This window comes from Anastrepha ludens, chromosome 4 (assembly GCF_028408465.1).
Source record: "Anastrepha ludens isolate Willacy chromosome 4, idAnaLude1.1, whole genome shotgun sequence".
NCBI classification, from domain to species: Eukaryota; Metazoa; Arthropoda; class Insecta; order Diptera; family Tephritidae; genus Anastrepha; species Anastrepha ludens.
In genome coordinates this window covers 3,111,059-3,341,123 of record NC_071500.1, presented here as the reverse complement: position 1 = coordinate 3,341,123, position 230,065 = coordinate 3,111,059, and the positions used below count along the sequence as shown (strand labels likewise).

General features: G+C 36.0%; 16 protein-coding genes across 40 annotated transcripts; 7 read left to right on the top strand and 9 right to left on the bottom strand.

Annotated features, from left to right (window-relative positions):
* Positions 1 to 2,085: 2,085 nt before the first annotated feature.
* Positions 2,086 to 11,296, bottom strand: LOC128861483 (G-protein coupled receptor Mth2-like). Of its 2 annotated transcripts, none has more exons than XM_054099647.1 (8): positions 11,122 to 11,296; positions 9,020 to 9,575; positions 8,769 to 8,922; positions 6,027 to 6,212; positions 5,712 to 5,951; positions 5,460 to 5,631; positions 3,607 to 3,795; positions 2,086 to 2,475 (listed from the first exon to the last, which is right to left on the bottom strand). In XM_054099647.1, exons 2-8 carry the CDS (start codon positions 9,539 to 9,541, stop codon positions 2,400 to 2,402), a joined length of 1,539 nt encoding a protein of 512 aa, XP_053955622.1. In that variant the 5' UTR covers positions 9,542 to 9,575; positions 11,122 to 11,296; the 3' UTR covers positions 2,086 to 2,399. The 2 variants fall into 2 exon arrangements, with proteins under 2 accessions (XP_053955622.1, XP_053955623.1); XM_054099648.1 differs by having other exon boundaries at positions 11,177 to 11,296.
* A 5,350-nt stretch (positions 11,297 to 16,646) lies between these two features.
* On the bottom strand, positions 16,647 to 36,055 carry LOC128861482 (G-protein coupled receptor Mth2-like). 6 transcript variants are annotated; one of them, XR_008454378.1, is made up of 10 exons: positions 35,879 to 36,055; positions 24,259 to 24,807; positions 24,045 to 24,198; positions 23,797 to 23,982; positions 22,226 to 22,477; positions 21,979 to 22,150; positions 21,678 to 21,896; positions 21,489 to 21,608; positions 21,101 to 21,177; positions 19,272 to 19,283 (listed from the first exon to the last, which is right to left on the bottom strand). XR_008454378.1 is itself a non-coding variant. In XM_054099644.1 (9 exons), the coding sequence occupies exons 2-8, from the start codon at positions 24,769 to 24,771 to the stop codon at positions 21,497 to 21,499; spliced, it is 1,608 nt and encodes a 535-aa protein (XP_053955619.1). In that variant the 5' UTR covers positions 24,772 to 24,807; positions 35,879 to 36,055; the 3' UTR covers positions 16,647 to 19,283; positions 21,489 to 21,496. The 6 variants fall into 6 exon arrangements, 4 of the variants coding, with proteins under 4 accessions (XP_053955619.1, XP_053955617.1, XP_053955620.1 ...); XR_008454379.1 differs by having other exon boundaries at positions 21,678 to 21,872; XM_054099644.1 differs by lacking the exon at positions 21,101 to 21,177 and having other exon boundaries at positions 16,647 to 19,283.
* A 5,359-nt stretch (positions 36,056 to 41,414) lies between these two features.
* LOC128861053 (odorant receptor 94b-like) lies at positions 41,415 to 43,253 on the bottom strand. Its single transcript, XM_054098943.1, has 6 exons — positions 42,908 to 43,253; positions 42,752 to 42,844; positions 42,589 to 42,694; positions 42,212 to 42,515; positions 41,924 to 42,128; positions 41,415 to 41,856 (listed from the first exon to the last, which is right to left on the bottom strand). Exons 1-6 carry the CDS (start codon positions 43,208 to 43,210, stop codon positions 41,644 to 41,646), a joined length of 1,224 nt encoding a protein of 407 aa, XP_053954918.1. The 5' UTR covers positions 43,211 to 43,253; the 3' UTR covers positions 41,415 to 41,643.
* Positions 43,254 to 47,625: 4,372 nt separating this feature from the next.
* On the top strand, positions 47,626 to 49,088 carry LOC128861054 (general transcription factor IIE subunit 2). Its single transcript, XM_054098944.1, has 6 exons — positions 47,626 to 47,808; positions 47,870 to 47,971; positions 48,044 to 48,206; positions 48,265 to 48,555; positions 48,617 to 48,704; positions 48,762 to 49,088. Exons 1-6 carry the CDS (start codon positions 47,747 to 47,749, stop codon positions 48,929 to 48,931), a joined length of 876 nt encoding a protein of 291 aa, XP_053954919.1. The 5' UTR covers positions 47,626 to 47,746; the 3' UTR covers positions 48,932 to 49,088.
* Positions 49,089 to 51,572: 2,484 nt separating this feature from the next.
* Positions 51,573 to 53,786, bottom strand: LOC128861052 (chitooligosaccharidolytic beta-N-acetylglucosaminidase-like). Its single transcript, XM_054098942.1, has 3 exons — positions 53,657 to 53,786; positions 52,874 to 53,514; positions 51,573 to 52,809 (listed from the first exon to the last, which is right to left on the bottom strand). Exons 1-3 carry the CDS (start codon positions 53,725 to 53,727, stop codon positions 51,701 to 51,703), a joined length of 1,821 nt encoding a protein of 606 aa, XP_053954917.1. The 5' UTR covers positions 53,728 to 53,786; the 3' UTR covers positions 51,573 to 51,700.
* Positions 53,787 to 77,876: 24,090 nt separating this feature from the next.
* LOC128860450 (chitooligosaccharidolytic beta-N-acetylglucosaminidase) lies at positions 77,877 to 80,380 on the top strand. The gene is made up of 3 exons (XM_054097987.1): positions 77,877 to 78,267; positions 78,400 to 79,040; positions 79,096 to 80,380. The coding sequence occupies exons 1-3, from the start codon at positions 78,197 to 78,199 to the stop codon at positions 80,202 to 80,204; spliced, it is 1,821 nt and encodes a 606-aa protein (XP_053953962.1). The 5' UTR covers positions 77,877 to 78,196; the 3' UTR covers positions 80,205 to 80,380.
* Positions 80,365 to 81,546, bottom strand: LOC128860451 (transmembrane protein 50B). Its single transcript, XM_054097988.1, has 4 exons — positions 81,344 to 81,546; positions 81,128 to 81,262; positions 80,931 to 81,060; positions 80,365 to 80,702 (listed from the first exon to the last, which is right to left on the bottom strand). The coding sequence occupies exons 1-4, from the start codon at positions 81,425 to 81,427 to the stop codon at positions 80,593 to 80,595; spliced, it is 459 nt and encodes a 152-aa protein (XP_053953963.1). The 5' UTR covers positions 81,428 to 81,546; the 3' UTR covers positions 80,365 to 80,592.
* A 1,564-nt stretch (positions 81,547 to 83,110) lies between these two features.
* On the top strand, positions 83,111 to 84,271 carry LOC128859964 (uncharacterized). The gene has a single exon (XM_054097144.1). It carries the CDS (start codon positions 83,251 to 83,253, stop codon positions 84,112 to 84,114), a length of 864 nt encoding a protein of 287 aa, XP_053953119.1. The 5' UTR covers positions 83,111 to 83,250; the 3' UTR covers positions 84,115 to 84,271.
* Positions 84,272 to 84,958: 687 nt separating this feature from the next.
* On the bottom strand, positions 84,959 to 89,190 carry LOC128859965 (integumentary mucin C.1). The gene is made up of 3 exons (XM_054097145.1): positions 89,057 to 89,190; positions 88,633 to 88,878; positions 84,959 to 87,156 (listed from the first exon to the last, which is right to left on the bottom strand). The coding sequence occupies exons 2-3, from the start codon at positions 88,703 to 88,705 to the stop codon at positions 86,591 to 86,593; spliced, it is 639 nt and encodes a 212-aa protein (XP_053953120.1). The 5' UTR covers positions 88,706 to 88,878; positions 89,057 to 89,190; the 3' UTR covers positions 84,959 to 86,590.
* Positions 89,191 to 94,444: 5,254 nt separating this feature from the next.
* On the bottom strand, positions 94,445 to 98,379 carry LOC128860506 (coiled-coil domain-containing protein 6). Of its 2 annotated transcripts, none has more exons than XM_054098082.1 (6): positions 98,122 to 98,379; positions 96,946 to 97,063; positions 96,788 to 96,878; positions 96,564 to 96,713; positions 95,753 to 96,475; positions 94,445 to 95,678 (listed from the first exon to the last, which is right to left on the bottom strand). In XM_054098082.1, exons 2-6 carry the CDS (start codon positions 97,059 to 97,061, stop codon positions 95,181 to 95,183), a joined length of 1,578 nt encoding a protein of 525 aa, XP_053954057.1. In that variant the 5' UTR covers positions 97,062 to 97,063; positions 98,122 to 98,379; the 3' UTR covers positions 94,445 to 95,180. The 2 variants fall into 2 exon arrangements, with proteins under 2 accessions (XP_053954057.1, XP_053954058.1); XM_054098083.1 differs by having other exon boundaries at positions 95,756 to 96,475.
* Positions 98,380 to 100,798: 2,419 nt separating this feature from the next.
* LOC128860311 (ribosome biogenesis protein BMS1 homolog) lies at positions 100,799 to 104,856 on the top strand. The gene is made up of 4 exons (XM_054097759.1): positions 100,799 to 102,183; positions 102,237 to 102,605; positions 102,669 to 103,362; positions 103,427 to 104,856. Exons 1-4 carry the CDS (start codon positions 100,894 to 100,896, stop codon positions 104,590 to 104,592), a joined length of 3,519 nt encoding a protein of 1,172 aa, XP_053953734.1. The 5' UTR covers positions 100,799 to 100,893; the 3' UTR covers positions 104,593 to 104,856.
* Positions 104,741 to 108,978, bottom strand: LOC128860312 (lebercilin). The gene is made up of 6 exons (XM_054097760.1): positions 108,769 to 108,978; positions 108,474 to 108,711; positions 108,154 to 108,410; positions 107,328 to 107,553; positions 106,549 to 107,247; positions 104,741 to 105,009 (listed from the first exon to the last, which is right to left on the bottom strand). The coding sequence occupies exons 1-6, from the start codon at positions 108,834 to 108,836 to the stop codon at positions 104,758 to 104,760; spliced, it is 1,740 nt and encodes a 579-aa protein (XP_053953735.1). The 5' UTR covers positions 108,837 to 108,978; the 3' UTR covers positions 104,741 to 104,757.
* Positions 108,979 to 111,103: 2,125 nt separating this feature from the next.
* Positions 111,104 to 143,254, top strand: LOC128860227 (putative uncharacterized protein DDB_G0291608). Of its 15 annotated transcripts, none has more exons than XM_054097593.1 (11): positions 111,104 to 111,209; positions 113,167 to 113,340; positions 121,472 to 121,537; positions 130,147 to 130,320; positions 130,378 to 130,732; positions 132,761 to 132,853; positions 133,166 to 133,243; positions 134,666 to 134,755; positions 134,964 to 135,196; positions 135,261 to 135,354; positions 141,928 to 143,254. In XM_054097593.1, the coding sequence occupies exons 2-11, from the start codon at positions 113,261 to 113,263 to the stop codon at positions 142,039 to 142,041; spliced, it is 1,377 nt and encodes a 458-aa protein (XP_053953568.1). In that variant the 5' UTR covers positions 111,104 to 111,209; positions 113,167 to 113,260; the 3' UTR covers positions 142,042 to 143,254. The 15 variants fall into 15 exon arrangements, with proteins under 15 accessions (XP_053953568.1, XP_053953561.1, XP_053953571.1 ...); XM_054097586.1 differs by having other exon boundaries at positions 134,663 to 134,755; XM_054097588.1 differs by having other exon boundaries at positions 111,133 to 111,225; positions 134,663 to 134,755.
* A 7,262-nt stretch (positions 143,255 to 150,516) lies between these two features.
* Positions 150,517 to 224,094, bottom strand: LOC128862580 (glutamate decarboxylase). Of its 4 annotated transcripts, none has more exons than XM_054101302.1 (8): positions 224,003 to 224,094; positions 181,346 to 181,414; positions 173,610 to 173,846; positions 165,724 to 166,292; positions 165,563 to 165,630; positions 157,473 to 157,551; positions 153,601 to 153,945; positions 150,517 to 151,689 (listed from the first exon to the last, which is right to left on the bottom strand). In XM_054101302.1, the coding sequence occupies exons 2-8, from the start codon at positions 181,404 to 181,406 to the stop codon at positions 151,516 to 151,518; spliced, it is 1,533 nt and encodes a 510-aa protein (XP_053957277.1). In that variant the 5' UTR covers positions 181,407 to 181,414; positions 224,003 to 224,094; the 3' UTR covers positions 150,517 to 151,515. The 4 variants fall into 4 exon arrangements, with proteins under 4 accessions (XP_053957277.1, XP_053957274.1, XP_053957273.1 ...); XM_054101299.1 differs by lacking the exon at positions 224,003 to 224,094 and adding an exon at positions 203,848 to 204,271; XM_054101298.1 differs by lacking the exon at positions 224,003 to 224,094 and adding an exon at positions 185,316 to 185,560.
* On the top strand, positions 194,763 to 217,858 carry LOC128862581 (uncharacterized). The gene is made up of 4 exons (XM_054101303.1): positions 194,763 to 194,809; positions 209,787 to 210,134; positions 210,593 to 210,714; positions 215,325 to 217,858. Exons 2-4 carry the CDS (start codon positions 209,794 to 209,796, stop codon positions 215,597 to 215,599), a joined length of 738 nt encoding a protein of 245 aa, XP_053957278.1. The 5' UTR covers positions 194,763 to 194,809; positions 209,787 to 209,793; the 3' UTR covers positions 215,600 to 217,858.
* Positions 224,095 to 226,306: 2,212 nt separating the features above from the next.
* LOC128859809 (fumarylacetoacetase) lies at positions 226,307 to 228,382 on the top strand. The gene is made up of 5 exons (XM_054096900.1): positions 226,307 to 226,544; positions 226,921 to 227,004; positions 227,088 to 227,221; positions 227,290 to 227,891; positions 227,968 to 228,382. Exons 1-5 carry the CDS (start codon positions 226,461 to 226,463, stop codon positions 228,306 to 228,308), a joined length of 1,245 nt encoding a protein of 414 aa, XP_053952875.1. The 5' UTR covers positions 226,307 to 226,460; the 3' UTR covers positions 228,309 to 228,382.
* The last annotated feature ends 1,683 nt before the right edge of the window (positions 228,383 to 230,065 follow it).

Below are 230,065 nucleotides of genomic sequence, written 5' to 3'. Positions count from 1 at the left end.
GAACACACACACAAACAGCTTTTTTGGAAAAAGAGCTGCTTTTGTTTAAACAATTTTGGTTAAATAACAAATAAATCTTTTTTTTTTTTTTATGCAGAACGAAAGTAAATATTTCAAAGTTAAACTTCAAGAAAGTTTCATTTTAATTGGTTGATTCGTTTATGATTTATGGCCGTGAAAACAAAAAAATTATGTTTTTTTGCCACATTTTGACCGATTGTTTTAAAGATTTAAGCGTATAAGGGGACATAGGGACAGAAAAAGCGACTTTGTTTTATAATATGTAGTGATTGAGGGTTTTGATCTTCATATACAATGGTAAAAATGGGATCGACTATTTCGACGAAGGCCTTTGAAGATGAACCTCATCCGGATCACCCAGCGAGGGCAGTCCCCAATGAAAACGTCAAAAAAGTGAAAAAAACTCGTACTGCTTGATGGCAGAATTAAGTTGTGGTCTATCAACGAAGAAGATGCAGAAGAACTACAGATTAGTAAATAATGAATTTTAGAGATTTTACACGAACAAGTAAATGAGGCTGAATTCTATCTAGATCGAACTTTATAAAACCGGGCAGATTTTAGAAAAAATTAATTAACAAAAATTTAAATTAACAAACCCATAGACAATGAGAATTATTGCTTGTAACATCGGACAGATGCACGGACGGAAATTTAGTCTTACCTTATAAAAGGTGTGTAAAAGTATATCGAAATGAGGTAGAGAGAAATACGAGTACCTCGTTTTCGACATACGAGGTGTGTTCAAAAAGTATCGCAAGTTTTGAATTTTCGCAGGTTACATATACATATTCGAATTTCGATTTTTCTGTGGCGATATGTTGGTACTCGTATCTCTCACTCATGCCGACAAGTTCGGCCATTTTGAATGTTCAGTTAATTGTTGACAGCTGCTGTTGTTGCACGTGTTTCGGCTCGTCTTCGATTTTTACCTATTCAAAAAGATGGATCAAAGAACGTGTATCAAAGTTTTTGTTTTTGCATGAGACAGGTCGCCGCAAAATTCGTACCAAAACTGCTCAATTTCGACCAAAAGCAGCATCGCATAAACATTGCTGATGAGATGTTGTCATGTGAGGCAGTCGTAAGGAAGAGATGTGGCAACTTGGCCCACGGAAACTGGCTTCATTTCACGTGGGGTAGGCTCCCACAAACTTGACGACTCAAAGTTTCTTTCCCGAAAAGTTGTCTACTTTCAAATCTATGCACCCGATTATGCAGCATGAAGAATCAGAACCTCGATTGCAATCAAAAGTAGACTCAGTATATTTAGGAAAAAATGTATGAACAACGTCTTAGAGGCGACGATTAATAAAGGTAAGTAAAAAGAGAGAAATATTTTCTTTCAGTGCATACCGATGATTCTAACGGACTTATCATTGGAGAGTAAACGACTTCAACTCTCCGCTGAACAAATTACAAGATCAATGCTTGGAGGTTTTCGGGACTAACTTGGTGGTTCAGCGAACCATCATCTTTTTTGTTTTTATTTGCGAGCTCGAGAACAAAACGAAAATCGAAATTTATCATAGAGCGTTCTTTTGAATTTTGACCGTGTTCCCTTCCCATATAAAAATTGAGTTGATATTAATTTTGAATTGTAAGTTTTTTTGGCATTCATACTCGCTTATGAAGACTTACAATCAAATAAAACTCAATAGGCTGCTAGTGGTCACATGAAATAAAAAGTTAACGACACATAGTGAGGAGCATGAAAAAGCAAGTTGGCTCTAATTGGTTGTCCACGACTCTACTATATAAACATATTGATTTTCTTCATGATTTACATAAATAATAAAAGGTTATGTAAATTTTGACAACTGGTTCCGGATGCCATTTGGAAGTAAGGGCAAAGGGGTAATAAGTTTATCCAACATCTGAAGCGGTAGTAAAAAATTGCAAAAGACCGAAGAGAACTACAGAATAATTTTATGCTACTTTATGAATGGTACTGAATTGTTTATATTTTTAGCTTACCCATTTCCTTTGATTTGACACATAAATATTGCTTCATGGTATTCCTTAAAATTTTCACTTTGAATGAAACAACTGTTTGAACCTGTATCTTTTTTATTTTTTGTTACTTGAGCTAACTTAATAGTAATTCACTCTAAAACGCTATTCTTGCGCATATACATAGATGAAGGAGTACTGTCCAAAGTTAAAGTAGTTGTTTTGGAATGTTTTTCACAAAGTGGTAGTTGAAATATTCAATTCGATCTTTAAGAATTTAATAGTAAATAAACGAAAGTTACGAGAAGAAATATTCAAAGCGGGAAAATAGCTTGCGATCGAATGACACTTTAAGTAACTGGCTACATTTTTATTCTATAAAAAATTACTTACTTAAATTTAAATGTAAATATCTAACTATTTTATTATTCCATTGAGTTATCCGGTTTATCGAACTTCATCTTCAGCCATTGGATTTTTTTATGCAAGTAGCAAAGTATTCTGTAATATAAGAAAGTATTTTAAATGATATATCTTTAAAAAAATTTAATTAATTAAAGAAAAAGTCTAAGTTTGAGTGGAAATTAATACACGACAACAACAATTTAACTGGCGGTTTAAGATTCTAAGTTTAAGGGGACAGATACCTGTAAAATTTGGGAAAAAAAATTCTTTTTCATAAAATGTTAATATAATCCTTTAAGAATATGCCAAAAAAAATTTAGAACGTAAATTTAAGTATTTCTTATATTATAGATCGTCAACCGTGGCGACTCTATTCTTTGCGTTCGAGCGCTGGGAGAGTTATAGTTACATTGTATTCAAACTTTAGACGCGTTTTTCTCAAAACTATATTTTTCGAATTGGCGTACACGATAACTCGAAAAGTTGTTGACCGATCTCCCTAAATTTTTTTACACATCTTTTTTATGATATTACTTTCTATGTGAATTTACAATTCGAAAATTTTTCGAAAAAATAGTAGGAAAATTCGCCCCAAAATGCATTTGTTTTTTTTTTTTTGAAACATTTTATTCCGCGATTTTTTTTCAATTTTTGGTTTTTTGTATTCAGGTCACTGACGCCGATGCTACAATGCCCGCCGATTGAGAAACCCCGCTATGACCTTCCGGAAGAATTGAGTGTACACCCGCCATTTTAAAAGATTAAAATAAATAAAAAATTATATTATTTTAATGTATAAATAAACTGTATGCCAATTTTGAAAAAAAACATATAGACTTTTTCATTTTAAAAAATTTTAATGAAAATCAGTGAAAATATGGCCGTTTACAGGTATGTGTCCCCTTAAATGTATAGTTTAAGTATATTAAAGTTGAAATATTTATATTCCAGGTGGGTTGGCATATTCTATCAAATAAGCCCCAGGAAATGATCATTTTAAATGAATATTTGTCAAAAATTAATAAAAAACCAATGACGAAAACAAATATAAAATTCGGCGTTTGAGAGCCCAATTCGCATTAATAATTTGATTATTTGTTGACGTAATTATTTCGGAGGCTTTAACCAACAATAAATTTGAATACAGCATAAATATATTTGGTTTTATTCATCGATTCCCGGTACTTTTTTGACAGAATCTGAGTTTTTTAGTTTATTTGCATTTACCTAGTTTTTATTAGAACGATTACATTCTTCTTCACAACAAACAGTAAAAATATAATTAGTCCTTGCGATGCGTTGAAAATATCTGCCATTGCCAAAATAATATTGGTTCTGTTTCCCACAAGATAGCCGATGATTTCCAATATCCAGCTGACACCCATAATGATGGACAAACGAAAGAATAGCCACGCACTAAAATTCTCATCAGATTTATTTTTCTATTTCAATTCGCGCAACTTCGCACAACTTCACTCAACTTTAAATCTTTAACTTACGGCTTTTAAGCCCTTGTCAATCTTTTGAAAACCTAATAGGGTGATTCACGGTTCGCGACGGGTTTCTAACACAAAAACAGCTGATCTTTGCTTTCGTTGGGTATGAAACAGATTTGTTAGCAGAAAACTAGATTTTAATATCTTTTAATATTTTAAAAATTAAATAAAATAAATGTATCACTGAAACTAATTTTTGACTATATTAATATAATTGGCGTTGTTGGTAAAAAAATTAAACAAATATGTGAAGCACATTTTGTACCGCGCATGAGGCTGTGTAGTGGAAAGAAAAGGGCGTGACAACTTCTGCTCATCGAAGTTTAAAGTTTGCAAATTAATCTTCTACATTACTTGTAAACGAAGTATGATTTTTTGTGCTTCTCGAAACAAATTTATTTATTCACCAATTTCAATTTTGTCTTCTATAAAATAATCTGCTTCAGATGTAATGCATTTGTGCTAGCGCTTTTTCCATCCCTAAAAATACGTTTGTTCTAAAACAATCAAGAAACTACGGACGAGGTTTGCTTAAGAAATAAAGCGGCTTCTTATGCCTCACAAAAATATATATTTATTAGCCAACCTCTATTTTTACTCCCCTTTATCTCATGGGACGAAGTTTGGGAATCGATATTCTTTGATCCATTTTTTTCTATAGCAGAAACTCGACGTGTCTACACAGCGAAAAAATCAAAAATCGAAAGTACGTAGCCCGCGCTATTTGCCCCGAATCTTGCTACAAAATTGTAAACCCTGCTGATTTAGATTTGCATTTTATTTTTGCATGTATTACATCTATTTTTCTTTCTCAGTTTTCCTAGGATACAATACATATTTACAATATTAGAATTGATCAGATTGCACAGAGAAAATCGTAAATCACTCTAAAATGCATTCCATGAAAATCTGTACAAATATTACCATTGGTGCCACTGCAATTGATATGTGATTTGAAACGTGAAGCAAAATCAAAACTTAATACGCCACTAATTTTTATAAGTTGCGCTAATTTCTGGGTAATCAGATGCATGTAGGTAGGTGAAATGGTTGAAGTACCACTAGTGCCAGGGTGCCTCAAGTGGTTCCACTTTCAGCATCGGTGTAAATAATGCAAAATGACATTCAGGGCAGCGTTTTGAAAAGTTCTACATGCATCGGTGATGCCAATACACGCAGTCCTTTGCACCAGGCATCCATACGTTAAAATTCGCAGAACCACTACGTTGCACATCCAAAGAACGGCCTGCGGCTTGATTTCCCCTTTTTTTCCTTTGTCAGAGTTAACTCTGGCGACTGAATACAGTCTTTTGACTTTTTCACAATCTCAGCCATGACCGAGAACCAAGTCATCGACGTATACCACTACCTTGTGCCCGCCCTCATTTAACATTGTCTGAATTTCGTCAATAGAGAGTAGTCAAAGGAGAGGCGAAGGGACACCACCCTTAGGGGTCCTCCAGTGCATGAATCTAGTGACTTTAGTCCATCCTGCCACCGTTTACAAAAGTATTAAGCAAATGTTTATCTCACAGTTTAAAATGTATGCGAAGCTGTGCGATGTAATCAAACCTTAAGGCTCACCTATTTTTTTGCGAACGTAGATTTTGGGCGCTCTCTCCGCCAGATGTAAGCTCCTGCAGATCCTTCCGTACGCTGTAGATCTTCCTAACAGTCAGGTAGAATATGACAATATTGAAAATAATTAGCAATAAACCAGGTCCATAGAAGTAAATCATGGCAGACCAGTCATCATCTGTAAGTGAATGTGTATCGTTATATATTGTATACATTTAGTAATAAAATAATTTAGTCTCGTATGCTCGATTTACTCGCCTTTCAACCAGCAATGTGATTCTCCTATGCCCGACTTCAGTTCATCTGGTAAATTGGAGCGCTGCAACGCAATGGTCGCGGTAGTCATAAGGGATGGCACTCCCCACCCGTAGAGTAAGTACAAGTAAGACATTTTTTGTGACATCAAATTCTGAACGTTAGAAGTCTTGCGCCAAATATCGTAGCAAATGACGTTGAGCCAGAAGAAAGCGGCAATGAAGAAGAAATAGGCGACATAACCTATTTGTAGTACCAGACACATAAAATAATAATACTTACATAATATTTAGGAATAGAGTAGTATAAAAAACTCACCTATGATCTCGCAGGTAACATTTTCATAATCTGACGTTCGCAGATTCACCGCAACTATCATTGTCGTGCCGATGGCCAAAGAGAATAGGTAGCACATGAAGCACTTGCTGTGGGTGTTGCGCAGCTCCGGCAAACACCAGTAAACCAAAATTGTTGCAAACAAGAAGGGGGCAGAAATCAGCATTACTAATAAAATCAAAGGGAAGGGAAGTCGTTCTTTGAATAGCTGAATATAGATGTACACATAAATAAATATTGGATATGGGATCCCGGAACTGGGATCCCGTTCTTTCAGGACCCGGAAATCCCTGCAAATTCCTCAATATCCGCTTGAGCAAAGTAAAAACTTCTTAATTATCAAATGTGAAATAAATTTGTAAATTGTTTTAAATTGAAAATTGCATCATTTTTATAAATATTTTTTTCTTAATATTTACAAATAAATCAACTCATTCAGTCGAACGGGCAAAGCTTTTGTTATTTGAAAATTTGTACAAATCAGGCTCAAACAAAACATTTAATAGTGCATAAGCCGTGAATTTAACCAATTTGATTATTTATAACCATAAATTACTTTGACTGTAACTGTTCTTTTCCGCTAGAAATTTTGGCACAAAGTAGGAATCACATCTCCGCGGAAAGAAATGAATCTCTTTATTGTGGGACAACGTTGGGAAATATTGGGAGCTTATTCCCGAAGTCGATGCTGTGTAATTGCGTTGCGTAAACGTTCAAAAACGCACTGATTATTGAAAAGATGTCAAAATCATCTTGGAGGGGTACTTGAGTCCAAACTCTATTGAAAATCGGGTAAAGTAAGCCAGTTTAGCGTTCTACTCCTGCAATTGTGTGCTCGGCAAAAAATAGGGCTCTAGCGACAGGTCGTTCTTTGGGCGCACAACGTAGTGGTTCTGCCAATTTTAACGTATGGATGCCGAGTTTGGTGAGAAAATCTTCGGAAGGGCTACAGTATCAGTAAACTGGCGAGGGTACAATCTGCGAAGCATGTAGAACTTGTCTCAGTGCTGAATGTCTTGTGGCACTTACTTGCCATCGAGTTTTATGTTATTTCCATCGCAATTCGAAGTGCAATCAGGTTAAATGCGCTTGGACTCAGGAGGCAATCTCTGAAGACTCTATTACAAGGTAGCATTTTTAGGCAATTAACGCCGTATTTCTCTGAACTTGGATAGATCTCTCTTTAAGCAAATTGGAGTTTGAGAGTCGTACCAGAGCAATCTTTCCAAGTAGGCAGGACTGGAACGAGAAGAAAATTTGTACCGAAGTATCTCTGTCTCCACTGACGGCTCCAAGATGGAATCGAGAGTCGGAGGAGGGGTTTTCTCTATCAGCCAATTTATCTAGATCCTGCAGGCATGCAAAATGCTTAGGAAACGTGGGAGCGAAGGAGATATTATCATTTTCTCCAATAGTCGAGCCGCGATCAAGGCTGATCTGGGTTCCAGGGCATAAAAATATATAGGGAAGAGGTCGACTGAATTGGTCCCAGAGATATCCCACCCGGGCATTGCCATCCCTCTGACTATTTTTGAAGGTGAGCTTTGAAGAGATGGAGCTATATTTCTTAAGGTGCTATTTCGAAAACCTTTTGGTTGCAGTACAATAGATGGAGGACTCATAAAGTCCAGGGGAGTCCACGCCATTCAATTTCCAAACTCCTAGAAGTGTTTATCGGTCATTGGACGATAGGCACGCAGGTGGAAAAGCTAGGTTTACCATTTAGTCCTAATTGCACAAGCTGGGGAGACTTTTCAGAGAAGGAAACTGTTCAATGATTTCTCCGTAAATGTCTAAGCTTGAAAGATATACGATCAAGGACACTGGATGCTCCTTCCACAGCTCTGAGGCAGTACTCCAACGTAAATCCCACAAATCGCCTACATTGCATCAACAGCCCTGGCTGACTATACTTTAGATATTTGATCGTAGGAGGTCTCATAACAGTATCAAAACGACACCTTAGTGCTACTTGGGGAGTGCCAGACGAACGAATTCAACGAATTCACCTACTTACCTACCATCTTTTCTGACGAAGTGCATCATTAGCACACTTTTTTCGAAAATACTTCGGTATATTTTAGTCCCCTTTTTAACCCAATGCTATCCCTGCTTTACTGCTTCATTAGCCAAGATGCTAGGGAGTCTGTTTGTCGGTAGACTAAGATAAAACTGCGGTAATAGTCCTGTTTCTAGATGGAGCATATAGTTTAGCGTATTTAGAGGTAGAAAGATTAACTTTTTTTGAAAGAGTCGGATAAGTTTCTCTACGGGCTCATATCTTTTCATATATGAATGATACATACATAATTTTATAGTTAGCTCACAAGCGTTAATAAATCGGCTTGCTTTGTTCCAAGGCTAATTCTTACTCGAATATAAAATTCCCCTTTTTGCCCTGCTAAAAACTATGAGTGGGCAGCATTGTCAGTTTAAGAACCTGGATTGGCTCCTCACGAACCCAATTCATAGGAAATTTTTTTAATATGACTTTATGTCATTAGAGTAAATATGTTTCGGTATCTTTTTTTTTGTATATTTTATTATAACTCTTGTATTTGCATTTTTATTTGTAATATATGGGTTCCTAAATTATATGATTTTTTAAATATTGACAATTTAAAAAAATTTATCACTTTAAGATTTACCATGATATCATGATCAAAATTTCCCGTTATATTTGGCAACCCTAATACATGTACATATATGATTAATATATCTTACCGATAGTGTTTGTCATGAGTGTTGGGGGCTCCTTGCGATCAGTGAAACAGTTCAGTGGATGCAGTTCATATCGACCATTTACCTCATAGGCAAAAAGGCAATAATCCCGTCTCGAAAGGAACGTCTGATACAACGTACGCAACAGCGTACCATTCTGTAATATAAAATGCATATGTACGAGTATATTGTTGTATTTGTAAATATATATATGTATATATATATATTAGATATAAATCCACACCGCTCCCTACCTTAAACAATTTCCATTTATGCTTTTCGTTTACGTGAGGCACAAGCATATACCCTTGATTGCATGGAAGCCCTTGCTGCAGCAAAAATTCATCCAGCACATTCGTCAAGACTTGGCTGCTGTCCGGCATAGTAATATTTACATATGGCAAGTAATTGAAGTCTTTACTTGGCGCGCTATCGCAATCTATTGAAGTGGTATTTTCAATGCGATACAATTCCGCCATTGGATGGCAGCAAAATTTGACGCATTGCTTGAGGTGACACACACAACCCCGAATATGTTTCGTCACCTGCTGGCGTTCTCCTTCGTACAGCTCAACATAATCGTAGTGGCCGGTCAATGCAGGAGGCACCAATACGCCCTCATAGAGGTAGGAGCCGTTACTAAATTTTTTGCTGGAGGTCAGGTTAACGGTATCTTCAAAGGCACAATTCGGTATTTCCGACAAAATGCAGCGGCAGGGAACAATTGCGTTCCAAAACCAAATCACGATGCACAAAACCAAAATGATGACGTTCATGGCGCTCAATTAAGTCCTTTACAGACACACAAACCTTAAAAAAGAATTGAATTGATCATATCCATATGAGTGAATGTACATGAATGCGAGTATTGGATATTCGAAAATCTATAACTTCACTTTCATATAAAGGGTGACCAGAAAGCGATGATAATTTTACAAATTGTTATGCTTCAGTAGCAAATCCCGTGCTTGCCGTACATTAGGAAATATTCTAAAGAAATAATGTTGAAATTCTTGTTCCGTTGTAAATCCGGAGATCCAAAAACTCGAATATTTTATGGTGATGACTTCGAAGAAGATTTTCAGAAAGTCGACGTGGCCATTCAACTGTACCAAAAGAATTTATAAGTGACGCCTCGATGTCAGTAGGGAATAATTCCTAGGTGGTACCCATTTTTATATCATCTGATGTATAATTTTGCACGATAAAATAACGCATTAAAATAACTGAAACTTATTATGGAAGTGGTCGATCTTTAAGAAAACAAAATATCGCAAAATTCGTGATTTTTTATGGAAATAATCATCCGAAAGAGTCGACAATTCAAAGGTTGGTGAAAAAATTTCAAGAAATGGATTCTGACGTGGATGGAAAAATGACTGGCAGACCAAAACGTTGCGCAAAGTGTTGCTGAAGAACCTTGAACATCGATATGTATGTAGCTGTGGGGCTGTGCTAAGCAAACAGGTAATGGAAAAATTAAGGGATTTCAAAAAACGTTTATAAAAAACACAATAAACTCGCCATGGCATGAAAGAAACAGTGACTGGCGTCGTGACCTCATGACTACGTCGGTACCTGAAGTTGTCAAACACAATGCTGCAGCTCATACCAAAAGGTTTGAAAAACATACCAACCCTGAGGTTCGGCGACTTGGAGACGACAAAGGAGACTCAAACGGATGAAGCCTAATTATCAGTAAGAATTAATAGGAATATTTAACGTTAAAAATGCTTTTTTTCGCATAAGCTTAAAAAATATTCCCGCTTATTTTACTGAAATATAAACACCGAAAATTAACTATTAATAATAAAAGAAATTGAAGCACTTCAAGCTTTTTTACTAAATAATACTTCGCATTTTATTAAAATAGTATTATTGTAAATGCTATTTGATTTTAAAAACAAAGCGTTATGAAGTCGGCAGGGAACATCAGTCCATAATACTGCGGTGAAAGAAAGGAGAATTTTATTGATAAGATCTTGGCGTGGTCGTGGCCTGAAGGCCATGCCAACTTCTTCAACCCAACAGGGTGCCAAGTCCCCTCACCTTCCGTCCGTTTCTCCAGGCATTAAAGCTACATCTATACAAGTGATGAACCCGAAAAGTAAATACGATTACAAAGAAATTGTGTAAAAAGTCTAAATTTCCGTCCGTTCATCTACTGTTACGATCCATAACTCTCATTGCCTACGAGTTTGCTTTGAGTCCACAAACAACAGCCAGCCCAAATTGAGCCGAACTCAGCACATCCTTAATTGTTTTAGTTTGATTTGTTATCCCTAAGATTTCCAGCCAAGATCTTGAATGAACTTTCGTTCAAATTACATATTTTTTACTTTCGCACAGAACATACTTTTATGTGAGTATTTGACACTCATTCAATTGTGAACTTATTCTTAATGGCGCACTTTGTTAAAACATCCTCAGTTTCAGTAATTTGTAAGGAATAATAGTAGAAATAAATTTAATAAATAAAATATTTCTGCTCCACATAGAAAATAGTAAGGACGAATCAAAACGGCGATGCTAACAACCACGAATATCAAAAATGACTGCGGCAAAACTTTTATCGCCAAAGTCTGAATCGCCAATCGGCTTCGGTTAGCACCGCAAAAGCTGAAGAATTTGTACATTCATATTTACAATCGCAACTTAAATTCCATTTTCATTTTATTAGTCATTTTAGCGATAAATTTTAGAATGCTGTTTTGTGGGAAGAAACATCTCATTGAAATCACAAAACAATCTTCTAAAGAAAATTTTCATCCACTCCTCCGAATCGTCATACAAGGATTGCCATCTGACATTTCCATTTTCTTGCGTAAAAAAACAAAAGTTTTATTTAATGTTGAATAAATGCAAGTTTTAAAAATTTTTCCATCTGCGGTATGAAATTTAACAAAATAAAAATTTTAAGGCTGAACGAATAAAAAAAGCATTGTCCTTGTATTAAATGCGCCTCATTCAAACACAGACATCGAGCGAGTTTTTTTTTTTCATTATAACAGGAGTTAAATGTAAAAAAAAAGAAATCGGTTGGGGCCACATACAGTCTGTGTCAGAAAAAAGAACCGTGATTATTCCTGAAATATAAAAGATATATATTTACAATTTTTTTACATCAAAGTATGTACCTAACTACGAGTCGCAATTACTCAATAAGCCGTGTAGTCTTCATCGTTGCCGAGTATAGCCTGATACCTTCTTCATGCTTTCAACCAGCTTTTCTGCGTAGCTGGTCGACAAACAGGACTAGATTTCGCGAACTTGACGCACGAGTTGCTTTAATTCATCGACTGGCCTTCCGGCAAGATGCGTTTTCATAGTTTCCCACACATTTTCAATGGGTTTGGCATCTAGGAACTGGGAAGGCCTGTCCAATACTGTGACGCACTTGTCCTTTGGCAAAATACAATAGAAATAAAGAATTTGTCCAATTGTATTGCTGGTATTTGGGGGAAGACGTCGTATTACTTGTGGTTCGAAATACAACTCTAGTATCTACCTGTATCAAAATGAAAAGCCCCAGGCCTAACAAAGAAAATATGTTTTTTTTTGTTCAAAATTATCTCCTTAATCAACGTTATTTCCATCAAGAACAACGCAATCCATCCAGCCCCACTCTAAGATTCCAATACCACTTTTGCAGAAAGACATTTGCCTTGTTTTGGTGTGCGAACAACCAATAGTCGCTGGGAGCCAAATCTGCCAAAAACGGGGAGAGCAATTCGAAGTTCAATTCCTGTAGTTTTGCCATTGTTTTGATTTGTGATTTACTTGTTATTGATTAACAGTGAACAAAATTGGGTACCGCGCCTCTTTAAACAGAGCTTTCTCATAGTCAAATGCTCATGCAAAATAAAGTAATCTCATTATTTTGATATCTTACGATGCACATACCGGTATTTTGATAATCTAGGCGGCCAAAACTATTTTAACGTTTTTTATAGTCTTAAATACTTTTATTCATCATCATATAGACAATGGACTTTTTTTATTGAACTATTATATTATTAACCCTTAAATGACCGTGGTATCTTTAAAGATACAACCATTTTATACTAGAATAAATAGAAAATGAATTTTTTTTTGGGTATTTAAAGGTTAAATTATATAAAATAGACATCATTATTAAAGTTTTAATTATTTATTATCAAATGCCAAGTTTCACAGAAGGTATCAAATAAAATACAATATTTGAACCAAAAAAAAAAATATTTAATTCAATCAATAATCTTACGTCAATAAGAACTAAAGCAAAATGAAATAAATTAAAGGAAAAAATTACAAATTTTCATTATCTGATGAATCAGATTCGTTAGGTTGGACCGGAATGAGTAAACTTAACGTTTCCGGTAAATATGATTTTAATTTTCCTTTTTTCACATTTCTAGTGCTGCTAAATAAAGGGTCTGAACTTAAAAAAAGTCGATTAAAAATGTCTCTATTGCAGTTGTTAGATCAGCCGAGCGAGATATGTGTAGTGTGATAAGCAATAAACTTTGTACTGCCAATACGGCGGTAGCGCACGCGATGAAAAAGCGCGAGAGGGGGTGGAGTGAATACTCTATTGTGTTATCTTTCTATTTTATTCATTATTAAAATCAATTAATGCATTTTACAAAATTGACTTTTGGCCGCCTAGATTATCAAAATACCGGTATGTGCGATGTCAGCTAACTTACGCAACTTCACTTTTCTAACATTCAAAAGGAACTTGCAGATTTTTTTTGATGTTTTCTGGTGTTACCGCCTTGGACGTCCACTGCTTTGTACATCATCGGTTGAACTCAACAAACCATCGTTTTATTGTTGCTTCGGATGGAGCGGAGTCAACATAACGATTTTCCAGCCATTGCTTCACTTGAACGGTATTTTTCCCCATCAAGAAGAAGCGTAAAATTAAAACACGAAATTCTTTTTTATCCACTGTTTTGAAAATAAGAAAAGTAGCGTCACTCTTACCAGAATAACTCACGAACTGATGAATAGAAGTTCATGAAATTTTAACAGCTGTCTTTTTAAGGTTGGCATTAACTGAAAAAGAGGTGAATGCAATAAAACTAGTGCCATCTATGTGTTAGGCCTGGGACTTTTCAGCCCATGTGTTAATATGCTCTGTTTAACAATTCTATCAATTTTCGTCCCTTTATTCATTTTTATTTTATTTTATTTTCCATTGTTTTGGCACATAAAACACATTTGGCCCGTTTGAAGTTACCCAAAATAATATTTAATTTTTTTTTTTCGTTTTAATTGGATTTAATAAAAATGGCCGAATACTATTATTTTCACTTCAAATAAGAATTTTCACTTCACATTACTAATGTAAACAACGAAATATGTAAACAAAATACACATTTTTTACGTAAGTGCCCAAGGCGAATTAATCAGCTGCTTACACCTGGTCCTCGTGACGATACAGAACAGAAGCTAATTTCACTTAAGGCCGGCGGGCCAATTAGATGTCCTAAATTCAGTAGTTTTCGCGAAGCGTTGTAGGATGAGAAAAAAACAATTAGCCAAACGAAGTTTTGGGGATAGTTTAATATATATTTGAACTAAAAAAAAAATTTTTACAATCTCCAACAATATATTGTAAGCCGAGTTATCAATAGATTCCCAGAGCGCCTTGCCACTGAAGTATCCAACTTCTATACAAGATACAACTTGCAATTTTCATCTGAAAACAAAAAAAAAAAGATTATTAATTTTGATGTAATTATCTTCGATGTGAACTAAGAAAATTGGGAGAAACACGTAAAATTCGAATTTTTGGGGAAGGTAGAAAAAAAAAGTGGTTTTTCAAGGAAAAAAAACTCTTCAACTGGGTAAAAAAGTCGCTTAAAAAAAGTTTTTGGATGTTTTTTTTTAGTTCACATAGAAGAGAAAACAATACTGAAGATAACGCATTTTGAATGAAATGGATAGCTCGTTTAGTTTTTTTGCAATCGTGTACATAAATTAGGTAAAATCGTGAAAATGAAAAGCCGAGAAAACGCGCTTCAAACTACAACAATAAGCGCACGGTTGCTCGACGCCGCACTACGCTCGGCTCTGTAGCTCTGCAAATACTTCGAATTTAACTCTGAAAATTTGTGTCTCATGTTCTTGAATATCTAAGCTATTGATTTCAGGAAAAAAAAATCGATTTTTTTGACCTTTTAATTGGCCCGCCGGCCTTAACATTTTTTAATAGATACAGCGGTTTTAAAGTTTCATAATTTGTTCGTATTGCTAGTAGCGTTACCACATTACCCATATTGCCACATATTAATAGTTAAAAATAAATTATGGTATTTCGAAATTTACGAAATTTTTTTCGAAACTGTATACTGACTTCCTTACATTGATATCTTCTATTTCGGCAGCTTTTACCGCACCTTATTTTTTTTCTTTTTATTATTTTATAAATTTGAATTGAAGACAGTAAAAAAAATGTATTACCGTTCTCAGTCTGGCAACTATATTTCAATGAAGATGTCGTAGCACCAGCAAAAGGAAAATTTCTAACATGGCATTTTTATATGCTAAGGGGGCGTCCATAAATTACGTGAGGTGTTTTTTTCAATTTTCTGACCCTCCCTCCCCCCCTGGTGAGATGTCGTGAGATTTTATTCAACCCCCTCCCCCATCCCCCAATCTCACGTGAGATTTTTCAAAATGTGGGTTTCTTATGTAAACGCGTTGGATTGTTATTGTAAAAAGAAAAAAAATTTGCTTCGTGCTTTTATTTACGACTAGTTAAGACTAGTAATCAATATTGCTGAGAGTTATAAGTGTAATAAAAATTTAACAATAGAAGACTTAAATCGTAACTACTGCGATTAAAAAAAGAATATCTACTCTAATTCAGTTCATGGAGAATCATGCGCGGTTTCAAGAGAGACTATTGTGACCAACATGTCCATATGATTTTCAGTAAAATCATGTGCTCCTTCAACTTCGTTCTAATCTAGCCACTCTAAGCCGTTGACGCTTGCGCACAGTAACTCATTAGCTCGTCTTGTGACAATCCGTGAGGGTCGCACTTTGCGGAACATACGCGCTTGCTTAGCTGGTGCAATGTGAGCTGCTCTCCTGTGCTCTGCAGCTCTTGTGATAGATGCGAAGTAAATACCGCATGTACTGCAGCATATTTTCTCTAAATCATCACGTATACTTGGGCAATAGAGATCAATAGGCGTGCTGATGAAGGCATTCAGCGGTTGAATCGGTACGCGTATTAGAAATGGAGCAAATGATTTTCCGTCATGTTCTTTAAAGTCCGGAATTGTCAAACGTCAACCTGAGTGATAGGGCGTTCGGCTCATAGTGGCGCGAAAACAACCGACGGGCTACACTGTACCGCAAATTCAGATTAAATTGAGCTATTTGGTATAAAACAAATATGGTGGTTTGACAGTAGTAATGTATAACGTCGAAGTATGAATGAAATTATTTTCTTTCGAACGAATTAGTGAATGATCTTAATCATACTACGATTACGTTTGAGATTAACTCTTAAGCATGTACAATTTTTTTGTTTCAATCAGAAAAAAAATTGCGTGATATTTGCCGAGACCCCCCCTCTCTCCAACGTAAGATTAGATGAGATTTGACTCGACCCCCTCCCCCCCTAAAACATCTCACGTAATTTATGGACGCCCCCTAATTCACGCTACTTAAAGCTGCTAAAAACGCAGAACTCAACTGTTTCGACGTTCAAAACTCCTACTCGCAATATTTTGGTAAAAATTTTGTCGAAAAAAAATAAGTCCACGATAATACAACTCTCCGAAAACTTTTATGAATATACTGATTATATATATAGTAGGCAATGGGCGTCGGACCTAGAACTATTGCTTTCAAAGATTAACCAACATTAAAAAAGCTGTATGATATATTTTATTAAAACGGGAAATTTTAGAATACATATATTCTTTCCATACACAGTTATATGTAGGCATGTACATTTGTGTATGTGTATGTTATATTTATACTTATTTATTTGGTGTCGACATGCAAAGTGGTTTTAAAAACTTAATCTCATAGTAAGACATAAAATTATATTTTATGAAAGTACAAATATTTTTGTTAGAATTTCAAATTTATCACAAAATAGAAGAAACGTATACAAATTTTCTTAACTTATGAGTATACAAGTGTTTCGAGGTTTGTGTCAAAGGTTGTCGTTATTCGGTTGGGTCACTAGTTGAATTTTTATCTGTTTCATTATTAAAAATTAAGCCAGACATTTTCGAAGTATGCAAGGCAATTAAAATCAAATTTTTCAACTGCTTTACTTATTGCAATTTACGCTTAATTTGTCGCGCTGTAACGTCATACGCAGCGAGAGAGGTAGTTTTTGTAATCCGCATTGCGTTTTTATATGGATTATGGATCTTACAGATGTAGAGAATGCAGCAGGTGACGCCTTCTGAAAACCGCTACTTTATTTTTGGCAAATTCGACAACTGAGTAACGTCAGTGCATAAAATAAACAAACCTTTGTATGCAAATGTAAGCATGTGAAGATTTCTATATGTGTATGATTTCTATACTCCGGTATTTCCACTCACTTTCGTTTATTGTTCCTTTTCTTTTTCTTTGTTTATTTTCTGTACTTACGTCATGGCACATGGGAAGTTACAATATTGCATTCTATGTGTCTTGTGCTTCTACTGTATGTGCTACTGTATGTGCATGTGTGTATACAAAAAAACTTGTGTCCAATCTTATTTAGTCCTGAGTACATAAAAGCTTAGGTAATTCACATTTGGGGATAATGCTGAATATTTTTACTGTAAATACCCTGCAGAAAAATCCTGTTCTAGTATTAATACTATTTCGGCAATTCCGAACCACTTTACTTACAACACAAGTCCCAATTGTTTTCTGCGAAAAGCAGAAAATGCCCTTCTTGCATATTACGATCTTGGGTAGTCCGAGTAGATGTGAAGAAAAGATGAGCTTTTTAGAATGTAATAAATCTGCGCGAACACTTTTATTAAATGAAAAATGTTATCCTTTAAGTCATGAAACTATTCGAGACAAATTTTGTAAAAATAAAAATAACCCAAGTAATATCTTCTCATTGAGCAAATGCATCCATAGTGTTACCAGCAACATACCTATAAGGTCATTCTTAACGGGAAGTAAAGATATTGCTGTCCCTTGGTGAACTGAAGTAGTATTTTCAGTCCTTTGCCGGTGACCGATGCCAAGGAAGCGAGTCGCCTATTTACATTCTTTGATAGATGATTGGCCAAGCTTCTCCCAAGGCGAATTGAGTACTGGTGGCGTCTTCCCAAAGCAGCTACTTTATTTTTCGCGATGTTGGCAGGTCTAACGTCAATTCAAAAATTTGGAACAAAACAAACAAAAGGAGGAAAAATTATATGAATGGCTTGGTAATATTGTAATTTTTGATATTTAAACTAAACAAACTAATGGAAACGAAGAGCCGTGTGTTAAGTCGTGAAAACACAAATGAATATAAAGACTCGAATAATTTCTTGTGTCGTCCATTGCTTTCGCCTACTCTTCCTCTTCACAAACTCTTCATGGACTCTGGACTCGCAAGCTTGTATTCTATCCTCCTTGAGCTTCTTCTTCAAAAAGAGGGAGTGACAGTTGAATGCCGTATTTGAATATTAGATGTAGCGCCGAGAACCATATAATATAAGTTTATAAGGACGTACTCAAGATTTTTCTAACAGATACAAAGCCCAAGCTTTACTTTATCGACCGTTGAGCCAACGACACCAGTGTTAGCTAGATCACTGTTTTATTTATTTTGTTTTGTGATGCTAAATATAACTTGCAGAATTTACCACTCATTTGTTAAATTTAGTACTACTTCCGCACTACTCCAGTTGGAAAAATACATGAAACGAGGGTATATTTGATTAGGATACGCCAGCTTATTATGTGCGAAAGAGAAGAACCGTGAACTAGCCGTGGTACTAAATTCACTAGAACTATACAAATTTCGAATTAGTAGATTTTTCTGCAGGGTTATTTATATGCATTCGATTTCTTTTAAAAAAATATTTATGGGAATTATTCATTGAATTTACTTCTCTTAATAGTGGCACGATTTTATATCTGTCCGGACTGACATTTTTTTAAGTGCCCATTTTATCTTTGTTAAGCTAACAGCGCTCATTTGCTGGAAGGGTATTATAATTAAAAAAAGATGGGGAGAAATTACTACCAGCTCTTATTCGATTATTATTATTACTACATCCTATGGTTCCAGGGAGGAACAAAGTGTCACAGCTCTTATTTTATGGTATATGAAAAAAGTATGGATTTTGGCTTATGACGTTCTTCCAGCAAATGCGCCTTATTTCTCGTCATGGACAGCATATATAAAGTAAAATAACGGCCATGTTCTTATTACATAAAACGCTTTTCAGGTTCAGATATAATAGAGGTTTCTTGAAACTTAAGCATTTGTATAATTTTGTTTGACGCGTTTAAAACTTTTTATTCCTCAGTTCTGCAGTTTCCATCGAGATTCAACATTCGCTAAAAATAAATTAAATAAAGAATAGAAACAAAAGAAAAATTAGTATGTATACATACACACACAAGTAAATGTATGTAATTAAAAAACAAGAGAGTAAATGCTAAGTTCGGTCCTGTTTGAACTTTACATATATACCCGCGCACATTTTAGTAAAAGTTAATTTTGCTGACTGTTAATTTTTGGAATCAAACAAACTCAAAGGCAACGAGAGTTATAGCTAGCAGCATTAGACGGACGAAAATGTAGTCTGAACATACCACCTTGATCAAAAAATTCCCGAAACAACCGCCAGGTGTCCGCAGAGCTCCAAATGAACCAAGACCAAAAAACCACGACGTTTTCAGTCAAAAGAAAGCGATGCTCACGATTTTTATGGATTACCATGGTATTGTACACCACGAGTTTTTGTCAGAAGATCGGACAGTTTGTAAGGACTATTATTTGGACGTTATGAGTCGTTTTCGTGAAACAATTCGCCAAAAAAGAAAGGAATTGTAGGAAAACTACTCGAGGTCTTTGCGCCATGATAACGCACCGTTGCACAGTGCCATCTTTATCCGTGAATGTTTGACCAAAGAATACCATTAACAGCCATCAAATTCACCTGATATGGTTCCGTGCGACTCTCTTCTGTTTGATCGAGTCAAAAAACCACTACGGGGTACGACGAATGCGCGTTTATAGCCGAAATGAAGTAATGGAAAAATCGAAGACAGCTCCGATGGTTATACCGAAAATAGAGTTCCAGAAATGTGACGAAGACACGATCAAAGGCCTAAGTGCATTACAATACTTTGAGGGTGGGAAAGTACTTTGAAGGTGATAATATCACTTTTGAGAAATAAACTTGTAGCACATGGGCTGAAAAGTTCCGGGCGTAACACATAGATGGCACTAGTTTTACTGCATTCACCTCTCTTTCAGTTAATATGATACTAACCTTAAAAAGATCATCTCCTATTTATCAGTTCGTGAGTTATTCTGGTAAGAGTGACGCTACTTTTGTTATTTTCAAAACAATGGATAAAAAAGAATTTCGTGTTTTAATTTTACTCTGCTTCTTGATATGGAAAAATACCGTTCAAATGAAGCAATGGCTTGTCAATTGTTATGGGGACGCCGCTCCATCCGAAACAACAATAAAATGATGGTTTGTTGACATCAACCGATGATGCACAAAGCAATGGAAGTCCAAATAAGGCGGTAACATCAGAAAACATCAAAAAAGTCTGCAAAATCCTTTTGAATGTTGGAAAAGTGAAGTTGCGTGAGTTAGCTGACATCGTAAGATATCATGAAGAATGAATGGCTTTATATTGCATGAGCATTTGACTATGAGAAAGCTCTGTTCGAAGCAGCGCGACACCCAATTTTGTTCGCTGTTGATCAAAAACAAGTAAATCACAAGTCAATCAAAACAATGGCAAAACTACATGAATTGAACTTCGAATTGCTCTCCCCGTTTTTGCCAGATTTGGCTCCCAGTGACTACCGGCTGTTCGCAGACCTAAAAAAATGCTCGCCCGTAAAAAATTTCACTCGATTAAAGAGGCTATCGCTGAAACTAAGGCCTATTTTAAGGCAAAAAATAAATCGTTCTACAAAATTGCGTTGTTCTTGATGAAAATTATGTTGATGAATAAAGTTTTTGGACTTTTCAGCCCATGTGTTATATTGAATTTTCAGAATATATACCGGAAACTTTTTGATCAAGGTGCTATAGTGTCTCTTACATCGACATCGAGAGACGTTTTAACACATTCATATATTCTTAAAGATATTAATATTTTTCCCACTAAAATTTCTCTTCACTTACTCAATTCCATAGTTGAAGCGCTAGACTTGGGTGTTCGCCTAAATGACGATTGCAATGCATTATCCGATTTCGATATTCTAAAAAAAGTATCTGAGTTAGTTTACTGATATTGAAAAGCAAAATAAATAAAAAAAGGTTAGGTAAATGAAGCATATGCCCACGTATGTATGTACTTATAGAATGAAACATGCTGTAAAAATTGAATGTAAATATTGTGTTAGTTTTCGTTTTTTTTTTCCAAACAAATGAAACCCATTGCAAATAAACAAGACAAAGTTAGTGTTATTGCTTAAGAGGATTGTTATTACAAGCAAAACCAAGACCCACACGACAGGGAGCACCATTAGTAACACCATAACCAAAATACGGAACTCGAATTCCTTTTTACCTATTCAATCACTTCAAAATCGGCGGAATTCCATTTGTAATATTTTGTAACGCGATCTCTTCTTCAGAGCACTGCGATTCGGTTGAGTCTGTGGGTTCAGGCCCCTCAATGCACAAAATTCTTTACGAATCATTTATTATGTTAATTTGAAATATTTGCAAGTAAAATTAATATTTTGTTAAATTGTACCTTCTCTTTATGAGCAGCAACACCTTCTTCTTCATAACCAATAGCACAAATATAATCAATCCCTGCGAGGCATTGTATATGTCTGCGAGTGCGAATATAATGGCGTAATGACTCCTATCGCCAACTATGTAGCCGATTACCTCTAACAACCAGCCGATGCCCATTACAATGAACATCCGGAAGAACAGCCAGACACTGAAATAATTCATCAAATTGATTCTTAATTTTTATAAACATTTGCACATACCACATATATGTATGTATGTACTCATATGAAGCACAGTTTTAAACAGAAACTCACTCGTTTTGTTGCGAGCGCAGATGGCGTCTGCTCTCTTCGCCCTGAGCGAATTTGTGCAGTTCTTTTCGTATACTGTAGATCTTCTTGGCGGTTACGAAGAAAATCGTAATATTGAAAATAATTAACAATAGGCAGGGTCCGTGAAAATAAATCATGGCGGACCAATCGTCCACTTCATGTTAAATTGTTTTTAGAGTATGCGTTAGTTATGTATGGAGAGTGTGTGTATGTATGTACATCAACTTACCTTTCAACCAACAGTGTGAATGCCCTATGCCGGACTTCAGTTTATTTGGCAGGTCCGAGTACTGCAGAGCGATTGTTAGAATAGTCATAAGCGCTGGCACGCCCCAAGCATAGAGTGCGTAGTAGAGAAAACGTTTTCGCTGAGTCAGATTCTGAATGTTGCCCTTAGTGCCGCGGAAGTTGTGCCAAAGATCGAAACAGATAACGTTCAGCCAGAAAAAGGCGGCCGATAGGAAATAGTACGTCACAAACCCTATCGAAATCGAGAAAATATAAGATCGAATATGAAAATACAAGCGAAATCGGGTGTAATTTGTTATAGTTACTATATTAGGAGAAAAATTTTAAAAATTTTAGTTAAAATATTTTTTTGCATATTATCTAAGGTATAGAAACGCATTTATGTCGGGTGCTTTTTAAGACCTTGAGAACTTAAAATGCTAATACAAAACAGAAATATTGTTGCAATGATTTTTTTTTTATTAATCTGGTAGATAACTTCATGGGCTAAGTAGGCATTTGAGGAGTAAAGTTCTCTCTCGACGAACAAAACTAACACCTTGTAAAGTTTTCATCATGTCCTTTCTATTGTATGGCGCAGAAGCATGGACGATGACAACATCCTATAAGGCCACCCTTGGAGTGTTTGAGGGAAAGATTTTGCGACAGATTTTTTAGACCTTTGCACGTCTACGATGCCGAGTATCGTAGGCGATGGTACAATGAACTATTTGTGCTTTACGCTTCTCCATTGCCTGGGTCATGTCGTTCGACTGGATACAAACTTTCTGGCTCTGAAAGTATTCGATGCGGTACCAGCTGGTGGTAGCAGAGTAAGAGGAAGGCCGCCTTTGCGTTGGATGTATCAGATGGAGAAGGACTTGGCTTCACTTAGTGTGTCCAACTGGTGCCGGTTAGAACGAGAAAGAAACTCGGTCAAAACGGCTTAAGGGGTTATTGTGCCCTTTAAGAAGAAGAAAATTCCATCGCATATATTTTAGGAAAATGATATCCGGCATATATCCGCCGTGGCGACGAGTTGCATGGATCATTTGATCAGTGCAATTTTTGACTACTTTTTCTAGTAAATCTGAATAATAAATCTAAATGAGCCCAATCAGCAAAAAAGTGACGCAAACGATGATCATTTGACTTCAATTCTTGCAAGAGATACATTTTATAGGCACTTAAGCCAAGATCCTTACGTAAAATGTTCCACGTAAACGAAGGATAAAGGCCAACAAGTTGAGAACGACAACGAACAGATATTTGGGCGTCTGCTGCAACACTTCACTCTATGAATTTCGAGAACAGAATTTTTTTTTTTTTTTCATCTCAAAGCAAATTTACACAATTTTCAAGCGTTGTCCTGGCGTTAAACGATTCATGATGACTTTCCAAGCATTACAGATCAGAAAAGTCAACACAATTTGTATTCTCAACTGTCAACCCATAGTTATCGATATCGATAGTTCTCAACAGTTAAAAAAAACACCCGATATATGTGCATGTGGGCACTTGTCAGATCTCCCTACACTTGGCATATCTCCCTCCACCTGTGAGTCAACCCACCTATAGTAGCGCAAATAACATTCACGTAGTCGGAATCCAATATGTTGATCATTACTATCATCGTAGTACCAATAGCCAGCGACGAGAGATAGCAAATTAAGCATTTGGTGTGTAAGTTCCATAGTTCTGGGATAAGCGAGTAGATCAGGATGGTGGCATACAAAAAAGGCGCCGATATCATCATCACTGAAAAGTCACAAAAACACCATTACTTAGTTTCCAACGATCAGAAATAGTTTCTCTCTTACCGATTGTGTTCAGCATGAGGGTTGAAGGCTCATCATAGGTAACTGGACAGTTCATTGGATTCAGGACATATTTTCCGTCCGCTTCATATGCTTGCAGGCAATAATCGCGTCTCGTGAAGGCCATCTCATCGGCTAAACGCAGTAGTGTGCCATTCTGTGAAATGAGTATATTTATTCATATTTATCTACATCTACATATATATTTATTGCTTACCTCAAACAATTCCCATTGGTCTTCTTCGAATTGATGCGGCATCAGCATGTACCCTCCGCCGCATGGAATCCCTTGCTGCACAACAAATTCGTCTAAGACATGCATCAAGACCTGACTGCTGTTACCCAAAGTCACATTTACATACGGCGAGTAGGTCAGCTCCTCACTTAGTTTCTCATCACATTGGGCGTCGGAGTTCGCGCTGGTTCGATACAATTCCGCCATTGGATGACAGCAAAATTTGACGCATTGCTTGAGATGACACACACAACCCCGAATATGTTTCGTCACCTGTTGGCGTTCTCCTCCATACAGCTCAATATAATCGTAGTGGCCGGTCAATGCAGGAGGCACCAATACGCCCTCATAGAGGTAAGAGCCATTGCTGAATTTTTTGCTGGAGGTTAAGTTAACGGTATCTTCAAAGGCACAATTCGGTATCTCCGCCAAGGCACCAATGCAACAGAAAAGATAACTCACTCCGAAAAATAGTACGAAAGTTTTAGCTTCCATTTCATTCACTTATGAGCTCGATAACGGTGGATAGTTCTAAAAATAAAAATAAATATTAGAAAATGTAAATGAGAAACAAAACTGGGTATTTTTATTGTATGGACGTTGTTTGAATATTAAAAAAGATTTCATCACCAACTACTCAACAAAATAAAAAAAATGAATCAATAGAAAGTTATAGAAGTCATAAGGGTTTAGGTTCCTATTGTCTTATTTTTTGTTTAATTATACGCCGTCTTCAGCCATAAAAAGAGCGGAAACCTGATCTGTATGCGTTTACATAGGCAAAAAGAGGCGGGAGTGAATTTTTTATATATTGGAAATCTAAAAATAATTTTTTTCTAAATATCTCGGGTCGCAGTGTCACCCAAAGGTGGTGCAAAAGTAATCATCGAATTTCTTACTAAATAAAAAAAAGTATTTTGAGTGATGCAAATCTTTATTGTGACCTTTACACGGGCTAGAGGGAAATGAAAAAGCTGATGAGCTTTCCAGGAAGAGGTCGACTGAGTTGGTCTCAGAGACTTCCTACTTGGGCATCAGCATCCCCTGATTGTTGTTAAAGGGGAATTGCACAACTCTATTTCTCAGAAAAGCACAGGAGAGATGGAGATGTATTTTTTCATGTACTATTTCGAAAACCCTTGGGCCCCAGTACAATAGACTCAGGACTCAGAAAGTCCTGGGGATTTCATCCCATTCAATTTCCAAACTCCTTGCAGTGTTTACTGGTCATTGGACGATCGGCACGCACGCGGAAAAGCTGTGGCGACCTTTCAGAGAAGGGGACTGAACAGTTTCTTAGTAAATGTCTGGGTTTGACAGCTAGGCGATTGGAGTCACTGCACTTTTCTTCGACAGCCTGAGGCAGTGCGCCAATCTAATTTCCATTAATCTTCTCCATTACATCAGCAGCTCTGACTCGCTGTAGATATCCGCCTGTCTTATAATGGTATCGAACGGTTGTTTACAATGGGCTTAAAAATTAACTTCAACAGAAAAATGGAATTAAACCGTAAACTATTTTTCACGTAGATCAACAAGACAAGAACGTATCAGTATACGGCGAGCAATTACCGTCCTTTGGCACTGCAAAAAACTGGTACAATAGATTTACTCATCGAAAAATTCCGGGAAGCCGTCCAAAATCAGTTCTTGGGCCAGAAAACATCGATGCTGTGCGAGAATTTATTGAGCAAGATCGTCATGTCACATACCGTGAGATTGCGCATTAGTCCTACTTATATAATGGATTCAACTTGTAACAGAAAAATATGGCAGGACTAAGTATTGTATATAAACAGCAATAGGTTTCAAATCTAAGCAGAGATGGGTTGATGCTACAAATGTAATGATACAAAAAGAATATGGCCCAAATGGGACGCCTGGCGCTTAAAGGCGTTTCTTAAACGATCAAGGAAAAACGTCTCTATCTTGGTTGATTTGATCACAGGCCACTGGCTCCTAGGTCGACTTGCTCACAGATTGGACGTAAGAATGAGGAGGAGGAAGAGACTATCAGACATCTTCTCCATCACTGTCCTGCATGGCATGCCACTAGCTTTAGATACTTTGCCTCATCGTTCTGCTCATCCTTAGGGATTTAAGTGTCAGCCAGATCAATGGGTTTGTACTTAAAACAAAATGGTTTAACGAGGAGTATCAGGCAAACCGGTACTGTAGTATCACGATGGATTGGAAACGGTCGAAGTGAATACAAGTATATGCCTACGAAATAGGTTCAATGGTTCTTGAAGCACGAAAATGTGAAATGAGAGCACAAACGTTGTACTTGAAATGTGGTCATGCAGTTCATTTGCGTTCATTTGTGGTGATGCATTATTTTTGTATAAAATTTTTGCGACTACTGACATTCCGATCAACTTCGATTATTTCTGTAGTTTTATCGACATTTAGATCTTCTTTCTTTCGAAAGGACTTCACTCTAGAGACGATGCAATAAATTTGAATGAACAATAAATATTTCGTGTTCTAATGATTCTGTTACATTTTTCACAGAATGTGAATACTGAAAAGCATTTTTTGAATTATTGTGTCATCTGTATATGGAAATTCGCATGAATGTTTTTTACCATAACGCAATGAGTCACCATATCGGCTTCATAAAAGCTGGATTTGATCATCATAAAAGTATGTATGTATGTGGGCAAATTTCCAATGTATACTCCTACGATATAAAAGCAAACATTGCTGGAATTCTTATCTAAAATTTCGACTTCCAGCCGTCAACGCTCGAAGCCTGCTAATCAGTGTTTACTCACGTTTACTTGAGGGTTGTGGATGTGGATGTTTGCGTCGGATTTTTTATACTTACCCCTCACACCATAAAATTAATTTATAAATGGAAGTGGAAAAGATTATGCTATGTTGCGTGTATGTGTGTACATGCATACGTACGTACAGACTGAATCACGACAGGCTGCAGATTTTGCAAAAAGAATAATTGTTTAAAAAATGTCTTTTATTAAGCGAGTGTTAATTGTTATTGAGGTTGATAGCCTTTGTTGATAGTTGACTTTCTTTGGAATATAATTATATGCAATGTATTTTATAAACATATATTTCATATGTATACATCTTTTAATTTAATAAATTAGTTGAGTTTATAATCATATTTCATGCAAATAAATAAATAAAAATAATTTTATTCGGTGAAATTTCTTATTTCAAAAACGGCAAAAAAGCAAATACAATATAACCGTTCTGGTACGAAAAGTCAAATATTGAAAGGTCGAACCCAAAAGAACCAAAGACCGGCTACGTCAAGTGAAAATTCCATTTGTAGAACAACATCAAGACACACGCCACAAATATGAGGAGGAGCAAAAAGACCTTATTTCAATTTAAATTTTTCGTTTTTTCATTCATCTACTTATGTGTATTCTGCTTTGTTTGCTCATGTATATTCGACATTTTTTATCCGCCAAACTGTTTTTGCCATTAAAAATTTCGACTTACCGACCATGACGCTATGCTATAGTAAAATGTATTTGCTTTGTTGCCTAACCATTTTCGATGTCAATGAAAGTTATCAAGGTAAAAAATCTCTCTCCCTTTCCCCCCCTGGGACGTTTGGGAATAAGCCTATTAAAATATTAGAGACAAATGCCTCCTTTAAGAAATAGATCATTTATACATATATGTATGTATGCCCAGTTTTATTACTGAGCTTTTCCTTGCATTTTCGTTTTCATTATATGGTTACAGTTGTTTCGTCACATAGTAAAAATAGCAGTTTTATAGTAACAATGCCACATATTCGTGTAAGTGCACTCTTCATTTTAGTTTTACTACCGTCTCTGTTTTTTCTTCTAACTCGTCATATTGTTTGTCAAGCTAACGGAAGTTCAGAATTCCTGTAAAATCCAAAATCCGAGTTGTTGTTGTTATACTTAAATTACTTATCTTTTATTTGGTTTTTTTTTTGGTTTCTTTGACTGTTAGTCAGTTTCTATTGCCTTTCGAGGTTTTCTCAGGCCAAATTTTTGCCTTCTTTTAAAAAAAGAGCTGACCGCTTCCTCTGATCTTCTGACTATTCGCCCAACTTCTCGATTTGAATAGCACTCTATATGGTACAGGTTGATTTGGACCTTTTCAGAATCATTAATATATTATCCTCTATCTTAAAAAGCACATTATTAAAATAATTTTGCACTTGGATTGTTAAGAAATATGATCAATTATCAATTTAACGCAAAAAAAGCTATTTTTATTACTCAATTTAATGTTTTCGGCTTCCTTATTCAGGTGGGCTTAAACGAATATGTTCTTATTTTTAGTATGATATAATATTTAAAAAGCAACGATTGAGTATAACAAAAACAAAGAAACTTGAATTTTGCCTGCAATCTAAATTTCGAATAGTTTGATAAACAATATGAGTTAAAAGTTGTTGTGAGCAATGCATTGAGAAAAGAGAGAGAAGGTAGTAAAACCAAAAGTAGGTTTATAGGAATATATGAGACGGCATTTACATATATTAATTTTCCGTATATAGCGTTCCACAATAAGTGTGGGTTGCCTTTGCAAAGTGGTGCGAATCCGAGAGGTCAAATTTTTAACGAGTAAAATTGAGCAAAAGCCTGGGTTAACTTGACTTTCAAGGTATCGGCAGCTTGTGGCCGATTTGCATGGATATGCAGCTTTAGAACCCATCACAAGAAAAAGGCTGGGGGTCAAATCTCATGACCTTTATGGTATAGCAACACGGCATAAACCCCAATCAGGTGTTCCAATAACAGGTGTTATTTTTAATAGCCCGCTATTTCGGTAGATGTCACTTTTAAAGCTGTCATTTTTTGATATTTGACAAGTAGAAACTACACCATTAATAAAAGTGGGACGATGCACGTTTAAACAACGCATTGAAATTATTAAAATTCACTATAAAAATGGTGAAAATTTAGCAGAGACGGTTCCTAAAACTCGAACATTGTTAGGTCATCGTGCAGCACCTTTTCGGACCCCAATACAGAAATTGGTGACAAAATGCGAACTATTGGGACAAGTTAGTGATGTGAAGAATAAAACCCGTGCACGTCGCTCAAGAACAGCCGAAAATATTGCTGTTGTAGCCGAAAGGGTTCAAGAAAACCCAGGGTTGTCCATTCCTCATCGTTCTTTGGAATTAGGCATTCCACAAACGTCATTGCACCGTATTTTGTAAAAAGATTTGGGTCTTAATGCTTATAAAGTCCAGTTAACACAAGAACTCAAGCCGGCCGATCATCATCAACGTTGTGTCTTTGCTGATTGGGTTGTTGAAATACATGAAAATAATCCGGAATTCCATAAAAAAATCATCTTGAGTGATGAGGCCCATTTCCTCCTCGGTGGCTTCGTCAACAAGCAAAATTGTTGGATCTGTGGCTCAGAAACTCCAAAAGTTATTGTTGAACAGCCTCTCTATCCTCAATGTCTGACTGTTTGGTGCGGTTTATGGTCCGGCGGAGTCATTGGATCTTACTTTTTCGAAAATGAAGCTGGAGCAACAGTTACGGTGAATGGATTGCGCTATCGAGAGATGATTAACGATTTTTTATGGCCGGAATTCGATGGTATTGATCTGCACAACGTTTATTTTCAACAAGACGGCGCTACGTGCCACACAAGCAACGAAACCATTCTTTGAATATCAAAATAACACCTCTTATTGGAAAACCATTTACAATGTCCTGAATGGATCAATCTCCAAGCCCTTTGCGAGCTCTCTGATAGTTTGATCGTTAATTTGCGGTTGTTGATGAACTTTTATTGATGATTTCATCAGTTTTCAATGTCGATGGCCTGCCACTACGTTCGTCATCCTCGATGAATTCACGATCTCTTCTGAAGCATTACTGCCACTTTTGTAAGGCTTCTCCACTATTGAATCCATTTTTAACCCAAAATTTAGTATGATACAAACTCATTGTTGCAAGTTCAACACTTGCACAGATAGATTTATTCAAGGCGGCACAACTTTTACAAATGTCAAGCAATGGCGATACAATTTTGGTTGGAATTTTAAACACAAATGTAGCAACCTAACAAAACACCAGAGTCAGATCTGTTGACTTAGAGCGTCAACTGGCGGTTGTTCCGGGAACTTATTGATAAAAGCGATATGTGAACTACTCCTCATCATTGACTTTGGAAATTTTAGAGAAATTTAACTAAATACAATGGCGCACAATCATAGTCCTGAGTTAGAGCGCATTTTAGTTAGAGTAGTACTAAATTTTTGTATAAAGTCGATTTTATTTTTCAGTATATCACAGTCAGTTTAGTGCCATACTGTATGCAGAACCAACTTTGCGGAAACTGCCATAACTCTCCAAAAAATCGATTACTCAAAACTGTCAAACACGCGTTTTTGCGCTTATGTTTACTCGAACTTATGTACTTGTGGTTTGTTTGGTGGATAGCGAATAAGCGGCATTTGCTGATGGCAGAGCAGTTAAAGGCGCAAATTGCTCATGAGGCGCGAATGCAAAAGTGTGCTGAAGAGGAATCCGAGTAGTTGCATGCCCTTCAAAACTTTTTTTGTTGCAAATTCAAAAAGGAGAATTCAACTAAAATCACATAACTGTAGATATATATTGTACATATGTAAACATATAAGTGCATATAAAACTTTTAATATTTTTGTTCAGTGGCTTTGTCTAGCAACAGCGGCTACAGCAATCTTCTTCCTCTAAATCGAATGGATCAAATCGTTGCGTATTCTTTTCCTATTTTTGGCATACATTATGAATCATTTATAATATCGAAATAATTTTCAAAGTAGTACAAATGCTTTGTTTATCCAAATCACAGTTTAAACGCTCCGAACACACACAGACATTACAATTTCGTTGCAATTGCCGCGTTTGGCAAAAACTTTTCGTCACTGATTGCGAGAACTTACAAAGAGTTAATGGCATTACTGGATGTGGATCCATGTAGGCGAAACAACAATTTACAGATTGACAGGTCGTGACTCAACTACTCATTTCCCATCGTTTGAAATTAGATGCCTTGCGAATTGAAGCCAAGAGTTGTCTAACGATGTTGATAATTCAAAGCAAAAAAAAAATAAAAACAAATAACTCATGGAGCCCGAAGGCATACACGAATATCGAAGGAAAATTAAAAAATGCATAGCATTCGTTGACTCATGAGCTGGCTGAGCAGCATTTCCATTTCGGGGAAAAGATAAAATATTGCGTCGTTCAAAGGGGAAGGAGTTTTTTAGACGCGGTAGCCGTATTTCACCAGAAACTTGGGCAAAAGTAGATTAACGATGGACGGTAATATTTTCGAGAATGTTCAATAAAAAAAAATAATGAGTATCTGTACATACAATAATTAAATAAATATTTGTTTGTATAGGTGCGCAACTAAGTTCTCGCTGTTTTCTTGATGAAAATACAACTTTATTCTGAAAAAATGGTTACAAGTGAATCATTGAAAGTATTGTCCATCGCTGGCTACTACTTTCCCCCATATTTCTGGTAGATCTCGTATATAGTCGCGGTAAAACTGTTCATCTTTTGAGGCTATCCACGGATCAAGCCATTTTTTGATGTCTTCATATGAATGGAACTGCTGGTCAGCTAGACCATGTGCCATCGATCGGAACAGGTGATAATCGGAGGGCGCAATATCTGTAGAATATGGCGCGTGGGGTAGGATTTCCCATTTCAGTGCTTCCAAGTAGGTTTTAACGGGTTTGGCAACGAGAGGGCGAGCGTTATCATGCTGTAGAATCACTTTTTCATGCCTCTCCGCATATTGCGGTTGCTTCTCGTGCAGTGCTCGCCTCAATCGCATCAATTGAAGTTGATACCGATCCCCAGTGATGGTTTCGCTTGGTGTTAACAGTTCATAATAAATAACACTAACTTGGTCCCACCAAATACATAGCATAATCTTCGCAGCGTGAATATTCGGTCGAGGCGACGACGTAGAAGCATGACCGGGCAGTCCCCATGACTTTCTTTTCTCGGGATTGCTGTAATTAATCCATTTTTCGTCACCCGTCACGATGCGATGAAGAAAACCCTTCCTTTTTTGCCGCTGGAGCAGTTGTTCACAGGCGAAAAAACGACGTTCAACATCCCATGGTTTTAGCTCATAAGGAACCCAAGTCCCCTGTTTCTGAATCATTCCCAAAGCATGAAATCCCTTGGCAATGGATTGGCGGGTAACTCCTAATACTGAAGCAAGCTCTTCTTACGTTTGTCACGGATCCTCATTGAGCAAAGCCTCCAATTCAGCGTCTTCGAGGGTTTTTGGCCTTCCTTCATGCAGACGGTCGTCAACATTAAAATCACTGTCTTTGAAGCGACGGAATCAATCTCGGCACGTTGTTTCACTTAAAGCAGCATCTTCATAAATTTTTTGTAGCTCTCGATGCGTTTCAGCCACCGTTTTTTCGAATGAAAGAGGAAAATCAACACTTCCCGCAAATGACGATTATTCGGCACAAAATCAGACAATTTCACAAAACTAAAAGTATACGATACCTAAACAAAATCACTAATGTGTCGAAGCAGTTTGTTTACCATATGTCTAGACATGGTTTATGTCGTTTAGGTTATGTTAGAATCGACTAACACACAGCGCTGGCGGCATCTATTGACAAACAGCGAGAACTTAGTTGCGCACCTAAAATTTTTTTAAACGATAGCTTACAATCTAGTTCTTAACCCTTTCATGTTCAAATCAAAATCACTTCCTAGTTTGTTCTAAACTCGTATATACATCTTTGATTTGGAAACCAATTTATACCTCTCATTGAAATAGAATTAAAAGGGCCGTAGCCGTGAGTTGATGTGTGAATACCTACGCACAGTTCGAATCTCCCTGCATGAAATAGCAAAATGATAGAAGCTTTTTCTAATAGCGGTCACCCCAGGCAATGGCAAGCCTCCGAGTATATTTCTGCTATGAAAAAGCTCCTCAGTAGTATATCTGTAGTTCGGAGTCGATTTAAAACTGTAGGACCTTCCATTTGCGGAAGACTTAATTATATTCACGATCGACCGCGATCCATGTAGATGGATTTTAAATATTCATGGATCGCGAGTGTGTGCTACGAGTACACGCTCAATATTTATTGACGGTATTTACAAGATTGTGATACTACCAAAAGTGAGCCATTAAAAGTTTGGTCGCAAAATACACAAATATAAATTAAATCCTTTTAATTTGTGATATTTTGTTTTTATTTCACCAAGTACTGATCTCTCGGATATTGATGGATCGTGAGTGTATAATTATTCACGTTCACACGTTCAGTAATTATTAACAGTTTGCGATCCGTATTGATGGATTTCTTTTGCGATATGGATCACGATCCGTCAATATTCCACGCTACACGCTCCATAAATATGTATTGTGATCCAAAAATACTGTCAGCAGATGTTGAACCTCTGGCACGTGCCTCTTACTTCCGGTTTACCGTTATAATTTTCGACGTTGTAAGTGTTCACTTGTATGTATGCACCTGCGTAACATCCTCTTAACCGGTTAAAAGCGTTTTACACAAATTTTATGACTACAGTTTTTTATTTTATTTTTAATAATATCAATACACTGCCGGTTATGTGACAGTTACTCTGCATCTTTGACCGCAAGGAAAAATCTCATTACCGCAACACATGTGGAGCTTCGTTGGTTAAAAATAAATAGACATTTTTACATACATACGTACATAAACAGAAAACAGTTTTCTGAAGAAAATATCACTGCGACACTTTTACCAGCATAAAAATGTGAATATCGTAAGCGATAATAGAAGCGATGTTGACGGGATTAATGATCAAATTAGAAATATTGTGATTATTTTATGTATATGTACTTATATACTTATATACAGTATTAGCCAAAAATAAATCAGCCCCCGAAAAATTAATTTAGAGTAGAATGGGGTAAGATAGGTATGGGGGCACAATAGGTAGGTGGGGTTTTCGTCGCACTGTTTTTGCAGAGGTCACTCGTCTTATGTGAATTGAATACGTGGTGGGGAACAACGTTTGCGACTGTCATTTAGGCCGTCACCATTCATTAGTTATCCTAGTTCTGGCGTCGTTTAGTTTTTTGTGAGCTTTTCTCCGACATAGCATTTTTTTTATTCTACGGTGCAGTGCATTTAATGTATGTAAATATTTGTCAGGTGAGTTTTATTTTACGTAGAAAATAATGCTGAACACGAATAATGTGTTAGTTTTTTGATATTATTGTTTTAAAAAAAAATATCGACACTAATATAAAACATGTGCTTGGGGGCACTATAGGTCAGCCGTCTGGGGGCATTATAGGTCACTACTTTTAATTGAATAAAATAAATTTTAATTGTTTTTGCAGCAAAATGGTGCGTAATTATGTGCGAAAAACGCCGAAACGAAATGAAGAGGATGTAAAAAACACAATCGCGGCAGTCCGAGATGGCGCTAGTGTTCGATCAGCCTCTAAACAATTTAAAATTCCGTTCGAAACATTACGTGCTCGCGTGATGAATTAAAGAAAAATTCCTAACTTTTATAACATGTGCAGTGTTCATACTCTATAAATAAAAGTTAAAACGTTAATTTCCAAGCCATGTACATTGTTCTTTTCCTCTCACACATAGTGACCTATCGTGCCCCCCGATTTTGAAAATATCGAAGAAGTACCTTTGTCTTATTGAATGCAGCTTCCAAAAAATATTTAGCCAAACATAAGTCAGTATAACCAAAATGTTAGCAGATAAATAACCTTTCAAAATCTTGCTTATTTTTCAAAATCAATGCAAAAACACCGTAGCAAGAGCTCTCCAAAAAAAAATGTTTGTGTTTTGTGTTTCTTACAGCTATTTGTTATTGTGTAAGTCTTTAAATCCCATAGATTTTTTCCAATTCAAATATATACAGTATTGGTCAAAACTAAAGCACCACCCTTACAGGATTTCTAATAATGCCAAATAATTCAACAAAAACCACGTGAAATATTTCATTTTCACTTACACACTTACACACACTTAAACACAAAGGGAAATTGAAACGAAAAAAAAATTTCGTTAACTCAATGTCTAAATTTATTTAAAAATTCAGTTTGATGCTATTTTTATCAGTTCGACGACTCCGGTTAAAAACTGGGACAAAATTTCAGGATTCATCCGCTATATGCACTTTACACGTTGAACGCTACATTTGTACATTTGTATGTATGTATGCACCATCACATATTTTTAATGCTTTTTATGCAGAGAACACTGTCGATTTCAATAAAAGCCAATTCGCAGTAAAAACAACTAATAACCGACACTTTTTTATAGGTTTACACTTTTAATGATCCTGCGACGTTGTTTTACTATAAATTCAACACATTTTGCAATCATTCGCCATCCGGTGTACACTTATGCACATGTAAATTTGTGAGCGCCTACAAATACAACGCATACTTTTTGTTTTAAAAGAGATACAAATTTACATACTCGTCCATGTCTACTTTTAAGAGACACCAACTCTCTTGAACGCCATGCTCGCACTGCTTGCTTATTCAAACTTACATACATATGTACGTGTTCATGTATATACATACATCTGTACTTATCTAAAATATCACAATAAAAGTTGTTTACCTTTTAAACAGAATCAAAATAATTAAACAAAATTCGATGTGTACGTGTTTGCTATAAATTTGGTAATCCAGTCGGCATTTTTATGTATACTTTCCATTTATATGTATTTACTAAATTAAAAAAACGAAAATGAATTAAACAATAAATCTGAATCGCGCCATTCGCGCTGTTAACTGGCCAAATGATCACTCGCAACTGTTCGAACGTTCCTTCGCAGTGGAAGAACAAAGGCCAAATAAAGATTCGCACATGCACACAAACGTATTACGCCATATGCGCATCTATGTATGTGAGTGCGTACGTAATGGAATGTGTCGGGATCATGCTTTTTAGAGTCTGAATCGAAACTTTTTAAATTTATAACTGTATGTATCATGATCGCTTATATGTACATACCTACATACATATGTGTGGTTTCTTATACGCAAGCCTTCTACAAGAAAATTCAACTTGGCAGGAAGGCACATACCTACATATGCATGCATGTATGTATGCATGTTTGAATGGGAAAGTAGCACAAGTTCATGCCAAACGCGTCTGCTCAATTTGTGCAATGCCCTAATATTAGTATCTTCATTCAAAAGAAAGGTTTACCTACATACATACATATTTACGTGTGAGTCCATTCATACATATTATATATACATACATACATACATGTGTAAATATATAGCATGATTTATAGGTATGTGTGTATATGTGCACTAAGAGATTACATTCAGCCGGGTACGAGACACTTTTAGGCCAAAACAATGTTTAACGTCGAAGTCCAGCCATGTCCATGGATATCCATATTTATATTAAATAATATTTGTATTTGGAGGTACTTTTTCCAATAAGGTTTTTTTGACAGATCACGCGTGCCTACTGTCAAACTAAATACATAATTTTTTCACATATTCATTGAGATTTCATCATGCGAAGACTTACGCCTCAACAACGTTTACTAATCGTACAATTCTTTTGCGAAAATCGGCACTATATGAAAAGAACTCATCGCGCGCCAGGCCCACTTAAGGTGTTCAGCGATGAGGCCCATTTTTGCCTTAATGGCTACGTCAAGACAGCGCTACTTCCCATACAGTCCATGAAACAATGGATTTACGGCGTTGCCGTTTCGGTGAGCAATTTATCTCTCGACTGGAACCAGTGGATTAGCCACCAAAATCGTGTGATGTCACGCATTTCGAATTTTATTTGTGGGCGAATGTAAAGTCTAAATGCTTTGTGGATAAACCAGCATCGATTGAGGCATTGGAAATCAACATTACTCAAGTTTTCACGAGATACCGACCGAAGTCCTCCAGTGAGTCATTGAAAATTGAAATCGGATGGCCGAAATACAGCACAGTTGTGGCCAACATTTGAAAGGGATTATCTATAAAAAATAAATGGCATGAATGGTTCTACACAAAAATAATAAAAATTGTCCAATCAATTTGAATTTTCGTTGTTTTATTTCAATTTAAAACCCGACACCTCTAAATTGATCACCCTTCATGTATGTAGTATATTAAATAATATGTTGTACGAGCTCGATTTGTATCGAAAAGTACTTTTGTGAAGATGGCACCAGACCACTTGCCCTTTTTTAAAGAGCTCTATTAAATGCATCATCCTTCCGCAGGTGTTTTCGAAAGCTTCTAAATAACTTCCTGGTAAAATAAGGTGTTGAGGTGAATAAACTCACTTGCATATTTAAATATGTACAATACGCTACTATGTGCAGTTAGTTAAATACTGTATGGTATCTGACATTTTCATAACTGCTGTCTTTGGAAACTGTAAAACAAAAGCCCATTGTCAATTAAAAGTGTATATCGTACATACACATACATCGAATGTTTTGGTCTTACAAACAAAACGAGTGAAATCATAGGCTTATCAAAAAACTTGTGAAAGAGAAACAAAAGCTACAAAGAAATGCAGAAAATAATTGGCTGCTGAGTGAAGAATGCGTCCAATGTTTTAAAATTCAAAAATCATCCTGAAACCAGCTGTTCAAAATGATTGACAGATGAAAAAACCCACTACAAAATAATTAATTTAGTCAGATGGTAGCTAAGATTAGGAAAATGCTAAGGCTTAGTGTGAATGCAGTGACAGGGCGTAGACGTTTGTTAGACACACAGCACACAGTCACCAAAAGGTACCATTTGGACAAAATGGCACCTAAAGAATAGACTAAACCTCACTTCCATTGGCCGCTTTAAAAATTTTGAAATATTTCTGGTCGGACGACAGTAAAGTGGTTCTTTCTAACTCAAAAGGTCGGCGTCAGCACGCAAGAAGGCCACAACACACCGTCAAGAGCGTTAAACATGGAGGAGGTTAAATAATGTTATGGAGCTGCTTATTCTATCTCAGTACAGGCCCGATATAAAACATTGATGGTATGGTCGTCCAATGCCATGATGCAATACATACATTAAAGTAACGGAGTGACCAGAGCGATTCATTACATCATTCATCAATACACTTATGCCGACGAATAGTCCAGTCATCATCTTCCGAATGGACTTCAGTGTTCGTAGGAAATTCACTTTCATGACTTCTATCAGCTGAAAACGGATGCCTCGAAGTGCTTTTATTGAATTCGTTCACTACAATAGCCTTGTGAGACGGTGCCTTGTCGTGATGCAAAATCCATGCGTGTTGTTCGACGAATTTGCTTCTCAAGCATCGCACAAAATCCAGATAATATTTCGTATTTGTATTCAAAGGTGCCAGAACGAGTCCATTCAAGCTTTGGGGAAAAAGCACCGCGCGTGCTGAAGAAACTGACTGCAAAATACTTACTCGACTGCTTCACTGAAAGGAAAATTGGCATGGGCGCTATGGGAATTGAGCGGCAGTGTAATGTAAAAATCTAAAAATTCTATAAAAATCTGAATTTTTTATTGTTTGCGATTGTGAATTATATACAATTTTTATTCCTAATAACAATACTACTTATATTATCTTGGGTGCTCGTGTTTGCCGATTTAGAAAGACCAGACCAGGAAATATGCAAAATTGTACATGAATATCAACAAATGGCCAGTCTACACATTTTCACAAACGATCGTTCGGAAATTACTGAACGCGCATACGTGTGGAGTATTTAGGTAGACACATGCAAGACAGCCGAGTATCGACTAAGTGTTTATATTATATTATCATTATAATTCATTAAAAATACAATTACCAAACTACTCATCTTTGTTCAAGCCTCGAGAAAAAATTGAGTACTTTCTCCTTAAGATATTTATCTATGAGGGTCGCATTATCACACTACAATTCACAGCCCAACATTTAATGCGCTATTGCAAACTTTGTAATGTTGCAAATATATTTTCGCTTGCATTTTGTTGTTGTCTCTTCGCATGGGATACACGACTTTGCAATTCGTACCACGGTTTTGCAAGAAGAAACTCAGGGTGTAAAGTGCTCAGGAGTACCTTGCAGGGTATGCTTCTGGATATTCAATGTGCATATGTATGTGTGCATGTGCAGATAATATGTGCAAGTATCCATCAGTCACCAGCAAGGCAAATTTCTTAAAAGCTATTTTCTGTCTGCGATGAGAGCAGAAGAAATTTTACTGACGGAGGTGTCTACTTCCTGCATTAATGTTTACAAAATAAAGCTAAAACTTTGAAAGTGCCCCAATTTATTTTAAGTAAATAATATATGTACATGTTTGTATCGGGTGTTTTTAAGAGCTCAAGAACTTAGAAAAATTGCTGGAATGAATTTTTTTTTTATTATAATCTGGTAGAATTTTTTTTTTTTAATATGATATCCGGCATATATTCGCCGCGGCTACAAGTTACATGATCCTCTCGGACAGTAGGTACAATTTTTGACTACTTTTCCCCATAAGTATGGGCGTATGGCGTCAATGGTGGCTTGAATATTGCCATAAATCGATTGTTAAGCGCGCTAAATGCCAATTGTCGTTGATGTTTAGCTGATTAATTTTTGGAAACAAAAATTCAGTCAGCATAGCTCGATAGCGCTCGCCATATACCGCAATGGCAACTCCTTCCTCATTTCGAAAGAAATAAGGGCCAATGATGTCGCCAGTGCTCTATAAACTTCGCGGACAGACTTTTTTTTCAAAGCAAATTTCCACAATTTGGAAGCGTTGTTGTGGTATTAAAGAACACAGAAATGTCAACACAGTTTGTCCATAGTTATCGATATCGAGAGTTCTCATGCAGCTAAAAAACACCCGACCCATTTTGGAAATTATAGGAAGCAAGGATTTTTCTTGCGACTTCCGAAATCTTTAATCGTAATAATACCAAAACGAACCGTGTCCTGGCAACGAAAGTGTTTTTTTCTACAAAGCAGAATAGTCGATATTTCGGCGATATTTCGATTTGTATGTTTCGATCTGCTCCTTCAAACCAGTAGAGACTTGTTCAAAAACCTCAAGAAGTGTCTCATAACCTTAAAAAAATAATTTTTATTTTCCGGCAACAGATTTATTTTACAATTTTTTTCACACTTCATTTCAGAAATTGCCTTTTCTACATTAACCAAAAACAGAATAAAGGTATAATAATCTGGCTAGCAAATGCAGAAGTCACAGGCCTCAGGAATCATATTCTGAGTTTAAGAACCTCAACAGGATTTCGTGCAACATGAGCGCTCCACTGATAAGCAAACGCCAGTCTAATAATAACTTGAATGACGGCGACAAAGCCACTCTCGCCACCTACAAGAGCTAAATGTTGAGCTCGTGTGAACCGATTTGCTCTGTGCCAGTGTCGGATGGGAAAATTCACAAGGCCAGAAAGAAGTCCGTCTGTCAGTTTGCTACTTTCCTCTCTAAGCGGACAGTCGATTCAAACTTTCAACAAACATTCGGACTCTTGCATATGTAATCAATTACAATTAGCTAAATATAATTGTGAAGGTGTTATGGTGTTAACGAGCCGAAATTGCATAATTGCGTAATTGAAAGGATACAATGCCACACCTGGCCTATGGAAATGACCTAGCAATTAGCATCAATTTGCCTTCGAAAAATTATTTCCGATATTCGTCCATTATTTATAAATTTTTAGATACGCAACACATGGGCTAAAAAGTCCTGGGTCTAACACATAGATGGTACTAGTTTTATTGCATTCACCTCTTTTTTTCTGACTTCAACGCAGTGGACGTCCAAATCAGACGGTAACACCAGAAAACATCAAAAAAGTCCACAAAATTGTTTTGAATGATCGAAAAGTGAAGTTACGTGAGTTAGCTGACATCGTAAAGATATCAAAAACGAATTTTCTTTATATTGCATCAGCATTTGAACATGAGAACGCTCTGTTCGAAGTGGGTGCCTCGTTTGCTCACTATTTTGTTTCATCAAGACAACGCACCATGTCACAAGTCAATCAAAACAATGGCAAAACTACATGAATGGAACTTCGAATTGCTCCCACGGTTCAATTGCTTAATTTTTTATTGAAGTTCCTTTCAGAATCGATATTTCTTATGTTATTATACATACATATATACTCGTAATATATAAATTTGAATTTTAGGCGTATATATACCATAGTGGAGTAGAACAGTATTAATTTTTCATTGTTAGTACATTTGGTCTTTAAATTTTACTCTTTTCGCCACTGTGCAGTTCGATTACGCTGTGCTCAGCAACACACTCGCAAGCTCAATTTTGCCGACCTCTGCTTTAATATCACAATCCCATGAAATAAGTGTATGTATATAAATCGCCGTGGCTTGCCCAGCTCCACCTCTGATTTGTGGTACGCGTGTTAGCGTCCATATACCTGCCGCAAAAATGCAATAAAGCTATACGACTTGCTTAAAATTCCCGAAAAGCTGGGCAAGGAAAGTGAGATGAAACCGCCGGCCGTGAATACGAAAGGTTCTTGCGACTGAGAAAGAAAAAGCAAGAGCGAGTTTTTGAAGCGCTGGTCGAACTCATACCAAGGTGAACCATAGCCGCTTGTGGCCAATGTCTTGCTCTGAAAATAATATTTATAAAAAATACAAATTTAAAGAATTTTCAGTCGGAAAATATTAAAAGTTCACCTGTTCTGAAACTTCATTGCCAAACCAACAGTAAAAAAACAGCTCACAAAATATACAGCCACAATAACAGTATATGAGAGAAGCGCCGTCTGGATCTTGCGCCTTGACATTGGCTTGAAATCCCGTCATGGCGAATATCACGAGTGACGTGAAAAATTGTATGAGAAGTGGCATTCGAAAAATAGCTTCAACCTCATTTCGCAACCTTTAAAATGAAAAAAAAAAAATCGAAATGTATGCAAGTAATTATTTGGGTTAATCGTAGTCCACTGCCTCAACATAACGCACTCAATTAGCAGGCAGTGATGCTCAATTATAGCTCGTAACTTATTTTCAGGGTTGATTTCCCTTGAGTCCATAGTTCCCTCTTTTGCTTCAAATCCCAGCTTAAACTCATCGAAAGCCAAATTCAGTATATTCAGCTGGCATCGAATCTGATTAATCATAGTAACATTCAGATAGTCGACCGCGACGATTTGCAATGCAACAACCAGCACACTGAGGCCCATATAGACCAGTTGCATACCAAATGGCATCCAATCAGGCAATTTGACACGATATGGAAATATTCGGCCAGCTACTTCTTTAGGATCTGTTCGGATGTTGATTAAGAAATACAGTAAGTTATTGACTCATGATAAATGTTCCATGTAAAAAAGACTTACTGTAAAACAAATAGATAATGCCTAAAACAGCAGTAAACCCGACCAGCGAGGCATAAATTGTTAATGGGATCTTGTTCTTAAATTCATCACGAAGAAATTCCTTTAACTGTAAAAGTGTTCATGAATTAGGAATTTCGATATGAATTTTGACGAGTCGCTTAACCTGATTCTTCGAAATTACATAAGTCTTTGCCGCATACTCTATCTTTCGCACCACAATTGCGATATCGTCGAGGCGATAAATAATATTAACCACCTAAAATATTTGCGATTAATATTTGTTTATTAAATTTGTTTATTAAATTTGTTTAATATTCACCTTTATTACTCCAGCCACGTGGGTCAATGACAAACAGATATTTTGCGTAAGGATATCCAGATCTGGCCAGCATAAAATCAGATCGTATATCTCGAACCCCGTGTAAAGGAATGTCACCACTAAAGTAGCTAGAAATCCATACACTACAAGTGCGGCCCTCATTGAAGGTGACTCCGCTTTCAAGCCCACAATAGGAACGCCAAATAACTGTGCTAGCCACACATTATACTGCAGGGATCCAATTTGACCGATTGCTGGATCAGAGGGAAATATACGAAATGACAATTCCTGCAATCTATCCATTGTGTAATCTTCTCAAGTTATCGGGGGCAACTAGAAAAATTTCGTTTCGAAACGATGTTTTTGTATAGGGCATATGCATATGTACATATATGTATGTATGTATGTAATGCAAGTATTTAAAAATTCAGCAGTGCGAAATTAATTAAATTATTGTAACCTTGTTTTGCATTCTGAATGCACTTTGCATTTAAATGTATATCCATAATTATTATAAACTTATTAAATATTAAAATTACTGCCACTCTCTGGAAAATGAAGGCATGTTGGTCGAATCATAGAAGTTCCAGAATATTGTTTTTTTTTCCTTTTTGTTTTAAGCAATAGAAAAACCATTATTTTTATTTTAGTTTAGCAGGATTATTAAAACACTGAAAACGGCTGTTATTATTGTAACTCTTGGATCTCCCTTGACACAGCTCCACGATGGGGCTTTCTCTTCAATTCTTCTCAAGCTTATAGATTTTAATTCTCTGTTCGTTCCTTCATCTGTTGTACTCAACCACTCAATCACACTAACAGTCAGTAGGACCACTCTGGGCATGCTGAAAATATTTTTAAAGAAATCGCCAAAATTTTTTCATCAATTTTTTTCACTAATTCTCTTGCCTTGAACTGCTGTAGTTGAGTTCCACACCGTTTGTCTAAAATCCCTTGAAAAATATAGCTGCGAAATGGAGCGTGAATACTGCTGAAAACGAATTTATCTCCAGATGTTTGATTTGAAATGTGTTTGTGTTCAACTAACCACCCTTTACACTTTTTCTTATCAGCGAAAAAGGCCGGCAGTTGGAAATATAAGACGCAGAAATGTATTTAAATTGTTAAGGCACTGTTTAAGGAACGCAAAGGAGTTATGGGGCTTACCGGATGGTAGCCACTTATATTCAACAGAAAAATGGCCAGAGCAGCTAAGCGACACTATAATTGTGCTCTTTCCATATCAGCCCGAGTCTATTGTTAACATCTCCTTTCAAAACAATGCTAACGTCCTAAAAGGGATCGTAGAGGAAGTCGTACACATTAGCCTAGATTTTGGAGACAGCAAAGCTTCAGGCCCGAACCAAGTGCCAAAGTACTAAACATAGATATCAGGGAAAAAACGCAGATGTTTGCGCACACCATAAGTAAGTGTCTGGAACAAAGTATATTTTTCAAAGCATGGGAAACTCCGAAGTCCAGAAAGCCACCCGCAATATCAGACTCATATCGCCCATCTGCCTCTTAGACACTAGAGGGAAAGTGGGAAAAGTTATCTTATTGACTTTCGAAAAAATCAATCAGGTGGCTTCGCCAACACAATAATCGATAAAAGCGAAAAGATGGATGAGGAATTCGAAGCAAAAATCATTATTACGCTGGACATTAGGAAGGCTTTCAACACTTCCAACTGGAACCAAATAATGCTATGTCTTATACTGACATGTTCATATATGCTTAACGGGGTGATTAAAGCGATTTTAAGACTTTCTTCCTCTGCTACTGGGAAAAGGTGAAACCCTGCACGGAGGTGAGATGTGCTAAAGATACACTTGCCCTCCAGCGTTGCTAAGTCTTGTAGGAATGAAATTGCATAGCAGTCTGATATAGTATGGTCATTGAGTCCCCTGTATGATCTCCAGTCACCAATTTTATTTTTGGCCATATGTAATCGGCTTGCACACTCGCTCTTAGATGATCCGACTTGACAGAGTTCGACCATCAGTTGGAACTAATGTTTGCAAACGTACAGGACACAATTGACGGACGCGCTGTGCTCACGGTGGTTCAGTGGTCGGAATGTGGTGTCTAGCTAAGTGTTTGGCTCACGTATGGTTTGACAAATTACTTAGTAGTTCAAGAAAATCCTTCAAGATGTGAGTGAATTTATTAACTTCATTGACGGCGGTAATTGAAATGATTGAGGCGGTGACGTAAGAGCATACGCTGCGGAAACGGGTGCTGGGATCTGAAATGCATTCATGTCTGAGTGCCACTATGATCCCGTAAGTATTTTGAAAGCGAAAGCGAAAGCGTCAAGCAAAACAGAGAGTGGCTAGCACTTGTGTTTGATAAGAAGAAATTAAATATGAATGACCAGGAACTTGTTATCAATTTTACAACACCATTGCTAAAATTGCACAGATAACAAGCTCAGCTTATGAAGTGACGGCATTTCTTCCAACAAGACTTAATCTATCTTCAAGGGCATCGATCGTCTGAAAGTGAAAAAGTAACACTGGCCCGAGCTCCTATCCAACAACCAATTACCACTGAAGCTGATATTAAATGAACGATCAATTAGAAAGATAAGCATGCTCATCTCATTGGCAAAAACCAGCACTGTGGACTCTATCGAGCAAAAAGAAGTCGGCTATAGTGTAGATACGCCTTGTGTCTATGCATATCGTTTAATCACAAAGATAATAGATTTACAAGGTTTGGTCTTTAACGCTAATGAAAAAGAAAATTGTGAGAAGAACTTCGACTGCCGTGTCTCTCAAGTGACGTGACAGCCGAATTGTGCACGATCATCTAACATGTATTCACACACTTATTCAATCAGTCCTTCTCCACCTGATCTTTCCAACGCAGAGGAGGTCTTCCTCTTCCTCTGCTACCACCAGCTGGTACCGCATCGAATACTTTCAAAGCCAGAGCGTTTGTATCCATTCGGACGACATGACCCAGCCAACGTAGCCGCTGGATCTTTATTCGCTGCACTATGTCTATGTCGTCGTAAAGCTCATACAGCTCATCGTTCCATCGTCTGCGATATTCGCCGTTGCCAATGTGCAAAGGTCCAAAAATCTTACGCAAAATCTTTCTCTCGAACACTCCAAGCGTCGCTTCATCGGATGTTGTCATCGTCCAAGTTTCTGCGCCATACGTTAGGACGGGCATGATGAGAGTCTTGTAGAGTGTTAGTTTTGTTCGTCGAGAGAGGACTTTACTGCTCAGTTGCCTACTTAGTCCAAAGTAGCACTGGTTGGCAAGAGAGATTCTACGTTGGATTTCAAGGCTGACATTGTTATCGGTGTTAATGCTGGTTCCTAAATAAACGAAGTCTTTTACAACCTCGAAATTATAACTGTCAACAGTGACGTGGGTGCCGATACGCGAGTGCACCGACTGTTTGTTTGAAGACAGGAGGTACTTCGTTTTGTCCTCGTTCGCCACCAGACCGATTCGCTTTGCCTCTTTATCCAGTTTGGAGAAGGCAGAACTAACAGCGCGGTTGTTAAAGCCGATGATGTCAATATCATCGGCATACGCCAGCAATTATACGCTCTCATAAAATATTGTGCCTGAGCGATTAAGTTCTGCGACGTTTACTGAGGTTGAAAAAATTATGGCAGCAATGCGCATGGGATATTCTATATTACATTTTATAAGTAATAAGAGGGCAAAGCGTTCGTACACTCGGAGGTTTGCCATTGACTGCCAAGGGGCGACCGCTACTATAAACAACTGTTTCTTCATTTTGGTATTTCATCGAGATTCGAACCTTCTTTCTCTCTGGGAATTCCGAATGGTAGTCACGCACCAACCCATTCGGCTACAGAGGCCGAGGACTGTTCTGTTGAGAATATTGCAAGCAGCAAAGGGTTGTTGAACAATCTTCAACATGAATATTTCGACATTCTCAACAATTAGGCATTCATGAATTGACTGTTTGGCTGATTTAACCTGTAAACGTGCTCATGGTGGACATTGAATAAAAATAGTGAAACCTGAAATAATCTTAATTTGTATATGTTTTGTTCTAGAAAAATATCGAAGAGTGTCTTTTGAAAAACTTTCCATTATTATATTACCCCTTCAGAAATTGCTGCATTTTTGTTTTTTTGTAATTTGCAAAATGCAATTTTGTTAATTTATCTTCAAATAAAACAAAAAAACAATTGTAAACAACGCATCACGCACCTGTTAAGCAATTTATTTTAAACGAGCGCTAAAAACCAACTTAAATTTGCAAAAACTCTACCTTATCTCAGGGGTACAAGCTTCCTCGATTCCCCTGTACTTTTCCTCTCCTTCGACCCGTTTTGCTATTCTCCTTTTGATTATAAATCTGAAATAATTTAAGATATTCTAAGAACATAGATGGAATTGAATGTAAAATCTCTATATTGCTGCGCGCACTCAAGTCAAGTCGAGGATATAGAATAAATCTTGTGCACATATATCTGCACGTCAATCTATTTGCACACAAATTCAATTACAAAAATAACTTATAAACAAACGTTTGTTTAAATCCAGTACTAACATCTGCTGGCAAAATCGAGCGAATAAATAAGAACTTTTGAGAAGGCACCACCTTCTATATTCTGTCCACCGTGGCCACTTTCTGTATTCTCTAAATAGTGGTGAGAATGTTCATATAAAATGGTGAGTACAATGTGCAACGAAGAAGAAGAGATGTGCCATAATATAGTGAACAAATCATGTAAAAGAAGCAGCATTGCAGAAATTGTATTTGTTGACTCGTGAATAAAAACATAGTTGTGTTTGTTGAACGGATTTTATTATTTCTACGCATATTCTAAGCCCAAAATTATGGATCCAGCCCTGCTGAGAGAACGCGAGGCGTTCAAAAAACGAGCCATGGCCACTCCAACGTTAGTATATCAATATACATACCTACTACCATTTCCGATTAACAAAGCCTTCTAAAACCAGAGTGGAGAAGAAGCCAAAAGCTGAGGCCCCACCAGCCTTACCTAAAGATGACGCTAAAAAGAAAATGCGGCCGCCTAGTGCACCTAAATTGGATTCGAGCACGTAAGTCATATAGCACCAGTATTTCCTTGGGCTAATTTTATAGTGCACATATAAATACTTCAAATGCTTTAGGTATAAAACCATGTCGGGGAGTTCGCAATATCGGTTTGGAGTACTAGCAAAAATTGTAAAACACATGCGCACACGGCATCAAGACGGAGATGATCATCCTCTGACCATTGAGGAAATTTTGGATGAAACGAATCAGTTGGATATTGGGCAATCTGTAAAAAATGTACGCAGCTAAAATCGGCTACTAAATTTGAGAATGATATTTAGTCTTTTAATTATAGTGGCTAGCCTCCGAAGCACTCACAAATAATCCAAAAATCGAAGCGACGCCCGATGGCCAACGTTTCAGTTTCAAACCTGTGTATAAAATTAAGGATGGAAAAAGTTTACTGCGCCTTCTGAAGCAACACGATTTGAAAGGCTTAGGTGGAGTGCTGCTAGACGATGTACAGGAATCTTTGCCTCACTGTGAAAAAGTACTCAAAAATCGTGCTTCGGAAATAATATTCATAGTTCGACCGATCGACAAAAAAAAGATACTATTTTACAACGATAGGACAGCGAACTTCATGGTACTTTTTAATTGAAAACCTCATTTGTTTATACAAATTAAATTGCAGATTATCTTCACAGGTGGATGAAGAATTTCAAAAGCTGTGGCGTTCGGCGACTGTAGACGCCATGGATGACGCGAAAATTGATGAGTATCTTGAAAAACAAGGTGACTTCCTATCTAAAGTATGTTGTTGTTATTATATCTATAAAATTTTGATTGCAGGTATTCGTTCAATGCAAGACCATGGACCAAAGAAACCAGTGCCAAAGAGAAAGAAAGCAACAAGCAAGAAACGGCAATTCAAGAAGCCCAGAGATAATGAGCATTTGGCTGACGTTTTGGAAACTTACGAAGATAACACTTTAACTCAAAAAGGTGTTAATCCTACGTAAACCAATAACCTAGTTTAGTTTATTCAGAGATGTTTTGAGATATGAATATAAGAACACTAGCATCCTCGTATGCGACGTTATATGCATTTTCTTTCAAAATATTTATTATTAAAAAACCCAAAATAAATATTTTTTTTATTTTGCTTCATATTTTAAATTTTTGCACACATGAATTGAATGATGATTTAAAAAATAAATAAATAATAATACACTTCTATTAGGTGTTTGACCGAGCTCCTCCTCATATTTGTGGCGTACGTCTTGATGTGGTTCCACGAAAGTAGGGGCCTACAGTTATAAGCCGACTCCGAACGGAAAATATTAGTCTAAGGAGCTTTTTCATGGCAGAAATACACTCAGAGGTTTGCCATTGCCTGCCGAGGGGCGACCGCTATTAGGAAAACTTTCTCATTTTTTTGTTTAATTCCGAGATTCGACTCTGCGCACTCCCTGTCTTTTGCATTTTACTGTATGCCGTCGACCATTCGTGAATTTGATTTCCTACAGAAGCCAAAAACTGCAGTGCCAAGATACTAAAGAGAGAATTCACTAATGTTAAAGGTTTCACCATACTACGGCGGCGGTTACACTTCAATTTTGACAATTCACACTATTCGTAGCCCGTGAGACTTCTGTATACATTAACGTTCTCTGCCTATTGTAATACCAAATGAAACTTTTACTGCAACATTTTTTGTTTTTACGTTGTATTTTTGAGAATGAGGCTCGGGGAAGGACCGCCGATGTCATCCTGGTAATGACATTTTTTTAAATTTAATCAGCTGAGTGAATTTAGGCGAAGTACCGTCTACATAATTTATTTGCTGACGGAGTGAAAGTTTTCCGTTAAGTGGTCTCATAATGGCAAACAGAAAATTAAAGCTGCTTAGAATAAAAGAAAAAACAGACATTCTGAACAAATTAAATGCGGAAATCCCCATTACATTCTCTGAGTATCCAAAAATGGAAAACGCGTTGTCCGTTCTGGATACTGTAGCAATATGCCCGGCATGTGAAGGCACTCCACTCTGAAGAGGTGGTTAGTTTCACATGTCCCATCCAACCCACTCATCTAACACCTCTCTCCCTATGTACCCAACCTGTCGAAACAGCAAGTTTCGTGGGCCTGCCGTTAGATGAGTTAGACGAAGCCGACCGGTAATCTACACTACACAGAGAGGGTTAAGTATACTGCTACAACAACAACGTTGTTAAATTGGTTTGTGGATCAAAGAACCAAAAACTTACCAATTACAATCGATGTGCTAAAAGAGAAAGCTACGTTTTTACATGCCAAAGTTCAGGAAAAGCCTGGAGTCCTTCACTCTAGCTATGGTTGGGTTGCAAACTCTAAAAAGAGGCATGGAATACGAAGGAAAAAATTTGCAGAGAACAATTATTAAATAAAGGTGACTGAATCCAACCATTTTTAGACAGATTTAACAAAACAATTTTGGATTGAAGTTTGTCAAAAGAGCAGATATACGAGCCGATGAGTCTTTCGGAGCTCTTACCCGATAAAACTTTTGTGTGCTCAAAAGAAACCTCGGTTCACCGCCATACAATCAATAAGGAGAGAAAAACTTTCCTGGCTTGTACAAAACCTGCTGGAAACTATAGAGTGAAAATAATGGTTATTGGGAAACGGGAAATCCGCGCTCATTAAAAAGATTTACAAAGGAAATAAAATTGCTTGGATGACCTCAGCTTTATTTGAAGAAGGGTTTCACAGAACATTTGTTCGAAAGGTATCTTCATTTTTGTCAAAGCAGAGAATCCTGCTACAAAAATCCCTCTTAATTCCCATTGTGGCGTCGTGAAGCAAGAGTTACAAATATAGATTATTAAGTTAAAATAAAGATCATGAGAGCAGAGAAAGGAAGGCGCTCTTATGAGCTTGTTCAAAAATTGTTAATTGCAAGGTTTGGTCATCCGAAGCCCGTCGCAGGGCAGACGGCAGTAGAATTCTGCCCGCTTATTTCACATGTTTTCGTACACTCGTCCAATCCACGGACCGTGGACCACGGTAAACGAAACAATATTGACATTCTCGAACCAGTTTTTTGTGGTGATTAATTGAAAGTATTAAAAATAAAATATGATCATGAGGTGCGAGTAAAAATAGGTTCAACCAACGCCAATGCATGACCAGAAGCTCATGGCCACATACGTTTTTTGTTATAATTACTTAACGGTACAGAATTAATAGATTATTGGAAATGCGCAATAACCATACTTCCTTTTGTAAGATCATAAACTATTCATGACAATTCGTGACCGTGCCGTTAAAATTTTAATTTTCTACGTGAACTTTCAAATGGAGTGGTTTGCGATACACCCACTAAAAATAGTGGCAGTAAAAATATCTTTTTTTGTAGGCTTATATTAAAAAATAAATCTTTGAACTGTGAGATTAGATCTACTACTGAGATCTTGCAGTATATGTACATATACTATATGTATGTATGTAAATATTCACATATTTACTAAGCCGACCTCAATGTTTAATAACATATAATATCTGGTAAATAAAAATTAATAATACTGAGATTTAAAAATCCCTGGATAATGCGTTTTTAATTTTTAGCTTTATATGACTAGAAGCAATATATTTAAAGAATCAGGAAGAAAATTCCAGGTGTAAGATATTTTCATTTGATTTTCTTCAAGGAGTCATGCACTATTTATTTAAAACAGTATACAAGCAATGCAGTTACAAGTATGAAAAACAGTACAAGCAAGAGCAGCCAAATAGTATTACACGGACGTTCACAATTTGTCCTCGTAAGCATTGATCGGACACTGGTTTTCGTTTTGTAAACACCATTCAGGCTGCATCGCTGACGCCCCAATTCCGCGCTCTGTTAAAAGTTGGCGATGATATAGCATTCGCGCTTCTGCCTGCCGCCACGATTCCTTCGGATTCGACCACACACGTTCGGCTAGGGCACTAGCTCGTGGCCAGAAACGCGAATCCAAAGTGAAATCATCAATTTCCTCTGACCAGATAGCTGCTTCAGCGCCCATTACTTGAGACTTATACTCACCAGCAATTTTATCTAAATCATTGTCATAAACCTTCTGCCAGCCAATATAGGGTGAACACCAATTATTGCCATCGCTAACCCAACTAGGGCCGCCGCAATCAAAGTACAGAGCATCGTAGTTTGATATTATAATGCGGAATCCACGTTTTAATATGTCTTTTATTTTCGTATCGGCCCCTGTGGTCCATATTTGTATGTTATAGCGGTCCTTATCTAAATATTCATCGATGTAAGGCTCTTCAGTGAGTCTGCTGGTCCACAACGTAATTGGCCGCTGCTGATTTTGAGTAATTGTATCTACACGGTTTAAAGCTTCGGTTTGAAAATTACCCCAAAGTCGCATAAAATCAGTTTCATTTAAGCCCCACCCCTTTTCTAGCATCCAATTTTGTATGCTTTTACTACTATTCCAACAATTAACTGACACTTCATCTCCGCCCATATGGAAAACGTCGGGATCGAAAAGCTCAAACATTTCCCGATATATATTTTCCAATACTGGATACAATTCTTTAACGGTGGGATCCAGCTGACCACAAGGAGGCTCTACGCAATAATTTTTCCATGGCTGCGCATTAAAACACGTCACCATATTCTTGTGTTGCCAACCTTCCCCAACATGAGCCGGGGCATCAAACTCGGGCATTACACGAATACCCCGCACGCGTCCATATTCCACTATATCGACAATATCCTCATGGCTGTAAATCTTACGTTGTGAATAAGCCCCTAATTTATACAGTTCCGGTTGAGATTTCACTTGGAATGGGAAACTTTGAGAATCAGTTATATGCCAGTGAAAAGTATTCAGTTTCACCATGGCCATTGCATCTATAAGTAAATAACAACATTAAATGGAATTTATACATTAAGTCAAGAAAATATATAAAATTACCCAGGGTTCGCTTAATTGATTTCACACTGAAGTAATTGCGCGACGTATCCAAAACTAAACCACGCCATTTGAAGGCCGGGCTGTCATTTACATCGGCCTGAGCCAAAATCTGTATCTCGCGTCTAATATCATCGTATACTAATAACTGAGATAATGTCTCCATGCCATGACGGGCGCCAAAATAGTCGTTTGCGGAAATCATAGCAGTTACTCCGCTGCTATTCACTGAAGTAATATGCAGAGTATAGCTCTCATCAGTGTCTAAAGTTAGCTTAGGCACCACATCATCTAAAGCCGATTTCAACCCTACTAACACAGTTAGTTGACGACCGCCTTTCTTGAGAACGTTTTTATTCGGTACGCCTGCGTAGAGGAGTTGCATAAAGCGATCTTTGATGGCTTCCCAAAGATGTGCTTGCTTGCTTAAGGTGGGGAATCGAAATTCAATATTTTCTGTGTTCACCGCTAACATAGAGCTTTGAAAAGAAACCGGACCACTTGGACGTGGCCATACTGTGCCGGGGACATTGGTGCCACAGGACATGTGGCATACTGGTAAACTGACTGCCTTCTCAAAGTTCTGCGCGTCCAACTCCACTTTGACACATAAATTATTTCGGCATTCGTAACCGTAAATTAGGCTAAAAATAAAGTATAGTAACCAGTTGTAATAGCAATTTAAAGCCGTTTGCCTTTCGAAGTGCGTGCGATCAGCTCGTCACTTGTGCACAGCTTTAAATTGGTAGTGGAAGTAGTAAAGAAAGAAAAAACAAAACAACTCACTCTTGGCCGGATGCGCAGGGCTCTAGTACAGCCAAAACAAGTGCAACGAGTAGCGGTATTAGAACCTTCATGTTCTTTGTACGATTTGTAATAATTCTCACAATCGTAGTATTCAGTCAGATAACTTTGACGGTTATGCGCGAAATGACTACAAATGAACCGGCCAATTTGAATATAATTTAGTCGTGCCAGTTTTCAGCACCCACACGGGGACATACTGTCATACTGATGCGGCAAAACACACATGCACACATACAAAACAAGGTATGTACAATTCTATAAATATTATATAAATATATTTAGTTTGCTTTGCTGTGTAAATACTGCGGTGTGTTAAGTTGGGCATTTGCAAAATGTCTATCGATGGTTGATTTGAACAATGAACATATAAAAACTCCAAATGGTTTCAATTTTAAAGAACTAGACCTATAAGTTCATTTAATTTAAGGTACATTAGTTGTTATAAGGTACATACAGGTATATGACTTAATTAAAACATACAGTCAGTTAATTAATTATTTAAATAATTGTTCTTATGATTATTTAATTTTTGATTGAGCAGTTCATAGCAGTGTCCAAATAAAATTCAATCAACCAAAGCGAAATATTATTAATATGCATTTAAAGTTGTACCCCCCATTGACAAAATATGGTAATCAGTTTTATTTAAATCAGGCGTAACCGCGAGTTTCACGAGGCAGCTGCAACAGGTGATAATTGGTTCTCGACTACGGCATTCATAGGACAAGAGCTGGTGAAGGTGATGAGTATCTGTCGATGAATGTCGTCCAAGGCTTTCTGGATCTGGTCAGTCAGATGTCTTCTAACTAACAGATTAGACAGTTCAATTTAGGTTCCCACGGCAGTTGGTTCTAAGTTACCGGAACGACCCGGATTTATATCCGGCCAAGGACTGTCATTTCAGCAGCATTATGTATGGGGAATGTTTATGCTGCTACAACAACAACAACAGTTCAATTTAGGTTGCAAGGTATGCTCAAAAATAACCTAAATTGTTTCTATTCACTGCATTGCAGGCACTTTCCAGTGATTTAGGAATATTCTCTATTTATTTATAACAAATTAGACGAACTCGCACTTAGGCATAGAATAGTAGTTACCATAAAAAGGTGCTAAGTTATTTTCTGCTTTGCTTCACTCTCTAATGGTTTCGCACTTGCAGGTTTATTCCGCCTACTTTAAGAGGAGCTTTTTTCTCTTGGCAGAAATAAAATCAGAAACCATTTTGTTACGGCGGACCCATTCGAAATCCTATTACATTTATCAAAAAATATTTTTTTGAACCGTTTTCATACTTTTCCAAGACCAAACTTTATCTATCTAAAATATTTTTCGCTGCCGGGTAGATTTAAAGAGGGGTTTTCTTCAGATATGTACATATTTAGGTAGAAAAAATAGAAACAACAAAGGAATATGTGTATACAACATTAATTTGTGGGTCGTACTACTAAATAAACAGTGAGGAAATACAGTAGAAACACAGTACAACAATTTTACATAATGAGTATTAAAACACTTGTTTCAGTGTAAGTTCAGCTAAGCTAACAAATGATGAACTAAAAACTTCCTCGGGTATAACTTGATAGTCGTTACCGTCATTTTGCCTTTGCGAAACTGTCGCGCAGGAGATTTAAACATCGAAGGGTTTTTTTGGTGTGCACATCTTTTGAATTGTATTATTATTTTAAAGGTTGCGCGTCATGATACACTACGTTCCTGTCCGAGTTCACTCCATTTTACGTTTCAAGATTTACTGATTCAATGTCTTCATAACTAACGGCAATATGAGGAGCACTAAATTCACGAATTACATTCACCATTTAAAATTGCGAAATCTTTTTCACCGCCTTTTTTCTTTTATTAATGCGTACCCCAAAATCCTTTTCCAATGAAAACACAAACAAAGCTTCGGATGAGAATTTCTTACTCTGATGGCGACCACAGCAAATAAGTTAAGGACTAGGCGGCTCGCGCCTGCCCGGCAGGTTGATGTCCTCGTAAGAGTAAATGCTGACATCACCGCCATTTATGGAAGCGATGGACGGGACAAAGCAAGATGACCATTTGACTTTGCGATGTCTACTACAGGTGCCTTGTAAAGGAGCGCAATTTCAGCGCTGGAGTTGTAGTTTTAGAAAGACTTCGCTCCCAAGTACTTTCGTTCACCTCAGTGGACGAGAATCTCGCAATAATCCACACCAAACCAATATTCGTTAACATCTCGCTTATTTGGGCTTACGCCCAATGGAAGAGAACATAGCGACAAAAAACTGCTTGTATAAGCGCCTGGAGCATTCCAATAAGCGCTGCAAAAAATTCCGTCTACACAACGAAACATCCGCTAACGGACTGAGGCTGTTCGACTTCGCCAGAGCCTGAAACATGGTAGTCTGTGGCACCACAAAATAATTCGTCTTTCCCATGCCTTCAATGACTTTGGTGACAATTTAGAAGGATAATGCGGACACCGTAGCCGAATTGGTTGGTGCGTGACTACCATTCGGAATTCAGAGAGAACGCAGATTCGAATCTTGGTGAAAGAATAAAATGAAGAAAAAGTTTTTTCTGATAGTGGTCGCCCCTCGGCAGGCAATGGCAAACCTCCGAGTGTATTTCAGCCATGAAAAAGCTCCTCATAAAAAAATATCTGCCGTTCGGAGTCGGCTTGAAACTGTAGGTCCCTCCATTTGTGGAACAACATTACGACATACGCCACAAATAGGAGGAGGAGCTCGGCCAAACACCCAAAAAGGGTGTATACGCCAATTATATACATATGTATATATAATATATATAATTCCAAAAGGAGCGTAAAAGACTTTTTCCCAGCAAAAGTGTCAGCAAAAAATCTTAAATGTCATGTAAATTTGTTTATTTTGTTCGAAATAAAATGACATAGCAAAACAAGTCATTATTTATTGATATCGAAAGCTTTTTAATAAATATCGTATCAAATCCGAGTAGTATGTATATTCCGGGCTACAACGCAATATCAAAAATATTAAAATTTTAATATTTTTATCATTTTAACTCAAAAATTTAACATTTTTACCATTTAACTCATTTTTTTAACTTACAGTTACTCAAAATTTTAACATTTTTTAACATTTAACTCATTTTTTTAGCTTATATTATCTCAAAAAAAAAGTTAAAAATTTTGAGTTGGATCGATTTAGTCCACCCCTAAATTATAGTTACTCGTAGTTAATATTTTTAAGATATTAAAGATATCTATTTTTGAAGTACTCGTAATCAATATTTAGGTTGGTACAGTTAAAATTTTGAGTTGGGTCGATGATAATTTTAAATATTGATTACAAAATATTTAAAGTAATCTATTCAAACAAAAATAAAAAAAAAAAGTTAAAAATTTTGAGTTGGGTCGATTATTATTGATTGATAATTTTAAATATTTATTACAAAATATTTAAAGTAATCTATTCAAACAAAAATAAAAAAAAAAAGTTAAAAATTTTGAGTTGGGTCGATTATTATTGATTGATAATTTTAAATATTTATTACAAAATATTTAAAGTAATCTATTCAAACAAAAATAAAAAAAAAAGTTAAAAATTTTGAGTTGGGTCGATGATAATTTTAAATATTTATTACAAAATATTTAAAGTAATCTATTCAAACAAAAATAAAAAAAAAAAAGTTAAAAATTTTGAGTTGGGTCGATGATAATTTTAAATATTGATTACAAAATATTTAAAGTAATCTATTCAAACAAAAATAAAAAAAAAAGTTAAAAATTTTGAGTTGGGTCGATGATAATTTTAAATATTGATTACAAAATATTTAAAGTAATCTATTCAAACAAAAATAAAAAAAAAAGTTAAAAATTTTGAGTTGGGTCGATTATTATTGATTGATAATTTTAAATATTTATTACAAAATATTTAAAGTAATCTATTCAAACAAAAATAAAAAAAAAAAGTTAAAAATTTTGAGTTGGGTCGATTATTATTGATTGATAATTTTAAATATTTATTACAAAATATTTAAAGTAATCTATTCAAACAAAAATAAAAAAAAAAGTTAAAAATTTTGAGTTGGGTCGATTATTATTGATTGATAATTTTAAATATTTATTACAAAATATTTAAAGTAATCTATTCAAAAAAAAAAAAAAACAAAAAAGGATACATTTATTTTTTAAAGTACCTTTCAAAAAAAACGACGAACTCCTCAAAACAAGAGTCTTTGAGTCAGATTTGAACTTGCAACAAAATTATTGTTATAATTCCAACTGCTTAACCAACTCATCTAAACATCATATTCTGAAGTAATGTAATTACAGCTGAGTAGTATGCAAAGCAAGCAATGCTGATCTTATCAACATTGCTCACAATCTATAAATAGAATAAGCATAAGCACAAACCAAAAAAAAAAAATGAAATACTGTTGAATACGAGTCACAAACTGCAAGATAAGCATAATATTTGATAAGCTTTTATACATCAACACATGTTTCGACTCTGTCGAAACCGTTTGACTTTGTCAAACATGGTTACAAGTGCAGTATGTATTTAGCGTTAGAAGAGGGTGGACGCAAAAAAAAATTGAAACTTCAAATTTGAACTCTTTGAAGTTCAAATTTATAAAATTTACCCAATATTGGTTCATAATTTAAATCTCTTATTAAATATGTTATTGGATTAGATGGATAAATTTTACTAATATAAAATATTTCTCGAGTCCAATTATTTTTATATTTGTTTTCAAATTGTTTTTTATGTGATTGAATTCTTACTTTTTCTCCAATTTTAAAAACTGGTTTTTCTAAATTGTTTCTATTAATTTTAAAACAATTATCAAAAATTAATTGTTCATTTTTTTCATTTACTTCACATGGTTTCATACCAATAGTTCTATGTACATCTTTGTAATTATATTCATATAATATTTTATCAATTACATCAATCCAATTAGTATTTTTCTGAATTTCAAATCGTATTTTTAGTTTTTCATTAATGGTTCTATTAAATCTTTCTACAATTGATGATTTCTTTTCACTAAATGTTTGATACATGTTAATATTGTATTTATCTAAAACTTCTTGGAAATGTTTATTTAAAAATTCTTTACCAGAATCTGTATGAAGTAATTTTGGTGCACAACCTGCTTTTTTAATAATATTTAAAAATGCTTCAGAAGTTGTTTTTCCATCTTTCTTTTTTAATGGTTCTATATAAGCAAATTTAGAAAATGTATCAATTACATTAAGCATATATTTGTATCCTCTATTAATTCTAACATTAACTGTTGTCATAATTAGTAAATCTGCTGCCCACCATTGATGGATTATATAAATATAGAAAAATATTAGATATAGTTTTTGATGAAAAAAATGAAAAATATAAAGATTTCCAAAATAACTGGATATAATAAAAAATAAAAATCTTATTCAAACAAAAATTCAAACATTTTTTTATATTGTAAAGAAAAATTCAAACATTTTTTTATATCTACCATCATTTGTTTCTTGTTCTTTATCTATTACTAAAAATCCAAACTGTTCTTTCCAACATTGAATACACATATTTTTTAAAATATCATAATCAATATCATTACAATGATCATTAAATATGTGTTTCAGATTAGTCTTATCTTGTTTAAATAAAATTATATAGTTTGCATTATCTCTTATCAATTGTTTAGGTATTTTTGAATATGTTTGACATAAATAAAAACAAGAAATGTTATTGTGTCTACCATAAGCAAAATAATTGGAAATATTATCTTGTTGTTCTGTAGAGATATCATCAAATATTATTACAGAATATTGTTTAATATTTTCAGGTGTTGGTAGAGATTGAATTGATAAACATTTTATATCTTTAGATTCCAAATCATTTTTAACACACAATTTATTGAATTGAATTATCATATCTTCCAAAAATTTATATTTTTCTTGATAGCAAGTTTTTGAACAAATTATTATATCAGAATAATAAATCTTTGATAATATATTTAATAATACATTTGTTTTTCCGCAATTACTTGGTCCACAAATAATTGCTCTAATAATATTCGGAAATATTTCATTTAATCTTTTTATTGGTTTATGAGTATCAAAATTTTGAATAGTTAATTTAATTTTATTATCTAATTTAGTAACTTTTAAATGACCATCCATAATTTAGAATTTTAGATAAATTTTTTTAATCTATTAATATAATTAATTACATATTTATTTCAATTAATTTTTAGTTAATTTAAATTTTATAAAAATTAAAAAAAAAAACAAGTCAAACATGCATTACTTGATTTGTTAGTGGATTATATGAATAACTATCATCACTAATAATTAAACAGTGAACGACTGTATTTGATGGAAAATCTTCTGTCCATTTAAATTCAATTTTAATATCAATAGCAGCCTCTTTAATTACCTCATTCTGTTTAGATGTATCAATGCATATTATTGGATATTCTTTTAAAAATGTATCACAATTAACTATTGGTAAATTATTTATACTAGAACCATAATATGAATTTTTAAAATCTAGAAACATATTATATAATGTATCAAATTTATTTTGATTAATAGATAGTTGCATATCATAGTTTGGATATCTATTTGTATTTAATTTAACTACAACATTTTCTAAATTACAATGGTCAAATTTACTATTGTCTTCATAATTATTCTGATTTCTTGATGTTTGAAATGCAATAAGAAAATATCTAGGTTTAGCACTAGATGATGTTATATTCCAGGTATAAGTCTTTACAGCTGGAATTGCAGTAGTACAATAGTATCTCCAATTTCTAAAATACATTTGAAAGTTTGTATTATTTGAAATTTTTTTATTAATTTCATGATCAACTTCAACTGAAAATTTAACATGAGGCATTCTCCATATAATTTGATTAATATCAATAGAAAAAGTATGATCACTTAAACTATTATCAATAATTAAACAATTTGTATCATCATTTGATCTTATTAATTCTAATTTTTGATTAATTCTAAAAATGAAATTTTTGTAATCATCAAAAAACCCAATTAATATACATAATGGAATGCTAACAGAAAAATAACCTTTCTTATTACAAACACTACCTTTATTTACAATTTGCCAACCAGCATTATTTAATGATAAATCATTAGAAAATGATGCTAAGCCTTTAATTGTTGTTGTTATTCCAGGATTTTCAATTTTATCAATTTCAACTGAATTAATAAAATATGTAATTTTACTAAACAGATTTATTATACCATTATTCACAAAATTTATTTTATCAGGATTAAGTTTATCTAATATTTTACCATCTTTATCTTTAGCAATAATTTGACCTCTAATATTAAGTAAACTTTTTGATGGTAACGTTTTAATGTCTTGATTATTAATATTTATTTCTATTGGTCTTCCATATTCATTTAATAGTGTAGAATTAGATGGCAAATGTTCATAAAAGTCATAAGATTCGATACCTTTTTCTTCTTTCATTTATTTAACTAAAAAATATTATTAAAAATTTACTAATATGTTTTGACTAGGTCGAAACCTATGTTTAAAATAATTGTAGTCTTGTATTTAATTGTCTTATCAAATTATAAAAAAACATTATTAATAGAATAATAATTAGTACCATTGAAATGTATTCATTTTGCATTATTTTATCTATTCCATTTGAAATAATAAAATCTATTTTTGATAATTGATTATTTTTATCAAAATTGTTTTTACAATTATTCATTTAATGCAATAGAAAAAATCCTAAATATTTTTAATATTTTTTTTTTGTTAATCTTTTTACATTCATTTTCAATTACCTTTTTTTGTATATCTAAATATATTGCATAAAATATAAGAATTGCAATTACAATAAAAATTACAATAGAAATTAATTTTAATAAAGACGGATCCATTATGACACATCTACATCCTCCATTATATTTATTATTAGCATCAATTATGTATAACTGTGATATACAATCATTTTGATATGGAATAATATTAACACAAGTATTCATTTATTAACAATATTTTTTTTTTTATTTCATTTTACTTACACTTTTCAATAAATCATTGAGTTTTTGTGTTGTAATTTTTTTATTTACTAGTCCAATCTTCATTGTTTTAGATTCTTCAATAGCTTTTTGTCTTTTAATAAAATTGTTCTTATATTTTTCAGCTAATGCAGCGTTTTTATTTTCAATGCTATTTATAAGGTTATTATGTTCTGATTCAAGAATATCATAATTTACTTGTAACTCATACATATCATCATTTAATTTGCCAATAATTTCTTCATAACTCATTAAACTAAATTCTAATATAGCTTTCTCATTTAATAATTCATTTACTAATATTTTATTTGATTCTGAATGTAATTCAATATTATAATCTTTAATATTTTTAACACTTTTCATAATACAAACAGCATATTCATGCCATACATGATCATTATTTTTAAGTGCATCATTTAAACATTGAACAAAACCACTTCTATTATTAAACTGAGATTTATGTTGCCTAATAAATTCTTGTGTTTGTTTAACCTCTTTTTCTATTTCTTCTTTATTTAATAGTTTTATACTAGATCCTCTTAATTTCAAGATAGGCACATCAGTATTTGTTTTAAATTCTTCAATTGTATGTATATTCGACATTTATTATAATAAAAATTTTTAATATTTTTTTATATTGAAACACTAAGAAAAATATAATTATTTTAAAAAATTTTTTTATAAATAAATTAAAATTAATAAAATGTATAAGAATATAACTAATTTATACAATCATCCAAGCCCTTCTACTAGAACTGTTTCACCACTTGTATCACTACAAGGGAAAACAAAAAGTTTTAGAAATTCAAAAAATATTCATATTCCAAAAAATGCTAAAGAACTTAAACAAATTAGAGAAAGAAATTTAGCTATTAATTATTTAGAACAAGCTAGTACTTTAAAATTAACTAAAGTAAAATTTTGCGAACAAAATCATATTTCACGCGATTCTCTTAATAATGGACTTAAATTACTTGGTATTGAAATTATTGGCAAAAACACTAAAAATGAAGACAATTCTCGACAATTCTCGACAAAAGAAGACAATTCTCGACAATTCTCGACAAATGAATACAATTCTCGACAGACTAAATCAAATAGTTTAACAGAGGAACTTTTAAAGAATGTAACTAAAATAAATAAGAAAAATAAAAACGAATTGTCTAATATTAATAAAAAAGTTGATGATGATATTTCAAGTTTACCTTCAGTTCATGATTAATAATTATCCAAATAAATAAATAAATACATCACATTTTCTATTATAATAAATGGTGCGATATTATGGTAGTGGTATTATAAATAATCTTATAAATAATCTTCCATTTGAATTACATTCTCCAGGATATAATTATTTAGGACCTGGTACTAATCTTGAATTAAAACTTGAAAAAGATATACATCCAATTAATAAATTAGATGAAGCAGCTAAAGAACATGATATTGCATATTCTAAAAGTAACGATATAAAGAAAAGACATGAAGCTGATAAAATTTTAGAAGATAAAGCATGGTCAAGAGTTTCAGCAAAAGATGCTAGTTTATCAGAAAAAGTAAATGCATATTTAACTACTAATGCTATGAAATTTAAAAGAAAAATGGGTATGGGTTTAACAACTCACAATTCATTAACTGAAGAATTGATAAATGTTGACTCTGTTAACGGTTCACAAAGTGAACATAATACAAATGAAAATGAAATTAATTTTATTCCAAAATGTGGACGATACATTAAATATCCAATATCTCTAAATGAAGATCAACAAAAACAAGTTTATGATGCTATGAAAAATAAAACAGATATTACTATAAAATTAGAACCAATTCAATTACAAAGAACTAAAGAAAGTGTAATGAATGAAACATATTTACCATTAACTAGAAAACAAATTAATTCTATAAAAAAACATTTAGATAATAATAAAACTACTTTTAAAATTTTTATATTAAAATTATCTATGTCTCAGTTACAAAGTTTTAATAATGAAAAAATTGGCGGATTTTTACCAGCACTATTACCACTTATTCCAGCAATAGGAGCTGCAGTTACTGCAGGAACAACATTATATAGAGCATATAATGATAAAAAAACTAACGATAAATTATTAGAAGAAAAAATACGTCATAATAAAGCATTAGAAGAAAAAAATATAAAATCTGGTAATGGTATGTTACTTAAAAAATCTGGTATTGGTATGTTACTTAAAAAAAATTTGATTTTGAATTAATTCCAATTAAACCATTAAGTAATTATGATTTAAAAAAATATGCTAGAAAATTTAATATAGCAAATTTTAGGGGTGTATTCATGAAAGATAGATTACCAGAAAAGATAAAAGATAAAGAATGTGGAATAATAAATTTAGATAATAATGATGGTAATGGTACACACTGGGTAGCATATAAAAAATATAATAATCATATTTTTTACTATGATTCCTTTGCTATAAATAAATTACCAATATTAATAGAAAAATATTTCAAAACTAATGAAAATACTGTAATTTTTAATAATAATATTGATCAAGAAATAAATGAAATAATTTGTGGTCATCTATGTTTAAAATTTTTACTTAATTAAATAATGCCGACTATATCATTAGATGGAAATACTTCAATAATTTCATGTAATTTTGATGAACCAATAATTTTAGATAATAAACATATTTCAACAGAGTCAAATGAAGTTAAACATGATTTTGAAATGTGTTTGCTTAATTTTTCTACTTATAATTCTATACCGAACATATCTGAAAAATTAAAAAATAATATTTTACATTATGTTGACTCTGTCATTGGTTCACAAAGTGAACATATTTTCGAAGGAAATGATTCACAAGATAATTTACAAACAATTAACAGTGTTAACAAAATAATTACATTCCCAACTGGTTCATATGAAATAAATGATATAAACAATTTTATAAAAGAGAAAATAAAGGGTATTACTATTAAACCAAATATGACAACATTAAAAGTTGAAATTAAAAGTGATTATATTATTGATTTTACACAAAAAAATTCCATAGCTTCATTACTAGGATTTAGTGAACAAATTATTCAACCTAATACATTAGTATCATCTGATTTACCAGTAAATATTATGAATGTTAATTCTATTAGAATAAAATGTAATATTGTAGGAGGTAGTTATGAAAATAATAAACAAACAAATATTATTCATGAATTTTTTATTAATGATAAACCTGGTGAAAAAATAAATGAAATACCTAAAAATTTAATATACTATCCAGTAAATACAAATACTATTAGAAATATAACTATTTATATTGTTGATCAGGATAATAATTTAATTGATTTTAGAAAAGAAAAAATTAGTATAAGATTAAATATTAGAAATGTAAATTGATATTTTCGAAGAAAATAGTTAACAAAGTTAACATAAATTTAAAAAAAATATTTGTTAATAAATTGGAAACAATGGGTGAAATAATACAACAACAACAAAGATTATATCATAAAATAGTAAATGGTGAAAAAATATGTTTATCTATTATAAATAGTAAAAAAATATGTTTTTCATGTTTAGAAGAGAAACCTATTTCTAATTTTATTTCGAATAAGAGATATTGTAAAAAATGTTATAATGAAAAATATGCACATTATAATTCATTACCATCAAGATTTGAAAGCATAGAGTGTGAATGTGGAATGTGGTATACTCGATCAAATAAACAACGTCATTTTAAATCACAGTTTCACATTCGATTTATTAAAAATAAAGAAAATAATAAAATAATTTCTGATTAAGTCAAACAAAATTAATTGGTATTTACATCACACCACATTATATATAATATTTAAATATTATTCATTAACGATAATTCAAAAATGTTTAAAAAAAATTTTTCTATATAAATAAGGAAAAATTAAGTAAAAATATCAACCAAATAAAAATGAATCCATTTAATATTAAAGAATTGAAATCTAAAAATTTAAAAAATTTAAAAAAATATATTAGAGCAAATAAACATATTTTTCAATTGCCAAAATATTGGTATAATAAAAATAAAAATAGTTTATTAAACATAATAAATGTTTTAATAGAAAAGCATAATAATGATGTTATTCAAAATATATTTCAAAATTTTGATGATTATGATTTTGATATTATTGATATTCAAGAAAAACAATTAAATGGTTCATGTTTTAACAATATGGTTGCTGATTTAGAGTTTACAAATAATGAAGAATTTAATATTAAAAGACATTTAGAATTAATAAAAAGAAATTGTTTCAAATATTTTTTCAAAGGTTTTAAAAAATATAGTAATTTTAAAGTGTCTTTAGCAACAGCGGTAAATATTGTGATTATTGATAAAAAAACTAATAAAATTAAAGAAAGTTATGAATATTGGTATAGATCAGAAATACATTATGTTAATAAATTAAACTATACAAAAGAATTTGATTTAATGATAGAGGAAATAAATAATAAATTCTCAGAAAAATGTACAAAAGGATCTACAGCTAGCTTTGTTAGAATAGTAAAAACACATATTAGTAGAGATAAGTCTCAAATTCTTGCTGGATCATATATTCCATTTACTAATAGAAATTGTGTTAATATTAAAAATACTGATAATAAATGTATTTTATATTGTATTTTATATTCCATTCATCAAGATGAAATTGTTAAAGATCCTCAAAGACCAACAAAATATAAAAAATATCTTCAAGATTTAGAAAATGATGATAAATTTAAAAATCTAAATTTAGAATTTCCATTTATAATTAATGAAGAAAATGTTAAAAAATTAGAAGATTATTTTAATATTACCATGAATTTTTATCATTATGATTCAGAAAAAAATGATGATGAATATTACCAAATTCAATTAATGTATAAAAGTAACTCTTTTCGTAATTTCGTTAATGGTTTGCCAAAAAAACATGTTAATATTATATATATAGAAGAAAATATTACTAAAGAAAATTACAAATCTCATTTTGTATTAATTAAAAATTTATCTGGATTTTTAAGTGGTAAAATTCATCATCAGCATGAACATCTACATATTTGTAATAAATGTTTTAAACATTTTGAAAAATCTGATAAATTAGAAGAACATATAAAAACATGTTATTTATTAAAAGATGATAATAATATAATACAAAATATAAAGTTACCTAAAGAGGGTGAAAATATTTTAAAATATAAATCTAATGGTGCAGAATTATTTCATCCATATACTTTATATGCTGATTTTGAATGTACTTTGGAAAAAATTAATAAAAAAAAATCTGACAAATGTGAAAATACAATATTACTTCATGAACACATTCCAAATAGTTATGGTATTTATAACACTTATAACAAACAATATATTTCAAAGAATACTTCTAATAGAAAAGTGCTATTGAAATCATTCTTAGATAATTTAATAAAATATGCTAAAGATTATTATGAAGTAAGAAAATTGAATAATATAATTCAGGATAAAGAATCGATATTAAAGTTTGATAATACTAACAATTGTGAAATTTGTGATATTCCATTTTCTGAAGAAAATAAAAAATGTTGGGATCATGACCATACAACTGGTAAATATAGAATGGCTTTATGTAATAAATGTAATCTAAAGTTAAAGATGCCAAAATTTTTACCAATTATTATTCATAATTTAAAAGGTTATGATTCAAAATTATTTCTAAAATATTTAGATGAATTTCATCCTGAAACTGAAACTAGTGTTCTAGCAACGAGCACTGAAAAATTTAAACAAATTAAAAAACCAGTTATTGTAGGTGAAACTAAATATTTAAAATGTAAAAATGAAAAATGTAAATATCAATATAATTTAAAGACAAGAAACACTTGTCGTAATTGTAATTCAACAGATTTAGAATTATATACAGTTGTCGAAAAAATAGAATTAAGATTTATAGATTCAATGGAATTTATAAATACTTCATTAGATAAAGCTGTTAAAAATTTATTAGATGTTAATGATATATATTGTGTAACATGTAAGAAAATAAGAAAAATGGATTATGTATCTTATAAAGTTAGTAAAAATACTGAGAATAAAATATATGCTTGTAGTATTTGTTCAGTTTGTAATACTAAAAATATAAAACCTATTAATTTTGATCATTTAGAAAACTTTAATAATATTTTTAAAAATCTATCATTAAAAAATAAATGTTATTTACTTAGAAAAGGTGTATATCCATATGAATTTATTGATGATTATAAAAAATTAAGTATAACAGAATTTCCAAATCTTGAAAATTTTAATTCATCATTAAATGGAAATATTAATATTAACGATTATAAATTTGCAAATAAATTTTGGAAACATTTTAATTGTAAAACATTTAGAGACTATCATAACTGGTATTTGAAATTAGATGTTATACTTTTAAGTGATGTATTTGATAATTTTAGAAAAGAATGTTTTAAAAATTATAATTTAGATCCTATACATTATATAAGTTCACCACATTTAAGTAATTCATCTGCTTTAAAATTAACCAAACAAAAATTAGAATTATTAACAGATCAAGATATGTATGAATTTTATGAAAGTGGAACTAGAGGTGGAATATCACAAATTGCACATAACTATGCTAAAGCTAATAATTGTTATTATTACATTTCCGAAGGAAACGGTTCACAGAGTGAACATATTGACCATGTCAACGGTTACCGAAAGGAACATGTTGACTCTGTCAACGGTTCACAGAGTGAACATGCTGATATTGTAGAACAAGTTTATAAATTAAGTAAAGAGGAAGCTTCTCTTAAAGGTATATACGATTCTAAAAAATTAACAAGTTATATTTTATATTTAGATGCAAATAATTTATATGGATGGGCCATGTCACAAAAATTAAGTGTTGGTAATCATGAATGGTTAAATGAAGATGAAATTAAATATTTTTGTAATGTTGATAATATTTTAAATAAAGATTTTGATGATAATAATATTGGATATACATTAGAAGTTGATATAAGTATTCCTCCGGAATTACACAACTTTTATAATGATTATGCTCCAGCACCTCATCATTATGTTCCACAATTTGAAGATTTATCACCAAATCAAACAGACTTAATTAATAAAGGGATTGGTAGTAAACCAAATGATAAAATTAAAAAATTAATGTGTACGTTGTTACCAAAGAAAAATTATATAATTGATATAAGATTATTAAAAGAATATTTAAATAATGGTGTAATTTTAACTAAAATTCATAGAGGTATTAAATGTAGACAAGAAGCATGGTTAAAAAATTATATTGAAAAAAATACAACACTTAGAAAAGAAGCTAAAAACGATTTTGAAAAAGATTTTTTCAAACTTATGAATAATAGTGTATATGGTAAGCAAATGGAAAATGTTAGAAATAGACTTAATGTTAGAATAGTTAAAACTGAAAAAATTATGAGAAAACTAATAAGTAGAAATACATATCAATCAAGAAAAATAATAGATCATAATATGTGTGTAGTGTTTGGTAAAAATACAAATATTAAATTAAATAAACCTATCTTTGGAGGTCAAAATATTTTAGATTTATCAAAATTATTAATGTTTAAAATGTATGTACAACTTAAAACTAAATATGGTAATAGAATGAAATTATTAGGAACAGATACTGATTCATTTATTCTTTATTTTGAAGGTAAACATATTGATGATGATTTTGATATTTATTCTGAAATGAAAGATGATCTAGATAATTATGATACCAGTGATTATATAGATAATTTTCCAATTGAAGATTTAAAATCTAATATTAATAAAAAAGTACCAGGAAAATTTAAAGATGAATATAATGGAATACCAATTAGAGAATTTTGTGGACTTAGAAGTAAAATGTATGCATTTAAGACCGATGTTTGTGATAAAAAAGTTTGTAAAGGAATAAAGAAAAATAATATTAAAAAGTTAACAATTGAAGATTATAAGAATTGTTTAATTAATTTAAAAAATAAAAATGAAACTGTTCATAATATTAGATCATATGATAATAAACTATATACTACAGAAGAGAATAAAATAGGATTGTCACCCTATGATGATAAGTTTTATTTCAATAAAAAGTTGAATAATAATGATAACGATAAGTTAAATAAGACTTACAAATTACCCTGGGGACATTATGAAATAGGAAATGTAGGTAACTAAAACGAACCCCTCCTATTTACTATACATTAAATTATTAATTATATTAGATTAAGTTTTTTTTTTAATTTCAAATGAAATATGATGTGAACATATTTCAACGATGTTGAATATTTGAATTTTTATTTTGATTTATTATTTTTGTTTATCATTTATATATGTATGAATTTTTTAAATTATTTTTGAATTATATTTGTTTCAATTTGTAGTTTACTTTCTTCAATATCTGTTTCACTTTCTTCAATATTTAATTGTTTTATATATTCATCTACTTGAATACTTTTATCAATCTTATTATTAGTTTCATCATTTTGTTTAGTAATATTATTTTGATTAATATTGTCTTTATTTTGTAAAACTAAATCTTTAAGATAATTATCAATTAAAATTTGTTTTTCCGAATAACTATCCAATTGTTTTTCTAAACTGTTTTTAAAATTTTCAATATTTGTTTCTATAAAATCTACTTGTTTAGTTATGTTAATAATATCTTGATTTAAATTATTTTCTAATTGTTCTATTTCTTTATATACAACACCAAAAGCTACCACATTATCTTTTTCTTGTTTTTCAACTTCTTTTTGAAGTAGTTGATTTAATTCCATTAATTTACTAATAATATCTTTCATTTGATCACTATTTGAACGAATTTCTTCAACTTCATTTTCTAATGATATTATTCTATTAAGAGAATATTCATTAGATGAATTTATTTCTGAAAAAGATTTTTGTCCAAACTTATCAATTCCCATTTATTAGAAAAAAATTTTTTAATTTATTTAAATTTATATGTAATTTAATTAAACAGTTAATACGTTTCCTTCGGAGAGAGTCAACATATTTTCTTCTCTTAGTTCCTCAATAATATTCATAATTTCATTATGTATTTCTGGACTATCATTTCCTGCATTATACTCTCCTAACAACAAATTTAATCTATCTTTTAATTCATTAATATCATTCCAATAAACACGTTCACATTGTGAACGATTCGCAAAACGAACATATTCAGTAGGTAAACTAGTTTTAATTTTAAAATTTTGTAATGATTTTGAAAGATTATTTTTTGAATTTAAACCAGATCCTACTTTTTCTTTTATAATTTTATTTTTAATCAATATTGGTCTAATAAAATTCATATATTTATTTCCAACGCTAGATTTAATACGTTTAGAACTTTTGTCATTATTTTGCATGTAAGCATATGTTGATAATATAATTTCTTCATAATTTTGTAAATCATTATTTGTTACAGCTGTTGATGGTTCTTTTAAAGTTATTAATTCCCATAACCCTTTTGTTCCATTATAAGTTTTATTACTTAAAATAATATCATTATTACTAATTTTTACTTCAATATTACCAATCCATAAATCTTTTCCATCTTCAGATCTTAGACCAAAAATATTGTCACATAATTTCATATCAGAATTATTTAAATTTAAATATTTCATTGCCATATTTCCAATTTTTTCTGAAATAAATTGTACTGGTGTAGATAACGTTTCATTTGCACTACGCAAAAGAGCGTCTTTTGATGTTGATGGAGTTAACTGTTCGCTTCGTGAACATGTGCTAGTTGTTGGTGTACTTTCAACTAATTTTTGTTTGTTTGTTTTTCTAATTGGTGATAGTTGCTTTTCGTTAAATTCATTAGTTTGTAAATTCATATTATTGTCAAACGGTTTGGACTCCGTTGAAACATATTCACTTTGTGAATGTCCATCTATTGTTTTTTTATATGATTGATTTAAATCTACTATTAAATTTTTAAAGCTATCATTTAAATTGTGAACATTAATAACTGATTGATTTAATGGTTGAATAATTGCTTGAAGATCTTCATTAATTTTTTCTTGTTTTATTACTTTGTTTAAATTAAATTGTTGAAGTTTATTTTTTAAGTCTTTTTGTGTTTTAATATATTCTTTTAAAACTTTATCTGATATCATTGTTATTTAATTAAAATAAATTTTAAATATTTTTGAAATGGATAAAGATGAATTTATTGATACTAAAAATAATGATTTTAAAATAGCAAAAGAGTTGCATAAACCAGTAAGAAAAAATTTTGAAAGAAGAAAAATTATTACTAAAGGCATAAATGAACTATGGGCAGCAGATTTACTAATTATGACAACAGTTAATGTTAGAATTAATAGAGGATACAAATATATGCTTAATGTAATTGATACATTTTCTAAATTTGCTTATATAGAACCATTAAAAAAGAAAGATGGAAAAACAACTTCTGAAGCATTTTTAAATATTATTAAAAAAGCAGGTTGTGCACCAAAATTACTTCATACAGATTCTGGTAAAGAATTTTTAAATAAACATTTCCAAGAAGTTTTAGATAAATACAATATTAACATGTATCAAACATTTAGTGAAAAGAAATCATCAATTGTAGAAAGATTTAATAGAACCATTAATGAAAAACTAAAAATACGATTTGAAATTCAGAAAAATACTAATTGGATTGATGTAATTGATAAAATATTATATGAATATAATTACAAAGATGTACATAGAACTATTGGTATGAAACCATGTGAAGTAAATGAAAAAAATGAACAATTAATTTTTGATAATTGTTTTAAAATTAATAGAAACAATTTAGAAAAACCAGTTTTTAAAATTGGAGAAAAAGTAAGAATTCAATCACATAAAAAACAATTTGAAAACAAATATAAAAATAATTGGACTCGAGAAATATTTTATATTAGTAAAATTTATCCATCTAATCCAATAACATATTTAATAAGAGATTTAAATTATGAACCAATATTGGGTAAATTTTATAAATTTGAACTTCAAAGAGTTCAAATTTGAAGTTTCAATTTTTTTTTGCGTCCACCCTCTTCTAACGCTAAATACATACTGCACTTGTAACCATGTTTGACAAAGTCAAACGGTTTCGACAGAGTCGAAACATGTGTTGATGTATAAAAGCTTATCAAATATTATGCTTATCTTGCAGTTTGTGACTCGTATTCAACAGTATTTCATTTTTTTTTTTTGGTTTGTGCTTATGCTTATTCTATTTATAGATTGTGAGCAATGTTGATAAGATCAGCATTGCTTGCTTTGCATACTACTCAGCTGTAATTACATTACTTCAGAATATGATGTTTAGATGAGTTGGTTAAGCAGTTGGAATTATAACAATAATTTTGTTGCAAGTTCAAATCTGACTCAAAGACTCTTGTTTTGAGGAGTTCGTCGTTTTTTTTGAAAGGTACTTTAAAAAATAAATGTATCCTTTTTTGTTTTTTTTTTTTTTTGAATAGATTACTTTAAATATTTTGTAATAAATATTTAAAATTATCAATCAATAATAATCGACCCAACTCAAAATTTTTAACTTTTTTTTTTATTTTTGTTTGAATAGATTACTTTAAATATTTTGTAATAAATATTTAAAATTATCAATCAATAATAATCGACCCAACTCAAAATTTTTAACTTTTTTTTTTTATTTTTGTTTGAATAGATTACTTTAAATATTTTGTAATAAATATTTAAAATTATCAATCAATAATAATCGACCCAACTCAAAATTTTTAACTTTTTTTTTTATTTTTGTTTGAATAGATTACTTTAAATATTTTGTAATCAATATTTAAAATTATCATCGACCCAACTCAAAATTTTTAACTTTTTTTTTTATTTTTGTTTGAATAGATTACTTTAAATATTTTGTAATCAATATTTAAAATTATCATCGACCCAACTCAAAATTTTTAACTTTTTTTTTTTATTTTTGTTTGAATAGATTACTTTAAATATTTTGTAATAAATATTTAAAATTATCATCGACCCAACTCAAAATTTTTAACTTTTTTTTTTTATTTTTGTTTGAATAGATTACTTTAAATATTTTGTAATAAATATTTAAAATTATCAATCAATAATAATCGACCCAACTCAAAATTTTTAACTTTTTTTTTTTATTTTTGTTTGAATAGATTACTTTAAATATTTTGTAATAAATATTTAAAATTATCAATCAATAATAATCGACCCAACTCAAAATTTTTAACTTTTTTTTTTTATTTTTGTTTGAATAGATTACTTTAAATATTTTGTAATCAATATTTAAAATTATCATCGACCCAACTCAAAATTTTAACTGTACCAACCTAAATATTGATTACGAGTACTTCAAAAATAGATATCTTTAATATCTTAAAAATATTAACTACGAGTAACTATAATTTAGGGGTGGACTAAATCGATCCAACTCAAAATTTTTAACTTTTTTTTTGAGATAATATAAGCTAAAAAAATGAGTTAAATGTTAAAAAATGTTAAAATTTTGAGTAACGGTAAGTTAAAAAAATGAGTTAAATGGTAAAAATGTTAAATTTTTGAGTTAAAATGATAAAAATATTAAAATTTTAATATTTTTGATATTGCGTTGTAGCCCGGAATATACATACTACTAATCCGGATTTAATTTTATTTCCTAATTTTTGCAAATCTTATTTTTTAAAGGATATTCTAAGAGTTCGAGAAAAACTTCAAAATTTGTTTATTGATCACATCAACTTGCTATTTTTGGTATGCAAATTGTATCCTTTATTTATTTATTTCAAAAAAATATCCAATGTGGGAAAGCTATGCTTAGGTTTACACCTAGAGAAATGTCAAAAATCTGCTTTATAATCCGAAAATAGTAACAATGAAACTACTGGATAAACATCCAGATCGAACAAAGGGATATGTCCAAAGGTCTGCTAATAAATAGGCGTACCAAAGGATTTATCATTTATTGAGGCCTTTGTGAGTTGAAAATTCTGATACTAGGTTAAGTTAGGTTGTAGCCGCTGTCCACTGTGAGATACATTGTGGCTCAAAGTTCATTGTAATGCCGCATGGGGAACACATCCTAATGAACTTTTCAAAATTTTGGAATATCCTTGATTTCTATTGCTGATATCTTCTTGCTCATTCGAAATTGTCTACCTAATGGCGGGCCAGTGGCACGAAAGGGCAAGATCGTTTCTTCCTATTCTTCATTTAGACAACTTCTGCAAAAGTCATGTGTCTGCTCGAATAGCTTCTAAGCATATCTGCCTACAGTTTTTTTCCGAAAATAAGCCACTGTCTTACTTTCTTTTTTGGTCAAAAATACCCGATAGGAGTTATTTTCGGGGGAGGGCAAAAATTATTAATATTAATTATTTAATATTTATTTTACACAGAATGCAGAAATTTAAATTTATTCAATTACAGCCATGTCATTTTCTTCTGGAACATCGTCATAAATAAAATTCTGAATTATATTCTGATTTTCTTCCAAATCGATTTCCTGTTGAAGCATTGGTCCGAATCTCTCATGTCATGCGATATAGCTATCGTTAAATGAATACTTCTTGTCTAAGTAGCCTGTTCGTAGTGCATTGGAAACATCACTATCAGTTATTTTTTCCCATGAATTTTTTACCCAATTGACAACTTCTTGTAAACCTGGTTTTACAAAATTACCTCGATGATTTCTCACCATTCTGTTTTCAATATATTCATTGATTTCTATCCACAAATGATCCTTGAATGGCTCTTTTATTGTAATGTCAAGTGTCTGGAGGTAACCAGTAATTCCTGCCGGAATCATTCTTTGATCAATCTTCTTCTCAGCAAGTAAGTTTTTCATGTCTTTAGCGCGGTGAATAACGAACTAGTAAACCTCCATTCTGATCCCTCAGCAGCGGTGGCAACATAAAATCTACGCACTTTCTTATAACTGCTTGGGTGCACCAAGCTCTTTCACTTTCAATGACATAAATTCTTGAAGCACGTTGAATCTGGTCTTTTTTACCTTTAGTGATTAAAAATGGCGCTACTTTCTTGCCATCTTGCCGGGTCGTTTCGGTAACGTAGAACCGACTGTCGTGGAAACGAATATTTGTTCGTATTTTCCTTTGCTAATTTTCTTCTCTATGCTGATGATCTAAAAGTGTATGCTGAAATAGAAATTCTAGTGATTCAGCCGTCTTACAGTCCGAGTTGAATAATTTATTTTCCTGGTGCCATATGAATCGTCTATTTCTTAATACTGAAAAATGTCATAAAATCACATTTTCTAAACACCCTTAATACCTCTTACCATATTAATTATACATATATTATCTTGCTTCGTCCGATGTGATAGAAGATTTAGGGGTTTTCTTTGATACAAAGCGTAATTTTATCGCCCATTTAAATTATGCCGTTTCCAATTCACTTGCTATGCTCGCTTTTGTTCGAAATCACTCAGAGCACTTCACTGACCCATATACTCTTAAGATATTATACTCTGCGTTTGTTGGGTCCAAATTAGATTACGCTGCTTTTATTTAGAGACCTTATCTGCAGTCCATATAAATCGAGTGGAGAGGGTTCAAAAAATTTGTGTGCGTTTCGCACTACATTCACTAAATTTCTCAGACCCGAAACCATCATACGAATCCCGCTGTCGTTTGATTAGTCTCTTTCCATTAGGTGACAAAGGTACTTTTCAGGCAGTATAATTTACCTTTGATCTCATTAATGGCAAAATTGACTGCGCGGTCCTTCTAAAAAGAATACAGTTTAATGTTCCATGCAGAAATTTTCGCCATTGCACTCTTTAATATTAAATATTGCAAGTTTGTATTTGTTCTGAACTTATATCTTAAATGCCTGTTCTCAATTTTGTTGGACATTAATGAATAAATAAATAAAACTGCAGTGTATTATAGTGTATACTTACAGTCACTGTATTATTATTAGTTTAAAAATTATTTATATTATAATTTAAAAATAATATTAAAAAATAAAATTATTAGGTTATATTTTTTGGGAGCGTGTCATTATTCTGTATTACAAAATTCTGGGTGATAAAATTCTGTAAATTGCAAAAAAATTCTGCTTTTTAAAATTCTGTTTTTTTAAAATTCTGCTTTTTAAAATTCTGCATGTTTAATGCGAAAAATTCTGCTTTATTCAAGTTTTGTGATTTTCGTCATACAAGAAGTAACAAAATAAACATTTATTCCATAAATATGCATATGTATATGTTTAAGTGATAACAATATTTTAGTTTAGCCAATTACAATATTTTTTGGAATTCTTTTTAAATATGTAGTGTGACTTAATTCATTTCTTTTCTTAATAATTCTTCGCAGCTGTCGTTTTTTTAGAAGAGTTCTACGCAAAAATACGGTGGATTGCGTAGCCGGAGTTGGACTGATGAGGGTTATTTTTTTGAAGCGCGGCCGAAGGCCGCCCACGCGAAAAAAAGTTCTACGCAAAAATATTGTGTATTCTATCGAAACTGAAGAAAAAATTATTATTATTATTATTATTTTTTTTTTATTTAATATCTCGAATAATAATAAAAAATAATAATAATAAATTAAATAATTACATTACCTCTTTAACATTGTTAAAATTATATTTTAATACAGAATTTTGTAATACAGAATTTTGAAAGCAGAATTTTAGAAAGCAGAATTTTAAAAAAGCAGAATTTTAAAAAAGCAGAATTTTAAAAAGCAGAATTTTGTTTTTAGAATTTTGTACATACAGAATTTCGACACCAACCCATATTTTTTGTATATGTGAAAAATTTTACTAGCCGTAGGCTATCTATTGACAAATAGTATGGCTTCCTATGATACCTATATCTCAAGAAATGAAAGTCAACATTCGCTAAATTCAATTAGCTAATGGCAAAATAAGATAACCAAACATTGCATACCTAACATGAACGAAAAATCTAATATAAGCGCAATCATAGATTCTACTACTCAAAGTAAGTAAAGTTCTCTGCGTTCGTCTTTATTTTATATGATGTTTTTTTCTGTTAGATAAAAAATAATAAAACAAATTGAGTTTATTTTTTTTATGTTCTGTAAAGCGTAAAACTATTCCTACAGTTAAATTAATAAATGAAATAAAAAAATGTTATGGGTCTTTTTGGCCTCACCGCTGCTATATAATGTCTACACAACATAGTAATTTTTATTATTCAAATCAATTATCAATAAACGTGTTGGAAATGTTCAATGTTAAAAACCGATAAGCGCCTGCGCTACACAGAACAAAAATCGAATGCATCAGCGACATATAACCAACAACCGTCCAAGCAAACTAATTACATATTCGTGCCTTTTTAATCTGTTTTTTTTGTTACGTCTTACTGTCCACGTGTGGTCATATTTTCGTGTTTTCTTTCGCTATGTTGTTCTCTTGTTTGTGCTGACAACGGGTACGAAATCGGTTGGCTCTTTTGTGGCCATTCCAGTAACAGCCATCACCGTGAGATAACTGAATGCTACTGCATTGCAAATTATTACAAGGCGAACAAAGAACATGAAGGTGTTAATACCATTGCTGGCTATATTTGTTTTGGGAGTACAGCAGTCCTGCGCTTCAGGCGATGAGTGAGTTGACTTTTTTTAATTATTTTAATTTAAAGCTATGTAAGTACAAGAGCCAATCTGTTCGAACGCACTTCGAAAGGCAAACAGCCACATTCCGCTAATTAATTGCAAATGCCAATATTTTATTTTCAGCTTGATTTATGGTTATGAATGCCAAAGAAATATATGTGTCAAAGCTGAGTTGGACGCGCAGAACTTTGAGAAAGCAATTAGCTTGCCAGTATGCCGCCTGTTCTGTGGCAACGACGTCCCCGGCACAGTGTGGCCACGTCCAAGTGGGCCGGTTAAATTTGAGAGCTATATGTTGGCGGTCGACACACAAAATATTGAATTTCGATTCCCCACCTTGAGCAAGCAGGCACATCCTTGGGAAGCTATTAAAGATCGCTTTATGCAACTCCTCTACGCAGGGGTACCGAATAAAAACGTTCTCAAGAAAGGCGGTCGTCAACTAACTGTGTTAGTAGGATTGAAATCGGCTTTAGATGATGTGGTGCCTAAGCTAACTTTAGACACCGATGAGAGCTATACTCTGCATATTACTTCAGCGAATAGCAGCGGAGTAACTGCTATGATTTCCGCAAACGACTATTTTGGCGCCCGTCATGGCATGGAGACATTATCTCAGTTATTAGTATACGATGATATTAGACGCGAGATACAGATTTTGGCTCAGGCCGATATCAATGACAGCCCGGCCTTCAAATGGCGTGGTTTACTCTTAGATACGTCGCGCAATTACTTCAGTGTGAAATCAATTAAGCGAACCCTAGGTAATTTTCCTGACGTAATGTATAAATTCCATTTAATGTTGTTATTTACTTATAGATGCAATGGCCATGGTGAAACTGAATACTTTTCACTGGCATATAACTGATTCTCACAGCTTCCCATTCGAAGTGAAATCTCAACCTGAACTGTATAAATTAGGGGCTTATTCACAACGTAAGATTTACAGCCATGAGGATATTCTCGATATAGTGGAATATGGACGCGTGCGGGGTATTCGTGTAATGCCCGAGTTTGATGCCCCGGCTCATGTTGGGGAAGGTTGGCAACACAAGAATATGGTGACGTGTTTTAATGCGCAGCCATGGAAAAATTATTGCGTAGAGCCTCCTTGTGGTCAGCTGGATCCCACCGTTAAAGAATTGTATCCAGTATTGGAAAATATATATCGGGAAATGTTTGAGCTTTTCGATCCCGACGTTTTCCATATGGGCGGAGATGAAGTGTCAGTTAATTGTTGGAATAGTAGTAAAAGCATACAAAATTGGATGCTAGAAAAGGGGTGGGGCTTAAATGAGCCTGATTTTATCCGGCTTTGGAATCATTTTCAAAGTGAAGCTTTAAACCGTGTAGATACAGTAAGTCATAATCAACAGCCGTCCATTACGTTGTGGACCAGCAGACTCACTGAAGAGCCTTACATCGATGAATATTTAGATAAGGACCGCTATAACATACAAATATGGACAACAGGGGCTGATACAAAAATAAACAACATATTAAAACGTGGATTTCGAATTATAATATCAAACTACGATGCTTTATACTTTGATTGCGGTGGTCCTGGTTGGGTTAACGATGGCAGTAATTGGTGTTCACCTTATATTGGCTGGCAGAAGGTTTATGATAATGACTTGGATAGAATTGCTGGTGAGTACAAGTCTCAAGTAATGGGCGCTGAAGCAGCTATTTGGTCAGAGCAAATCGATGAGTTCACGCTAGATTCGCGTTTCTGGCCACGAGCTAGCGCATTAGCCGAACGTCTATGGTCGAACCCAAAGGAATCGTGGCGGCAAGCAGAAGCGCGAATGTTATATCATCGGCAACTTTTGACGGAACGCGGAATTGGGGCGGAATCGATGCAGCCAGAATGGTGTTTACAAAACGAAAACCAGTGCCCGATCAATGCTTTCGACGAAAAATTTTGAAACTCCGTTCAATACTTATTTTCGTTGTGCTTGCTCTAGTAATTGCAATAGTAATCGTTCTTTTCCCTGTACTTATAACTGTATTATACCTTTTTAAAATGTTAAAAAAATCAAATTTGAAAAAGGATGACAGATTTAAAGACAAATGAAACGATATAAATATTTTTCCTAAATAAGATTAAACCTTTATTTGAGGACACAAAAATCACGGTTTGTATGCGGTATACACAGACGCATTTTATGAGATATATATATATATATGAAAGCAGTATAGATACATCAGTATACTGCAACTGTTGTTTATAACGAAAAAGTAAGCCTACTATTTAACTTAATGTAAAATGAATATGGTGAAACACTCCTTTTACGCATGGATAGTTTGTCCCATTTACTCATTCCAGTCCTCCTCGTTTCGTCCAAATTTGTAAACAAGGCTTCCAATAAGAATAAGAACATTCTGCATGAGAAGCGCTACACCTGGCCAATTATCTTTTTTGGCTGAAAAAGAAAAATAATAACTTCGAATACCGAAAGTTTTCATCTTATTTTAATGGGATAGGAAATCTTTACTTCAATTGAGTTCTGAAAGTTAATGGCAATAATTTGGCACAAAAATCCCGCAATACAACATTGCCAAGGCAAATTTTAAAAATGATACTCAAAGAGGGCTAGAGTAGGATTGTAGTTTACATAGAATTTAAAAATCTTTGTTTACAGTTTACTTACTATTATTGATAAAGTCATCTATCATAACCCACACTGCTGCAATTATCGAAGCGAATCCCATTACGAAACCAATGAGCAGCCAAATTTTTGCAATACGTGCCCCTGACTCCGATGTGTTCTCTTCGGAAATCTATTCAGCAAAATTAAAAAATTGTTGAGAAGTGTACTAGAGAAAAACGTCCAAAAATTTTACTTACATGAGAATTCTTCACAGTGTTCACCATGAAAAAACTAATTGTACCGAAAACCCCTATAAAAACATGGCCAGTAGTTATCTGATGGGAGTTATCTACTGCCATAGCATCGATCAGAACCCACCAACCAGCAAAAAACTGAAACAAACCGAACCAAACATATGTAAGTGGTTTTGTAAACAAAGCGAATATGATTTTCCATGGTCTATTTGCTCTCACCACAAATCCAGCTATTAAAGACGAATTTTTATTGCGGGCTGTCTCCGAGGTGAACCATTCGCGTACGTTTTCCAATAAAGTCATTTTTATTATTTGAAAGATATATTTTCTTCAATTTGTACCAAATTTACGTTTTTCGTCTAAATAAATTTGTTGACTAATTGCGACCAAGTGAAGGTACTGCAGTCAAAATTGAGCAGTGTTGCTATCTTCCAGACAATAAGGCTAATGCTACGTTCCCACGACACGTAATTCGCTCTCTCATTAGTAATTCACTTTTAAATTTCGTATTTGAAGTACAAAATTTTGAGAGCAAGTAATCCATTCTGAAATACCTGGCGAATTACAAACAAATCGTTGCCTGCCCTTATTTTTATCGGAAATCTATCAAACTTAGCGGCAAACCAAAACAAAATTAACAAACGTTGAATAATATCCAGAAAAAGTTCGATTCTAATAATGGAAGTCAAAACTGATATTGTCAATAAGGTATTATGCCGAAGTTTCGGAGCACTTCAAGAATTATGGAGGAGACTCGAAAGTCGGGGCTTGCTCATTAATCGCAAAACACTAGTTACTAGAAGACCTATTTTCTTCTTCACTGTCATATTCGATTTGACAATTGGGGCGATTGACTCTCCATTGCCAGTCAAGAAAATTAAGTTCAATATTCCTAAGGGAAGCTCACAAAATTGTGATATTTTCTGTTTGGGCATGGTTATATATACTATTAGAACTATCAATGCTTTAAAAGATCCGATTTCTAGAACTTTGAGGAAATTTAATTATCTTTCAAATCATATTGCCCTAGATTTTATTTAGCATTTCAAGTCCCACGACGTCAGTACAGAAGATAAACAGAAAATAAAAAAATAAACAAATAATGTGAGTCGATATAAGAAAAGGAGTATATGCATTTTTGATATTGTTTACTTTAGTTTCAAAATAGCTAAACGTAAACAAATTACTACCAAAATATACACAACCTGGTCGTTGTTCACCTGATATTTATTTATCTGTGCACACAGGTCCCCCGGAATAGTTGTACGAAAACTTGAATAGATGTAAGTCGATCTATTTCAATATGTTCAATATTTTCAGGGCATATTTTTCGTCAATATTTTCATATTGGTGGCGAGGAGATTTTTTTTCGCGAAGAAAAAACTCGACAAAATGTTGTTCAAAAGATTATTGGAAGTCTCTCCACTCCATTTATAGCTATCGATTAGTAACCGGAAAACTCCACGAGTTTACAAACACAAGAAGATTTTCCACTTTCTATACGCATAGCAATTCATTTAAATTTAAAACAAAATGAACATTTACAAATTTACTTTTCAAAAAGTAGTTTACATATTATATACATTTTTTTATCACATATTTGGCATACCTTACACCAATGTTGTTGTGATTGTTATTGTTGTAGCAGCATAAACATTCCCCATAAATGTACGGAGAAATGCTTCTTATCCTTACACCAATCCTATCTTTTGCTGAAAATTTTAAATGTTTACATGCGTTTTCTATGGTGTATGTGTGCCGAAAGTTTGCAAAGTGTGCTCGTAGAATAGCGCCTTACGGATTGAGTACTCGGCCGATGATTGGCAAAATTTTTAGTTTACTTTAGTTTAGTTGATCGGAATCAAGCTGCATATCCAACTAATTAGTCGGCTGCGATTAAGTTGGTGTGTTGTGAGACCTTCATATTTCTTCGTGTTATTCAAGAGAAGCAAATTAAACAGTCGGTCGATAAAGCATACAGTGTGCGAAGCACTAATAGTAATTTTCCGATAAATCAATAGCAGAACTAACAAAAGATCGACATAAAACAAAATAATAACACGTGCGTTTACGAATGCAACTGCTTTCATTTTTACTTAAGTTCTTATATCTACTCAATTTAAATAATGGCATCGTCTGAAAGTGAACAATCTGATAGTCAACTTGAATCGCATGAGGAGGAGGAGCCGGATTTAGATGCTAGTGACACCGATTCTGATGAAGATGATGAGAATTTGGATAATGAACTGGCCATGTCAAAATCACTCGAGGACAAAGTTGCTGACCAGCTGACTAAAAAGTATTCAGAACGACAGGGGAAACAATTGTATATCCGCTTCCCACATAAACTACCAGAGGATGATGCCGAGTTTCAGAAAGAGGCCAAGTCCCTGTCTCCTTTAATTGTGAGAGCACATAAACCTCGACAAAAACACGCACGTTTTTGTCTTGTTGACTTTAATTCACGTGAAGATCGTGATACCGCCTTTAAAGCCATAAAATTATTAGCAAAAGGTGAGAAAAGAATAGTTGTGTCGATTCCACGTACGGAGAGCTCTGACTTTCTTGAGGAACTTGTTCAGCGCAAAGTGAATTCTTTGGAAAAGAAAAAAGCAAAGGCGCGATTGAGGCGTGCGAGCAAATTAGCATTGCGTGCTAAGAATTTCACATCATCGATTGTTATAACAAATCTACCCCAAAGTGCCTCTGTATCGGAAGTGCGTAGATTATTCCCAACGGCTGTAGATGTACAAATAAAGCCCGGCAAAGGTAGATTAACCGCTTCAAGTATAGCGGCAATAACCTTGCCCACTACAATGGAAGCTCGCGCTGCAGTCAAAAAGAAACATTCACTGGGTGGAACTGCGTTAAAAGTATCTTTCAATACCCAGCAACTTAAAGGCGGAAAAAAATTTAAGAAAACTAGCAAACAGAAGAAATCATTGAATGGGGGGCCAGCAACAAAAACAAAAAACAAAAGAGAACTATGAAAGGTGATAAAAAAAACTAAATCGTAAAATAAGCCTGTTAGTTTATATTGTTGAGTTATAAATTTCTCAACAAATTTTATATTTAATATATGTACATATTACATAAGTTGATCACTAAAGGTGAAAATAAGAAATGTAATAAATAGAAAAACATTGATATGCATCATTTCATTAGTAATTCTGCTGCTGCGGTGTTTCAATCATTGCAGGTTGGTTCAATAGGATTAACTACTTTTTGGATTGAACGTACAATTTCCCACTGATGGTGAAGAGCCAGTAATCTTGTTATCATCTTCATCTTTTGTAGTTTCTCTTTAATGAACACTGAGTTAGTGTTTATCAAAATCAGTTTTTTCAGGTTACCCACTTGCAAGGTTTTCTGCTACAGTTTTTATTGCTACCTAAGTATAAGGTTTTTATGAATATTTTTTGAAAATTTATATTACATGGTTATGCTTTAGGGCATGCCGTTACTACTTTGAAAAGTATAGTACTTTGGTAATGTAAATGTATGTGAACCTGCAGTATTATGCATACCAATCAAAATCTTTCCTATAACTAAACATTACCTTTTATCTTTGTATTGTTTTACCTGATTACCTTTTTAAATTAAAGGCAAATGAGGCCGTGTCATTTTAACCGCAAATTTTACGCATTTCTTACAATTATAATTTTTGTTATTAAATAGGATTCAAAATGGTCCTTTCAACCTTTGTGTTGTGTTTGTGAAACCTTATGGAAATGATTTAACTAAGTGTTTCGTCCCAATTTTAATATAATCCAACTTTAACACAGAAAAAATTAAACATCCATTTCTGAATATATAGCAAGAAAATCAAAGCAATTGCATGTTATATTTGGAGATTTATTCAAACCATAAAGTAAACTATACGCGAATAAGAAATAAATACATTCAAACGGGTGTTTGTCGCACCTATGAACAAAGTATTAGTTGACTTGCATACATCTAAGCAGGTGGTAGTAAATTAATGCATTATATTACATCCATATGTGTATTCAATATGACATGCATGTATGCTTTTCTTCTAAATATTTATAAGATTTTATTTAATTCAAACAAATATCTACACTTCTCACTCAAATTACCAAAAATTATGTGTTTTGTGATAAGCAAAACACTGCCAATACATTATTTTATTTCATTTTAGGAAACTGTATTTATGAATGTGACAAAATATATATCTTTCAAGAGCGATTCCATGTCAAACGACCCAGATGTATTCCCAGCCAGGGACTGTCACTCCAGCAGCATTTCCAAAATATGTGTGAGGAATGTTTATACTGCTACAAGAACAACAACACTATTTTTCGTATTTGAATATAAATCGAAAATTATGGCGATCCCCTTATAAAACTGATGTACTGAGTATAGTCTCAGCTATAAATAAATAACAAAACCAAAAAATCAGTAGCAATGTTTCACAAAAACGCCACAAACAAACTTTAAAACAAAAAAACATAATTTCGTTCCCAAAAAAAAATTATTTCTAAATATTTTATCTTAAAAATTATACAAATGTTAAAAAGGACCGAAGATATTTAACTTTATATTATTATATACCAAAATATGCAACATTGAGAAAATTTCAAAATTTTTTCCGTTTATTTCAAATACTCAGCCTACAAATAAACTTTTAGAAGAATTGAAGACAAAGTCCAAAATACTTGCGTCTCTTGACATGGAATCGCTAATAAGTCCGGTACCCACTAAGAAACCGAATTGCATATTTATCGCTCTCATGGTTACGTTAGTTTAAAGAATTGTAGACATTTTTTATGAAGCGTTTTCGATAGCGCTAACATTCAGATTTTATCAGACATCATTCTAATGAAGCAGTCTCAAATATGTTATAATTATTTAAACTTTTTTTGTTTTTTGTATTTCTTAGTCAAAAGTCTTTAATAATGCACCGTAAATATAGTATAAATAATTATATTCAATTAACACGTAAAAACAAGCAGTTAATCGGCTAATCTTCAGCATATAGCAATTTTTTTCCTCTCAACCTTCAATATACTATCTTTAGGGCATTAGCAGAGAAAACACGAGAATCTATTTGTTTGTTCTAAAGTATCGTCTAACTACGCGTTTGTAGTTTGGTTTTACATAGAGTGCAGAAAAAGGTATTAATTACTGCTATTGCATATATATACATACACAGCTTGTTATTAGGAAAGGAAAGAAATTGCAATACATTATATAGGTATTCATAGTTTACTTTAATTGCATCTGAATATTATCAGTTTTTAATAATTATGTTTGCAGCAACCGTTGTCGAATGGATGGTGACGAAGGTGGAGCTGCGCCGGCGGACTCTGCCGATGGAGGGGGTGGGGGTGGTGATCGTAACGGAAACGAGGGCTGTACGAAACGGACACGTTCTACGTCTATGTTTGAGTTGGACGGCGCTGTGTCGGCTGCTGCATTGAATGCCGACGTAAACGCAGTGGCGGCTCAAAGGGTGTGGTAGTTGCGCTCATTGCGTGCCTTGTAGAATTTGTAGGCGACCAAACTAATGGCCAAAATGCCCAGAGTCAATACAATGCCCCCAATGAAGGAAGGAAAATCAAAGTGATTACATGGTGGCCGGGGGGTTGGCGGTGCAGCCGTTGTGGTGGTAGTTGTAGTTGTGCTGTTGTCCGGGACAGGGGTTGTTGTGGTGGAGCTAGTGCTGCTGGTTGTTGGAGTAGTAGTATTCGATGCCGGGGTGGTAGTGGTAATGTTAGGTAGAATTGTAGTGGTAATGTTAGGAAGAATTGTAGTAGTAGGTAAAGTTGTAGTTGTATTGGTAGGTGGTTCGGTTGTTGTTGTAGAAGTAGATGTTATATTTTGATCAGGTGCTGGTGTTGCGTGCGTCGTAATATTTTGATTTGGGGTCGCTGAAGTTTTTATGTTTGCCGGTACCTCTGTTGTAGTTGCTTCGCTCAAAGTTGTTGCGCTCTCTGTACCGCTGTTGGTCGGGACAACATTTTTCGATACAATCTCTTTAATCTCTTCCGTTGATTTATTGGCAACATTTGCTGAAAATGTTTTAAAATGATAAATAAATATATTTGTATACATACCCATATGAATTAATATAAAAAATAATATTTAAGCTGTTACAATACTTTAATGCAAACATTTATTTAGTGGCAGCAGCACACTCCTCAACTCTAAAACACTAATCAAACTTTTTAATGACTTCACAATTTCTGCAAGAATGTGGCAGCCCTTAAAATATAGGTAAACCCTGCTTAAGATTGTGTTGTTTTGAGGCGTAGCCAATGATCAATCAATAGTATTGCTTCTACAACAACAACATCAATAATAGTTCTGATTATTTCATATATGCCGATGATCTGACAAGGTTACGTAAAATCAATTCGAGTGTTTGTTTCTTGTTTATTACAGAAGATTTTATTCTCGAAGTATAGAGCCAGAAAATGTTTCCAGGTGACCTTTGCTAAACCATCTAAAATTTTTCAAACTGTCATATTTTATATGAAGAGCTCTCCTCCGTAAATGATTTGGCATGCGAAAGACCTCAAAATTCTTTATCTCCCTTGTCCGTTCAAAGTTAAAGCAGAGTGGTATCCATTTTATAATTGCCAAGAACTTTATATAGAACGCGTCTAGCGCAAATTTATGCGGTTTGTCCTCCAGCCGCTTCGTTTTCAGGACCTATTTCATCCTATACAGCTCTTTATAAACTTTTAGATTTAAATTCCCTCGAATGTAAACAATGTATTCATTGGATGCCCCGGAACTACTTGAGCATATCGATTTCAATGTACCTGACACAATCTAACGCTTCTTTTCACTGTTTTATAATACTTCTAAAACTAATTATTGAGGTCAATCTTCGATACGACGAGCGGCTCTTACTGAATTTAATAGATCCTCAAAAATGTTAAATATTGATTTTTCTTTCAAGAGGCAGTCATTTAAGAGTTTAATTGAATATGTGTATTCCTATTGTTATTTTTTCTTTTCCCCTTATTAACTTTATTCTAGACCCAATATAATCTCTGTATGTAATCATGCACTCAATAAACACAAATGATTTGAACTGAATGTTCAAATTGGTGCACTCATTGACGCACAACAAGCGAAGAAAAAAAAGAGATAAAATACCAACCCTTCAGTTTCTACATTATTAAATTAAATTATTCAACCAGCTCTGAATAATCAACCGTAAATCCCGAAGCTTCCTTTCTTCTCTCTTTACAAGTATAAGCTTTTTCTCCAATGGGTCTTCATAAGTACGTATCATTCCTAAATTTTTTTCCTGCGTAAACACATACCTGAGACTTTTGTTTGTTTTTCATTGATATCTGTGATATATGTAGCATAAGACCTATTTTATTGACTCTGTTCTATATTAATTATATTACTTGTACTACTGAGTAATATTATTAGCACACGATCGTGTTTAAAATTTTTTTGAATATTCAGTTTCATAAATATATATTATAAAAATGCATACTATGTATAAAAATCTATGCATGACGTACCTTGACAACAACCCGACGAAAAAAGCCCTGCCAAAAGGTAGCACAAAAGGAATCCTCGCAGCGATGATTTCATGTTTGATCTGAACTGATTTTATTTACTACTGCTTTGTTTGTTGTTCACTTAACTGTATGTTTGTTTCGGCTTAGGTTACTCCAAATAATCTACTCAAGATCAGGCAGAATGCACAATTCACGTCAATTTTTTAGTATGTGGAGGTACCTACGTCAATTTTGCAATGAAATTTGCTGCAACGACACAACAAAAGAAAGGCGATTAAATATGCTTACATCAAAGGCGGGGGAATCCAAGCAACAGAGAACTTTACCACCCTCACATTTTATATTTTCATACCAAGAGGGTGTTTGAAGCTACTTTTATCAGCAATAATAAATTTCATTTCATTTTATTTACTTATTTACTGACCACTTTAATTCTCCCAACCACAAATATGTGTTCCGAAAAATAACCAAAACTTTATCTACTTTTCTAAAAAGATTAGCTGACTGGCCGATTCATGGAACTTGAGCGCAGGGATGCACTAAAACAGAAAACAGATTTTAATAGAGTTACCGAGCGACATAAATATTTTTAGAGTCCCAAGCATACAAATACAAATGTGTGTTAGTTACAAGGGTGATAGAATACAAGATTGCGTCATCCGAATTCGCCTTGCCGTCAGAGCCCAAGAATGATAGAGAAACAGTTTACGCCTTCCGAATTCGCCGTGTCGTAAGAGCCCATGAATAAACAAGCAAAAGGAAGGGGAATTACTGGTTTACTCGGAAGAGTAGTCGAAATTATACACACACATACTTTCCTGCCATGGCGTCTTACGCATAAAATCGCTAACAAAATGCTATTGGCGGCACTTCGCTGCCATTCACTGAATTTTCACAAACATGTAATTTTTCCTACTTTTCTTGATTTTGTTCGAAAAAAACTGTTTTTTAATGGAGTACTCAATTCGCCTTGGCTTGGCTGTTTTTATTTTTCTCCTCATTTTCCTAATGCTCACGTGCATCAATTGATTTATAACAATTTTATTATATACATTCAAGTAAGAACTAAAAATGCGGATATGTAAGGAGAAAGAAAAAAATATTAATCAATTAATGAAAAGTGCTGCAGAGCAAATTACTTTAATTGAAGGTAAGTAAATTTGTATGTCTCAATTAATCGCATAAAATTCACCTAACAGTATATAATTTCTATTCAATCCCCCAGAATTTTGAACATAAAAATTATTTATTGGCTTTTCTTGTCTTTTACATTTTTAAATTTTAAACTAAAATTTCGCGTCTAACCATTAAAGGTCAATTGTCAAACAGGTGACTGTTATTTTACCATCTACCGGCAAGTGGCGAAATGAAGCAACTGGTATAAATGAACATACATATATTGGCAGCGGGGGAATAGAGCTGCCTTAATTTACATGTGTTTGTATGACAATGAGTAATACCAGTCTAATGAGCTATAGCAGCGAGTCCTACTGGATAACTTTGATGTTGCTTTCGCATGCAAATTTTTCGTCAAGTTAATCGAGAGAGATAGCAAGCGGGAAAGTGGCGAAAAGAAAAGGCTTAAAGCAAAGTAGAAAACAAATGATTAATTCGTATTGATTCATTCTGGGCTGACAGCCACATTGACGCGGCGAAAGAAAAAAAAACAAATCAGCTGATTTGCCGATACCATTCACCTAACATTTCTGGTTTAACAGAGTAATCTCTATAAGGTGTAGAAGGGATTAGGTACAAAAACAAAATGTACGTAAAACTGTCAAGTGACGAAGCAACGAGCTCAGTGTAAAGGCCCCTATTTGATAGTTTCCCTTCTTCTTAGGAATCGTGGTATGGTGATACCATTTCGTTAAAAAAAAGCTGCCTTTTTGATGTTGGAAAAACAAAATAAAGGGGAGTCAAACCATGATTCAAAAAATAAAGTAATTTCAGATGATATGGTTCAGGAACAGCCTTTATAACTCCCAATTATTGCAGAAATAATAGTTTTGTAATTATTTGCCTTCGAAGCGCAACTTCATTATAGTTTGGCACATTATAATATATATTTTTCTAAACTTCAATTAAATTCACAAAATATACACTCACATGTGTGTTTTACTTATTTTTATACTTGTATTCGAAATATGTTAAAATATTTAATTAAATTTAACCGCTTCCAATTCTTAAAATAAAAAGACCACCACGTTTTTATATTTCATCAATTTTTTATGCCAATTCTTTTCTTCTTTTACGACCCGTCACCGCAGAAAATCATATACAAATTGAACGCGTCTTAACCGACAAAATCAAATTCAAGACAAAGAAATAAGAACATAAGTCCCGCTATAATTCATATATATGTATACATAAAGAGTCTTAGAAATTAGGTATTTATGTTAAAAAATCAAAGCCTACTATGTATTAATACAAGCTATCTCGTTTTAACCAAAGCAATTAGTCTTGTTCATTTTGCATGTCACTGCAACAAACACACACATACATATGTGTACATATCACATGCATTTATATTAATATACATATAAGCGTAAGGAAACTTACATTAGGTTGTGCCATCACAATAAAGCGATGTTTGTTACGGTGACTTCAACAAATATTTCAATGAAAATTAAGTGCAAATGCACTTACCAATATCATTGGAATTGATAACAATATAGCGTTGCCGGATGTTTGCAAATTAAATGAAAAATATGAACAAAAATGAAGTATTTAAGTTCCGTGTTGTTGATGGGGATGGGGGATGAAGGCACAATATCATACTACACACACGCATATGACGTTTTAATTTTTGGTTTAATGGTTTTAACGCTGAAAGGAGTGCTATCCAAAAATACTGTGGATGGCGTAGCCGGGGTTGGACTGACCCACGCGGAAAAATGTATATACGAAAATTCTACAAATTTACAAAAACACTTCTAGTCGCCGCTCCTGTATAACTTGATTTTATATTTCCATATTTTAAAAATGTTTCCCAACTCTAAATTACAGCAAAAAATACTGCAGATTCACAAATCACCTTCCAGTGAACGTCTCTCTTCGTTCTTATTTGAGGTGTTGAACACCAACTTTTCGCTAAATTACACAACTTTACCTAGATACCTGGTTGTTTTGGCCTAAGATAATGTAACCTGGAAAAGTCAGAGCCTTGACTGCTGCCTGACTATCAGTAAGGATAGCTATGCTTCTGTGCTTATCGTTGCGTTTGACTTAATGTGAGCGAATCCTTATATTACGTAGACTTCCGCTTCCTAGTATTTTTCCCCCAGCCCGTTGTACCACGTTGTCATGGTCTCGGTTATCTTGCAGATTTTAGACAATCCTTCCTAAGTATTTTTATTGCCCAGTCCAGTCTTGAAGCGTTGGACAAAACTGAACACTGGTAGCATCACGGCCCAAGACATTAAGATCTCTGGAGATATTTCAGCAAACATTTCAAACTCCATTTTTTAATGAATGGTATTTTTGGTTGTTTCTTAGAAGAGCCTCCTCGCTTGGGATTGGGTATGAATGTGAAGAGGTGTGAGTCTTAAAAGAATCGACTGACCGAGATCATTATTAACCCCTTATTTTTAGATGTTATAAAAGGCACTTTTAATATCCACATACTGCACTTTCCTTCTTTTCTTACTGTTTCGAAGCTCATTGGTTAGATGGTGCAAATAAGTCTTTGTTGGTCGCCAGTGGTACATCCGCTAGTATCATTTCTGATGCATTTTCCATTATCTTTTCTTTAATTTCAAATGTAAATGACGTAAGACAAATTGGAATTCTTCATATTTTTGGTTCTAGAAACATGTCTGTGCTTTTTTGGAGTAATACCAGGAAGATGCCATCAACACCAGATGATTTTAGTAGCTCGAAGCTACTTATCGTTCTCTTCAATCTTGATGTTGTTCATATTTCATTGGCAATAATCCATTTATTCCTATTATGTCTCCTGTTGTCTACTTTTTTGAGGTTGGTCGAGGATATATTACTCCTTAGCAAATACTTTACAGAGTCTATAAACTTCGTTGACAAAATCTTCTGAAACTGTAAATTTTGCTTTCCAATATCATGAGAAGGAGATTCACTTTCAGCTACTCACTAACAGTGATACCCGTCGGAGATTCGTATGCCGAGTTGCCTCAACATTTCGAGTCCACTGTCAATGTCGCCGATTGCCTCACTTTCGCGAAATAACAGCGAGGTGTTCACAATCTTTCTTTGGCTGAACCTTCAAGTCCTTTGTATAAGTGGACGGGAATCGTACGAATCTATAGGATATCTCATTGTTGCTCTACTTCCCCAGTTTTCAGCTCCTTGCTGCAGGGTACTATCCACAGGTATGTGCACAGATGCTTGTTCTGGGCGATGATGAAAACCTCTTTCTTTCAACACCAGCTGCTCGTGGTACGTACACAATCATTAAGTGTACACCCGGTTTATTGTTCCCGCCGCATGTCTCTAACTTTGGACCTTCCAAACCATTTGACAGCTTCCTCGGTCACACAATGGACTAGTATGAAGTCTGGCCGAAAGTGTCTACCTTCGAATTTAAGTTTGGTTTTGTGTCCCTTATACATTTGCTCTACGAGAAACTCCTCAGCCTTTCCCTTTTACTCTGAAAGTATTTCTGCAGAGGAATATTTTGGTAGAACAGCCAGTTTTAAACCTTTAGCGATGGTGGCGTAACTAACAAAAGGTTTCCAGGAGTTCGAATTGGTTTTCCCCACAGCTTTTGGGGCAGAACTTATTGCACTCGAAGCTTCAGGTACTTTAGCCTTGCTTGCAGCTCGCAGAGAACGTTAATGTATAAATAAATGTTCTCTGCAGCTCGTGTCCACCTTTTTTTGGTAAAGTTGCAGCACCACGTTTCCTCGCCTCTGGAGTGCATTGTGCGCGGTCTAGCATCTTCTGCTTTGCGCCCTGTTACGCTAACCATTATTTGAGGTAGTGTGGGTAGCATTTAGTATCTGTGCCAACCAGACCAACTTTTACTGGCCTACCCGAGGGGAAGGGAGGGAATCCCGGAGTCTGTCACTACGGGTCATAGTTTCCATCAGGGTCGATTCAAAATTACCAGATACTTTGGTATTTTTTACCTTCGTCAGTCTTGTTGCATTCTGTTTAGGAGTTAGTAAATGGCGCTCCTGGATACGTAGCTCTTCTAGATCCGCTAATTGAGCTGCTGTTTACGAAACCGTTTTTTTTTTTGTTTGGTCCCGAATTCAATTCCACGCGTGTGGAGGAAAGCATGTGAAGGTACCCCACACGACACTTACCACTTATTCATGTGCTTCCTTCAACTGTGGATCTATCCGGTCGAAACACGTTCCTCGCGCCTGCCGTAAACAAATAAACATTTTCACATTATTTTCCTTTACATGTAAACTTTATTTATTTACTTTAAGGGACATGCAGAAAAATCCGAAGTTTAATGTTCTAGACCGACAACTTCAGCAGCTGTTTTTTTACAAATAACTTTTAAATTAAGTTTAATTGAATAACTCAACTATGTCACGATTTTGAGATGGCAACGACTCTGAACTAACGTTTTACTTGGACATCTCGCTGTATTATTATTTTTTGTAGCAAATTCACTTTAATTGCAAACAAATTTCTAGTAAAATGGACAAAAATTCATTGATACATATTTCCGTTTAGCTGGATTTTAATTTTAATTATGATAAAAATTAAATTATTTTTATTTATATGTCCGGCTCCTATTTGACCAGTTCCATTGTTAAGTGGTTGTTTACATTTCGACCAAAACCCCCAAGTATACCTTTGCTTTCTTGTGCCAATTTTATGCTTCTGATATAATTGAAGGAGTCCCTTCGAATTTTATTCATATGGATTATAATCTTATTATTTGCGGTAGGTAGCATATACATATATGTAGATAAGTTAAGTGTAGCAAATAAGAATAAAATTAACGCAATATAATAAGTAGTTTAGGACATTTATCATTGAATATAGATTTTGCTTAGCAATACTGGCTTCATGGGGAATTTTATGCCGCGACAACTGTTTAAAAAAGTTGTAGCTGTTGTTGAACAATCAGAATTTTTTAAATTTTCGCCAAGTGCTTGGGTGCCATCGTATTGCTGCTGAAAATTGAGCAAATTCAAATTCATGCATTTCCTTTAAAAGCTAATGTAGCAATTTCATATTCTTTTTGCGAATGCTGCAAAAAGATATATTTAGTGAGTGAGTGAGCGTTGTTATTTATTATGAACAGGAATTTTTTGTTTAAATCGCTGTGGTTACGTTTTAAATTTATCGCTCATTTCTCTTATTCGTACTTGTTGCAAAACTAGCTACTGACCATATTTTTAGCACGCTTTTCGTCTTGAACTACTCCCAAAAATTTTATATCTAGGCCAGTCTAACTAATTGCTGAAGAAAATGGACAAACTCTTCAAAGTCCGTACGGTTTAAGTCCATTCCAAATCGACACCATATCTATATCAAAATTACAACTTGGGTTCATTAGTTTTCTTTTTATCTGTAAATATCTTCCGAGTGAGAAAAAACAAAAAGGATGTCTAGTCTTTGTAAACAGAAGTATCCATTGGGCTGGCTGGCTGTGCAAATGAAGTTGACGAGTTTGTGTTTGTTGGATTAAATGCAGAAAGCGATGAATTATTGGTATTCATGTTATTCGGCAAATTGTTGGACGAATTGTTGATGCTTATATTCATTGGATTGGAAGCCTGCTGAGACGTTCCCGAGTTGCTGCTTATAGGAGGGGCTCCGATGCCCAACCCACTCAAAACAGTTCCCCCACTTGCTCCACCGCCAATACTTAAACGTTCAGCGTTTAAATTCTGTAAGAAGCAACTGGGCCCTCCACTAGCGCCTCCATATAGGGAGGACGAGTTCAAAGTAGTATTCGATAAGCCGGGGTTTCCACTACCACCCGCGGCGCTACCGACAGACCCCAAAAGTGGATTACCTGTGAGAACATTAGGAGCCGACGTATTGAGGCCCAACATGGGTGTTGGCAATGCCGGTTTAATGAAACGTTCACTGGCACGGCGATTCTGGAAAATACAAGTTAAGAAAATTGTTATACTGAGTATGAGTGTGTATACATATATGTGTAAGATATAATTACTACAATTTGTCCACAGGCGTAACAACGATTCTGCTGAGCTGTTCCAGGACTAAGTGGACGACTATTCGATGGACTGTGTGATACTGGGCTACTAATAGTTCGTTGACGCGTATTCACAGCAGCGTTGCCCAAGCCGCCAGCGGTCCCTAACAGGTTTTCATTGTAGAATCGCTCCTCGTCCATTTCTAGCGACGATTCCGATTCCGATAGATGACGGCAGAGTGCTTCACGTCGTTCCACTTCAAGTTTTAATTTACGCTGCAGGCGCGCATTTTCTTCGCGTATACTTTTTTCTTCTTGTGCGAATTGTTGCAATTTCTTTGTTGCCTCCTTTTGTGCAGCAGCAAGATTGGAACGCAATCGAAGCACCTCGGAGCGCAATGTTTGTATATGAGCGCTTAAATTAGAGGCAGTGTCACCATTGGCATTGGTTATATCACGTGGAGTGGTTGGGTCGGATACTGGCTGGTCCAGTTTAATCTGCAACAAACGCTTTTCCGTCTCGAGCTTGTCCATGCGTTTCCAAAGCTTATTTACTAACGCTTCCTGTTCTTGCTCCAATGTATTTTCTAATTCTACCATTTCTCTACGCAATTGCTCTAAGTTGGTTTGTTTGTTATCGGTTTCGGCTTGTAGTTTTTCAATTTTTCGCATGAGCTTATTGACAAGGCATTCTTGTTCTTGCTCGAGTGTTTGCTCTAACTTGCATTTTTCTTGTCTTAGCTGTGGTAACCATGAATAGATGGGAGTTAAGTCATAGTCAAAGTTTAACATCTTGTCACATCTTTAATTAAAGTCATAAAAAATATACCTGATCCAATTTACGTGACAAGTCGTTCGTCAAGCACTCCTCTTCACGTTCGTAATGATGTGCCAAAGTCTCTTTCTCTTTTTTTAAGGCTTGAATTTTCTTTAGAAGTGTATTCGATATGTACTCCTCTTCCTGTTCTGCTTTCGCTTGCTGTGTATAAATAAAAAGTATTTAATAACTGACAATATACAAAAATGTACATATTTTAGTTAATTAATCCTTACGATTATAACTGATGCCTGCTTAAGTGTACGATTTTCTTCTTGCACAACTTTGCACTTAATCTTAAATGTATCTAGTTCAGCCTTGAGTACTCTGAAAAATATGATCATTAATCAAAATGTTCGTCTGGCGTCATTTAGAATATTTTTAATGTTCATACTTATTTTGTTGCGTCAACGATTCAATGCGCTTTTGCAACTGTTCTCGAGACACTGGACTGGGTGGAAGCATAGTACCTCCATCTAGGGAACTTTCGGATTCGCAAGGACTCTCCATACCTGTAATCAAATTTAAAAATTTAGAAATTTTTTGTACAGAGAACAGCCAGCTAAGTAGTCTCGACCGCTACAATTAATTCTGACAGTTTGTATTGTAGTTTCTGCATTGGAAAGATTTTAAAACATAACAACTTTTTATTTAACATGAACAGATGACAGAATTAAATAATCATCATTGATTAAAAGGTAAATGACCCTAAATTATGTAAAAGGTGAAACCAAATTGCGTCGTTTTACAATAGCTTGAATAAAAAGAACCAACAAAAAACCACACCAACAGTGCAAAAATACTTATTTAAAAAATGCAGTAATTATCTTTTTTTGATTTGTTGTATGTTCACGAAAATGCTTGTTTTCAGATTATTTTCTTCATCATAAATAAGTATGTAGCGTTGAATATTTACATACGTATAGTTTTATTATTTACTGCATTTTTATTTTATTTATATTTATTTTTTGTTGTTTTTGTGTGTTGAGGTTACTCTAGTTCCCTATCGGCAATTGAGTCGGTTACTCTTAATAGTATATCAAAAACTGAAAAACTAACTCATAGAATTACATATGTACGCATTTGTACATACATATATCCATAGAAACGTAAGTATCAGTCGTCGTTGTTTCTTTATCATTCCTTGCATCTACATGAAGAGAACAAAGGCATCCCGGTCGAATGCGGCGACTGTCATGCCAAAGCCATATCATATATATGTATATGTATTTACCATTTATCATGTACCATGTACATACATACATGTATACCTATTTACTATTCACATTTTATCAGCTGTAACGCTCTAACATTGTTAACACTCGATTTTTTTAGTTAATTTTTAAACTCGCATTTTCTTACTGTTGGCATGGTGCTGCTACATCTCCAACATCTCCATGCCCTTCTCCCCTTTTGCAGTTCTTCTACCAAACAGCGCATACCCAACCAGCTTGTCGAGTTCACGCCCATATATTCCATGGACACATCATAAAGGATCCACTCAAGATCATGATACAATTTTCTTGCTGATGTTTTTCTATTCTTATTCCAATATAGTTAATTGACTCACCTGAATTTCACTTTTTATGACCAAACAGAAAAATTGCGGCACTGAAAAATTTTGCTTTTCCTTTTTGATCTCTTTCACTTGCTTTTCTGTTCGACTTTTCGAATTTAATCAAAGGTTACTTTTAACAATGTATGGTTTTTGCAGAGAATATTGAGAAAATAGTGGCAGAACGATTTTTTCGTTGCCATCAAAAGCTACCAGCTCCTAATCGACTCCAATACCAATCTGCTTTGCAAATTTTCTGGTTATTTACAGTTTCCTTTTTTACGAATGAATGTTGACAGCAAATGTGTAATAGTCGAGTTAGTCACCGATGTCAATAAGTATATCGCCAGAATAATAGAATCCAAGATTGCCAAGTGCCATGACGTCAGAACAGAAAATAAACTAAGGCAAATAACAGGAAGAATAAATGAAAGTATGTAGAAACCAAAAATAATAGAATATATCGCGCATGCATACATTGCACACAAAGTTTAGTTTATTTTCTATTTTTATTGAAGTAACTAAATTGTCAGAATAATTGGTGAGAGCAAGTAGCAACTGCAGATGACGCTAGCTTTGTAATGTCTACATCGTGGACACAACCTTTATTGGCATATCACCATTAAAACGAAAACACACAAAGATAATTTCTCTGTAGTAAGCGCAGAAGCTTACTTAAAATTATCCGTAAAATAATGATTCGCACATAAAAGGTGACGCAACGCGCGATATGTAAATTAGTAGTTCTAGTTGTATTCGTCGCATCGGTTCACGCTAGAGCTTTTTGGAAAGCTCTTTTCGCGTGCTAACACATGTTTGATTAATTGTTGTTTGCTTTTAGTCGTTCGTGAGTTATAGCGTCGCAAACATAGAGCAAAATAAAGAGAAAATACGGCATATTTTACAGTACTACTATGAAAAAGGCAAAAATGCATCTCATGCTGCCAATAAAATTTGTGCAGTTTATGGACCCGATACAGTTTCCATTTCCACCGCACAACGATGGTTTCAACGTTTTCGTTCTGGTGCAGAGGTGATCGAAGATGCGTCACGGTCCGGAAGGCCTGTCGTCAAAAATTGCGATAAAATCGCTGAATTGATCGAAAGAGACCGGCATAGTAGCAGCCGTAGCATCGGCCAAGAACTGGGCATGAGTCATCAAACCGTTATAAACCATTTGAAGAAGCTTGGATTCAAAAAGAAGCTCGATGTATGAGTGCCACACGACTTGACGCAAAGAAACATTTTTGCCCGTATGGATGCATGCGAATCGCTTCTGAATCGCAACAAAATCGACCCGTTTTTGAAGCGGATGGTGACTGGCGATGAAAAGTGGGTCACTTACGACAACGTGAAGCGCAAACGGTCGTGGTCGAAAAGCGGTGAAGCTGCCCAGACGGTGGCCAAGCCTGTATTGACGGCCAGGAAGGTTCTTCTGTGTGTTTGGTGGAATTGGCAGGGAATCATCCTGTATGAGCTGCTCCCCTATGGTCAAACGCTCAATTCGGACCTGTACTGCCAACAACTGGACCGCTTGAATGCAACACTCATGCAGAAGAGGCCATCTTTGATCAACAGAGCCCGAATTGTCTTCCATCAGGACAACGCCAGGCCACACACATCTTTGGTGTCGCGCCAGAAGCTCCGGGAGCTCGGATGGGAGGTTCTTTTGCATCCACCGTATAGTCCGGATCTCGCACCAAGTGATTACCACCTATTTCTGTTCATGGCGAACGAGCTTGGTAGTCGGAAGTTGTCCACAAGAGAGTCCTGTGAAAATTGTGAAACAATAGGGAAGCGAGCTTCTATAAGAAGGGCATTATGAAGTTGGCATCTCGTTGGGAACTCGTCATCGAACAAAACGGCGCATATTTGACTTAAATCGCATTATTACAACCAATTTTATGAACAATTGAAAATTCAATAAAAATACCGCAAGACTTTTTTGACAACCTTAATAATCTACGCTTCATTCAAATTTAAATCCAAACAAATGATACAATTTTCTTGGATCAGGTACTTTGTAAGAAACGACACTAACAGCGGTTGTTTAAAAGTGAATCGTCATTATAACTGTTTGGATACCTAGGTTATGAAAACAATTTTTTTTTGTAGAAATAATTCTAATAACATTGTTAGATATTCATAATTGTGCTTCCATATTACAGAAAAAAGTGTGTGCTAGTTGTTGCTTAGTATACAATGTATAATCGAAAATCTCTTGCGTATTCCTGCCATAAATATTCGCTGCCTCAGCAAATAACGTTTACGGATTTCCTCCAACTGTCTATTACTAACAGAAAATTGTGCAAATAAACTAACTAATGCTTTTCTTTGCCTTGTCTTCATATCGTAAATAATCATTAAACAAACCAAAAACAATAAAATATGCCTCCAAACCAATTTCGATAAGGAAAAACCTTTGAAACAGTCAACAGGTAAAACAGCTCATTGTCAGTTTTGCTGCTAAACTGCCATATGTGAATGGGTAGATTATTTTTTGTGGATTTATTGCTAATCACAGCATATGGCCTTTGTATCGTACAGAATGAAATCGCCTTGTACCGTATCGCTCCGGCTTGCGAAGGCCTGTATCTGGCGATATAAAATTTACATATCGAAATTTGTTCGATAGATCATTACTTTGAAAAAAAAATCGATCAATGGTTTGCTTTTCTAATAGTAGCCGATAAGCAAAACAACATTGACGTCTTCAATATACACGTGTGTTTGCAAATATTCATAAATTTTTATTGTTTTATCTAAGGACTTTTTTATTAAACCGATATGGCAGAAGAGGATGGAATGGATAAAAAGAAATCTCATCGCGCTCGACAGGCTGGCGTGAAGGCAGAAAAGAAAAAGCTTAAGGCTAAGAAGGATTCAGGAAGTGCCAAAGATGCGAATTTGAGTGCGCGTCAAAGAAATCCCAAGGCATTTGCCATCAACTCTGCCCAACGTGCCGAGCGCAACTTTCGGCGCAAAGAGGACTTGACTGCTAAAAAGCAACATATCCCAGTTGTAGACCAGACACCCGATGAACCTCCTCCCGTTCTTATAGCAGTTGTGGGTCCTCCAAAAGTAGGCAAAACAACACTAATAAATAACTTGATAAAGAATTTTACACGTACGAATGTGACTGATATTCGGGGGCCCATCACAATTGTCACATCGAAAAAGCGACGAATCACTCTTTTGGAATGCAATAATGATATCAATTCGATGATTGATGTTGCCAAATGCGCAGATTTAGTATTACTTTTGTGCGATGCTAGTTACGGGTTTGAGATGGAGATTTTCGAATTCTTGAACATTTGTCAAGTCCACGGAATGCCAAAAATTATGGGTGTGCTAACTCATTTAGATATGATTAAGAATCCAAAGCAATTGAGAAAAAGGAAAAAGGAATTGAAACATCGATTTTGGACTGAAGTGTATGATGGCGCGAAGTTATTCTATCTGTCGGGATTGTTACATGGTGAATATTTGAGGAATGAAGTAAAAAATTTGGGCCGCTTCATTTCGGTAATGAAGTTTCGGCCACTGTCATGGCGAGGAGCTCATAGTTATTTGCTTGTGGATCGTGTTGAGGATGTCACTAACACCGACTTGATTCGTCGTAATCCGAAATGCGACAGGGACGTAGTTTTATATGGATATGTACGAGGTGTCCCCATGAAGCAAGAGAATTCAGTTCACATTGCCGGTTTAGGTGATGCCAGAATTGAAGAGCTGAGCTCAATACCGGACCCATGTCCCTTGCCTGGCACTGAGAAAAAGCGTAGTCTTTTGGAGAAGGAAAGGTTACTGTATGCGCCCATGTCGGGAGTTGGAGGCATTGTTTACGATAAAGACGCAGTATATATAGAGCTGCAAGGTTCACACAGCCACAAAGAAAAGACGGCAGACGCCGCTGAGCACGAGCAATTGGTTGGCAAGCTTATAGATAAAAAACAAACTGTAGATGTGCAAATTGAAGAGCAAGAATTCAAACTCTTCTCTGATGGGTCTGCTATTAAGTCAAAGGACTACAAAGACGACAGCGACATAGATGAGGAGCCAGATGAGTTTGGAGAAGTAGGATTATTAAATTTAAAAATTGTATTAGATGTATAATATTTTTATTTCAGGATGATTCTGGAGTAGATGACGATGATGACGCAAGTGTTATCAGTGAAGATGAATTCGACGATGGTGACTGGCGTGGTGAAGACAGTGAAGAAGAACAACCTGAAAGTGACAATAACACATCTGATGATGAGGAATACCAACTCGTAGATGAATTAAAATCAATAAACAATAATAGTGATGTTGAAGATAGTGAGAGAATGGAGGAGCAATCAAACAGCGACGGAGAAGCAGAGAAAATTCTTGCCAACAGTATGAGTTGGAAAGAAAATTTAGCACAAAAAGCCCGCCAATCCTTCCTGCAGCATCACTCAGAAGCAAAGAATATTATGCGGCTAGTTTACGGATGCTATTCGCAAAGCGAAAACAAGGTAATTCAGAAATTGCCTTTAATTTTAAATAATGTATTTTACAATGTCGTAAATATTTTTTAGAAAAGTGAAAACCTCAATAACAAAGATGATGATTCCGACTCGGAAGGTGAATTGGGAGGCATCTTCAAATTAGCAGCTAAAAAGCAAACTGATTTGCAAAAAGAAAAAGACATTAAGAATAAAATGGAACACTGCTTTTTTGAGGACTTTTCAGGCGGTACTCGCGATTGGTTAGAGGAGGAAAATAAAGCTGCCTTAAAAAATTGCTTTGTCACTGGCAAATGGAAGGCATCAGAAGATGCTGAAACTTTGTTGCGTTTGGATGATTTAAGTGATGCTGAAAGTGAAGTATTTGGTGATTTCGAAGATCTCGAAACTGGTCAAAAGCACAGCGGGGCCAACCAAATTCAAGAGTCTGATTCAAAAGAAACTATGGTTGATATGACTTCGGATGGAAAGCTGGAAGAAAATGCTCGCAAACGTCGATTGACTAGAGTGGAGGAGGAAAATCTAACAAAATCAGAACTAATGGCCAAAAAATTAAAGCTAAAGGCTAAATTTGATGCAGAATATGATAATAATGATATTTCAAAAGAAGATGATGGCCGCATTAAAGGCGACCATGCTTATTACGAGAGTTTAAAAGCAGATGCTCAAAAGCAATCAGAATTGAATAAAAGTGAATTTGCGAATCTAGACCCAGAGCTGCGCATTCAAATTGAGGGATTTCGACCTGGTCTTTACGTTCGTTTGGGTAAGTGAATTTCATATCTCCTGCTTATACGAATTTCAAGTTAATTTTCGATGTATTATCTTAGGTTTTCGTGATATACCTGCGGAGTTTATAGAAAATTTTGATCCCAGTTATCCTGTATTAGTTGGGGGATTAAATATGACTGAGGAGAATATCGGCTATGTTAATTGCAAAGTAAAAAAGCACCGATGGTACAAGAAAATACTAAAGACCGGCGACCCGCTGATTATATCTTTGGGTTGGCGTCGCTTTCAGACCGTGCCAATATATGCGAAAGTAGAGGATAATTTCCGACATAGGTATCTTAAGTATACGCCCAATCATGTAACGTGTAGCATGACCTTTTGGGGTCCAATCACGCCACAAAATACCGGTTTTTTGGCATTGCAAACAGTTCGTTATGATCTAGAGGAAATGAAACGTCTTGGTTTTCGAATTGCCGCTACAGGTAGTGTCAGCGAAATGGATAAATCGGCACAAATAATGAAAAAGTTGAAGCTGGTGGGCCATCCTTTCAAAATATTTAAGAATTCCGCATTCATCAAAGGAATGTTTAATACCGGACTTGAAGTGGCCAAATTCGAAGGAGCTAAAATAAAAACTGTTTCCGGCATTCGCGGTCAAATCAAGAAGGTACATCACGATCCAGAGGGTTCATTTCGTGCGACATTCGAGGATAAGATACTTTTGAGTGATATTGTTTTCTGTAGGACCTGGTTCCGAGTCGAGGTGCCCCGCTTCTATGCACCTATCACATCGCTTCTACTGCCTGCCGATCAAAAGTCGCAGTGGCAAGGTATGAAGACTTTGGGCCAGCTGAAGCGCGAACGTAATATTCATAATCAAGCGCAACGCGATAGCCAGTATACGGAAATAAAACGTGAGCCGAAAATATTTAAACCAGTGGCGATACCCAAAGCCTTACAGCGCGCTTTACCATATAAGGACAAGCCGAAACTGGGGCCATTAACGGATCAAAAGGCGCGGGAATCAGAACGTATAGCTGTAATAAGATCCCCTTATGAACAAAAAGTGGCCAAGATGATGAAGATGGTTCAAACCAATTTCAAGGAAAAAAAGAAAAATGATAAGATGGAAACCAAGGTCCGCCAGAAGCAGTTCCGTGCGGAAAAACGTTTCGAGGAAATGAGGAAAATGAAACGTCAAAAAGAGGTCAGAAAAAAAGTGTCCCGAGCTATAAGTAAAATGCGTAAAAAGCAAGAAGCCTAAGATATGTGAACATAAATTAATGTAAGTGTTTTGGTCAGCGAGAATAAAGAAACAACATATTATTAAAATATTGATATTTTGTATTCGCATAGTACAAAAACAACACCGCGAATCGCAATAAGTTCAGGTTAGCCGTTTGAGAAGCATCAAATGTACGCAAGCTGTTCAGTCCTGACTTTTATTATCGTCGATGGCTTTGAGCGCAGCAAGTAATTTGTTTTTACGGCTGCTTGGTAGATTGTGGCCCAAGTTGTTACTTCGTGTTGTTGACTTCTCATCTAGTAGAACGCCGCTATTCGCTTGACGGCAAAACGTATCCAGGAAGGCCTCTCGTTCCTTGTAGTCATTGGAGATTTGTTTGCGTATACTGGAGATCTCTTCTTTCATGTGTGACATTTTCTTGGCTGTATTGCAAGCCTTTTAATATGAAATTCAAAGAAAGGGACAAAAATAATTGAAATATTAATAAAAAATATATTCTTCCGGTAGTTAAAACTGTAGTTTGGTCACGCTTCTATACTACAACTATGAGTAGTTATAATCAAAAAATCGACTACTCTTTCCCTAAACCCTCGTTCGACAGGCTCTTCAAGACTCGCATCCCGTCAAGAAGAGAATGGCAAACTCAAAGACCATAGAGAAAAGCGAAAGTAATTTCTACACGGATGGATCCAAGCTAGAAAATAAAGTAGGCTGTGAGAATTAGGATTAGAATTATCTGTATGACTTCCGGATTACTGTAACGTCTACCAGGCAGAAGACTTAGGCATAAAGGAGGTAACTGTTTACCTTAACACACACCCCGTAACAAAAAATACCATAAATATCTTCTCGGACAGTCAGGCGGCCATCAAATCAATGAAGGCAGTTATACTAAGATCTAAGGTTGCTCAGGAATGCCTGACAGCTCTAGGTCAGCCTTATATGGGTTCCGGGACATAGAGGTATTGAAGGAAATTGCAAGGCCGTTGAGCTAGCCAGAAAGGGTCCTAATCTTCTACTGCTTGAAAACAAAGGCGAGATTGGGATTTCTATGGCAACTTGCAAATTAAAAGAAAATACTTGTTTTACCTGTGTTGTGTGGTTAATTTGATAAGAAAAGATCAGGAGAATTGCTCAACCTCTGAAGAAAGAACATCTTGAAGGTCGTAGCTTGTGTCACCGGTCATTGGCTGTTAGGTAGGTATTCTTCTAGGATAGGAATATTTACGCATGAATACTGCAGAAGTTGTAGAGACGAGGAAGTGGAAGAAACAGTAGAACACTTCCTCTGTAATTGTTCAGCCTTACCTACATGGGGTAAGTGAGTTGGTTCCTCTAAGCCGACCGCCACAAAAACCTAACCTAACTTAGTTAAAACTTAGAAATCTCTGATACCTCCATAGAAATTTTATTTTATGTGGATGAAAAATTTTAAATTGCACTCAAAGAAAATTTGAAACCCGGACCACATTAGAAACTGATTCCAAACCTAAGCAAAGAGAGTAGACAAAATGAGTAGATCGAATGCTCTGCGAAAACATCTGGTACGCATGCAGATAGAACGGCCTGGGTTCATATACGGCGAAGTAATGCCACTCCACAACGATTCCCGGAAAAACTGCATGAGACTAAGACAATAGGCAGACAATAAAGGATGAGCAAGACTGAAGTGGAGGCACGAGATAAGGGAATGCCTCATGAAAATGGAGAACAGAAACCGGTAGAGCAGAACGAGTGACAGACAGGCATGGAAACAAATCGTCTTCCAGGTCAAGGCTCGCCAGGAGCTGAATTGCCAAATGAATCTATCAACATCAACCACAAGGGACCATATAAATATCTGATCTGTCAACTAAATAAAATTTGTCTTGTTTTTAATTAAGATGACAGTTTGTCTGCAAGGACCTGCGGCATGTGCCTACATTTATCCTAATTCTATCCACTTATTTTGTATTATTCTTCACTAATACTTACATCATCTCGTTCATCATCATCATCGCCGTTCTCGTCATTCAAGCTCTCTAGTTCTTGTTCATCCTCTTCTAAATACTCTGCATTGTAGGTGCTGTGTGATGCCATCTCGTCATCTGTTTTTCGGCTAGAATCATCGTTTACGCTATTTTCCTCCTCTTTTTTCACATCTCCGTTTTCGTCAGCGAATTCATCGTCATCGTCGCCAGTGCTAATATATTTGTGCCCGCTACGATTGCTTTGGTGTCGTGCGCTTACTTCCTGGAACTCGTCACGTTCGTTTCCATAATCATCTTCGTAAGCTGTTATTACGGCAAGACGTTCACGCGCCTCATCTTCTTTTTGTTGTGGCTTTCTTTGGTGTCGCTGTTGTGATTGGTGCTGTTTGATGACGGGCTTCAATCCACCGCCTTCTGGTCGCTGCTTTCGCGGCTTTCCTATTACCACAGTAGACGAAGCTGTTTTACGACTACCAAAGCCCACAGGTGTTTCAGTTTTTGAATTAATGCGACACTTCGTCGAACGATGATGGCCCGAATCGAAGTCCGTTTCTAAATATTTCTCATCTATAACCGTTTTGGTATTGGTGAAATCTTCTTCTAATACTTCATCAGCCAAGATGCGTTCCAAATCTTTTTCCAATTTTGATTCCTCAATTGGGTTCATTGTACGTCGACCTATGGTGAGTGGGGGGAACTTTTCCTGCAAAAAAAAGGTCAAATACGAAGATAAGCATCCACATACACAAACGCAAGAAAGAAATGAACAAAATCCGGGCTTACACCTAATTCGTCCAATTTTCGATATCCCGACAGCTCCAATCGTGCCTTTTCCAGTTTAAGCAGGGCTTCCTTGGTGCGCTTCTGTTCTGCCAATATTTGTTGCTTGAAATTTTTCGTTTCGATTTGCACTCGACGTGCCAGTAGTTTCATGTCATTATCCTTCTCCTGCAGACGAGTTTCCAGTTTCTCTAATTTCTCTGACAAGCGTTGTCGCTCCTCCAGATTTCTACAAGCGTAAATATTAAATAAGAAAAAGGAAAATGAAATAGAAAATTTAGTTAATAAAAATGTGTGCGTGGTAGAGATATTGGGAGTTCATAAAAACGGGTAGCAATAAGTTCCAAAGGAGAAGAGAGAGTGTGAAGAGAATTAAGATGTTAGCCGCCAGACATTCAAAAGGTTTCAATGCGCAGATAAATAAAAATAATAATGACGTCGCGGCTAATGGTGCCAAGGACATGCTTACGTACTTCCCCACTCAGCTAATTTGGTACTAAAAGCCAAAGGTAAGAGAAGAATCGGAAGAGCGAATACCAATACCAGGGAAAGCTGTGAGACATGTGTCGACGATATCGACTTATCGCCTTGACCAACCACGTCTTATGTTCTCTTTTCAATAAACTTTTTAGAAGGTTCATATCTACCTGGTTTCACTAATCAATTTTAAATTTATCAGACTGTTAAAATAGCAAAATTTCCTATTGAAAATGTACAAATTTAAGTCTCAACAGCTTAATAAATTTGAAAACTGATTGGTGAAATGGGGCATCAGAGTAGTGGGAATTTTCTAGTAATGGTTTTAATAGTTTAAACATAAGCAGCTTACCTGTCCTTATTTAATTGACTATAGTATTTGTTTTGATCGCTGAGCGTGAGAATGATGGATTCTTTTGCTTTTAGTTTATGCTCCAGCTCCTTGTTGATCTGTTGTAGGTTGCGATACTTGGCCTGCCAGACGCGCAATTCCTCAGCATGCGAGTGCAGCAATTTCGGCAACTCAGCATTAGTAGATTCGTATTTGGCCAAAGCGGAGTCCTGACGCTTATGTAACGTACGCAGTATGCGGTTTTCATGAGCGAGATCCTGCGGACGACATGTTTAAAGATATACGTAGGATATTTTTCAATATTTTTCAAATTTGAATACCGCAATTGTTTGTTGTGCATCGGCCAACTGGTTCTGGTATGTTTTCATTCGAAGGCGGCGAGCGGATAGCACCCGTTGGCGCACCTCTGTTGTGGCAGGTATTAGTGTAGCGTGGCGGCTCATATTTGCACCTGCACCGGCATTGCCGTCAGTATGTTTGCGCCGAAATAAGTTATTGCTTGAACTCTTCGAACTGGACGTATTCGAGTAGAGACTTTCACAGCTCTTCGTGGACACCCTTTACATTTATGATAAATTTGTAAGTTAAATATAAAGCGAAAGACGTTTGACTTACGGTAGTAATTTGCCACGCTCCTCCGGTATGAGGCTAAGTGCAGAAGTGGACTTTCTAGGTGAGACCATTTAAGTTACGTATACGACCGGTGCTGTAATCGGTTAATTGGGCAATACTTTGGAATACTCGCAAATACGTACATATATATATGGAGTCCACTAGCAAATATATATCTATTGTGTTTATATGAAAGCTATAAAATTATATGATTAAAATATTTTGTATTTTTCTTTGGAAATAACTCAAACTGAAGACACTAGAAGCTATGTTATTTGAGAAACGATTTTTTAACCCCTACGCCGTTGTTATTGTTTATTATTGCTACTAGTCAAAGGACGAAGAGGCTTTTCACGCTTGCATTCTTCTTATTAATGAAGCTATGGAGTTTCCTAGGTTACCAAACAACTCGTATCGTCGCTGTGCCGACCATTTCGATGGGCATGGCATTGAGGTTAGGTAAAATGATTCGTTTCAGGCTCAGTCTAGCTGGAGTTGGTTTGAGTTATTCTTTTTAAAAGCCAATTTTCGGATTCTTCAACTAGTGAATTGAATCTTCAAATAGTGAGGCTTGGAAAAATGTATTCCCAAACCATACCTGTAATAATGCGTGTACATATGTATATGCAGTTGGATCTCTCAAAGGCAGCAAAGCAACATTTTGGTATCGTTTTCAGAACGGTTAAAATTTCGGTTCGTTTAAAAAGCATGCACAGTGGCAATGCATTTTAATGAACTTCTTTGTTCAGTTCACTTTCTGCGTACAAGTAAAGCTTGCGTGGCTTCGCGGTATTTTGACGTTTGTTCTGAATAATTTTATTTCGTGATAATATGCCGATTCAAATTAAACCCAAACCAAATCAAATCAGATTGAATTTTGAATATAATCTAAATCGAAATGTAATTTTAAATGAAATACGTATGTTTTTGTTTATGAAGTTGTCCAACTTCCAATATAAAATACTCTTCTTTATCAATAAAATGTGATTGCGCTAAATAATTGACTTTTTTGAAATCCGTTCCGCAAACATTTCGTTATTTGCAATCACCCCTGGAACAGTTCGGTTGCATATTGAGTGTTTGAACTGCATATAAAGGCTTTTCGAATAACAGGTGTTATTTTGAATGGGATTGGTATTGATCTGGACAACCTTTATTTTCAACAAGACGGCGCTATGTGCCACACAAGCAACGAAACCATTGACCAGAGGTGATCACAATTGATCACCGAGATCTTGTGATTTGGCACATTGCGACTTTTTTCTTTGGGGCCACGTGAAAGAGAAGGTCTACGCCAACAGCCCATGGTCGATTCAAGACCTCAAAGATGGAATTCGTGAGGCTATCGAGGACATAGGGGCGCCACTTTGCAATTCGGTTATAGCAAATTTCATGAAAAGGATATTGTCCTGTAAGGGTGGTCGTGGTGCTCATTTGCCTGAGGTTATTTTCCACCATTAACGGTATACCTTCCTCTTTATAATGAAATAAACATCCGATTATTTATATTAAAAAATAGCATTTTTTTTGAATATAATAATAACACCTCTTATTGGGAAACCCTTTATAATCGCAACGTGCAGCAGAAGTGTTAAATATAATTTCTTCCACTTATTAAATGTTTGTGAATTTTATGGCAACTGGGATGGATGGACGCGTGACTACTCTTTGGGAGTGCGTAGGTTCGAATCTACATGAACCGTGCATGAAACAGCAAACGTTTTTTCTAATAGCGGTCGCCCCTCAGTGTAAAAATACCGGTTTCTTATAACTTAAGTAAAAAAGGAATAACGAATCTAAACTGGGATTTTTCAAAAATTTGGGTTTTTGAGTTACGAAGGTATTGCAGTAAACAAGGGATTTGTATGATTTGTTATTGTATGTAGCAGTTAATCAGACCAAGTAGATACATACATATGTACATACATATTAACTAAGAGATACAGTACAAATTTTTAGGTGCAGATGGTCAACTGCATTTTTTGCATTCTATTTTAACTTCTAACTTATTTTTAATTTTTTAATTTCCTAAGTATTATATGAAAGCATGTATATACCTATGTATAAGTATATATGTAGTACTGCGGTAAGATACATTTATGAAAAAATTTGTATAAAAAAATGTATCGCAATAATTTTTTAAGCGCAGCCTGTGTCTATTAGTTTTCCTACATCGCCCTTTTTCATAACAAACCAGCGACATGTGTCAAATGCAGCTTTCCTTCAACTTCAGTCGCCTCCCCATTCACGTGCGCACTGGAGCAAAACAAAAGATGAATTCGCCGCAAAAAGCTCATACAAACAGCTCGTACAAAAGTATCCACTGTGTATGTGCGTGGAGCACACATTCCGATGGAGTGCCTAGCTTCCACAGCAGAAGCTGTTGACTGGCGCTAACAGTCTCAGCACAAACGCGACGCGTGTATGGTTGATCACGGATTCGGGTAATGAGCGGTGCAAGTGGGTAGTAGTAAAAACGATAGAAAAATACGCACATATGTATATACATACTATACTGTATTACATGTATGTGTAAGCATACACATCGTACCATAGTAAAAGTGTCGTAGAAGCTTACTGTGGACGCATCACTATCAGCAGCGAGGACATTAAATTATCAAATACATATATGTCTTAAAGATTTAGACACACATAAATACATATACTTACGTACATATATCAAATAAGAGTGAACAATCACCAGAGCACGGGCCAACTGAAAAACCGCATGCATTAGTGACGAGGGAGAAGACAACAAGACCATCGACGTCGACGGCGATGGCTACAGCGACTGCGATAGTAACAGTGACGGTGACGTTGATTCTTCTGGTTATGATGCGAGCGTAGACACTTGCTGTTCAAAGCGAATTGAAGAAAATTTGAGAAAAACATAATTGGGGAAAATTGCTTGTCAAATACAGTTTTTAAATAATTCTCGAAATTCACCGTGAAAAACTCGTTACCTTTATCTTCTTTATATTAAAAAGTAAAAATACAAAATTCAAATTTTTCATAAATATTTGCAAAATCTGTTTCAACGAAGGAAAATAGTGGAAAGTGCTGAATGGTGAATGGTGAATGGCGCTCAATGCCTTTGAATGCGGTGAAAGAAAAATTGAAAAGCAAATCGAAGAAGTGCAAAAAATCGATGAGGTTGTTAAAATAAGAGATTGTTCATAAAAACTAAATGAAAAACTGTTGAATAACAAAAAAGAAAAACGAAACAAATTACGATACGTGATTAGATAAAAAGTTTCGGGTTGGAAGCTAAGTGATTGGTGGGGTCTGTCAGATACGCGCTGCTGATGTTGATGTTGCTGCTGCACTTCTATAAATCTACGTGAACATACATGCATGCATACATGCGCGATATACTGTAGTTGTACAATACCCTTTAGGGAAATTCACTCTGTGCTTATTGGAATGCTTCCTCTGAGTTGTGAGGCAGTTACTAAGTTTTACTTTACACCTTTGGCTAGAAAATTTAATACAAAAATTATAATTCTTCTGCAACTCACCGCTGATCGCATTCGAATGATGAAAAAGAAAATTTCGATTCCAGCCGAAAGCCTCTAAAGCTAACGCTGCGTTAGTTTTATTAGTAGTTAGTTTTAATTTAATAGTTAAGTAAGCTTTTATAAAATAAATTTAGTTAAATACAAAAAGCTGATTTGAGAGAGTAAATGAAATATATGGATAACAAATAACAAATCCACTTACGCATGTGTATAAGTGCATATGTATGTATGTATGTATGGCAGGTTTATTTACAATAATCAGTGCAAAGCCAACAAATGTCCAATGACGAATTATTGTAAGTTGACATGTGGGCGGTATTAAAAATTCATGGGAGGAAGCAGAAGACGAAGGCGAACAAAAGCCGATTTTTATGAAAAGCGTCAAGAGTTAATATTTTATTGCAAATATTATATAAAAAATTAAGTAGTACATAGTACGCCCATACATACATATGTACGTACACATGAACATACATATATGTGCATACTTATGGAATCACTCAATTCCGAAAACGCTTACGAGGAAAGAGAATCGGAGCAAGAGGATGAGAGGGTGTGTAAGTCAGTGTTTTGCTGCAACAGTTGCAGCAGAGTGGCACTTTGTGCAGTTGCAAGTTAAAAAATAAATGCGTTAATATGTATTGCATGTATGTATGTTTGTTTAAGAAAGTGCGGCAAATAATACAGAAATGCCTATCATGGTTTTGCAACAAGCAAACGTTACGCCAAAACCTGTTGGTATTTTTCAATAAATTGCTTTTGTACATTTAACTTGTGTAATTGGGCTTAGCCTCTTAACGCTTGCGAAACACAGTCACAACACACAAATTAATTGGAAGTGAACTGACTGAGTGAAGTGCCTTTTTTATTTCTTTTGCCACAGCAATAAAAGAACGGGAAACAAGAGATACGAAATATATATATTCAAATATTTATAAAAAAAAACCCAAGCAGTGCTAACTTCAAAACAAATTACAATGACACGCCTCACTGAGGAAATGGTCATTGCCCGCTCCAAGCAATCCGATTTGGGGTCTATCAAAAAACTCAATTGCTGGTAAGTAAATTTAAGTACATATTTACGTATGTGTGTATGAATGTTTATATGTGCTTATGTATGTACAGAATTATTTATGCTTAAATAAAAATGTAGGTTTGTTACATTTTATGCGCTTCAAAAAGTAGAGTAACTTTTCAAATTTCGCGGGCAACGTACGTTTGATTTTATTTTATTTTTGTTTGTTGTGTTCAGAACATGTGTACATACATATGTACATATATATTTGACATATTTAGGTTGTTTTTGATAAACACAGATACAATGGTTCGACGTGTTTTGGTTTGCACGGCTATTTTCTGCCATTGAAAAATTAATCAAAAAATCTGTATTATTTCACCAAGAATAAAACCGTAATCTTACCGCCGCGTCCGAATGGATGTGGTGCTTGAATACCATTCGGAGGGGCGTAGGCTCGAATCTCCGTGTATGAAACACCAAAATTATAGAAAAACTTTTGTCCAATAGCAGTCGCCCCTCGGTAGACAATGGCAAACCTCCGAGTGTATTTCTGCCATGTAAAAGTTCCTCTTTCCTGTAGGTCCCTACATTTGTGGAATAACATTAAGACGCACGCCAAATATATAATCTTGCCTCAACCACTATACCCATCGGACTTGGGACTTTTTCTTGTTCTTAAAGCAGAAAATATTTATGAAGAGATGGAAATTTGCCACAATTATGGAGCTAAAGTCCGCATTTTTAGTAGAGCTCAGATCATACCACGGTGCCTGGATCGAAAGTTGGAATAAGCGTTGGTTAAAGCGTGTTATATCTGATGGGGATTACTTTGAAGGGGACAAAATGGATATTTATGACTAAACATTTTTCAAGAAAAACGAAAAATTTCCTTAATTTTTGAATACACCTCGCATGTATAATGCACAGAGTCTTGCAACAGGAACTTTGTTTTTCAATAGGACAAAGTTTTATATAATGACAGCTTTGACATTAGATTTTTTCACATATACGCAGTAAAAGCTTTGGCAATTGTTACATTGAATTCAAATTTGCGCAAAAATTGCATTAAAATAATAAAAAGCCATTATGCAACTGGTGCATATGTCGCAGCTACATTTTAAAATTAGTGATATTTATGGTCAAGATATTATATTATAAATTTGAGTCGACTGGGTAGTACATAAGGTGTCAGCACCAACCGGGCCCGTGAAGTGAAAATATCGGATGTAGCTGGAGACGTAGTTGGACATTTCATTTTGCTATCGAGAGATGTTAACAACAATTTTAACACTTGCCACCCAGCCACGGAAACAATGAATTTCTTGTAAACCAAATATCCCGAACGTATATCTACTTTCTCGAAATCCAGCTGTTAATTGGCCGCCCCGATCATGCGAGTTTTGTAGGGCTATGTTAAAGACATATTCTATACGGAGATAATCGAATCGTTTGCGGCCTTAAAATTCAAATTCCGTGGCTTGATTAATGAAATACTTGTAGATCCGCCATTTCGCCAAAAAGTGTTTGAAAATTTTAATGAAAGAATCGGCATCTGTAACCCTGGTCGTGATGGATATAGGTATGGCCGATATAATTTTTCATTCATAATTGCCAAGCCTTACTCTTTCTACAATGAAAATCTGAATTATTTTCATTAAAATTCTTTGTTTTATTTTCTCTTGAAATATAAAGTTCTGGTTGCAAAACACTGTGCATATGAACTTTTAGTAAATAAATTTGAATGCACTCTTATATACTTACATACTTATGTATGAGTACATTGAATCATTGTTTGTTGTTGTTTCTGTCACGGCTGATTCAATTGCATTATCACTAACGTCGTTATGGTTTTTGTTGTCGTCTATGTATTGTCGGCATCGCTGACGGTGACGGTGACATTGCCTTCTTTCCCAGCGGAGTCGTTGTCAACTCTGTCGCTTTTACAAATGCCCACACTACTTTCTGTTACATTGTCCATTGTCCACCGAAGCGGCAATTGCATTCCTAGTGTTTGTTGTTGTATGAGGTGTATTTAATTACTATGTACTTTCCCGATATCCACACTTACATATGAACTGACAAAATTCGCTTGTAGCAAAAAATGAGGGGATGGAGTAAATGAAATGAGGAGCAAGAAATGAGAATAGTACTATTCATATCATGAGAGTATCCGAACCTGTGCTAGTACAAACTAATGCAGAATGGAACGGTCAATGCTCGGTTTTCGACAAGCAGTGGTAGCAAGGCGAATTTATTATTATTTACAATTATTTATAATATTATTATTTATGATAAATCCGCCTCGGGTCGAGCGAGAACCAGTACCCTATCTCTCGCTCTCCGTTTGTTCTAGTTCTAAATTATATAGTTAGATCAAATGTACGATCTACACTTTGTCATTTCTGGACCTATTATTCTCGTTACATTGAACTCCAAAAATTCCCCTTGGTGGCGCGCATGTTTACCTACACACATATATACTTATTTAGTTACTATAAGTGTGTCGTTTTGTAGAAGTCATGCTTGGCCGATTCCTACGAATGGCGTTGCCCTCGAACTAAAAACTACTTACATATGTGTTCGAATGGTATAGGGGGGCTCGCAATAATAACTCAGCGACATTTTGCAAATGTTCGATTTATTTTATTTTTGTTGTAGTTTGTACAATTTAAACTATTAATAATAAAAACCGTAGAACTCAAAAATTTACACTTTGTACAAAATTAAAAAAAAATGTAACAAGTTCCCATCAACATTTCAAACTCTTTCAAAAAATTCTGAGCATGCAGTTTTTTAAATCCATTAAATTTTAGTATAATAAAGCGTAACTACGGGTATTGATTTTTGATATTTTTTTGCTGACAATATTACGCAATTTTTTCTATAGATCAAAATTTCGATCATTCCTTTCTATGGAAGCAAATGCATAATACGTCAATAAAAAAATTCAAGAATCGTATAGGATTTTCACGCCAGAGCCAAAATTTCAAGTTAATTCGAATGAAAATACTAAAAGTATATGCAGTTCTTTTTGAGAATTGTCTCACATTGTCACACACCAACAATGCTTGAAGGTTAAGAAAACTCTGAGCGTATTTTCACTGCAAATATATTGTTTCACCTTTTTCGCCTTTGTTTCAAATTTGGCGATGTTTTTACGCATTATTTTCTAAAGACACTAAATTAGTCCTTATCTGAGGCAAGCATGTTTAATAACGAAATGAATACTTGTTTTCAAAAATGGCTTATAAACTGACTGAGTTATTCAACTTTACACGAAAACAAAATTATCCAATACAACTTTTGGCTACACAACTCAAAAAAAAACAACGCTATTTTTATGTATAAAAGGGGGGAAAATGCATTTGGAGGATTTATATTAATTTTGCTTTCACAATTTAGCACGTGGCGCTTCTTTTCATTAGTTAGCTTAGTTTAAATCTCTCAAATGACCTTATTAATAAGCTACTCACGAAATTTTCACAAACATGTAATTTCGCCTCCTTTTGTTTGTTTTGTTTTGCAAAGGAGCTTGACATCAGACCAGACTTGACAACCCGTCAAAATCGCGAAAAAAGTAACTTTTTTTTGAAAGACGCCACCTTTAGTATTCAATTCGCTTTGGGTTACGTCATCCAATCAGCTGCTTCTTTCAAATTCGCTGAGAGCCTGTTAACGGTCAGATATTGGCCACACCTTTCTGATTGGAAGAGCGTAAGAATGCGCGTGAAATGTTCGGGCACAATTGTGCTGTCAAGCCCCCTATAACGTAGCAGCCAAAGTTACTCTCCCAATTTTGCTTCGTATGACCAAATTTTGTAATCTTCCATTATTTTGATTGCTCAGTGGTTGTGATTGTCATTTATTTTGAGAAGCTCGGTCAAACACCTAACAAAGGGGATGAACCTGCATGCCAATTCAATCTCCAAGCGTTCACGTACGCGATAATTTGTAATTGTTACAAACTGTCACGTTTTGGTGCTTTCGTGACCAACAAGCTTTTAAGGAAGGAGAAACGGAGATCACAAAGTCGAATTTCATTTGTACCGTAGTTGAAAGTCATTAATTTGGCAGTAAGAAAAGAAGATGTTTACAATCTTATACTGGACCATTGACCAATGAGAAGCTAAATTCCAAAAAATCCACAGCAATCGGTTCTTGGACTTGCGGTTTTGTGAAAGAGCATTTTAACCCACAATTAACCTTAAATTTGTTCGCAAAATAGTTAAAATACTATGAGTGCGCGTATATATGTACATAAATGCATAAAATTCATATATGTAGACAGAGGTATTAGATTGTTACAATGCAAAAGTAAACTCGTGCAGTCGATTAGTGCTTTAATTACGGCTTCAAAGTCTACGGCCAAATTCGACTCAACAAATCCCAAACCAGAAAGCCAGAGTGCTTTTTGTTGTCAAGTACACATGCACACATGTACATATGTATGTATGTATGAAGGTTCAAGTGTATGCCTCCATCAAACTCTTTCTCCCAACTTTCTCCTCAGCTTGAATGAGGTATTATGGGGGAAATCTAAGATTTAACATTATTTTCCTTTTTGCTGAGATGACTCTTTTTATGGGAGTTGCTTGTTATCGCGATGCATGAAGTATGCACTTAAACTAATCATTGCTTCTATACTCGTACATACATATGTACATGTGTATGTACAAGTGCCTTAGCAGGTTGCTGTAGGCCATGAGGCATAGGCAATTGGATGGCTTTTCTTATGCGGAATGCTCATTATGCTGATTTTTTATATAAAATTATTTTGTTATTAAATGTAAATATTTTTTATACTTAATTTAAGTTGTGGAAGCATTTAAGCGCTGAATATAATCAAAATTAGAAATTTGGCTTCCACAAAGAATTACCCGCGTATAAAATGGATAGAAAAAATCCAATGGTAAAAATCAATAATATTGAAATTAATACGTATGCGTGGCATCTATCATTTAATGGCATACAGTGAACCAGAAAGTAACTGTATATCAAAGGGCTTTGTTTTTGATCTTCTGTAACTCTAAATCCATTCATACTTTTAAGTTACAACCAAAAGTAATTTGAAAGCTTTTTTCTTTTCTTTCAATAAGTAGAAACATTTTATTTTGAAAAACTCAAATAAGCGGGTATTTATGTTCACCTACTCTTTGTACGTTTATGAGAGATGCCCGCCTATTTCAATGCCAAAAAAATAGCATTGAAATTCAAATGAAAAAGTGGGCATTTACATTAGTAAATGAAGTGTTGTGTCGCTTGAGCTATTTTTGCAACCACTCATCAGACGCCGTCTTAGTTGTTTAGCGATTTCTATTGCTTAAGCCTTGGCTAATGGATCAGGTATTGGAATGTTTCGGTTTCTTGCCTTATGGGGAGCCATTCCAAACACAACTCACCAACTCCACTTTGCTACTGAGGTTTGATATTTTCTTTATTTCTTACAATCAACGCTGATTGCTTTTCGCCGATATTGAACTGTTTTGCTAAAGTTCAGACAGAAACTTGTTCGCTGTCAAGTGCGTTTGTTATTGCTATTTTTCGATCAATGTTAATAAAACTTCTTTAATCGATGCTTGCAAGAGTCAAGACGAACTACATTGTATTTGTAAAAGATTTCAATGCCTTACCCATAAACTACAGCAAACTTTGTCACTTATTGTTTTAATATGCCATTACAGGTGAGGGCGCAAAAAAATATGTGTAAATGAGTAAAGAGAAATAAAATCGTTGAACTGTCGAAAAGCACTCAAATATGCAAGAAAAATCAATAGCATGTTAAAAAAAGACAGAATTGCCCACTTATTAGAGGTTCGCGTTCGAAAAAATATAAAAAGTGTTCGTTGCCCAAGAATTTGCCCGCTTATAGGAGGTGCCCGCTAATTAGAGCGTCCCCCCTAACATGGGGCGAAAAATAAAACCAAATTTCCTGCAGTAGAATTTTGTTTAGCAAAATCCATTTGGAACAAGACATTTCGCAAACTTTGGCAAACTTTCAGAATTTTTTTTAAAGTTCTAAACTACTTGATTTTCGCTATGCGGTGGTAGCTAGACTATGCAGGGAAAACTTCACGTCGCGAAAAAAAGCGGCGCATGCGTTGGGCGAACTTAAGTTGGTTGAAATCGCTTAGGTAGTCAAAGCGCCACTTAGAAAGAGCAGATTTTTAAGACTACAGATAAGTGATTTTTATTCGATTACAAAAAATCTATCTAATAATTATTCATGAGTAAGTAAATCATTATTAATAGCTTAGTTGAAATAATAAAAATATATACCCTAGAATCACATCGTTTTGAAGGCATCTGATTTCTCTTCAGTGCACGCTTTTTTTATTTTTTAGCGCTTATGCAGTTTCTAGTTCAAGTGATTTTCCCATCTTTATGTTTTTTTTCATGCACTCAGAGTTCGCGTCAGTGAACAAGCGCTTTCCACTTAACCCGCTGCCGGTTTTCCTAGCGTGACACACTCATTTAACCTACGTATGCACATACACTCACGTATTCATAAGCATTTATATGTGTATAAATTACTACACGTACACATGCACTTATGTATTGTGTGCGTACATGTGTAGAAAACTGGATTGTCGACAATTCCGCGCAGAATGCAGTTCCCGGTGGGCCATAGTAGACTAATTTGAATTATTCTCATGCGTGGCTATGCGCTTGCGTCTGCTCTGGTTTCGCTTCTCTTATGTTGCATAAAAGTAAAGTTTTTTGTAATAACGACTTCTGAAGGGGACTGCAGGGTGTTTTTCATTGTAATCTGTAATGAAAGCACAGCCCCTAAGGTTTTCCAAAGTTCTCGTAGAAAACCTCAAATACTGTGAAAAGGATTCCCATATCTAGATTTATTATTGGCCCATAATGCCTTGTGACCTCTGTTGTGCTTGACCGCCCGCAAAAACCCTAGTTTCCTTGAAGGATATCAGAAACTTCCGCATAGAGTAGCCAGTGTGAATTCACTGCTTTGATAACTTCCTTTATGTGGGCTTTGGTGAGCCAAGAAAAGGCAATTTTGAAGTAGCACCTAATTTCGTTAGGTAGTCCACCTGTTCGTACTCTGGTATCCAGTCCAACAAAACGGCGTTCTTTTCTGTCAAGGTATTAAGGTGAGTGAAACATTCCTCAATAAGTTTGGATGTTGTTCTGTGAAGCTACACTTCACAAAAGGCTGCCTGACTGTCGGAGAAAATGCAGTTGCGCTTTGAAGTTGTGCCTCTTCGAAGGTAGTCTGCCACAGATTGCTTTGCTACGGATCTTCTCTTGAAAGACTGTAGGATAGCCGCCCATGAGTATCGATCGTTTAAAATTAAAAATAAACAAGCTTCGACCTATTTGTGTTTCCGAGATTTCCGAGTCAGGTTCAATGTAGGGGTACCTGTCTCCCAGAGTCGATTTAAAATAGTTATGTATCTTGAAATTCCATGCTTAACTTTAAAATTGAAATTTGCTTTAACATCCAGCATAAAAAATTTCATCAAAATAACAGAGTCCCTTCCAGGCATACAACTCTCCTACTTTCACTCACCTTAAATTCGACATACCCGTCACTTATTCTGTTAATCGCCTGCTGGCTCAGCAGCACTTACACAATTTCTTAACAGATAAATGATTTCTTTAATGTGACGCCTTTAATTCGCCATAGAAAAACTATATGAAAAGAATTGAATAATAATAAATAAGTGGAATGTAACTTCAAATTATATATACAATCAAGAATTCATATTTATGTAACTTCAACTGGTTTACCTTAACGTCCACATACACAAATACTTATACAATATAATTTCCAATTCAACGCTTATAAGAGTAGTGCTTGTAAACTTGTAAAACGAACTTTTGTCCATTAACCTTAAGGTACGCAGTAAAGCTGTGATTACCGGTTTTGTGTTTACAAAATGATATAATAAGTAATAGTACTCGTATTAATAAAAATAATAGCGTGGCGCAGCAACCTTGGCAGAGGTTGGCACATAAGAAGGCACCTTACATTTTTGTCACCTCTGAACGGCGAATAGTTTTCATAAGAACTCTTTCAAGAAAAATCGATTGTTTACTGATTTATTACTAAATATTAAACTCAAATAAAAATCTCGTTCATAGATAATCTCATTCATAACAAGTTTGAATTAAAAACTTCGGGGTTTGCTTTGTTTTCTATTTTCAGGGGAAGTGATCTCAGCGATGTCTCCATAATTAAAAGAATGCGTGGTGTGGAAGTTTTGGCGCTAAGGTAAGAAACCACAACAAAAAAAGAAAAAAATAATAAATAATTAAAAACGAATGTAGAGAATATCGAAATATCTATGAATAATTCATGGCATGCAAAAATATGTGTTAATAATAAAACGCACAGGTGGCTCCAGGTGAGGGGCAGAGAGTGGCTGAGTAAAATTGATTGAGAACTACTTATATGTACATAAATATTTACAGGCAGCGCTCGCATAGCGTGGCGTTAGAATTGCAGCCGCCAATATTGCTGCAGTTGTACACAAAATATGATAATTTTCATATCATAGGAAATTTTACTGGCTTCGAATTTCCCAAAGCACGAAATAACGATTTTAGTTGAAGGTTCATGAGGTGCCTTAGTTAGTTTATTTTGCAGTTATTGGACATTTTTGTTACCGTAAAGGTTTGATAATGTTACTAGGAAAAAGTACTCTAGAAAAGACACGTGTAGTTGAATACACAAAAAAAAACAATAAAAAAGTTAAAATGAGTGAAAATATTTGGAAGTTCCACTTTTGGTTAAAAAAAATAATAAAAATATAAGAAAATATGGCATACGTAACAAATCTAATCTTAAAAAGGCGACCCTTGAAGAGTGGAACCAAATTAGTCCAGAATTCACAAAAAAGTTGCTTGACTCAACAATTGGAGGCAACAAAGTACTAAAAATCTTAAAGTTTTAAAAATTTGAAATAAATAGTTGCCCTTTTTAACCAAAACAAATAAGATGTCTGCATACTCGGGTTTTCCATTTTCGTAAAATATTATGAAATATAGAACACTTTACAAAAATATCGCATCTGTAACAAATAAGCTCTGAGTGACCGTATAAAATATATTACTATATATTATAAATAAAAAAAAAATATATATATTAAAAAATTATTAAGAGAATTAGTGTTTTCTTCGGCCTACTCAATAGCCTTGTCAAGGCTGCATTAGCTTTGCCGTGATTATAACACATTTTTCTCTCGATTCCTAATGTTTGCTCATTGCACCACGTACAAAAGTTCGAGGAGTTCAGCTAATTCGGCGTTCATTCAACCCTGACTCCAAGTTTAAGCACTTAACTAAGTTTGTACACATACATACCTACATGATCTTAAAAAGTTTGACGAGCATTTGTGACTCTCACAGTGCTAAATTGCAAATTTGTCAAAACAACGATCAAATACGTTTATGCACATACATGCGTACCCATGCATATATTAATAATTATTCAGCAATTGAATGATCTCACAGTTTCCTACTATCGGCAACCACCACATGGTCGACTAAGTGGGGCACACATGCCCTGGCACTCGAGCACCCACTTAAGAATGCCTGAGATTATTTCCTTTTGAGCTGATTTCCTGTGTCGCATTACTATAAAAGGGCAGCGGCGTCGTCAACGTTGAGTGGAGGCAGAGTGTTAAAATGTAGAAAATCAATTTGATTGTCAAGGCCACTTTTGCGAGTAGCTTTCCGAGTGAACACTTAATGTCAATTTACGTACTCTCGCTTACACTCGTATACATATGTATGTATGTGTGTTTGTGAATTTGTCTGACGTAAGACAGATGGAGAAGATGTGCTAACAAATATGGCTTAGCATTTTATAAAAAAATATCTGATATAATTATTGTACAAAACACGGACTTAAGACGATAGATGCATATCCACGTATGTATGTACCTTATACCTTATATGTATGTATGTAAAGTATAAAAGTATATCTACATATAGGTATGCACTCGTTTGCATTTGTGTTTGGAGGTAATTCTCAACAACTGCCACGCCTTGCTACAGTTCATTACATCGCCTAAATCACTTTGTTCTCTACGGCCAGAACGTGATTACGAAAACCCACGCACACATGCACATGCACATACGTAGTAATTCTTACACATACCAAGGTGCTCATATGTATTTATGCATAATTGTGGAAAAAGGCAATTCAGCGAAATCAAAATCTGTTCACAATAGAATAAAGAAAAACGCCAACAATAGCTGGGTGGCGTGAAAACTGAAGTCGGGCCGTGTCCCGCGAACTCTACTAAACACATGGGCAAATATGGTCAAAACGCTTTTGATGCATGTGCTCGTACTCGCAAATGTACGTAGTTACGTTATACGAGTATTTGGATAGAGCTAACAGATGTGTAGGCGCGCAACAAGTTTTCTAAGCCAGCTCTCGATTTGCTAAAAACATTTGATCGCTTTTTACAGCCAACTAGTAAGGTCTGGAGGGTTAAAACTTCTCCACAGATGTTGAAGATTATTATTTAAAAGAATATAAAGGGTGTATTTTTAGAGCATGATAACTTATCTCTTTACTGCACTAGTTAATATTGCTTTGAAAAAAAATTGCTTCACTGTGGAAATAGCTTAATTTTATTATCAGTAAGAGATATAAAAAAAAATTATGAAACAGTTTAATATTTTAGTTATTTTCAAGGAACCGTATATAAAAACTAGTTGTAAAGTTCTATGCAGTTGAAAAGCGGAAAAATTATTATCCGTCGAGAGAAAGATGAGTGTATCGACTCCATGAGAATATTTTTTTTACAATAGTTCTTACGTTTCACTCTGCTATCGGTTTTTGAAAACGAATTACTCGCACTTCAATTCTGCTTTTTCACCCACTTACACAATTAGGGTATTTTAAAATGTCATCAAATCAAAGACATTTTTTGGAATATGGAAATAAAATCGAATGTACTTTTTTATAATAATCTGGTAGATAATTTTATGGCATTTACTTTTGAATTTTAGTACTCAGCATTTGCCCCCCCCAATTTTTGACCACCTTTTCCACTAAATCTGAATAATAAACCCAAATGAGCTCAATCAGCAAAAATGCAACGCAAACGATGGTCATTTGGTTTCAATTCTTGTACGAGCTGTATTTAATGGGCACGTAAGCCAAGATCCTTACGTAAAATTTTCCAAGTAGTCGTAGGACAAAAGCCAACAAGTTATACCTATCCGAGGCTTGTTACAGCTCCCGTGACAAGTTTATCTTGTTTTGTAAAAGGTGGCCAACCTCGTGCCGAAATTGTTCAGGAATTCAAATATCTCGGAGTCAAAATCGACAATCGTCATCATCATCAAATAGCAATTACCGCTCAAGGCGAGCTTTAGCTTCGTCCACAATCCTCTTCCAATCTGCATGGCTAAGAGTAATAGACTTCAAACTCCTAGCTCTTAGCTTTTTCAGGACGGCTGTGATTTGGTCAAGCCAGGTTAACCTTGGACGCTTTCTTGCCCGGTAGTTAGAGAGTTTGTTGTTAAAAACCATTGAGGTCTTTGGGATTTAATGTGTTTAATGGCATCTTCTCCCCGGCATAAGCTCAGCTACTCGTCGTTGCAGCGTATGGGACCAAACACCCTTCGGAGCACTTTACGCTCGAACACTCTTAAGCTTCTTTCTTAACTTAAATCTTTCTTAACTAAATCTTTTTTCTAACTCCTTCTTTTTTTCTTGTTAGCGTGAGCATTCCATCTAAGCTTGGTACTTGTGTTACCTAGATGTTTTTTTTTCTGAAGGGCGAATCTTACATAGATACCGTCACCATAGACGGCATGCACAATTCATACAGTTCGCTAAAGTTACACTTAAGGGCCCATGCACAGTCAGTATTATTTTACTAAACTGGACTTGCAAAACAGTGTAGCTGCCTACTAAACCCCAACTCCGACTTCTGCAGCTGTTTAGCGCCGCTTATGTGTAGTGGTAGATATTTGATCTTCTTTCACATAGAACCGATTTTGTTTCGTCTAGTTTCATGCGCCATTTAGTGGTTCACTCGGAGATTATTTAAATAAATTTTAAGTTTTTGGATTGAATCACTCTGAGTTTCTCCAACCGGTTGGTTGGGTCATTAGCAAAAGTTGCTGTGGAGCAATTTGTGTTATTAGGCAAGTCACAAGTGAAAGTAATGTAAAGAATGGGCCCCAGCACGTTGCCCTGTAGGACCCTAGCTTTTTTATCCTAAAGTTCAGAATATGTGTCTTTGTATTTTACTCGAAAAAGCGATCCGTTACGTGCAATTTTAGAATATTATGACATTGAGTTGGTAGAAGCGCATTTATTTTATTGAGAAGGCAACTCTGGCAAACTTTGTCAAAGGCTTTATTCACGTCCAGAAAGATAGCAGAGCACACCTTTTTCCTCAAAGACGCTTTCGATGATTCGAATAATTCTGTGGTAATTTTGATCACAATTTTGATTTTTAGAGTGTTTTGTGCGAAAATTGATGAGCTGGTATATTATTTCTTCGCTCAATAATTATGTATCACTTACATACATAATCACATACATTTTCAATATATATGTGACAAATCCAAGGGAATAGTTAAGCCAAAAATAGAAATAAAAGTCCCATTCATAAAATTATTCTACGGTGCACATCGACTTCCTTTCAATGTTTTACTACCTTTTCAGAAAGGGGATAAACTTATGCCTCATTTTCTCTTGCATACAAATAGCGTCAATGAATTAGGTTGCATCCGATATCAGTTGCCAAACATTACACAACCCTTTATTATTGAACCATGGTATCATTTTTATGAGAAATTTAGTGTTAAAACATATTTGATTGAATATTCGTTGTTTGTTTTTTTCCCTAAATGATTTTAATGACATTTTGTTTTATTGTTCTTCTCATTAAACATACTTCACAGGGTTGCATAGAGAATCTGACAAACAATTAATCAATTATATTTACATGTACTTTAAAGCTTCAATTGGTTTATTAGATAAACTCTATCCTTGAAATGTTCCAAATCGTCCAAATAGTTGTAGAATATAGTGAAATTACCCATTTCAATTTTTAATAAATTTATTGTTTTGTGAGCTGTGTCTTTGCCGTACCGCCTTTAGAAACATAAAAGGACACATTCGAACTGCTGCTAAAACAAAACCCTGTCAAAAAATAAACTCAACAATGGAAGACCCCTCACATGTGCATATTATATGGATGTGTATGTTTTACAGTTATGCACGTGGAATGCACGACCCATGATATTTCTGAATCACGCTTCGGCGGAAGAGAAAGATGACGTGGCCAAAAGAAGAACGAATTACGAATTCTATCCACAGTTTTATTGCATTTTTTCTAACTTTTGTACTAATCAATTTTAGTATGCAAGGAAATATCGTAAATTTGAATAGAGTTAAATAACAACAATAGCTGTAAAAAATGTGTAACTAAACCATTCGATGATTGGTCACTTATTCTGTTGATCGCCTGCTGGCCCAGCAGCACTTACACAATTTCTGAATTGATTAATGATTTTTTAATGTGCTGATAAACGTTTTCAATTGGCCATAGAAATGCTGAATGAACGCATTGAAGAATCGAAAACTAAAATAGAATTGGAATTTAACTTCAAAGTATGTATCTACCCAATTTAAGACTAATTAAGAATTTCGACGATATGCATGCGCTGCGTGCACACGCATACACAGGTATAGGCAGACACACATTCTTTCAGCTCTATTTATAGGTGTAGTTAGGAAGCATTGGAACAAAAGCTGCACGTTTTTGTTGCTCGCACAATTCGACAGAATTCCCATATTGCATTTCCCTTAATTTCTTAATGTAATTTCACGCTAACTTGTTTTTGCTTGGAATTAAAGAGGTATGGACACTTATAAGATTGTTGAAGCAATATGTCTGGACGAAAGCAGCCACCTGTGCCCACTATTTAGCATACCCGTTTGGCAATATCATTTGTGTAAATGGCTGTGGGTCTCCACGTGCGGCTATCATCTTCCTCTAAGAAAACGGTTAACGCGTGTACATACTTTCCAGGAATCTCCATGATTTCCAAAGTTTCGTGTCTAGGTCCGAATGACAAATGTTAATAACTTCCATACTCGATTATTTGTGTCATTAAGACTTATGGTACATATTTTTCTCCCAAATTTCTGGTTTGCCAACTCAGAGTATTGAGCTCAAGCCTGCCTGATGCTGAGTGCCAAAGGTTAACAAAGCTATTTCAAATAACTAAAATGTAAAGACAAAACACTAGATAACGCAAGTATGTATATGTAACGGGTATGATTTTGGATGTGTAGAAAACACTTTTTCTATCATTTGTGTTTCATGGCTGGAGATTTCAACCCGGACACTTCTGAAGGGTAGTCGCGCACCAACTCATTCGGTTACGACACAAAAAATGAATAAATTGCCATAGAAGTTCTCTTGGTTTGAAAATTTGATGGCATTTATTATTTATAAATAATCTCGGGCATGCGGTTACCTCAAGTGCGTATTATGAAATATAGAAATGCCCCACTACCATTTTTTCTGCACAACCAAGCTCGATAAAAACTCGAAAAATACGTGTAGTTCGACCCAATAAAGTGATAGCCTCACATGTTGTGTGACTTATTCCACTGTGCCGCTGAAACTTTTCAGCACTTCATTACTGATGAAGAGATCAAAAAGTTTGTGGGGAACTATCAGGCAGGGATGACAGATTACCAGGCTTGGCCACCCGCTGTGATGAAGAACAAGATTGCCCGAGCAACTTCGGCTGCCACATCACTGGGTACTCGGCAGCAGAATTCCGCCCGCCATTCCACTCGCATTCACATGCTCGTCCAATCAGTCGTTGTTCAGACGGCAACGAAACAACATCAGCGAAAACTGTGTAAATTTCTTTCGTATATCAACACCAAAATCTCAGTTTTTTTGTAAACACATTCCCTGTTTCGTCAGCCTATCAGCTGATTCTTTCAAATTCGCTGAGAGCCGCTTAATGGTCTAATGTTGGCCATACCTCTGAAATATTTTCACCTTGCGATCGGGCGTTTTCTGAAATGCATCGTTAATTGCTGAGTCGCCTGTAGATCAGTGTCACTCCAAATGCGATAATTTTGTCGAATCACAATAGTCTCGAGTCGGGAATTAGTCTTATCATCAAAGCTGTAAGTTTGAATGGTAATTTTCCAAAATGGTAATTTTCCATACTCGGGCAGCTGGTTGTACATATATCTCCATCTCAAGCTCTAATAAGTTAAAAAACACCCGTTATATGTACGTATGTATTTGTGTATGTGTAAATAACGATGACTCTGAAAAATACTTCATTTATATGAATGTAAATATTTGGTTAACTGCGGCAGGTGGCCACATTAGGTGTACATTGTTGTAAATGTACTTGGACATGCCTACACACATAGACTGGCTCTAACGGTGCTTTGTAAACACTTATAACAGCAATTAAGAAAAGCTGGTTTGTTCGCCAGCTGATTCGTTCGTTAGTTCTCTTTTGATTTCTTTTCTTTTAAAAAGTTTGCCTGTTCCATTTAGTAGTTTTTTATGGCAGTAAAATAAGCGGGTATTATGATTTAAATGAATTTTGAAGGCATCACCAGTGATGATATCAGCGCAACGATTTTAGCTCGCTGATGACAAAGCCGAAATATTGAATTAAAAACAAAATTGACATGAGGAATAAGAGAGCACAAGTCTTACAGTTATTTCGTTTAGTGATGAGTCATCATTAAAAGCGGCAGAATTATTTGTTGTTACATTTTTTCCCCAGAATATTCCTCAATTAGTCTAAAAATAAATCACTTTAAAAGTTACAGCTAATTTAGCAGTACATACGAGTAGCTATAGGGGCACACAATTCTTAACAGTTTTTTACGAAAAATGTAAAAATTTATCAAATTCAGTCAATTTGCTTAAAACTCGCCATTTTCCTAACTAACCTCGAACAATGCAGCTCATTTCATCACGCCGATAAACACATTTTCATACTTGCAAAAGCGGGACGTCCTGCATTCTTTAACACATATTGAGTTGATGCGCGCGGAGGCCAGTGTCTTGGTCGCTGTTTGACTATCAACAAAAATTCTAAGGTTTGCTGGAGGTAAGCCCATTAGACTTATTGTTTTTGCTGCTTTGTCTATGTATAGCGTAGATCTCAGCTTGGAAGACGCTACACCGGTTTGGGAGTCTAAAGGAGCAATTTAAGGATAATTGTTCCGAGTACACTCCTGATCCAGTGCTATGGCCCATCTTTGAGTCGTCAGTATAAATATGGTAATCACTATCATCTGATTTGACTTTGGTCTTCCAGTCTTTTATGTCGGGTATTCGTATTTTTTAATCTCTGTTCAGATCTATCTTGGGAACCAGATAGTCTACTTTTGATGCGTCTTGCAAGTGTTCTACAGATGGTAGAACTGATGCATGCGCGTGAGTTTTCTTTTAGCATGCCTGCTGTTTTAATCCTAGAAGCAGATTTGGCGCTATCCCTTTGACATACATATCAATGGGTGGAATATGTACAATCACTTCCAGCACCGCCTGAGTCGTCGATCGGAGCGCATCTTTTTTTCCTATTCAAGCTAATCGTTGGACTGTTTTGAGGTTCTTTAGGTAGGATTGTGTCTGCACCGCCTTCCACCACACGGAAGCTCCGTCAGTCAAAATGGGTCTGATGGTCGTATTGTACGCTCAGATGTTTAAGAATAGTTTTATTAGAAAGCGCGACACCAGGACCTTAAATGTTAGAATAGTTGACATTTGTTAAACTTTATTAAGTTTTCAATTCTTCTTTCAATAAAACCTATTTATTGACTATGTATTTATTGTCTTTCGGTTCCAGTGTCAATAAAATAACCACATTGCAACCATTCGAAGACTGCCACAAACTCCAAGAATTATATTTGCGTAGAAACAACATCCAAGATATTAATGAAATCGCTTACCTGCAGAATTTGCCAGCACTCAAGTATCTGTGGCTGGAGGAGAATCCGTGTTGTGAGCGGGTTGGACCTAGGTAAGATTTTCCAGAATGATTTTAGGCACAGCAAATTAGATTTTTCTTTTATTCCAGTTATCGTCAAACAGTGCTTCGCGCCTTGCCAAATCTGAAGAAGTTGGATAATGTTGAGGTGACACAGGAAGAGGTCGATGAGGCTTTACGTGGGGGTGGCAGTGGTAGTGGTTCTGGTGGGACGCGAGAAGAGGAGGAGGTGTATGAGGATAGCTATGCGCAAAATCAGCAGCCGCAACGTTATGAACAGCCATCTCCTCCGCAGCAGCAGCAGCAGCAGCAGCAGCAACAACAACAACAGGAACAAAATCACTACCCGCCACAACATAGACAACAACAACAAACGCCACAGTACCAACAAAACTCATCACCGCAACAGTATCAGCAGCGTCGCAGTTCTAGCCCAATGAAAGAGGTAATTTTATGCTGACTCAGACTATGAGGTGGAGGTATTGGTTTGACTGCCATCGCCACCACGGTAGTAGTACTCGTACCATCACCATTTCTGCACAAATCTTCTCACAACACCTGCTTCATATTGAACTTATTTGTCACCTAATAGAGAGTATTGAATGTAGTGGAAATGTAGTTTGGTTCCACTTAAATGCCCGCTAACATATACATACATCGTAGTGTTGTATATACTGATGGAGTAGAAATTTTGTTTGGACAAAAAAATGCTGCACTTCGTATAGAAAAGCGGGTGTGGAATTACAGAAACATAATTAAAAAATATGTAGGATATAATTTATCTCCTGAATGTTTCTTCCATGAAACTGAGAAAACAGCGCATTCTCTGCGAAAATAGTACAAATTTGTACCTGATTTCATTTCTTCAGCGTACCATAAAAAGTGAATGAAAAATCCATTTGCTTTTGAGCTGAGCATTTTGCTACAGTAATGGTCAATTAATTGGAACCTCTTTATATAAGAAGAAGTATTGAGTCTTAACAATTAAAGTTGACTAATGTAAACTAGTAAAGCACAAAATACAGGGTGCTTACGATATCTGAGGACAACTTCAGAGTAAAACTAATTAGCTTTTATTTTGAGCAAATTTTAATGAAACTTCACGAATTTTTTACATAACAATCACTTTTTATATCTATAAAAACATTCAATAAAATTTTCATTAACAGCAATAACCTCCTCGATCCGGGTCCAGAAAAGATTGCATGCCCGAATCAAATGTTCCTTTAGACCATAACAGTGGCTGGAAGCTCATTGTACATGGCAACAGGAACCTCTGTAGTACTGGAACATAGCCATCTGCCATTTCTGCGGTCTCTTGGCCTTGGTACACATTTTTTTTCGTCAGGCACTTCAGGGTGATTCATTTTGCTTGTAGGCGTTTTGATCGCATAATTTGTTCTCGTGTTTGCTCCAACACAAACTGTCTTCTGTGCATAACTTAGGATTTATACCGGAGATCTTCATTGACAATTCGAGGGGTGAGACCTTCAAAAACATTAAGCTCCCTCACAAGGGAGGGATTCCGAAGCACTTGTTGAACAAATTCTGCTTTCAATTCACGGTGCACTTTAAGAACGAATGAAGAAATTAGAGAAAAGAAAATTAGAGATTTCTAAATCGGTGTGATTTGCCCACATGGCGGCGATAGCTACATTTCTCTTCATTTCTTGAGTTAAGTGGTATTCCTCCACGTCTTATCTGGAAAAGAGCAAACAAATAAAAAAAAAATGGTTTCGGGAAGTTATAGCCACATATATAAATGCACGTTCTCAAATACCGAAATAAATTTTCAACATATTTAATTTATATTTTACCCGAAATTGAATATTCTTCGATATTCGAGATGTGTTGCGCTATGAATTTGTTCCGGAAAGAGAATCGAACAAAATCGGTTATGTTACGGTGCCTGCGTGAGCTACAGTATTCACCACAAAGACATTTAAAACAAGGTACAAATGGCAAATGACAAAAATATTGGCATATTGTCCATCAGTAGTAAAGCACTTTAAGGATAAAAAATTTAATTTTTTTTATAGAATTATATAAACTTTTCGATCGAAATAAATCCGTTTATTTCACTAACAAATTTCAGGTAGAGGTTTCATTACATTTATTTCATGTTTATGTTTCTAATTATGCGACCACTACTGTAATAATAAATGGTGCAGTCGATGTTTCACAATTCTAAACACATATCGGATGAAGCAAACTTAAATTAGAGCCACAAAATTTTATAATTGGCTGCGAATTCCTTTAGAACTATGAAAATATCATTAGTTCTTCATTTTTTTAGAATAGAAACAAATAAATCAAATTCAAAAGTATTCTAAACTCTCTCCAAGCTAACCGATAACTAATTCTAATTCCTATTTATGCTTACAACACGGACTTCGTTATCCGAAACTCCCAATACTAACCAACAACCTATAAACAAAATACTAAAAATAAAATAAATGCCTAATATCCAAAGTCTTCACAACAAATTAGTCCGGCACACACCGAGGAAAGCGCCAGCGAGCCAAGCAAAAGCAACGAGGTTTCGAAGCCAGCCTCACCAGCACAGGTATTTCGCGCTCCCACAAGCATTTATGTATTATTTCTGCTTTCGTAAAAAGTTGTAGTTATTTTTTAATTTAAAATGCGGTAAAATTTTTGCTTTCAAAATGTTTGCAAAAATACATTTTCGTTACGTTTCGTTTCGTTTTGTTCGAAATTTCGTCTTACTAATGCTTGTCTAATATCCAACAATACATCAAATTCATTAACAAAAACAGCAAAAACATCTCATTAAAATTTTACTTACACACTCGTACTAATTACTTTTCATTTTGCAATTTGCGTCCTTTTTTATTCTGACACCACCACCATCGCACAGGAGCCAGTCGTGCATACACCTTCACCGAAATGTAATTCATACACGAACGTAAATCGGTTGTCTTATCATCAATACGATGTAAGAGCATTGCGACTTTTTGTCATTTATAAAGTGAAGATTACGAAAAGCTTTAGATCAATTGACTGCGAGCTCTGTATAATTGAATGGGATCTCATATTTTCAGAACCTTTTTCCGTGGCCGGGGATAGTTTCGGTGGATACGTAGAGAAATCTCTTAGCCTCTTTCCTGTATTCACATTGAGGTTTAGATTTTGGTGGTTAGTTACCTTGTGAATGCTTTTCGGTATTCCCGGCTCGCCAAGCTGAAATTGATGTTTTAGAACGGCTGATTGTAAAACGTGCGACTAACAAGGTACGAGTTTTTTGTGAATGCGACTGAAAATTGAGAAAACAAAGAAAATGTTTTTAATTATAGATGAATTAAGGATATAAGTGATGAAATACGATTCAGAAAGCAATTAAAGTGTGACATGCTAGAGCGTAAAATTTGGGCCACTTTTTAAAGTGTCATGATCGCGCTGCCAGGCTATTTTCAATAGCCTTAAATAGATTTAAGAAAAGTTGGCCAGAAACGTCCAAACACATGATTGCTTTAGCCAGTATCTGCCAAGCTCCATTAATGGATATAATCTTAACACCAACAATTTTCTTCAGCAAATCGATGGTTTAGCGAGCAGTACTACTTGTGGCACTTTCCTACTGAAATCAGAGGACTTTCCGATCTTGTTGATATATGGTATTTTTGGGAACAAAAATTCGTAGAGTCTTCTTTATACCAGTCGTATTGTCGGTAGTAGCTTTATTTTCTAAATTTTTAAAAAGTGTGGCCGAATTATGTCTGAAGCAAACAGACAGCACCGAACTGTATATTTCACGTTTTAATGGGAGCACCACCACTTTCCTCCCTCCAAATGTTATTTCGATTTATGGGTTATGCAAAGCATACCGTATAAGTCACGCGAATTTTTGAGTTGCTTTTTCCTCAAACATGCGTTGATATGCAACAAAGAATTATATATTACTTCGAACAAATTTGAATATGAGTATGTATTTACACTCTAATATACGTATGTATGTATGTATGTGCACAACTTGAATTACGTAAGCTGACGAAGTTGGCGACATTACGATATACAAAAAGTCCTCCATCCCTCCTCCGGCATAGCTTTGAATACGCAAAGATGGGTAGGGCGATGACAAATTACGTATGACCGCACATAATAACTTCGTATTATCAAAGGCCAGCTATGGTTGGTCATTGTGCTCGCAGTCAAAGGATCTCAGCTTTTAACTTGTTTTACGCATTTCGTAGCACCCATTAACTAAACTAACTGGAACTTATTTATTATGTAAATTTTTGCACTAAAACACCGAATATGTAACACTACCAAAACACCAACGAACGTTCGTTCAAACGCGTGGCTACTTGTGGTACGAAATTGTGTTTTTCTAACGAATTGAAAATTTTGGTAATAGCAGCGCTCTCCAGGCTCGGACCAGGATAGTCCGCATGTTGGGTACCGAGAACGTGCGCCCATCCCACCCAGCATATCTACACAATCGATGAAGGTAAGTGGAGGTTGTGGAAATACTAATATTACACCTGAGTTCCGTTTCTTGCATTTCTTTCCAAATCTTCTCATTTTCTTGGTGAGCAAATATTTTTAGTTAATACAAATTTGTAATAATTTTATGCATGTATGAATTTATATAAATGATTCACTGTGCTGTGCTTGCAAATACGTTGCTATTTTATGCTGCCTTTTTTATTTGGCAGGAATACTACCAGTCTGACCGTCCGTCATATCCTGCCCATTATCGTCACAGCCAAACCGATCTGACCGAATGGGAAGAACATCAGCAGCACAATCAATTCGGTAGCACTGCTGCATTGCATCACCCAAGTGGGGGCCCGCGTCGAAATGAAGTTAGTGACCGTTATGCGTATCGAAATGGTAGCGCGCGGGAAAATGGCGGCGATTGGGAGGAGCCGGAGCGACCGCGGCCCAGGTAACACCGTTATTTAGGAAATTATTTCTTATTAGTAGTAACAAATAATTGCTTATGTAAATAGGCGGCCCGATGGACGTTACAGTGACTCAGCTAGCACCGTTTCAACAGCTGTACTTAATCATTATTCCGGATATCATAGACGACCCATAAATCGGGTAAGTGTGTGGAATTGGTAAAGACGGGGAAAATACTTAAAAGTAAAAATCGATATTCTCTTCCAAACTTTGTTTGAGTATAGGCCGAAGTATGACTTGTTCCAAACTTTTTGAGAAAGTGGACAAGGAAAAGTATTTGCTATCAAAGGATTAATTGATCCTTGTCAGCATGGGTTTGTTGGTGGACGATCTACTGTTACAAATTTAGCTTTTTTTCTCAGTTTTTTGTCTCTGAGTTTAAGAATAGGTCTCAAGTTGACACCATATGCACCGATTTTTCAAAAGCATTTGACACGGTCTCACACAAAATTTTCCTCTGGAAACTTGAAAATTTTGGTTTCCACTCGGCTGAAATCCTACCTGTCGAATAGAATCTTATTTGTTGAAATTGGGAATATATTTGAGTCAACTTCTGGAGCACCACAACGTAGCATTCTTGGTCCTATCTTTATAATTTTCATTAATGACGTTGGTCGTTGTTTTAAGTAAAGGGTGTTTTTTTTAGAGGTTAAGTTTTCAAGATGAAATAAAACGTATATAATTTAATGTTATGGCCAAGAATTTAGCTTTATTATAAAGATAAGGGTTTGCCATTATGTTTTAAAAATGATTTCGGGCAAGTGGCCGCCGCGGCTGGCTCGAATAAATTCCAGCCGAGAGGCCCAATTTTCGACCACTTTTTGCAGCAATTGGGGCCGTATGTCAGCAATAACGCGCCGAATATTCTCTTCCAAGACGTCAATCGTCTCGGGCTTATCTGCGTAGACAAGCGACTTCACATAGCCCCACAAGAAATAGTCCAGCGGTGTTATATCGCACGATCTTGGAGGCCACGCCACAGGTCCACGGCGCGAGATAATGCGCTCACCAAAAGTTTCCTTCAATAAATCGATTGTTGCGTTGGCTGTATGGCATGTAGCGCCGTCTTGTTGGAACCAAAGGTCGTCCACATCAACATCGTCCAATTCAGGCACGAAAAAGTCATTAATCATGGCTCTATAGCACTCTCCATTGACTGTAACATTATGGCCGGCTTCATTTTTAAAGAAATATGGACCAATGATTCCCTCTGCCCATAGAGCACACCAAACAGTGACTTTTTGAGGATGTAACGGCGTCTCAGCAATGGCTTGTGGATTATGTTCACTCCAAATGCGACAATTTTGCTTATTGACATACCCATTCAACCAAAAGTGAGCTTCATCGCTGAACAAAATTTTCTTGTGAAAATCGGGATCGGTGGCCATCTCGTTTTGGGCCCATTCACCGAACGTGCGACGCGCTTGATGGTCGTTCGTTTTCAATTCTTGAACGAGTTGGATTTTGTAAGCCCGCAAACCAAGATCCTTCCGCAAAATCTTCCATAAAGTGGATGGGCACATCTCCAATTGCTGCGCGCGATGGCGGATGGACTCATTCGGGTCTTCTTCGATACTCTGCTCCACAGCAGCAATAGCGTCTTCGGTGCGCACTGTACGACGTCTCTGAGGATGCGTATTATCCACTAGAGCAAACGTGGTGCGAAACCGATCCATGGTCAATCGAATTAGTGACTCTGATGGACGATTATGTCGACCGAATATTGGACGCAGCGCGCGATGCGTCGCGCGAACCGAATCATTATTTTCGTAATAAATTTGCACGATTTGCAAACGTTGTTCAGGTGTTAGTCTATTCATTATGAAATGGCAAACCAAACTGAGCATAAATCAAGTGACAGCTGTCAAAAAGACCATCTACGAAAAAAGTAGTGCCAACTTGAAAACCTAACCTCTAAAAAAACTCCCTTTATTACATTGGTACTATAGGAGCATTTGAATGCTCTGAATGAGTGGGCGCTGCAAAGCAAACTATGTCTCAATACTAGGAAGTGCTTTCACATTACGTTTTCCATGCCCATGAACCCTCTTTCCTTAATTTATTATGTTTCAAATGTAATCCTTGTCTCAGTCAATGAAATTCGTGATCTTGGTGTTATTTTTTATTCGTATTTTACGTTGATTATCCATATTAAATTAGGTTTTTTGTGACTCTATGCTAATAAGTATGCCTTCGTCATCTGGAATCCGATGTATTCCTCACATTCTATTAGAATTGAAAGAGTTCAAAGCAAATTTGTGCGTTTTGCTCTTCAACTTTTAAACTTTGATAGTCCCTTGCAGCGCTAGATGCATGTTTCTCAATGTTTTTTCTTAAAGTTAATGTTAGATATATGTTCAGATCCACTCGGCCAAATATGTTTCAATGTTCCTAATAGATTACTTCGCTCTTATAATCCGTATTGAAGTTCTCAGATCTACTTATCTTAATTTCGTCTCTCTTACAAGAGGACTTGTAGATCTTAATCGGCTTCCTAGAAGTCTTGATCTTGATTTTGCGATGCTAAGGCCTCTGCTTAAGTCACTTATTGAGTCTTAGACTTATTATTTGCTAAATAATTATTAGTTTTAAAGTTTTCGTTATGTAACCCTGTCTGGCTTAAATAAAGAAATAGTTCATAATAAAATGCCATACATCAAGTTGTGTTGGTTTTTTTATTCGAAAATGAAACATGTAATTCTGGGCTGCATTTGAAACTTTTTGATTACGTTAGGTAAAGTTTTTGTGGCAGTCGGCTTTAGAGTAGTCAACTCACTTAGCCCATGTAGGTTCTTTGTAGGATCCACTGTGTAACACGGGAACCTTATTGCTTATGTTTCATGGAACCAGTGAGGTTCTCCTATGAAGCGTAGGATAGGTTTTGCCCCAACACCGGATAGTTCCGTAAGAGATTCAAAATGGCCTTTTCTGATAACCTTGTTCTACTCCTAGCTAAGGCTGGGCTATTACAGATGAAGTGTTCTACTGTTTCTTCTTCTTCCTCGTCTCTACAACTTCTGCAGTATTCATGCGAAAATCCTGCTAGTCTAGAAGAGTGCCTACCTAACAGCCAATGACCGGTGACACAAGCCATGAACTTCGCGATGTTCTCTCTTGAGAGGTTGAGCAATTCTCCTGATCTTTTCTTATCTATTTGCGGCCAAATTACCCAAACAACACAAGTATTTTCTTTTAATTTGCAAGTTGCCATAGGAATCCCAATCTTGCCTCTGTTTCCAAACAGTGGAAGATTAGGACCCTTTCTGGCTAGCTCAACGGCTTTGCAATTTCCTTCAAACCTCTATGTCCCGGAACCCATATAAGGCTGACCTAGGAAACGGTGCCTAATATCGTTTAGAGCTGTCAGACATTCCTGAGCAACCTTAGATCTTAGTATAACTGAGAAGATTTTTATCGTAGGTTTAGTTACGGCGTGTGTGTTAGTGTGTTAAGGGATACAGTTACTTCCTTTTGCCTGGTAGACGCTACTGTAGTCCGGAAGTCGAACAAAAAATTATAGTCCTGATTCTTTTGAAAAAATTCCAAAGCTTTCTTTATTTTCTAACTTGGATCCATCTGTGTAGAAATTTATTTCGCTGCGCTATGTCTATGTCGTCGTAAAGCTCATATAGCTCATCGTTCCATCGTCTGCGATATTCGCCGTTGCCAACGTGCAAAGGTCCAAAAATCTTACGCAGAATCTTTCTCTCGAACACTCCAAGCGTCGCTTCATCGGATGTTGTCATCGTCCAAGCTTCTGCGCCATACGTTAGGACGGGCATGATGAGAGTCTTGTAGAGTGTTAGTTTTGTTCGTCGAGAGAGGACTTTACTGCTCAGTTGCCTACTTAATCCAAAGTAGCACTTGTTGGCAAGAGAGATTCTACGTTGGATTTCAAGGCTGACATTGTTATCGGTGTTAATGCTGGTTCCTAAATAGACGAAGTCTTTTACAACCTCGAAATTATAACTGTCAACAGTGACGTGGGTGCCGATACGCGAGTGCGCCGACTGTTTGTTTGAAGACAGGAGGTACTTCGTTTTGTCCTCGTTCGCCACCAGACCCATTCGCTTTGCCTCTTTGTCCAGTTTGGAGAAGGCAGAACTAACAGCGCGGTTGTTAAGGCCGATGATGTCAATATCATCGGCATACGCCAGCAATTGTACGCTCTTATAAAAAATTCTGCCTGAGCGATTAAGTTCTGCGGCTCGTACGATGCTCTCCAACATCAGGTTAAAGAAGTCACACGACAGCGAGTCACCCTGTCTGAAACCTCGTTTGGTATCAAACGGCTCGGAGAGGTCCTTCCCAATTCTGACGGCGCTGCTGGTGTTGAGCAACGTCATCTTACATAGCCGTATTAGTTTAGCGGGGATACCAAATTCAGACATCGCGGCATACAGGTAACTCCTTTCCGTACTGTCGAATGCAGCTTTGAAGTCGACGAAAAGATGGTGTGTGTCGATTCTCCTTTCATGGGTCTTTTCCAAGATTTGGCGTATTGAGAATATTTGGTCGATGGTAGACTTTCCAGGTCTGAAGCCACACTGATAAGGTCCAATCAGTTGGTTGACGGTGGGATTCAGCCTTTCACACAATACGCCAAATAGGCGATATTTAGAAGACTAATCCCGCGGTAAGTGGCACAAATTGCAGGATCGCCCTTCTTATGGATTGGGCAGAGCACACTTAAATTCCAATCGGCAGGCATGCTTTCATCCGACCATATTTTGCATAGGAGCTGATGCATGCACCTTACCAGCTCCTCGCCGCCATGTTTGAATAGCTCACCCGGCAGTCCGTCGGCGCCCGCGGCTTTTTTGTTCTTTAGCCGCGTTATCGCTATTCTCACCTCGTCATGATCGGGTAGCGGAACGACAATTCCGTCGTCAACGATTGGGGTATCGGGATCTTCACTTTCTCGGTGACATGCGCAGCTGTCACTGTTTAATAAGTTCGAGAAGTGTTCCCTCCATAATTTAAGATTGCTCTGGACGTCAGTCATCAGTTCGCCGTCTTTGTTCTTACAGGAAAACGCCCCGGTCTTAAAACCTTCTGCAAGCCGCCGAACTTTCTGGTAGAATTTTCGGGCGTTGTTCCTGTTGGCCAGCATCTCAAGCTCTTCGCACTCACGTATTTCGGCCTCTCGTTTCTTTTTTCGGATAATACGTCTCTCTTCCTTTTTCAGCTCTCTGTAGCGATCCCACATGGCTCGCGTTGCGCCCGATCGCAGCGTGGCTCTATAGGCGGCATCCTTTCTTTCTGCGGCAGCATGACATTCCTCGTCGTACCAATTGTTTTTTCGGGCTCGCCGGAATCCGATTTCTTCTTCGGCGGCGGTACGTAGAGAACGAGAAATGTTGCTCCATTGTTCGTGGATGCCGGTTTGTTGGGCAGTACTCTCTGAGAGCAGGAGTGAGAGTCGAGTGGCGAATCTTCTGGCTGTCTGTTGTGATTGCAGCTTTTCGATGTCGAACATTCTTTGCGTAGGTAGATGCACGTTTTTTGCTGCACAGAGGCGTGTGCGCAGTTTGGCTGCAACAAGGTAGTGATCCGAGTCGATGTTGGATCCTCGGATCGTACGTACATCTAATACACTAGAAGCGTGTCTTCCATCTATCACAACATGATCGGTCTGGTTTCGTGTTTTTCGATCAGGAGACAGCCAGGTGGCTTGGTGAATCTTCTTATGCTGGAATCTGGTGATGCAGACTACCATGTTTCGGGCCCCGGCGAAGTCGATCGGCCTCTGTCCGTTACCGGATGTTTCGTTGTGCAGGCTGAATTTTCCGACTGTGGGACCAAAAATTCCCTCCTTGCCCACCCTGGCGTTGAAGTCGCCAAGCACGATTTTTATGGCGTGGCGGGGGCAGCGCTCATAGGAGCGTTCCAGGCGCTCATAGAAAGAATCTTTGGTCGCATCGTCCTTCTCTTCCGTCGGGGCGTGGACGCAAATTAGCGATATGTTATAAAAACGGGCTTTGATGCGGATTGTTGCGAGACGCTCGTCCACCGGAGTGAACGACAGTACTTGGCGACGAAGTCTCTCTCGCACAACAAATCCGACACCGAATTTGCGCTCCTTTACATGGCAGCTGTAGTAGACGTCGCAAGGTCCTATGTTTTTCTTACCTTGCCCCGTCCATCGCATCTCTTGGATGGCAGTGATGTCAGCCTTTACTCTCACGAGGACATCAACCAGCCGGGCAGAGGCACCTTCCCCATTAAGGGACCGGACATTCCAGGTGCATGCCCTCAAATCATATTCCTTATTTCGTTTGCAGGGGTCGTCATCAGTATAGGGAGGTCTCATCCGAGGCTTTTTCAAACTTTTCATTGGAGGGGATTTTTAAGTGGCGGGTCCCAAACCCAACGCACAAGCAGCTATCCTGGAATGTTTCGCCTTCTCACGTTAGCTCACTCCCGAACGGGTGTTCGGAAGCTACCCAGAGGATACGTGGGCTAATCCCGGCCGTTGTGAGCTGCTTGAACCATATGCAGAAGAATCGTCCTGGCCATTCCCAAGTGAATGGCGATCAGTAACTTTCCCCACTTGCGTGGACTTCTACACATGGAACCATCCTCCTCCTTGGTTATAACTACTTTTTGATTATTTGATTTGATTTTTAAACTTTTTCATTATCTAATATTAACGGACTAACAGCAATTTAAAGTTATTAAGAAGTAATTAAATTGTATTCTTGAAAATTTCAGAGCTCAAACTTACTGTCAGCAACTTTGTGTCTTGTCAAAGAGCTGGACTATCCCAGTTTGGAGGTGGTGGAGCATGCCGTGCGTTGTCGAATCGATGAATTGACGGCCGACTGATGATGAATGTGCCGCGCGCCGTCCTGTTGAGGGATGCGGCGGCAACAGTGAGACGACTCGCTGACCACAAGACACAAAATACAACAAAAAGAAAAGCTGAAAGTACTGAGGTGCGATGACTATGCTGAGCCATTGATAATTAACTCTCTCTGGATACTCACAAGCACTTGGTGGGGTGTACCCCCAAATTGGTTACGAATATTAATTTTACGTAACAAATTTCTTGCTATTAACTATACTTTGTAATATGACAACATTTTTGGTTTGATGTTTATTCTTTTTTTAACTTATAAACGAAGCATTTGAAGGAATTTATTAATTTTTAACAAACTGGCTGATTTTTAGCTAAGGTGCAATGAAAAAGATGAAGTAAAGAGAGAATTGGGTAAAAAACTGCTGCCGAAAAAAGATGTACAATTTGAGATGAAAAGAAGTGAAGTTTTAGATTCCATTTTGAAAAAACAAAAAAATGCATGTAACAGACTTGCCAACCGTACACACAAACATACAAATAAACTTATATAGAATAACTTTTATATAAATGTAAATGTTAGTTAAACTACAAAAAAAAAGATTTGCCAATGGAATTCAACGAAATTCAGCAACCAACAATAAAATGAATGGCAGGAAAGCGAACGAGCAAAAACTTTCTTAGTTATGTTAAATAGTAAATGTGTATGTATGTATGCTAACCGAGAAATTAATGAAAAAATGTGTGTATTTTGATATTATACAATATAAGTAAACTTATTTACATGCATATGTATTTATAGCCAAGAAGCTGCATTTCGAAATAAAAAAGTAGTTAAAAATGTGAATTATTCAGATGCAGTAATTTTCTCGTATGTTGCTTGAATAGCTTAAAGCTTATTGTACAAAAGACATTTAGACTATCGCTTTGCTGTATTTTTCTGTACTTAAACAAATCGTTGTTCAAACGCACAAAACACAAATTTCATGATCCCAAAAGTGAAAATATTCGGTATAGTTTTCCAAATATGTTTTTTATGCAAAATTGAGAAACCTCTGTTTTACTAGTTTTTTATTTAGCAAAAGACACTACTAAATTATATAAATATACGACTTAATTTTAATGTAACGCAAACGACCTCTTGCTAACGTCCTTTTATGTTTAGATGTAACTAAGATACTTTTGTTTTTAACTAAATGCGTCCGAGGAGATGTGAAAACGTAAAACAATAAATACAATTTATTAACATAACGAAGGTGTTAGTCTTATTTATTTCTTATTATTGTTACAATACGCACTTTAAGGTTGGCTAAATCCCTGCTATTTTGACTTTCGCAGATACTTAAGTTAAGTTAGGACAAATGGCTGCTCAAGCAGGGACCCACTTGGACAAAGAATCTAATTAAAACAGGAACAGGAACATAAAAGAGGGAAAACAGGTCAGGGCGACTTTGGATTGGAGGATAGCGACCAAACCAGGGCTAATTACATTGCGTTAACCGCTTCATGCTGTTGATGAAATTCACCAGGTGTAGCAAAAACGCGAAAACTCAGATGTCTGAATCTTAGCCCGACGAGAGGAGGGTAGCTGAGGAGAAGGTGCTAAGATGATTCCAGCTCATCTTCCATAAAGCTTCTGCAGAAAGGATTTGAAGCAATCCCAAGTCTTACCGCATTGATACCTAACGGACAATACTCGGTAAGGACGTTCAGCTACCACGAGAGCTGCGGCTTTGTTAGCGTCAGAAGTTCCCTCGAGCGCCCTTGATCTACCCATGGACAGAAGGATCTCGCGGCTTTGTACTTTTGCGCATTAATCCCGCGCTCGCTGAGTTGACGCGAGTCTTAGCTTTTCAGGAGCAGACCACAGTATCTCAAAGGAACCCTATTACCCTCATTTTGCGGTGAAACCGTCTTGTCAACTTATCAATACTTAACCAACGCAGCTTACGTTTTTTGAAGTGTTTGGCTACGTTCTCTGCCTAGTATGACAGTTGCCTTTAATTTCGTATGTCACTTTCATAAAACTTAATAAAAAAAGTCTTTTATATATTAACACCTGTGGAAATGGTAATATTTAAAAATGGTGAATTTTGCTGTGGTAGAAAATTTCCGAGTTTGAATTTGAACTCGGCGTACCAAAATCTACCATCCGAATCCAGCGAATATCTTTTTGGTGTAAAAAGTAATGTTGCATAGTGTAATTTGTACTAGGAAAAATTTCTCAGCTAACGTAAACTTCTATTTAGTGCATAAAGTTTGTGTATTCCTACGAAATCTGGAAACTAATTCCACCATATATTTCTAGTCACCTTTATTTGGTGACTTTATCTCTCTTTTCAAGGATACCCTTTTTTTCTTGCAAAGTTTATTGACCTGAAGTACCCATCTTGAGTTTAGATAAAATGCGATCTATGCGTTATTCATAGGTGGCCGTCATGGCGCCTTCGCTCTCGAGGCAAACACATCGACAAATTATACTCTAAGATTCGATTGTAAATGACAAAAATTGAATAAAATATTTTTTTTTCGAAATTACCTCGCAAAAATATTTTAGACTCATGGGTGTACGCCAAACTTTTTGTTTTCTTGTATGGGGACGCCAAATTAATCACCCTATTGAAAGATTTATAATTTTTGCAAATGACCTCCTACGTCCATCACACTACTTGACCATTGCGAACTAGACAGCTGTGGTTTACAAACAGACAAGCAATTGAGCGCGTAAAGGTCAAAATTAAGATTTCCATCATTCAAAATCATTTGTTTTTATTTAGTAAAAACGTTACTCAAAACCGCCACCTTGTACATACCGCTTTGCACAAATATTAGCTTTTCGCAGAATCATTTTATTTTTGTTGTTCTTACTATCATTCATTCTGAACATTTTATTTCATTCAGCTCACTCTGTGCTTTCAATATTTCCATTATTAAGGGAGCTTTGAAAGTAGTGACGTAAGAAGGCGGTTTTGTTTATGCACCCGGTACTTTATGCAAACAGTGGTTTGTATTCGTTAAATTGAATTCAGGAACGAGTAAAAGAAAAATACAAGATTGGGACTTTCGAATTCGCAGTGACGTCAACGCTATGAATATACATATCAAAGGGAAAGAAATTAGTTGTTTGTGAAGCGGAAGAAGAAAACGTTAATGTATAGAGAAGTCTCAATGACAGAAACGTATGGAGTTTTGAGAGGAACTCGCTTCGCGAAGACTAATCACCACAGACACATTTTTCACCAAAAGTTAACAGTAAGGAACTGAATTAAGTAAATTTAGCAGCAGTCGATTAGAATTTGTTGATGATTAGAAGCAAAGAATGTTAAGTAGTTTTTTAATATGACTATGTATTTAAATTTTTTCCAAATCATCCAAAAATATATATGTATACCAATATACCAAAACACTTGTATGCTCTATGAATTCTTGTCTAAAATTAGTTTCGACTCGAGAAATTAGTAAACATTTTCATCAAATTTGTATGAAGTTTTAAATTTACTAAAACGCACACAACAAAATGTGAGGTCATTTTATAATGTATTTTGTTTAAATTCTTCTTTTTAAATTAAATCAACAAACATAAAGTTACTTTGATTTTAAATGTTGGCGCTTAATTCAAACTTTCTCATCTAAGTTTGTTTGAAAACGGCAACTTAGAACATATAATCGGACGCCATGGAACCAGAAAAATTACTGATTATCGTGAGCTTTTCACTGGTAATTGGAGGCACCATCTTCCCTCATAAACGCATTTAAAAGGCTACATGGGAAATGTTTAGCTGCATGAGAACTATCGATATCGATAACTATGATTAACATTTGATATCGATAACTATGATATATTATATGTTAACATTTCTGTTCAATAAGGTTTGGCAAGTTGTCCAGGGTCGTTTAATGCTAGAATATCGTTTCCAAAAGCTGGAAATTTACTTTACGCTCGTTCACAACACCACATCTTTTTGGGTCCTCGATTGCTCTGGACTGAAAGGAGATAAAAGAGCGGATGAGTGTGCACGGAAAGGCCCTGAGCTTGACCTATAGCGAGTGGTAGTTGATATAAGCATTCCTCTAAACGAATTATATACTACGATTGACTTGAGCGTAATCGCGGAAACCAATACAAGGTGGTCTTTGACTACTAACTGCAGGGTCTCCGAAGCGCCCTGGCCAAATTTGAATACTAAGAGGACAACGGGTCACCGCACTATTGGCACCCTAGCCAGTAGAATGGGTGTGCTTCACAATGACTTTTGCAGGAGCTGTGGAGATTAAGAAGAAATTGAGTTGGCAAACTGGCTAACCAACTTAACCTAACCTAACATTGAAAAAAAATTTGTTTTTCTACTTTCGCATTTACAATATATATGTGATGACCTTCAATAAAACACAATTAAATATGTTTTGTATTTACTTATATTTATATATGCATTTATTTGTTTATAATATTCGACAACATTTTAATTTCAATTCAATTAATTCAAAAAATTTTGTTACCAATACTTTTTGTTTTTGTTTTACGGCGTTACACACTGTGGGAGTTAACACATACATACAAGAACGTTAGTGAATAATATTCAATTTGGTAATTTTATATATTTTTACAACAAAAAATAAATGTAAATACATCGGATGAGTGACAATTTGTGGTGTGTAAATATGTACGAGTATGATTTGCGACTATTTTCTAGCGATTCTTTCTGAATCATTAGTTTGCCGAGCAACACACAAAGCGCTCCAAAAAATATGTAAAAAAACTAAATATTTATAATATTTGGGAAGCAAACCAATAAGATACGCCACAATAGGTTTTCCTAAATCCATCTAATTTAAATGATACATTTTTTTCACAATTTCTATAACATCCGTTCTTGTTTGCATATCGCCATTAAATTATATTTATAACTTATTCGTTTGTATTTTATATTTATGTATTTGTTTCTTTCTATTTTCTTGTTTTCTTAACATTAAAACTCATCAGCAAAATATCTTTAACATGAATATATTTTATTTTATCTCTACTAAAAACCAAAAATCAAATTGATTTAAGAGTCATTAAATTATGAGTTTCTGAAAATTAATGTGAAATGCTTTTCTAAACATTTCCGTGGCCTAATTGACACATTTTAGTGTTTGTTTTTTATTTCTAGAGAAACTCTAAATTCTGTGCAGTACATCTTTTCACTAACTTCTATTCTTTGACGTGCTTAAGCTAAATCAAATACAAAATGGCAATAAAATTTAATTCGAAATTAAAAAATTGTTTTTGTACTTTATTCAAAAAATCAATGCATGTAACAAGCACAGGTAACTGTAATATTTTTTTTATATGTAGGTACTTGTCGTTTTTCATAAATATGTATTTTTTTGTTGTAATTTTATACTCCTTCGGCCTTACTACACAATAAAATTAGCTTAAAATAATAAACTCAATTAGGCTAGGTTGAAGCGGTTGTCCACTGAGAGAGACACCTAGGTTCCTAACCCAATGTGATAGTAAACTAAATTATTAAATAAATGAAGTTAAATTAATTTTATTAAATAAAATTGAATAAACTCTGAATGTGCAAAAATAATGCGGTTTCACTCTAATCCCGATTAATGCATTTTCAATCAACTTACTGAAATTTTCCAATTAGTTGCTTGCATACAGTTGTATGTATGTACAGTGAACTCAAGGTGAGGTGAACCTAGCACAACATGAACATACAGCTTGGGTGAACTTCACTGTTTTTGGCCATTCTGTTGTGTGAGTATTTGAAGAGCTGTATTTTGCAATCTTTAGAATTGAAGAAACAAATTTTGGAAGACTTAGAAAAATATGAAAAGACAAAAAATATTAAAAAAAAAATTAAAAAGGCGATTTGAAAATATTCGAAATGTGCAGCTAACAAAAATGTGCAAACAATCAAGAAATCCTTATATGTATGAAGAACTTCTTGACAACTGGTTTGCAAAACAGCGGTAAGGTGGCTTCCTCTGATGCTATTCAAATTTAAAAAGTGATCTCTAAAAAAGCAGAATTTCTAGTCACCACTAATGCACAATGAGGTCCTTTCTACAAACGAAACCAGTAAAGGTATAGAATGGGTTGAAAAGAGAATACTACAGATTACCAACCACAACTCGAATAGTCTTGCGCAGCAAAGGCATCTCCTTTAGTTTTCATCTTTCCGACTACTGTAGTGTCTTACAGCCTGAACCGATGGCAATAATAAAAGCTGTGATACTGGTCAGTGTGATTTGATACCTGGAGGTGATACATAGTTTTCACTGATAGCCAGGCGTTGATAAAATCCTTCACAAAGCAGTCGACAACCTCGAAGTTAGATATGCAATGCCGCACATCTCTTAATGAGTAAAGCTAACATAGGCTCCTGGCGACTGTGCCATGGAAGTTAAGTGCAATGCTGATGAAGTAATGAGTTCACAGATATGGACATAGGCATATGATATCAGATCTGTAAGCAACATATTTTTGAGGAAATTTTAAGAGTAGCGAATGGAAGATGTCGTAATGAAACCACCTGCAGAATCATTCGACTCTCATTGCTAAATATACGCAATGCAAAATAAACACAATCTTAGCTCATTGATTTCAGTTACATTAAAACATTGTCCTGCTCTATCCATACGTCGATTTACCATTTTAGATAGACATTTTTTTAATGAATTGGAAGATTTCAGTACTGAAGTTCGGACAGTACTCAGGGATCTTCTAAAATGTTTGAAAAGTACACACTGGTTTTAGAAGAGATAGGGACAAGCTAAGCATATGGCATCACAATGGGCTAAGCGCCTGAGTCTGTCGCTTCAATATAACCTATACCACGACCACTGTATGAGAATTTTTTCAGCTCAGTTAGGCACATATATATAATAATTTATATACCGTATCCATCCAGGATTCAGTTACAACAACCTCTAAACTGGTGGAAAAAAGCAGAAATAGACTTTCCACCTTGAGTGAAAACCATTACGTTACCTTAATCTGGGTGTCGGGATATCGGAGCATTGAAAGAAACGACAAACAGAAATCGGTATTCACACCACTGAACGACAATACTGACAAGAATGAAACGAAGGGGTGCCTGTCGACTCAGGACGGTGATAAGTGGCTTCAGGTCCATCGATTTTCCATTTGCTCTATGAATGCCCTGCGTTATGGAAGGAGAGAAAGCCAACCCTTGGCAAACCACTGTTCGCGGGTCTCAAACAACTGTCTGGCATAGACGTCAACAACTTAATAAGGTCCTTAAACCGCACAAGCAGGATATAGTCATGCTGTAAATAAGCGTTAAACAAGTTGGTAGCGAGAATGTGGAGCGTAAGCGTTTTTCGGATTCTGAATGAATCACCACTTCACCCAACCAACCAACCAGTTTAGTCATTTAACTTTTATCACAAATTTATTAATTTACAAATCGAAAACAATATTGTACCTTAAATATAAATAACTAAATATAATAACTTAGAATTAGGAACTTAGTGATCACAAATTAAAAAAAAAATACTTTCAGTAGATGTTTATAAAGCTAAACATATATCTTGCGTGATGGGGAAAGAACTATTGGCATAAATGAGATATTGAAATCACAGCAATTACATATTCCATGTAAACAAAATTATAAATCTTAAACCATTCGTGGATCAAACAAGTTGTTGATTAGAAATTTGAAATTTAAAGTTCAGTTCCAAATTCTTATTTTCTTAATAATGCCACGAGCACCGAAAAAAAGGCTGATTTAGAAATCATCGACTTATTAAAATTTAGTTTCTTTTTAAATATTCACAGTACTTTTACATATGTATGTATATGGGTGCAATTTGGCGATTTGCGGTTTGCTTTAATGGACGAAATACTTGATTCGCACGAATCATGCAAATACCTGTAGCTGTAATTGTGCAAGAATGTACTTTATGTATAAATGTGAACAAACATATGCATGTGTGAGTGTGTCCCTTAACCAAGCATAATATTACGCAAATGTGTACTTATCCAAAAGATATTAATGCGGGAATAAAGTCAGGCTAAACATCCGATCCGAAAACATACGCGTTTTGCTATTGAAAATCTCTGAAAATGTGCTTATGTAGGCAAACATATATGTAGGTATGTATGTACATATGCACATATGCATACTCTAGTTCCTATGCTGCAAACCGCTCGGCTCCAGTTCCTTAGCTCTCTAGCTCCCTCGCAGTGGCAGGGGTTGCAAGTGGCGCAAGTGGTAGTGGTGGTGGGTGTTTATGGGGTATCTTTGGTGGTGGTGTTATTGCATTTGGTTTGCACTGACTCATTTATTATTTAATTATCATAAATTATGCTATATATATATATATATATAAGTATGCATGCATGTATATGTAAACCTTTTGTTTTTCTTTGTTAAATAACAGTCCAAAGCGTGTTCGCTAAAATATTACAACTTTTTCATCTTCTGATTGCGCTCAGTGTAACTATTTTCGGCCAGAATCACAAGCAGATTTCAACATTTCTAATGTTCGTTCCTATATTTTTTATTGCAATAAGTTCAAAATTTATACATTTTTCATGGCTGTCACATTTTAATGAAATATACATACATAGGTAATTCTATATAAACAGCTTTTTGATATACATATCATTAAGTTAAATAACTTTCTATTCTTGTCCGGTTCGCTCAACCTACAGATCTCACACGAACAAACGCACGCACAACCAACCAAACATATGTACCTAAGTAGACGCATATGTACACGTGCATATACATACATATACATACATGCAAGTGAGTATGAATGCATTTGGCTTCGTGAGAGAAAGCTCTGCGTAGAGTGTGCACCGTTTAACTAATATAGATGTAATTGACAACGAGGTCGGGGATTTATAGTTGCTCCTTCGAGATTCTCTTCTCTTTATCTCTTCCTAATATTCAGCATACATATTTAATTATGTGTAAATATATTAGTATTTATATGCAAGTTTATTTATATATGTATATGTATAGTTTGTATAGGTTTTTGTGTTTAGCATACTAACAAAACGATGATTAAAGTCTCAGGCATACAATAACAACAACAGTTGAAACAGTTAATTATGTAAAATGAATTCGTTAATACTTAACAATGTTTACTACAGCACATAAGTATGTAGTACTTGCAGAAGTGCATGAGTATATATATATATTTGTGTATATATGTATAGTGCTTAGAATAATAACAACTAATTACATACATACATACAGTAAGTGTAGAATGAAAATGTATGCGCTGCTTGAACGCGAACATCATTCCTTTGATATGCTTTTACCTTAAAGATAGTTCTTGGTTGATATAGATTTTCGCTAAATAATAATTTCTAGTTTTTTCGAATGCTCTTTTTTTATGTTTTTTATTAATTGAACTATTTATTTTCACCTCCGACGCATTGCCTACAGCTCTGTGATGAATTGAACTGCAAGTGGCGCCATTTATCTGCTTAATTCCAATTGCGATCCATCGGGTTCAGAGACCTTGTTCGCTTACAAATCGTCACCTAACCGATGCATTTCGTCCAACATAAAGTCAACATCTTGCTCGGTCACTGCGGCAGACGAGATGATCGAGCGGAAGAAATTTGGCCGGCGATCGTCCGGCTGATAGCCAACCATCAATGTGCCCTTCTGCATCATGCGTCCCTTGATGATGGGGCAGATCTGCAAAGTGAAGAGGTAAATATGAATACTCGTACATGTATTTTATTACTATGCCGAAATTTTTATATTGCAGCAGTAAGAAGTCTTATGAATACCATAGATAGTCCTGATATGTGTTCTCACTTTACAGTATGAATTATTGTTGATTGATAATATTTAATTTCTGTATTTCATCCAACAAAATACATATTTTTTAGACATGAGGTAAATTCTTTTTGTCATTAAAGCTACTAATTATGAAATCCAGTAAGATTTATCGTTAAAAGTTATTGTGTTTCAAAATGTTCCGAAAATATAAATAAGTATATAAAATAAATTTGTGGAAACAGAGAAATTTCCAAACAAAACAAAGCAAAAAAAAAACAACAACCAAAGACAGCACCAGGACGTCCAGTTCGAACTAAACATCTCAAGGTTATATTATTAGCTAATTTGGAAAACTTTGCAACACAATTTCTGAAAACAATTAAATTTTAGTTAAATTTCAATTTGTTGGTAATTTTTCTGGTGTGGCCATTGTAAAATGCTTTATAATTCATGAATATACGGTGCTCTTCAAGCCGCTTTGCGACAACGGTTTTATACGAGGCTGTTTCCAGTAAGAACAAACACGGCGATCTGGCGGCTGACGAACAGAGCACTCATAAGTATGTAACTGCCACAAAGAGCGTGAAAATCCCGATCTCTTAATCGTTGACGATGGGACAGTCGTTTCACCCCTCGACCATGACGGGGTGCGAATAGCGATAACGCGGATAAGAAAAACAAAGCCGCGGGGGCGATAGACTGCCGGCTGAGCTATTCAAGCCAGCCATCAACAAAATTTATCAGTGCGACTTTAGGCCTGAAAAATCCATAATTGACCAGATAATCACAATATGCCACGTCTTGGAAAAGGCTCATGAAAGGTGTCCACGTAAAATTAATAATGCTGTGCAATATGACTTTGTGCATTACACGCAGCTGCGTCAGAATTGAGCAGACCCTTTCCGAGCCATTTGATATCAAACTATGTTTCATACGTCTTCTTTAAACTGGTGCTAGAAAAGATTGCGCAAGTCACACAATTTAATCTCGCGAGCTCAATTCATTATAAGAGCGTATAATTGCTGGCGTATCTAACATTAACACCGATAATAAAGCCATCCTTGGAACCCAATTGCCAACAAGTGCTACTTTGTACTAAGCAGGCAATTGAGTAATAAAGTCCTCTCTTGACAAACAAAATTAACATCTCAACATGTCCGTCCTGTTGAACGATGACAACATCCGATGAGGCGTCCCTTGGAGTGTTTGGGAGAAAGATTCGGTGGAAGATTTTTGGACCTCTGGACTTTGCCGATTGTATAATCTATATGAACTTTACTACGATGTAGACATAGTGCAGCGTATAGAGATCGAGCGGCTCCACTAGCTAGGTTATATCGTCCAAATGGAGGTAGCAGAAGAAGAGGAAGGCCTTCTTTTCATTGGGAAGGTCAGGTGGAAAAGGACTTGGCACATGGTGTGTCCAAATGAGAAATAACTGGATGGCTTTGTTCAACTCGCCCAAAATTGCTTAGGCGGTTATCCCGGCAATCAAAGGGAGGGCTACTTCTCTGTCTTAGTTTACAATATTTGACATTACGTGTTTGCTTTGAAGTATCTTGGTACCGACCCAAGCTCCTTGTTTGTATAAATACTTATACATATATTGATAAGCGTACTACAGACATTTTTTTCGAATAATTTTGCCGAATAATCAGTTATTATTTAACAATCGGTATTATTTGCTACTGTCCGTAAAAGTAGCATTCCGTCACATGGATGCCTTTTTTGGAATCACATATCTGAATTCTAATGCGTATTCTAACATACTTTTACCCTCGACGTATTTTATAGATTTCCTATTACTCATATTTCTTAACTTACCTTTGCCAATTCCACTTCCTTTTTCTTGTCGTGTGGCACGCCGCGCAAGCGTTTTGGTATGTACCAGAAAGAAACGTTGACCAACTCCGGCTCGAGTATCAAATAGAAGCGGTCGGGCTGCTCCTTGATACGTCTTACTTGGTACTCTGCGAGTTGCATCAAACGGTCCTGTTGACGTTCGAATCCCTCATTACCTTTCGAGCGCCACTGCAGCCACAATTTGAAGATGTCGTTGTGGCGGCCGCACTGGATGACCTTGTCGCCTGTGTCGTAGCTGATGTCGTACTGCTTGTCGGTCATGAAAAGATACTCAGCCGACATCTGATTACAGCTAATCAGTAGTCCCTGCGGGTGGGAAAGAGCGGAAATATTGAGGAGTAAGCAATGAGTGTGGTGTCAAGTGAAATTACTGTAGAGGGGAAAGTGCTGGCGCGTGATGGCCGTGTGGGAGAAATTGTACAGACAATAATACTGAGTTTGAATGTTTGCTAAAATTACTGAGTGCTTTGTACAAAGCTTCGCAGCAGATTTAGTTCTCACGCATTTAATGCGCTTTTCATGTTTACTCGATGCGTGTAGTTGTAATTGTAATTCCTCTCAAGGCTGTCAGACTATTTGCTTGGGGGATTAGGAAAAGTGTTTGCTGGAAGCTATATTGGACTACTAATATATGTATGTAAGTAGTAAAGATTTTAAAAGAACCGAACAAGAATGATTCTAAAAATGCGAAAAATTAATGCTTTCGTTTTTCACTCTTATACATTTAGTTAGATATGTATGTATGTATAAGTCTATGTCTGCCATGATGCTTTCCAGCGCAAATTTGGCAATATGTCAAGTTAAAATTTTAATTAAAATTCCTGAACTGACAGTTTGACTTTGCCACGGCTGGCATTTGCTTTCATCAGCAACTGTGACCAACGCGAACATATTGTATGAATGACTTTTGTTGTAAATGTAGCTGATGTTGCACATTGCCCAGCTATAAGTTGGTGAACGATTTTGGGGATGATTTTGCATTGCCCTTGTGTTGTACATTATTGAAATTTCAAATATGAGGAAACACAAGTCATGCCGCAGACTAGGCTGAAAGTTGGTCTGCACGAGAGGTAAGCGTTATTTTAGACTTATTTCGCGGTGCGAACTTTCAACGAAATTCAACGATTAGTTGAGTTTTACGTAAAATTTTCAGCAAAAAGTCACTCACGAATACATTTTTACTAAATCAATTACTATAGAAATGTCTGGTGTTTTTTAGCTGCATGCGAACTATCGATATCGATAACTATGATTTGATAGCTGATAACGGCAAACTGTGTTGACATTTCTATTCAGTAGGGTTTGGCACGTCAATGATTCATGATTTAATGTCAGAACAACGTTTCTAAATTGTGGAAATTTACTTTGAAAAAAATAAATCTGTTCGCGAAGTTCAAGACCGAAGTGTTGAAGAAGACGGCAAAATATCGACTCGTAGTCATTCTTGTTGGCCTTTATCCTTCGACTACGTGGAAAATTTACGTAAGGACCTTTACGTTTACGTACCCATTCAATACAGTTCGTGCAAGTATTGAAGCCAAATGTCCATCGTTTGCGTCGAATTCGTGCAGATTGGGCTCATTTAGATTTATTATTCATATTTAGTGGAACAAGTAGCCAAAAATTGGACTCCGGAAATCATATTCAAACATTAAATGTTATGAAATTATCTACCAGATTGTGATAAAAATAAAAAAAATCATTCCGAAAATATTTCCGTTTTGTACGACACACACATAAAAGGCACCCCTCGTATTATAAATCTCAAGCTCTTAAAAAACATCTTTTTCATTAAAATATGTAGGTACAAAAAACCAAAATACCAAGAAAAAACGACTCCAATGTTTCAATTCACTATGGCTCCCACTATGGAGCCCTTAGTGACAGTCAGGTTGCACTAAAGGCCCTGGAGACGCGAAGCAAACCTCAAAGATTGTTCAAGAATGTCGGAAGAAGCTTAATTATGTTGCAAGACGGAATAAATTTGCCCTTATATTGGTTCCAAGACACCGCGGTGTTGAAGAAAATGAAATTGCCGATGAATTGGCCAGCTGTGGATCAGTGGTTACCACACAGGGACCAAAGCCAATAATCGGAATTAGTTCTGCAGGAATAACGAATTGATTTCCTGATTATGTATGCAATTTACGTAAAGAACTATGGTCCAGTCTAGAACTGCAAAGTGTTTTGCTAAAAGTCCGAACAGAAAACTGTCGAACTTTCTTCTATAACTTGATGAAAAGACGGTATTGTCCGAGGACGCAGCCCAAGGAGTCAGCATATGACCACCATTGGAATCATTGGAGGCGCATAGTACTAAGAATTTTCTTTGTGAGTGTCCTGTCTTCGCTAGAGCAAGGTTAAGAATTTTAGGTTCCGATGTCCTGAGAATGAGTAATATTTGTTCTCTCAAACTGGAAGATATTTTCAGATTTGCCAAAGAATCTGCAAAATTCTCACAAGATTAGCTATCTTTGTCTCTGTCTCTGTCTCTGTCTCTATTCTATCCTATCTCTTTCTTTCTGCTACTTCTCTCCTTGCCTCCTTGACTACCTACCCTTTCTTTCCAGAGCTTTGAATACAATGGGCTTTTTAGCCTGAGTGTTTTAGGAGTTACCAATCTCTAGGTGTTTCTTCGCCCGCCTTTTTCAAATTTCAATTTCAATTGCATGCATCACTAAGCAAAAGATAACAGACATTTTTATCTGTTGGTTCATTGTTAATAGATACCGCCATGAATTTTTTATACTTCCAACTTATTTAGAGTTCGAGCCAAAAAACAAATTTTAATTTTCTTAAGGCCCCTAGCCACGGTGAAATCAGCTTACGATATTGTTCAAATATTTTTTATCTGTGTTAGTAAAACAGTAAGAGTCTTTCAATAGACGCGCCTAGATTTTGTTTTAAAATAAAATATGGATAATGCAAGCTATTTCAGGTTTCACTTTTTTTTTCGAAATGCGGCTTTTAGCAATTATATGTGCAAAATGGCATCATTTAAATGCTCACCATTAGCATGTCTACAGTCTCTCGAGAATTCAAGTTTTCAAGGACTCCCTCCCAAAACATCGTTTTGAGTTCAGCAATCCGAATGTTGTATTTCCGCTCTGGAATCATTGTTGGCTTATTCACAGAGACTTTACTTTTCAAAAAACTCGTCGTCAGACCCAGTTTAGTGACATTTTTTCACCAACTTTTGAAGTTTCGACTTATGCGAACGATTACTTCCATGAAAAAATTCACGAATTTGGTGATATGCAGTTCTTAAAGATCGAAAATTTTAAAAAAAGTTCCAATAATTTTAACGCGTTGTTCTATCGCTTACAATTATGCATCATCCAAAGATAATATAAAAAAGTATCGTCTAGGAGTTATTCACTGCTGACATCTAGGCGTCATTTTTGAAAAACTGTTTATTTGGCGCTCTACAAACTCATGTCACAACAAAGTTCTTCAAATTGCAATTTTTCACATACTAAAATACTATACAAGCTGAAGTTATCATTAAATAATTTTTGAACAAAACATGAAAATCCAAAAAAGCATGTGATTCGAAATTTATTCACACAACATTGTGGGCAGGGATATTTTAGGTGGAAGGAAAATCGTTTGTGAGTTGTGAATCTCATTCCGTAAGAAACCAAGATATCTAAGCACTAAATTCGTTTAAGCCACTGCATTTCTTATCTTTTAAAATAGCCGAAGTCTTAAATAAATTTAATTTTCACTTAAAAAGTATGGATAGTCGTAAAGTGTAATAAACACGATTTTTCAAAATGTATCTTAAAAGTATCAATAAATGGAAAAGAAAAATGATTAAAAGCTCTACTTACATCCTCCTTAAAGTGTATTGTGGAGCATTGCAATAAGGCGCCCATTAATTTATGTGGATTCCAGGTGACCGAGTCAACTCTAAAATGCGTATAAATTTACGAAAATGAAAAATATAAATGAATTATTGCATAATTGGCCACAACTGCGAATGCATAATTATTAAGTAAATAAATTTAATAAATTTCTTTTGCCACAATTAAATGCCATTCAGTAACAAATTACTAGCAATTAACGCCAGCAGCCTGACTTACAGGTAGTCCGAGAAGCAGGCTAGCAGTCAGGGGTAAGAACAACCCTCGCAATGGGCGGGCATACTTAGTCTCCTTGATTCTATATATTCACATGCATACACACATACACCTATATATTTACACTCTAGCTATGGTTGTTGAACGGCCGCAGCATTTAATTCAATTCAAACAACACTATAAGGGGAAGTGGGCGAAATGGGGTGCGCCTGCTAAACATCCCTCTGGGAGCTATTTACGGTTTCCCACACAGATGCTGCCAACGATGCCGCCGCTTGTACTTTTCAATGTGCGCGACAACAATTTCTATACTGCGGCGTCTGTAGTTGTGCTTCAGCGGGGAGAGTAGGTCGTTGGCGGCACGCAGTCTGCTATACAAGGCCGTGATGTTATCTTATTTGTTCGGCAGTACGTAAACACTCCAATGACATTTGCCAGATTTCAATTGCATCGTTTATACAGAATACACAACTCTGTACATACACACCACATGCATGTTTGTATGTATTCAAGCAGATTGCGACTATTTGTAGTGTTCTTGTTGAGGCGTTTGTGGGTTCTTGCGTGTACGTTTGGGTGTAAGTGGCATATGAGTGCTCTTCATCAGGTTCATCAATAAACGTTTTTGCATGAGGCACTGCTGCTATTCACAGAGGGAGTTGATAGTGAATTGTGAGCAGCATCTCACTTGTGGGACATATCGCTCTACCTTTTTTATTAACACTTGCCAAATATTGGTATTTGGGTGGTTTAAGAAAGATTAATCGTATTTCGATAAAGATTTGATAAATAACTAAGTAATAATAAAGAGAACTTTTTATGAAATATATTTTACCATCATAGACCATTTGAAGTACTAAGCAACTACTCTTAAGTACTAAAAAAATGCAAGTGGATATATGGGAGTTCGGCCTGAAGTAAGTTTCATATAACGTTTCCATCGCAGCTTACGTCACCTACACCTATTTGAAAACGTGGACAAGCGCCAACTTGAAAAATAAATAAATAATTGGCGCGTATACTTCCACTCGTATTAGGAGTTTGGCCGAGTTCCTTGATGTTGTTCCACAAATGGAGGGACCTCTGAACGGCAGATGGCTTTTTATGAGGAGCTTTGTTTCCTTGTACTCTCAGAGGTTTGCCATTGCATGCCGAGGAGTGACCGTTATTAGAAAAATCCTTCTATCATCCGCGCCTTACCGAATGGTAGTCACGCACAAACCCATTCGTCTAAGGTATATAAATATATACCTGATGTTGTTCCACAAATGGAGGGACCTACAGTTTCAAGCCGACTCCGAACGGCAGATATTTTTATGAGGAGCTTTTCCATGGCAGAAATACACTCGGAGGTGCCGAGGGGAGAACCTACGTTCTCTCTGTGAATTCCGAATGGTAGTCACGCACCAACCTATTCGGCTACGGCGGCCGTCTAAGGTAGCATGCGATAATTGGGCCAACGTTTTTTTACAACAAGACTACAAATTGTGAATGAACCCCGTTTTGGATTAGATTCATTAACACTGCTTCATATTTACAGAGATGGAATATCATAGCGTGAGGACGACCTCTGCGATCTGTGCAAAACAAGTTATGGAGGAAGATGAACACAACTTTTTTTCTGTCCACGCCTTGCGAATGAAGAGGTTGACTCGAGGTGTCCCAACTTCATACCTTTTTCGGGGTCAGAAGAAAACTGGTTCAAAGATCAGTCCCACACTTTTAGGCTTTTAATGCTTTGTGCCAACTCTATAATAAAAAAGTCCGCTGCAATCGACATTTATTTCCGCTCACTCTTTTATTTCTGCCAATGTTTCTATAACCGCTTATTTTAACACGATATATCATGGTGAAAAGATTTTTAGAGGTGTGGCTAAGATCAAATGGTTAATCGGCTCTCAGCGAATTCGAAAGAAGCAGCTCCTTGGTTGACTTAATCGAGGTCATGACAACGGTTTGCTTACGAAAAAATTGAGATTGTGTTGGTCATATACGAAATAAATCGACACAGTTTCCATTCCCTTCTGAAAAACGACTGATTGGACGAGTGTGTGAAGTGAGCGGGCCGAATTTAACTGCTCTGCCCTGTCCTCTGTGACGTGGGAGGTAACTCTCACAGTTTTGATTTTCACTATAACTGACCGCCAAACATGGTAATCTATAATAATAATGATTTTGTATCTGTAGTGTACCCAATGGTCGACAATTCGACCTAAAAGATCTTTGCGTCCTACCACATGATTTAGAAATAGTTCATCTAGTCTTATTGAATGGCACTGCTACCTTAAATGTTTTCTATCAGGTTCTATTTAACCTATTATGGATATTCCCAGCCTCAGGTTGAGAGCCGAATTCCTTCAGTATAATCAGCCTTACGATAGATTACCACTGACGAAGAAAGCCAAAATAATTTTATTCTGCAGATTTGCGAAGATGAGGAAGTGGTTAAGTTCATTCGGCACTTTCTATGCGAATGTCCGGCTCTTCACTTCATCGGAATCTAGACAGTTTGGGTACAGACTTGCTAGAGAAGCTGATTGTATTTGTCAAAAGATCGCGAAGCTTTACGAACATGTAGGAAAGGATAGGAATGAAAAAGCTTGGCTGTGCACCACAATAGACTTCCGCGGCCACAGAATTATTTACGAGCGAACTTACGCCGTGCGTAGTGTAGTGACCTTACCTCAACGGGATTACCTATGATAAAGATGTGTTGCGCTGATGAGAGTATAAATTCTCTCGAAATTCTCCCACTTCCCAAGTCGGGCTTAGAGGTTTCGAGGTGTTTTCTACTCCTAACCGGGTCTAAGAAAGTGAGGGCAATCATTCTGAAGCACATTCTGCTACGAACATCAATTTTGGAGTTAATTCTTTCTCCTTTCTTTGAAGTGCCGAAGAAGATATGCAGATATGCACGATATTCAGCCTCACTTTGACCAGCCAAAAGTCAAAGTTACTCATATTGATTTTACTTGTGGATTACACTGAAGTGTGAGAATTTGATTTTAAGATTCCGATTGCGCATTTCGCCAGGTGCACCGGCCGCTCCGGCTCATTGCAAGTAGCTACAACGCCAATAAAAACAACACAATAATACAGCAAAGGAGTGATTTTTTCAGTTGTTGTAATCCTTTTGTTCCAATTTGATGTTTGCTGACATTCTTAATGCTAAAATGCACAACAAGAAAAAAGATTGAGCGCAAAGTGCGGGTCGCATGAGTTGGGGTGAACAGACCCACATACGTATGGTGGATTTTCACCGCCTACCCACTGTCAGCGGCAGAGTGAAGGCAACAACGAAAAGTACAAAATAAAGCGAATGAAGCCGCCGGGATGAGAAAGGCGATTGAGGCGTGAGTGGTGATGTAATTGATGGCGGTGGTGGTGGTGATGGAAATTGCGCTGGGTTTATGTAAAATAAGGCCAACACTTCGCATCAATTACGCACACATTCTTGCTTCACAAAACACTGTATCGAAACCAATTCATCAGGGTTTAAAGGGAGTTTGAGGAATTTTCGATTAAAAAGTTTAATTCGTTGTAGAAATACAGTTGATGCTGTTGCAGTGAAGCGTTGCGTTCCTAGAATAACTCCGAGCTGGAATGTTAAATTCGTGCACGGTGGAATGCAATAAAAACAATGTGTGCATTACTCCTGTGCTATTTCTGTAGATATAATGCATTTTTCCCCACCCATCCAGCTAAAACACTGTCAGCTTAACTTAAGCCCACTTCGTTAAAGAAGCTGCCATTCCCAAAAAATGTATGTAACTCGAGTAAGAACTCGTTTGAGATGGAGGCATGGGCTGCCTTGCCTGTCTGTCTGTTGTTGTTGAAGTTTGAAAGCTTGCGGTGGCACTGCGGCAACCCTAATCCTTAAATGGCCTAAGTACTCGCAAATTGATTACCATATCCATCAACGCCCGTTGGGCGCCTAATGCCATGCTTTTATTTTTCCAACTCTTAGAATAAAGTAACCCAAGCACGCCATTGCAGTATTTCTTTGGTAGTAACCACTAATCTGGCGGCATTTATGGGCCTTCTGCTGCTCGAGTTCAATTATGTTAAGTTGTGGTTATGCAAGTTGGTCGTCGCTCATAGCGGTTTGTGTGTGTGTGTTATGCATCTACTTTGGTTGTAGCTATGTTTTAATTGAGGCTTTCAAAGCAAAGCGTTCGAATTGTATCATTAATTGAAGGAACTTGACAAGCATCAGGCCCCAACTCATTTTTGTAGCTGAGAAAATTGCATGACATTTGATTAATGGCTGTTTGGTGACAGTGAAAAGCTCCGACTGCTTTTAAAGCGAATTAGTGCACGGTTAAGTGTTGAGCTTATTTAAATATATTTGTTTCACTTAATTTCCTAAAAGATTCAGTTCGAATATATTTGTAAAAAAAATTAATTAAAATAATCACGCTTTTCTTCCGCCACCATAGACGAAATTGTTCGAATTTCTCCCATGGAAAATCTTCTTAAGGAGATCATTCGGAAGTTGCATAAAAATCACAATCGGGAGAGAAGTACCTGAGCAGAATGATGGTGCCCTGTTGTTATTACTGGGTGTACAAATAAGTTTTAATGATTTTGTTTACGACTTGGAAACTTTGCTCGGAGAAAATGGTACACTATGTTTTATTCAGAGAATAACCCATCGTTGGCTATGACCTTTCCCATCTTTCATGCGTCAATGGAATTTCAAAAATATACCCACTTATGGCCTTATTTATGGGTAGGCCATGATCCCTTGATCTAAACAAGTGTTAGTTCCCGTCTGCAATGCTTGGTTGATACAGCGTGCGGGGTGGTACTTCCGCCTGAGGGGCCACCAAAGTTTTCATTAGGACATTTTCAATATGTAACCGAGTATTGCCGTGTAGAAATATTAATTTGCCATATCTTTTAGCAAATGGATGCAATTGCATCCGTCGTTGAAACCTCAAAATTAGCGGCTGCAAACTTTACTAGGCTCTTTTCGAGTTCTTTATCGCTGGGGTAAAAATGGGGTCTTTAAAAACCATTAACATATCTTCGTTGATGAAGTAGTTTCCTCATTTGCTACACACAACAATCGATCTGACTTTTGCTTCAAAGATTGGCATTAGTTACGTCATCATTTGTAAATCCATCATAACTTTAGCATCGTAATTTTGAAAATATTCGCGCGTAAAGCCAATATTACTCTGCGGTGCTTTAGTGGGGTACACCGCGTTAAGAAAAATGACATATAAAATACCTATGGAAAGTATTCAACGTCTTGGTGCACTCTGCACTACAGGGGCAATTAGAACTACTCCAACGGCCGCGCGTGAAAGAACAATCAGCCTGCCACGGGTTGACATAGTAGTCTCTGTAGTTGACAGAGTGTCTAGCAGCTAAATCGGTCGTAAGACTTAACACATCGGGTGAATTTACCTCTAAGCCATTCGGACATAGCTCAATAGGTATGAGTTATAGGGTCAATACGGATTATATGACTCCGAAATGCAACTGGATAAAGAGATTCTGAGCAACAATAGAAGAAGAAGGGTGGAAAAGAGGCAAGAAACCTAACTGAAATACGCTTCTTCTATTTACTGACGCATCGAAAATGTTGGATGGTGCATGGATTTACTGCGCAGAGCTAACTATTAAGCGGCCACTTAGGCTCCCTGACCACTGCAGTATTTTTCAAACAGAAGTCTTTGATGTAAGAAAAGGCTGCAGAAATTGTATTCACGGAGGCATCGAGCAACTCCGAAATAAATATATATGTTGATAGTCAAGCGAGGTTATAAAGTGATAAACTCATATCAAATTTCATCTCAAAACAATCTTAAGAGCAGGGAAGCCATAGATCGATTGGCCGCAGACAAACGGCTGCATATCTATAACCGGATAACCGGACATAAAGGCATTTCAGAAAGGAAATTGTAGATGAGATTGCGAAAAGCGCTGTTTACATAGATTTGAAGAAGAAAATGACATACTGAAGTCTTTAAATACGATCTACAATGACATCGTAGCGGACATGAAAATACGGATAGACAGGAGGTTTAGCAATCCAGCCACTTGCAAAACTGCGAAAATCATGTGTGCGCATTATTCAGAAAAATATGCCGGATTCGTACTAGCTTTGTCTAGAAAGGAAAGCAAAAATATCGTAGGTATACTGACAGGCCACAATTTGCTAGAGTCACATACAGGATAGGAATCGTAAGAAACGATAACTGCATATTTTGCAATGATGCTCTTGTGCTGCATCAGCTGGAACCCGAATGAAATGCCTAGGAGCTCTAACATACAATATGAGAAGTTAGAATGCCTCTCAGGGTTTGAGCTTCAGGGTTTCCTTAGATTTGCAAAGGTCGCAGGCTTATTACAAGAAGTGTACTACAAAGAAACGTAAAAGTGTATGTGATAGCTTTCAGCCAGCGAGGACAACCTAACCTAATCTAATCTATCGATGAAAATTGCACTCTTATTAACATAAGTAAGGACAAAACTCTGATGAGGATGCCGACACTACGAAAGTGGACTAGGAACGGAAGTAAGTGAACACAAAGAGGCTGGTGATACTTTCAAAATTCCGAAGTGGTAACTGCGACGTGGAGGATGCCCCGCGCGCTGGTCGTCCTGAAGTTTTTAACTCCGACGCCGTGCTCGAACTCGTGGAAGCTGAGCCAAATTTGACAGTCAATATGATAGCTCAGAGGTTAAATTCATCGCATGGAACAGTTCCCAGGCACCTGGTTCAGCAGGGAAAGGTTTCAAAGCTGGGAAAATGGGTTCCGCATAGACTTTCCGTCACCAACCTTCAGTAGAGAGTGAATGTGTGTTCTCAGCTGGTGCAATGGCTTGAAAATGAAAGTTTTTTGAACCGTATCGTTCCTGGTGATGAAAAAAGGGCCCTTTACAATAATCCTGCTTGCAAGCGCCAATGGTTAGACAAAGATGAAACACCAGAACCGCCCCCTAGAGATGACCTTCACCCCAAGAAGATTCTCCTGTCTATTTGGTGGGATATGACCGGTATTGTTTATTATGAACTTCTGGAACCAAACCAGACGATAACTACTGACTATTATTCCCATCAGCTATCAAACCTGAATGAGGCACTTAACAAAAATCGACCGTCTTTAGTGAATAGACGCAAAGTTTGGTTTCACCACGACAACGCAAGACCTCATACCGCAAGGCAAACATAAGGCAAGCTGAACGAGCTCGGATGGGAGCTAATGCCGCATCCACCATACTCTCCGTATATTGCACCTTGTGATTATCACCTCCTCTTTTAACAAGAACTACTCTTCAGAAGAAGCTATAAAAAGGGATATCGAAGCGTATTTTGGCTCCAAAGACAACATTTTTTGAGCAGGGAATTAAAAATTTGCCTAAACGTTGCGAAGACATGGTAAATAATGAAGGAAAATATATTATTGATTAATAAATACTTTAAACATCTTTCTTATTAATGTTAAAACCACCTTTAAAAAACGCACGAACTTATGGACTGACCTGATAAATAGTTAGTTGTGTTCATGAGTTTGTGGCCTTACTCGTCCTCATCTGTTTGGAATGGCAAAATTATAGTAAAATTAGGGAAACTATCCTTCGTGCGTTCAAAATAAATCTCTTGACAAAGTGACTTGCCATATATATACAAGAGGGAAAGAGTAAAAGTTTGTTTCAAATCAAAGGTAAAATCTGAGTGTCATGGCAATGACCCCAGGCCACGTGGTTGTGCATTCATAATCAATCAAGCTTACCTGTATGACTTTGCTTTTGGCTTCTGCTCTCATTGTATTATAACTACTTACATAAATATAAACATGGGCTTATTCTTTCATTAAAATACGTACCGCTCAATGCCAGAAAGTCGAGGATGACGATATTTGCGTGACAAGAGCAGACCACCACCCCATGCAGCCTAAAAAGAAATGCAGACAAGAAAGGAAATACAATAAGTGAAAACAAATATTTGATACATTTCTTCTTTCTTTCACTTTTCTAAGTTACTCACATCCACGTGCAACCAGCAGTTGTACTTCTGGCAAATATCTGCTATCTCGTTGATGTTGTCAAAGGCACCCAATACTGTGGTGCCGGCGGTGGCATTCACGAAGAAGGGAATGTGCCCCTTGGCCTTTCGCTCCAATATCAAACGCTCCAACTCCGACGTGATCATTTTGCCGCGCTCATCAGAGGGCACCATAACGCAATGATCCGTGCCTAGGCCACAAACGGCAGCGCATGATTTCACCGAGTAGTGACACTGATCAGAGGTGAACATGACCAATTGTCCGGGCAGACCAGCGGCTCCATGTTCCTTGTAGTTGGGGAACATTTTGTGGCGTGCAGCCAAGAATGCATACAAGTTGGAGATCGAGCCACCGGGTGCCAGAATAGAGTCTCCACCATCCCAGCCAATGATTTGGCGCATTTTCGAAAGAACCACATTCTCCATTAATATGAAAACGGGAGCAATCTCGTATGTGAACATGTTGGTATTGGCAGTTGCAGTCAACCACTCGCCAGCCATGGAGATGATGTCCAGTCCACATGAAAGCTGATTGAAGAAGTGTGGATGTCCTGTGAATGATGAAGAAAGGCGAATACATTCCTAAGCGGTTAGAAAATAAAGTAAAGAAGAATCGAACTGTGTACACATATACTTGTACGAGTATACACAAGTACATACAAATGTTTTTATATTGAAAGCTAGTGAGAGGGGAATGGACACAGAAGACTATTTCCACGCTCAGAATGTGTCCAAAAGCAGTAGTTGGAGTTGTTCTATTGAAAGTTAATGATGCTGAATAATTTCGTTAGAGAGTAAAATTAAATTTGAGCTTTTGCTTTCTTGTAACACTTCAACGACGAATTGGGTCTTTAAGAAAACGGCGTGGTTTGTGTAATTTTTTGGTTTTTTTGTCGCACACAAAAAGGTGGAAGGCATAGAGCCTTTGGTTTTGGATAGCTGAGACCACTAAACGCTAAGACGAAATGCTGCCAGCTGCTTATACAGAGAGCTCCTCCATAGTTTAATTCGCTATTTTCTGAGCTGTTACCAGAAATGTTTTTTTTTTTTCACTGACCAGCTGCGAGAGAAAATTCGTATGCCCAATATGTTTTAATGCCGTTTCACGGCACCTCCGAATGGCAGATGTTTTTATGTGGAACTTTTTCATTGTTAAAATACACTCGGAAGTTCGCTATTGCCTGTCGAGGGTCTTCTGCTAAAAAAACAACATTTTTTATAATTTGGTGTTTCAGTGTGTCTCGAACCCGGGCCTTATCGAATGGTAGTTACGCAAAACGCCATTGTCCTATGGCCGCTGTCGTAGTACTAAATAGTAAAAATAGTTCAAGCCGCCAAAACCTGTCTGACTTATAGAGCCGAGAACTATAAAATAAGTTTCCGAGCGTTCTTTCTTTCTCGGTGAATTGACCGTACGTACTCACCTACTGCTACCGAAAAATCAGCAGAGAATTAAATCAAGATTTTCACAAATTAAAATGGACTTAGGAGAGGTCTAATGGTGATACATATCCTCAAATATACATCACTAATGATCACTATACCGTAATATGCGATCACTGCACGGCGATCACGATTGGTGATCAATCGGGTTCGGATTCGAAATTCCGGGCATGAAACATCAAATGATAAAACGTGTTTTTCCTAGTAACTTAGTAGCTCACAGCAGATAATGGCAAAGCTGCCTTGAAAAAATTTTCTCATCTGTGAAAAGAATATTTTCATGGCCGCTAACCGTGTTTCACCGAAGAATCTGCTTGCATCTGTCAAGTTTCAGTCTCTTCAAGCTCGTTGTCAGTTGTGACCAGTTGAGCGAAAATGCAGAAATTAAACGGGGATCTGCAGTACTCACCGTTTACCGAAATGGGGTTTCCAGCAGCATTTGCAAAGATCCACACCAAACTGTCACTATCTGATCTGAGTTTTGCTCGCTTAAATAGCCGCCAAGATAAAAATACACTTCATCAGAAAAAATGATTTCTCGAGTAAAATTGTTGCCATTACGAGCTGCTCTAAGACCGAAACTGCGAAGCGATAACGAAGCGAATGGTAGTGTGCCTTCAATTGCTGATTCATTTGGACTTTGCAAGTGAATAGCGCGAATTTTGCAATATTTCCCAACGCTGTTCATGCGTAAAGTGATTCATTTCGTTCATCTGAGATATTTTCCTGACTTTTTGCCAAAGAAAATAGCTGTTACTGCCAAAATCACATAAGAATAAATAACAGCATTTGGACCACCCTGTACTTACATATAGAAAAAGACCGAACACTATGTTTCTGATCTCAATCGCATTAAAAACTGCAAAAGTGAAAGAGATATAGATGAACTTATGCGTTCCTCATAAAATACATTAAATTGCATTTGCAACGTACTGTTGTGCCGACATATCAATGTAGAGGTCTTTCTCTTGCATATATTTTCAGCAATAAATGGAAATACTTTCTTATACTAAATATTTCCAGAGGCATCAACTTAAAGAGGCCTTTCCATTATTAGCGCCTGTCTGTCACAACGTCCCTCAGCGTAATTATTTGGAGCGGCAGGTTTTTTGCGCCTTGAACGGCATGAGAGAGGCGATAGAGGAGTGACGATGAGTCTTAACGTGGCAGCAGATGTGCTTGGCAGCTACGTCGCAATTTACCCTCTCCAAGGCGAGTCTTTTGAATGAAAGGGCTTTCTACTGTCAAATAGAAAATTGCAATTTTTATTTCTATTCCATTCTCAGCAAAACGTTAAATGCAATCAAGAAGCGGAAATAATGCCCACCACGTTTAACTGAGACAATAAAGCCTCCAGACATCGACCGATGAAAATGAGTATTCATATTTTTATTGTATGGCTTTTGTGGAGCGTCGGGAAACACGCATGAGCGCAGTTCAATGCAGCTATACATATTCGAGGCCGAGGCCGCCCTAACAAGGTCGGCCAACAGTCGCCAGACTCCGGCGCATCTGGCGTTTCCGCTTAGGTCTGATTATTTCGAGTGTAAAATCGATACAGTTTATATGCATGCAGGTATGTGTATATGTATAAGTACATGAAAAATGCGAAAAGAAAATTATGAGGCAACTGAGTGCATGTGAAAGTGACAGTAAGTATTCAATATTTTAAATATAGTGCTCCAAATCCCATTGTGTTGCATAAGACTCATTCCACATTTCGGTAGTGCTAGTGGGTTCATAAATTGCTCATTTATTGTGGCTAATTGCGAATTACTGCACCACAGCAGCCAACTGGGTAGCAGGCGAAATCCCCAACAGAGCCCTGAATGAATTCGCAAACAAACAAGAAACAAATCTAAAAGTAAACAAAAATACAAACAGCAAACAAAGCACAACACTCGGCGTTGTAAATGGTACATGAACCCAGTTAGATTGAATGAACAACAACAAAGAGGAAGAGTAAAGAGTGAACTTCACAAGGGGATGATGAGCGAACCCTTCGTCTTAAGTCTGTCTCTTTAAATGCCGGGTGCCATAAGTCGTGTGATTAAAAACCCATTGCCTCAAGCCTTGAAAGTGTCATTCATGTCAAGCAAGCAGCGGACCAGCTGCGTCCAACAAGCAGCATTTCCAAATGGAGTGAACCATTTGTCTTGACGGGATCTGTATGATTTAACGAAGGCAAACATTTCAATTTGCACGGTGAGTCGTCGGCAGTGGCACAGTTGGCCAAATGCACAGCTACACTTCCGTTCACCCTCTCCATACCGCACAGCCATTTCTGCTGCAAACGTCCTCTGTACTCTCTGCCAGTCATTCATTCGTTCATTCAACCATTCATTCGCATCAAAGGATCAGCGTGCAGCGAGTCAGAAAATAACAACGGATTTTGATTAAAGCTCTCTTCTCCGGCACAGTCGAAGATATGGACATATAGACATACATAGAAGTACAACTCCAACGTATTGTCATACTGACATGTGCGCCCGCTTGATGCCAACTATGGGGAGGGAAAGTGTGTGAGCAGTTGGGTTGAGAGTCTTTGGTGAGTGTGGGTGTGTATGTGTGTAAAAGAGGGTTGGCAGCAGCATATTATGTTGCCAATATGGAGTGCGGGGGATTACGTGGGATTATGGATCATAAATGGGATTTTTATCGCAGTTACGAAATAATAGCTAGAGAATTTGTGTGCCTGCCGGAGAAGTTTTGAGAGGATAGGTGAGATTTGATGGCGTTCACATTAAAGTTAAACGTAAAAGTCATTGAAAAAAGACAAGTCAATGTTTGTGGATTACCTTTTTGTCCAAAACATCATTTGTACTTTAAAAACTGATGGGAGTGCAAAATTGCGTAGGTTTAGTAAAATGAAAGTATCAAATTATAAAATAAAAGTATTTTATTAATGCTTAAACTTCGATTTTAGACCGTTGTTTTACAGGGCAACATCATTCTTTCTTAATCGAGATAACAAAACAAAACCATACCAGAGGCTTGGGGGGTACTATCATCCCAGTATTCAAAAAAGGTGACAAAAAAGAACCAAATAGGGAGGCATTTCTACTCAAAACTCTTCAGAAAAATAATTGCAGCGGAAATACCAAAGCACCATTTGTATGAAGAGCAACAAGGCTTCCGGAAAAACATATCCACTATAGAAGCCATATTCATAATACGAAAAATAGTAGAAAAATCGTTGGCACTGAACAAACCAGGTTATCTATAGATTAAATGTTTTTGTTTTTTGTCGGCACAACTAGCGAGCACAGCACTCACACCACATTAAGTCCATTGTACTGCACTTGGGTTCCCTTTGTAATTTTCTTTAAATCTATCCGACCTCCGAAGAAATCTGAGTAGATCTTGTGGTGCCAAGGAGCCAAGGTGGTTGTTTCTTAACACATCACAAAAATTGGCCCGCCGTTTTACCCTATTCTCCACATGCTGGGCAGAGGCGCTGTCTGAAATGTCCACCTTTTCCATAGAAAGTGGTCCAATCAGCTGCATACAGTCCCTTCTGCTTAGTGACAGGAGGATCTGCGACATTCGGTCGGACATTAGTTTTGTCCATCTGCAGATCTTACTTAAACTGTAGACAGGGTTAGATTAAAGGCGTTGTGACTAAAAGAAATGTTGCGAGAAGTATGGTGGAAATAAGCAGCGAGATAAACTTGTTGTTCTTGTTGTTGTTCAGCCACATAAGTAAACTCAAACTTCGCATGTCTAATACAGACAACATCAGGAATTAGGCAAGATGACAGCCTGAGCCTAAGATTATAATGGACGAAATAATAGGCCATATCAAAATGACCTCTCCTGGATTCTGAATGACAACCGGCGAATTTAAGATAATTAGTTACGCACAAAACTTAGTACAGAGACTTCTCCTCACATTTGAGTAAGTTGCTGAAGTGCCCAGTTTGCAAATATTTCCGGAAAGAACCAAATGCTTGGCTGCATCCAAAGACGCAAATTGGCAGTCAGCAATAAGCCGAAAAAGCAGGTCCTTGAATTTAACTATCTCGGATCAAGAATCAGCACGAATAGAGATCTAAGAATAGAAGAAAATCAAGAGGCGAACAAAGCAGCATCACTGTCTGGCTGCCTGAGAACGGCTGTATGGTGGAACAAGCACATGGGGACCGAAACTAAAGTAAGAATCTACAAGACAAGCATTCGGCTAATTCTCACGTATGCTGCGGGAATAAGAGTGGACACGGCTGTAACATAACGGACATACCATGTGCGACCGAGAGCCAAACGAAGAAATAAGAAGCGAAGAAAGGCATGGAGAGACCACGTCCGAAGTATGTCGAATGGATGCTTGGCGAAGATAGCATTAGACAGCAAAGTTAATCGACGTAGACCACCCGGAAGACCGCCAAACGCTGATATGAGTGCTGGACATCGGGATCAGCTATACGCAAAAACTAAATACAAAATATAATAAAATATGCATGTAAATATTGTGTATAAAAAAACCTGTAATTGTTGTTCTAAACAGGATCAAATCGATCGTAAACGATGAAGAAGAAAACCTGATGTTTAAATTTGCGAACATTTCTCGCCAATAAGGAAATTTCGTACTGGTAAACTTCATTAAGAGCATATTTGTTACAGAGGAAACACTTACAAACTATGCTGAAATGTAAACGCTGTGAGAGAGAGGGAGTCGGTGCTTTGTTACCGGAAAGACCCAGATGTATGTAAGACATAAGGCTGCCGGTTCTTCGTAACATTTAAACATAAATATTTGTATGGAATGTTTAAGCTTTTATACAAACAACAGATATAATGAACATTAAATGAAATGGGTGAACTCATGTTTTCTTGCGAGTCTGTTTCTTAGTCCGGTTCTGCACGAACATCTGAGTGTAGATGTTGTGTTTTAGTCTAAGACCTTTTGCATGCCTTGGCAGATGTTTAGGCAGAGGAGCTTCTTGTCCAGCTGTAATGTGCTTCTTGATTTAAGTCTCAAGACTTGATGGCACAAGATCTTTCAGCATTGGAAGGAATTATGGCGGTGATTCATTGATAGTGCCAACATTAGTTCAGGTGGTCGTAGATGTCACGATGGACTGTTAGGTAAGTACATATTTTATTAATGCCGATGTGTTTGTTTATATAAAAAAGAGTCAAATGCCGCTGCTTTGAATAATTGAATTTATTAAGCGAACAGCCTTAGAACTTATCTCGTTGAGAAATGTTTGCACAGGCGAACAAAAACCGACTTATTTACATTCGTGGCGGCGGTTCGTGCGCCAATCACCCGTTGCTCAGAGACAACAGGTTTAACACTCATTCAAAATCAAATTTGTCTTTGCATAATATTTGAATAATAATTACCCGCTATTGGCAACAGGCGCTAGGTAGCATATGTTCTGGTGCCAGCACTCGCCCTGCACGGCATGGTGCCTTTTTCAAGTGACATTTGAGACGTGCTCGGCTGAGTTGTGGTCGCATTAGGGTAGTTCGCCATACAATATGGGAACAATGGACAGATAACCAGATCAGCGCACTGATGCCATTTTACGGCCCATTGAATCCAGACTCTACCATTTACACCTTTCACTTGCAGACTTGGCATATACAATACATATGTACACATGCACATACAAATTTACTTAAATAGCGGCAGAGGGTGGGTGCTTGTATGTATGTATTCTACTAATACTTGAAAAGCAAGTATCTCTTATTTTTCTTGACAAATATTGTGGCTGGCATAAGTGCCAAATCAATCAAAATCTCATACCGTCAAAGGATTGAAAGCCAAAAGTCGTGTGACGCCAACCAAACTCACCAAACTCAGCACTTTTGCGTCATGAATGCCACACTGATTCCATTGTGAAGGAGTGGTGTTACCCGCCCCTTCGAGCGCTTCCTAATCGAATTTGCCACGTGACCGCAATTGTGTTTGAAGTAGCGATAATAAGCGTATTTATGGCACTTCGAAGACGAGACGTGCCACACAACTATGTGGCGTTTGGCGCAGGAGAGATACTCAAACCCAACGGCACACCATCAGCCGGATTCGGTTGCCTTGCTGCGGAAGTGCTAGCGATGACGGTGGCTTCCTGCATGTCACGCTGCTATTGGCTGCTGTTTTTATTGTTTGTGTGATTAAAAGTTTTTAATGAATTCAATTTTGCTTCATTTGTTTGGTTTTTGGATTTCGAAATTAAATTAACACCAAACAAAATACATACTATACATACGAGTACACAGGCAAACACAATTTAGGCGAGGGAATTCGCGCACTTTCACAACGAGGCAGCAGTCGTTATGCGTCAGCCGACGGCAACGAGTAAATGCCATTGCTGCCATCAACTAACAGTTTCTTAATCAATATGATAGCTAATTTGGATTTTCCTTAATACTTATATTCGATACTTAAATTCCGAGGTTTACGCCTCCCGCGTACTTACCAGTTTTCACTTGATATTTCAGTGTCGTGGCACAGTCTTCAATCAGTTGCTGCAACGTCACACCCCGATCAGGTAAGTCCAAGTTTATAAGCGTCTTCATTTCCTCTGGATGATGGAATTCCAGCACTTTCTCATTGCGATCGTTAGTCGCCTTTACGAAGTCCAATAGTACATCAATGACCTTTTGAAGGAACTCTCGCGTCTCAGCGGTAGCACTGACTGTTGTCGGCAAAAGATCTGGAAAAGAAAACGCAGGGTGTAAGGTTTTTCTATTAAACATCCAGTTAAACTAGTTTTTTTTCTTAGTTTTTTTTGCTCAGTTTTCGTTTCAGGCACTGCTCTTTATATTTTGCAGCACTGCATGTGATAAGCTATAATTCGATTACACTAGTCTACAAGGAAAAGTATCCGAAATAATTTAAACTAATATCTGCTTCTCTGTCCATGCAAAATTCGGATTGATAACTAAAATTAATTTATTAGTTTGAGTTTTCGAGATATCCTAACCTAAAAGTGCAAAAAACCCCATTTTTGCCCATATTTGAGGTTATGTAGCCTTGCAGATGTTTTCTTTCACCAAAATTAAAGGATGGCATCTTTAAATACAATCCTTCTTTTTTCAAATGGCGTTTTGTTTGCTCAAATATCATTTTTTTCGCAGAGATATCGCATTTTGAAATTTTCATGTTTCGAAATTTTCCTACACCTGAAAATCGATTAAGATAACATAGACATGATATAGTCGCTTACTAATTTTCTTGGGTTTGAGGGCCTGAAATATATGGATTAATAGTATGTAAATTTGGAGTTTGTGGGAAAGCCTGCTTGCGGTTATGTGGGTTAGCCTGCTCGCGGTATGATAGGGGTGGTTTCTAGGGGTTAGGGCTGTGTGTGACTCGGTACCCAAAGGTTAGATAGTGTAGGGATGTGGTGAGTCAGCACACTTATGGTGTGAGACAAAATTTTAAGAAAAATAAGACTCAATTCAAGAAAATTAGTAATCGAATATATCATGTCTATGTTATCTTAATCGATTTTCAGGTGTAGGAAAATTTCGAAACATGAAAATTTCAAAATGCGATATCTCTGCGAAAAAAAATGATATTTGAGCAAACAAAACGCCATTTGAAAAAAGAAGGATTGTGTTTAAAGATGCCATCCTTTAATTTTGGTGAAAGAAAACATCTGCAAGGCTACATAACCTCAAATATGGGCAAAAATGGGGTTTTTTGCACTTTTAGGTTAGGATATCTCGAAAACTCAAACTAATAGAGCAATTCTGAGGCCAGATTTGGATTCAGCGCATCATAAACCTTCGGAAATATATAGTCTGGTTTCTGGGTCTGAATGTTGGTTAAATTTTGTCGGCCTGTGTTATTTGAAGCAAACATTTAGTATTTTTTAGAATGAACTTACATATAACGTTTTCACTAACGAGTTTAATTTGTTCTTTCCTCAGTGAATTGAAAAGTTCTTCTCGCAGAAAAGATAGAATAAACTCGTGAAAATTTGCATGCGATGATTTATTGTATTACGATTTTCGACGTATTACTTCAACTTCTGACATTGAAGCTCCACAATTAGCCCTTGTGACACACTGATACAACGAGCTCCAACGTGGCCGTCGATCCTTGTAGGATGAATTTCTGTGCGTCAATTGAGAACGCAAGATTGCCACGCAACATATCGCGAGATAAAGGCATCTTTAGGCATTCGTTAAATATTGCATGAACATTTGGTCGTCAAGAATACAATATTTGTGCTCGTTGGATATCGCATCAATTGGGAATTGTCCAAAAAAGGATTAGTGGCGATTAATGCAAAGAAATTTTATGAAATTCTGCCACATCTATGACATCGTAATAGGGGACGAGCTTCGGATCTATACATACGAGCTTATGCAGGAGAGACTCGTCCTCATCAATACAAGATCGCCTTCAGGCAGCTAACAGGACATATTTTGGGCATATCAAACTTAAGAAATCTTCCTTGAAATCAAAGAAATAAAAATTTCAGATTTACAAAACTATCGTAAGACCAGTTTTAACCTACGGTTGTGAAATATGGATCTTTAAAGCTAGTTACGTGAATATACTGCTGCGATTTGAAAGAAAAAAGTTTAGAAAATATTCGGTTCTTTTCGATTAGAAGATATGGTATAAATGTAACACGGCTTACAAAGTCGCAAAGATTAAGTAGGAATGGACACGTCCTAAGAATGAGTACCAAAAGAACGACCAGAAAGAGTGACCGCGTCGATGATGGTTGCAAGACGAAAGATGAGAATGGCACAACATAGAGCGACAGCGGACTGTGGAGATATATGAAGATATATTATAGAGGAGCGGCAGGCTAATCATCTACCATATAGATTAACGAAACCAACGCAATACTGAGTCTTGTCGAGGCCCTATGCTCCCGAGAGGAGTGAAAAAGAAAAAAATATATAAAGGAGATAATGGTGCCGGAGCCGGAAACGAAACAGCAGTCGACAGTAGGGGTATTCCAAGGCAAGCTTAATCCAATAGGAAATTTTCGTGGAAGAAGCCCCTCAAAGCAAATGATCGTTTTTTTTTTGAAAAATCTGATCATGTCGCAACTGTACCACGAAAGAATTTTGAACGATCAATTCTGAGTGGCTCACAACCATTTTTTTGCCAAAAATCGAAGACGAATCACCCTTCACCAACATAATGCGAGCTCTCAGCTCACACAAGAAAATGTTTAAGCATTCAAAAGATCGATTTTATTACAGCCCTGATTTAGCACCTAATGATTTATTTTTGTTTCTGAAAATCAATGCCAACGTTTTTCAACACCTGAAGCAGCCGTTGAAGTTTTTAAACAGCTCGTTTTTGAGTTGTGCATTTCTGAGTATCAAAGGTGCTTTGAAAATTGGTGAAAGCAAATGCAGAAGTAAATTGACTTCCATTGGGCACAAAATATAAAGAGCAACCCTCCTATTAAAGTGCAAGAGATCTTTAACTGGACGCTCCTGGAATACGATTAAGACTTGTTCTACCTACCCCACACCATTTTCTAAGAAATATATACGAATATTGCATATCTTTCCCATTATATGCGGCTGATCCGTTTGTTTTTTATTTCGTGGCCATAAAAATCAGATTGCATTTTAAAGCTTTTCTTTCCTACCGAACTATGATAATCAAAAGCACTCGGCAAAGCATAAAAGATGAAAATAAGGTTAGTTTGCTGGAGGAAATTGCGGCTACCGTGCACTGATTGAAAATCTCCCCCTTCATGATTGGTCGTCTGCCGGTTGCTACAACGAAGTGCCATAAACAACGGGATAACAATAACAAGGCGAGTGCTGTATGTGTGAGGGCATGGAATGTGTTGGGGGTGGTGGACTGAATGGAACGAAGTGGCCGATGAGTTTGGGCGATGAGTGTGCCAATATGGCAATCGACCCTTACAAGGTCGCGCAGCTGGCGCCCAGACTCGGGAATGGGAACATCATTCATCAACTTTGAATCTCATATTAAAAATTAATTTTTTTTGCTTTTGCTGCTCAGTTGGTGAAGTTATTTGAAGAATTTGAGTTTTTTCGATGCAACAGAAGGGCTGAACCGCCGCCCTCTGTGCATTCCACTAAAAATAACAATTGTGCTTTAAGAATTTTGGTTTTCATTTTGCATTTAGAAACATTCGCAGAGCAGTTTTGGATTTTGTTCTAATTAAGAAATATTTTTCAAGTAGACGAATTATAATGTTTATATAATCACATTATAATTTTTTATTTAATAAAGAGAATTTTAGTAAAAACAGGAAAACCTAAATTCAAAAACACATTTTTTATAGAATCCCAACATAATTTTCAATGCCAACAAAAGAACTTTTAACGCAGTTTACTTTTATTTAAATCCTCAACATGTTTTAAAAACTGTAATAAAAAGCTTTTGAGTGAGGTTTTTTACCTTTAGTGAAATCTATATTTATTCTGATAGCTCAGCGGCCATTAAATCTCTTGGTGAGGTTGTCACCAAGTTCATAGTTTTGGTTACATAATTAACATTTTTTACATATATAAGGAGGTGAAACCCCCCTCACACTACTAAAACTGTAGATAATAAAAAAAGTCCCAACGATTTCTTACCCTTTTGTACGAATGAGATGAGAACTCTCTTCCGGCAAATAAAATTTCACGATCTATTGGTATACAATTTAATTGCCAAAAATTTCCATTTAAATACCCAAAATGAAATCACGCGCGAAATTAAATTTTCTTTTCATTAATCAATTGCAGTGGTGTATGAATTAAATAAGATCCACTCGCTCGAAAATATATGTTAAACACCAACCATTCCGATGGTTTCTTCTCTCTCAAATTATCAACGGTATCTGGCACCTCCTACTCTTAAAAATCTAGCGGATTCTTGCCAAAGCAGTTATTTGTTTTCACTGCTCCTCAAATTCAATTTAAAATACGTTGATAGTCGCATTAGCCACGCCACACATCTCCATACGTACACACGTACACGACAGATAAACATCGAACTGTTTGCAAAAGGAAGAGGAAGACTGCGCTCACACACACGTCAACGGCTGATAGACCGATACACTGATAAGGCTGTTTGGACCCAAAGATGTTCATCGAGTTAAAGTGGAATAACATACCTACTAACATTTTGACAAACCTACCACCGTCCAACTCCCACCATACCGACTGGATTTTTCTAGTCTAGCTTTTCGTTGTACGCAATAAATAAGCGGAATTCCAGTGACATATAAACGAACGTAATATCCTGTGACTAAACGGTTTATGTTTGCCGTGTATTGAATTTCAGCCGCACGCACACGCGGCCGCAAAGGGGATGACTTTGACTTCTTGCCGCTGCTGCTGAATGCTCACGTACACACACACGCAACCGCGTCAAATCTGTTACATCGCTAGCATACGTCCGCAGAAGAATCGCATAGGAGGAGTAATGCGAGGCGCAGTGTGTGCGTCGCAAGGCAATTTATCACCTCAGTGGACGAGTGTGTCCGACACCGGCAGCTTCTGGTACACAAAAGTATATTTTTTTGTTATAGGTATTGTATTCCTTGTATATTTTGTATTTCTTGTTGGTAAATTAAATAAGTAAACTGAATTGGGCCTTTTAGCAAACTCCAGTCTATGTATTGTAATTCTGGAGAGGTTGTTGTTGCGGCACTAGATTTTCAGTTGTTTGCACGATTAGTTGAGCCACAAATCGCAAATAGTATGTCATTTGCCAAATGTGGGCGCAACTGAAGTATTTAACCAGTGCTTGAACATGTTAACAACACGCGCTTTTATATTGAGCTCTCGAGCGATTGTGTGGGTAAGTATATATGTAAGTGTATGCGTATGATGGAAGAGATGGAAGAGAAAAGTAGCATAACCGTTGCATATATATAAAATATGAGCGAACTAATAGGAGCTGCTTTAGCTCCAATGATCTGAAACGGTATACCACTTTGCCCAAAAAGTTTCCGGAACAGCCACCAGGTGACGCCTTAAGGGGACCCGGTGGTCTAGAAATTTCAAAAAATCGATTTTTTTTCGAATATTTAAAGTTTAGTATCTTAAGAATATACAGTTAAATTTTCATGCGGAAATTCCCAATATTACAGTACCTCAAATTTTAAAGTCATTTATCTCGAAACGAATTTTTTCGGCCTGGTGTTGTCAAAAAAAAAACTATTCCATTGAATCATCTGAAATTTTAATATGTTGTTCACAACATCAATGGCTATCGCCCGTACTAGAATTACATTATTGTTTCAATTTTTTCGTTTTTTTTTTTTATTCAAAAACTGAAAAAAACCGATTTTCAGAGTGTCACATTCAAAACCGCGCCATGTTTTTAATTTTTTTTATTCTATTACGGGACATAGTTTCAGTCATACTGATTAATATGTTTTTTTGGTTTTTGTGTTTCAGATAAATAGAAGAGCCAAAATGGACAGCACCGTCCAGGTCCAAATATTTTTTTTTTTCATTTTTGTAGGTAAAAGAGGTTAAATAAAAAAGCCTAAAAAATTTAAATATCGCTTTTAATTTTTTTATTCTAAAAAAAAATTCCTGAAAACACCGTAAATTTTCGAGCTCTAGACCACCGGAATCCCTTAAGTAAACTGATTATCTGCGAATAATACTCCTAAAAATTTGATTGTATTACATTTTGGGTTAAAAATGGATTCAATGCAAATACGCTGCGTGCGACAAAGTTTTGAACTGCGGCAAGTCTGATTTGCAGAAGCACGTCGAAGCAAAATGCACCAAAAATATGAAGGCAATAAAAAAGACACCGAAAATAAACAGATTTTTTTTAAGAAAAAGGCCAATACACCAAATGGTTCCAGAAATTTCGAAATAAGACGTAGCATGTTCTTCGCTGAGCATAAAGTCGCGCTGAAAGTGGTGGACCATTTAATCCCACTCTTAAAAGAAATCGTGCCGGATTCTGAAATAATAAAAAACTCTGAGCTTGGAAGAAAGAAGTGCACCAGCATAATAAAAAATGTATTGGCAAAAGAGGAAAAATAGAATTTAGTACAAAAATTAAAAGTAAACAAATCTTCCATAATGATCGATAAGAGCACAGTCATCGGACTCAATAAGAAGAAGAAGCTCTGTACGGAATTTTTAAAGAATCCATTTTATGTCTTGGAATTCCATTCCAAAACATAATTGGTAATTAAAGTACATTTATTTTATAACATTTAAGGCATGTGCAGCGATGGTGCCAGTGTAAGCATCGGGCAGCATAATTCCTTTGCATCAAGATTAATTAGGGACATATCAAATGCTATAGTTGTAAAATGCATATGTCATTCTGCAGCAATTATTGCAAGAAAGGCTTGTTTAACGCTACCCATAGGAGCTGAAGCAAATCGGTTTGTACGTTTCGAGAATTTCCAAAAGATGCGCGCAGTTAGAAGCTCTGAAGGAAATTCTAAACGAGAAGAAAAAGAAACTCCTTCGGACTTATGCAACCAGGTGTCTCTCTCATCACAAACACGTCGAAAGTGTATTACAAAACTGGGATGTGTTAGTGGCATTTTTCAACCAAGCTGTCACGCAGGACAAATTGAAATCAACAGAGGCGATTTTATTTGAACTCACCAACCAGTACAATAAGATTTATTTATATTTCCTCAAGTATGTACTCAATTACTTCAATACTCTAAACGCACTTTTTCAGTCGAAAGCACCTTTAATACAGGTACTCCAACGAGAATCGATCAAAATATTTTTAGGCTTAGGTCAGAGGTTTATTAAAAAGGCTGAGCTTAACATTACATCTGCTGTTAGATCGCCACATATTTCTCTACCGCTTGAGAAGTCGTACGGAGTACTTATTCATATTTCATTTTTTAAAACATATAATCGAAACCTATTTACTGCAAATGTAAACATATTTTCAAGGCAGATGTGTTTGGAGTGTATATTGTTTTTGCTTTTTGTTTCTGTGTATTTCGTAAATTATTTTTATTAGTCAAATAAAACCAAATATTGAAAGAAAACCACGAAAAATGCATATTTACTTCAGCAATATTTTTGAATTACGCTAGATTAGTAGATGTCGTAACACTTCCTTGGCAAACTGTATATGCCTTGGACACATTTAAAATATTATTGGATTGCTATATTGGCCACTCTAAATAAAAGAGTTTTTTCTCATGCCGTCTTTTACCAGACTTTATGACCAAATTAGGGCAAATATTTATCATTGAATTCAACTTACCATGCGCCGTGAGTCGTGCCGTTTTATCGGACAATTTGTACCCGTGTGGATTGATCGACATCTTCTCCTCTGAAATTAGAAATACAAAAGAAGGGAATACTATAAGTACAACAACTAAGAAGTAATGATACTACCATTGCAATTAATTAATATAAAATAAGTGTATTTACAAAAGCCTAGGGTGAGGCTCAATCGACGTATGTTTTAATAAAATATTAGTAAGATTGAGCCATATACGAATAAAATTTTTAGTTTATTTTAATATCTACAAATGTTTGCCGTAATAATTTGAAACTTAGCTTTTTTTGTTATATTTAAAACATCGAATATAGTTGCGTGGCCGTTACTCTGCGATGCTTTATTTTCCAAATCGCGAATAAATAAAAAAAGTAGTTAATATTCGTTTGTTTGATAAACAGCTTTTTTTCTCATAAAGTTAACTTTCATCTTATCTAATATAAGGTGCCTGTCTAAGTGACACGTCTGATCGAATTCGTGATTAAGTGAAGATACAAGTAAGTGCCAGATTAGCAGTAATTATCCGATTGGTACAAAAAGGGACATGCTCAAACAAAAGGGAACAGTTTGTTTTCTATATAGATAGCAGCGGCATTAGTTCTTTTGGGCCTGATCCCGGCATAACTGAATTTTTTGGAGGGAATCTTGAGCAGTTTCAGAGAAACTTAACCACTGGGGAAACGGTTGTGCAAAATGACGCTGAGCAATACCAGTAGCCCCGTCAGAATTCGGAAGGACCTCTCCGAAACCATTTGAAACCAATTGCTGAAATATGCTGTTTCGACGGGTTGAGTTCAAACGGAGAGAGGTGTGAGGGGAGTGGGTTGGAGGGTGCATGTGAAAAGGTAGTTGCATCGTGGGATTACCTTCAAATGCCGAACACGGAAAAGGCTATGTGAGGATCAGAAAGATGGAGGAGAGATATTGCTCTGGCGAGCTCCCAGGAAAATGGAACCTCTATTGTAGTGCTCTATGAATGCACCAATTCATTATGCGAAATAGAAGTCATGGAGGTTACGTGCGTTAGGCAGAGAGAGCAACATGTGGCCACAAACCGTGTGGACTATTCCCAAGCCTTAAGGCCCAAGCAGGTCTTAAGATGGCACTACCCGTTGCATTGATTACATCTAACTGAATTAGATCTTTGACAAATGCAGGAGAAATAAACTTCGGGTCTAGAGTTAGGCTCGATGCTAGCCCGAAGTATAGGGAGTAGCCTTGGTCGTGAAAAACCCGAGTCACTCCAGTTCCTAGAATTGGCTGCCAGGGAAACAAGCAATCGACATGCTCGCGTATCCACACCCACGTCACTGTTAGGTGGATAGTTTAGGGTCTTGAAGTAGTAAGAGACTTCGTTTATCTAGGAAACAGTATTAACACCGATAATAATGTCAGCCTTGAAGTCCAACGAAGAACCTCTCTTGCAAACAAGTGTTACTTTGAACTAAGTAGGAAATTGAGTAGTAAAGTCCTCTCTCGACGAACAAAATTAACACTTTATAAGGCTCTCTCACATCCTATCGTATTGCGCAGAAGCTTGGATGATGCCAACATCCGATAAGACGTTCCTTGGAGTGTTTGCAGGCGAGTTATAGCAGGCGATGGAACGATGAGCTGTATGAGATTTATGACGGCATGTCCATAGCTCAGCGCTCCAGTACCGAAAGTATTCGATGCGATACCTCTGGTGGTAGCAAAGGACGGCCTCCTTTGCGTTGGAAAGATCAGGTGGAGAAGAACTTAGCTTCACTTGGTGTGTCCAACTAGCGCCGGTTAGCATGAGAAAGAAACGACTGACGCGCTTTGCTAAACTCGGCTAAAATCGCTTAAGCGGTTATCGTGTCATTTAAGATCAAATTTGAATAAATTTTCTTTAGTAGCTATAGAAATATTGAGTTTATGAAAATTACTGTTATATGAAAAGTGAAGTGTAAGACAAATAGACATCATTATCTATACTATAAAGGTGAATATCTGTACGTTGTCCGCGTATCACTACGAAACGACAACACCAAATGACGTAAACATTTTTATACATTCATATTTTCACCCAATGAAGGTTATAGGCATGTTTTTATGATGGAACTCCCTTCGCGCAGCCCCCAGCCCGCGCCACCACTCTCATTCGTCACTAATAATCGAATATTTGCTTAAAATTAATCTAAAAAATCTTAGTTTTTCCTATTTCCCACTATTTATAGCACACTCTAGACTTCATAATCCGCATAAGCTGTTCAACTATGACCCAAATGCGAAGTTCAAAAACGGTTTGAGATAGAAAATTAATAAAAATAATTTTGTTTGATACTTTTCTGATTGGTTATTTTGATTTTATTCAACGAGGCATAGCAACGGATGCCGGGTATTGTAATATTATGGTTATTAATAAAAAATTATTATCTATGAAATTATTGTTTGCAATTCTTTTATATACATATCCTAAATCCCTCAAAACTACTCCTACGCGAGCGGGCCCGCGGGTTAAAGCTAGTGCTAAATATTTGGGAATGTATTTGTATCGATATGATTTAGCTATTGCAAACTAACGCTTTTTGTACAAAGTCGTTGTTTCTGGAATAGAATGAGAGTTTTATAAAAAAAAGGAAGTACAATTTTCTTATATTTCTCTAATTTATTTGATTGAGAATTAAAAATCTTATTAACGGGAACTTGTTGAGGAATTTTATTATTATTTTCCCTTAAAGTGCATAAAAAAGAAGCTCCAAACTTTTATATACTCCCACAAAGAATATTTTGAGATTTTTGTCAGGTGAAGGTAAGCTTTTATTTATTGAAAGAGTTGATCTCACTTAAGTATTTTCTAATAAAAAAAATATTAAATAAAAAAGGATTTTGCTTAATTTGAATTTATGAAGAAGAAGAGCAAACTGTTCCGTTCTATTCGGTTGCGAATGCCTCATTAAGGATCGCGGTGATTTGATACAAGCATACGTAATTACTCTTACGTAAAAGGAATTATTTTGATAGAAAAATCTCAAAAATAGCACCAAATAGATATTCTTCGCTCTAACTTAAGCTACCATTACATAATTTTCGAGCCTTATCCAATCGATTTCAACTTGTATGTTTCGCCAATATTCCAAAAAAATACCACACGAATGAACAGATGAATTCGATATAAATGCTATGAGACTTTGAAGGACAAATGAAGGGCAGAATGTGAATAGATGAGTAGAAAAAAAAGTCTTTCCTAAAATGGAGTGAGATGGCAAGAGTGCTTTTGAGGAGTAAAACTTTACGTAATGGCAATGATTTGGTTGCTTATATGAAGAAAACCGAAGTATATGGGTGTGTATGTATGTGTGTATCGCATTGGAGGTGTTAAATGAAATGACGCTTCGCAACTGCGCGTGGCAAGTTGCGCCAAGGCTCTGCCAAAATCTACTCCCAAATTTTCAAGGTGGTGCCACGAAGGGCGTTCGAACGTTTATGTAATCGACATTTTCCTTAAATTGAGGAATAAGATTTTATAAATTTTACGCCTTGTTTTGCGGAAAAAATTATGTAGTGATAATGCGCGTATACGTATGTATGTGTGTTCCAATAACTATTGGGAGTTCACTTTACTATTTTGTGTGTTCATCAGCACATTTAGGTGTGTATTGGTGAAGCCTGCTTACCAATAATCTTGCGGAGATCTTCGATGTATTGCTTTAGGAGAATCACTTTGACTGTTTGGATTTAAATGATTGTGATGAAGAAAGTGACTGACTGGTGACTGTTGGGATATCGAAATGCGGTGGTTTTGATGATGGCACGCTAACTATTTAAGCTTAACTACATCAATTTGATGAGGGCAGAGCGTGGCCTTGGTATGTATGAAGGTGTGCTGCCAACTACAGGGAAACACTTTCTCTTTTGATTAGATCTCGTATTTGATTTTACTACTTGTAGTTCTGCGTGCGCTTTCTACATTTGTTTTGTGCCTTACAACGTTTTCGATATGGATACTTCAGCAGCGATGTCTTGGTACACTAATCGTTTTCAACCGTTTCACTACTTTCGTTCGAGAGACAGGCCTCAGGCTCACACAAACTAATTCTACCGAATATGCAGCACTTTGAGATTTTTTCACACTTAGTTCTTTCAGTTGGAGCTGGATGAGTTCTGATACCAAGAGGAAACTACGTTTGGCCAGGACGGACAGAACGCGAATGCAGCTTTACTGTTTGACGATCTGCGGCGCAGTGTGCCAAAGCATCCATTCGAATCACCTAAGAAGCCAATTTTTCAAAATGGCTGCGATTACGTTACGCTTTGTATGTATGTGTGTGCACTGTACACACTTCGTGGCGACATCGTCGACCAAACGAACACAATGAAATTATCGATTCTGTTTTTTCAACGCAGCAAAGTGGCCCCACCACCCACCAGCATCGGCTCGTATGCTGCGATTTGGGGAGCATCAACGTGACATAAATTTTCATGAATGACGTCATTGTTGCCATTTTTGTTGCGTAGGCGGAGCTAAATGCTGAACGTATTTGGGGGATTTGCGGGAGATGGCGAAAAGCAAGGCGGTGGGCCATATGGTTTTGAGCTGGAATGGAACTACTGCTAAACACGCCTTTTCGTGTTACGTCTTTCTCAGGGAAAGAGTTGGTGCTAATGGATGCATTTAGTTGGCATTGCGTAACTAATGGCCTTTCGAAAGCAAAAAATATGAGCTTTATGTGAGAATTTAAAACTTTAAATAAACTGCGGAACTTTATTATATTTTGTGTAAGGACATTTTAATCAAAACAACTCAGAAGTAATTCCATCGTATAGGTATATCAAAAACTGTGAGGAAATAAATAATTTAGTGTAATACTTAGCATACTTGTCTTTTGGGGTTGTCAGATTTTCTTTGACCTCAATCGAAATTTATATAATACACGCAAGAAGGAAGAAATAAATCACGAAGTGGAAAAAATACACATACATATGCATAAGTGCAACTATGGTGTGTTGTTGCTATTTTTTCTGTACCAAACCAGGTCATTCATTCAATTTGTCCAAAACACATTTGTTGTTGTTTCCCTTTTCAGAGAATATGGAGGGCACAAGAAATGTAATAAGTTTTTATCTTTTGCCTTGTTTTCCACGAACAAAATTTACAGTATCAATGTGGCTTTTACATATTTTGGCCAGCAGTGAAAGCAAAGCAAGAAACGACAAGGGACAAGTGGAAAAGTACAGAATTCCTTAGTTATAGTCAAAGTCATCCATTACATGAGATCATTGGAAATGTGGTGACGTAAATTCACCATGCGATGGAAAGTATTTCTTATAGCACATTCTTAACATTCTTTTTTTTAAGAGATTCTCATCTTCACCATTTAAAGCACTACAGTTCGTTGTGAATCTTAGCTGCCTCCACATAGTTATTTCTTCCGTTTTTTAATCCCTCGTGGGGCATAGGGCATCAATAGTTGGACGTTCCTATACTTCTTAGATCGTCCTCAGCGTCATCTAACCATCGCTTCCGCGGATGCCCCCTTCGCTGCACCTCAAGCATACGCGTATCTTGCACTTTGCGTGGTATTCTTTCATTTCGAATTCTGCAACTTGCTCTAGCCATTGGATGCGCTGCGATTTGATAAACCGCATGACATTTCCACTTTGTAATTTTTGATATGTGTAAAATTTGATATATGTACCTATGTAAATATCTGTTCTCATTAAAGACTCTGCTCTATACCGATTTTACACAACTATTCTTCACTAGTTGATGAATTAAATTTAGTTGTACAAAAATGGGTATAGTTATTACCCAATTTTGCTCAGTACAACATCGAAACTACTTCTGACAAACGTACGACATAAGCACCCCAGTTTCACTGAAATGTGTAAATTATCACTTGGATTATTAATTACAAAGGCGGTCGGACGAACGGAAGTAAACACTTTGCTACTTTATATTGGTACATTTCATCAACAAAGCAGCGGCATCATTTATAAAACCTTTTAAAAGGGTCTGCCAGTAATTTCGATTAAAAATTCAAGACAAACAGGCGTCTTGATGTTGTTCCACAAATGGAGGAACCTATAGTTTCCAGAAGACTCCGAAGGGCAGATATTTTTTATAAGGAGGTTTTTCATGGCAGAAATACAGTCGGAGGTTTGCCGTTGCCCGCCAGGGGGCGACGACTATTAGAAAAAACTTTTTCTTCATTTTGGTGTTTCATGGAGATTCGAACCTACATTTTGCGAATGGTAGTCACGCACCAACCGAAGATACTCCTATATCATATAAGGTATTAGCGCTATGAATTTTTTGCATAACTATTTATCTAAATTTGTGGAACAACATCTACACGCACACCACAAATAGGAGGAGGAGCTCGGCCAAACGCCTAACAGAAGTGTACGCGCCAATTATTATTATTATTATTTATCTAAAAATTTGGTTTGGATTATCACAGACCCGACTCAGCAAGCACCACAACCATGGTATTCACCTGATATGGCGCCGGCTGATTTATTCTCTTTTCAAAACTCAATTCTCACCTTCGAGGAATCCGTTTTCAGAAAAAAAAGAGGATTCGTGTCATTAAGTGAAGTAGAATTCGGATTATAATAATAATTTACAGACTAGTTGAGTCATAGTTCTAGATATTTTTTTTACAGTAGTAGTGGGAAGAAGATTTAAAGAGTGTGATTTGTAATAGAGAAATCGATGACGATACTTCCGCATCAAATATTCTCGCATTTTGACTATTGCTAAATGAAGTAGATCAGATGCTCACGCTCAAATATTGCTCTGGGAACATTGGAACTCAACATTTCCCAAAAAAAGGGCGATCAACGACATGTTTAAAAACATTTTAATGCAAAGTTAACGATAAGGTTGCTCCACTGCCTGTTAAAAATCTTAAATCAGCTTGGAATGATGAACTTTTTAGCTGTTGTTAAAAAAAAAGTTTCCAGTCAAACATATCCCATTGATCTTTAATTTCTAGGCATAAAAACGATTGAAACACTTTCTCAATTCGGTTTCATTGAAATAAACTAAGTTATTGGACTTGTGTTCTAGAACAAGAAACTCTACTTGAACCCAAAAATATTTTCAATCCGAATAGATAATCGAAGACTTTGAGGAAACTAAACTGATGTTGTTTCATACATTTAATTGAATCAAGTTCGTTTCCCCAACCTTGCGTCAAATTGTGTGCAGTCTAAGGACACAATTTGAATGAATTTTTAATTTAAATGCTTTTAATGACAGATAAGATAAAATTAATATAATAACAATTAAGAAAAATACGTTTAACCATACCCTGATTTTCGGGTTAGCCATCTAACAAGAAAAATGTGCTAAAGATTAGCATTGCCTATTGAACGTCGCATTACATTTGTATTACTTCTCGGAATCGTGTCAAAAATCAACGGGTTTTTGAGCAACTTGAAATTTGCATACCCAAACATTTTATAAACATTCCCGTTAGAATGTTGAAAATTTTCATAAAAATTTTTTGGAATTTGCTAAATTTTTGAGGTTTTTATACAAACGAAAACTTTGGTTTATACTTTTTTGGTATACAATTAATTACATTTTTATAAAAATTAAAATGAAAAGTGGTTTAATTATGTGAGCAAAGTTGCATGTATCTCAATTAAATAATTATGTATGTGTTATTACATAGATAGGTAGAATAGCTTTGAGGTTTGCACTTCGGTATTTTGTCTTTTATGGTCTTTTGTGCCCTCCACTCATTACAGTACCGGATCCGAACCCAGTTCCCTTATGATAAGCAGCGTTAAGATAGAGCTGGGTTAGGCAAGGCATATATGCTTTTCTTCTGGCTGTAATTGGTCGAGATATCTCAACATTCTCCGCACTATAGCGCCGCATTCAAGAATAAGATGTGTTGGAGTCTCCAGGGGATTGGTCACAGAAACGACAGGAGTGAGTGGCTCATATCTCAATACTGTGCAGATGATTGCACGATCTGCAATGACCTGTGAGAATGCTCATAAACGGTCTCAGCTTATTTTTAGGGAGGGTAACGAGTTTCCTAAACCACTTTGATTGTACCTCCAGAAGGGATTTCGTCTGGCATAGCTCCATAATTTAATGCCAGCTAACCTTATTTAGTCTTAGCTCTTCACTCCTAAGCTTATCATTGACGGTGTTTTATTCTAGAGTAAGCCCTTCTAGCCTATGTGTCGCTACTTCGTTCCCAGTTATACCCCTGTGTCCTGGAAACCAAATGAGGCAGATTCATTTGTGTGCTCCTAACAAATTCAGTTTCTCGAGGGGGCAGGATTGCAAATACCAGTGAGGACTTAACCGCACAGAATGTCAGTGCTTTGAGTGGCAAAGTGTCGCTCCGAATGGAGATTCACGCATTCCGGAGACTCCTGTCTAATTTGATCTTTGCACATGGACAGGTCGCATACACCCTCGCTTGGGAGATGCTTGAAAAAGTACCCATCGGCATGCTTTGTTCTGGGGGAAATATATTCCAGCACCTTAGTTTTCCGGTGTCTTCAGCACATCCGTAGCGCACACTGGTGCACTACAGTTTACTTTAACGTCCAGTTGAATTCTGAACTTCTTATCAAATTTAATGATTTTAGTGGTATCATCCCTGGGTAGGTGGGAAAGCGGCAGTTGCAGACTAATTGTTATTATTATATTATATATAAAGGGTCTTTAGAAAGTGACGCCTAGGTGTTAGTAGTGAATAATTCCCAGACGATACCTTGGCTCTGTCGAGGATAGAAAAAGGATTGGCAGACCAAAAACGGGAAGTTCTGTTGAAAATATTGCTGCTGTAGTGCACAGTGCTGCTGAACAACCTTTAACATTGACATCTCACCGTTCTCCAAATAGGCATTCGTGAATCAAATCGTTTGTCGTATTACATCTCTAGATGTGCTCATGGTGGACTTTAAATGATGCCATTTTTCACATATAATTGTTAAGAGTCGTATTTTGTATAAAAATACCTTAAACCTGAAAGAATCTAAAACTCAATTTTTTTTTAATTTATTATAGAAATATTCTGTGGAGTTTGCTATTGCGTCTCAATAGATCATCGATGGGAGTAAGGTCCGACCTTAGAGCAGACCACTAAAACAACTAAATTTTTTGGGTGTCAAAGAAAACTCTTGCTTTCTTTCACACAAGAATCGGTGCATTAATTTTCACCAAAATCAAGAAGTTCGCTTTCTAACAAGTCTGTGAGCATTGTTGCATTTATTTTGCCTGACACAAAACATATTTTTGACTTGCTTCCTGATGAAAATGCTGTTCATCCGTGGGTGTCTTACATCCCTCCAATATTTGTGGCGACAATCTGGTCCATCTAAATAACTTTTTTTCATCTTGTACCTTTGCTTATGCCTACACTCACTTCAGAGTCGTATTCTCCACTTTGTGTGGTGGCACCCGTCCGAAGACAAATAATTCATTTTGCAGATATACATAAATATGAATTTTATACGGGGGTTTCGCCTAATTTCATTAGAAATAAAAGTACTATAAATACGGTGCAAATGAGATAAAGCCATAAAGCAATCGAAACAAAATATGTGCTTACATACCAAAAATTACTACTGTACCATTAACACCTGTAACATGAATCAATTTTACGCATATAATTATTTGCCTGGGGTATATACAAATGTACTTATATACAAATATATAAGTATGTAGACATGTACGATTATGCAAAATATGTGCTCGATAATTAGTTCAGGCCCTCTGACGCACCGTAAATGGAGTATATCTCATGCAGTCAAGTTCGAAAAGTCGATTTGCTTAATATAATCGACACCGCTTATCAATCCGTTGAAAGGTACTTCTGATGGTGCCGATGGCTTCTTCAAATTCGATGGGCAAAAATCACAGCTATCTCTTAACAACCAATAATATTTAATATTATTTACAAAATAACTGTTATCGCTGGTGTGATAAAGCAGCTATCAAATGTGATTAACTGGGTCTTACGTTCACCCTTTGCTGTGTGGGGTGTTGTACTAACAAAATATCCATGAATACAGGGTGATTATTAGTTCGATATACTCTTTGTGAGGAGCTCCAATGTGGAGTGTTGCGTAACTCGGATCCATTAGGAGCCAGATCTGAAGCTTAACGCGTCTATGTGGTGCTGATTAATCATTTTAACCTCACCTGATCCATGGCTTATTTGCAGTACATATGATTTGATGTAATATACAGAATAGGTTTTGCATATACGTATTTCTAAATAGAGAAGTATGAATACAGCCCCCAAATTCAGAACGATCAAATAAGAGTTACAAAAACTGTTTTTATGTTTAAAATAAAACTTGTTGTAAAAAGTAATTTATTGTTTTCATGCTACATCTCGACAATCACTGATTTTAACCACTATTTGTTCGGAAGTATGTTACAATAACTCCATTATAAGAATGCTTTAAGAAGGCATTCGACACAATCAGACGATACTCAACATGGCTGGAATTGAGCAGAAAGGAGTTCCTGTTAAGATAATCCACCTCATCAGAACCCTATACAAGGACTCCGAATGGGCAGTGCTTCACAAGGGTAACATCAGCGACCCATTCACCACCAACGCAGGCGTAAGACAAGGAGGATATCTTGAGGACATGTACTTCGCTGATGACATTTGCCTTCTCTCTCACAAACTCACTGACATGAAAGCGACAGACTAGTCACGCCTGCACGCACTGTCGGACTGGAGGTCAACATCGCCAAGACAAAGGCTATGAGAGTCAACCAGAATAAAGCAAGATCTATAACGGTTGACTGGTGTCCGATGTCAAAAGCTTGTGCTACCTCGGCTGTACTATCAGGCGTTCGGGCGAATGCATACAGTATGGGCGAGTTCGCAAACCTCCAGGCGTTTGAAAATTTGAAAAGGTCGAGCCAAGGAGCACCAGGAGATTTCGTGGCTCCTAAAACACTCAGGCTAAATAGCCCATTGTATTTAAAGCTCTGGAAAGAGCGTAGATGGTCAAGGACGGAAGGAGAAAAGTATCAGAGAAAGAGATAGGAAAGAATAGAGACAGAGATAGAGATAGTTATTCCTGTGAGAATTTTAAAGATTCTTTGGCAAATCTGTAAATATCCTCCAGTTTTAGAGAACGAATATTACTCATTCTCACGACATCGGAACCCAAAACTCGTAGCCGTGCTCTAGCAAAGGCAGGACACTCGCAGAGAAAGTGCTCAGTGCTATCCTCCTCCTCCAAGCACGACAGACACATCTCCCGGCGTAGTAAACTGCGAATGTTGTACGGAAGTGAAACATTGCAGGTCTCCAACACCATCGCACAGGGGCTACAAATCTTGCGTCAACAAATGCCCTCGTATCATCTGTGGAATATTCTGGCCGAACATCATCAACAACGACGCGCTGTGTAGATCAACGAATGCGATGCCCATCCTATAGCAGAAAGTAGCGATGGATAGGTTAAATACTTCAATCAAAATATTGCTCACACTGCCTAATGAGATGCTTAGGTCTTCTGCCAAATCTCGTGGCGATTTTCAGTAGGGTACCCTGTATTTTTGTATGAAATTTCCTTTGCTTTTAAACCTTCCAAAATAAAAATTCAATCACTGCACGATACTCGATTTTCTGGGAAAATACAGTGACACGTCCAGACTAAATTATAACAAAGAATAAGTCTTTAAATAAAGGGAGTTTTAAAAGACACGTCTACATGTTATTTTAAAATAAAACTTCTAAAAGTTTATCTTCTTTCAGGTTTTACTAATTGTATTCAAAACACGGCTCTTAACAATTATATGAGAAAAAATACCTTCTTTAAATGCCGAGTGGGAAATGTTCATCGCAATAATGCAATGTTAGACTTATCTATGTCTGTCTATTCCTTCCAGTTCAGCCCACAAAAAATCTTCAATCAATTGAGTATAGCGATGCCCATTGACTGCAACAGCTCTTTAGTTTTCATCTTCGAAGAAAAACGAGCCAATTATTCCACCAGCCCAAAAAGCACCCCACATTTTTCAGGAACTGCTTGAGTGTTTTCTTTTACCTAGATGCGGCAATTTTGTTTGTTAACAAATCTATGAAATGAGCTCCATCACTAAAGATGGTTTTGGGTGAAAAACCAGCTTCATGATCAAAGAACCCAGTCACGAAATTTCTGCCTTGATAATGGTCTGTTGGCTTCAATTCTTGTATTAATTGAAATTTGAAAGGATGCAAATGCAAGTCCTTATGTAAAATCCGCCAATCAGTCGATTCATGAATACCTAATTGTTGCGAACGTCGAGATATCGATGTTGAAGGTTGTTTAGGAACACTTTACGCTGCAACAAAAATATTCTCAACCGAACATCCAGTTTTTGGTCTGCCTGACCTTTTTCTATCCTCCACAGAACCAGTTTTTTTTTAATTTTTTACCAACCTTTGAAAAATCAACTCATTCGGACGATTACGAATTTCACGATGTGTTGTTCTTAAAGATCGATCATTTTCATAATAAGTTTTAACAATTTTAAGGCGTTGTTCTATCGTGTAAAATTGTACATTTGTCAATTGTGATCTTGTCAAATGCCAAAGATGACATAAAAAGAGTGCTGTCTAAGAATTATTCGCTACTGACTTCTATGCGTCACTGTTGAAAGACCCTTTATTCATGACAAGTATACCGTAGTTGGAACAAAAATTGATTTGGCTCATCGGGGTATAATTTTTTCCGATAGATATGCTAAACGAGCAGTTTCCTAATTTGATGAATCAGTCTCGCATGTATGTTTGTCAAATCAGAATTATTTGTTATGTTCCCATATATGGGACGTTATGCTTAACAGTTATCAGAATTTCGCGCGCTTGAGCACTCACTAAAAAGTTTAAGTTTTTAACAGCTTGAAGAGCGCTAACTTTCCCATGCAAAAACAAGCAAATTTAAAAATTTAGTAGACAGCTGGTTGCACTGCAACATGAGAATGACATAGTAAAAGTTTAACAAATGGGTATCGAACCGACTGATAAAGCTGTTCACTTGAAAATGCGTAGCCAATATTTGATACGCCGGCAATATGGTACGCTTAATAGGGAGAGCAAACAAAAACCTTGTAGTTGTATGTATGCACATCCAAAACGCAATAAACTGGTAGAGTAGCGCACATTTCACCGATAATATTATATTTAGCTAAAATAAAAACAACTGCAAAAAGCTATTGTTTATGCGCGCAAATAACGGTGAATCTAGTAAATAAAAGCTATTAATAAGAAAAACTGGTAGTTGATGTTTCATTAATAAAGCAGAAATTAATATTTAGATTTTGCTGCTGTGTTTTTTTTCTCTTTGGCGAAACTCTCGGACTGATAAGATTTTCCAGTATGCGGCTGAGCATTGATACTTAAATATCCGTACCCACGCAGCAAGTGGATCAGTTGAAAGAGAAAATTTTTGGGAAGCGTTTCGGTTGCAGTTAAAACAGAATAAAAACTTGCAGTAAGTAGACAAGTGAATACCAAAAAGTTAATTGTACTTACATTTTTTTACAATAAAAATGTGTGGACCATTCGAGTTTTCATCGCTGAGTTTCGGGATGATCTTTGATTGGAATAATTCTTGCAAAATAGGAAAGTGTCTGCTATTTACATATTCGGGCTTTCGTAGGAAATATGTAGTTAAAATACTCAGAATAAATGAAATTTGAGTTTGAATAAGACAGGATTGTTTTTACTTGAAAAGTATTAAGTGGTACTGCTTTAATCCCATGATTTCATAGTAAACTTTCTCATAATTAAATATATTCGCATACTAAAAATTTAAACAAATTGAACCTAATAAATTCAAAAAATTAAAGAATCTATTAATTTTTTCAGTTTAAAGTTCTAAAAAATGTAACTGTATACATTGTCTAGCTTTTACATAATAACTATGTATTCAAGGTCAGCTTTATTTGGGTTCCGGGGCACAGGAACATTGGGGAAATTGTAAAGCCGATGAGTTAGCCAGGAAAGGTATTACTCTTCAACTGCTTAGTGATACCATTTGGAATACCTATGGCCACGATCAAGCTAATCATCAAAAACACCATTATCCAAGAGATCTATAGGTTATGGAGAGATGAAGGCATGAGCGTAACAGCTAGGCTACGGTGACCGCAAATAAATAGGAAAAAACAAAGGAAACGTTTTTAACTTTTGCTGTGTGCGGTTGTGCTTATATTTGTGCTCTGGAGTTTTCTAGTAATAAAGTGCATGCCTGCCAATTGGAATTTAAGTGTGCTCTGCCCAATCCACAAGAAGGGTGATACTGCAACCTGTGCCAATTACCACGGGTTTATATATACCTATATATATATATACTAGCGTACCCTAGCCCGCTTCGCTAGGCGAAAAATTCAATGATTTGCTGAAAGAGAATATAATTAATACGAAACAAAGCAAATTCTTTGATACAATTTCATTCGAACTTTATTGTAACACTTTTTGGTAGACAACGTTTTTGGTTTTTCCATCTTTCGCGTAAATGAATAATGACGATGGTTTGCCTACTCGTGAGCAAGCTACATACATACAATTGTCCATGAGAAAAAATTGGATATTCTAAATTAATACCGCACATTTGTAGAGACTGTCCTTGCGCCTTATTAATTTTCATAGCGAAGGCAAGGCGAATAGGGAACTGCAAACGTTTGAAATCGAATGGTAAATCCGTCTGAATCAGTGGAATTCTGGGTATCAAAACGTCTTCTCCTTTGTACTTCCCTTTCAAAATTGTTGCTTCGATAATGTTACCCATTAGCTTCTTCACAGCGAGTCTGGTACCGTTGCAAAGTCGTGGCACATTAATGTTGCGCAGCATAATAATCGGTGCTCCAATTTTTAATCGTAAATTATGAGGTGGTAGACCTGGCAAATCGAGTGAGTTTAAGAATTCAGTTGGATAATTTACGACATCATCTTGATCAGTAATAGTGTCCATTGACTTATACGCAACTATGCCTCCAGGTATTTGATCTAAAATAGCTGAATTTATATCATTGACGTCCTTATTTTTCCCAGCTAAAATTGCTTTTTCGCTGAGCCAATCATGGTTTTTATAATGTTGAACTATGTTTGGAAATACACTCTGTGTCAATGCGTCTTTAGATTGTGCAAAAGTGCAGAAATTGTTAGGCAATGTTATCATTCCTGTTGTTTTTGAAAAAAGGTTTATTTTTTTGGTTAAAAAGTGTTTTTTTAAGTTTTGAAAAACACTTCGCTCTAACAAATTTCTTCTCAGTTAATTGCTGAAAATTAAAAATTTTGAAAAAACTATTTTTTTTTAATTTAACGTTTTTGAGAAAATTTTGTTTTTGAAAAAATTTCATACTTTTGTAAAAGTTTAAATTGATTTGTTAAAAAAGATATTTTTCCGCTTTGAAAAACACCCCCTCGGAAAAATGTATTCTCTATTAATAGTGGAATATGAAATGCTTTGAAAACACCTTTTTTTTAAATTTTGTTTGGTTTTCAGAAAATTTTGTTTTGAAAAAATTTCATACCCTTGAAAAACTTTTATTTTATTTTATTTGATTAAAATTTTTGAAATTTTTTTTCTGTAATTTTAGAAAAACACCTCTTCGAAGAAATTTCTTTTATCTTTTTGAGGAAAATTTGGTTTTGAAAAAATTTCATGCTTTCGAAATTTTTTTATTTTACTTTATTTCTTCAAAATTTTTGAAAACAATTTTTTTTTATAATTTTTGAAAAACACCCCTTTGAAAAAATGTTGTCTATGTGTCATAGTGGTATTCCATTAACTTTTAGGATTATAGTCAAGTACTTACAAATATCTACGCTTTCACAAATAGCAACAATGAACAAATTTCCTCAAAACCAAAAAATTTACTTTTTTTCTAAAAAAATACTAAACAAACAACGTATTAAATTTAGAATTTTGTGTTCACTTGTGTTCACGAAAAAACAGTATTGTTTTTATTGTATTAACTGAAAACCAAAATGTTGCAAAAAATCAAAACAAAACTAAATTATTTTTTTGTGTTCATTTGGTCCATATGTTCCATAAAAAGTTGATATGGTAAATAATATGCAGGGTCTGATACACGCAAATTTCCATTGACCATTATAGTGACAAAATTATCGATCACCAATTCCAACAGGATTTCAAAATCAGAGTTGGAATGAGTTGTTGTGTGGTATACTTCTGAAAAAATGAGAAATAAACAAAATAAATCTAAAAATTCAAATTCTAACTTTATCTTGCTATGTTCTTATTACCTTTGAATTTTTCCAATGAAGCACCATTCATTTTAAATTTTTCAAGAATTTTTTTATCATTTCGCGTTTCTTTCCTTTTTCATTCGATTCCAACATTTGTTCATAGCCGAAAACATCGTTTGCAAACGCATTCATTTCCATATAGAATTGGTCAAGGAAAGCATTGCTCAATTGAATTGAAACATTATTTTCATTCGAATCATTTGAAATTTCTGTATTCGACTCTTTAATTACAACACGACACAAATCGTTTCACAATAGCGAAAAATTCAAAAAAAGTTGTACACATAAAATGAATGTCGATTCGAAACTTACTATAATCTAAGAATCGAGCAAGTTTTGGTTTGTACAATATTTTGATTTTTTCTTTTTTTATATGAAGAAAATATTAAAAAAAAAAATTTTTTTGCTAAAAACCTTCCCCTAGTGGATCCCTATAATATGAAAAAAAGAACGAATAAAACTGGCCTCGTTTCGGCCCAAAAAATTGCGTACAAACGAACATCATTTCATTTTTATATATATAGATAATTGGCACGTACACCCTATTTGGGTGTTTGGCCGAGCTCCTCCTCCTCCTCATATTTGTGGTGTGCGTATTGATGTTGTTCCACAAATGGAGTGACCTACAGTTTCAAGACGACTCCGAACGGCAGATATTTTTATGAGGAGTTTTTTTCATGGCAGAAATACACTCGGAGGTTTGCCATTGCCTGCCGAGGGGCGACGGCTATTAGAAAAAACTTTTTCTTAATTTTGGTGTTTCACCGAGATTCGAACCTACGTTCTCTCTGTGAATCCCGAATAGTAGTCATGTACCAACCCATTCGGCTACGGCGGCCGCCGATTACGGGATTAGTCTTCTAAATATCGCCTATAAGGTTCTAGGGAGCGTAATTTGTGAAATGCTGAAGCCCACCAACAAGCTATTGATTGGACCTTATTAGGCTTTAGACCTGGAAAGTCCACCACCAACCAGACATTCACAATACACCAAGTCTTGAAGAAGTTCCATGAAAGGAGAATCCACACACACCATCTCTCTGTTGATTTCAAAGCTGCATTCGATAGTACGAAAAGGAGTTGCCTATATACGGAATTCTCTGAATTTGAAAAAAAAAATTTGCAAAATGACGTTGCTCACTACCAACAGCGCCGTCAGAATAGAAAAGGGCCTCTCCCAGCCGTTTAATACCATACGAGGTTTCAGACGGGGTGACTCGCTGTCGTGTGACTTCTTTAACCTGATGTTGGAAAAATCGTGCGAGCTGTAGAACTTAATCGCTCAGCCACAATATTTTATGAGAGCGTACAATTATTGTCATCACGTCAATAATTTCCCGGCTCGAAAAATATTTGTTGCGGTACCAGGTAGTGGTAACAGAGGAAGAGGAAGGCCTCCTTTGCGTTGGAAAGAGCAGGTGGAGAAGGACTTGGCTTCACTTGGTGTGTCCAATTGGCGCCGGTTAGCACGAGAAAGAAACGACTGGCACGCTTTGTTAAACTCGGCCAAAATCGCGTAACCGGTTATCGCGTCAATCGAGAAGAAGAATGCATAATTGAGACGCAGTCTGATAAATATTTTGCAGCTGATTTGCAATTAATTTTCCAATTAAAGGTAATGAGATACTGATTTTAAATTAGTTTAATTCAATATTATAATATAGCGAAATGCCGTGCCTGTGTGGTTACAAAGTTGAACGGTCGTCACCTAAGATTCAATGTGCAAAGTGCAACTCTATCACCTGAGCTGCGTAAACATTATGCCATTTGATGTGGAGTTTTTGTTCTCCTCGGATGGAGAGTTTCTGTGCAAAAGTGCTCTACCGCTCGTCGAAATTTTTACGTTCGCCGCCGGTATCTGTTGTTCTGGATATTACATAATATTACTATCGTCTGCTCTAATAGCTTGACTACTCCGAACAGCCAAGCACACGTTCAATTTGAGCAATTCGTCACTGCACCCAAAAAAAATATATAATTCTGATTCTCTGTCTCAGAAATAATGAATTGAAAACGGACATATGGATAATGTTAACATTCGCGACCAATGAACGTTGTGGTCTGCTTTAGCTGAAATTGCCGCACTTAGAGCTGAGAATAGCCGCATTGCTGCTATTGTTAATGAGTTGCGAGGCGATAATATACAGCTCTTAACCAATACGAAGACAAGGTAAGCTGAGATTCACTTGTTGCAGTCTAACTTTAGCTGCGACGAAATGGCTTCAGCTTTATGTGCGCTTACTGCTGAAATTAGAGCACTACGCGAAAGACCTTGTACAGGGCCGTAGAGAGCATATCCGGACCCCGGGGGAAAATTGCAAATGCGGGTCCTTTCCAATAATGTCTAATTCATATAAATACGTATAATCTCGAGTCCGGGCCCCTCTGAGAACTCCGGGCCCGGGGGAAAAAGTACCCGAACTCACTTATTTCCTTATTAAGAAAGATTCAGATGTTAGGTCTTTAAAGAGAATTAATTTTGTGCCATCTGCTTTTGAGCAAGTTTTAAAACCCATGATTTGGACAGCTAATGTGAAGGTTCCGTATCGCATAGTAGGACAGATCGACTACCACCATAACCTGTATAATAACTACCATATTGTACATTTTGAATTATTGTATGAAAACAATATAAAAAACCAATCCCAAAGTTTTTTGGAGTTTCATAAAATCTAAAAAAAAACCTGCTTTAGCTTTTCGTCTGCCCTATTTTTCGTTGGTTTTTTTAAGTCCAATTTCATTCCTCCGTCTTATAGTGATTGTGACTTTGAGTATAATGCGACTTCGTCTGTTGACATTGTCTCTATCTTTTTATCTTCGGATGATGTCGCCCAAGTTATTGCTAAACTATAGAATTTTTCAACCAAGAGAGTGTGATGGTCCTTCGACTGTTCTGCTTAAAAATTATTTTATACCAACCTCATTAAATTTTTGCGTAGTAAAGTGCAATTTTCGTAGCTTCTAACCTCGGTGAAACATGAAGAAAATGTTTTTTCCCATAGCGGTCGCCCCGCGCCAGGCAATGGCAAACCTTCGAGTGTATTTCTGCCATGAAAAAGCTCCTCATAAAAACTATCTGCCGTTCGTAATCGGCTTGAAACTGTAGGTCCCTCTATTTGTGGAACAAAATCAAGGCGCACGCTAGAAATAGGAGGAGGAGCTCGGTCAAACAAAGGGTGTAGGCGCGAATCATATACATATCGCACCCTAAATACAAAAGGGTCACAACTCAAAATTTTCCACACTCGAGCTTGACTTGTTTACATTAGCACAAAAAACAAACTATGTGATATATCACGCTGAAATTAGCCATGTAAGCTTATAACAGTCCTACCAAAAAACAAAAAGTTTATTTTTGCCATATGTCATGCGCGGACCGTTTTATTAATAACGTCTCGTTCATATTTGAGCAGAAGTACATTTTGAGTTGTGACCCTTTTGTATTTAGGGTGCGATATACTCGTATATAAAGTGCAATTTTCAAGTAGGACAAAAGTTACACTGATTTTTGAGAATTTTTTTCGGTCGCGGTCTTGCGCATTTTCTACATTTAACGCCAACACCACATTTTTTTTATATGGAAGAAACCCAGCAGAAAAAATTGTCGAAAATCAATGCGATTTTTGAAGATTTAAAATCAAATGAGCCTTATAACTGCATAGCCGAAAAGATCTGAGTAAAAAGTTTGCGACTTTTTCCAGTTCGTTATACTAAGTTTCTTGATGTCGTCCTCTAGTTCGTCGGTCCATCTTGTTCTCGGCCTTCCTTTTGCTCTAGTGTTGGACGCTCTGGCTCCTACGATTTTCTTCTGCGCCCTCGTACCGTCCATTCTTGTAATGGGTCACACCATCTTAACCGCTGCGCTTTGATGAAACGTATAACATATTCGCCCTTTATCAGTTGCTCTAGCTCGTCGTTCCATCTTATCCGCCACTCGCCGTGATCTTTGATTGTTCCGAAAATTCTTCTGAGTACTTTTCGTTCGAAGGTTTGCAGTTTTGTTTTATCTGCTTCAATTAGCGTCCACGATTCAGCTGCATAGCATAATACTGGTCTAATGATGGTTTTATACAGAGTCAATTTGCATTGTCTGTTTAGTAGTTTTGATTTGAAGAGTTTCGTTAACGACGCATACGATCTGTTCGCTGCTAGAATTTTCTCATCGATGTTGAGGCTCATTGAATTGTCTCTACTCAGTTTGAAGCCTGAGAATAGGTAAGGGATTCAACGATGTCAAAAGAAAAATCGCCAATTTTCAGTTTGCCTGATGTTGGTTTATTTTGTCTGGACATCATCATATATTTCGTCTTATCTTCGTTGATTTTAAGACCAATTTTACTAGCAGCGATTACTATTAAACCATTTTAAAATATGGATGAAGCAAAAAGTTCTGACTATTCCTCACCAAATGCCTTTATGAACTTTGTTTCACGATGTATACCTTGTAGGGTTCATACTATTCGGAGATTCAAAGGTTCTAGTACGCTTCAAAAAAAAATTTGTGATAATTTTGTGATTGGTGAAATCAACGCTCCAAACTGGAGTTAAAGAAGAGTAAATTCGAAACATTCTTCAGTACCATTGAAAAGTCGGAGCAGTCGACCGAAAAGATTTATAAAAATTTGGTCGTCAAATGTGGGACACGCTCTGGTAAATTAAATCAATCGATTAAATCAATGGAATTATTAATATAGTTAGATTAGTTGGTTTTGAACCCCTTGCATCAGACTGACCTCAATAAGAATATCGATGAGTGGGTGCCAAACGAATTGACGCAAAATAATCTTTTGGATTGAATTAAAAAACAAATGTGGAATACAAATTTAATATTCATTAAAAAGAGATTTTTTACATATAATTGCGTAAATATATAGGGGGCGTGGCATTCGACATATAGACCAAAATATGAAAACCGATATATCTCTAAAACGAGTTAAGCTAGAGACCTGAAACTTGATACGAATGCATAAATTCACATTTGTCATTGAAAGACTGACATTTCTAATTCATTTTTCTCTGGAAAAACCAAAGCTAAGATGATGAAATTGTATACAGTTTCACCGACTGCCAATACCTTCCTTTTGGTGAAAAGCGGGCATATCACCTCCACTACAAACTTAAATCTCATTTCCTGTGCACAAAATAAATGAAACTACAAAAATCTCAAAATTTTAAAACAATTTCATGAATCACTACCAGGATTTGGGAAAAGAGTTTACATGTTTTATCCCATTGTACAGTTCAATTGAACTTGGATGAAACCTACTACTTACAGTGATATTTGTTTCTGGTCCAATTTTCGATCACGGGCGATTACTATTAAACTACATATGGGTTGTGGTATTTTATAGTCCAAAAAACAATGCTGTATTTGCTACCACAGAGAACCAGCTTTAGAATACTTCTAGAAGAAAAGCTGTAGAAAACCTCTAGCTAGCTTGAGCCTCTAAAACCATTTTGAATCACTTTTTTTTTAATTAAATACTGAAATATGGATGACCTATGGGGGGCCTATGGGGAATATATTTTGGATAAAGTTTCAAATTAAGCTGGATTTAATTTTGTGTGATTTGTGCAGTTTTATATGTGCAGCAACCATATTTTAATAAATATATATTTTGGGAGAAAAAGAAACCCATTATTTTCTCGTTAGGTGGCTGCAGTGATCGATCTGGTAAAGTATCAATCAATCAATTTAAAATTTATGCTAATTGTCAAGGAGACATTTCACGCTGAAAAAATTCGTTTGGTAGTTTTTGTTTGCTCCATTCAGTTTTGAGTTACAGAGTGTTAATGGAAGTCAATGGAAGTCAGCACAGAGAAAAGTCGGTATATAATATTTTACAGTTTTTCTTTGATTAGGGCGAAAATGCAAGCCAGGCCGGTGAAATTGTGAATGGTGTTCATGGTGCCGATACTGTAACTGCTAATACTAGATTCGTCAGTTCCGTTGAGGCATTTTTGATGATAATGCAAATGTAAAATAATAAAATCGCAGAAATAATCGAAGTAGTTGCGGCATCGCCCAGGACCTAAAGACCGACCATAAAACAGGTTTAAACCATTTGGGCAAAAATTTTCCCACCAAAAAAATGTATGTTTTTTTCCTTGATCTAATAATGTCAGACATCATTTTTGGCGTAGCAAATGTTCATAATATTTTTTTACGTATGTATGTATACTAACTGTATAAATATAGGCACATTTTTACTCAAGAATTATTTATCTACCAATTATTTCTTTGTAAATTATTACCTCGGTCTGGACTCAGATAGCGCAGGTAGGCTTTGTATCCCAGGTAGGCGAAAATAGTTGCAAGCTTTGTGGCAAGCGGCAAGCGGCTTTATGTCCAGTAACTGTGCGTGTTAGTATGTAGAGTAGCAAGAAATTTTTTTCGAAATTTGTTGTTTTTATCACCACACTTTCACTAACACAAGCGATTTTTTCAACAAAAACAATTACAACACTAACAACTGCAACAACGAGTAGTGAGTATTCACGCCAACAGAAGTTCTACTCAATAACAACAATAAACATTTATCACAAAATTTACACTAAAACCACTAAGTACTTTAATATAGCAACAATGACTGCAACAAATTACTGTAAGAGCTGGAAGCGTTATTCATCAAAGTGCGACTGCCGCCTTCACAGATGCTGCTGCTGCTGTTGTAGCTGTTGGCTTAACGAATGTGGCGGATATGGCGCTAACAACGAGTCGGTCCTGAACTTATGTACTGCTGGTAGTGCCACTGCAGCCGCATACCCTGCTGCGCTGCCCACTCGATGTTAACAAGAAGTGGGAATTCGTGTAAAACACACACGAATTTTGGCAAAGGGGGTGCGACTCTGGATACAATTGGCACTCCATGTATGTGAGACATTTGTGGTGGTAGTGGTGTTCAGGCAAAAAGCAATGCCAACGAAAGTGGGTTTAGCTGTATTTAAATACATTTCCTGGGACTTACAACTTTTCGTAGATTAACTTTATTTACCACTTTTACGTCTTTAGACTATACCTGAGCTCTAAGGCTTACATAAAATATGGCTTACAAAATTTGTTAAGAAAATTTTCGATACGTTTTGTTAAGGGGGAAAAATCGATCGCATTGGGTTGAATTGAAATTTTTGCTAATCAATCAAAAAATCTACCAAAATTATAATATTTGTGGTCGGAAAAGTCGCGGTGAATTTGGAGTATCAGTTTCAAACAATTATTAACTTGAATGCAAAAACAGCCAAAAAATCAACTTTTCAACTCACTTGTATTAAAAGAAATAACATAAATTCGCTAGGGCTTGAATCTCCTTGAGCTCCTTGGGCACTTAGTTATCTTATTTACCCCAGCTTCTACAGAATATTAATTTGACTCCTCAATCGTTCAATAATAATATTGGTTTATAATCTGCCGCAGAAACTTTTTCTAAACCATTCCAAGTGCCGCTCAATCATACGTTGGCATTATGAGAAATTAATAAAGAGTGACTTTTGTTCATCGGAGGAGAAATTTACAGTTCAATTGCTTACTCAGTCTACTTGATGAAAGTGAGATTCTTATTGTAATTGTAGTGGGACGAATATTCCCAATACAGCTTCGGGAACTGTTGCTGGAATGACAGTGCTTGACCGGATATAAATCCGGGTCATTCCGGTAACGTAGAGGTACAAGTTCAGATATCCTGGGATATAACCAGACCTTTTCTAAATGTCGAAAGATCATTTTAAGTAAAGAAATAGAGGGTGAAAGCCAATTTATCTTTTCTCGTTTGTCGGCGTATCATGAAGCAACTCAAAGGTGGCTTTGCAAGGCCTGAGACCGCACTAATAATTTATTTGATAGGTTGTAGTCTTTTACATAATTCTTATACACTCGGCATACTCCGTTGGTGCATGACTACCATTCGCAAGGGGATAAGTTCGAAACTCCTTGCATGAACTACCAAAACGATAGAAACATGTTTTTCTAATAGCGGACACCCTTCGGCAGGCAATGGCAAACCTCTGCGTGCATTTCTGCCAAGAAAAAGCTTAAAACTGTAGTCCGTTTATAGAGCAACGTCAAGGCGCATGCCACAAATAGGAGGAGGAATTCGGCCAGACACCGTCGAGTAACGTGTGCTCGGAACAATTTGGCGAGAACGCAAATCTTTTGATGGATCTTGCTTGCCTTCCAACAGACTTCTGCTACTTCTGAATTCTTGTGAACTCTATCAGCCTCAGTCTGTTATCGAAAGTTTTGTAGTGGAAGCTGAATTTTTCGACTGTGTGACCAAATATATCTTCCCTGGCCACCTTGTTGCTGATAGAATCGTTCTTTCGTGGCAATTTTGATTGATATGTATATGTATGTTGGTTTCACGTGGGAGTGCCATGCCCAGGGCATAACTAGTGCTGTGCCTCGCTTTGGTTTGCTACCTAATTTCATGAGCGTGTTGCTACTTGGTCTCAATAGGCTTTATAATTAAAACTAACGTACTCGGAAAGCGGCTACGTACGAAAACTCTGATTTCAACCTGTCCGTTTTTCCATTTTATTATTAATGTGAGATAGGCTGACGTGCTTAGTAGAAGGGATCGGCCAACAATCATGCTGAGTTGTTATATAACGGTACTTTTCGTAGCTAAATTTGCTTAAAATGGATACAGGGGTTGACCGTAAATAGAGATATATATTTGCTTGGTGCCTGCCACTTTTAAGGGAGTAAACCTCTTGATATATAAAATGTTGCCATTACTTTTTGACCATCCAGTATTTCAATTTCAGCCACTGTGTCCTATGACACTGCAGTACTTTGTATACCCATTTTTTTGCTAAATGCAGGAGAACTCCGATGAAGTCGCGTTCGGCTGTGGGATGCTCCTGCCGCTCGTTATTTGGTGCTGACTGTGTTTGCAGCGGCAGTGAAGTGGTCTGGGATAATGTTAGCAGTAAGTGCCACCATTGAAATGCAGCCTTCTTGCCTTATTTACAAATTTCGCCAACAAATACATTGACTAAAACCACTTCATGTAAAATTCCCACTGCGGCTTATACTGAAAAGAAAAAGAATTAGAATAGTTGTTAAACTTGCACTGCACACTGTGCATTTTATCAGCATAATACAATATTTCCTGCGGTCTTCAGTATAGGTGTTCTACAAGAGGAAGATTTGTACAAAAAAATCTTTATAGAAGGGTAAAATTTGTTTTAGTTTGTTCGATTTGGTAGATCCTAAATATTTGGCTACTTGTTTGGGGAATCAGATGGTGTGTAGATAATATCAGCCGTTTTGCTAACATTGAGCCAACTCATTATACACTCAGCCTACTAAAGCGTGACCGGCAAAATTCAAACCGTTATAAAAAAATTTAAATACTGCTAAATAGATGTATACTTTCCACAATACAAGTGGTGCAATTTGTTAGTTTTGTGAGAAGTTTAGAATGCGTACGTTGTTTTTAGAAAATGAGTTCCGCGCATGAAAAACGTGCACACCCTATAGGTCCAAAAATGTCTCGTGTATCTGCAGCAAAATATTTGCAGAAGTCGAAGACGTTGATTTGTTTGAGGCAAAGCCAGACTTATCTTGAGTGAAGCTGAAGCAGTTTTATGGAAAAGTGGTGTTAATGTATCCAAAAACGCGATTCGACGATGTTTACGTCCAGAAGACTTCGCATTGAAAAAGGCGCTACTCTCATTATCACACAATGAAAAAATACTTGCATGGGCTAAGGCAAATTCAGAACGGAATTGGGCAAGCGTAATACTTACGGATGAATATTCATTTCGGGTGACTAATTGCATAAGTCGGTCCTGGTGTACTGCTGTTAATCGACAACTTTAACGAACTGTTAAGCATCCAGTTAAAGTTCATGTTTGGGGCTGCCTCTCCGATAAAGGATTTGTACATTTATTTGTATTTACCATCAATTTTAATGATTTTTGATGAATAAATATTACCAAAAGGCGTCATTGCCTTCAGCTGCGAAGATGTATGGAAGTACAAGCCAACCTCGGATTTTACAAGAAAACAACGAACCCAAGCATCGAAGCCGAAGGTGTGCAGAGTGGAAACAACAAAATAAGATTAAAATGTTGGATTGGCTCTTAGAGACGTCTGATCCAACCCTATTGAAAATGTTTGGGGAATAGTTAAGCAAACAATCGAAAGAAAATAAATATGGACGGTAAATAGTTATCAAGGCAAGTTCTGTTGATTTGGAGTCGAATACTTCTACAACGTGCGCAGAAAATAACACAAAGTATGACTGAATTCGGCCGCCTAATGTGTTGGTACGTGACTACCATTCGCAAGGGCGTGAGTTCGAATCTCCCTGCATGAAGCGCCAAAATGATAGAAAAATGTTTTTCTAATAGCGTTCACCCCTCGCCAGGCAATGGCAAACCTCAGCGAGTATGAAAAAGCTTCTCAAAATAAAATATCTGTCGCTCAGAGTCGGCTTAAAACTGTAGGTTTCTCCATTTGTAGGTTAACATCAAGACGCACACCACAAATAGGAGGAGGAGCTGGAGCAAACACCCAAGAAGGGTGTAAGTGCCAATTATATATATATAGATTTATGTATATATATATGACTCAAAGATGTGCAGTCATTATAGCTAATCGTGTACATCGGCTGTACATGTTATTGAATGTATTGCGTATAATAAAAATAATAAGCCCATGCAATGCATTTCTAAACCTTGTATGGCTTTCTGAGAACATTCTGTTGCTGAATACAATAAATAATTTAAAGTTCATGCTCGTTGTCAAGGTCGTCATTTCACACTAAAAAAATTTGTTTGCTGTTTTAGTTTGTTCTATTTAGTTGTGAGTTACAGGATGCAAAGAGCAAATTCGATACATTTTTCTTAGATAAAGCCACAAATACAAGCAAGGCAGCTGAAATTATGAATGATGTTTATGGTGCCGATACTGTAACAGCTAATTACGTGCAATTTTGGTTTCGTCGATTCCGTTCCGGCATTTTGTATATCAAAGAAAATGTCGATAACCTTGAAAATATTGGTAAAATGATAGAAATAATCGAAGTTGACCGGCATGTTAGTAGTTATAGCAACGCCCAGGAGCTAAAGATCGGCCATAAAACAGTTTTAAACCATTTACGCAAAAATGTTTAATAATGGATTTTTTCCCCAAAACTAATATTTCGATGTAAAATGTGGAGGTATATTTGTGAGTACATACACACAAATTAGATAAATTAAAAGCTGGAGATCTGAAAACTCTAACATTTTTTCATTAATTGGCGAGTTCCTTTAGAAAACTTTTGAAAATAACAGTGAGTAGTCGACTACAATGAACTTTAAGCGTAGTGTTAAATTCACCAAGTGACGAATTAGTTGTAATTTCAACACCATTCGTTTTCTGAGTGCGTTCAAGCACGTTCCAGTAAATGCATCGAAGTACGTACGCAATTTCGCAAATATCGATTGCTTTATATTTAAATTCATAAATCCTCAATATATAATATAAAAGCGGGTTTTGCAGTTTATCTATCCATGAATGCCGATTTGTGAACATAAGACATACGTATTTATTGCTAAGCAGCAAAGCACCCATTCTGCCGCGGGGAAAAGCGTTGAAGTGAAATAATGCCAATGGCCAAGAACCTACACCCACATGCGCCTACTTATGCACACAAAGCGCTAATAGTTTCCCACACACAATATGGCAATGTTGCGCAACAGTGGCGCCGCACAATGGCGTCAATTGGATGGCGCCACAAAGCATCGCCGCCATTTGCATGCAGTACCGCTCAATAATTGCATTTGATCGCCAATTACGCACAAACACATACACATCAACTGCTGTGTATACCTATACACACAGATAGGATATGCCTTATACATACAGGCATTTTTTCTCCAGCAACATGTTTTTCACTCACACACAGTTGCAGTTGTTATAACGCGCAATTAATGTAACTCATACTACCCGTATTACCAACGCACACATACATAAGCACCCACATTAATACGCAGGCAACTGAGGCTGCTCATGCCCCCTGCAGCATACCCAGTTCCGCTTCCGCTGGCGGCCATATTGCTCGACGCAATATGCTCACCCATTTCTAACTTCCCATCTCCACCCCCGCACTCTAAAACATTTGAAACATATGAACGCCCTTATTTGTTGGCGTCGCATCCTGCACACTAAACTAATTTACTCCACCGTTTGCTTTGCTCCACAGTTCAGTGATGCCATCTCTCTTCCGCACGTTGCTATTGGCTGTTGCCTCGATTGGAATAACGCAAACGCGCCATGTGAACGCCACAGAATTGGTAAAGCCTCGAGTGACGTCATTAATGTCAACGGGGGTTGCTCGCAATGAAAGCATCTATAATTACAACAATTCCACCAGCCTTGCCGAAGAGGGCGCAAACGCCGTTTCATCGCAGCAGCAGGCAGCACTTGCGGTTACAAGGCAAGAGTATTTGAGCCTTGAGGACCACGGCAACGACGAAACTTCCACTGTCTACATCAATTCACCGACGAGTGTAGTTCAGGACTGGAGTTTGGTGTGTCAGCAGCTCTGCGGGTAGGTCACAGTTGAAATGATTCAGTGCAAAAGCAGGAAATGTCGCCGAAAAGTCAACCAAAGTGAAGTAATTTGTGAATTTTCTTTCGTGTATGTGTGTGTGCATGCAACAACATAGGAGTGGACTTGTGTGATGATTAAAATTACAAGTGGATAAAAGTGAAAGTATTGGGACAAGGCAAAACTACGCAGAAAGTGATAAAATCTTTGCAAAGGCTAATAGAAAATTATCTCAAAGTGCATTCGCCAAACATTTTAAAGCAATTATGATCTATGAATAGCAGCACACATGCATTAACTCGCATACATACACAAGTGCGTTATTACGTAAACAACTAAGTGAACTTCGAATTTAAAGTTTCAGCAGAAAATAAGCTTTATTAAATTTAAGAAACACAAGGTGGCATCTGCAGAAAGTTACTAATATATTTATTGGTATTTTTTTTTTGAAATTCCAGAGCTGGCCTAGGTGGCGCGCCATGCGCTTCCTACTGCCACAGCAGCGAGACGCCGTCGCTCCTACCAGCATTTGATGCCAGCAAAGAAGAGATTTGTGAGGATCTTTGTAGGCTGCAGCTGGGTAAGTGGATCAATGATTTTCAAATATGTACTTTTTATTAACACAAAAATTTGTCAAAATAGAAAATGAGGAAAATTTATAGTTTATAAATTATATACATATACATATGTGTATACTTGGCAAAGATCATGGAAGGTGTTTTCATGAAAACCTTCTCGTGCATCATTTAAACAGAAAAAGTCGTAATCGTAATTGCTTGAACAAAATACTCCCGGAGTATTTCCAGAAAATTCTAAATACAAGTTAGATCAGATACTGATTGTCGTGTGTTGCATCCGGAAAAAATTCTTTTCGACGTAAGGAACGACTTGTGAAACTAGATAAATTCAAACCCAACATTAGTCAAATTCGTTGTGAGGGACAGATAGAAATGTTGGAAGATCCAACCAAAACAATTCATTGGGATTGAGCCGATATGGCACAGCCCATATCCGAAATTCGTAAATGGATTAACTAAGGTTTCTGAAGATGAGAAAAGTATATTTTTCGTGGGAAACTTAAAGTTTTTAAGATATAGGCTGTGTGAGTTTTGTGAAGCGTGGCAAAAATTACAGAAGTTGTTAAAATATAACAATACTAGAAATACTAAGTTAAGTTGATTTTATTTCTGCATAGTTTTGGTTATCGCAATTGCTTGTCAAAGAAGAGCTTTTGGATTTTGGACATTCATCTCTCTAAAACCTGATCAAAATTATAGCAAATTTCGGAAACACTACCAATGAAAGCTTTACCAACAAAAATAACATGAAATGTGGTATACGTAGAGCTCGATAACTAGGCACTAAACATCTGTATGACGCCAATAAATGCATTGCCAATATTTATGTGGCAAATCAAAAGGACTGGTTAGGTTAAAAATATATATAATTCAATACCATTCGTAAAATAACAAATAATTTTTCTATGTTTTACATCGACCTTTTTTCAATTGTTTACTACCTTTTCAGAGGGGCATTGTTTATGCCCCTTTTTCCAATCGCACCATTGGATTGAGTGGCATCCGAAATCAGTTGTCAAACTTTTTTTATTGACTGTTACGAGAACCAGAAATTATTTCTGTCATAATAAGACTTTTATGTCTGGTTGAAAAACGTAAAACAAACAAATTGAAAAATAATACAGTAGAATGAATTTTGTTTTATGAGTTGAAAACAATTAATTTTTTGCAAGTTTTTGGTAAAAAGTTTGATAATAACTATTGAAAAATATTTTTGTTCACAAGTCATACTCGTCATAGACTTATTTATTTAGTGATTCTGTCCTAAGACAGCAAGGATAAACCTAATAATTACACTGTGTGACAAAAAAAAAAAAAATTAAATATACTTTTATGGAGACCTATCACAACTTGTGGGCATAGAAAAACTAAAAAAAATGGTATAGCAGAAATTTCCAATACACCCCCAAAATCTCATTTTATGGCCATAAAACCGTTTTTCAGTAGGTTGATGTGAAGAATCACTCCTAACTTCGCCAATTTCCATCCGATTTCGAATTTGTTTTTTTAGTTCGAATGAACAAAAACAAGCCTTGTTGACAGTGTGTTGACAATTTTTCTGAAACGACAACTGGCGTTGCTGTAGACGGAAGTATTTGGAATTTTTTTATTTTTTCTATATTTTGAAATTCAAGAGATATAAATCAAAACGTTGCCAGAAAAGTCGAATTTCTCAATATTCTCCGATGATGTGGCATCATCAGCCTTATCATAAACCAGATAATTGTTATTTTTATAAAACGGACGTAAACGGTCATCATTATAAAGCTCGAAAGCACATAAAGTATGCTGATGTTGCAACTGTTAAGAACCCCGTAGTCTTGGACGATATGATTGACTCAACTGCAGGAACTGAAGGAAGTTCAACTCATTGCTGATGATGATCAAACTGATAACAATAAACCTGATGATGAAGAGTACTTTCTGTCTGGTTCGAAGTCTTCAGAACGACACATTGTATCAAATTCAGATTTTCAGGATCTTTCTCGTGATTTACTTCTATCGGGAAGACAATTTGAAACGCTCGCTTCTCGATTTAAACAATTGAATTTAGTTGATGACGACTTCAGATGAATGATGATGATCGAATTTCTTACAGAGAAGTTTTCAAAACTGATGAAGAGAATGACAAATGTACCGTACCATACTAAACTCCAAAGGGCCGTTTCCAATGCATTTTTAAGTTTGGAACCAGTTCCGTTGTGTACTGCACCGTACCGCACCGTACCATACCGTACAGTGCTGCACTGCACAATACTCCAATAAATATTATATTATGTGTTTATAATGACACTTGTTATCATTTTCATGCTTCGAAACGCACCCTTATTCCCATTTAGCGTAAGTTATACCTACATACCAAAATAGTAAAAAAAAAAATTAAAATCTTAAAACTCACACAACTCTATTAATTTTAATTCAATTACAGTCAAATATAGCTCATTCGACGCAAAATTAAATTTACTATAACAGTAGTGTACTAAAAAAATCCTCACTAACGGATAATATCGTAAAAATTATGTCAAAGTTGAAAAAATATAGAAAAAATAAAAAAATTCCAAATACTTCCGTCTACAGTCTCGTCAGTTGTCATTTCAGAAAAATTGTCAACATACTGTCAAAAAGGTTTGTTTTTTGTTCTTTCGAATTAAAACAATAAAACAAATTCGAAATCGGATGGAAATTGGCGAAGTTAGGAATGATTCTTCACATCAACCTACTGAAAAACGGTTTTATGGCCATAAAATGAGATTTTGGGGGTGTATTGGAAATTTCTGCTATACCATTTTTCTTAGTTTTTCAAAACCTACAAGTTGTACTAGATCTCCATAAAAGTATAATTTCACTGTCGCACAGTGTTATCGGTGCTAGTCACAATAGGTTACCATTTTCATGGTAAAATTTACAAAGAACATAAAATAATGTTCCCAACAAAAACAAATCAAGTTAACATTACCTATGAATTATTGTACTTATGAATAAGAATTGTCTCTCTTAGTGCTAATATACATTTGAAGTTCGCATCTAAATAATTTCATGCTGCTTATATGTAGATGCAAAATTTTAGGGAATAGAATTGCAAAGTCGAGTCGCATGAACCAAAAACAGTCTTCCTGGCGTTAGTGTTTTGTGTCTAGCAGCGAGAAGTTTACACTTTCTCACTGACTTCGAGGCAGTTATTCTGAGGGCGAGATACCCAGGTACTTTCGAGTAGTAGATTTCACGCAAAGTAAGAGCGATCTGAACTGAAAAAGCTTACCCAGGGACATGGGGAAGATAGTGGCAGCAAGAGCAGAAAAGTGTTATCTTACCTTGATCCCGAACACATAACGAGTAATATTATTAAATAGTACATTAAGCTTGTCCGTACAGCTTGCCTTCGACTAAATTTACGTGACAATCTGAAGTTAATCTATGGTTGAAAAGGATTTCGAGATTTTTAGCCGTATGCACATAATTAATAACAATGCCGCCAAGTAAGACTTTTGGAAAAATTGAAGTGTCGAGGGTCTCTCTCGAGATAACAAGCACGTGAGACTTCTTAGGGTTAAGAGTTAGTATAGAGTTTTCCAATAAGAGGTGTTATTTTGATATTCAAAGAAGAATGCTATTTTTATAAATGATCGCCGTTAATAGTGGAAAATAACATCGGGCAAATGTCCACCATGACCACGCTTACAGGACAATATCTTTTTCATGCAATTTTCCCTAACCGAGTTGCAAAGTGGCCGCCCAATGTCCTCGATAGCCTCACCAATTCCATCTTTGAGGTCTAGAATCGGCCCTGGGATGTTGGCGTAAGCCTTCTCTTTCACGCACCCCTAAAGAAAAAAGTCACAAGGCGTTAAATCACAAGATCTCGGTGATCAATTGTGATCACCTCTTCGAGAGATAAAACGGTCCGGAAACTTTTCCCGGAAAATATCAATGGTTTCGTTGCTTGTGTGGCACGTAGCGCCGTCTTGTTGAAAATAAACGTTGTCTAGATCAATACCATCCAATTCCGACCATAACAAAATTGTTAATCATCTCTCGATAGCGCAATCCAATTCAAAATAACACCTGTTATTGGAAAACCCTTCACATTGTCGGATGACCATTTGTTAATGCGGCGTAAAATTTGGTTGATTTTAAAAATGCAGTCATCTATGTCCCTGAAACAAGCCGAATAAATATGGTTGGGTGTTGAAGTGTTCAGATGTTCGTCAAAACTTCTCTTTCAAAAGTCTCATACAGACACATCAAAGGCATATCCGATCATAGGCCAAAGTTTAATGTCTCAGTGCTCTCACGTAATCTGGTGTCCAGTATAAAAGAAGTTCGCTGTGTTTGCCAATTTACTTAGTTTTTAGGTTTAAAGCAATTAGAGGCTCGACCAGTGACTTAAGCACAGCTTAGCTAGCAATGCAGACATAAATTCTTCTCCATTCGGTTGCCACACTTATCGGCAAAATTGTGTCATGTGGCCATAACTCACTCTCCACACTAACAGTATATAGCATTTTGCAACTATGCATTGCATTTAAATTTAGCTTTCCAATGCGTACTTCCTTTCTTAACACATTATCGTATTTCATCACACGTTTGTCTCTTCCCCAACTCTTGTCAATAGGTGACGTTAGTTGCAGCTGCTCGGCTGATGGGGCGTCACAAACGGCTTCCGAAAACAATTGGGGCGATGATGTGTGCAGCAGCTTTTGTGACCATAGCGCGGCGACATTGGATGGCTGTAGCCCCTGCATGGACGATAAGGAAGTAACATTTCAAAAAGCTGTGGTCGTAACTACAACGCCAGACTGGACAAAGTTGTGTGCCGCTCTCTGTAAAACTGGCGATGGCGGGTCTTTGTGCAATTGTGATTTGGTGCCATTTCTTTATAGGATCTAGCAGAGCGACGAATTGGCATGCAACATTCACCATGGAAATACCAACAAACAGGACTCGGGCTCAAATCGATAGGTCATTGGTCTAAAATTTCCTGAAATTGTACCTGGGACGTGAAATGTTGCTAACTTTTTTCCAACTCTGTGCGATCTCTTAATTAAAATTTATTTCGACGTCGACAACAACTGTTTCAACTTATTGGTATATAAAATGTTTACTGGCTTGACATACACACAGCCATGCGTAGCCATAATGACCACTAAACTATATTACATTAATGAAAGCATCCATATTTGAGTTTATGTTCTATTTTTATGAAAATATTAATTGTCTTTAACTTTAATAAATTAAAAGGCGCTTTGTTGTTCACTTAAGTGGCTCAGCGTCAGCCTTTTTGTTCTGTTTCGCTTTTGCACTAAAGTACGGCTATGAGGAGAGGCATTGAGAGTAAGGAGAAAAGAAATGCAAAAATAAATAAAAAGTGAAAAAAAAACCAAAACTAATCCCTATGCGAATCAATTAATTTGTAATTAATTTGAATTATAGTTAAAGAAAAAGAAACAGAAGAAACAGCGTTAAAATGACGAAGAATCATTACAAAAACAATTATAGGCATAATGATACAGTAAATAGCAAATGCACTTACGCAGAGATGTAGGCGAATATATACATATATAAACACATGCATACCTATGTATACATCTAAAAAAGCTTAAGTGTAACTACATGCAATTCATGCATAAATATTCCATATACATACACATACAGTTGCTTGCACATATATTGTACAAGCACATACATATACTCAATAGTTATCAGCTTTCTGTTCAAGTTCGTGTTGCACAATTTTCGAAGGAAATTACCGAAGAAAATAAGAACAACAAAATCACCAAAGGGCTTCCAGGATGCCAGCATGGAACTTGCGACTTATGCTACGCGTAAGTGGAAGACAATGTCCAGCTGGCATACAAATCTCAGAGTGTAGAATAAAAGTAGGTTAAAAAAAATGTTAAAAGCGCAGCAATTCGAGATTTTGTGCAACGGTTAGAAAACAATTCATTATTCGGTTTTTTTCGCCTGTGTTTAATGGAAAAGGTTTTTTTTTTATTATATTTTTGTGTTTAAAAAAGTGGCGGAACAATTCAATTTGGCCCGTTATAATAATTTGGCCTAAAATAAAAAAAATAAGGTGTTATGTCCAAGGATTATTTTCAAAATTTGCTCACTTAATTGAATACAAACTATTGCCCGCGTTATAACGAAATTCTGCACCCAAAATAAATCTGAAAAAAGTAATAAACGAAAAATAGGTCTATTATTTTAGTTAACAAATTGAACTAAGCATAAAAACGATGAATATAAACTTTTTTGTAGTAATATTAAGAGACTTTGGAAGATAAACATACATATAAATAGAAATTTAAAGAAAAAACCCAGAAAAACGTTTTGGAAGACATTTTTCATTTCTGCGAAAAGTAAACTTTTCGAAAAGTCCGTGCATTTGAAACCATGACGGGATTTTAACTTTTGGAAGACAAAGCTGTACACTTTAAATATAATATTTGAGTAAATGACCCATGCAAATGTAAAAGTTATATATTAATACACTTATATATATATATATAAATACATATGTATATGTACATGCCTATAAAAGAAATGGTAAATATTCAAAAAATACTTAAGGGGGATTACACAAAATATTACCTTTACTTAGCCAAATTATTCAAAATATTAAACAAATACGTATATGAATGTAATAATACACACACAAATATGCACAGTTAATGTATGTGTTTAGGCCGAAATTAAAGTTATTATTTAATTTTGGTGATAGCTCCAACCAATAGGCACAGCTTTCCAAATACTGCAATCACATCCGCGGTTAGAAGGGGCAGGTGTGCCATTTTGGCTGAAATCCACGCTGTGACTGACAATAAAGGCAAATTCTTCGGGCACAACAGACTCCAGTGGCTAGCTAAAGTCCGGAGCTGTTTCCGAGAATTTCCATCACAACATAGCGCTAAGTAAAATATAAATACATACGTATATAACAACAACAATCGCATAAATTCAATTAATAAATGTTAGTTGGGTGAAACTACATATATGAGTAAAATAAATGCACATCTATGAATGTAATAAGTTTGTATAAATTATATAAATAGCACACAAAGGGCAAAACCAGCAGAAGACATAATGTAAAATAGAAAAAAAAAAAAATACAAATACAAATAGAAAATAGTCGTTTTCGGTTTTTCAGATGTTTGTCCATTAGTACATATGTATTTATGTGTCATATACATACATATGTATGTAGAAGCAAATTTTCAGAGCACAGCCAAAGATATTCGAGAAACAAGTTTTGACGTCGATAATATTTTGAACGGTAAAGTGAATGATCCACAGTACGCTTAGCCCCACTTTTAAATGCACACGCACCAAAAATTATTAAATATCATAAAACTGAATAATTGCATCAAAATAATTTCAAATGCACTTAAAAATCCCTATTGCACGCACCCAATGTCCCCGTATCAAAAATAAAATAAATATAAATATACAAATAAAAAAATTATTTTCTCTTTAATTAAATTACTTGTCTGTTAAATAATTGCATGTATTGAACTTGTTGTAATTGTAATTGCATTATAATCTAGAAGTTAACTGCCATTCGACTTTGTTTTTCTCTCGAAAGCAACCGTTTAGTCATCTTGATTGTTATCTGCGATAAGCTACGTAAGAATTCAAATTATCTTCAAATTAATTAGTACCCTTAACGAAAATCAAACACAAAAAAGAACTTTATAAGTGTGTAGCTGAAATGTAATAAAATAAAATACATGCACATGTAAAATTGTCCTTTTGTGACTACACAACACAAAACTCAACAGAAGACGAGGAGTGTCTCAAATATTTGTTCGCTTATTAAATCATATAAATCACATAAATATTTCACAAAGATGCTCCAAATACAACAAATATAAGTAAAAGTTAATAAACAATTATATAGTTGAATGTTGTGAAGTCAAATCCGAATGCATTTTTTTCTTATAAGTCTAACGGTAAGTATTTGCACATGCACAGAAGTTTCTCTTTGAATCACTCGTTGCTTTGCCACCGACAGCTGCTTACAGTTTTGTGCTTGTTCCTGAGAAAACATTCGAATAATAAACTTATATTTGTCCAACTGGAACAAGACCCCTTCTCAACTCCATTTTAGGAAAGCGCATTAAAATTTCAACCAGACCTTGGGTCTTGCGTAGTTGGATATCAGAAATTTTATAAGCAACTGGAGAAAAAAAAACAGTCACCAACAGCAGACTTTGTAACAACGGAAAGACCAACAGAAGTCGTTAATAATGAATGAAGTTCTTCAACTGAATCAGCCCAGCCCGCTCATATTTCACATCTTTAGTATCTGATATTAGGGTGGTTACAAGGTACTTGGTAAATTTTCCTTTTTTTGGTAATATCATTCGGCACCCCTCCAAAATGTGCCAATACGCTAAAAAATGGAATTTATAAAGTTTCAGCTCAATCCGATAATGTTAACCCTTGCCTTATATTCAGTGAAGCGCAGGCAGTGCTGGAGAAGCCATTCGAACATTTCCGTGTCACACAAGGTTTGTCCTGGATACGTGCTCGTCCATCGCTAAATGGGGCCCCGTAAAACGGTTTGCGGCTACAGTCGAGATAAGGCTCAACCCAGTTGACTGGGAGAGGAAAGCCGGGAAACGAAAGCAGCAGTTGCAACTTCACCTGCAACAACAACGGCCGCAGCAGGAGAAGCAGAAATATATTTAGATTAAGTACTTCTTAAACCCGTCTCGTTTGATATCATTTTCTTATTAATTAATATTTTTGAATCAAAAATTAGGTGGCAATCACAGCCAAAATATTTTTTATTGAAGTTCTTTTGGGTATATTTCGCTTGATACGTTGTTACTTACTTTAAATTTAGCTATGCCATAATTCGATATTTTTGAAGAAATATTATACATATCGCACCCTAAATACAAAAGGGTCACAACTCAAAATGTACTTCTGCTCAAATATGAACGAGACGTTATTAATAAAACGGTCCGCGGATGACATATGGCAAAAATAAATTTTTTGTTTTTTGGTAGGACTGTTATAAGCTTACATGGCAAATTTCAGCGTGATATGTCACATAGTTTGTTTTCTGTGCTACTGTAAACAAGTCAAGCTCGAGTGTGGAAAATTTTGAGTTGTGCCCCTTTTGTATTTAGGGTGCGATATGTGACCTGGTCTATGAAAAGGTACTTTTCGTGTCAAAAAATCATTGGTACATAAGGTACCTTTTCGTAGGCCAGGTCACATATATGCACATTTTTTTAAGTTTTCTAAGCACGTTTTAGGCAACCAACGACAGATATAGACGTTTGAGTCAAACAGCAGACAAGACGACACTTTGTAAATATCGGACTATTGCACATTTTCCGATGTTTCATTTCCTCCACAACAGCGTATGAACGCAGTGGGAGGAGTGGATACTATCGATGGCGCAAAGTCTCCAGAAGCCCACAGGAGTGGAACGTGGACGCAGGAACCTCTTGCGTGAATAGAAGAAATGATATCGCGATTCTAGGGTGGAAATCAGTAGAGGAGGAGGAGTGCTATAGCTTAGTGGGAGCATGCCCCACATGCCATACATATTTTTCGATTAGGTTTAGCAAGATCTAAGGAAATATGGATCTGCCACCAACTTTCAAATTATCAACTAGTATGAGGAGTGCAGGAATATAAAATTTTGTTTAATAATTTGCTACATGTCTCATCAAATAACTGACAATAAATTACCATCCAATTGGCAAGTCTTACGTAGTTTATTTTATAGTGTGCGCCAAGTTAAATTAACCAATAGAGAAGCTGGTTGACTTACAACGAAGGGGGGGGGGGCCTTCCTTTTGGTTTTGGAGAAAGCAAAGATACCAACCAGAGAAAATTAACCCTCTGTGGCAAAGTAACAAAACTGTATGATGAGGGGGGTAAACCGCTACAAACGCTACAAAATCTCTATGCGCTTTTCAAAATCAAAAAGTGGAATATTCCAAGTCAACCTTTGCAGACGCCAGGCTCATCAGGAGGCACTCAGCACTAAGATCGCGGAAGAAGGCAGACAGTTTGTGCTACTCCTGAGAGATTCACCTCTTTTGGACGTCCTGGCTGTACGGGAAGCATCGACAATGATAAGAACCGAGGCAAGTAGCTGGGAGGACAAGAATTGAAAAATCAAGAAAAAATATATATGTGAGTTCGTGTTTGCCACAAATTGGTTATTATTTAAATATTAACGTTATTAACTAACACTTATTTTTCATTTTTAGAATGTGAAAAATATGTAGAATTGGAATCCGCACCTATCATTAGCAGCATATCAAAGGGAGAGGAGCCGATTCTAGAATAATAGAATATAATTTTCCACCTAGAGAAGATGCGGAATCGTAAATGAAGAGGGGAGGTGATTAGTCAGACGTGTCATTTCTAATAGAGATGCGGTGCAAATTATAGCAGAACTTCGTTGTAAGTAGAAGTGCCATACGACACCGCAGACAAGAATTTTGTGCGACCAAAAACCAATCTGCCGAAAATGAGAGATATTTGAAATATTTTTTCTTAGACTAGTACAGTGAAGTTGTCATTTGATAGGTCTACAATGTATGATACTTATAGTATAAGTCGTTAGGCTCGGTCGGTGAGACTTACGTATGTAGTATCTTTATTAATCAACATATAATCCTCATTACCCTGTTTCAAGTTTTACATAATATCATTAGCTAATGACTGCACTAATATATTTAGTTGTAGCTTCAAAATTATTTGAGTTTATTGTTAGTATCTTAACTGGAAAAAGTAATGAATAAATATAATTCTATTCCAGTTCAACTGGCTTCCCATAAATGTGAGTGCAGAATTTCTCAACAACACTAACACAAAATAAGATTTTATACTTAATACTTACATGTCTCGAATCTCATTTGCATGAAATTATTTAGAAACTCGTTTTACCATAGTATCGGGGCCCGCCTGGTGCTCTCCTAACCTTTACTAAAGCATAGCAACAGGTTGACTTTAAATGGAGAAAGAAGCAGACTACTACTGGAAGTTTGTAAGTATATTTTTTTAGCTTTTATTAATTTAATCAGACCCCAAAAGTTTTGTTTGTTTACTTCAACTAATTTGCTAAAAAATAAATGGGCACAAGCTCAGCTAAGAGGAATTTGTTATGTTGAACCAGAAGCTTAAGAATTTAAACCAACACCACTAATACCACTTTGATATACTTATAATAGAATATACACTTATACATATACATATAATTTATACTTATATATTCATATACACTTTGTTTTGTTCTCTTTTAATAAATCTCTCTCAATAAAATTGGGGAGCAACTAAAATACGCTCACTTGATAAACAATAGGAATTTTGAAGGAAATAGCAAATTTTGTACTTCCACCGCTATCAGGCCTCATAAGAAGTCATGTGCCTTTCGAATGCTGTCAGATTACGGAGAAAGTTCAAGCTTAACAGCTACTAAGTATTTATGAGAAACTCTGTTATTCGGCGGCCTACAAAGTTTGGCAACAAAGTGCCCATAGACAGTATTAAATTAGAATACGTTTTGTAATTTGAAAAGTGGTATTGTGAAGATTCGACTTAAATAATAGAAATTATTAATAATAAATAATTAGAAATTATATTATGAAACGTTATTTGCATTTGAACATTAGTGAAATGATTTACAAATTGCATCACATTTTGCCTTTAAAATAAGATTATAACTGTGAGATGCTTCCGGGATACTTATAGAGCGGTGGTTAGAAAAACACACCGAGTCCAGTTGTTTCGAAAGCTCGGAGGTTGTACGCTGATAGAATAATTGCTAGGTTCAGTGGGTAATCGTAATGGTAATGGTTGTACTGGTTAAGCTAAGGCCTTTGCCCAGTGCTTAATTTTAGTCATTTAGTATTGCGAGGAATAGAACCAGCTCCTTAAAAGAGAGCATTTGTAAGTCTTCATCCACTAGTAGGTAAGAACCCAGGATTTTTACTTTTTCGAACCCTCTTTTGAATACGATTTCCATTGTTTCCATTATGGCGAAAAACTCTGCAAGGAAAATTGCCGTATCTGTACTCAGTGTTAAAGATTTGTGTGCTCTAGGCACTACAATTCCTGCTTCTACCCGCCGTGCGTTCCAGCGTATTCTGTGTGATCTGTATACCATTTTTGCGAGTGACGATATAGCCATGTTGGGCTTGTGTTTCACTCGTCTTGGCGAGAAGACATCCTTGTATCCTGTAGTGCAATGGGTAAGGTCGAATCACAGCGATTTCTCATTTTAAAATTTAAAGGCGGTACACTTTATTAAATTTAATCAAAACTATTTGGCTTTAAGCCAACCGCAGAGTGAATGCTGAAAGCCGAGCCGAGCATACAGCTATTACCGGTCGGCGCTGAGTAAGATTAAGTGTCGCATTACAGATGCAAGAACCAGCACTGAATCTGGCGCTTTCTTGTAATTACATTTGTGCTTATGCAAGTCTCATAAGATGAAGAATATTTTGGATTAAGCTCAGTATTAGTTTTGATAACATCCAATAATGTCACTTCCAAAGGTTTTCAACCAAAACTCGATTGTGATAGCATTTATTTGTTTTTATTCCAAGAAGCAGAGCGAGAAAAACTCCACTAATCAAAACATGAATATTCATTATTTTGTTTAAAACAACAAATAATTACCTGCCATAAAAAGTGACTGAATAGCAGATGTAGTCAGCGACGGAAATCAATTCCAAGCTGAATTTCTCGCATTAATACTTTATTCTCTCTCTGACGCAATTTATGAAATTCTATGCTTCCAAATTTAGGCTCGCATTTACCATCTTTACGCTCGGCTCGGCTTTCAGCGCTTCATTTATGTGCGCTCTAAAGCGTGTGTTGGGTATACGAAAGTTGCCTCAACTTAAATGTTTATATATGTATGTATGTATGTATACATTAGGGTAGCTCGTTTTTTTGGCTGAATTAAATGATATGTGAATTTCGAAAATACATATATAATACAATTTTAATTCTAGGAGAAATGGTAGAAGAAACAATAGGTTGAAAATAAGTTTTCAGCGAACGAATTTTTGATTGAAAAATTCCCATTTCACAAAATTATTTTTTTTTAATTAGAGATACTCGATTTCAATACTTTGGCGGTTTGTTTGTTGGCCATTCGGCAAATGTCTTTTGCTGTGAACGACCTTTTTGACTTATTTCTATATGCTTTTTTAATGATCTTTCGCACCAGCTCAATCGCGAATTAGTTTCATTTCCTCCACTCGAAGCAAATTTTGTTGAAATATTAAGTTTTTGGCTGTTAAAATAACTTACTTCCTCTTTTCGTCTTGCCTTTTTGATATTGTAAATTTCTTCGCGCTTGACCATTAAATCGCAATTGACAAACAGTTGATTGTTACTACCGACCAAAGTGCCGAGCTGGCCACCGCGATACTTTGTTACTTGGCGCTTAGGCGCTTTCGTTGGATTGTATTGGAACAAAATTACGCAAAACTGCCAGTTAACGCAGGAACGAACTCGGTGTGAGAACGCGCATTGGCTCTTTATATCACAAAAGCTTACGTCCCACGGCATTTCAATGTATTTCAGTATGCTTTCGTGGCTTATGGTGTTGTATTGTTATCGAAATTTATTCGCGATTTTACATAAACTTACGAGATATTATAAAAACCGTTGTGAAAGATAAGGAATATTTGCCCAAGGCATGTTACTCGACGATGTGATATAATATTTATATATCTACACTGATGACGAATACCTGGTATGTCTAAAAAAGACTTTCATTTTCAAGATCAACTATACGATCTAAACTTTCTAAGAGTGTATAAAAACCGTTATTAACTACAACTGGGCTGATTACGTAGATAGCTTCCACGCAAAATATCCTCACGTGGATTTGGCGAATACATTTTAAAATTGGCTTATAATTGAAAAAATAGGATTTTGAGGAAAGATAAACATTTTTCTTTTAAACTGCGCAGGCGAGCGCCTCATTTCCTATAGAAACCGAAAGTACCATATGAGTTGCGAAGCATTTTTTCCGACCAATTTGACCCACACTAATATACTTATACATATATACAAGTAATTATACTTACATACATAATTGTCATATTATGCATATACACTCACGCCGCGCTTATGTTTTTCTACAATTCTGTTCATGCTGAGCGGAATTTTATATCGAGGTAATTAAATAAGTCCAAAGTAAAGAGAATCTCTATCTGCCTGTGAGCTCGTACTGGAATATTTGTGAAAAAGCACATGCATTGTACAACTAGTAAACAAACGAACAACTAGTAAAGTCAAGTACTAGGCTGCTCAATAAGTTTTGCGGTTCGATGAGACAAGCACAATTTTATGGTTTGAAATATACTTTATTATTCGGTGTAGTCTCCCAGAATATCAATTCACTTCCAACAAGATATCAATTAATAAATTCCATTCCTGAAGTGAGAATCTGGAAGGGCTGCAAAATACGCGTCCACAGCTGTTATGAACTTTGATGAGAAACGCTTTCCACGCATGAATTTGTTTAGGTCTGCAAACAGATGGAAGAGTTTAGTGACCGAATTTGGTGAATCCCGTGGATGCTTCAACAAAAATCATGGATTTTAGCCATTGTCAAAATGCTCTTGTGACACCGTGCATTGTCCTGGTGAAAAATAATTATTTTCTTTTGCAAAATTTTTGTTTACGAATTTTTTCTTCAGCTGGTCTAAAAGGTTACAATAATATTTAGAATGTTTGTTCCACCTGTTGGCCCAAAAACTGATGCTGATGCTTCTTGGCCGATTTCTGGACTCGAACTCCTTTGGAGCCGAAGAGCCAGGTTCACACCACTCTTTAGCCTCTTCTTTTGTTTTAGGATCATGATGATAGACCCAGGTCTTAGCCTTGGTGATGAATCGATAAACACACTTCACACTTCCTTCCTTTCCTTTCGAACCCCTCTAAATGTTGTTGAGAAATTCGAATTCGAATGTGTTTTTGTCCATTTTTAGCTAATGTGACACCCATTGCCTCACAGCTTTCTGAAACCCAGTACTTTACAATACTTATTACGCTGCTCAATGAGATGCTTAGGGCTTCTGCCAAGTCTCTTTTACTCACTTGACGATTTTCAATACGATATCCTGTATTTTTTCTACGATTTCAGGTGTTGTTGCAGTTGCTGTTTTTGGACGTCGTTGACTTAGATCGTTTTCAAGGATGTACGACCCCGTTCATTTGTTCTTTGAAACATTTGTTCAAGAATTTCCTCGGCTTTTGCACCTTCGAAACATAAAAATTCACTCTTTGCACGATACTTAATTTTTTCCATTCTAGAAAATACTGTGACACGTTGATATTGAATTGCTTCTAAACAAAAATGAATCAACAGATTTAAATTAAACTTCACCTACGTTCATATTAAGAGTGTACCAACATAACAAAAACCAAGTATGCTAGTAGCAAAGCCTTCTCTTATCGAACCGCAAAACTTATTGAACAACCTGGTACCCATACAAAACAAACTTTCTTACGAGCAGTGTTATATACTTTAAACTAGCAGAGAGTAAATAATTCACCGGCAAGTTCCACCTAGTGAGATAAGCTGAGTCTACATGTCTGCCTTCCAGCCGTTGCGCTGTTAGTGGTTGCTGAACTGGACATCGAACAAGTTGGTTATTCTTCTCTTGCCAGCACTTTTTTTATTCTCACTTTCTGCTTCCATATAAACTTGGTGAAGGATTCGGGTAAGCAGATTGGAGTGAGCCAGAGCGAAAGAATGACAAGCTTCGTAAATATACCAGAGGGAAGTGATTTTCCACTCGAAAATCTGCCATACGGCGTGTTCTCAACAAAGTCAAATGTAAGTAACGCTTATAAATTGTTTTGCAGTTCAAAATATAGGCGGAAATCCAAATTTGTATTTGCGCTGTGGAAGTGTTCGTATTTGTCCTGTTCGCAACTCAGAAGAATTTTATTCCAGTTCAACAAGTTTCCCAATTAAGTGGAAATTTCACAAATACAAAATACGACTTTATATAAAAAAATTTGAATTTGATTTGCATGAAATTAATGAGAAACACGTTTGACCAGCGAATAGTCGACCCGCCTGGCACACCTGTGACCAATGGTTTTGCGTCTTTGAGATGACTTGTGATAAGCTTTGATACTAAAACCTTCTCTAATTCTTTTTTGTTTCTTTATTGAAGTGAATTGATATTATTTTCATCTCATTACAGCTCCGCAAACGCATTGGTGTAGCGATTGGTCAACATGTGCTCGATCTTGCCGGTGTAGCGCAATTTTATCCACCTAATGTGCAGGTAACAAACTGTGCAAAATTCAAGAAGATTCTTCACCAAAAAAATTTATATTTATTTTTATTTACTTATTTCATTTAATTAAGGACGCACTCAACTCGGAATCGTTGAATTTGTTGATGAGTCTCGGCCACTCAGCATGGAATGCAGTGCGTACGCGCACGCGCGAATTGTTGCTTAAGGGTTCCGTGTTGGAGGAAAATGCAGTACTTGCACAAAAGTATACGCGATTTGCTTTATTTTCTGGTAGTTTAAAACAATTAAGAACAAGTTTCTACTCTTTTATAGCGTCGTCATTCCGCAAGCGGAGTGCGAACTGCATTTACCCGCCAATATCGGAGACTACACTGATTTCTATTCATCCATTCACCATGCCACCAATGTGGGCATAATGTTCCGTGGCAAGGAAAACGCATTGATGCCGAATTGGCGTTACCTTCCGGTTGGTTACCATGGGCGAGCCAGCTCTGTCGTAGTGTCCGGTACACCGATTCGACGACCATTAGGACAAACTGCACCTGTAGATGGCCAACCACCAGTGTTCGGTGCCTGCAAACTCTTGGACTTTGAGTTGGAAGTAGCCTTCTTTATAGGTGGGCCAGGCAATCAACTGGGCGAAAGAATTTCAGCAGACAGTGCTTGGAAAAATGTGTTTGGTTTTACGTTAATGAATGATTGGAGTGCGCGCGACATACAGAAATGGGAATACGTGCCATTGGGTCCGTTCACATCCAAAAACTTAGGTACCACAATATCGCCATGGGTTGTGCCTGTCGCTGCACTGGAACCCTTTTTGGTAGATAACTTTCCGCAAGAACCAGAAGTTCTTCCTTATCTGAAGCATGAGCGTCGCTTCAACTTTGACATAAATTTGGAGGTTTCATTGAAACGTAATGCTTTTGTGGACTATTTAAGTGCTTTACCCTATTAAAAAGTTCACCCTCTCGTCTTTTTGTTTCTTTGCAGCCGAAGGCGCTGCTGAGACGGTCATTAGCAAATCTAACTACAAGTATTTATACTGGACAGCGTTACAACAGATTGCGCACCACACCGTCACTGGGTGTAATGTGCGTCCGGGCGACTTGATGGCATCTGGTACAATAAGCGGGGAAACAGAGGACTCATACGGATCGATGTTGGAACTAAGTTGGCGCGGCTCGAAGACAATTAGCTTGAATGGTGGCGCTACACGAAAATTCCTGCAAGACGGAGACGAGCTCATTATTCGCGGCCACTGCGAACGAAATGGTGTAAGGATTGGATTTGGTGAATGCGCTGGAAAAGTCTTACCTGCCACTCCATTTTAAGGAGTAAATCTTGTCTATAATTAATGTTGTGCCTTAATTAATAGAAAATAATTTTTAAATATTACTTTAAACAATTTTTCTTTATTATTTGTTAAAAATTTATCTAAGGTAATGGAAAAAATTCTAACCATTTTTCGTTAGATGTCGTTAGAGAGCCATATCTCACGACAAATTAAAAATTGGTATTACGCTCTAAAAAATCATCTGGGAGTTTAGTGCTTGTGGACCCAATTTTTTGCTACAACGAGGAAAAAATATAAAAATTCAAAACAGGGGGCAAAAAAATGTATATTGTTTATAGACCGTGCGAAAGTTAAGTTTAACTAGTAACGTCTCTTGAAAGAACATACACCAAGTTTCTGCCAGAGTGGTCTATTTCTTTGTGTTGGGTATTCGTGGCAATAGGGTTTCCCCCTATTCTCCAAACTTGGCTCGTTCGGATCCCTCGGTATACTACTTGTTCCCCAATTTGAAGAAATGGCTGGCGGGAGAAAGATTTGATTCAAACGAGGAGCTGCTTGCAGGAATGAATGGCTATTTTTCAGACTCGGATAAATGCTATTATTCTGAAGGAATGAACAAACTAGAATAGCGTTGGACGAAGTGTATAAGTCTGAAAGCAGACCACGTCGAAAAATAGAAAGGTTTACTACAAACATTTAACTTTTTTTTTTCACGGACTTTTCAAATGACTCTCGTAGTATGGAATGCGACAGCAAAGTGTTGGTTCTAATTATGCGGGCAATCAAGGGGAGTTAAAAGCTTAACCCATTATGTTTGATACCACATAGCAAATTTCTTTCCAATATGATATTGCCTTATAAGTACGAGTATAATTGGAAACTGAAACATCCGCATGATATTCTGCAAACGATTTCACACCTTCTGGCAAGGGCTAGAACTTCTAGTAGTCAAAAATCTTTTTGTTCACTACTAGTCATTTTATTTGGGAACACAAAATTAACCCTGTAGTCTTAGTTGACACTCGTACTACTCAGATATAGCAAGAGCATTAAAAAGAATTAAAAAAGATGTTTGGCGAGTGCTCAGATTTTAGCAAAATATTTGGTTGGAATAGTAGGTGACCACGGAGCAAATATTAAATATCATGTTTTGCTCACACTTTCAAATAATGCGTTGTTGGTGTTCCTTTTAATAAAATAACGTATTTCAATCAGCAGAAAAACTAATAAAAAATACAAAAATTAATTGCCTTGCATGAAACGTGATTTTTCTACTATATGGAATTCTGTCCTTTTCCTGATGGGTTGTATAGAAAGGGTTTTCCAATAAGAGGTGTTATTTTGATATTCAAAGAAAAATGCTATTTTTTAATATAAATGATCGGATGTTTATTTCATTATAAAGAGGAAGGTACGCTGTTAGTAGTAGAAATTACCTTCAGGAATATGACCACCACGACCACGCTTACAGGACAATATCCTTTTCAAGAAATTTTTCATAACCGAATTGCAAAGTGGCTGCCCTATGTCCTCGATAGCCTTACGACCCTGGGCTGTTGGCGTAGACCTTCCCTTTCACGTGGCCCCAAAGGAAAAAGATCTCGGTGGCCAATTGTAATCACCTCTTCGGGAGATAACACGGTCCGGAAACTTTTCCCGGAAAATATCAATGGTTTCGTTGCTTGTGTGGCACGAAGCACCGTCTTGTTGAAAATCCATATCGATACCATCTAATTCCGGCCATAAAAAATCGTGAATCATCTCTCGATAGCCTTTTATATATTTAAATAACAC

Bases quoted from the DNA above. Each gene is read 5' to 3' on its own strand.
- LOC128861054 (XM_054098944.1), top strand. From the start codon at position 47,747: ATGGATCCAGCCCTGCTGAGAGAACGCGAGGCGTTCAAAAAACGAGCC. The intron at 47,809-47,869 runs GTTAGTATATCA...TTCTAAAACCAG, and splicing joins CGAGCCATGGCCACTCCAAC to AGTGGAGAAGAAGCCAAAAG. The intron at 48,207-48,264 runs GTACGCAGCTAA...TTTTAATTATAG, and splicing joins TTGGGCAATCTGTAAAAAAT to TGGCTAGCCTCCGAAGCACT.
- LOC128859965 (XM_054097145.1), bottom strand. From the start codon at position 88,705: ATGAAATCATCGCTGCGAGGATTCCTTTTGTGCTACCTTTTGGCAGGG. The intron at 87,157-88,632 runs GTACGTCATGCA...AAACATTTTCAG, and splicing joins TTCGTCGGGTTGTTGTCAAG to CAAATGTTGCCAATAAATCA.
- LOC128860312 (XM_054097760.1), bottom strand. From the start codon at position 108,836: ATGGTCTCACCTAGAAAGTCCACTTCTGCACTTAGCCTCATACCGGAG. The intron at 108,411-108,473 runs GTATTCAAATTT...TGTCGTCCGCAG, and splicing joins ATGCACAACAAACAATTGCG to GATCTCGCTCATGAAAACCG. The intron at 107,554-108,153 runs GTAAGCTGCTTA...TTACGCTTGTAG, and splicing joins AGTCAATTAAATAAGGACAG to AAATCTGGAGGAGCGACAAC.
- LOC128859809 (XM_054096900.1), top strand. From the start codon at position 226,461: ATGACAAGCTTCGTAAATATACCAGAGGGAAGTGATTTTCCACTCGAA. The intron at 227,005-227,087 runs GTAACAAACTGT...CATTTAATTAAG, and splicing joins TTTATCCACCTAATGTGCAG to GACGCACTCAACTCGGAATC. The intron at 227,892-227,967 runs GTAATGCTTTTG...GTTTCTTTGCAG, and splicing joins TTTGGAGGTTTCATTGAAAC to CCGAAGGCGCTGCTGAGACG.
- LOC128862581 (XM_054101303.1), top strand. From the start codon at position 209,794: ATGCCATCTCTCTTCCGCACGTTGCTATTGGCTGTTGCCTCGATTGGA. The intron at 210,135-210,592 runs GTAGGTCACAGT...TTGAAATTCCAG, and splicing joins GTGTGTCAGCAGCTCTGCGG to AGCTGGCCTAGGTGGCGCGC. The intron at 210,715-215,324 runs GTAAGTGGATCA...TCTTGTCAATAG, and splicing joins TCTTTGTAGGCTGCAGCTGG to GTGACGTTAGTTGCAGCTGC.
- LOC128860450 (XM_054097987.1), top strand. From the start codon at position 78,197: ATGAAGGTGTTAATACCATTGCTGGCTATATTTGTTTTGGGAGTACAG. The intron at 78,268-78,399 runs GTGAGTTGACTT...TTTTATTTTCAG, and splicing joins TCCTGCGCTTCAGGCGATGA to CTTGATTTATGGTTATGAAT. The intron at 79,041-79,095 runs GTAATTTTCCTG...ATTTACTTATAG, and splicing joins ATCAATTAAGCGAACCCTAG to ATGCAATGGCCATGGTGAAA.
- LOC128861053 (XM_054098943.1), bottom strand. From the start codon at position 43,210: ATGGATAGATTGCAGGAATTGTCATTTCGTATATTTCCCTCTGATCCA. The intron at 42,695-42,751 runs GTTAAGCGACTC...ACACTTTTACAG, and splicing joins ATGTAATTTCGAAGAATCAG to TTAAAGGAATTTCTTCGTGA. The intron at 41,857-41,923 runs GTGAACTTTTAA...TATTATTTTCAG, and splicing joins GCAATGAAGTTTCAGAACAG to AGCAAGACATTGGCCACAAG.
- LOC128862580 (XM_054101302.1), bottom strand. From the start codon at position 181,406: ATGTCGATCAATCCACACGGGTACAAATTGTCCGATAAAACGGCACGA. The intron at 166,293-173,609 runs GTAAGTACGCGG...CATCATTCACAG, and splicing joins GAAATATCAAGTGAAAACTG to GACATCCACACTTCTTCAAT. The intron at 153,946-157,472 runs GTAAGTAGAGCT...TCCCACCCGCAG, and splicing joins CAATACACTTTAAGGAGGAT to GGACTACTGATTAGCTGTAA.
- LOC128861482 (XM_054099644.1), bottom strand. From the start codon at position 24,771: ATGGAAGCTAAAACTTTCGTACTATTTTTCGGAGTGAGTTATCTTTTC. The intron at 24,199-24,258 runs GTAAGCAATAAA...CTCATTTCACAG, and splicing joins ACCAATGGGAATTGTTTGAG to AATGGCACACTACTGCGTTT. The intron at 22,478-23,796 runs GTGGGTTGACTC...CGATTTCGATAG, and splicing joins TGTTATTTGCGCTACTATAG to GGTTTGTGACGTACTATTTC.
- LOC128859964 (XM_054097144.1), top strand. From the start codon at position 83,251: ATGGCATCGTCTGAAAGTGAACAATCTGATAGTCAACTTGAATCGCAT.
- LOC128861052 (XM_054098942.1), bottom strand. From the start codon at position 53,727: ATGAAGGTTCTAATACCGCTACTCGTTGCACTTGTTTTGGCTGTACTA. The intron at 53,515-53,656 runs GTGAGTTGTTTT...CTTTATTTTTAG, and splicing joins CCCTGCGCATCCGGCCAAGA to CCTAATTTACGGTTACGAAT. The intron at 52,810-52,873 runs GTAATTTTATAT...ATTTACTTATAG, and splicing joins ATCAATTAAGCGAACCCTGG to ATGCAATGGCCATGGTGAAA.
- LOC128860506 (XM_054098082.1), bottom strand. From the start codon at position 97,061: ATGGAGAGTCCTTGCGAATCCGAAAGTTCCCTAGATGGAGGTACTATG. The intron at 96,879-96,945 runs GTATGAACATTA...CATATTTTTCAG, and splicing joins TCGTTGACGCAACAAAATAA to AGTACTCAAGGCTGAACTAG. The intron at 95,679-95,752 runs GTAATTATATCT...TGTATTTTCCAG, and splicing joins ACGCCTGTGGACAAATTGTA to AATCGCCGTGCCAGTGAACG.
- LOC128860451 (XM_054097988.1), bottom strand. From the start codon at position 81,427: ATGACTTTATTGGAAAACGTACGCGAATGGTTCACCTCGGAGACAGCC. The intron at 81,263-81,343 runs GTGAGAGCAAAT...GGTTTGTTTCAG, and splicing joins CTTTAATAGCTGGATTTGTG to TTTTTTGCTGGTTGGTGGGT. The intron at 80,703-80,930 runs GTAAGTAAACTG...TTTCTTTTTCAG, and splicing joins AGATGACTTTATCAATAATA to CCAAAAAAGATAATTGGCCA.
- LOC128861483 (XM_054099647.1), bottom strand. From the start codon at position 9,541: ATGAACGTCATCATTTTGGTTTTGTGCATCGTGATTTGGTTTTGGAAC. The intron at 6,213-8,768 runs GTAAGATATATT...TGATTTTATTAG, and splicing joins ACTCATGACAAACACTATCG to TAATGCTGATTTCTGCCCCC. The intron at 5,952-6,026 runs GTGAGTTTTTTA...TACTACAAATAG, and splicing joins TGTTACCTGCGAGATCATAG to GTTATGTCGCCTATTTCTTC.
- LOC128860227 (XM_054097586.1), top strand. From the start codon at position 113,261: ATGACACGCCTCACTGAGGAAATGGTCATTGCCCGCTCCAAGCAATCC. The intron at 133,244-134,662 runs GTAAGAGCATTG...TTTTGGTAATAG, and splicing joins TGTCTTATCATCAATACGAT to CAGCGCTCTCCAGGCTCGGA. The intron at 135,355-141,927 runs GTAAGTGTGTGG...TGAAAATTTCAG, and splicing joins ATAGACGACCCATAAATCGG to AGCTCAAACTTACTGTCAGC.
- LOC128860311 (XM_054097759.1), top strand. From the start codon at position 100,894: ATGGCAGAAGAGGATGGAATGGATAAAAAGAAATCTCATCGCGCTCGA. The intron at 102,184-102,236 runs GTAGGATTATTA...TTTTTATTTCAG, and splicing joins AGCCAGATGAGTTTGGAGAA to GATGATTCTGGAGTAGATGA. The intron at 103,363-103,426 runs GTAAGTGAATTT...GTATTATCTTAG, and splicing joins TGGTCTTTACGTTCGTTTGG to GTTTTCGTGATATACCTGCG.